The sequence below is a fragment of the Manihot esculenta genome, chromosome 18, assembly GCF_001659605.2.
Source record: "Manihot esculenta cultivar AM560-2 chromosome 18, M.esculenta_v8, whole genome shotgun sequence".
Taxonomy (NCBI): domain Eukaryota; kingdom Viridiplantae; phylum Streptophyta; class Magnoliopsida; order Malpighiales; family Euphorbiaceae; genus Manihot; species Manihot esculenta.
In genome coordinates, this window is record NC_035178.2 from 7,959,795 (window position 1) to 8,224,267 (window position 264,473).

Sequence of the window (264,473 nt, forward strand, 5' to 3'; positions counted from 1 at the left end):
ACACGAAGAAGGAGAGACAAAAATTTTACAATGGTCACCAATCCGTTAAAATAAAAAAAAAGGGCTTTTAAAAAAAATGCTATCATCACTTTTTATTTGTATATATCATTTTATATTTAAATTTTACAAAAATAATTGACTATTATTCTAACACAACTTTAACTTATTATTATATTTTTATAAAAATTTTAAAATATAATAATCGCTTTTATAAATAAAAAGTAATAGTTATGCCTTTACAAAATTTAAGCATTAAATAAAATATAATTAAAAAAAATAAATATTAAACTCAATTTTTTTTCCCTATCAAATAAAATAATGAATTTTGCAGTTAAGTCCAAACCCCCTGATTTTTAAAATTTTGTGTTAAATAAAATATAATAAAAAATTATAGGTATTGAATATTTTTGACTTCTATTTTCGTCAAACTTAAAGTAAATTCAATTTATTTTTTGTTAAATAAAAATTTGAGTTATTTAAATTCAAATGAGTTTTGAGATAATAAAATATTATTTACTTAGTTTTTGAAATTTTAAAATATTTATTATTTTTATTTAAAATATTAAATAACATACATTTTTTTTTAAATTCTTTCAATAAATTTACGTTTTATTGCTAATAAAATTTTAATAAAAAATTGAGAATCAAATGCAAAAGGTTATATATAAGAGAAGCATGACAGTTGGAGGGTGGCCCTGAGTGGTGTAAAAAGGGAGATTTCTCTTTTTCTGCTATTCTCTACGTTTTTTTCAATGTTGAAATATATAATTTTTGAGGTCCGATTCCATGTATCCGAATCTACCCAACTTAACTTGCAATATACAGAAAGACCAATAAAAAATACTCCTAATTAGTCTCTTTTACTCTTTATTTAGATATAAAAAAAATGGGATTAGAGATAAAACAATCTAAACTTATTTTTTCTTGATAAAATACTTATTTACATCCCTAAATTATTTAAAATTAATAATTTCGTAACAATTTAATTGAATGAATTTTTTTTATAGCAATTTTTAAATTCCTATTTTCAAATTCAAAAGGTTAAAACTTCACATTATTTTATAAAAAATTATTTTAATGCAACGGTAAATAATTAAAAAGTTTACAAATACATTTGACAATCGCATTATTCTCCCTATGCAGATAAGTGTATGAATGAATTTAAAATTAAATAAATATAATAAAATAAAATAAATTTATTTTTATTTTTATTTTTATTTTTTTATTTTAATTACAACATTGTGGCATTAAAAATTTATAATATCTTTAAATTAGAATTATATATTTTTTTATTATATTAGATTATAATTAGTTAAGTAAGAGATTGGTTAAAGACATTGAAGAAACTTGAAATTATTTTCTCATTTCAATAAATTTATAACCTAAAATTAGGTTTCCTTTTCAATGTTTTCAGAGCTGATGTGAGCTTCTGCTAATGAGTTCAATACTATAATGCATTTATATAAATATAAAACTTGGAAGGCCAACGGTGGTTACTTCAGAACCTGAGAGCTAGGGTTTTCTTTAAAAAAAAGGAAAAAAGAAGAGAAGGTGATCGAGAAGAACCGCCGTAGAAACCACCAACTCATAGTCGCATGGAGTCTAAATCAGGTCCAAGCGAGGGAATTATAGAATTATAAATCCTATTTGGCTATTACTGCGTCGCCGTTTCGAGGCAGGGACGAACGGTTAGAATTTTTGAACCTTTTCTGCTGCCATGTGTACTCTACATTTTCTTCTTCTCCTCTACCATGGCTGCCACGTTATTATAGTGATGCCTTTGGTACAGCTGGGATCGATATCTAAATTTTTCTTTTCTTTTCCGTTATTTATTTCCATTAAATGAAACATACCCATAATTTCCTTTGGTCTTTTGAGTTTCAAATAATTTTCACAGAGAGTTTTAACAATGGAATCGCCGCCACCTTCTATGCTTCAACGGCAATCGTCGATAGAAACTGAACCAAAAACACTTTTTGATGTTGATATGGAATCTGCCAGGGTATGTAAACATTAAAACTACAGCACTTTATATCTCATTTAAAACTTTCTTTCTTTTCTTTATTTCTTCTTTTGCTGGAAAAGCTTACAGTAGAATTGCATGCAGGAAGCTGCCTTGGAAGTGATTCAGACGCATACCAAGGAGGAAGCTTTAAGGATCTTTCTCGAGGTATCTTTATTTGATAGCTTAATTTCTAATACTCCAAACAACATCCAGCCACAAGATGAACGTTGAAAGGTCGTATGGATGCGGATGAATTTCTTGAGAATATGGTTTTTCATAAGTATCCCTATCAAAAGAAAATTCTTATCTACAACGAGATATCTAATCTAAACTTCAACTGAAAATTTTGAAAATTTTCCCACTTCGTTCATTATCAACAATGCTTCAAGATGTTGACTCCAATGCATCCCATAATTTGTATTGCATTAGTGTTTCCCCAGGCGATTTCTATGGCAGTTCATGATGTAAGGTGATTTATGTGACAGGGTTTGAGGCCAGTTAAGATTGCTGTAAAGCCGGAATGGGACCTGCAGGATTCGGATGTTGATGAATATTCTAGCCATTGAGCATTTGCAGACTTTTTTTTTTGTGGTGTTGCTTTTCTAGTTTAGGCATTCCTTATACCGGCTTTGGCCGGGCGCTGACAGTTATCTATGATCAGTCTCTTATGTCTCTCTTGAATAATGTTGGTTAGAGAAATGCTACAAACAATCCCTTTCTCATTAATTACCATACTTTTAAACTGATAAAATGGTGACTCTTAAATAAGACTGACCCTTACTAGCATTTTTCATGTTGGTTAATAATCCAAAATAAAATTAAAAGTTCTCCGAACTTAAAAAAGCAATCAGATTAGGACAATACCTTAAGGTCTATTAACATGGAAATTTAACAAAGTATAGCACCTTGATGGAAACTTGTTGGTTGACATTGTGCAGGAGGCCAAATTCTGAGCAAGGTTTTCAGGTTCGAAAGCCTATTAATGCAACTAATCTGAATTCTTATCGGTTAAACCTTTCAAATTTTAAAGATACTTTAAATTTTGAAATTTAAAGATAATTCCAACTCAGTTTCTGAATAGATTGGATAAGCATAAGAGTTGGTATTATCAAAGAGAGTAATTGTTACTTGATAAATGGCCAAAACCGTTACAAAAGAGACAACGAATGTTTGCCAAATGTAAAATTCATGGTTTCCAATGGCATGCCACATTAATTCTTGCTTCATGCTTTTTTCCTTTCTTGCTCTGCGAGTCTCTCTCTCACAAGTCACAACCATCCTATATAGACAAATAGGCATCCACCCAAAACATGTGTAGCAAGCAGAGGACACACACTCTCTTGCTTTCTTCTCTCTCTACACAGTCCCTCTTTTTCTGAGACAATGGAGACCCAACAACAGCAGCAGCCTCAGCCTAAAACCACTGATGAGAAGCTTTCCTTGGACATTGAACACTTCGAACCCAAGACCCTCACAAGGGAGCAAATCAAAAGTGCAAGGGTATGATAATCCCATTTCTTCCCTTTCTTTTCTCTTTAATATTATCTTCACATATCTATGCGTGTCCAGGCCGCAGCTGCCCTGCAATTAGCGGCATTAAGAGAAGAAAGGAAAGCTCAGATCAAGATGGCTGTAAGTTTTTTTTGGGTGTTTGTTTATAACATATAGCAGCAAGAAGAGGCTTTTCTTTCCCATTCTTTAAAAATTTTAGCTTCAACCATTTCCCTCTCACTTCAAATTTGTCTTACCAATATATATATATATAGCTATTAGGAGATTTGATTTGGTGAGAAAATACAGGAATATTCAAGCTCAAGAAGAGGTGAAGGTGGATGTGATGTGTAGCCCTCCTCTTAGAATCTAGAGGGCTAGGTGTCTTGCAGTCCTCTCGATCCAATGGTTATCATATATGCATGTCGTTTTCTGGCATTTGAAATAAAAGACAGAACTAAATAATGGCTATCTTTGTTTCAAGACTCCATTAGTGGGTATGTGTTCTTTCTCTGTCTCTCTTTTTCTATGTGTGTGTCTGAACTCCATGGTTGAAGATTCATCTCGATTAGGCTCCAGATGCACTTACATTTCCATCTGTAAAATGGTTTTGCATGGTTAATTTCTACTAATCTGGCATATTAAAGTATCAGCCTTGGCAGTTTTGGTCGGAAACCCATACTTGATAATATTGGAGAAATTAATTTTTACATCCAAAAATTAAACTAGAAACTATCCAGATTATCCGAACTCTCGTTAAAACTAACCTAATCCTTCCTTAACCCAATTATTGTTAACAGAATAAAATTCGAAATTGTTTAGTATTATATATTTTAATTAATAATTATTATATAAAAAATATTTTCTATTAATAATTTTCATTTAAAAAATTTAATATTTATAAAAATATTTAAATTTTATTTTTAAAAAAATATAAAAAAATTATAAAATTTATTGTAAAATGTATATTTTTATATTAAATTAATTATTTATATAAATAAATTCGGGTAGTTGATAATATATAAATAAAATTTGAATCCAATTCGAATATGAAATGTTATTATTTTTTTAAATCTTAATTGTCTCAAACTATAATTCTCTAAATCCCCTCTAAGTAAAGTTGTTAACCTACCATCCCTAATTAAATTAGCTATTTTTTTTTAACATTTTATTTAAATTATTTCAAAAAATTTAATTTAAAATCAATTTAACTTGAAGATCAAGCAATTTTTAATTAAAAAAAACTAACTTCTTCATTTTTTTACTAAATAAAAAAATCTAGAAATAATTTCAAAAAATGTGAAATTGAGCTTGTTGATTTTTTTTCATCCTAAGTTAATAAAATAAGAAATTTAGCACAAAAATATTTGCTCTCTCTATCCATTAATTAATTTTTGTTTACTTACAAAATCATTATTAATAAGAGATAATTTGAATTAAATACTAATAAATGTTTTAATTTTCATTTAAAAAAATAAAGGAGAAATTATGTTGAAAATAAAATAAATTTGAGTAATAATAATCAATTTATATATTAATTATAATGTAAAAAAAGATAAGTTTGCAGTATTTTAGGACAAATAACAATGAAAAATTATATAAAAATTATGAGATGTAGGAGTATTTTTTATATTAAATTGAAACTTTTAGTTTAATTCAAATAAAAATTTAGAAATAGGTTAATTTTAATAGAAATTATGTTGAAATTTATGATTAATGTCATATATTATTAATAAATCTTAATTCAATGATATTAATTGAATTTTTTTTTTAGCATTGTATAGTTTTAAAGAAAAGAAAATATATATATAGTGAATTAGTTTGAGTTTAACACTTTTGCTGCTGATTAATTTGAGGATTTGAAAGATATTTTTAAAAATTATTTTACACTCCAAAAACTAAATCACTTTGCTGGGCCGTTCAAGCCTTCTTCTTACTATTCATTTTAGTCCATTAGCCCATTAATCATATTGAAATTGCCACGTGCCTGTATTAATTACAGTTTTGGTCCCTAAAATTTTAAAACCCTAACAGAATGAGCCTGGTCATCCACCGTCCAAGATGCTAAGTACCAGAGTTCTTTTTCTACCGTATTACATTGAAACGAGACTTTTTAAAAGCAATGAACACTTGTCCTTCATGCTTAAATATTGGACCCGTTTATCCATAGACAGTAAAAAGCTGATTTCAAGGCAAACCCAATCTATCTTTTCGAATATAAAATACCATTAATCATAATATGTTAAAATAAATTTATTGATGTGTTTTTATTATTTTTGAAAGAGTGGATTTCCTCAACTTAATGAGGTTACAGATGAAAAACACATCTAACACTATTCCCTCCCACCACCTTCGGGGGACATGATCATCACCTGACTTAGAATTTTCAGTGATGCCAAATCCAAAAGAAAATACAAAGAAGATCAAAGAGAAACAAGTAAACTTTGTATCAAACACTTTCACCTCTCCTACTAAAATTTTTCCAGCAATCAACAACTTCTGTTATCTTAATATATATGATGATGCTGTGGAGGTGATTGTGCTGCATCATGAGCACAAGTTGAGTTTGCTGTTTAAACTTGCTCGTCCGGCGACCCATTTGCCCAGATTTTTTTCTCTTGCTGTGGCTTTGCTGAACTCATCTCCATGGATTGAGATGTGGGTTTCTTCACAGGTTCTTCTTCACCTTTGTTTTTGCGATAGATGAAGTATAGGATCAGTTGTATTGCCCCTAGACCACACCCAAATCCGTTGGGGATCTGCCATCATTTACGAAAAGAAATTATCTTTCATGAGAATACTGCAAAAGTTTCTTCAAGAAATGGTGTAAAATTGAAGTTGAGGAGAAACTTACAGCGAGAAAAGGATCACGGCCAAGTAGGCCATAGATGAACCAGCAAGTGCCGCACAAGAACACGAACAGTGACAAGAAAAATGGCATGAACTCTACACTCTTCGTTCTAATCACCAACCTCTGCATATATGAACAACAATTTATAAATTTCTCATAGGGTAAAAAAAACAAAAAAAGAAGAGAAGAAAGTGGGAAAATGGAGGGATTTGACTTACTATGATGGACAGAGGTGAGGCATACATAATAATGGAGAAAATGGTGGCAGCCAAGCCGCAGAAGAGCTTCCTGGTGTTGCCTTGCAGGGCAAAAAACGACACAAAGGCCACAGTACCAAAAATGGCCAGCGCCAGCGTGAGAAGGCCTAGGATTCTGCCCTTCTCCTTCCTTGTTGCAAAGATAAGGAATATTAACACATATATGGTTTCGATCACCATCCCTGTCCCATTAATTGTTGATACCAGAAGATTGTCCTTGGACACAAATGGCAGACCATACCTGTCAAAATAGATAAATAAATCAGTCATTATTACCAAAAACATAAGTGGGTGAAAGTGAAAATATTCTGGAAAAATTAGCTAAAACAGACTGCAATGGCTGCAAGAACAGAACAGGATAAACCAAGAACACAATCCGAATCTTGAACAGTAATTTTATTCTGGGATGTTCTTGGAAAAGTTGTTCTATAGTAGGAGATGATTTTGCTTTTTGGGCCATTGGTGATTTATAAAAAGCCCATGGTATTAGCAGTGAACAACATCGTTACAATATTGCCCTCATCAAGATGGTCAAAAGACGATCAAAAGAAGCTTGAAGTAGCAAACTTTGGAGGATAGAAAGGTAAATAGCAGCAGCAAGTGGTTGAAGAAAAGAGAAACGTACCAGGCAGAGAGGAGACAATTGAGGAGAGTCATAACGTATGGGATGCCGGAGAATTGCTCTGTGGACTTGCTTCTTATGATTCTCTTGAAAGTAAACCTGTCAAGTAATTGCAATCCATAACTTTAACTTGATTTTTCAAAAAAAAAAAGGTTATTGGATAAAGCACCATCTTCAAGAAAAAAAGAAAAAATTCAGTATAAACAATGGCAGTAAGATCAGAAGTTGAAAAGAAAAAACAAGAAGAATCAGAAACAGAGAAATGGAGAAGCTCTTTACGTTGGAGACAAGAAGAGGAACAAAGCAGCGGCATTTCCTGTGACAGAACACAAAGCAAGAGAAAAACCATTAACACCAAGATCAAGAAAGAAGTACAGAAGAAGAAGAAGAAGAAGCAAATTGAAATACCCACCAAAAACACCAAACAAGAAATGAAGAACATCCATTTTCAGCAAGATTGAAAGAAATAACCTTCAAAAGAAAAGAGAAGGCAAAGACAAGAAACAAATAGTTTCAAGAAGAATCAAACTGAAAGTTCAGAGGTTGGTTCACAAATGTCAATGCGATGAGTGGAAGAGGGAAGTGGCAATGGATTATATAGAGAAGGAAACAAATAACAGCGAGGTTTAAATTTCCTTGTTTTCAAGTTGCTTTGGTAATTCGAGCGATGTCTATGAACAGTGGGCTAACAGTAACTCACAGGGAATGGGCGCTGCACCTTGAGGAAAAAGATTAGGCGGTCTATGTAGATTTATAGCGTAAAATAATAATAAAATTTATATAAAATTTCTATATATTTATATTATAAATTTATACAAACTAATAATTAAAAATTTTAATTTTTATTTATTAAAAATTCTCAATTTTAGAATTTAAAACTATTTATATAAAATTTATACATATTCTAATTTATAATATTTTGAAATTATTTGTAAATTTCTTTGAGGTTGTTCAAAAGTTGAGATGAATTAAAAGATCTAGTATACCTAAGTCCAACTCCACCACAATTAAAAAAAAAAAAAAAAAAAAAACTTTCCTGATATTCTTGATTTAGATTTTATTATTAATTATTTATTTATTTTTAAAAATAATTGTGAGAATTGTAATATTTGTGAAAGGAATGACATATTTCAAATTTTACATTTATAGTTAATAAAGTTAAAAATTTCTTACCCTAAGATTATAAAGTCTCCTATTTGAATTTCAGTAAACAGTAAATTAATAAAAAAATTGATTAATTTATAAAAAAAGTTACTTCACTTCAGATCTACTTTTTGAAAGGAAACTTTTAAAGGTTATAAATTTTTTAAAACAATTTTCTGAAATATGATAAATAGAAATTAATGTTAATCAGAAATTACTATAAATGGAAAAAGAGGGAAGAAAAGTCCTAATTAGAAACTATGAGATAAGGAAGTTAAAGGTAGCAGAGATAAGCCTCTCTCATGTGCTGTTGAATTAGAAAAAAAAACTATCACGCAATAATTGAGATCCAACTTAGAACTGCCTCACCATTTTTACCTCCTTTACAAATATGGTAATTCAATGCCAACTTTATATATGAATGATTCGTATTAAAAGTTTTTTTATAAATATTTATTGCGATAAATACTTATAAATAATAAAAAATATAAAATTTAATATAATTCTATGTAAATTTATTTTATAATAATTTATTAATAAAAAAATAATTTTAACCACTAATTTTTTTTTCTCTCAAATAGTCATTTATATTAATTAATTACTTACGCTGTGACTTTAATGCATGCGACTCTCAAATTTTTCTCTTTGGTAGTTAAATATATAAATTTAAATAAACATTTAAAACAGAATTTCAAATAATTTTTTTTAAATTTAAAATTATTTAAATAAAATAGAGATTTATTATTTAGTTTCTACCTATTATCATTATTAATAAATCAATTTTTATATTTTTAAAAATTTATTAAATCATTTTTATCTTTTTTTATATCAATAAAATAATTTTTTTTTTCATTAAAAATAGATGAATAATAATAAAAAAATTTTAATATCTAATTTTAGTCGAGTAACTCATTTCTTCCTTTTTTTTTCTTCGTTTTTGGATAACTCAATTTCTCTTTCTTCTTCATGGTTAACTCAATTTTTAAAAGTACTTTTTAATCGATAATCTAACTTTTCTTTTTTTTTTTTCTATAATAATTTAATTTTAAAAAATAAAGAAATTTAATTTTTTATTATATATTTAACTGTAAAAATAAATGAAATTAAATAAAAAATTATTTGTTAATAAAAAAATAAAAATATTTTAATAAATTTTTAAAAATATATGAAATAACTTATTAATAATAGTAGTATCTAAAAATAAAATAATAAATTTATGTAAATAAAACTCTAATAATAATATACTATTTATTTTATTTTGAACTATTAATTTGAGTCGAATCGAAATTTCAACAATATGTTAAAAGTTTTGATTTAGTAAATGCCATCCCCTATAACATATTATTAATTTAATCTATATAAGATTTTCATATTCAAATTATCAATAATTTGTGAATTTTTGAATCAGAGTCATTATGTAATACGAAACTAAATCACTCTCTTATATGCCCCAATTCAAAGTATTAAGGCAAATTATATAATCAGCAAAAATATGTCATGTCACATAGTGACATATTGAGGTGAGACTTTCTACTTACGATACGTGAAAAAAAAATATTTAATTAGTTCGTAATTATTTGTATGTTATTGATATATTCTAATTATAAATATTTTAGTTTTATAAGTTAAATATATCGTCTTATTCATATCATGTGATATCTAAAAATACTGAATAATTGCTCCTTTCATTATATTTTAAGGCGAAGTTATTACAAAATACCCTTTTCATGAATAATATTAAAATTAATTATTGATAATTTAAAATTCATAAAAAAATAAAATTTTTGGGTATGAGTAAATTTGATCTAAATGGTTCATGTCTTACTCTTTTATTCTTTTTTCTTTATTCTCATAACTGTCATCTTTTACGGTACTATCTATCGCTGTCATACAGAACCGTATGTACAGACATATCTGTCTTATTACTATGATCAAACAATTATTTAATTTTCTTTCGATACTCGTACTGATAGAGTCGTGGTATAACTGGGCCTACGTACTCCTCATCACGTTAAATAATTCGGATCCCTTTCTGAAGAGTTCTGAATGCCGGTCAACTCGGCCTGCTCGATTGTGGATAAATTGTACGCTAATGGATCATTTTACGTAGTTGATTTTAATGAGTTTTGAACATGACTCTCGTATAAAAGTTCAACTACGGTCTGAATGCCAATAACTCAAACGATAATTAATTATATTATCTCAAAATTCAAACACATATTAAAGATTTTCTTATTTATATATAACTTTTAATTCGAAAATAGAGAAAAACAAATGTTGGTAATTTTCCATCATTGCTTTGATTTGAGAAGTTTGAAATTAATTAATTAGATTCCTTTACTTGGTAATGCACTTATAAAATGGTTGACTAATAAGTAGCTACAGAAATTGCGTGAACACACAGATATCTCCGAATATTACCATTTTAATGCAATTTCGACTATATACGTATTTATGGAATACAGGAATGAATTGGGCACTGTGGTTGGTGAAAAGGGTATTATTAACAAATTATTTTTGGAGATTTACTCTATTTATAATCTTTTAATTGTCACATTCATAATTAAATTATAAATATAAATAATTATTAAATTTATTTATAAATTTAATTTATTATAATGTGATAGAGCGAGTCTGCTTGAACATTTCTCAACCACAAATTCTTTAACTATAAAATTATTTTTTTCCTAATTATTTCTTAACCAAAAAGTCTTAATTATGAAATTAGCTGAACCCTTTTTCTTTAATCACACTCATTGCATGTGAGCATTATAAGCAAATTTCATTCAATCATTATTCATTACGTCACTGGTAACTCGATTGATTTCAAGTGTTAATGGTATAATTACAATTCACAAATATTTATTAATTTGAACTGTGCTTGATTTATAAGAAAATGAAACGATATGAATCGAATTGAAATAAAAATTAATTAATTAAATAAAATTAATTAATATAAATTTTAAATATAAATTAATGTTTTAAAATTCAAAAAGCAAGATTTAGAGTACGAGTGTAAATTTAATCAGAGAGAAAGACATTTCTTTCTCTTAATTCATTTCCCTTTTATCTGCTAGTAACGTTTAACTGCCTCTCCATTATAGTGTCATCTGTCTCTGTCATTTAAATTCATATGTATAGGTGTGTCAGAGTCCCTCTCTACGCCAGACAGTCATTTAATTCATTTGGTGCGCACGCGAGCATGGCTGTAAAGTGACTGGTCCAGCTGCTCTATCTCACGTCATATCACCGGGCTGAATTATCTTTCATTTGATCTGGGCTTACGTTAAACTCGACCTGTTTCATGTGTCCAAATAGGGATTTAAGATGTTAAATTGATCTGTTAAAAGGAGATTTGATGGGTTTTGAGTCAATATTTTTCTCTGGATAGAGAAAATCCCACGGTCAGGATAAGCATATTACATATTCAAAATCAAAAGTACAATGATCATTTCTCACTAATTATTTCAATGGATATTTAACGTTAATCGTTGGTGGCATTGTTCTTATTATGTGTGTAATGATAACATGTGGAGTGCAAGAAATACAAAGGATACATGGACAATTTTAAAAAAACAAAAAAACAAAGAAGATTAATAATTTCAATTTTGACTCACTTGGTTAATCAATTATTTTCATTTGGTATCTATGACTAAAATTATGGTAGTGATTTAGTATTCAAATGTTCCTCTCTCATTTAATTATTTTTTTAATTTATAAAAATATACTTCTTCCTTCCGTAACATAATTTTTATTTATATTATATATTTTTAAATTAAATTAATTTACTCATTATAATATATATTTTTCAAGGTTGAACGTTACTAACAATACTTCAATGTGAGGAAAACCGTTTTTAGGATGAAACGCAGGTATTCTTGAAACTTGGGCACGACAAAAATTTGAGGACAGCAGATTTGAAGTGTACGTGCGATGCCATGTCGTCCAATATTCGACCAATGAGGTTTCTGACACGCAAATATAAAATCATGAATATACTTGTGGCCAAAGCCAACCATCAATGTGAACGTCGAGGAGTTCTAATTCGACCAACCCATTACATCAAAACACTCACCAAAGCTACTGGTAGGCTATACACTGCTTTCTGTCTCTCATCGCTCATGGACTGTCTTCATTTCTTTTAGAGAAAATTACTCATTAAATTCTATACTTAAAAAAAACTCACTAATTTATTTTTTTTTCTTAAAAGATTAAAAATAGAATTACCGCACATTAGTCTTCTACACGTTAACTAGCGAATTCTTAAAATTTAACATATATAATTAATATCGTATTTAAAATAATATTAATTTACGATAAGAATTGGGTAGATAAAAATCTAATATTTAGGTAGAAATGGGGAATAATAGAAGAGTGAACAAGTTTTTATTTTTGTTTTTAATTTGAAAATAATGTGTAACTAATGTGACATTTGGTTGATATGTATTATTGCACGTTGAGTGTTTGAAGCAGTTGAATGAATCCTCCAAAGCTACATAGATTATCCATTATCCTAATGCCCTACTTCATAAATTAAATAAATAAATAATTTGAAGTAAATTGACGTTTTCCTTCTTTTTTGATTCTTTAGTTTTTGGCCAAACTTTTTTTTTTCCACCTGCAAGAAAACTGCATAAACGGCTTCAAGGACATCCAGCAACAAGAAATTCGAGGGCCTTTCAGGAATAGATCTCAACCAATTACAATCCAACAGACCCTTAAAAATATTGGCAGCAACATAATCAGCTAACTTTGTTGGCCGTCCTTCTAGCAACTGAGAAGGAATTACAGATAGAAAGCTAGGAATCCAGGATTGAGTGCCACTGACAGAAGCTCGAATTTCCCACGGCTTCTTTAGTCTTCGATGACAGGGCTTCGTAGAGCATAAGAGAATCTGTCTCTAGGATGATATTTTGGCCGACTTCAGTTTTATTTATTTATTTATTTTTATTATGCATTGTCCATTAAAATTGTTGAGACTTGATCGGTTTATTAAAAATAAAATATTGACCATAATTATGAGAATTAAATTTTTATCTCATTTGAGACAAAAGAGTGTTATAATACATGAAAAATAGAGTTTGTTGGATCTTAACATGTGTATACGGGATACGAAAATGTTCCGTAAATCAGATCATTCGATTTGATCTCAATGAAAAAGCCTAACCAACAAAATATGAAGATTAGAACTCTAATTTTTTAAATTTCACTTAATATTTAAAATGATCAGTCCGATCACTTTAAGATTCGTATAACAAATGAGGCATTTGAACACATTAATAACCGATCTCAATAACCAAAAAGAGCCTACCTTTATATTGGTCGGATAAACCGAGCACAAATATGATAGAATCAGAATAAGACACCGATCTCCTATGCGATGGTCGGTCCCACTAATTCTCTCTGAGGCCTTAAATGTGCATTTTAAAGAGCTGCTCAGCCACTTGATGCACCAAAGTGTATGGGTGAAACGGCTCCGCATTGATTAGTCGATTGTCAGCCCACCTGACATATTGCTACAACGTACCACCATCCCATCTGATAGGACGTTAGGCAAGAAATCTGGATATAAATTCTCTGGACTCAACCTCAGCTAAAAAGGTTCACTCTCCAAAGCTCTCTGAAAGTGAGACACTCACTCTTCCATAAACTAAGACCCAAGAACCTAATCTCTCTCATATGCTCACACAAGAACTCTTTAAATAGAGACCCTCTGAATATTGCTGCAAAAAGCTTTATTATTTACTTCCTTTTATTTTCTCTATATTAATAAATCTCAAATAATTATTAGTCTAATTTGAGTGTTGAAAGGTTTTCACTAGGGCATCTCCTTCCTCACATTCAAACATGTCCCCTTTCTCAATACTAAATACGGAGAAATCTAACGGAATCAATTATGAATTAATGGTCAATCCATTAAATCAAACCGCTATCTAAGTGTCTATGTCTAGACACTCCGCTTGATCTCGCTTCATCGAGTATTAAATCAGTCATCCTATCACTCGTTGAGTATAAAGTCATATAAACATTTTCATTTTTTTAGGTCTGCTCTGACAAATAATTCTGTTTTCTAAATGAATTTAAAAGTATAATGTTAATGTTTAACCTATATATTTAGAATTTAATAATTTATTTTTGTATATAATTTAATAAATGGTTCATCTAGATAGATGAATTTTTTTTGTTTATTCTTTTACCATTTTCATAATTGGGTTGGTGAGATTAAGACCCAGCAAGAGTTTTGGCATTGAAAGTGTTTGTCTTCTTGCCCTATGAATGCCAGTTTAGAAGAAATTCAAATTTCATATTCGGCAAAAAGTCTATATTCAGGAAAAATTTTCAAAGCATAAAATGATCCAACTCAAGTGCTTAAGGGTGAATTACTATAGAGTATTTTTTTAATTAACCGTATAGTCTTTTTTTTTAGCAATTTAATTAAAAATCCTTATATTTTATAAAGTAAAATTCTCTAATTTCTTTATTTTTATCAAATAAATTGTCTATTAACTTAGTTTAACATTCATAAAAGGGACAAAATAATTTTAATATTTTGAAATTACAATAACTAAAAATATAAATAGTTGTCTCTATTTATTTCATAGAAAATATTTTTTTGAAATATATATTTTTATATTTTTTGACATTTGAAACATTCAAAATATTTAAAATAAATGACTTTTTTTTTTTCAAGAGAGAAAATCTTTTTTAAGAGAGAAAGCCATTTTCTACAGTTTGAATTCTTTATTAATACCTTTCTATGTAAATTTGATAATAAATTTTATTTTTTAATTAAAATTAAATAATAAAAATAATAAAAAATATTTTTAAATACAAATTATTTTCTATAAATAAATGAAAGTAAATTATAAATATTCTAACAATATAAATATCAAACATTAAAACAAATTGATCAATATTTTCTTCAACAACGATAATAAAGATAATGATTATTTTTAAAAAAAAGAACTTTTCATTGAATTTTAAAAATAAAAAATTATTAATTAATTTTAATGAAATACAAAGACTTAATAGTTTTTATCCTTCGCTTAACCGTTTAATGTTTAAATTCAGAATTTTAGAAAAAAAAACTTAATAAAATCTTAAAGTTGTTGAATTTATTTAAATATCCCCTTAGAAACAATTTTCATAAAGAAAAAGTTAATTCAAGATGAATTTTGGTTAAGAGAATGGGAATCAATTTAAGAAAAAAAAAAGGGAAAGGTGGTTAATTTTGTTAGTTAATATGAAATGGATTAATGATTCTTTTCCGTAAATAACTATTTTTTACTTGGTTAAAATTATTTATAATATTATGAGGTTTTTCAGTAAATATATTAAGATTTATTATATAAAAAATTATTTATAATATTAATTTTTAATTTTGATTAGGTATGATACTCATAAAATCTTTTATGTATGAGTGCAATGTTCTTTATATCAAGACCAGAGTCAACCTGCCTAGTTTGATTTTAAGATGGTTGGGTAAATATAAGTCAGTGGTTCATTCAGTTGATCTCACAAGAAAAGAGAAAAAAGGAACTAAATCATTGTCTTGTTGTGAGGAATATATGCAACTGTTGCAGTTGGTGCAACTATACTGTGTTTGGCAAGAGATTTATATTAAAAATAATAATGGGATGATAAAGCTGCCGACCTTTACCCGCAAAGATTTGAAGTTTCTTTTTTCACTTTCCTTTTTTTCTAGTTCCACCTCTCTTTGCCACCGAAAGAGAGGCAGGTTGGTATGATGTTAATTCTGAATCATACATTAAGCTATAGAATTCATTCAAGAAACTAACTTTTTTATGAGCGTTTTAACCTTTCTTAAAAAAGTAAGGGACCTTCACAATTGTCCCAAGTTATGAGTCGCTGAGGGGCTGGATAGGAACTGGTGTTTTAAATGTGCAGTGAACTTGGGACTACGATTACACACGCCTCCACTTTAGTAAAAGCTTCAGCAACCAAATTTGAGACACCTGTCAATTTGCATTTCCCATTCTGGCAATATCTCACCGTCACAGAATCTTTCTCATTATTCTTTGACAAATTGACCACTCGCATCGCATGCAGCTTTTCATTGTGTATTTTTGTTGACCTCAGGAAAAGGTGACTTAAAAGCAGAGTTCCAAAAAGCCAAAGGACTCGTAAATATTTCTATGTAGAACCATGAAGACCTGAAAAATTGACAAGCATCCACTATAAGTTTGTTTTTTCTCGTTGCATTACCAACAAGTATTTGGATTTCTTCAAAAAAAAAAAAAAATATAAAATACACTCGCCATGAGATTTTGCCATGTGTACACTGTATAAAGTAGGCCACATGTATATTTAAATTATTGAAGGCACTAAATTGTATGATCAAACTAGATTATATGCATGTCATATCAATACGAATTCAAAAAAAAATTATTTAGATTCAATTTTAATAAATAATAAATAAAAATAAAATAGATAAAATAAATATATATTTAAAAAATTTTTAAAAAATAAAATATTATAATTTATTTAATTTTTTTATCAATTAAAATATATTAATAACAATTACATTTTTAATGTTTATAAATATGTATTTTTTCAATATAATTCAATAATAAACCAATTAATAATTTATCTTTTATTCTATTATAAAATCGATTTTTAGTAGTATTTATTATAAAAATTTTTTTTCTACTATATATATTATACATAAAAAAATAATACTATTAAAGTAACATAATAATTTAATATAATATTTACTATAAATTTTATTTCTTAAATTAAATTATTTAATCTATTAATTAGAGAAATACTATTTTCATTTTATTTTTTTAAGTTTAAATAATTTAATTTATTATTTATAAAAAATAATACTTGATTTACATTTAAGTATTTTTAAATTTAAATTATCTAATCTATTATCCATTAAATTTATATTTTTAAAATTAAATTATATTTTAAATTTAAATGATCTATAAAATTTATTCAGTACTAAAAAAATTAATTATAAAACACTTTTATTTATAAAATTTAAAATTTATTTCTTTAAAATTAGATAGTTTAACAAATAGTTTTAATTATATAAATAGATTAGAAACTAATTAAGTGAAATAATTATTTTTTAATAATAAAAATAATATATAAAATTAAATTACGTACTGAATGAATAATTCTTTTAAAAAAAATTACATATTGGAGTTAAAATTTTAAAATAAAATAAATTTTTTAAATTAGAAAAATAGAAAATGAAAGGAATAAAATAAAATAAATAATTAAAATTAAATCAACTAAATAATTTTAAACATTAGTAAAAATTTATTTGATAAAAAAATTAAAAAAATTAATTTTATAAAAGAAAAACTAATTAATAAATTTTTTAAATATGGAGAAACTTAATAAAACATTCTGTCCGTTGCACAGAAAAAAGAAAATTTTTAGGTTCTCATTCGGGTACCCACGTGTCTTGATCTAAGACCCATGTGGATGAGCAATTATTAGACTTTACGCGTCGATTATTTGAGAATCTTATCAATCAACTGTGGTCCATTTCCCATTCTTGATTGATTTTAACATTTTCGGGTCAAAACAGAACCAAATTACTAAGATAAGCAATTTGGGAATCCAGTTTGGAAAAGTTTGTACCTCTGTTTAATGGTAGTTGAAATGAAGACCTGGCAGCTCAGCATTTGTTTTTTGAAAATTTCACCTAACCCATTTTCCTGCATTCTATTAATCCTGAACAGAAATGAAAGGCCATCTTTTTGATTTGATATTATTGAAACTCTGTTTCCTTATGCTCTATCCCTTTCAACTATGTGTTGATTCAACCTCTCTTTCATTATAATGGAATGAACTTAACTCGATCAGAGCCCAAATGTATACACATTAAAAGCAGATCTTTACAAGTATGAATTTGAACCATGATGAGAATATGAGATTTGATGCTCAATACAGCAACAGGTGAGGAATAAATTGTTTACAGGGAAAGAATTCAATTATTTTTATACAATCATATTCCTTTTTTTTTTTTAAATTCCAAATTATTTTCTTTACAAATTATTTAATTTTTTATTTAACCATTGGATATTTATATTTATTAATTTTTCTAGATATTAACCTAAAACTCTTGTTTCAAATGATAAGTTTGAAGATAATTCAAATAGTTGAATACTTTCTTTCTTGAATTTTGTATCTGGCAAAGCTAGAAATGTAAGAATTGGATTGTTTTAAATTTTTGTGAAAATATAAATTTTGTCAAAATTATCAAGATTTTATGATGGATAATTTCACTTAAAATTATTTATATCAAAATTATTTAATTAATTCTGGAGAATTTTATTTTTTTCTTTCTTTTTATCCTTTAATTTTTATTTATTTTACCTTCAAATTTGTTTGCGTTTTCTTAATTAGATATTCAAATTTATTATGTTATTTTGTTAATTTTTTAAAAAATAGTGTTCATCTTATTTTATATTTTTAATGGTAAAAAATTATGTAAAGGGTAGATTTTAAATATTGTGAAAATATTAATAATGGTGCTAAAAAATATTTTCAATGTGATAAAAATGATTGCTATTTATACAATAAATATTTATTTATGTTTAGTTAAAAATACTAAGCATAATAAACAAAATAAATCAATTTGAATTTATTATTAATTTATTTAAAATAAATAAATTCAATTGAATTCTATTATTTTAAAATTTATTCTAAACAAAAGAATTTTTTTTTTATGAATTGAAAATAAAATTTATTTATTTATTTGGTAAGAAATGCATTCCAAAACTAAGGGAAAAGAAGATGTGGAAGATGTTTCCTTCTAACTCTTAAGTATCATTTACATTGCAGAGAGTACGAACCATAAAGATGTTGCCCACCGATGAGCTAATAAATTCTCGGAGCTTAGGTATATGAAGAATGGCTTTTTGGTCCCTTTCGTCTAGTGGTTTGGACATCGTTAGGGCTGTATATCATAGCCATTGAGAATGACAGAATTTAGAAAAGCAAGTGGAACGAACAAAGAGAGGCTTCATTGAATTGACTACCATAAGAGGAAAAGGAAAATAAACCAAAATGACAGTGACTGAAGAATAGCAAAAATTTAGCATAATAAGCTTGTGTTCTTGTCATTTGAAGGTAGGTAATCGATCTCAATTGCTTTAATTTACAAACACTTGGTTATTATATCAAGAAATTGGGATCTCTCCCTATACATTTGAGAAAAGATCTCGTCCTAATTTATGTAATATATACTTAAGCAGATAAAATACTCACAAACTATGCACAAAATGGGTTCCGTGAGGAAACCCTGGAAGCATTCAGAAAGATGTGAGCCGAAGGCTTTGAATCTGATGAATTCAGAACTGTTAAGTATTTTATCTGGCTAGCGTTCAGCTGGGTCTATTGGATGTTTGTAAAAATATTCACCAACTGGCTACTGGTACATGATAAAGAGATAAAGCTTAATCAGTTTATGATGAATGCATTAGTTGACACATGTAAGCATCAGGCCGTGTGGTCGATCTTGTTGGGCTGCAGGTATGCTTATGATTTCACTAAGAATGTCAATGAAATCAAATGACGCAGTTTGGTGTGCTTTGCTTTAAAGGTGTGCAATTGATCGGATCAGTTCGGTTGCATGTTTATGTATTAAATTAATTCGGTTCAGTTTAAATCTATTATTTCGATCCAAACCAAATCCTGCTTCACCTACTTTAAATATGCACATAGGAGGACAAGTCAAGGAAGATGTTAAACAGATAAGATTGCAGGTGGAGATTCCGGCAGTCATCTGTCTGGAGGTGAGACACTGGTCAATTTATTTCCCAAACGAACTAAATCTATAAAACCGAATTAACCAAAAAAATGCAAAATGCATAGAGACTAGAAGTAGAAAAGAAAAACAGAACAGTTTTCTAAATCCAAACATGGTCAGATATCTCCACTGTAACTGAGCAGAATTGAGCGAGCAAATGATAAATCTGACAGAAGTACAAGATGAAAGAGTGATGAGCCAAATACATAATAAAGTCCAAAGAGACGACTCAATGGAATGAATTTGTAACGTGTAATTTGGCAAAAATACAATCACCAGTGTGATCAGTAACAATTTCTATCTATTGTACCCAAACTGGATGCCTGTACATGACATACAAATTAAATTCTACAAAAAAATTGAGGAACTTGTTCTACAAATTCTGAATTAGTGACAATAGACTAGCATCAATTATAGCCAAAATAAAATAATTGAAGATGTTCACTAACCAGATATACATAAGCCAACTAATTCCAAGAAAAATCATGGCAAAGGCATGGGTGGTTTCCAACTAGAGAATCCAACCAAGTTTCGGTTCACAATAGTTCGATTGTGCAACCAGAACGTCTCAGCTGATTGGTGTAATTGCCTCACCTTTCTTTGCAGTTCCCACATTATTCCTTGCATCGCAGAACAAAGCTCAGATTCTGGGGCATATACCCATAAACACCTAATATTTCTCCCTCTGGCTATCATCCTTTCTACATCTTCATCTGAAACACAAAACCAAAGTTCAATTGCCTGATCCAATTCAGAATGCTGATGACACAAACACAAGTTTGTTGAGCTTAACCTGGTATTGATTCTAGGTAGTCCAAAAGTTCATGACCTATTTGAGTAGATGGCCATTTGATTGAAAAATAGGTGTAGTCGATTACATTTTGAAAAGGTAACTCTGCTTGATCAGATAATATAACAGGGACACACTCCTGTTTACAAAAACTATAACATCATTTCAACTGGTCACTTGTATTAGTGTTTAGTGTGTGGTAGAAAGAAAAAAAGAGAGAAAAAGACCACAAAAAAGGACTCGTAAAAGCGAAGTGTCCAGGAAGACTCTCCACGTGGAGCAAGGCAGAATTTGGCATTCCTCAGATGTTGAAAATATTCCAACCTTCCAAGCTTGTCAGGGCCACTAAACTTCAATTCTGGAGATTCTAACTGCTCATAATGTAATGGATCAAATGTATTATTTATATCACTTAATAAATGTCATTGCCATTGCATGAAAAACTGCATTTTTGCATGGCTATAACATTAATTGCCCTTAGCGCAGCAAGAATAAATATCAAAGGATAGATTTCATATAACATTTGTTTCAGCAGAAATATGTTCTTCAAAAAGAATTCAAATCAAAGAAAGCATCACTATCCATATACAAACAAAGTCATAATTTGACTTCACTTCAATTCTGGTTAGTTAGATGAATTTAAACATGTTCAACATGCATGCATTATAGTCCATTTCCAAATGGGGAAATAAGGCATGAAAACGAAAGCTTATACATAACAAAGAATGTGCACTTCAATTTAAGTCGATATTAACACTTTAACTACTTCAACCAACATTTCTGCACATGGAGGTAATTATTCCAAAAATCACAAGTCACTCATAGAAGAACAAACCTTATCTGGATATTGCTTCGCAAGATCTATTAATTTAAGACGGCCAATTTTTCCTTGAGCACGACCTAAATAATTTGCTAAGTACTTCCTCTTGGACAATGGCAGAGGTTGAACTGCAGTAGTTCCTCTTTTGGTCATCCCATCTTCAACATTGCCAGGAATGATGATATCTTTCCATGTATTATAAGCACTTGTATCTTTCTTATCAGTCCGATCCCCCTACACTAACACACAAGCAGCAATTTTTTTTCAAATCGAACAATTATCTTGGAAATAAAATACTAGGAGACTAGACAAATGATACTCAATTGAAGTATCCATGAAAACTAGTAGCAAGATTAATGAACATCCTTCTAAGATTCACAAGTGCAACGTCAAAGGAACAAGTGGAACAACGCAAAAATGCAACATAAAGACAATAAATTTGCCATGCATAAGCAAGAAAGAGAGAGACAGAGAGAGGTGAAGACCCCTAGAAGGAACAAAGAGGATCATAGAACTGCCAAAAGAACTGTAAACAATAGGATGTTACACGTTGTTTTACCATTTGAAAGTGAACTAAGTACTATATAAGAAAAGTTTGAACACATTAATGCCCGAGCCAATAATGAAAAAACTATAGAGCATTATTTTCTAATTGAATCGAAAAACAAATATAATGTGATTTTCATCTCACCAAGAGAATTAAATGCATTGACACTAGTTTTAACAATGAATCCAAGGCCCCAAATTGAATCCACACTAAGACTTCTGATGTTAGAATCTAATTGATTCCTGATAATGATAACTACTGTAAATTTCCCAACCTCCTAAACTCCCACCAAAGCCTCTTGGCAAACCCAACCAGGAAAACATGGAAAAGAAAACGTTTCCACTTAGTTTTAGTATCTTCAGAATTATGAATGATACCTCAGGAGTAAGAATTATGGAACGATTTATGTATGTCGCCCATGATCTAAACAAGTGAGCTCCTGCACCACTGCAATAAAGCAAAAGAAGGCACATATGCATCAAGTAGAAAGAAAAAAATAGCAAAGCTTGTGTAAAATCATATGCAGGAGAAAAAACTCGGCTGCAAAAAGTTCATTAGTTATCAATTTGTTGTGCATTCTCATTCAAACATGAGAATGAAAAATAACTAGGAAACCATCTAACTCCCTGTCACCATCTAACAAAAGTTCACTCCCTGTTCTTCGTCTTCTTCCCTTCTTTTGCTTAGGCTTATTTTTAGAAGGAAAATCTAAAGCAAATGCAGTTGTGCTGCTGGAGAATCACTAAAAACTTGAACTTAAAATATTTTCTGTGATCAAAATCTTTCTCATTTTACTAAATAAAACTCGAAAAAGAAAATGTAAATCCAAAGAAAATAATAGAAAAAGGATAGTTATCATGAGTGACAAAAGAAGCCAACCACAACATGTGTTTTCATTCAACCATGTTATAAAACAACACCAAATAATAACTTTTCCGATCAAGAATCATTTCATACCTCAAGAAATTGAATCTTAGCCAAGTCATTTATCTCCAAATAAATATAGGTGAAAGATTTAAATTTATACTGCATGTTTCTGAAGCATTTATACTTCATAATCTCAATTCAAGCAGCCGTTTAGAAGTTCCAATATTAAAGATGATTACTCCATACCTGGGGAAGACAAATACATGGTCACGGCCTCCAGATCGTCTAAAATAGGGCATTTGACTTAAAACCTAAAATTAACAACATTTAGCGAGGAAAAAAAAACAACCAAAATGTTAAATATTAATGAAAAAGAAGTGGCATGTAAAGTTTTACTTTGACATAAGTCTGGTTAATCTCTTTATCATTAAGACCTCCCATCATTCGAACACATTTAACATAAGCCGGCACGAAGAAGAAATCAGCTTCCTCTTTCTTTCTCGTTCTGAATCTTGATCTTAGAAGAAGCCTGTGTATTTTAACCTAAAATGCAATGTACCATTTAGCTTTAGTAGCTGCTAATTCAAATTATATGCATCAATCCAAGCCAATTCCCATGGTACAACAATCCGCAGGAGAAGTACCTGAGTGCCCCACTGCCCCTTAACGCAAGCATCAGCGGAGATTTTTCCTTCTCTGCCGCGAAGGAGCTCCTTCAATCCGTCAATCTCGTGCTCTTCGTAGACGTATATCTTCAGGGAAAGGTAGGTCCCGTAGCCTCGCTGAGGCCAGGAGAGAGATCCGTCATCGGTTACATGGACGAGGCTCTGTGATTTGGATGTGAAGTGGGGGTTGGAGGAGGGACTGCAGGTGGGAAATGATTGGTCGAATAGGCGAGTGAAGAAGAAGGTGGCGGCGACTATGAGGATGGCGCCGATTTGGTGGATGCGGGTGCAAAGTGGGGCTTGGTGGTGAGCTGGGAAGGTTCTAGGTCTGTTGTTGTTTAAGCTTCCCATGAGTTAATTTTGGAGCGAAGATTGGCTTTCGTCAGTAGACTACTCAACTGCAATGGACAAGGTCGGGGCTCGGGGGATTGCTCGGCGGAAACTTATGATAATGTCACCGGAGATGCAGGCTCATCATTGTTGCTTACTTGCTTTCTTTTTTTCTTTATATATATATATAAGAAAAAAGAAGAAAAAAAAGAAGAAGAATAGAAGCTAGAAGAACGGCCAACCAAAAATCATTACCGTAAAATTATCATTTAAAAAAATTAATAATTTAGTTTAATTATTTTTAAAATATATTAATTAAATTCAAAATTTTGATAGTATTGTATATTTTAATTATATATATATTTTCTTAATTTCATAATTAAATAATAATATTTTCAGATACTCGTTTATTAATATCTTTTGTCCTTTATTAATAATCTTTGTAATTTTTTAATTTACTTTTAAATTAATAAAAATAAATGAAAGAACTATAATTCTAAACAAGTGAGGCTTTCGCACTTATTTAGATTTGTTTGTTGGATAACAAAGTTAGATTATTCAATTCCACACATAAGAAGTGATTCGATTATCTCTTATATTATTATTTAATTATATTTATATGATTTAAATAACAAAATAAAAAAAAATTAGTAACATCGAATTAAACATATGGAACCAAAATAAAGTAGTTTTGATGAAACTAATCATTTTTCATCTTTTTATTGGCACTCGAAGATTAATTATTTGAAAGCTGACGAGTTTACACAAACTGAAACCCAGGGAGAGTTCATAATTAATTAAGTAATCAAAGGCCTCTGTTGAGTATTTTTTCAATGGCCTGGAGAGCCTGAATTGCCGTCTTAATGTAGAAGCTAAGAGCACCGGCAATAGGAGCAAGAGGATTGGCGGCGATTTCTTCCTTCACATCCTCATCCACCGAGGGCAATGGCTTGCTGGGATCCTCATCAAAAGACTGAGCTTGCTGAAGATATTTGTCCATCCGAGGAGTCGCAAACAGCCTTAGACTTTCAACATCACCTCTTGCAGCAAAACGTTGGCGTTCATGGGAAGTTTCAGAGGAGAGTGCAAAAGGACGCCCTTTCTTTTCATATATTTCTTGCGATTTCATCAATTTCAAAAGCTGTTGTATCTCAGACCTCAACATCTCAACAAACGGGTTAGATTCATCATCCACATCCTCCAACAAGTTCTGAGCTTCAATGAGCTTGTCTCGAGCTTTATCAAGATTTTTGCTGTCAGCCAAGACTCTTGCTTCTCTTATCATACTTGCAATTCGGAGACGAGTCTCCTCAGCTATCACCTCTGGTCTCTCTTGCTGATCTGTGAATTTCCCGGTGCGGCGTACAGTAAGAATCCCAGGAATGGACCCAAACGGTGTTCCTTGAAAGCTACACATGGATTCATACATAATATTCATTGACATCCATCGAACTGATAAGAGATTATACGTAATTCAGTATAAAAATCATTGGTTTGGTACCTATATGAGTAAGTAATTTCAAGAACATCAACACCTCGCTCTTGAGTAACAGATGGAAGAAGAAGGTCCACCAAGACCTTGCGCACCTCTATTGCATAAAGACCACCAAACATAACAGTTACAGAGCCAGTGGCATCGTTCTTGGATTTTGGATAGGTTCCGGCGATTACTTGCTCTATGGTTGATTCGCCTTTAAATGGCTTGACTGTCAGCTTTAGATCCTCAACAACTCGAGTGAGAAGTCCGGCCAAGCACTGTGAGAAAGATACGCTCAGTTGGTCGACGTTTTGAACTTCTGAGAACGTTCCTTCAATGCTATTATCTGCAATAGCTTTGAGTACCCTCGGTTCGTGATTTATGCCAAAACCAAATGTGTGTACAGGCACATTGCCGACCGGAACCTGGGCAGCATCACCACCGGCGTTTTGCTCACCGTCAGACATAAGCATGATGCCAACCGAACGCCCGCCGCTGAGTCTACACCATGGGTAATGTGTATTTGAGCATGTTCGCCACCCAGGCGAATAAGCTCAGCAATGGTGTCGAAGAACTCTCCCTTTTTCGACACTATGGGTGTCGAACAAGTGTGTTCGCAGTATGACCGGCGAACACGCTCCGTTGACACACAGGATCCGAACATGTTTTTGAAAATATTTCTCTATTTTTGCATGATTTGAAAAAATGCTCCCAGTTTAAAGTCCAGCAGTGATGTTGGTATTACCGTCAGCTTTTAAACCATTGATCAGATTTTCAAAATCCTTTTGAGAATTTTCAGTTAACTGGCTCAACGGGGACAACCTTTTGGCATCTCCAGAGAAAGTGACAATAGACAAACGATCAATAAAGCTAAGTTTCTTGATTACAAAGAGCATGGCAGTTTTGGCTTTTGCTAGCTTTTCTCCGGCCATACTTCCGCTGACATCTAATATGGCTACGAGGTCCAATCCAGGTCTATCGTTGCTGGAATCTCCGCCTGTGATCTCCAACATCACCCTGAGTTTGGTTTCTTCGAATGGTACCATGTTGTTGTTTATGCTTACCACCTGAACTCTTCCTGGTATGATTGCTACTGGTTTTGACCCTGAAACATGTCATATCCATCCCAACACAAAAGCCCGTTTAACAAAATGTACTTAAAATGAGCGAAATCGCCATTAAAATGTATAATATTGTTGTATCAGTAAAGGAGAAAAGAGGCATAAACCTGAGACTTCAGGGATAACAATCTGCTCATCATCGTTGAAGGTCATTTTGCTCAAAACTGATGCACGCTACGACAGAGATTTGCTAAATATTTTCTGGTGCCTTATGCATACCTGCTGGCTTGCAAATACTCCATTTATACACAATGATGAACGAAATACTTGATTTATTATTTTTTTTATAATATATTTTTTATTAAAAATTCAATAATTTATATTACTATATTATTCTTAAATTAATAAATTTTATTAATTAGTAATTTAATAAATAAATTATTATTTAAAAAGCGATGTGATGAAGTTCACTTAAAAAAATATGGTATATATATTAGTAATTCCATTAATTTAGTAGATAATTCTTTTTTTTTTTTTAAATAGGGGTTGGCGGAATCGAACCTTACACCTTTCAAGACTACAGGATGCACTTTCCACCAGGTTAAGCATCATCTCTATTATTGAATAATTTATTAAATAATTTCCAACTGCCTTTGTTGTATTTCTTATACCGTATTTTGTATCTCAATTGTATTACTTCCACGCGTTAATCTAACATTTGTCCAATAGTTTCAAATATACAAATTAATTTATATATTTAATCTATTAAAAATTAAAATAATATCATATCTATATGGTAGGTTTTACTATGCTTTCATACAAAATCTATCATAAATCTCAATAATGTATTCAATTTTCTATACGAATATAATACCAAATCATCAATTCATAAACTTACATGTAATCGTAATATCGTAACTTGGGATTTTAGCTTTGAGTTCTTGTGGAAAATCAAAACGATTCGAACACATCGCCATTGCCCCTTCGGAAATCGAAAAGGTAAAAGATGGAAACATGAGATTTTAGCTTTCAATATCATTTTTAGCCACTAAACGACACGTCGCTCTTTAATAATCTTCTTTGTTTTTGTGGCTTACCGACTAAGCACCTAACATGGTGCCACGCAGCATGTTGAATTCCAAAATTTAGCTTTGAAAGTTACATTTTAATATTTAATTCTTAATTTTCAAATTTCTCAAGTTAATTAAGTATTAGTATCTTTTTCTAAAAAGGGATTATTGAGAAAAAAAATATAAAATAAATTTTCTGATTTTTTGTTTGATTATTTTAAATGATTTTTGCTACACAATGATGCTAAATGGTTTTCATATTTGGATCTTTGAGTATGCACTGACTCAAAAGTATAAATAAGAAGCTTTGAGTATGCATGGACTCGTACACTTAACACTGAAAACAAGAAAACCACCGTTGCAGAGAAGAGAGAGGTAGCCATGGCAGAGAAGAGAGGTAGCATTGCCTTCTTCGCAACCTATAAACCACCGGTGCCGCTGGACATATTCTCGTGCCCCGTTCCACCGGCGTCGAGGCGTGATGAGCTCCACAAGACTGATGGATTGTCCATCAATCACAATTGCCAAGTCATTCCACCAGAAGCTCTCAAGACAATCATCAAGCGCCCAAAATTGGCTTCCGAAGCCAAAGAAGCAGATATTGATTCAGGTCGTCTCTCGGGCTTGATTTTCATCTCCGAACGAGACAGGAACCTCGAGACGCTTCACATAGCTCTTCGCTTCACTGACAAAGTTAAAATCTTCAGTCATACTGCCGAACACTCTTGTTCGACACCCATGGTGTCGAACAAGGGAGAGTTCGACACCCATGACTGCCGAACACTCTTGTTCGACACCCATGGTGTCGAACAAGGGAGAGTTCGACACCCATGACTGCCGAACACTCTTGTTCGACACCCATGATGTCGAACAAGGGAGAGTTCGACACCATGGGTGTCGAACTCTGCCTTGGTAAGCTTGTTCGGCATCTGGGCCACGGGAGCAGCGCAACACTGCTCCCGTGGCTGCCAGGTTGGCGGAAAAAATTGTTCGCCACTTAAAGTGGCGAACAATTGTGCTGCGTGGCATGTTCGTCACCTTGGGTGGCGAACATGCACAGAAAACTAAACCACGTCAGGAATCTCTGACGAGCGTTGACTGAAAAAAGTGTTCGCCATTATAAGTGGCGAACACTTTTCTGTGCAAAGCCACGCGGGCCTGCATGCACAGGGGAGACGTTGACTTTTATTCTTCCTCTCCCACCCTCTCTTTCTTTTGAGCTTTCATTCTTCCTTTTCAGCACTGATTCTCCTTCTCCGGCGGTTCACTTCTCCTTCTCCGGCACTTCACTTCTCCTCCTCCGGCTCTTCACTTCTCCATCTTCGGCTTCTCCTCCTCCGGCTCTTCGCTTTGGCATAGATCATCACATCTTCTTCAACACACCGTTCATCAGGTTTTTCTAATTTTTTTTTTAATTTTAATATATATATATATTATTTACTTTATATATGAAAATGAAATAATAAATTAAAATATTAAGATATATTTTTTTTTGAAATAGAAAATATTAAGATATATCAAATTTAAAATTAAAAAATATAAGATATTTCAGAATAAATAGTATTGTTAATATAATTTTTTATGTAATTTTTATAAATTTAAAAATATTATTAAATGAAGTTTAAATTTTTTATAAATTAAATAATTAGTATTTTAATTTAAGGGAATAAATAATTAATTATTTAAAAAAATGTTAACCGTCCATCAATGATTTAATTAAAAAAATTATTTAATTATATTTTTATGATAATTTATCTGTAAAATATATTAAAGATTGCAATAAAGTTAAATAAAAATAATGTATATCTTTAAATATTTGTAAAGTAATGTGTGAAGAAATTTTTTAAATGATAGTTTAAATTTTTTTTAAAAGAATATAATATTTTAAATTCAAATATTATAACAATATATAAATTAATGAGAATTAATTATATTTTATATTGAAGTTTTTGTAAATATTTGCAATATCATATAAAATTTAATATTTTGAAAAGAAATATAATTAAAAAATAATAAACTTTTGTATTATTCTAAAATTATTTTTTTTTGTATTCTAATGAAATGAATTTTTTAAAATTAATCCGTTACATTTATTTGTATTAAAATTAATTTTTAAAGAATATAATAATTTAAATTCTTAAATTATTTCATCCGTGTATTTCGTTTTTAATTTTTTTGATATTATTATTTATTTTAATTTGTATATTATAATAGTATATAAATTGATTAGTAGTAATTTTATTTTATGTTTAAGTTTTTTTAAATAATTTGTAATATGTAATGAAATTTAATTTTTTAATTAAATATAAAAAATGTAATAAAATTTAACAGTTTTTTAAATATTGAATTAAAATGTTTAATAAAATTATTAAATTAATTAATTAATTAAATATTAATTTAATTGTTTTGATTAATAGTGTTAAATTTGTTGTGAGTTTATGATAGAATATTTGTTGTGAGTTTTGGATAAAATATTTGTTGTTATTTTAGGATGAAATATTTGATGTGATATAATATTTATTGTGATTTTTGGATAGAATATTTTTGAATTAGTAGTATTTATTGTGATTTTTTTATATAATATATATATTATTGTAGTGATAAATTATGTTTCGTTATTTAGTGAATAAATGATATTTAAATATTGTTAGTGATTATGAATATAATAAAGTTTGTGAATGTGTATCTGTATAACATTTTATTGTGGTGTGATATTGTAAATGTAATTATAATTAAAATGATAATAAAATATAATAATTTTGTAAAAATAAAATAATTTAATTTTATAAAATATTTATTGGATATAGTAGTTATTGTGATATTTGGATAGAATACTTTTGAATTAGTAGTAATTATTTTTTGATTTTTTGATATAATATTTTTTAAATATATATATTATTGTATTGTTAAATGAAGTAGTGTTATTTAGTGAATAATTGGTGTTTGAATATTGTATATAATTTTACATAATTAGGTATGGAGGAAAGACGCAATCGCCGTGACCGCCGTAATTATATTTTACCGGGTCCAAACGATCCATCCTTGCTATATGCACAAGCCGATCATCGGTCTGAGGCTATATGACAAGGAAGTATGGAAGTTGGGGCAATTGCTTGCAGAAGGATGGGAACAATTTTACATCTGGACGACATTCCGGATCGAATAATACCTTACCTGCGACGAACTGGATTTTATGGGGTAATACGGTTAGGATTTTTTGCATTGGATTGGCATCTAATTAGTGCCCTGGTGGAGCGGTGGCGACCAGAGACCCATACGTTTATGTTTCCCGACGGGGAAATGACCATTACCCTTCAGGATGTAGGGTTAATAACCAATTGTCACCGTCCTCCTTATCAACAATGGCAAAAGCTAATGGAAATAGTTGATTATTTCCATTAAGTGCGGTTGCACACAGTATACACCCGGTATATTTTCCGTACAAGAATGTCACATCGATTGAGATAACAGGTCGGCAATGTTTAAATCCCTCAATCGATTGCTTAAAAGCCCAGAACATACGGTCAAACACACAACACATCGGATTTAATCGCTCATTTATCCAATGTGGATTATCTTCGATCATGTATACTGTTTCTGGGTTAAAATGATGAAGAGCAGTCATGAATCTACGCAAACGACTGTATGATTCATCCCAACCCCCATAAAGCCGTGCAATTGCCTTCTGCTTAGCTTTCCATGTTTTCTGATAAGACGGCTCGTACCCAAATTTATCCCGCACTTCAGCTTGTAGGGCAACAATTTTTATATCAGGCTGTTGTTCAATTAATGCAAATATGAATGAACAAATGAAATTCTCATCCAATTGGCTATGGTTTTTTGTTACCTGAGGATTTGTACACGTGTGCGGTCCATTGTATCTCGTAATTTTCCATACATCCTCCCCTTCTTTCTTGGATGCTCGAAGCCTCCATGCACATCCACTGTCTTTGTCTTTGCACTTTATAGAATACGTCTTCTCCCTTGTTTCATGATAACAGAATTGATGGTGATGTCTTAGATGATATTCTTTTGCAGCAGCAGCCACTGCATCTCTCGAAGAAAATATCATCCCAACTGAAAACTCTTTAGAAGGATCCCAAAAGTAACGACTTTCTGGCTTATCATAAGGATCCACCCTCAACAAATCGAAGTCTATTTCTGCATATGGCAGTCCCTTGTAATATCGAGACTCACTCCCAATATCCTCCTGTCCATTATCATCATCATCATCCTCAGTAGACATCCATGAATCATCGTCGTCCTCATCCTCATCCTCGTCCTCGTCCTCGTACTCGTCCTTGTCCTCATTCTCTACTGTATTAGATAAATTAAATGACGGCCCTGCAAGACTATCACATAAACCATAATCATCAACTACATTATGCTCTTCACATGGTTCATCATTTGATTCAACGGCAGTTCCAGATGGACCAATATCAGCATCCTCATTTGTAGTATCAACACAACGAAGTATCTTAACATATATTTCTATACCAGGTATACCACCAATTTGATACAAGTAATTAAACATATTAGACACATCATCTTCACCCCATATCTCCATACATTCAAATTGTAAGGATCCATCCACAACTGTAGACTTTCTAAAACTAATCGTCTCTATAAATTCATTATTTTCGAATAATCCAATTGCACGAGCAATTTTACCAACCAATTGATTAAAACTTATTCGTTTACCCAATTGAATAATTTTTGAAAAATCTCCATCATAATCGTAACCATTACAACTATTTATAACATTACCATCCCAATGAATATTAGCATATGCAGAAACTGCCATTTCTCTGCAAAAAATAATAAATAATAAATAATTTTACCACCATTTACTATATACATAAAAAAAAATAAAAATTTAGAATATAAAATATTTAAAACTTACATGCGTTTATTCTTTTGTATTCGAATTGATAAGAGTAGAAATAAAATTTTTGTGAGATACAATGTAAATTTTGAGTAATTTATGAAGTAATGGATGGGGTAATTTATAGAGAAATTGGAAATGGAAGTGATGTATAGAGGGATAAAGTGATTAGTATGAGTGATTAGTAGGAGTGATTGTTGATTGGGGGTGATTGGTGGGATAATTTATAGAGAGACAAAAAATGTGAGTGATGAATAGAGAGATATAGTGATTAGTAGGAATGATAGGCGGTTGGGGGATGATTGGTGGGATTGGGGTGATTGGTGGGATAATTTATAGGCGGGAGTGGGTTCTAGTTCGACACCAACACTGTCGAACTAGACTCACAGACTGTATAGAGCCACCAACATGCATGCAGGGCCACATGAGCTGATGCTATTAAAATAATTTCAAAATAAAATAATTATTTAAAATAAAAAAAATATAATTACTTTATTAAAATAATTTTATAATAAAAAATAAAAAATAAAATATATTAAATATTTTCAAAAAATATAATATTATATTTTTAACGTTATAATAAATTTTAATTTTTTAAAAATAAAAAAATATATATAATATTTTAATAATAAATAAATTTTTCGTACACTATTTAAATTTATAAAATATTTTAATTTTAAAATATATAAATTTATTAGATAATTTAAATTTAATTATTATAATAATAATATTATTAAATATTAATTTTATAATAAAATTCAAAATGAGTTATTAATTTATTAATGGTTAAAAAATATATAATTTTAAATATAAAAAATAAATTTAATATTAATATATTTTAATTAATATCAATAAATATATTTTAATTTAGTATAAAATTTTATTAATTTTTATAATTTTTTAAATATATATTTATTTTATAAATTTTATTTTCATAAGAATGCTGCCGAACAAATTCCTATAATATCACATGCTGGCGAACACTTTTCCTGGTCACGCCTCATTAGGAATCTCTGACGAGGCTTGTTTTCTGTGCATCACGCCTCGTCAGGAATCTCTGACGAGGCTTGTTTTTTGTGCATGTTCGCCATCTTAGATGGTGAACATGCCACGCAGCAGAATTGTTCGCCACTTAAAGTGGCGAACAATTCTTTACGCCAGGCTGGCGGCCACGGGAACCGTTCTTGGCGGCCACGGGAGCAGATTGCACTGCTCCCGTGGCTTGAAAGTGCCGAACAAGTTCAGCAAAGGAGAGTTCGACACCCCTTCGACACCCCTTGTTCAGCAAATTCCATCGGCAGTCAGCCTGTCGAACAGGGTCCGTTGACACACAGAATCCGAAAATATTTTCGAATCCTGCGTGTTTTTTAAAATATTTCTCCATTTTTGCATGATTTGAAAAATTGCTGATGGAATTGATGCAATAACTCTGGCAGCCATCAACGACAGCAAAGTGGCGGTGGCAACTATCCGTCAGAAATCAAGCTTCACTGACATTCGTGTAGAAGCACAGTATCGACATATTGAGATTTTTGATTTAGCTTCATCCAAACAACCTGTAAAAATCACTCAAATAACGAGACCAAAGGCCGATCATTTCAACCCCTTCGTGGTAGATGGTGGGAAGCGCATAGGTTACCATCGTTGCAAAAGCGAAGCTCTCAAGGTATTTACTAACAAACAAATGAGTTCCCTCTGAGTTTGAGAAATTATTAAGATTGTTAATTGCGCAGCATGGAGACGATATCGAAAGAAATTTTCACAAGCTCCAGTCTCCAGTCTCCGCAACGAGATGTAGGACTCTTTAGAGTGTCGGGTGTATTTCCAACATTTTCCAAGGATGGCTCCAAGCTTGCATTCGTTGATAATGAGTTCAAAGCTGTGTGGGTAGCTGATAAACAAGGATTGCGCATAGTCTACGAGGTATATATATATATATATATGAGGGAAATTTCTTCCCTACAATTTAATTACGTCACATTATAATTTTAGCTAATATATTTTATTATTAACCAGACTTATAATTCCTTGTCACCTGTATGGAAATAAAGCTGATATGAATTCTATTTGTGTTAGACAAAAGGCCATGATCACCACATCTTCTCACCTGTATGGAATCAAGATCCACAAAAAGATATATTGTATGTATGCGTGGGACCTTCTTTCAATGCTGGCGAAATATTGGATATTTGTGCCATTCCTAATGTGTCTAGCGGTGCACGACAGCGTCGAAAGCTCACCAATGGATTCAACAATGCCTTCCCTTCTACTAGTCCAGACGGTAACTAACTAGCTTTCTCATCGTTTCTTATGCTTTTGTTTGCTAAAAGCCCATTTATTATATATAGTTTCTTACTATTTTATGCATGGGTTGAAAATTGCAATAGGGAAGAAGTTAGTTTTTCGATCTACAAGAGATGGAGGAAATAAGAAATACAAGAATCTATACATAATAGAGGATGCAGAAGTGGGAGAATATGGGAATGGCAAAATAACCAGGCTAACAAATGGGCCTTGGACTGATACACATTGTCAATGGTCTCCAACAAATGATTGGATAGTGTTCTCATCAACCCGTGATAAGCCTAAAGATGCACCAGAAACCGATAACGGACTTGACCCAGGATACTTTGCAGTCTTTCTAGTGAAGGCGAATGATCCATCAGTTGTGATAAGAGTGATAAGAAGTGGAGATGATCTTGCAGAGCATGTAAATCATCCATTCTTTAGTCCGGATGGAAAGAGCATTGCAGTAACTGCAAATGATTGCATAGTATTCTGTCGATCCAATTTCTTTACCTCTTTTCTTGCATTCTGTGAGACCATATGGAGATATCTTCACTGTTGATATAGATCCAAATAATATAAATAAAAACAAGGATGTGAAGAAGTTCAATCGCATCACCCATAGCAAATATGAGAATTCCACTCCTAGTTGGACTATGTTTGCAACTGCGGATCCGAATATTACATGGAACTTGCTTTTAAGGGATCGCTACACCCCTTTATGCCCTTATGCATATCCTGATGGAGGTGAAAGCTGGCATATGACTGGTCATCTTTGCATCCCAAAAAGATGTTGTTGATTGCTTTTATGTCCTATGTATTGTTTTCATATAGTATATGTTTTTATTACTATTCTAATAATTGTCGACCTACATTTACAAAACTACATACTTGTTTTATACATGATTTGTTGTATTTAAATAAAGTTTATGAATTGCTCTCGAATATTTCCATTATGGGTTGATTCTATCATACTCTAATTACTATTCTAATAATTGGACATTGATACCTTTGTTGGTAACTTTTAGCAATAGCTTTAGAATGTCATCACTAATACCGGCGATGCAAATCCATTGTTGATTTCTAACTATATCTCAAAATCTATCCTTTTTTTATTGCCAAAGATATGCATTCATTAAAAGTCTTTAAGCCTAAGAGAGTACAAACAAATGGCCTCTACAATACAAGGATAAAAGCCCAAACAATTATTTCATTTATTCTTTTAATAAAAAAGATAAAAAAAATTAAAAAAATTATAATTTAGTCCATACTATTAAAATTAAAGTTAATTTACCGTTAATTTTATAAAAATAATAAAAATACTTTTAGTTCTTATTATTGGTATAGAAAAATCAGAGAAATTAAACTATTAATTTATTGAATATTACATAGTTGGATTCACGATGAACACTGACTGTGTAATTCAATTAATGCCTAAGTTCAACAGTGATTCATGTCGATGCGTATGGTCGCTGTGCGACGATTGATGGCATGACCTAATTGGGCATTGGTGGACACTGGACTAATTGTTTTCGTGATGGAATCAATCGAAATGGATTTTAGTTTCTTTCTACGGATTTCAATAATCGTGTCACTGGCGATGCGAGGACGATTCACCGGCGAAATGCAAGCGTTGCACATCCTTTCGGTATTTGGATTTGCGGTGATGCGGCTGTGATGAAGAGGTTGTTAGGAACGAGCCACAGGCGGACGATGATGCAGCTGTGAAGGTGTTGTTGGCTATGAAAAAGCTTGTTGAACTGTTTCCTTTTTAATATTATTTTCATAAAAATTAATGATAAATTAACTTTAATTTCAATAGTATAATTAAATTATAAATTTTTTAAATATAAAAAATTAAATTATAGATTTTTAAAATATAAAAATTAAAGTAAATATTTTATTAAAATAGAGAGAGTAGTTTACCCATTAATAAAAAAATTAAATAGCTGTTATTCAACGGATAGATCCTTTGACCCATAGCAGAAATTTTTGAAAATAAAATTAAGTGGTTTTCAAGATAAAGAAATAAATTTATCTTTATTTTAAGGCCAGTTGACTGAAAACCCCAACAATGCTGTCATTTGGTATTTTAATTTAAATATTTTAAATTTTAAATAAATTAATTTATATTTAAATATAATTTTTATTAATTTTAAAATTAAATTATAAATAAATAATTTAATTATTAAATATGCCGTTCATGTATTTTATTTTATAATAATAATTATAAATATTTTATAGTAAATATATTATTTAATTTAAAATAATAATATATATAAAAAAATTAAAAATAATATATATGTTATAACTTTTTATAATTATTAATACAAAATAAAATTTATTTACTATTAAACTTATCAACCGTATATTTAATAATTAAATTATTATTATTTTTAAAATTAAATATATTATTTAATTATAATTAAGTATGAATTAATATTATTTATATATATAAAATTAATTTATATTTAAAAAATATTATTATTATATTTGACATTTTATTTTATTTTTTATATTTTAATTTTAAAATTAAATAAAATTACATTTAAATATAAATATTAGATTAATTCATATAAAAATTCATATAAAATTTAAACATTTAAATTAAAATGTAAAATGATGTAATCTTTTCTGTCATTTATCTTTATTTTAATATATATCTTATCTCAATATTAATTATATAAAATATATATTATTTTAATTTAATTTAGCCATTTTAATAATAAAATAAATATAATAAGTAAAATTGTATATTTATTTTTATAATAAAATAAATAATATAATATATACAATTATTAATAATTTTTCACATCAACCATTATATAAAATTTTATCACATATTTAACATAAATCTCCTATTATTTGTTAGTTATTTACCTAACATTAATAGCCATTAACTATTTTTTATTAATTGTATTTTTATGAATACTAATTCTTTTAAAATATTATTGAAAAATGCAGTTTGAAAAACTATTTTTTATTTGATATTTTATTATTAAGGGAATATTTGGATTAAATAGAAATATCATAATAAATTTATATTAGTTATAAAATTTTAAAATTTTATAACTAATATATTGAAGGTAACAGCTTTCAGTCCCTTCATACGAAATTACGGATAAGATTATTAGGTTAGGGTTTTTTCAAAAAATAATTATTAAATTATGAAAAGCAACGACGTCGTATCGAAGGCAATTTTCAACTCCCTTTTAACTTGTGTCGGCTGCAGAGTCAGACTGGACGCAGAACGTAAAGTTTGGCATACGACTAACCGTTTAACCCATTTGTATTGCCAATCCCGAATTCTTAAGTCTTCACCGTTTATCTAGAGTCTCTATCTGTCTAGGGTTAAAAAAAACAGAGGATTTCATAAAACCCCCAAATCACACCAGACCTTCAATTTACACATCTACAACACACACACACACACCCAGAGGAAGCTCACGCTTTAGAGCAATTTTTGAGAAAGGTATTTTCGTCCTCGAAACGAAGCTATGCCTCGTCGTAGAGACGAAGACGACGAGGAGCTCGATGCGGATGATGAGGAATACGATGACCAGGAGCAACAGTTGATGGACGAGGAAGAAGAGGAGGAGGAAGAAGATAGGGGAGGTTCCAGTAGGAAGAGGCGGAGATCAGATTTTATAGACGACGTTGCTGAGGAGGACGATGATGAAGAAGAAGAGGATGATGATGATGAGTATGGTGGTGGAGGTGGCAGGAGGAAGGCGGCAAAGAGGAGGTCGGGGACTCAGTTCTTTGACCTTGAAGCTGAGGTCGATAGCGATGAAGAAGAGGAAGAGGACGAGGATGCTGAGGATGGTACGTGGTTGTTGGTATTTTTTGTTTGTTTGGTGATTGGATAGGATGTGGCAGATTTGCTTTTGTTTTGTGAAATTAGGGTTAGACAACAAAATATGGTTACTTCAGTGCAGGATTAATTGACATTTTAATTTTTTGAGGTTTTGGGGAAATTGGTTTTCACTGGAACTCTGTGGTTCAGAATTCTAGTAGACATGGTGGTTGGCTTGTGAATTTGCGCGAAATTAGAGCTGAGTGTGTTTCATTTCTGATGAACTTTAATGGTTCTTTGATCTGGTCTATTCAGTTTGGGAAAGAGACTTTGTTTTGAACTTTTTTATCTGCGTTTTGTGTATGAATACCCCCCCCCCCCCATTAGACAGAGTTAGTTGGTGAACTCTAATTGCAATTCAGTTTAGAATATGGGGATTTTTTTGGCTTTCTTATCGGCTGGAAAATTAGTGAATTCTGATATATAGAGGACGTTCACAGTGAATTCTAATATTTATTATATGATCAAAAAGTGGGATGTGGGTTTGCGGTTGTAAATCAAGGGGGGCAATGGGGTGTTCGCTTATCTATAATAGGAAAGCCCCCACCTCATTAAGTGAATTAAGATGGCATGAAGCCATCATGTGCTTACAAGTTTCCAATAGTGATTCCATTTGTTCATTTAACTATTATGCTTAAGTTAAATTTTGTTAAGCAACAAATTCTGTGTATGACCAACATTTTAACTATTCTGATATTATCAGGAGGATGCCCCTGTCAGACTTCTAGTTTAGATTTTGGCTTTGTATAGGGCAGGCTGACATTGGAATATATACACATGCAGATTTTATAGTTGATAATGGAGCTGATCTCCCCGAGGAAGATGATAATAGAAGGGTTCATCATAGGCCACTGCTCCCTAGGGAGGATGACCAAGAAGATGTTGAAGCTCTTGAGAGAAGCATTCAAGCGAGGTATGCTAGGTCAAGCCACACAGAATATGATGAAGAGACTACAGATGTTGAGCAACAAGCTCTTCTGCCATCTGTTCGGGATCCAAAGTTATGGATGGTGAAATGTGCGGTATGATTTACAGTTCCTATGTTTTTTCTCTAGGACTCGGTTGGTATATTTTGTTTTCAAGGTATGTATTAATCTGTCTTTAATGTTTTCAGATTGGCCGTGAACGAGAAACAGCTGTTTGCCTAATGCAGAAGTATATTGATAAAGGATCCGAGTTGCAAATCAGGTCTGCTATTGCTCTTGATCATCTCAAAAACTATATTTATATTGAAGCAGACAAGGAAGCCCATGTGAGAGAGGTAGGTCATTTGATGCCAAGCTTTTCACTATTTTATGGAGTTCATTTTAGCCTGTGATGTTTGCAAATACTTATTGCTTTAACAACGTGCTAATTATTTTTTCCTGCTTCAGGCTTGTAAAGGTCTGCGCAATATATATGCCCAGAAAATAATGCTTGTCCCAATCAAAGAAATGACTGATGTTCTTTCAGTTGAAAGTAAAGCAATAGATCTTTCAAGGGATACTTGGGTCAGAATGAAGATTGGGACCTACAAAGGGGATCTTGCCAAAGTATGTTTTGTAATTTTGCTTACCTAATACATGCTGTATTGTTTCTTAGGTTTTCTTAGCTAATATTTTAAAACTCTTGTTTACCTGTTCTTTTCTCCAAGGTAGTAGATGTAGACAATGTGCGGCAGAGAGTTACAGTGAAGTTAATTCCAAGAATTGACTTGCAGGCTCTTGCAAAGAAACTGGTATTTAGACACTTGCTATTTAATTGTGATAGACACTGGGTATTAATTTTTTCTGGCTACTGTATGTATATGAAACTGTCTAGTCATGTTATTTAAATATCAGTAACTTATTTTGTGTTTTATCATCATCATTAATATTTTGCTTGAGCAATGAAGTAGGATGGCCTTCTCAATGTTCTTTCATAATTGTGAGGTACTTCAGATTTTCTTGTGTTTGATTTCATATAATTTTTTATATATGTTTATTATAGGAGGGCGGAGAGGTTGTAAAAAAGAAGGCGTTTGTCCCCCCACCACGTTTTATGAATGTTGATGAAGCTAGGTAATACTGAATTTATACTCTCTTTTCAGTATGATTCTGAGGAACGATATCTTGGTTAAGTGAATTTTTACTCTCCTGTTCTTGTCAGAGAACTGCACATTCGGGTAGAGCGAAGAAGAGATCCTATGACTGGTGATTATTTTGAGAACATTGGTGGCATGTTGTTTAAAGATGGGTTCATGTATAAAACGGTTTCAATGAAATCGATTAGTGCTCAGAACATTAAACCGAGTTTTGATGAACTTGAGAAGTTCCGAACACCTGGAGAGAATGGAGATGGTGATATGGTCAGTTTGTCAACCTTATTTGCAAATAGAAAGAAGGGCCACTTTGTGAAGGGTGATGCAGTTATTGTTGTCAAGGGAGATTTGAAAAACCTTAAGGGATGGGTTGAGAAAGTTGATGAAGAAAATGTTCACATCAAACCTGAAATGAAGGACCTTCCAGTAAGTATTATTTGAGTTCTTCAACAGTCATAGGTCTCTCTTGTATATTACTTGGTTTCATTTTATTGATCTGCTAATTCTTTTTTGGCAGAGAACTATTGCAGTGAATGAAAAGGAGCTGTGCAAGTATTTTGAACCGGGTAATCATGTGAAGGTTGTATCTGGTACCCAGGAAGGTGCAACTGGTATGGTTGTTAAGGTGGAGCAACACGTGGTTATCATTCTTTCTGATACAACTAAGGAACATGTGAGTGATAAACTTATTATACAGCAATTGAATTCATTAGTGGAATGCTTCTGTGATGTGGAAATGATGTTATCATCTGTTGGCTTCAGATTCGTGTTTTTGCGGATGATATTGTAGAAAGCTCTGAGGTTACTACTGGTGTTACTAAAATTGGAGACTATGAGCTCCATGATCTTGTGCTACTGGAGTAAGATCTTCTTGAAGAATCATTCCCCCCTTTTTTTTAATTTGAAGTTTTTATATATGTGTGTATTTTAATGTGGTGCAGTAATATGAGCTTTGGGGTAATTATACGTGTAGAAAGTGAAGCTTTTCAGGTGAGTAATCACTCTATTGCTGTGTGTTAGGCTGTTAGTCTATCACTTCTTGAATCTCCGGACCTTTTATCATTAATCTCAGGTTCTTAAGGGAGTTCCAGAAAGACCTGAGGTTGCTCTTGTTAGATTGAGAGAGATCAAATGCAAGATAGAAAAGAAATTTAATGTCCAAGATCGATACAAGAACACTATAGCAGCAAAGGATGTTGTTAGAATCATCGATGGTCCTTGCAAAGTGAGATTCTTAGTTTCTGTATGATTTTTTGATAGTATCACGTGTGTAGTTTACCAATTATCTTTATCTTTTTCAGGGGAAACAAGGTCCTGTAGAGCACATATACAGAGGAGTGTTGTTCATCTATGATCGCCATCATCTTGAGCATGCTGGATTTATCTGTGTTAAATCTCATTCTTGTGTTGTTGTGGGAGGAACTCGAGCCAATGGTGATAGAAATGTAAGTCTCTGGTTGATTTTATTTTAATCTTTTTAACAAGTGCCCATTAAATAGTCAGTTGTGAGCTCTTTGAGGGGCTGTGGTTTGGTTATTTTTGGTATTTGTGATAAATTACTTGTTTAAATTGCTGTTAATTTGGTTCATTTTCATCTTTGATCATCATAATTTTTTTTATCTTATCTGCTAAGGTGTTGTTAATTGCAATACATTGGGTAATTGATTAAATTGTCTTTTGGTTGAAATTTTTTGAAATCATCAAGCTCATGTAGATTAGCTTATACATGATTCTTCAGATTGAGAACTTGCTAAATTAATTTAGTGATTTAAGTGTACAAAAATGATCTTAGCTAACTATGCTTAGCTAACTCATGTACTAATTCAGGGCGATTCCTATTCAAGATTTAGTAGTTTCAAACCTCCCCCTCGTGTACCTCCATCACCAAGGAGATTTCAAAGAGGAGGTCCTCCATTTGAGTGTAAGTTGCTGATGATTGTTTCCTGCTTTAACAATACTAGTCCATTGACTCTGCCTTAACATTCCCCCTGCCAAAAAGATGTTTATGTTGTAATATCACATATGTTGCCCAAGAAAGAATTCTATCTATTTCTAAATCAATGCCACAGCTGGAGGAAGGAATAGAGGTGGAAGAGGAGGGCACGATGCGCTGGTTGGTACCACTGTGAAGATACGCCAGGGTCCTTTCAAAGGCTATCGTGGGCGGGTTGTAGAAATTAAAGGCCAATCTGTTCGAGTTGAGTTGGAATCTCAAATGAAAGTTATTTTAGGTATCTTTATGAATATTTGCTATTTTGTTGGTTCACTATTTTTTGCATTTTCTATGGAATATAATTGCTGTGTATTTGCAGTTGATCGCAATAATATTTCTGACAATGTAGTTGTATCCACCCCATACCGGTAATTGACATTCTACCTAAAACATTGTTAATTAGTTTTCATATTTCAGTTGTGGTGTTTATGTGTGTTGATATTTGTTTAAACAGCGATTCATCTCGGTATGGTATGGGAAGTGAAACTCCCATGCATCCTTCTCGGACTCCACTTCACCCGTATATGACTCCTATGAGAGATGCCGGAGGTTCTTTCTTTAGAAGCTTGGATTCTTTCATTTATTGTCAAATAAATTATTGATATGCTAATTGTTCATGATATCTTGTTTTTTTGTTCTTCTCTTGCATTTGCAGCAACACCTATTCATGATGGCATGAGGACACCTATGCGTGACCCAGCATGGAATCCTTACACACCAATGAGTCCTCCTAGGTTTGTTCATTAATATTAATATTAATGCTACCAATTATTTCTTATTTTTCTAAACTTCATGATGTGCTTTTGATCCTGAATATTACTTGATGAGAATATTTTTGTTTGATCTCTCTGGGTGATTGATGTATCTTTGCTTTGCAAGATGATCCATGTTTGTGATTAATGCTGTTCATAACAGCTATTGGTTAAAAGAAATCAGTATCAGGGTTGGATGCATGATTGATTTTTTGCTTCACAAGCATTGCTTGTCTTAAATTTTCTGTGGCACTTGATAAATGTAGATTTTATCCACTGCTTCTTCATTATCTAATTCTGGCAGACAACAAAAAGAAGCAGTCACAACTGCTTTTGCCGCTTTTCCCGTTACGTTAATGTCCATGCTTTCTTTTGATACTGTCATTTTTAATAGATGTCTCCAAATAATTGGGGGTCTAAGGTCTTTGTATTTATTTTTTACAGTTTCTCTTGCCATAATGTTCTGCTGTCTTAGAAAATAATTTATGGTGTTATTAAGGTCAAGTGGAGACTTCATCTTTATCTTCACTGAACTGGTTTTTGACCCCTTATTGTCCTCTCTCTTGCAAAGTTGTTTTTCACTTTAGTTCTCCAGTAGCAAGTATAATTGTTGAATTGAAGTTCAAAGTGCAATGAGTACCCTGTTGTCCAGTGAAATCAATTTTCTAAATTTACTGTAGGTTATTGATTCTCTTGTGTTAGCATCACAAATTCAAACATATAGAAAATCTTTAATCATGTCAGAGAGAATATTCCTGAAGAATGTTCCAGTATATTTTAAAGCCAAAGAATGATTTTTGGACTTGTGATGTTGTTGATATAGGGACAATTGGGAAGATGCGAATCCTGCTTCTTGGGGAGCCAGTCCACAGTATCAGGTGAGTACTTGACATTGGCTTCTTAAACCTTACAAATTATTCTGTGTACTTGTAAAATTAATGTTGTTCTATACCCTTTTTTCAGCCTGGAAGTCCTCCTTCTCGGGCATATGAAGCTCCTACTCCTGGTTCAGGCTGGGCTAGCACTCCTAGTGGTAGTTATAGTGAAGCTGGAACGCCAAGGGATAGCAGTTCTGGCTATGGTAGTTTACCTTCTCAGTTTGTAGTATTACTTGAGGGGAATTTCCCTTTTTTGACCAACTTTATGTACTTGTAGCAAATGCGCCAAGCCCATATTTGCCATCTACTCCTGGGGGGCAGCCTATGACTCCTAGCTCTGCAGCCTACCTGCCTGGAACTCCTGGGGGACAGCCGATGACACCCGGAACCGGTCTTGATGTCATGTCTCCTGTTATAGGTTTGATTTGTGCTTTTCAATCTTTGATATTTTAGTCACGAGGATGTGAAGGATTTATACAGACTATTATTAGGCTACATATGGCATGAAAAAAGAGTTCTAGCATGGCAACTATAAAATTTGGGGTTGAATCATGCTATTGCTTTACTTGTCTTCGGGAAATGAAAATGCATTTATTATCACTTCTGAAATATTGTCCATGTATATTGGTTTCAACTTCAGTTGGTTCATTGATTCCAGAAATGGAAGGGTGTGTCATATGGTTAAAGCTGCTTGAATTTGATTGACATTAATCTATTGTGTGCTTTTATGAATGCTAAATTCACTTTCTTTCTATGAAACTATAAAGATGTTAAATGTTAAATTTGACAGTAGGAATTGTATTTTTTTTTTGTCTTACTGCAAAGCCCGACTCTACCTGATCTATGAAGAGTGGTTTTGTCATTCTTTGACATCCTTTTGTATCTATTTTTAGCTAACCAACAAGTTGACCTTCGTTTAATTGCAGGAGGGGACAATGAAGGCCCGTGGTTCATGCCAGATATATTGGTTAATGTACTAAAGGCTGCAGATGAGTCTTTTGTTGGTGTTATCAGGGAGGTGCTTCCGGTATGTTCTAGTGGACCTGTTTCTTCCCTTTCCTTGTGTAGAATGTTAAGCATGATGCTTAGCCCCAGTATTGTTTCCTCTGCTTGCTTACTGTCCATTGTTTTACACTCCCAAATACATAACAAACCTTGTCCTTTAAGATCTTTTTAGTTTTTTAAATACATTAAAAGCCAATTTTGTTCTTGCGGGTGGCATCTCATAAGTTCTTTTTCCAAACACCTGTTCATTGGACACCTTGGACTCTCGAACCATTAATGTAATGAATTGATTAATGCTGGTACTGTATGTTTCAGGATGGATCCTGTAGGGTAATCCTGGGGGCAAATGGCAATGGGGAAACAATCACGGCACTTCCAAGTGAAATTGAGATAGTGGTACCGAGGAAATCAGATAAGATCAAGATCATGGGTGGTGCACATCGTGGTGCCACTGGTAAGTTAATTGGTGTGGATGGCACTGATGGAATTGTAAAAGTAGATGACACTCTTGACGTTAAGATATTAGACATGGTTATACTGGCAAAACTCGCACAACCATGATTGTTATAATAATAAATGAATGAAATTATATCTGTTCATCGAGGATTTCATGTGGCGCCAACTCTTACCTCTCTCAGTTGTTGCATCAACTGCCATCTAGAATTCCTTTGTGCTTTTATTCAGCTATTGAAATTCACTCTATCCTGCTGAGGCGGCACAGTTTAATATTTGGACTTGCTTATTTTCATTTGCTTGAAACCCTTGATTGCTTTAATTCTCCTCACAATGATGTGTATAATGGCAAATAATGTTCAATTAGTGTACAACTGATGGAATTAATTTTGGTCTTGCAAATCTAGCTCTTTTAAGTTCATTCGGTCCAATAGACTGACGAAGAAGGGGCCACCATGCATGGGTAAAATTAATAATTCTGTGTTTCATAGATGTGATTTAGCTTCAAAGCTGAAAGGGCAGGATATGGAAACACTTCTTTTCATTATTTATTAGAACATCAGGCAATTTATCGTACAAACAAGTACATTCCTGTACAAATTCTGTGTGGAAAAGAAGATGCTCTATTACATTCCTGCAAACATAGAACACACAATCATATGATATAAGATTGCTTCCCTCCTGGTTTCAAGTGGTAGATGAAGGTTTTTTCTATTACTCCATACGTATGATGCAGCGAAGGCTTTCCGCTTTGAGCATCAACTCGAATGCCTCGTTGATCTTTGAGAATGGGACTGAATGGGTGATGAACTTTTCAAGTTCAAGCTCCTGTGAATCATTAGAAAATAAAATTTTTAGGTGGAGAGTTTTCTTTTGCTGGCATATTCTCAAGTTCAAAAAATTGCCAACCTATGGCATACCTTGTTCATGTATTTTTCCACAACTGAGGGAAGGTCAGTGCGAGGTTTGTAGTTTCCAAAGAAAGTACCTTTGAGAGTCCTTTCATTCAAAACGTTGATGGGGTGGGTCTTGAAAACTGCTTCTTTGTGTGGCACCCCAACAAGGACAGCAACTCCCCAGCCCTGGCATTATAGTTGTGTTTGTTTAACAAAATACCATAGTGGAATTGCTGTGATAATAATGTAGTAATTAAAAGAAATTTGATTCTACAGGGACAAGCAGGGGGTTTCAGGTAACATACGTCATGCACGCATTCAAATGCAGAAATCATGGCGTCGACGTTTCCTGTGCATTCCACACTTCTGTCCACTCCTCCATCTGTCATCTCAGCGATCACCTGAAATGTAATTAATGAACGAAAATCTTCATTTTAGCTTTCAATAGGACCATGATTTCACTGCAAACAAGTTCTAGTTCGAGAGACAAACCTCCTGAACTGGTTTGTTGTGATGTTGTGGGTTCACAAATTCAGTCACTCCGAACTTCTTTGCTGTAAGAAAACGAGAGAAATAAACTCAGCAAGATTGCAAAGGTAGTTAGTGATAGATGATGATACTTCTTCCGGGAAGATACAAGGCTTACCTTCTTCAAATCTATTTGAATTCACATCAACACCAATGATTCTTGAAGCCCCAGCAATCCTAGCTCCTTCAGCAGCCTAATAACGTGGAAGCACCATATACATTACTATGTTAAGTATTGACATCAATTGAGAAAAATAAATTCGTGAACAGTTTCAGTATGAGATGCTCACCGCAAGGCCTACAGCTCCCAATCCAAAGATAGCCACTGTTGAACCCTTTGGAGGCTTAGCAACATTCAGAGTGGCACCAAGGCCTGAAATATTTTTATCAATAAATACACAGAGAAACAAAAGAATCAGAGAAGGGTTTTGGAATAAGGTTTTTAACGTATCTGTACCTGTGGAGATTCCACAACTTAGAACACAGACTTTGTCCAGAGGGGCCAAGGGATTGATCTTGGCAAGACAGCCAACATGAACCACAGTGTACTCACTAAAGGTAGATGTCCCAACAAAGTGGTAAATAGGCTTGCCCTTAATTGAGAATCTTGATTTTCCATCATTAAGCATCACTCCCCTATCTGTGTTTATCCTGAGGAGGCTACACATGTTGCTCTCTTCTGATTTGCAGTGAGCACAGTCCTTGCATTCCCCAGTGAACACAGGGAGGACATGGTCGCCTGGTTTGAGATCAGTCACACCTTCACCAACACTCTCCACAATCCTAATTAACAACAGTTCAAAAAGCAAAAAATCTATGAATTCCCATTTTTTGGCTATGCATTAGAGATCAACACTCAAAGCAAGACAGCCTTATTGTGATCAATGTAGTATAAATTTACTCACCCTCCAGCCTCATGACCGTAAATTCTAGGAAATAATGGATTCTGACCCTGCAAGGCAGAAAACCAATGGAATTTAGTTCACCAGAAACTAGAAAATAATAGTAATTTTTTTGTTCCCTGAACCTTATGGGATTGAAGTTTACCTTAGCCTCCCAGAAGTAAACATCAGTGTGGCACAAAGAAGTGAATAGGATCTTCAAACGAACTTCACTGGCCTGAGGAGGAGCCACTTCCACTTCTTCGATCACCAGTGGCTTCCCTGCCTCCCATGCCACAGCAGCTACACATTTGCAAAATAACATCATGCATTAGTTTCATCAGAAAGAAAAATAGCAGAAGTCTTGGTTAATTAGCTTTTCTTAATTTTTTGTTAATTACCTTTGCAACGAATGACCTTTCCAGCAGTGCCTGCCATCTTTCCTCTCTTTCTCTGCTTCAGAAAAATTAAGCTTTTGCTTAGAAGTCTGTAAGAATTCAACAGTTGATTTTGAGTTTTGTTGTTGATGTTGGATATGGCCCCAATTTACATGTATTTATAGCCCAAGTTAAATCAGAGATATAGTTATTATTAATAGTAATATTGGAGAATTAATTCATTAAGACAGCTTCTAAATTGCGGCGCAAATACAAGAGGTTCTGCGAAAACCATTCCCAGGTTTTAGTTCATAGGATTTTTGTCCCTGGTTTTACTATTTTAAATAGTTGTATCGAGGTGGTGTCACCTTCAAGATTTTCAACAGACTATGCAATTGGACCCACCAAATGAATATGTTTTTATTTTATTTTTCCTTAGTCAACCGCCAATCAGATTATTTAAATCACTTTTGCTGATAGAATTTGCAAATAAATAAAAAACAGACTTTTATCCACTTGGCACTTCGTTGCTTATAATTCTAGCATTCGAACGAAACTGTGGCTGCCAGGTGGACTTGAGTAACGGAAGCTGGTTTAAGGTATTTGATTGGTACACTTTTGGTTTATTTTTTAATTTGATTAATTGGGTTACAAATTTAATTTATTAGTTTAATAAATTATTTTAGAACTAATAATTTTTTTATAGTGACTATTTAACTATTTTTCTATTTTAAAATAAATCTTCTTACATTTTTTAAATTATTAAAAATTATTTTTTATGAGATTTTTTAAAAATTAATTTTGTATCTTTTATAAAAATATTATCCCAAAAGTGAATACAAATATTTTCAAACTGTTATTGTTATGCAAATTTAAAAATTTCTAATCCTATGTATAAATACGTTATTTTAAATATTAGTCATAATCAAATTTATAAAAGTATTTGAAAATTTCTATCAAATATTAAAAATTGATACTTATAATATACATATATTAAATTTATATTTGAAATAATAATTTTAAATACTTGGTTAATTTATATTAAATTTATAAAAGTATTTTATATTTAAACTCCAAGGTTTAGTCTGGTGGAAAGTGCATCCTGTAGCCTTGAAAGGTCTAAGGTTCGACTCCCCCAACCCCTATTTTAAAAAAAAAAAAAATACTTGGTTAATTTTAAAATATTTATTTATGAATAACAATTGTTATTAATAATTTAAAATTTGGGTATTTTTTACGAGTAATTAAACACTTCCCTGTAGTATTAACAAAGAGAAAGCTTCCAATAAAAATAAAAGCAGCCACTGAAGATTGTGCATTCTTCATAACTTATATTTTGCAAACTCACATTATTTCCCCAGTATGGGATATTGGAACCAAACTTGTCCATATACACGCAGACAGCAATCTCACTCAGACAGACACATTCACAGTAAAAAACCAAACATGTAATTTCATCTGCAAAACTAGAAATGGAGAACACCATGTTTCCAAGATGTTCTGTTATCCAAATGTGTTGAACACTTGAATACTGGCCTTGTCTTGCAGAGGCTACGATTATACCAACTTTTATTTTTTTACAATAAGATACTGAATTGCTTGAAGGTTGGATCTACTCCTCCATTCGAATGAGACATCGAATGCCTTCTCCTTTAAGCATTAAATCAAACGCTGTGTTGATCTCTGAGAATGGTACTGAATGAGTGATGAACTTTTCGAGTTCGATCTCCTGTTGGAAAAAAATTGGAGAAATCAATTAGTACACAATGTGTTATTTGTCTATGGTTGTGTTATTTTCCATAAAGGGGAAGTGATATTAGCTAACCTTGTTCATGTACTTCTCCACAACCAAGGGGGTGTCGGTGCGGGGCTTGAAGTTCCCAAACAAAGTACCCTTGAGAGTCTTTTCTAGCAAGAAATTGAAGGGATTAGTCTTGAACAAGTCATCTTTATTGGCCACCCCCACAATAACAGCCACACCCCAGCCCTGCCACAAAATTTTTGGATCGTTAAACATGGAAAATGGAATTGACGAGATCAAATTTAAATAAATTTCTAGCCACTAAGAAAAATAAAATGCATACTTCACGAACACTTTCAAATGCAGAGATCATAGCCTGAACATCCCCTGTGCATTCTATGCTTCTGTCTACACCTCCATTTGTCATTTCGACAAGTACCTGTTAAAGGATTATATACTTATATGATCTCTTCAGACAACATTTCTAATACAAAAGCTGGACTTTAATGTAATAAAACCTCTTGAACTGGCTTGTCGTAATCTTTTGGATACACAAACTCTGTTACGCCAAACTTCTTTGCTGCAGACAACATAAAACTATGTATTCAATTTGAGATTCAACTATTTATGCAGAGAAGAACTCGACTAAGAAATCAATACCCTACCTTGTTCAAATTTATTTGGGTTCACATCAATGCCAATAATCCTGGAAGCCCCAGAAATCCTGGCCCCTTCAACAGCCTAATTCTCATTGAAGCAACAGTGTAATTACTATCCTAACCATGGACATAAGAAGAACAAGCTTTGATCAAACTAAAACATAAGAGAAAGGGGATTCTCACAGCTAGGCCTACACCTCCTAATCCAAAGACAGCCACTGTTGATCCCTTTGGAGTTTTAGCAACATTAACAGCAGCACCAAATCCTTGAAACGAAAACCCAAAAATTAATTCATCAGAAAAAATTAGGTACACTCTGGTTTACTAGTTTACGAGGTCTTATGATTCATGTACCAGTGCAATATCCGCAACTGAGAAGAAAGACTGTGTCAAGAGGAGCAGAAGGGTTGATCTTGGCGACACAGCCAGAGTGAACCACAGTGTACTCGCTGAAAGTGGAAGTCCCAAGAAAATGGTAAATGGGCTTGCCCTTGATCGAAAATCTTGATTTTCCATCTTCAATCATCACACCTCTGTCTTTATTAACCTTGAGGATCTCACACATATTGCTCTGTTCCGATTTGCACTGTGCACATTCCTTGCATTCGCCTGTGAATATAGGCAGGACGTGATCGCCTGGTTCGAGTTCTGTCACACCCTCACCAACACTCTCCACAATCCTTAACAAGCCCCCCCAAAAAAAAGATAAAAATGTGAACATGTGCTCGGATCAGACACATGAAATACTCATGGCAGAGGTTTACATACCCTCCAGCCTCATGACCAAAAATTCTAGGAAACAAAGTGCTCTGTCCCTGCCAGCGTAGATAAAACAAGAATCAAGTAAATTTTTGTCTGATCATTTCTCATATCTATGTTTGTTTCCTTACCTTGGCTTCCCAGAAGTGGACATCACTACGGCATAGAGATGTAAAAAGGATCTTGATACGGACTTCCATGGCCTGTGGAGGTGCCACCTCCACTTCTTCTATAACCAGTGGCTTCCCTGCTTCCCATGAAACAGCAGCTGCACATACAAAATAGACAAAGATGTTAATATACAGAGAAAAGAGTATGTGGTCGAGATGATACGAGGTTTTTATCTTTTACCTTTGCAATGTATAATCGGATTACAAGTACTTGCCATGGCTGTTTCTTTCAATTCTTTTATGTTGTAGAGACAATCAAAAGGCCGAGCCTTATATAGGGAAAATTATAGAACGTTTATATGATATAACAAGTTAACAGGATGAAGACGAGTGTATAAAAAAATAAAAATTAATTAGTTATTATATTTTAAAAATTTACTCATATACTTTTTTAAAAATATATATTTATTTATTAATTTTTTATTAACATTATATAAAATTTAATTATTTCCGGTCAATCGAATTTTTACTGCTGTTCAACTTATTTTTGAAGTGACTTATCATCCGGTTCAGTGGATAGAATGCAATTTATAATGGTAAGTGTATCAAAATAAATTTGAAATACATGTAATTAAATAAATTTAAAAAATTTCAGATTTTATTATCTTAATTCTCAATTTTCAATTAAACAAATAATAAAATAATATAAATGAAAATTACACATTTATACAAAATTTTGTATTTGATAAAATTGTAAATAATATAACAATCCTCAACTTTCAGTTAAAAATAATAATAAAATAATATAAATAAAAATTACACATTTATACGAAATTTTGTATTTGATAAAATTGTAAATAATTTAATTATATTTTTACTAATATTGTTTCAATATTATAATGTAATCACCAAATAAAAATTCATTTAATAAATATTGAGTTAATTTTATATGAAATATAAATTTAAAATATTAAATAATAAATATTGATCAAAATATATATTTATATCTCTATATTATTTGAAATTAATTTATTAAAAATTTAAAGTAAAATTATAACATGTTAAATGCTTAAATCTATAAAAATCATATGAATTATTTTAAAAAATTAAAATATATTTTATATTATTAATTATATTCTAAATTTTGCTAGTTGTAATAATAAATATATTACTTACATATGATATTGTGGATCATATTACTAACTTTTTAAGAGAATTTACACATGCTTTAGTTGAAACTCATAATAAACTAAAAAAAAAAAGTTTAAATAGAAGTTAGAAATGTTAAAATTCAAAAAAAAAAAAATTTAGTCAGAAAGTTAAATTTTTTAATTTTGTAATGATTATCTGAAATTAATTATCACGATTAAGTTTGACAAAATTTAATTATTATTTAAAAAATTATTATAAATTTTTAAAATACACACTTTCTCTAAATTTTAAATATTAAAAATTTTTAATATTAAGCACACTTTTTTTTTCTAAACTTTAAAACTTTAATACTTTGTTTCGAATAAAAAATTTTATAAAAATTTAATTTAATTGAATTTTTACAAAATTTTAATTTAAAATAAAAAATTAAAATTTTTTAGTTAAAATTTTTTTATCATATATAAAAATAAAATTATAAATAATTTTATAAAAATTTATTTAATTTTATTTTATAAAATTAAACATGACAAACCAGCCATAAATATTGAATTTCTCGTACACTTATCATCTTAAATTCGTGAGTATTATAATTTATTTTTATTTTAAATGTGATATATTATAATTCTGAAAAATTTAAATAGAGTTAAAATTTTATTAATTTTATTTTTTATTTTTATTAATTTTTATAAAAATAAATTTAAAAGAAAAAAATTTATTTTATTTTTTTAAAAATATATATATGTTACATCACATATTAAAATCATTATTTTAATTTTCTTTTGTTTAAAGGTGAAAGGAAAGTTTCATTTTTTTTTAGTTTTTTAAAAATTTTAATACAAATCAATTTAAAAGGAAAAACTAATTTTTTAAATTTATTTTTAAATTTTTTTAATGTTTCATCAGATATTAAAGTTATTATATTTTAATTTTTCCTTTTATAAAATAAGAGTACCTTTTTGTCTTAATTGAATTATAATAAAATAAAATTTTACTTAAAGTAATTTTAGTAAAAAAAGATTATGAATGTTAAATATATATAAATTTTTAATTTAAATAATAAATATTTAAAATCAATTAATTAACTTTAGTCTTTATTTTAATAAATATAAATATATAATGGATATTTTAAATAATTCCTTTATTTACCTCTCATATAAATTATAGATCATAAAAAATATGTCAAAATAAAAACTAAAAAATATAATTACAAATATATTGAGTTTCATTATAATTTTTTATAATGTTATTTATTTTTTAAATAATTAGGGATATTTTTAATAGTCCTGTTATTCCTCATCTCTCTTTTTTTTAATTTTATATATATTACAAATTATTTATTAATTACAAATTATAAATACTTATATAAATTGTAATATAATATTACAAAAAAATTAATGGAATAAGAATATTAATTAAATTAGTTAAAATATAAATTTGTAGTTAATTTATTAATTTTATAAATACCAAAAATAATTATATTATAATTTTTTTATTATATATATCTTGTTTAAATTATAATATAACACCAAATATAATGTACTTTTTAATGAAAATCAAGTTAATTTTACAAGAGAAATAAATTTAAAATATTAGATTATGAATATACTCTTAATATAAAAATTATAATAATACATTATTTATAATTATATTTATATTATTTATAGTTGAAAATTTTTTTTAAATATATAAATTTAACTTTTAAATGATAAAAAAATTATGATATTAGATAATAAATGCCTTGTGTTTTAAGAATATATTTAAATCACTATAAATATAAATTTGAATTAAAATAATTATTCACAATAAATATGTTAAATATGATATTATTGATCATATTCCAAATGTTTTTTAGATTTTATGTATGTTTTTATAATTTTTATGTTTAAACTCATGATAAAGTATAAAAATATTAAAATAAAAAACTTAAACAAAAGGATTTAGTTATGTTGAATCCATGTCGATTGTGCGCGCTTTGTACAGATCATAGACACTCTTTTTATTATTTTTTATTTATAATTTATAATTTTATATTTCTATTCTTAAAATAAATTAATGATATATCAAAATTTATTTATAATTTATAAAATTTTAAGTATAATTGTAATTAAAAATATTATTTTATGATATAAATTTAAGTAATTATATAATATAATTAAAATATTTTAAAATTTTAAAATTATTATTGTATATATATCTAGTTAGTTAAAATTTTATTTATTAGAATTAACTTTATTAATATAAATTTAATTATAATTGTTTATTTTAATATATACCAATAAAATGTCATACAAGTATAATATAACATTTTTATTAATATAATATTTTTTATATGGGAATGATGAATATTTTATTAATAAATTTAAAAGTGATTAAATTTTTTTATATAATAAAATTAATTTTAAAAAATTAGAGATATTTAATATATTATTTAAAAACTAATTAGTTTTTATTTTAAAAAAGTTCACTATTAAAAATAAATAAAAAAAAATATTTTAGAAACTAATATATTTTTGCCTTCAAAAATTCATCATTAAAAACATATAATATAATATATAAAAATAAATTAATATCTATCTCAAAAATTAATAATTAAAATTAAATAATAAATAATATTTAAAAATCAATAATTATTTATCTTGAAAAATTTATCATTAGAAATAAATAAAATAATTTTTTGAGACAGATAAAATTTTAATTTAAATAACAATCATTAATAATAAATTTATTATTTGTCTTAAAGTATAAGTCTTTAAAAAAAATATTTTATAATAGTGTTAAGAAAATAAATTTTAAATTTTTAAAAAACATAATTTTATGAATAATTATAATTAAATTATTTAATAAATTTCATCAACTATTTAAATTTAAAATATAAAATTTAAATTTGTAAAAATATAAGTGTAATAGATAATGAGTTAGATTATTTAAATTTAAAAAAATTTAAAATCTATATATATATATATAAGTGTAATAGGTAATGAGTTAGATTATTTAAATATACGATATTAATTTTGATATCCACTAAAAAAAGTAAAATTAAAATTAAATTATATATATATATATATAACTTATTCCTCTTAATCATTGAATTAGCGAGTCTATTTTTTAAAAAATTTAATTATTATATATTTCTATATTTTAGCAGCTTATAATTGTATCATAAAATATTTTTTATAATTAAATATTTTCTAAAATAACTAAAAAATACCTCTAAAAATAAAACATAAAATTTAGAAATTGTGCATTCTCACAATCTATCAATATTTTGATAATTTTTATATATAATATAATTATTTTACATATTTATTATAATAAATTATTTACGTAAAATAAAAAACTAACAAATATTATAAATAAAAAATAAACATCAATTATCTTTAGTTTATTGATATCTTATTTATAAATAGGATAATTTTCACCATTCTACACGTTGGCTGTGGCCCACTAGGCTGCCGTTGAATTTTTCCTTTTTTTATTTTTTTTTAAGTCACATCGCATAGTAATTGCAAGGAAAAAAAAGTTTATTAATAAAAAGGTTTTGAACTCTTTAACGAATTTCTCATTTTCGGAAATAAATAAATAAATAGGTATTCGTCACGGATTGAAATCTTATGTAATGTTTATTTATATTATAACTAATAAAATAAATGTAAAAATAATAAATTATAATTAAATTTAATTGAAAGGAGCATTTTCAAATCCCAATTTATAAATAAATAAAAAAAAATATTTACATGAATAGATCTATTAGATTGCACCTTGAAGTGAGCAAGGATCAAAATTTGATTCACCTGACGTAACTAAGATTTCTCTTTCTAAAATTCAAACCTTTACTTTCATTGCTAGAAATTTAGTCCGTGTCATAATTTGCTTTGACATTTTACAAATTTTGGATGCAGATAAAAAGATTTTTGATAAGAATCCCAACTTTTAATAAGAATTGCAGACTTTTCTAACTTTGAAAAGAATTTAGCAGAGCTTTAATCGAAAGAAAATACTTATGATCCATTAATTAAATACTTCACTGTAGTATTGTCATAGAGAAAGCTTGCAATAAAAACACACTGACAAGATGTTCTGTTATCCAAATGTGTTGAACACATGAAGGCTGGCCTTGTCTTGCAGAGGCTACGATTATACCAACTTTTATTATTTTACAATAAGAGACTGAATTGCTTGAAGATTGGATCTACTCCTCCATTCGAATGAGACATCGAATGCCTTCTCCTTTAAGCATTAAATCAAAAGCTGTGTTGATATCTGAGAATGGTACTGAATGAGTGATGAACTTTTCGAGTTCGATCTCCTGTTGGAAAAAAAAATTGGAGAAATCAATTAGTACACAATGTATTATTTGTCTATGGTTGTGTTATTTTCCATAAGGGGGAAGTGATATTAGCTAACCTTGTTCATGTACTTCTCCACAACCAAGGGGATGTCTGTGCGGGGCTTGAAGTTCCCGTAGAAAGTACCTTTGAGAGTCCTTTCTGTCAAGAAATTGAGGGGATGAGTCTTGAAGACATCATCTTTGCTAGGCACCCCCACAAGAACAGCCACACCCCAGCCCTGACACAAAAATTTTTGGATCGTTAAACATGGAAAATGGAATTGAGGAGATCAAATTTGAATAAATTCTAGCCACTAAGAAAAACAAAATGCATACATCATGGACACTTTCAAATGCAGAAATCATGGCCTGAACATTGCCTGTGCACTCTATGCTTCTGTCTACACCTCCATTTGTCATCTCAACCAGTACCTGTTTAAGTATATATTCTTGTATATGAACTCGTTCTAAAAGCAGGAATTGATGTAATAAGTTTAAGCTGAAAAGGGGGTCCATCCACAAACCTCTTGAACTGGCTTGTCGTAATCTTTTGGATTCACAAACTCGGTTACCCCAAACTTCTTTGCTGCAGACAAGATAGAACTTTGCATTTAATTTTCTTTCATTTTCTTTCCATTTCTGTCGTGATCAGTCTTTGTGCAGCCATTTATTTGAGATTCAACTATTTATGCAGAGAATAACACGACTAAGAAATGAATACCCTACCTTGTTCAAATTTATTTGGGTTCACATCAACGCCAATAATCCTAGAAGCCCCAGAAAACCTGGCCCCTTCAGCAGCCTAGTTCTCATTGAAGCAACATGTGATTATTTTCCTAACCATTAACATAAGGAGAACAAGCTTTAATCAAACTAAAATATAAGAGAAAGATAGGAGATTCTCACGGCAAGGCCTACAGCTCCTAGTCCAAAGACAGCCACTGTTGAGCCCTTTGGAGGTTTAGCAACATTAACCGTAGCACCAAATCCTGGAAACAAAAACCCAAAATTTAATTCATTAGAAACGACAGATGGTTTACTAGTTTACAAGGTCTTATGATCCATGTACCCGTGCAAAATCCGCAGCTGAGAACAAAGACCGTGTCAAGAGGAGCTGAAGGGTTGATCTTGGCTACACAGCCTGAATGAACAACAGTGTACTCGCTGAAAGTGGAAGTCCCAAGAAAATGGTAAATGGGCTTGCCCTTGATGGAAAATCTTGATTTTCCATCTTCAATCATCACACCTCTTTCTGTATTAATCCTGAGGAGCTCACACATATTGCTCTGTTCTGATTTGCAGTGTGCGCAATCCTTGCATTCCCCTGTAAATATAGGCAGGACGTGATCGCCTGGTTTGAGTTCGGTAACACCCTCACCAACACTCTCCACAATCCTTAACAAACCCAGAAAAAAAAAGAAGTGAACTTGTGTTCGGATCAGACACATGAATTTAACTCATATAAGACTAGGACTTTTCAGAGTTTCACATACCCTCCAGCCTCATGACCAAAAATTCTAGGAAACAAAGGGCTCTGTCCCTGCCAGGGCATATGAAAAAAATTTTCAGAATCAAGTAAATTTGTGTCTGATCTTGTCATAATTTGACAACTTAAGTTTGGTTTCTTACCTTGGCCTCCCAGAAGTAGACATCAGTGTGACAGAGAGCTGTAAAGAGGATCTTGATACGGACTTCCATGGCCTGTGGAGGTGCCACCTCCACTTCTTCTATAACCAGTGGCTTCCCTGCTTCCCATGAAACAGCAGCTGCACAAACAAAATATACAAAGATGTTAATCAACAGAGACAAGTGCACATGGTCAGGATCATACGAGGTTTTGATCTTTTACCTTTGCAATGTATAATCTGATTAGCAGTAGTTGCCATGGCTGTTTCTTTCAATTCTTTTACGTTGCAGAGACAATCAAAAGGCACAGCCTTATACAGTGTAGCAGACTTCTACAACTGTTCTTATCTTTGAAGTGGCTTATTATCCCACTTGCTGGATAGGGTGCTATTTATGGGCCGAGATCAATAAATTCCTCTCAGATTATTATTATTATTATTATTATTATTACATTTATTTTTTTAATATGAATTTTTTCATCTAAAATTTTCATTATTATGTTATCATATTATTTTAATTTATTCAGTTTTGTTTGAAGGAATCTAAATTACAAATATGAAAAGGAAAAGTTTAGTTAACAAGACAGAGACTACTCGTATAGGTTGAAGAAGATATAACAATGGCTGTCGCAATACATAGTTGGCTAGTGGCTGGCTACTGTTATATATTTTCAAAGCTATATTATGAAAATTCCAAAATGTCATTTTTATCCATCGAGCACAAATTGGATTAATGAACTTTGTTTTTGTTGGAAAGTTGGTTGGATAAAAACTCTATCCTAATCGATTTGATTTCTAAATATGATAAGTTCGAATTTAATTTTTAGATTAATTTAGTAAATGAGTCAAACTTAAATTTAATAGTATTCAACTCATGAATAGTTCGTGAAATACATAGAAATTAATATTATAAGAAAAATAAACTCAAATTTCAATTTTTATAAGTTAAATATAAATTTTATAAAATTAAGTTTTATATAATTAATTACATTTGTAATTTAGTTGAAAGTAAATGGTCTATGTTCAAATAGTTAAATTAAAATTATCTTTTTCATTTAAATTAGAGGTAGATTATTTATGTTATATTGGAATTATTCACCAAATTAATTTATAATTTAAGACTCTATTTATTTTGTCAAAAATATTATTTATATTTTTTATACTTAAAATAATAAAAAAATTATTCAAAAAAAATATTTTTTTAATAAAAAATTACTTATTCGTCTAAAAAAAATTTTAATAGTCTCATTAATACCATTAATATTTATATAATACATAAATTTTAGTAACATATTTTGTTTTTTAATGTTGTGTTTAAACAGTAAAAAAAATGATTTTCTCTTGAAAAAGATAATTATTTTTTTCTTTTTTTGATACTTATGAAAATTCCTAAGTGTCATTGTTATGCATTGTCCACCTCAGCTTGCCATTTTTTCTCGTGGCCAAAAAATCCCTGCCATTGAAGATGGACTCTGATGGTTTTGAACCGGTTTCTTGTGAAGTTGGTATTATCGCAATTCCAATAGAAGCATTTTAGATCATTATAGTCATAACTTATAAAAGATAAAATACCTATTTTAGCCCTTCTGCATTTAGATGTTTAATTTTTTTTTATTGTTGAATTAATATGCAGAATTTCATTATATCCAATTAATTTTTGATAATTTATAATATAGCTTTTAGATTTGAAAATCTAACGCTTAGTTTATACTTTTTAATGAAAAATTATTTAGTTTCTAAAGTTTCATATTATTAATAAAATAATTATTTATTAAAATTTACAATTAGAATATAATAATTTAGTATTTCTAATTTCATTTTTCATAACTATTTGATCTTTTAATCGGAACATTTTTAAAATTTTTTAAATTATTTAGTTTCTAAAGTTTCATATTATAAACAAAATAAATTTTTAAATTTAAACAGGAAGAAAATTAATATAAGATTATATATAGTTATTAAATTAAGTTTCATTTAATTTTAAAAATAAATTAGTAATTAAATTTTAATTTATAAATATAAAAATTTAAAAATAATATTTTGTTAAACTTTTGTGTTTATTTGGTGATAACTGATTGATTTTGATGTTTCAATTTTAATTGTAGTATATATATTGGAAGTCATTTAAGATGTAATTAAAAATTTGAGGGATAAATTAATAAAAATTTAAAATTTATATAGCTATTAAAATTTTTTATGAATTTTTGGAAGGCTAAAAGAGGATTTTAAATACCAATTAATAAAAGAGAATAAATTTTACTATACATGTTTAATTAAAAAAATTTTTTTTGGCAGTTTTCCTGACCTCTCGATTCCACGAGAATTGAAATAAAAAAAAATCGATTAAATCAAATTATTTTGTAAATATAATTTAATTTTTTATACATTTCGATTAGATTCAATTTTTAATTTTAAAAATTTTGATTATTTTAATTTGATTTAATTTTAATTAGAAAAAAATCTAAAAATCAAACCAAAACCAATTAGTAATAATAATATATTATTTTTAATAATTTAAAGAGATTAAATCATATTAAAGTTAAAATATTTTAATTAAATTTTAAAATATTAAGAATAAAGAGTAAAAAATAAAAAATTTATTAAAAATTCAAACCGATGAAATTAAATTGAATTGAACCGAATCAGATTTATTTAATTCGATTTGATTTGTATAAATACTAAAATTTTAATTTTTAATTTATTCAATTTGATTCGATTTTAAATTAAATCTAGTGAATGCTAACATTAGATTCTACCACTGTTTATATTATAAAATATATTTAAATAAATATATCGCTTGCATATGATATTATGGATTATATTACTATTATACAAGAGACTTTATATTAAAAAATAAAGATTGGGAGAAATATTTCTAAATAATAATTAGGGTTAAAACAGCACGTAATATTTAAAATAATAATAAAAAATAATTTATATATATATTACCTTCTGCACTTTAAGGTAATAAATTTTTATATATTTTTTAAATGTTAAAATATAATTATATTATAATCCTTAAAATTTTTATAAAGATTTACAATTTATTTTCTATATTTTTAAATAATAAATAATTCAATTCTTAAAATTTTTTTCTTAATAAAATATATAATCTCTTAAATTTACGGTTAATCATAAAAAAAGATAAAGTCTAATTAAAATCTTCACTTTAATTTTCTCAATTTTTATTATATATTAAGATATTTTATAGTAATTTTATATTAAATATTTTTTAATTATATAAACTCCAAACTCTTAACATTTAAATTTCTTAATCTCCAATTTATATTAAAGTATTTTATTATATTTTTATATTAAATATTTTCTCAGTTATATTAAGTAAATAAATTTGATACAAATTAGTTAATTATTTTTATAAAATTTATATAGTTTTTTTAAATATTTTATAATTAGCACATGCGTGAAATAAATATAAAATATTATATGATTAAATTAAATTATTTATATTAATATGATGGAGAAAATATATATATATATATATATATAATCCGCTATTACTTTTTATCTAATAAAAACTAAAAATTAACATTAGAAAAATTGATGGAAATTTTCTTTCACTCTCACCCTTCTTCAAATTCAAACAATATTCTTCACCAAACTTTGCTCTGATTTTTCACTGATTCTACTCAATTCTTCTATTGATATTGTAAAAAACTGTATTTGTTTTTATTTATATTGCAAGAAAGTGCATTTGTTAAGTGGTTCTTCCAATTTGAGGATGGGTAATGCTGCAACAGGATATTGCAAGAAAATATGTTTGTTCAATGATTTTTTCAATTTGAGGGTGGGTGATGCTGCAACAGGATATTGCAAGAAAATGCATTTATTTAATGATTCTTCTAATTTGAGGGTGAGTGATGCTATAACAGGTGAAGAGAAACATAGGACTAGGCCTGTGCATATTTCGGTTTAAACTGAAAAACCGAACCGATTAATTTCGGTTTTTCGGTTCGGTTAATCGGGATGATCAGTTTGATTCGGTTAGTATATTTAAAATTATTCGATTTTCGGTTCGGTTCGGTTTAAACGTGTTAAATAACCGATCAAACTGAAATAACCGATTTCATGGCTAATCCCAAGTCCAAGCCCAAGCCCAAGCCCTCCCCTGCCCCTCTGATACCCAACCCTTTCGGCCCAGGCGTTCGCCTCCCCCCTCTGAGAGTGTACCAATGGCCCCATCCCAAATGTGAAACTTCTGGTACCGCGATAGATGCACCGGCCTGATCACCAGAACGAGCACCGGACCGGGTCTCTCCGCTTCTGTGGCCTGACCCACCAGCACGCTCCGGATACAATATTCTGTGATCCTTCCCAATCTCAATGTGAATTCTGTTTCGCTCACCGACCGGACTAGTAGCCTCTTCATACCGTAGAAGCAGGACTGGTTCCGATTTCGGCACTGGGTCCAGGCTAAGCGGTTTAGGAACAGATGCCAGGTGCGAAGGGTCTAAGTGTATCTCCTGGATTTCCTTGGAGACGCTGGAGATTGTGGGATTATTAATAGATGACTTGAATTTAGATTGTGCGGCAGTATTGTTATTCTTGTTGCGTTTAGAAGTGAACCAGAGAGAAATAAGGAACAGAACAAGAACTATGGCAGCCCCAACACAGATACCAAGAACTATGGCAGATTTCGGTTTGAATCGAACCGAACCGAACCGAACCGATTTTTATCGGTTCAGTTCGATTCGATTATATCATTATAATCGGTTTTTTCGATTTTTAAAATTTTAACACTTCAGTTTTTGGTTTTTTCGGTTCGGTTCGATTCGAAACCGAACCGACCGATTGCACAGGCCTACATAGTACTATTACCTTTATACAATTGTCATCTATAATAATAAAAATATATAATTTTTAATTGTAAATGTAATTTCAATTGCATATTTTTTTCTAAAATGTATTTGCAGCGAATAATTTAAAATTAATTTTAATTTTAATTATTCCAAATGGACATCAACTATCAATGAGTTTACTGGTATATTATTTATAGCTAATTATACACGTTGGCTGTGACTCACCATGCAGCCCTTCAAGGAAAATTTTTGCACGCGGTTGGCAGGGTAGACTTGACTTCTGCTCTCCAACGTGTCAGTCATTTGGAAAAAAGTGCACATAGCGTGGTTGACTTGACGGTGGACAAACTACAAAATTAAAATTAATACGAATTTTAAATTTTTTGTAATGTGAATCTTTTCATAATTAATTATTTTATGGAAAATATATTATTTTAATTAAAAATGTAATAATTTAAATAATTGTAAAGAAAATTTAATCTTTTTAACATATATAAAAACATATTTTAATAATTGGATTTCTTTATGTTTAATAAAATTATAATTTTACTGTTGTGAAAATATATTAAAGCTACAATAATGAAGGAATTTCAATTCAATTTGGCTTCGAAACTAACTACTCTTCAATGGTCAGTGAAGGAATTTTCCAGTGAACTTACAATTATACAATTATATAATTGTAAGGAATTTTGCAGTAAACTTACAATTATACAATTGCTAGAGCATGGTGATAACGCACAAGAGATCCCTTCATCATGTTTCTGTGCTTGTTACTGTGGTCCAGTTTTTAGTGCATATCAATCATGGATGCATAGAAAGGGAGAGACTCGCACTCCTTAGTATCAAACACGACCTCATTGACGACTATGGTGTTCTTTCTTCTTGGGGCATCGAAGAAGACAAAGGAGATTGCTGCAAATGGACAGGCATCTCTTGCAGCAATCGAACTGGTCACATTACAATGCTTGATCTTCGATTTGGTTTGCTGAAAGGTAAGATAAGCCATTCCTTGCTTGAACTGAGACATCTTACTCACTTGGACTTGAGTTTCAATAATTTTGGTGGTACTCACTTCCCAGCTGATAATAATTGTTCCCTCTCCGAGTTGAGATACTTGGATCTCTATCACGCTAATTTTTCTGGAACCATCTCTCCTCTGCTTGCCAACCTCTCCAGCTTGCAGTATCTTAATATGAGTTATAATCATTTTCATGATTTAACAAACATTGATTGGCTTGGTCTTTCTTCTTTAAGTTACCTTGTTCTGAGTGGCAATCCCCTTGTTAATCCCAGTGATTGGTTGCAAATAGTTAACAAACTCCCTCATCTAGAAAGCTTGATACTGTCCAGCTGCTTTTCTGGGGATGTGATTCCTCCGACTCTTTCGCCAATCAATTCTTCTTCATCACTGTCTAGCCTCGTTCTCTCTAATAATAACCTTGTGATTCGTTCAATGCACCCATGGTTGTCTAACATCAGTCAAAATATTGTACAACTTGACCTCTCTTCCAACCTTTTACAAGGTCCAATTTTAGCTGAAATTGGGAATATGATTTCTCTTGAATTGCTTGATCTCGCTAATACTTCACTTGTGGGAGGTATTCCAAGATCCTTCGGAAACATGTCTCGATTGGCTGCTTTAGACCTATCAAACAACAATCTCGGCGTACCACTTTCTCACTTGATTCAAAATCTATCTGGTTACGCGGAGAAATCACTGGTGCTCTTATGGGTATCCGGAGCTCGATTAACAGGTTTATTGCCTGATCTTACAAGATTTTCATCTTTAAGAGATCTAGAACTTGGAAACAATCTCTTGAATGGGACCATAGACAAGAGCATCGGACGTCTATCCAAGCTAGAAATTTTGGATCTTAGTTGGAATTCATTGAATGGACTCATATCCGAAGATCATTTTTCAAATCTATCTATCTTGAAAGAGTTGGATTTATCTGGTAATTTTCTCATTTGGAATGTGAGTCTCAACTGGGTTCCTCCATTTCATCTAGGAAAAATAAATCTTCGATCCAACAATTTGGGACCTCATTTCCCTAAATGGCTCCGAAGTCAAAAAAATTATTCTTCACTGGATATCTCTGACTCTGGAATTTCTGATTCCATTCCCTGGTGGTTCTGGGACTCCTATTCTACTTATGTCCATTCATATTTAAATATTTCTCATAACAATTTCAGTGGGACATTACCTCATATTTCATTCAGCCGAACTTATTTTTCCAATTATCTTGTTATTGATATAAGTTCTAACCATTTTAATGGTCCATTGCCTTTGCCTCTATCTGTAGATTCACCATTCATCTACCTTGACCTCTCAAGAAACCTATTTTCTGGAATAATTCCTGATCGTTTGATTAGAGGGAAAGGTCTCGTGTTTTTAAATTTGGCTAATAACAATTTGATTGGGAAAATTCCGGCCGCCATAGGATCACTTTCGGAACTTGAAACACTGAATTTAGGAAACAATGCCTTGTCTGGACCATTACCTTTGGCTTTAAAGAATTGCACTAAATTGAGATTCATGGACCTGAGTGGTAATGAATTGTCCGGTAATGTTCCCACTTGGATTGGAGAAAGCCTAACCTCTTTGCAGTATCTGAGCCTACGATCCAATCAGTTTTATGGAAGCATGCCCTCTCAAGTTTGTCAATTAAAACATGTTCAAATCTTGGACCTCTCTGTAAATAATATCACTGGAACCATACCATATTGCCTCAAGAATTTAAGTGCCATGGCTCACAGGGATTCAACTAAATCAATCCATCATGTATATAATTATAGGAAAACTTTTCGGCTGTTTTCTTATATTGACACAGCATTAGTTCTTTGGAAGGGACAAAATTACAAGAGTGACAAAAATCTTGGACAGTTTAGGATAATTGACCTTTCAAGCAATAAAATAGGAGGAGAAATTCCAAGGGAAATATCAAGCCTCTCACAGATTAAGCAATTGAACTTGTCCAATAACAAGTTGCTTGGTTCAATCCCTGAAGAGATTGGTTGTTTGAAGGAATTGGAATCACTTGATCTCTCTCATAATCATCTGTCAGGCAGACTTCCTGCTAGCATGGCTGATTTAAATTTTCTCAACACCTTGAACTTGTCATATAATAGTTTGTCTGGGAGAATTCCATCGAGTACTCAGCTTCAGAGCTTCAATGCTTCTTCATTTTCTAATAATCTTGCACTCTGTGGGTTACCTCTTCCACAAAACTGCACAGAAGATGGTATTCCAGATCCACAGCCCAACCATAATGGTCGATACAATCAAGAAGACGGAGATGACTTCTGGAAATGGTATTATACTGGCATGGGTGTTGGATTCGTTGTGGGCTTCTGGGGAGTATCAAGCACTTTACTGTTAAAGCGTTCTTGTAGACATGCCTTTTTCAAACTCTTGGACAAATTTGGAGATTGGGTTTATGTGAAAAAAGCATTCTGCAAGAGAAGATTGCAACAGAAATTTCATGGCTAGGATTCATACCTTCTTCTGAAATGGGTGCCAAGGTAACATCCTTAAAATTCTTTACTTTTTAAATTTGACACGTTTGAGAATATTAACAAATAATTTGCATTTTATGATTAACTATCTTTCTGCGTTTTTTTTTTTCATTTTCTTATTTTCTTCCTCTCCACTGTTCTTTGATAGTAGGACTTGCTCTTGCTTCACCATATTAGCTAGTTGCTCATCATTTTGATTATGTTTTGCTTCTCCAAGAATGTGAAATTTGAGTTTTTTTTTTTGTTTCATGAATCGTCAGTTTGCTATTTGTACTATTTTCTCTTTTATGTATCAGTAGGATCATCTTCACCATTCGTGTGGCCCACTACGCTGCCCTTCTATTGCAAGGAAAAGACTTGCACAAGAGACGTGGTTGACGATTAAAAAATACAATTAAATAATATGAGCGAGCTATAGTTTTTGAAAAAAGTAATATTTATTTTATTCTAAAATATTATAAAATTTTATGAAAATTTTTTATTTTTTACAAAATGAAGTTATTTATTTTTTATAAAATGAAATTACAAGATTAAATATGTGTGTATATTATAACATAATTATATTATTATTTAATTTTATAATATAAATTTATCTCTTTAAAAAATAAAACCAAGTTCAGGTATTAAATTAAATTATTGCATAAAATTCATAGAGTTGAAAAGATAAAAAATAATATAAATTATAAATATATGGAATATATAATAATATAAGATCTGAAAAAAATTATTAATAGATTAAATTTAAAAAGACATGAAAATTAAACGTTAATAAAATATAAAATAAACATATCAAACAAAACCAAATATAAATTTAAGTTAATCAATACAAAATGTATAAGAATTTTGTATTTTCAAATTTTTATTTCCTTTCATTTTCGAGATTTCTTATTCAATAACAATTTCATCAAAACTTCGTTGGATGTTGGTAATCATCTGATTGCCTATTTTTTAATTGGTGCAAATTCAAAGCATCAACTGAAGCCTGTAGCTGCTCTACGTATTATGCTATCATGTTGCAGAGCATTACATAAATAGAAGGATCAATTGCCTGTGAGAATTATAAATTGACAATCCTAAAGACTACTACTTGATTCCTAGACCATGGTTATAACACACAAGAGATTCCTTCATCATTTTTCTGTGCTTGTTATTGTGCTCCTGTTTTTAGTGCCTATCAAACCATCCCTTCACTTCAACAGTGGATGCATAGAAAGGGAGAGACTCGCACTCCTAAGTATCAAACGTGACCTCATTGACGACCATGATGTTCTTTCTTCTTGGGGCAGACGAGAAGACAAAGGAGATTGCTGCAAATGGAGAGGCATCTCTTGCAGCCATCGAACTGGTCACATTAGAAAGCTTGATCTTCAGGATGGTGCGCTCAAAGGTAAGTTAAGCCATTCTTTGCTTGAATTGAGACATCTTACTTACTTGGATTTGAGTTGGAATGATTTTGGTGGTACTCACTTCCCAGCTGATAGCAATGGTTCACTCTCCAAGTTGAGATACTTGAATCTCAAAGATGCTAAATTTTCCGGAACCATCTCTTCTCTGCTTGCCAACCTCTCCAGCTTGCAGGATCTTGATCTGAGTTATAATCATTTTCATGATTTAATAAACATTGATTGGCTTGGTCTTTCTTCTTTAAGTTACCTTGATCTGAGTGGCAATCCCCTTGCTAGACCCAGTGATTGGTTGCAAATAGTTAACAAGCTCCTTCATCTAGAAAGCTTGGCACTGTCATCGTGCTTTTCTGGGGGTGTGATTCCTCCAACTCTTTCCCCAGTCAATTCTTCTTCATCACTGTATACTCTCCATCTCTCTGATAATAACCTTGTGATTCTTTCAATACACCCATGGTTGTCTAACATCACTCAAAATATTGTACAGCTTGACCTCTCTTCCAACCTCTTACAAGGTTCAAGTTTAGCCGAAATTGGGAATATGATTTCTCTTGAAGGGCTTTATCTCGCTAATACTTCAGTTGTGGGTGGTATTCCAAAATCCTTCGGAAACATGTCTCGATTGGCTTCTTTAGACCTATCAAACAACAATCTCAGCATACCACTTTCTCACTTGATTCAAAATCTATCTGGCAAAGCGGAAAAAATCACTGACGAACTTATACATTCCAGCTTTCTGATTATGATCCTTTAGTTTTTGACATAAGCTATAATCGTTTTGATGGTCTGTTGCCTTCGCCTCTATCTCCCACATGTTTTATTTCTTCTAAAATTGGATCAGTAGATTGGCCATTTATCTACCTTGACCTCTCAAGAAACTTATTTTCTGGAATAATTCCTGATCGTTTGATTAGTGTGAAGGTTCTCGTGTTTTTGAATTTGGCCAACAACAATTTGATTGGTAAAATTCCAGCCTCCGTAGGATCACTTTCGAAACTTGAAACCCTGGATTTAGGATACAATGCCTTATCTGGACCATTACCTTTGGCTTTAAAGGATTGCACTAGATTGAAATTCATGGACCTAAGTGGTAATAAATTGTCAGGTAATGTACCCACTTGGATTGGAGAAAGCCTTACCTCTTTGCAATATCTGAGCCTACGATCGAATCAGTTCTATGGAAGAATGCCTTCTCAAGTTTGTCAACTAAAACATGTTCAAATCTTGGACCTTTCTATAAATAATATCACTGGAACCATACCAAACTGCCTCAAGAATTTAGGTGCCATGGCTGATGGGAATTGGACTAAAACAATCGATCATAAATATTACTGGAAAGGATATGAGCGGTATTCTTATATTGACGAAGCATTGGTTCTTTGGAAAGGACAGAATTACCTGTGCGACAAAAATCTTGGACAATTTAGGATAATTGACCTTTCAAGCAATAAAATAGAAGGAGAAATTCCAAGGGAAATATCTAGCCTCTCACAAATTAAGCAATCGAACCTGTCCAACAACAAGTTGATTGGTGCAATCCCCGAAGAGATCGGTTGTTTGAAGGAAATGGAATCACTTGATCTGTCTCATAATCATCTGTCAGGCAGACTTCCCGCTACCATGGCTAATTTAAATTTTCTCAACACCTTGAACTTGTCATATAATAGTTTGTCTGGGAGAATTCCGTCCAGCACTCAGCTTCAGAGCTTCAATGCTTCTTCATTTTCTAATAATCTTGCACTTTGTGGGTTGCCTCTTACGCAACGCTGCATAGAAGATGGTATTCCAGATCCACAATCCAACCACGATGGTCGATACAATGAAGAAGACAAAGATGAATTCTGGAAATGGTATTATGCTGGCATGGGTCTCGGATTCAGTGCTGGCTTTTGGGGAGTATCAAGCACTTTATTGTTGAAGCGTTCTTGTAGACATGCCTTTTTCCAACTCTTGAACAAATTTGGAGATTGGGTTTATGTGAAAAAAGCAGTCTACAATAGAAGATTGCAACAGAAACTTCATGGCAAGGATTCATTCCTTCTGATGAAATGGTTGCCAAAGTAACATCCTTAAGATTTTTGTCCGTAATTGTGGTCACCATTTTTATATTTTCTAATAGTGAACATCAAGAACTAGACCTGCGCTTGTATTTTCATCATGTTTTTCCCTTCCTGCTTCTAATCAGATTCAATTGAAAATAAAAGCAGATGCTTCATTTTTAATTTCTGTTAATAATAATAATAATAATTGGTCTCTTTCTTGATTAATTTAAAATAACTATGTCACTTAAGTTTCATTCTACCAATAAAATAATCATTCGAATTTACATTAAAAATTTTGATATACATTTTAGTTATTTAATTTCTTGATAACAGGTAATTGGTTTAATTTAAATGAATTAACAATTCTTTTAATTAAATATTTTAAATAATATTTTTGTTACTTTTATGAATTTCACATTTACTAATTATAATCTGTACTTTTTAGATTTGTTAAAAAAATACAACCAATTTCATTTAAATTATCCAATACATAGAGACACCACCAGTAATAAAAAAAAAAAGCTTTCAGCCAGTAACTTAGAATATTGTCACAAAATATTCTGCAATGAAATTATCTTCTTTTATATATATAATAAAAGAGCATACTCAGAATTTTTTTTATCTTTATATCTAATTATTTGCATGAATAGTTTTAAATATTAAATTGATATAATTTAAAATAATCAATTTTAATGTATACAAAAATAAATTTAAAAAAAATGTTTATGAGTACCGAAAGAAAATAATTATATTTTTAATAATGAGAATTGTCTCTCACTAGACCAAACTTAGGATATATATGTAAATTTTAAAAAAAAAAAAGTAATATTGATACAAAATTTATCATTAATAACCAATAATGAAATTGAGAATATAATAATACTAATACTACTGTATAATATAATAATAGTAATATTGAGCAGCGACATCTAATAATTTGGGAATTTTAGAATACGTGCAAGCCTATGTGAACAAGAAAATCATATTTAAAAAAAGATAGCTGGTAATTAGGGAGTGGGGTGGGGTCCATTGACAAAGCCCACGAGATTTTATTATTTTTCATAATGGGCCGGTCGGTAGACTCGGTGGCCATGCGTTGCTGCCCAATCAGGTGGGCCGTAGGTCCCACTTCTCTCTCACGCCATCTTTCCTTTTTATTAGTATAATTTTTCCTATCCCAATTTTCTATCATTGTTAATAATTTAAGTAATTTCAATCTTTTTTTAAAATATAATATTAAAAATTAAAAAAATAATTATATATATATATATATGGTTTTTACTATACAATATATTGCATTAACAAGAAGTCAGCTATTATTAATTTAAATAATTTTTAAATTTATTTTTATTTTAATTATATAATTAATTTCAACATTGAATGAGATTTTTTTATTAGAAGATTAATTTTCTCTTTATTTAAAAAAAATAATGAAATGGAAAAAAAAATAGCGTTGATGCAGGGGAGAATGATGAGTTCCAACAACTAAGTTGCAGCTTAAACCTGAAGCCTCATTCAACAAAGACAATTATAATTCTAAATATACCAATTCAGGATAGGCATCATTAACATTTATAAGTGAAACATAGGTCTCCTTTCCCATTATCTTTGCCTTACTTTTGGGCACATTTTCTTTTATTTTTTCATACCCCTTCTGAAAATTAATTGAAAAAATAATAATAAAAAAAAATATGAGACAATTTTCCTTGTCACAACTAAATTCAAATATGAAAAATCCTTAATTATTAGGGGACAGATCATGATCATGGTCAATTAATTAAGAAATTAAGCAAAAATTGAAGAAATAGGCTGCAAAAAGAGAACAGAATGATTCATGGGTAATTAGATATATAGACATTAATGTCAAAATATAACAGGACATGGTTCTTGAAACCTGTATTAAAAAAATAAACAATGGATTAGGATAAGTCTCTGAATAGACCTAAACCCAAAACTCATAGTCATAGGAATTGTTAATAAGATGATGAAAAGCAAAGGAACTTTTATCAAACACCCATCTCATAGTCATAGGAATTGTTGCATAGCTATCTCTCTCATTAAGATTTGAGCCCTTTTTCTCTCATATTCATAGGAGATTTGAGAAAGGCTCTCTTGTAGGTGTCCAATTTAAACTTTGCTTTTCTTTCCAACATTAAGAAAAATGGCCTTTTTACTGTACAGTGTATGGCCATCGATCATTGGGATTAGATTTTGAAGATTTATTCTGTGCGTCTCATTCACAAGTGAACAGAAGCCAGCTATGATCTTTATGCTTTCTTCTGCAAGAAAAAAAGAAAAAGAAAGAGAGTTCCATTTCGGGAACCGTTGGCTACAGTGGCTACTGCTTCTTTCTTTAACCTTGTATCCGTAAAAAAGCCACTCCGGTAACACATTTCACAAGCATGTATTTTATTTACCAAATTAGATATTTAATTCCTGTCAAATTTTGATTGCTGAGGGAGAGAGAAAAGGAATCCAAATACTGCGAGGCAAAATGATCACAAATGAACAAGGCTGTTTCTTTCTGATGATGCATGCGTGATGTTTCATCATGACATAGAACCGGCCAATCGTGTGATCCAGATTGATGCATCACCAAAACCAGCTTGTTCAGTCATAACTTTTCTGCAGTATATACTGTACAATAAAGAGAATGAATATGTGACCAGACCAATCCATGCACTTCCATTCATGCCTTCAATAAAGGGTAATCTTATTTAGATAAATTTTTTGTCATAATTAAAAAAAAATTCAATAAAGATTAACCTGTTAGGCACCAAGCACAATGCTCAATTAATTAAGAAGATGTTATGATGAGAAGAGTAATTAGTATCTAACATTTAGCATTTCTATGTTCATCATGGTATCTCTCATTGCCAAAAAGTAGCAAAAATAATACTACTAGACAATAACATTTAATTTAGCTAAATTCTCAGCCACGTGGAAAAAATAAAAACATCTGTAACATTGTTAATCATTAAGCTTACCAAACGCAATTCCCGCTAATCACAGTACGTATTCAATCAAATAAGTTGATTAATTACTATTATAAGGGCAATTTCCTCCATAAATCTCCTATATAAACACTGAAAACTCTTCACTCTCTTGTAAACCCCTCCTCCATTAACTGATCTATATACAAAACTCAGAAGAAAAAGAAAGAGAAAGAGGAAGAGAGAAGATGATAACAGGAGATGATTTCTACAAGGTGATGTGTGCAATGGTGCCTTTGTATTTTGCAATGCTGGTTGCATATGGGTCAGTGAAGTGGTGGAAGATATTCACACCAGAGCAATGTTCAGGGATCAACAGATTTGTTGCTGTTTTTGCAGTCCCAGTTTTATCTTTCCACTTCATTTCTCAAAATAATCCATACCAAATGGATACCAAGTTCATATTAGCTGATACACTCTCTAAGATCATAGTCCTTGTTGTTCTCTCAGTTTGGGCTGTTTTCTTTAATGGAGGATTGGATTGGCTCATCACTCTCTTCTCAGTCGCAACTTTGCCTAACACTCTTGTCATGGGCATCCCTTTGCTCATGGCCATGTATGGAGATTTCACTCAGAGCCTTATGGTGCAAGTGGTTGTTCTTCAGTGCATCATATGGTAACTTTCTTTTTCTTATTTTTTGTTGTTTTCTTTCCATGTCTACAGATCTTTTGTTGAAAAAACGTAGCTGAAAAGTTTGAAAATTCAAGCCATGACTAAAGGCAGTTCTTGCAGGTACACTCTTTTGCTCTTCCTCTTCGAGTACAGAGCAGCAACCCTCCTAATCAAAACCCAGTTCCCAGGACCCACAGCAGCCTCCATTACCAAAATCGAACTCGACAATGATGTCATCTCCCTCGATGGCAGGGACCCACTCCGCACTGAATCTGAAACCGACGGCAACGGCCGAATCCGAGTTCGTATCCGCAGGTCCACTTCCTCCGCCCCAGAATCCGCCCTATCATCCTCCATCTGCCTCACTCCTAGACCCTCAAATCTCTCCAACGCAGAAATCTTTTCTGTCAACACCCCTGCGCCATTTTATGAATACAGTATAAATCCTAATGCGAATAATGGTTACACTCATTACAATCATGGACCAAACAACGAGATAATAATATGTAATGGGGACTTGGGTTTCGGATATCGGTCCGGAACGAGTCCTAGACTATCGGGATACGCTTCATCGGATGCTTACTCGCTGCAACCCACGCCAAGGGCGTCGAATTTTAATGAGCTGGATGTGACGAACGCCGGGGGTACGCCATACTGGGTCAGGTCTCCGGTTGCCGGGAAATTTTTCAGGCAGCCGTCCCCGGCGGTTCCAGATGTCAGAATGGTATGGGGAGAGTCGCCAGGAAAGTGTCAAAATGGAGGAGCAGGCGCCGGCAAAGATATTACAGGTACGAACAAATTATTTCATCTAAACTGTGTTCATTTTGTCTGCACGGCGTCGTTTTCTCGTGTCACCTCGCCTAAAGTCAAGTGTCGGTATAAAACTAAAACGACAACGCAGCTTTTGCAGTGTACGGTCTGTCGCCGAAGAATATTTCTTGTTTATACGTGTGAATCTGATCTAATTGTGTAGGGATGACAACGTTCGACTGTTGGATTTAAATTTTATTTATAAGATATTCGCTGTTTGAATTGATTTAAATAAATAATTAATTTAATATAAAATATATAAAATTAAATATATTTAGATTTTATTCATAATAATAGTTTGAAATAGATTCAGATGATTTATATTAATTTTAATTAAATTTAGAATATGTTCGAATCTTGTTAATTTGAATCATATTTAAATAATTTAATTATCCTGTCTGATTGTATTCGTATGATGGAAGATTCATCTTCCTCTTTAAACAACTATGATTGAATTTTATGAAATGGGAATGAAAGTACTGGATGAAAAGGGAAGAAAATTGATAGTATTGTGAAAGGAAATAATGAGTATTGAATCTCGTTGGGATTCATCCATCCATTTTTGGTAGACCAGAAGTTTTTTCAACAAGGAAATCACCCATTATTGTAGTTTTATATTTCCTTTCATTTTTTCATAATATTAAATGGATTGTGAGTATGATGAATTAAATCACTATTTAAGATTTTTTTAATTTCTCATATAAAAATTATCACTATGATAATTTATAAATTAATTAGATTTAAATTTATATATATATATATATATATGCTTTTTGAAAATATTTTTAAAAAGATGGTCTCTTCTGTTCCGAGTTTCCACCACCGTAAAGACATGTGGGGTAGCTCCAACACAAACCTGGAAGAAAAGAGGTCAATGAATTTCTTAACAATTGGGTTCAACAAATGAGGTCCTTATTGATAAGCACCATCATTAGCCTCACAGCACGTGTGTAATGATAGATTATTAGCACTATATTAGGTTTGCTTAAGTTGTCTTCGTAGTAGAGAATCTAATTATTTATCCCTAATCATAACACCAAATCTCAACCAAGCAAAATTTTGGGTAATTAATTATCACCAAAATCATGCTCGTCCTCAATTTTCTAAACCCTCATCATCTCCCTGACGTAGCATCCATTGAAACGGTATCAATGAGCTAAATACATGATAAACTGACAATGAATTTATCCATTTATCAAACAGAAAAGGAAATTAGCTTTAGAGACAGTAGCAAAACGGCAGCGCTTGAGGAGACTAATTCAAAAGAAGCAGCAACTGACCAAGAAATGCCTCGTGCTTTTGTGATGCTGAAGCTCATACTCATTGTAGTAGGACGGAAGCTCTCTCGCAACCCAAATACATATTCTAGTGTGATAGGCCTTCTCTGGTCTTTAATCTCATTCAAGTAATGTTTATTCTTTCTAAACTTGTACTCATCAAACTACGATTACATAGTTACTTTTTCACTCATACAAATGTTTTCTTCTGTGATGGGCAGATGGAATGTGGGAATGCCAAGCCTGGTAAAAAACTCTATCAAAATCATTTCAGATGCAGGACTTGGAATGGCCATGTTCAGTTTAGGTACGTCTATATAAATTAATGAACTTAGGGAATATTTTCCTGTTAAAACCACAATGAAAGTGACGCATTCGTAGAATTGCAGGGTTGTTCATGGCCCTTCAACCTCGAATAATTGCATGTGGGAAGAAAAGGGCAACAATGGGAATGGCAATCCGATTTATTTGCGGTCCCATAGTGATGTCAGCCGCTTCTGTCGCCGTTGGTCTAAGAGGAGTTCGGTTACGCGCCGCCATAGTCCAGGTACTAGTACTACTATAAACATATTCAGAAATGGATAGACATAAAGAGAATGTTCAGAGTTTGATATTGCGTTATGGCTGAATTTTCAGGCAGCTCTTCCACAAGGGATTGTACCGTTTGTTTTCGCAAGGGAATATGGATTACATCCTGACATTTTAAGCACAGGGTAAGTACATGAAGGCCTGTACTATTTTTCTTCAAGGTGATTCAGTTAAAAATGAGCATTACTTTTCACTTGAGAGGTAGTCTTAGTTATTAGTGTAAAAGTAATTGCCCTTTACCCTTTGAATCCAAATCATGGAAGCTATAATTTTCAAGGAGTGTGAGGTGAAAAAAAGGAAAAGTAAACAAAAAGAATAGAAGGTGGATCCACTGCCATAGTTGGGAACAATGTCATATCATATGATAAAAAAAAAATATCATTTTCGATGCGAGTAAAATTTAATTTCAGTGCAATAAATCGAAAATTCCTCTAATTATACTAAAAAAAAAATTGCACCATTTTCTTTCTTGGGTTTGAATTAACCATTAAAATCTAATTTGTGATATTTCAGGGTCATATTTGGGATGCTAGTTGCTTTACCAGTAACGCTGCTCTATTACATAAGCCTAGGGCTTTGAGGAGAAAAAGGAGAATCCAAAGCATGAGTTCATCAATGGCATTAATTGTCCCTACCAATGGTTTGGTTGATGATCCAGCCATTATATAGCCTTCCATTAGCAAGATGAGTGTTTTGTTTTTAATTATTTTTTGGAATTATTGTACACGTTCCTGTGCAGATTGACTAGAAAAAAGGGGTTGGAGGTCAAAAAAAAGAAAAGCCTGAAAAGATGGTGTTAGGTTATATATTGATGGCGAGTACATAGGGTAGTGGTAACCGAAAGGAAAATGGGAAATTATGATGACTTATGATGAAGGTAGGAGACTCACTTTCATGTCTGCAGGTGGGTAAAGTTGTTGCACATCCAAGGATGCTTCACACAACTAAAGATTTATATATATTCTATTGTGTATGAAAATTGAAAAGAGAGATCAAAGAGAAGCAGAATATATATGATTTCTACTTTTTCTTTGTTTTATTGTCTCTTTTGATGCTTTTAACAATCATAACAAAACAGTTGTTGCTTCTATGTATATTTTGACCTTTTCAAGAGATTTTTGCTTAATCATATGTGAAACAAACACTGTTTTACTTTAGAATTGAAGTCTTGTAATAGGTAAAAGAAAAAAACTTCATTTTTATTTTCAGTAGTTCAATTTTTTTCTCCTAGTTTGATTCTTATAGATAAATAAATAGAACTATTAAGACAAATACATAAAATTAAAAATATATGCAGATACACATAATCAGATAAAAAAATATAAAAAATTTAATGTGATTCAACCATAAAATAGAGATAAACTTTATAATCAAGCTGACCAGAAGAAACAAAGCTTAGATTACCATATTCTGGACACAATCTTCCTAGAGATGAGAGTCCTTGCCTCGCCTTTTCTATATATATTTTTTAAGTGTTAAAACATGTAGATTTTTTATTTACCAATGAATTGGATCCCCTCCGATTCGATCAATAATTTACCAATGAATTGGATCCATCCCGATTCGATCAATAATAAAATTCTTGGCTAAAAGAAAGGTTCTGTGGCATGAACACTAAGTACTGATACAATATCTCACAACTCTTAAAATCTTAATTTTAATGTGTTTTCTAAAATTTCACATTATCCAAAATTTTAATTTTTAATCTCCGCTCCAAACATAATATTTTTATTTTTTACTCGATTTGAATCACAATATGAAATTTTTCGAATCGAATCATAATTCAACCATATATATATTTAATTTTAGTTTAATTAACAAAAAAAATATCAATGGTAAAAGTAGCAGCTTGATTTCTTTTATTTTCTTTCCTTGCTGCCGATATCAAGCAATTTGATTACAAAGGCTAAAGAAAGCTAACATCTAAAAACTTTTATTTCTAAAGCAGAGTTTTAAAAATTGAGTAAATCAGGAATTCAATCGATTACTATAAACTCGGTTTTATTATATTCATAGTGCCGCTTTATCTTTAAATTTATTAAAATTAATTATTGTTATTAAAATTTATTTGATTAACTTTTTATCCAATTAAACCAAATCAGTTATATAGAGTGAATATATTTATTGTTAAATCTAATATATAAATTTAATTTTTATTTCATTATAATTCTAGTATAAATAAAAAATGGACATAATTTATTTTTAATTGAAAAGGTAAACGCAATCAAATTAATTTGAATTTATAATTGAATCGAGGCTTGCAATATTCAAAAGTAACCGTAAGCTCTACTTACATAATCTTCAAGTTTCGTTTGGAAACCTTTAGTCGGCGCTCTTTTGGTGGATTTGGCACAATGTAGTTGAGCTCGAAGGACTAAAGTTTGCTTGATGGCTGATTCGAGCTGCCTCAATGGCGCTTGGAGTGGGAACTTCTCCTCCGAATCCTTTCTCGGGCCCTTGACTCTTCCAGCTCTAGGGTTCTTTGGGCCTTGGCCTTACATGTTATGTGGGCTGGGTTTTATAACTTTTTAGATTAGAGATTTGTATGTTTGAATGGTGTGTATCCATCTTTATTATAGGCCAGGCATTGTATTGAATTATCTAATCAATTTATCTTCCGAAATTCACCTCGTCCACCCTTTGTTTTTCTCAAAAATTCATATTCGATATTCAATTTTTGATTCGAGTTATAACTGATTTCAATTATCAGAATTTATCATCATTTAATAATTTTATTTTTTATTATAAATTTTTTATTTTAAAAATAAATTCTATTTTTATTAATTTTATTCATAAATCTATTAATAGTATGATTGATGCATTTATTCAAACTAATTATGATATTTTAAATTTAGTTAGAATAATTTTTTTTTATATTCTGATTATATTTTTGAGTTCATTCTTTTTAAAATTTAATGATATTTATATTTTTTATTTAAAAAAAATCTCAGCCTTTAGTAAAAAAAAATTAAATGTGTTCTTAAACTTAACGATTATATTTTAAAATTTATCACATCCAATATTAAAATGAATAATTTATTTTAATATTAGAAGATATTAAAAACATGTAAAAAATATTTTTCCTCCGTGACCTGGAGGAGCATGCTGTTCTATGGGAGAGACACGAGACTTCAAAAGCGAATCAAAGCACGCATGACGGACACGTGGCAAAGCAGATCTAGAAATGTGCGTCGGACAGTACCAGTGGGGCCACACCGTTTCAGGAAGAAGACGCAGCAGGCATCGGTGGACACGCATTCTACTGTGTGGATCACACCAAATCACATGATACTTGGAATGAATCCTCCCTCGTGTTGTGGCCCTTCCACTTCCGGTTTTCATTCTTACAAACTGTGTACTGACCTGGATTTCCTAATCCAGCTGTAAAATGATATTTACGTTTTTATTTAATTTAATGGATTTAGTTATCAGCTCAGCTCCACGTAATTACGAGAAAATTTTAACAAACTTACAAATTTATTTATTATGATGATACTCAATTTATAGTGAAAAATACGACAAAAATGCAGCCTTAGAATGTAACCAACTTTTACCAAAAAAAAAAAAAGACTGCTATTTTAGAGGGCGTGGAATAATTTATTAATTTTAAATTATAACTATTTAATTTTTATGAAAATAGTATGAGAAATTATAATTTTAAAATTATAAAAATTAAATAATTATAATTTTAAAATAATATGAATTAAATAGTATTTTTTTATACCATTTTGTCGGTGTGGAAAATCCATAAAAGTAAACCATAGGATTCAAAAAGAGACAGAGATCGATGGAAAGCGACGTGGCAGTTTCAAGAGAAAACCTTAGGCGCTACCGGTAAGAAAAAACAAGTAGTAGCCCGCAATAACCGACGGTTTCCGGTAATTCAACCCTTGAAGGCTGAAGCTGCGGCATCCACAGTCTACGCAGAATGTTTGAAAATTTCTTTATCCACACTAGCCTTGCATGCGCATAACCATAAAAATATTAACATATTATAATTTTAAATTATATATATATATATATTATGTTTTGAACATAATTATAATAAATAATAAATAATTATTTTTATAATTTAAAAAATTGTTATTTAATCCTTTATTTTTAAAAATAAATTACTTAATTTATATTATTTTTAAATTATTAACTATTTAATCCATTTCATAACTCATACAGATAAAATATTTGCTATGTTGCCATTATAGAAATTATTTGCAATTAATTTTAATATGCATTACATTCTCTTTTTAAAGAATAAAAGAGTGATTTTCATGGCGCAAATTAGATCAATTCTGTTAAATATTCTTTTAAAATAATTTAAAATATTTTTAAATAATATATTAATTATAAAATAATATACGACTCATAATATTAAAAAATATTAAAATTAATATAAAATTTTATATATTTACGTCATAAATACACCTAATTTATATTTTGCTGTCTTATTTTGTACTATTTTTCTGGAAGTGCCTATCATCAAGTAGGCACTTTTTGCTCTCTTCCCACTATAAATAGCATCCAGAGGCAGGTTCCTTTCCAGAATCCATTAAGCTATAGTCATTACAAATCTTTATCATCATCTATTGTCTTGCAGACACAAAGATCATGTCTAACACCGCCGGTCAGGTCATTCGCTGTAAAGGTGACGATTACTACTAGCCTTTCTTTGCATGATCTGGGATTTTGTTTTTTGTTTTTCAAAAATTTTCTCGTGTTAAGAAATTTATGCTTCTTGATTGATCCATTTTGGGGCTTCAGATTCTCCAAATAGTTTTGTATGCCTTGTCGCTTAGTGGGTTTCTCTGGGATCCTGTTAAAACGTTGGGGAATGATATTAAATGATTAAGAACTTGTCTGTGTTTCTAGATTTTTGTTCTAGGATGAAGATTAGTTCTTTCATGATTAGATCTATTACATATTTCTTATGTATTTTGTTTACGTTATTATTGATTTATAATGCTTTTGCGACTGATCTCCTTAATGATCATATGGAATTGTAGCTGCTGTCGCATGGGAGGCAGGGAAACCACTGGTGATGGAAGAAGTAGAGGTGGCACCGCCACAGGCTAATGAAGTTCGTTTGAAGATCCTCTTTACCTCTTTATGTCACACTGATGTTTACTTCTGGGAAGCTAAGGTACAGATCTGAGATCTCACACTTTTTTCTGAATATATTGCTTTCCCTTTGTCTAGTAGGCATCTCTCTATCACATCAGATTGAAGTTAAAATTGTGTTCTATGTATTGCAGGGACAAGCACCATTATTTCCTCGCATATTTGGCCATGAAGCTAGTGGGTAAGCACTTCTAACATGCTTTAAATTATTGGGATGTTGTCATATTACAATGCATTGACTTGTTGTTGTTCGGTTTCTTTGTTTGTTGGGACTTAGGATTGTGGAGAGTGTTGGTCCTGGTGTGACTGATCTCCAGCCAGGTGACCATGTGCTACCTGTGTTCACTGGGGAATGCAAGGAGTGCCGCCACTGTAAATCAGAAGAAAGCAACATGTGTGACCTCCTCAGAATCAATACTGATAGGGGTCATATGCTTGCTGATGGGAAATCAAGATTCTCCATCAATGGGAAACCCATTCACCACTTCCTTGGTACCTCCACATTTAGTGAATACACTGTTGTACATGTTGGATCAGTTGCTAAGATCAATCCTGCTGCCCCTCTTGACAAAGTGTGTGTGCTCAGTTGTGGAATATCCACAGGTTTGTAGAAGAACTCCCCCTTTTTGTGCATGATTTTGATTAACAATTGTTCTTGATGATTTCTGTTGATCACTGTGGTCCGTTGTTGCTAAAGGTCTTGGAGCCACTTTGAATGTTGCAAAACCAAAGAAGGGTCAATCTGTTGCAATTTTTGGGCTAGGTGCTGTAGGCCTTGCTGTAAGTTGTTATTCTTGCTTCGACTATCTGGTTTCATTTTAGCAATCATATAAGATTTGTGGGGACTTACATTCTCTTTCTCTCTTTTTAGGCTGCAGAAGGGGCAAGAATATCTGGAGCTTCCAGAATCATTGGTGTTGATTTGAATACCAAGAGATTTGAAGAAGGTAAAATGAATTATATTAAACAAAAGGCTGTATAATTAATACCCGGAAAAATTGTGCTTCACTTGATTGACTATGGTTTTCATTCTGTTTCTCCTGGCAGCCAAGAAGTTTGGTGTTAATGAGTTTGTGAATCCGAAAGATCATGATAAGCCTGTCCAAGAGGCGAGTTTCATTTCCAATTTATCATAATATTTGTTCTATTTTGGCATTTAACTTGCTCTTTGTATCCGTCCCTTTCTTGTCTCTGAAATTTTGCAAGGCAAGTAGATGATCATTGGTGTTGAAATGTAAATTTTGTCAAATGGTTGTTGTTCCAATTAGTATAAGGCTTGATGCTACTTCTGAACAGGTAATTGCTGAGATGACCGATGGAGGAGTCGATCGGAGTGTTGAATGCACGGGGAGTGTCCAAGCCATGATCTCAGCATTTGAATGTGTTCATGATGTAAGCGCCTCCCAAATATCATTGCTGTATACTCTTTTTCAAACAAATATATCACAAGTCTTAGCACATTACTCTTGTTCATCAGGGTTGGGGTGTTGCCGTACTTGTGGGTGTCCCAAGCAAGGACGACGCTTTCAAAACTCATCCTGTGAATCTGTTGAATGAGAGAACACTCAAAGGAACCTTCTTTGGCAATTACAAGCCTCGCAGTGATCTTCCTTCTGTCGTCGAAATGTACATGAAAAAGGTAACATCCTGTTTCTCAAGAAAACATCCTTTTTTACTATAGTTTGATAACATCACAGTTCTGTCGAATGGATTACGTCGAAAATGGGACAATTTTAAAGACAATTGTGACAGCTATTGTATTGTAACTAATAGCTTGAATGCATCCTGTTCTGCAGGAGTTAGAAGTGGAAAAATTCATCACTCACCATGTTTCTTTCTCGGAGATTAACAAAGCATTTGACTACATGCTGAAAGGAGAATCTCTGAGGTGCATTATTAGCATGGAGGGCTAGAAAAGTACATGATCCTTTCTGTTTGTTGAGGGAATCCTATTATGAGGATCCCTTTTAAGATTGTGAAGAGATGAATAAATTGCCTTTGTACGTACTAGAGTTTGTGGCTTTGGCCATGCGGACAACTAAATGTAATTCTAATGTTATATGCTCTGATAATTTTTTGTCCTTTGCATTGTTATTATGTTGGTTGGTTTACTTCTTACCACTTTCCCTTGCCCAAGGTCCTTGTCTAATCCGGAACTAGATTAGTCAACCGGTTGCAATTTTTGAACCAGACTGAAACTGCATGGTAGAGTTTGGTTTCAAATTCACGTTTCAAGTCGAGTTCACGTTTTCTATATTGGGTATTAAAAATTTGAACCTTATTTATATAAATAAATAATTAATATAAAAATATACTTTTATGTATTATATTTTAAATAATGAAGTAGTGAGAATATTAAAGTTTTAATATGAAAATTATTAATGAAATATATAGATTATCAATTGAAAAAATGCTCCCTACCCCGTAAAGATAGACATTTCATCTTTCACATAAATTAAGATAAATAATTAATGTAATTAAAAATAATAAATTTTATAATACTAAATCGTTCTTAAAATTAACAAATTTTAGTTGTTAATGCATTTTAAATAGGATATATTAAGAAGTTAATCAATGAATTAGTATTTAAAAAATATCTATAATTTGAAACAGATAAAAAAAAAAAGCAAGTCTATTTTTATGAGACAGAAAAATTATAAATTCAATGAATTTAAATAATTATTCAGATAATAATAATTAAATTTGATATAAATTTGAATAGCTTAAAATAAATTTTAGTAATATGAATTCAATTATTGCCTTTCCATGTAAAATATGTATGCATTAGGGATTTTTTTTTCTAATTATTATCAAATTTTTTAAAAAATTATTTAATTTCTTTTTTTATATTTATTAAAGCATCTCTAAATTAATAAATAAAACTCTTAATTTTCTTGTTAAAAAAATATTAATAATAATGGAGTATTTTGAATGAATAATTCAATATGATTGATTTGATGATTACAATTTTAGCAGTTATTGCCAGGGAATGGGAAATACTGCCATCAGAAACTTGATGATGAACTCAGCTTGGCCGCATGACCTTATCCCTCCACCGAATGGAATTAATTTTCAAATTTTCTTTTCTTGGAAAAGTGGGAACTATTTACACCCATCAATTGCCCTTAATAATTTTATTATCTATTCATTCAAAACATGCGAAAAATTTACCAATTTATTATTCTTTTTATAAGAAAGTAATTGATTAAGGGATTAAATTTGAAATTTTTTGAAATTCATCTTAATATATTTATACCAACTAAGTATTCAGAGGTCTAATCTAATAGTACGTGCATCTAAATAAATTTGAGAGATCTCGATTCTTCTTCGATTCTCATTTCAAAAAAAAATTTACACCAGCTAAGTCCCTCGGGCGCATTTCCCAAATGAATGTAGGTAATCATCCTTAAACTGAAAAAGATGTAATGTTTATTATCATTAATTGTTTTTATTTTTTAGATTGAGTTGCACAAATTGCTAACTCTTGGTTTTATACAGATTTTATTTCATTCAATCTTTTCAAATGGACAACATCAACGATCACAGGAAATTAATTAACAAATAATGGAACAATAATAATAATAATAATAATAATAACAATGAACTATGGATCAGGCCTTGTGATCAATCTGCGGATGATTGGAAGAGGAAGAGGAGGGTGCCCCAACCTCAATTGCACTACCGTCCACAGATTTGGCATGTAAACCTTTGCCCAATTTCTCGTCCTTCTTGATCACCTTATCAACATGAACATCATCCTCAATCTCTAGCATTACAACTTGTGGCCCATGAGGTCCTTCTACAATGGCCTCTTTCATCTTAAAATGTTCATCCACGTGAACAAGATCAGTTTCTTTAACTTCCTTTTTCTTCTTCTTTTTCTTAAGGAAGCAACACAAAGCAGCTGCAAGAAATGCAAGGAAGAAAAGGCAACCAACTGAGACGAACACAATGACTATAACTGTGGTGTTATTGCTTGGTGATGGTGCAGGTGGCAGTGGGGGTGGAGGTGGGAGTGCATGGGGTGGAGGTGGGCGAACATGAGGTGGAGGTGGTGGTGGTGGTGGACGTACGTGAGGTGGTGGCTGGAAAGGGTGACTTGGTGGGGGAGGAGAGAGATATGGGAAGTAATAGTTATTGGAAGAAGCCATGTGAAGGTATAGCACAGATATTTTGAATGGTTGGGTTGGATTATGCAGCTGGTGTGTATTTGTAGTGAGGGTGTGCATAATTTTTTAGAGTTAAAATCTAAAACAAGTTTCTAAATGACTTGACTCTCATTCTAAGATTTGTGGAGAAATGGTTGTTTGCATTGGAAAACACTTCTTCGATTCCAATTCCTCTCCTTTTTGTTCTGAAGCTTATTTCTATACCAATGGACATTTCCATTATTGTTTTGGACCTTTTCCTTTCTTTATTCCTCCAATAATTCTCTTGATTGCAGTGGAAACGTTAAGTTAAGCTCAATGTTCATTCGTTTTGTTTTCTCTCCTTTTGTCTTCCCTTTTACTACAAACAAAGCATCAACTGGTTTAAACTTCAAGCCATCCATCTAATTCCCATCAACTTGTTAACTTACATTCTCAAGGAACAGCTAGCTCATCCTTGGACATCAAATATGACGAGAATTTCATTCCACATATCAGCTACTCCAGGTAGACAACAGTGGCTGCAATCAGGCACTGATGGACTATCACTCCAAGTGCCTACATGTGCATCCCTTCGGAATGCTTCCATGAGTGTCACATGTAGAACTTTACAGGAACATATCCGAAACTCGGCTCCAGTCTCTCCCTCCAGTTTTTTATGAAGGGCGCCGTCTCACTTTGCAAGAAAAACAAGCCTGGCCACTAGTACAAAAGCAACTAGTACCATGAGTCTACTTTTGCATAGAATTATCAGTAAAATGACAAATACAAGACAAAAATGTAGGCTAACTATTAAACTAAAGATGAACAAAACCAAAAGTGGAAGCAAATGAAAAGGCAGATGGCTCATCTCCAATATACACTTGCTGTATTCCCATTCATGGCAGTCTCAGCCCAAAATACCCAAGCGTTTTATGCTGTTTCTGAAGGCAGTAGCAATAGGCATTCCAAGCTCTCGGGAACCCACCAACCTGAAATTAACAGCCTATCTGAAAAACATCAGAGAACTTCCTGAAATTTGCAAATAGTACAACAAAATTTCTCTAGGTATCATTTACAGAAGAAATTACTGAAATTGGCATCAACATGACATGTTCAAATTTAGTTTCCTCTTTAGAAATCTCTGGATAGATAACAAAGCAATCTAGACTCGATTCAGCAACAACAAAAAAAGGCTTTTCCTCAAACCTCGCCCTTGCCTAATGAATGACTCACCTTTGACATTATAAATTCATTGGCATGTAAAATATGGAGACAGCATGGTGCATATGCACCCCTATATACATGTATGGTTGACAGTTTAGCCTCCTTTCCAATTACAAGAAAAACCATCATTGTCAAAGTTATATTGCCAAACATGCTTTCTGCAAGCTTAGTGCCATCAATCATGCTCTCAGTCTCAGCAACTTTCATAAGGAGTCATTTACCCAAATGTTGTGCGGATATTAAAATGTTTCATATTACTATTATATAGAATAATATAAAGTTATTTTATAAAATAATATATATATTTTTTATAAATTCACCCCACCTATTAGAGGAATAAAATATTTTCCTTTTTATATTTAGAACTTGAAATTCTTGATTGATGAAAAATAAATTATAATATCTTATTTTATCTCTTGAAATTCAAAATAATATAAAAAAATGATTAATTAAATATGTAATTTATTGTCATAATAAAAAAAATAATTGTAGAGGAGAATTAGAAATTTAACTAATAGACATAATTTTCAATTTTAAAATAAAAAATTTAAAAATCTCAAATATTAATAAGTAAAAAACCATGTATTAACAAATTTAATTGTATAACAAAAATTAAAAAATTTAGTATTTACTATCATATATTATTAATATTCAATAACATATTTCATTAAGGAACAAAAATTCAATGACGGTGGATAGCTATGGCAGAAGTGGGGTAAAGGTGAATGAGGAGAATCACTAAAAATCAAAAAATTTCAACAATATTCAATTTCTATTTATTCAACAGAGTTTAGTTGATTGAAAAAGAGTTGTGTAGTCCTATGTCCCATGCTAAATTCAGAGAGAATAATAAAATACGAGTTAATTAAAAATGAAAGAGATAAAATTGTGTGAATAAAATTAAGTTAGTGGATTTTATATAGAGTGGATATACATATTGTAATAAAAATTTTATTGTATTTTATTATTAAAAAAATTATTATAATTTTTATTTTTATAATAAATATAATATTAAAAATATATTCATAAAAATTGAGTAAATATTATATAAAAAGATGTTTAGATAATAAAAATAAATCACTGTAAAAAAATAAATAAATAAATATATATATATATATATATAAAAGTTCATAATAAAATATTATGTAAAAAAGAAAATTAAAAAGTTAAATATAAATTATAATAATAAAAATAATAAATTATATTTATTATAAAAATATTAATTAATAATATTATTAAATATGAAAATATAATTTAAAAATAAAATAAAAATAAAATATATTAAGTGTGGTAATTGACACAAATATAAAGTTGAAAGTTTTATATTTGCAAGTATCGCTACAAATAAAACATGCCACTTACCTATTTTAGAATCCAATCCTGAACTTACAAAGAATCCACATCAAAGTGATAACTAGGTAAATAACCTCAATTGAGTAGCATGTGGCAACTTCTCATCAAAGTCTGCAGCCTCAACAAAATTGGGAAAACGAAAAAAAAAAAAAAAAAAAAAAAAAAAAAAGGAAGACAATCTTCCCATTATTGACATCCAAATTGAACACCAAGAATTACCTTACCATTTGTTTTCCAGGCAAGTTCATCACCAGATCCACAAGCTGGGTATCTCTCCATTCTCTACCTCGGAACTCACTGATCACCCAAAATCCAACACGAAAAAAACTTTAGAAAACCTATCTATGCCATCAAACACAAAATGCTCAGTATCAATAATCCTTATTGTACTCAATGCACCATGTTTAAAATATCTAAATGAAGTAACTATCCAAAAGGCTATCTTACTTAACGCTGAGCTGCTTTTCATTTTCTGAGTTATCAAATCAATAAGTCAGTTTTCTTAATTCTCACTTTCAGCCATGTCCAGATACTCAGATGTCCTAAGTAGAGAAACCATGTGTCAATGAATATGAGAGACTCAATGCAGATTTAGACCTCCAAAGAAAAGTCTTGCCTGTCGCTCTGCCTTTCAGTCATAATGTGGCTAACAGTCTCTATGTGCCTTCTATCCATCAATGTAATTTCTATTATTTCGGTATGAGCTTTAGTAAAGACTTCATGTCTGCCTAAGCAGGCACACAGCCAGCGACAAAAGAAGGTTTTACCATTCATCATGGATAAAAGAATCAATAAGAGTAGCATAAGCATCTTCTTTCATCAGTGCTGTCAAATTTTTTAATACTAGATCAATTTTTCCAGCACTAGAATGAGACTTGTCCCCTGCAACAAAAATATTTGTCTTCTGTCCCACTACAATCCAGCTGCATCCTGGCAACTTCTTCACTCCTTTCTCTCTCATTTCCCTCCTTAAAACATTAACCTCATCCCAGTTTCCTGATGCAGCATAAATGTTAGAAAGAAGCACATAGGGTGAAGAATTTTGAGGTTCAAGTTCAATGAGTTTCTCAGCAGCATTTTGGCCCCTAACATCATCCCCATGTATTCTGCAAGCTGCAAGCATTGTAGCCCAAATCATGGCATGACGTTCAAATTTAAGTGTATAGATGAACTCTTCAGCTTCTTGCAGAAAGCCCCACCTGCCCAGAAGATCAACCATGCAGGCACAATGATCCACCCTAGGCTGAATCTTGTAATAGTTAACCATACTATCAAAGGTCTGACGGCCTTCAGATACCCTCCCTGCATGACTGCATGCAGTGAGAACACCAAGAAACGTGACATCGTCAGGTATAACAGGTGTTTGCTTCATCTCATCAAAGACTCTTAGTGCATCTTCTGCATACCCATTTTTAGCATATCCAACTATCATTGAGTTCCAAGAAATAACATCATTTTTACTATGCATTTCCTCAAAAACTTGCATGGAACTCTTCACATCCCCGCATTTAGCGTACATGTCCACAAGGGCACTGCACGTTGATTCATCTAAGTCAAAACCAATGTGGATAATGAGTGAGTGAACCTGTCTTCCATCTCTCATAGAAGATGAGATAGCACATGCTCTAAGCACACTGACAAATGTGGCTTGATCAGGTAGCACATTGCAGCTACGCATCTCTTGATAGAACAGCAAAGCCCCATCAGTACAATCATTTTGTGCAAGTCCTGAAATCATTGCAGTCCACAATATATTGCTTTTTGGATTTGAAATTTCTGAGAAGAGAATACTTGCATCTTCTTTTCTTAAGGAGTTCATGTACATGCCCAAGAGGGAGACACCTAAGAATTCATCATCATACTGAAGGCCCCCTTTTAGAATAAGAGAGTGGATTTGCCTTCCTAGATTCAACTGTTGAGGTCCACCACATGCATCTAAAAGGCTTGCAAAAGTTACTTCAGATGGACTAAGTCCTTCAATTTGCATCTGTTTAAAGAGTAGTATTGCATCTTCTATATTAATAGTAGAATATCCTGCGATAAGGGCATTCATGGAGACCACACTACGCTCAGGCATGCTTGCAAAAATTTTATGTGCAGAGCCAATAGCACCACACTTTGCATACATGTCAATAAGGGAGCTTCCAGCATAAAGGCTTGTTTCAAGACCAGTTTTGACTGAGAGACAATGCATCTGTTTCCCCAGCTCAATACCTTCAACATTTGCACAGGCACTCAGTATACTGGCCAAGGAGACTTCATCAGGCAAAATCCCAAGCAAATGCATCTTTTGGAACATAAGGAACGCCTCAACCTCATTTTCTTCCTGCACATATCCAACAATAATTGCATTCCAAGAAACATTGTCTCTGTACTTCATGAGTTCAAATTGTTTCCTTGCGTCCTCAAGAACACCAGATTTAGCATACATATCAACCAATGCATTTCCCACAAATAAGTTTGAGGCAAATTTATCCTTGATGATGACTGCATGCAATTGCCGACCCCCTTCCAGAAATTTCATGCAAGCACATGCACTCAAAATAATGGTATAGGTAAATTCATCTGGATGGAAACCACAGCTCTTCATATTGGGGAATAATTCCATCACTTTGTAGCCATATCCATTTTGTGCATAACCTCCAAGCAATGCATTCCAGGAGACAACATTTTGCTCATCTAAAGCATCAAAAACTTTTCTTGCCGCTTCAATCTTCTCGCATTTAGCATACATGCTAATCAATGAACTTCCAACATAGACGTTAGAGTCCAACCCCTGTTTAACTGCCTCCGCATGAACTAGCAAACCAAAGTCAAGAGCAGTTAAACTCGCAACTGCACTCAATACACTTGCTAACGTGGATCTTGTAGACTTAATACCAGCTTTCCTCATATTTTGGAAAATCTCGATAGCTTTTGCCATATAACCTTTCCGGGCATGCCCTGAAATCATCACATTCCATACCACAACATTAGGGTTAGGCATCTGGGAGAATAAATCGATTGCATCATCAAGCCTTCCTAGACCAACATATATATTTATGACAGTCACAAATGCTACTTGGTCTGGTTCCCGACCTACTTTCTTCATCTCTTCAAACACTTTTAACGCCTCCTCAGGCAAAGCAGCTTTAACATACCCAGCAATCAATGACGTCCAAGAAACTGTATCCAATTCAACTCCTTCATCAAACACCCTTCGACAATCAACCATGCTATTACATTTAGCATACATATCAATAAGAGCACCCTCGCAAAAAGAACTCGAGCCATAGCCCATCTTAACTACATTGCAATGAACTTGTCTGCCACATTCAACACTCTCCAATCTAGCACAAGCTGATAAAACAATAGCAAAAGTGAACTCATTAGGCCACACCCCATGACTACACAATGATCCATAGGACTTAACAACCGTATCCAAAAATCCCCATTTCGAATACATTGACAAGATAGAGTTCCAAGCCAATACATCTCTATTTTCAAGCCTATTGAAGACCTTCTCCGCAAAATCCACATGGCCACATTTGGCATATATGTCAAGAATGGAATTCCCCAAAGGCCCATTTGACCAAAAACCATGTTTGAGGCTCTGGCCATGGATAATTCTATTGGTTGTTGAAAATTGCAATAGCCTTTGAGGCGTTTCTTCGAGCGTGTGGTGTGCTTTGGCCTGTTTGCATTTTCCGATGCTGGAAAGCAAGATCTGGGCGTAATTATGGGGTTTAGGGGTCTGAACAAGCTGGTCCAACTCATATGGAATAGTTGAAAATGTGAGTGGGTGAAGAGAGGAGTGTGAGTTTGAGGCAGGAGATGTTTTGAAGAAAATCCTGAGACGCATTGGCTCTACGATAATTCTAACATGGCTCGGTGAGGTAAGTAGGGTAAAGTTTCTGTGATAAACGGGTGCTAGAGAAGAAGATTTGCATATGCCTGACAAGGGCAAGCAAGGGAGAGGAGGAAGCCTTTGGCAGCACTGACCGGCAGGTTGAAGCTTGAAGGCGTTAAAAGCTACAACGCGAGGCGCCATCCATTGGGTTCAACATTTACACTCTTATTTGGGAGGAGCAGGCTAAAGCAAAGAAAAGTTTTTTAAGATATGAATTTACAATAAAAATATTTTCCATAATTTTTAAACTTGATATTTTTATTTTTCTAAAAGAAAGGAAAAATTTTTTAGGTATTTGTTAATAAGAATTTGATTGTCTTTCTGCATTTTAAAATAGAAAAAGGTTCTCAAGCTTTTATCTTTTTATATATATATATAAAACTTGGGTATTTAAATATTTTTAATAAAAAAATTTTAATTAAAAACTTTTGAAGGTTTTTAAAATTTTTTTAAAATATTATTTTAAAAAATCTCACTCTCTTCTTAATACAGATTAAAAATTTTCATATAAATATAAAAGTAATAATTATAATAAAGCATTATTACTATTATTCTTTTTATTTTATTAATAGAAAGGATTAAACTTGAATTCTTGAATTTTAAATTAACTCTTACTGTTTACCTTCATCATTCAACAAACATGAAAATCCAAAAGAGGCTTTCTTCTTAATCCAGCTTTGTAAATCCTTAGTTTACATAATGGCTGTTGGAGACTAGTCTAACTACAGCTAAAACCTCATCAGATACACTATGAATATGATCTTCCATTCCAATTAGATACAAGTTCCAGAAAATAAAATCAAGACACCGCTAACTACAATTCAAATGCCTCATCTCTTTGAGATCATTATTCCTGATAACACTTATTGTTCTCAGAATTTTGATTTAAGAAGCATCATGAGAACCCTATAATCATATGCTGTGACAATTGATCAAACACCTGTTAATCATCTATTGGAATGCGCGGTTTACTAGGCAATCTCCGGCCACGAACAAATGAACTGAATAGATGCAAAGCTCTTGATGGCTGTGAATATGGCACCATATGAGCAGCACCTCTTACTGTGGCAAAAGTCAATAAATTGCCATACTCTGTTGCCCAACCTGCTACCTGTAAACAATATAAGAAAAACAAATGGAATGTCATTATTTAACACAGACAAATGCTTGAGGAAGAACGTTTAAACTATACTCAGTGCTTAAGTACCTGGCCTTTGTGAAACCAAGCTCCATAAGGGACTGTAATCTTGAAGTTTAGATCATGAGCTAGCTCGCGAACAAGTGTTCTTGAACCCAGAAGTGGTACAACAGAATCTTGATCACCACTGCATTGATTAATGGTATCATACTGCTGAACAAGCTGTTGAAGGACAAAGAAGATATGTATATCGTCTTGTATAATACGGTACTTACCTGAATACCCAAACTGGAATACGATTTTTAATTATCTTTTTGAGAATGGGAAGCATGTCCAAATTACCATCAGTATCACTGTACTCTAGAACACTGTCAACAAACCAGGACACAATAACTAGTTATGCTGTGAAAGAGTATGCAGCAGACATGAGACATCAATTAAGCAAGTTACAATATGACTTGCAAAACTTAAATAAGGGCTCATAAAAGAACTAAGACATAAACTTTCTTAATGAGTTATTATGTGAGGCGTTGCAGTAGCTGGAAACTGAATAGCAGGGTGTCAGTAATTAGGCTGACGGAGCAAAAAAAAAGTAGTCTGTTTTAAGAAATCTTTTTCTCTTGGTGTTTGCCAATGTCTCCCTTACCTACTGCACATGGACCATCTATATGGCAGATGAGTTCGATTAGCATGAAGAGCCTTCTGAACCTCAGGAAGGTTGAAGTAGAAACTTCTTTCAAGGGTCATACATACATCAACTCCGACACTTATCTTGGTAACCTGCATGACAATAACGTGCATGGATTATGAATGTGAACCTCCAACAAGGAACAGATCAAGCAAGTATAAGGGGAAAAGAGAGCATACCACTTTCCTAAGTCGCAGTTCTTGCTCCACTATAGATGGATAGCAAACATCTAGGATAACATCGTAATTATTAATGTATTCACCGACAATGCTATTTGCTTCAGATATGGCTTCATTACATGCAGCTGTTACATTGTGTGGATTTGAAAAGGTGTAGTCCTCGAACTGACATTCATTCATGACCTTGAGGCCAATCTCATCAGAAATCATCCCATGAGACCAAAAGAATTCATATGTTGCTGGAACATCCCGATCAAGTCTAAGGAGTGGATTCCCAATCTAACCAAAGGAAATCAAAAGCAGTGGAAAATGTAAATTATATATAACGATCAAGCACAGATACCAAAGAAACACTAAGAAAGCACAACTCAGATATTTTATCTAGACATGGAAGAATCAGGTTTTCTTACTGCAACTCCTTTGATATTGAACTTGAAACCAGTTGAACGTGCATTATGATCCAAAAGAACTTCAGCCAACTGTGGGATGTAATGCCCTGTACAACAATAGCCATAAGGAATTCATTATAACTGATGGGCATAGCAGTTAAGGAGAGGAAAAACAAAATAAAAGATGTAATTAGCATTTCAGAACAAAATAAGAACTTTTTGTTTTTCTTTCGGCCAATGTTAGCAAAATAATTGAATGAAGTAGAAGTGTTTCATTTCAAAAAGTTTGTCTCAATAGTGAATTTACAAACAAAAAACATTTAAATTTCAATGCATTTGTCACACCTGCATAGCTTTCTCCAGTAAGAAACAGTTCCCGTGATTTGTATTCTGGGAACTTCTCATACCACTTCAATAAGAACATAAGCATATCATTAGCTGCAAAGAACAAGAATTGGTACTTAGAATCATAGATCAATTAAATATTAAACATGAGTCAAACACTATAATTTCAGCGGCATATCTTGTTAAGCTATTTCTTGTACCAGTTTTGGCATCTCCTGTAGTGTAATCAGAAGCTGTAGCTGAGTAAGACCATCCTACTCCAGCAGGAGACTCAACGAAGAGGATGTTTGATACTGCAAAAGATTAAAAAAGAAAAATGAAGTACAAACTGAAGTTCACAAAAAATCAAATACTTAAATTGGATTTTTATGGTAGCTATATCTCACCTCTGTTCCAAGACATTGAATTTCTTCGAAGGCCTCGGCCATCCCCTTCAGGAAAAAAGGGACCCAACTCAGTGAAGGCACCTCCACCAATGGAGGAACAACCAGGACCTGAAAATGGAAGACACTGTTAGCAATCATGGATGTGGATCATTACTTCCTAAAATTAGAATAAACAGAGAAGTGTATCCTTATATTCTGAAAGAAATGGATATTCATGAAAGAGAAGCTTTTCCAGGAACAGTGAATATGTAGGCCTACTATAGCAGATCCTTCACTCATCAATCTCACTCCCAAAAGCGGAAGAAAATTACTATCTTTCCTTTGAGCACGGCTGTTTCATGGCTAATTTGAACACTGAAATTACTGTTAAAATTATGCTTTGATTATCCAAATTTTGAGCAGGGAATCGCAGAAATCAGCCAGAGAATTTGTGCATATATAAGAAGTACATGCATTGCAAATCTTGAAACTTAAAAGGCTACTTTGGTTACCCAAAACTGCATATCGTTTCTTCTAATTTAGAAAAGCAAAGTTAAATTATTTCAGGAGAAATTATCCAAATTATAGCATCTCGACATATAAAGACCCTCAAATGGAACAGAATTCAACGTTTGGCTCCCCAAGTCTTTCGAGAAAAGGAAAAAAGCAAATAAATGGAATGACAAGTCCAACAACTACAGTAATTGGAGAAAGGAATAGAACTCGAAAAGAAAACACGTAGAGCTAAAAAGCGAGTGAAAACAGACAAAATAGAAGAATCCCATTACCAAGACAAGACAGCAAACAAATACAATAATGAAATTACCCATCAAAGATAAACAATTTCCATCTGAGAGAGAGAGAGAACTGACCTCCATTGAGCCATAGAGCAAGGGGCTTAGTTTCAGGGCTCTGCTTAGCCTCTACAAAATAATAAAACAAGCTCCTACCATGCTTGACATCTACATCAACATACCCAGCAAATTGCTTGAATCCAACTTGGGGTTGGCCAGGCAAGTCGACAACCAGATCCTCAGCAGGGTAGCCTTCCGCCACATAACTCACCAACCACCCAAAACACAAGAGAGAAATCAATACCCCACCGAAGGAGCACCTACCCATCTCACGAAACCCCATGATACTCGCAGTCACACCAGACTCACACCCTTTATTCATTCCAAGAAAATTCCCTTCTCTATGTACAATATATATAAGAAAAAGAAAAGGGTAATAAGAAATCAAAAAGAAATCTTGAAAATGATAACGCTCTATGTTGCATGCAGAATATAAGCACTTTATGTATTATGATGAAACAAACACTGTTTGAAGAGGCACGTGAATGCTGAAGATTGCTTTAACTGAAAGGCTGCCCACTTAGTTCCTTCCAGCCCAAGATCTGGAATTGTAAATGGAATTTGATATTTCTAAGCAACATTGGATTTGCTGTTCCTATGCTAAAAATGCATGCATGTATAGCAAATTTAGAGATGAAAAAGGAAGACGTTGAGAAGGTGCAGACTGGCCGGGTGAGGGAATTTGCAGTTGTAGAGAGAGAGAGAGAGAGAGACGTTGGGACCATAAACATGCTGCTAATATTTTAAGTATTTTAAGTATTTTAAGTACTGTTTGGTTGCAAAAGATCCTTTTGGTATCTTCCAAGACTGATAAGATAAAGAAATCACAGTCAAATAAGTCAAGAGATGCTTCAAAAAAAAAAACAAAAGCTTTTACCCTTGAATCTTGCTGCTACTGCTTCTGCTTCATGGGTTTATTCTAGAGAATTTGGAGGATTTAAAATATTTTTTGAAAAAAAAAAGTGGGGATGAAGAAGAAGGTGGGTGATGTGTTGACGAGTCAAGAGAAGGATTAATAGATTTTCGCAGTTATCGGCAAGTGAAAACCAGACAAACAATTTTAAAAAAAAAAAGAAAACCAGACAAAAAAGAATAGCCGTCCTGAGTTGTAATTAGCTAAAAGGTGGAGCCCACCTTCCAAATTTTAAATGGATAAACGCACGCGCGGGGCTCAAATTGAATTGATGGTCCTCACTCTTCATCACTCATGACTCACGAAACTTATCTTTGACTGCCATTTTCTTTCTTTTTTCTGCTTATTGGTATTTTTTTTAATATTATTAAGATAATTTAATTTTTCACCTACATTCAATTTACCGTTACTTGTTTAAAAAATAATTATTTTTAAAAAAATTAAGCTATTTTTTCTTTTTCAAATTATGTAAAAATTAATAATACAAATAATATTTTCATTTTATTAAACTAAAATATTTTTTTTAAATATGAATGGAGATAAATTTACTAAATTATTAAATTTTAAAAATAAATTTACTAAATTGTTGAATTTCTAAAATAAAATTATTATTATTATTATTATTATTATTATAAGCTTATATTTGCTATCATTTTAACGAAGTCGTTATGAAATTTTAGCGCTTGTTATATTCTGCTCATTTTGCTTTAGGAAAGTCAGAAAACAGGGGCCCTAAAAAACGACAAGTCGTATGAATTGTTAATAATTATATATTTTTTTATAATTTAATAATTATAGTTAAAGGTATATCATAAGCATAATAGCCGGAGATAGGTACACTCCCCAAGGCCAAGGCTGCTTCTTCCATAATTTCATGTTATGCTTGTGGGAGATTATCCAAATTCATACTTTTAAATATAATTCCAAGTCTAATAATAATAATAATAAATATAAATAAATAATAACGAATCCATTTACATACTAATTATTAAAAAATATAATTATGCATTATTTATATTTATTTGATAACAATATTTAAGTTAAAAGAATCTAATTTTTTTATTTAAAATATTAAAATTAATTAAATTACTATAAATTTTGTGCCTCTGAATTGTTTTTTTCCTAAATAAAAGTTTAATTCCAAAAATGTTTTGCCGCTTTATGGTGATCAAAAATGCAATAAAAAAATTATTTATTTCCTTTGATTTCTAATTTAGTTTCTAATTTCAAAACCATAACTGAAAATTATTTAAATGTACCGTAGGCCCCAGATTTATATATATAATAATAATACTTTTTATTATTTTTATGCAAATGTCAGTTATTTATTTTAAAGAATTATTAAGTTATTCTAATGAATTATAATTTTTATTAAATAGAATATAGTTAAATTTCATTATGCATAAATATTATTATTTACGTCTTAGGATATTTGATATGGAATTAATAAAATAAAATTAATAATTAATGATAATTTTTTTACTGCTTAATAATTAAGTTTTAAAAAAAACTCTTTCGATTTAATATTAAAAATGATATTTTTTTTATATTTGATATTTTCTATTTTATAATTTTTATTATATTACTTTATTTATATAATTTCTAATATTTACCTATTTCATGTATATTTAAAAAAAATTATAATTTTTTAATTTTAATACAACTTTTAATAATATGAGTTATTTAATTTTAATAAAACAACAAAAAGACCTGAATCTTTTAAAAGTTTGCAAATTCATCCTGAAAGTGAAAAAAAAATTACCAATGAAGCTCGAATTGTGCAATTACACCATATCCGTTTACAATATCGAGGTACAAAACCCAAATCCATTGGAATTCATAACAACCTCAATTAAAATTTATATCAAATTATTTAAATTCTGATTTTAAAATGAAAACATTTACAAATTTATAAATATTATTATAAAATATACTATATATATTTCCTATTAAATTATTTATTTATATAAATAGATTCGATAATTAATATTATATATCTAAATCCATCACAATTATTAATTTTCTAATTTGAACTCATTCTAAACTTAATTGAATGCTTTTTAAATATGTTCTACGAGAATTTCATCAAATTTAATATTTAAATATATACGATCCTTCGCTATTTCTAAAGAAAAGAAGTGTGTTAATATTCAATTTATTTTATATAATTTATTATCATTACTTCATTAGAGTCCATAAATTGATATATGTTATAATTGTGCTCTTATATTTTTTTTATTTTTATGCATCGATTATTTAATTTTTATCAGTGTTTTTTAAAGTTGAGAGATAATTCTATATCATGAGAATTATAATTATGTTTTTCTAAATAAAGGTAGACAAATAGTTCAATATGTCATCCTAGCTCCTTAGTTGCCAATAATAATTCCCACTAGTTGGGTTGGATTAAGCCAGTAGAGGATATATTAAGAGTAATATGGATGCTTTGCAGCTATCATAAGAGACTCTGCTGGTAATTTTACACTAGGCTTTCAAAATGCTATCCTCCTTTCTCAAGTGCCTAAAATTAATATGTGCTTTGAGGGAGGTTTTGGCATGTCTTAAAGAGAGAGGTATCCTTAATTTGAATATTAAAGTGGATGCAAAAGGGAAAGCTTGCTGGCTGAGATTAGTTTTTAAAGCTGATCTGTTAAAATTTTCCTATATTAAAAAAAATTTATAATATAAAAATAAAAAATAATGTTTTGCAGAAAGAAAGGTGCGTTCTTGTATTATGGAGGCGTGATATTACAAGTGGGCCCGTAGTGGGGTGGCCTGGAAAATCGGTGGCACATTTATGAGCAGTCACATTTTGCATTGTAACGGTTATAAAGAAAAGCAAGTGTGGCCATGCAAATGGGTCCTTTTCCTAATTGGCTCGGCTGTACGTGGCCACTGCTTTTTTTTTTTATTATTCTTATTATTAATTTCCCAGTCAAAAGCATTAATGATAAAACAGCGTTTGCGGCTAATGCCCAGCTTCTTGAGCACCTAATTTACTCTTATTATAAAGATCAGATTGCCTCTATTAGTTTTTGTTAGATCTGTAGATGTGTAGACCCCACTGATTTTGAGATATACAAAAAAAATTATTTCTTTTAAGAGTTAATTTTTTTTATTACAAATGTTAGATTATAATATTTTTTCTTAAAATATAATAAAATTAAAGATAATAATTTTATAATTTTCTAAAAAAAATTATAATTAGATAATTAAGTAAATAAGAAAAAATATATAGAATTTAAATATATTCAATCAAATATATATGTCTAGATACATGTTAGACGTTATAAAATTTTAAATAAATAAAAAATAAATGTATCAGAAGAGAACCTAAATTTTTTATTTATAATATTATTTAATTAATTTTTAATTTTCTTCAAAATATCTCTATAAATCACTTTATAGTGAAGTTTTCTGCACTAAAAATAATCTTATAATTTTTTTAAATGGAATTCTTTCCTTTCATTTCTCACAATTTATTTAAACAAATTATTTTATAACAGTCTTGAGCATTCAACTCATCTGATCTCTATTTGTTTTTCTTTCATAAAAATTAAATTAAAAAAAAAAAAAAAAAACTTTCAAACTCAACGTTCGACTCAGAGCTGCTTTGTTCTGGATGCAGACATCTGAAGTCATTGATTTCTACCTAATTTAATATGAATATACAAGCAAAAAAATCAACACCGCGAACACATTTCCATATAGCTTTTTAATTATGAGTAATTCTTACCCATATCCCATCATATATATCAAGTTAATAAATAAATGTTATACTATAATCGTCTATTTTTATTTATTATTTTTAAAAGTTATTTTAATAAATTCTTAAATTTTGATAGTTTTAAATTAGGAATTAGATGATAAAAATAAAAAATTATTTATATAGATTTACTTAATATTTAAAAACAATAAATAAATAATATATAATATAACACATGCACTGATTTAAAATTAATTAAAATTATTTTAAAAGTGAACTACAATTATAATAAATTTAAAATATTAAACACAAAATTAAAATTTTATTATAATTATAATTAAATTTAAAATTTTTATATCTAATTGTATAAATAATTTTAAAAATTATCTATAATTACAACAAACTTGAGAGTTAGAAATTTTTAAAATTTAAACGTCAAATTTTAATTTTTCTATCCTATAGGTCTGTAATTAATATATAATCCACTCATATGATATGATTAAAAATTATAATACATATAAAATTGAAATTATTTTAAAAATTATATAAAAATAAAAAAGTATTAAATTATATACACTCATACTTAAATATACTTTAATTTATATGTTTATATGCAATTTTAATTATATAAAAGTATATGTATAACTTTATTAAAATTATAAATATACCTAAAAAGAAATGTATAAAATCAATTCTTCAATTTAGTACTAATTCAAGTACAATTTTAGTATAGTTTTAGTTTGATTTTTAATGAAAATCTAAACCAAACCAAAACATTAAATATAAATTAAATTTAGATCAATATGACTTAATTCTTATAATAGATTTTTTTTATTTTGATATTTTTTTATACTTTTCCCTGCAGTTTTCTTATTCTATAATTATTATGACTATTTTTTCATTGAGGTGTTATCTTATAATTAAATTACCATACCATATATTTATCTTACTTGAAATAGCTAGACTAAAATTTCTCCCCTAGTACCCGCCTCTTCAGCTCAATGGAGGTATAAAATAAACAAGGCAGGCCAATTAAATTGAATGAGCACTATATTAACCAAAAATAACCCCAACAGAAAATGGCACTAAAGCCCCCACCCACAGCCACCAATAACAACAGCAGCAATTTCAGTAAATGGGACAAAAAGTGAGTGTGAGAACATTGGATGAGGTGTGTTTCTTTAAATTTGATGGCCATAACTAGTGGGACAAAATCAATCTCAGCAAAAGATGCTATGCATGACTTGAGTTGCATCATTACACAATGAAAATTAAAGATGTGGGATAAGAATCCTAGGAACTTGTTTGGTTAATTAGATAGCATCTAAAATCACTTGTATTTAGTGCAGACTGCACTTTTGATTCCTTACCACTCATCCAAACCTTCATATTCAAAGTCATTGAACAAGGATGAAGATGAAAAGCAATAAAAAGTTAAAGAAAGGCTAAATTGGGAAGCCAATGGCATAATAAACTAATGGGTATAGCATAGGCCAAAATTAAAAATAAAAATATTGTTCAGTCAAACATTACCTCTGAAATCATAATTTTATCCGTCTCAAAGGCCACTGAATGAGCTCTGATAACACAAGAAATAACTATGAAAATTCCAAAAGCGCATGCTCAAAACTTGACCATATGCTTGTTTCTCTCATTTCTTCTCCCATGTTCATACAATAACACTGGTCAATGACTTAATGTAAGGCACCGCAAATCACTAGAATTAAGGAATAAAAAAACATTATCAAAGCTGTTACTTGACTTCTTAGAGCATTCCATGTTTGATTATAGTATATTTTAGTCTTAAAACAAGAGTTGGAAATCTGAAGTTATCAATGATAAGTAAGGCTTGAGGATCTTTCTTTCAAACTGTTAGGGTCAGTACCTTAAAATATGGACAATCTAGCTGTAGTCATTTCATATTTGGGTCAGTTTTTTAATATTTTAGCATACTATTTTACTTTGCATCCTAGTTCTGGCATCTCTCTAGTGGTTTATAATCTTTCGGGAACTTCTTAGTTGGGTACTAAGTTGTGTTACTGTTATTTGCTCGATTTGTATCCTTTTTGTTGGCTTATTTTCTGGCGATGTAGCAAGCTTTGAAGATGGAGAAAAGAGCATCCTAAGTCACTATACTACTTTTTTGGGCACGTTGAAGGAGAAAGTTACTCAGTGAGCTAACTTCTAATTGAAGCCATGTATCTATAACGAATGAGAACCCAAGCTAAGCTTTCTCCAAAAAGAAAAAGTTATAGGAAAAGCAAAATACAGGGTATAATGTTGGACGGAATAAACCGAACAAAGTAGCAAATCACTTTCTGGTCCCTAACATTCCTCCTCTGCTTGCTGCCATTTCTCTTTTCAATAAATTCTGTGGAGAGTAACTTTATGCCCCAGATCACATTGTTTACATATATCAGAAAAATAAAAACATAAGAAATAATTGATCCTCACATCATAAAAATGTGTTGGCAAACGTGTGTGTGTGAGAGAGAGAGGAGGGGGGGGGGGGGGGGAGAGAGAGAGAGAGGGAGAGAGAGAGAGAGAGAGAGAGTAACACTATACTTCAAAGTTTCAAACTCTAAATTCCTACAAGTTCCAAGATTTTAGTTTATGTGTTGCTTTGATTTAAAAACCTAAATTGTAACTGAAAAGTAGATTATTTTATTTAAACTTGTAAAAGTATTCTTCAAAGTAAGGTGCTCCGTGCCTTTCTTAGATGACAAGGTAGTACTTATGGCATATTTTGCTATACAAATAGCCACAAATTGTTGATAGCTTGTATGAAAGGGAAAAAAAAACCTAGAATATCAAAGTTTCTGCAATAATATGTCTCAAATTTCCTAGTTTTTCTCTTTTCAAGTCCAACAAATGGCATTATTAGAGTCTTACAAATCTTAAGAAACCTAATTAGATCATGTTATTGACGTTGAAGCATAGCATAGCTACACAATTAAGCTAGCTATGATAGCCCACAGGAGGAGCTTACTCAGAGAATATTTCACTCTAGAAAGGTTGGGCACATGACCGCTCCAAGAAGACAAATCAACTAGAATGCTTGGAGATAAGAGTTGCTCCAAGAATATGAATTTTAAGGAAAGAAATTATATTGATAATTAAGTGCACCAGGAAGAAGAAAATAATAGTGAGAAATTGCAGGAAAAGGAGAATAATAATGAGAATTACACCAGAAAAACACAGCAATTGTGAGAAATGCATCATAAATCAATCAAGATTATTGGAAAGATGTGATCCATGAAAATAGCTGGAGAGATGTGCTCCATGAAAGAGTTGGAGAGATATACTCCACCAACAACAAAACAAATAAGAAAAATTAGAGAGATGATGTGATTGCAGTAGTGCTTCAAGCCCAGGTCCAAAGAAGTTAAAGGTTTATTTTAGAAAGAAATTCAGGAACGAGGAAGACCCAAAAGCAGATTTTGGAATAGGACAGCTAGTATTCTGAGAGAGAAAAAGACAACTGGAGAGGAATATTGTTAGTTATGTTATTAGAGAGAATCTCGGGAAAGGACTGTCATTTATGCAATAAGCCTTGTATTTAAATAAAGAGAAAGAGACCGAGAGGGTATTGGGTATTATTTTCCTTTAACCTGAAAAAGCCATTGTTGCTGGCTAGCTTGAGCTAGACGGGAGAGACTTTATTTTGTGTTCTTTTTGCTTATGGAAGGCAGAGTTGAGAACTTACTTTTTGTTCAGCCCTATTTTCTCTGTTTTCCCCATAATAGTTCACTATTGTGTTCCTAACTCTATCATGATGTTCCAAGAAAACTCAATTTGGAGTTTTCACAAAAGTATCAAAGAGGAATGTTGAAGCATATGATACTTTGCTTCAAACTCCAAACTTCTCAAGTTCCAAGAATTTAGTTTATGTGTTGGTTTGACTTAAAAACCTAAAATGTAGCACACAAGTAGATTTATTTTGTTTAAAGTTTCTATAGTAATTTCTCTCAAATTTCATGGTTTTTCTCCCTTCAGATCCAACAAACACACACATGCAGAGTGAAGCACTATTTGGTCTTGACAAGCAGATGCCTGGTTTGAGAAGGAAAAAAAAACATAATGTAAATAAACACAACAATTCTATAATTTTTTGGTATCAAAACTCAGGTATACTTGCAATCATAAATATCCAGCACTAGGATTGGCATGATTAATATTTATAAGGAAAGGGAAGGTCCTAAATGATATCATATTGCAATATTGTATTTTTACAAATCTATACAGTTTCCTAATTTATTTAAACACAGAAGACTTTGTGAGAAACAAAAAATGACAACAGAATGATCTGACAATGATGTAAGACAGAATTTTTCTCATCATTCAAAGTTTGTCCCACATAATGAGTGAGCAAGCCTGTGTGTGTGTGTTGGGTAGGTGGGGGGGGGGAGGGGGGAGTGTGTATTTAGGCTTACCCACATAATGAGCGAGTGAGCAAGCATGTGCGTGCTCATGTGTGTGTGTGTGTTGCGTAGGTGGGGGGGGTGTATTTAGGCTTACCCACATAATGAGCGAGTGAGCAAGCATGTGCGTGCTCATGTGTGTGTGTGCCCGCATTGGGGAGGTGGGGGTGGGTGTGGGGAGAGAGAGTGTACTTAGGCTTATCTCAAGCTCTTAAGAATGATGATAACACCTAAGGATTTAGCAGACAAAAAATTTAGTTGGTGAAAATTGTAAATTTTGACTGTGCATTAGTTTCCCAAGCAGCACCCATCACTTTTGAGCCAGCCAGGAAGCAAGTACATTAATCAAATTGTGAAGGTCAATCTGTGGAATTCAATTGATCCACATATAGAAAAATTAGAGAATGATTCACTTCAACAGTAACTGAGAATGATTCACTTCAACAGTAACTGAGCAAGCTGATTTTGAAAAGCATAAGCTGTGACAAAAAACAAAGCAACATACATAAAGGTATATAACTATCTCAATCACAATCATATGGAGGCCATTAGAATAATCATGATGAATGACCCTACCCGTGAAATCGCCTTTCAATTAGAATGAAGCAAGTGAAAGGAACATGTAATCAGCCAAAGGCCCAACTCATGATACTCCAGGAAAAATGAAGGCACAACAAGGCTTTTGCTTTATGAATGTACAACAATTAAAGTTAGAATGAAGTGAGCCAAAAGAAGGAGCAATAGAAGGTCAAGGGTTAAATCTATGACAAACCCATCCCTCCCCTTTAAAATGTTCCAATATACCAAGAAAAAGAGAGTGGAGAAATGGACACAACTGAATAAGGCTCTTCTGTTTCACTGTCATAATTCACAAATGGCCAAGTCTTCTATCCTGAAGATCATGTTATATGGTCAAGAAATAAAAGTGTTTCTGCATTCAAACTGATCCAGAGAACCAGAAAGAATTCATTAAAAAGAAACTAAGAATTTTACCCAAAGAAAAGAGGAATTGCTGCACCGAGAACAATTACTGTAACATTTGATGCCCAACTATCTCATACACCAGTTAAGCAATTAACCAAGCGATGTATGCTAAAAAAGGATTTGTATTCATGTGTAATGAATCTAAGACTGAAACTAAAATTCAACAATAAGAGTCAAACCTTGATTCCACCAATTCGAAGGATGTGAAGCTCACCATGGGATGAAACTGTTTTCAAATGTGATCCACCAAAGAAATGACACTAGCATCCACATTATATGCACAAGATTAATCCACATATTGGAAACACTATCATCAGGTTAAAACAGCAATAAAGCATAAGAAGAAAAACTAAAAATTTTAAAAAAGAAAAAAATTTATACCCTCATATGATATAAGGTATGTTATCGTACCTCCATATGAAACAGTTTGTGGATTCAGAAGCTTTTTTTTTTTCTATTCTTAACTTCTGACAAGACACGGCATATTTTCGAACCTTAGGAATCTTTTTGTCCAGGTAATTTATTCTTAAGCTCTGTCAAGACAGCGTATTTTCCAATCTCTGTATAGCGTTATGATAGTTGCTATGTTCACATCACTCTTCACTTCTGTACAGTTGCCCACTTGATCCTCACTTCATTTGGGTTAAAAAAAATATTTGAAAAAAAAAAGCAAAATTTGTTATTCAAATATGTAAAGTAAAATTGGTACAACTCATTTTTTCGGAATAGGGCCAATTGCAAGCCCCCTACATATATTGACACAGCTATTTCTATGATACATTGCTGGATCTCTTTATCAAAGAAAGAGTATTGTTGAAGTTTTCTAAAGGCATGCATGATCACAAGATGAACCAAAAAAAAAAAAAATCTCAGACTACAGTCAAATGAAGTGCAAGGAGTGAAAGGGTGTGTCCACGCGCCACTCTCTTTGTTTTTTGCTAAGACATCTTCCTTTTCCTCCTTTTTATCTATTTAACCTCACATCAGCCAATCCCCAAGTGCAGCATTTTATTTCTTTGTCAAAAGAAATGGGCCTGAAAACACCATCACTTTCTGAGCATGAATCTGATGCAACTATCTCACTGACATATTCACAGACATTGGTTGATCCTTGAACGGATCCAGCTATTCTGGAATTTGAACACCTGGAGATGACACCTGAGATGAAACACAATCTTTTAGGCCTTAAAAACATAAAAACAGGTTGTTCAGAAGACAAACTTAATTCAAGTTTCAGCTATTAAATATATTAAAAAAGAAAAAAAGAAAAAAAGTAAGAATGGGTCCCTTCTTAGGCACCCAATAAATAGGAAACCCACCTTTCTATTAAAATATCATTAGAGAGCCAACGGACTTGCTCAATCTGTATAATAGAGTTTATTCCAGGTGGGGAAAATAGATCCAGCATCCAGCCGCTTCTCCCAAGAATCAAAAAAGGAAAAAGGAAATAAGAAAAAAAAAACATCTCAGACATAGCACCCTCCCCCCACCAAGGAAAAAAAGAAGAAAAAGAACAAAAAAAAAGCAACATTAAATTGCCTTGGCACATATGAACCCTAACTTCCATTTAAACTTTTCCACAAAAAGCGTACCTCTTTGTACAGCATGAACTACAAAAAGTCCTGAAAAATCATTACCTTCAAATATATACTGTTTGGTACAGTCTTAGCAAGCTCAGCTTCATCCAACCATGTTCTGTAGGTTGTGGAAAAGGCTTCAATGTATTCCATACAGGGAGAACCAGACCTGCAATATATGCTTCTGAATTACAACCTGAGAAACATTCATTACTAGAAGACACACCATGCAACTCATGGAAAAGAAAAAATTAATAAGAAAAAATACCAAAAGATAGTTTGTTAGCATGATATACAAATAGGCAAGTCAAATAGGTGATTTGGCCATCTATACGTTGTTTTAGCTAGAAATCCTTCTCACTCATTAAATAAATAAGTTGTAAGGCAATGTTTTTTAATATTAAGGCAATTAGTTATAATACATTTTTCTAATGTTACTGCACCAACAATTTGAATGGCCAAACGCAGGACAGTTCCAGCTGTTTGGTACTCTGGCCTCAACAAGATTCAGTAACTTTGGCATATGCACATTTTCTTCAGTGTTACTTTATATCAACACAACCTTTGGCAACAAATCCAATGACAAGCGTGAAATATTGGAATCTGGACTCGATAAGCCAAAAAGCAACAAATATCAGCTTCAAAAATGGTATATCAACTTATTTCAATTGCTAGAAGCAAAATTTTTGATATAGCACAATACGGTATACAGTTTAATAGGACAACAAGAATGATTGCCTAGAAAATATAGGTGGAACTTGTAGGAATTCTTTGCTAACAAAAGACCTATAATTTTTTTTTAAAGAAGAAAAAGGGAAAGGAAGTTCTTGAATTCAAGCTACCACCTTCATTTTTAGAACTTTGCCGCTCACATCAAATTCATAATTCAATATAACACTGTTTTTGGATAAGAAAATTCAATGAAAATAAACTTGAAAGTATGTTAAAAGATTAAGAACAATTATTTATATTCAAAACATATATGTACCTAGATATATTGATAATTGATTGATAAATCTATGAAAATGGTTGGTTAGCATCACTATTCACTTTGCTAGTAACATGTGTTAGGACAAATAATGGAAATGATAGATGCACAGGAAAATACAAGGAAAACTTATTCATAATCAGAAAGATAAGAAGGAGCATATACACCATTGAGACTGAAATGTCTCTCAAATCCATCTGAATTCTGAACCCTGCTTAACATTTACAGCCTTTGTCTTCTAAGGTTTTAAGCAACTCAACAAATTTTAACTCCACTTCATTGGAGATACCTTAAAGCATAATAAGGATTCAATTATATATTTATAAATCTATGCATTACCATTTTACACCAGTCAAGACACGGTCAATAAGTGATTCATAATCATAACAGATGCAAAAAAAATGTCCTGAACAGTCACAATCTATTGATATTCTTGTAGCAACTCTAATCATACGAACGTTAACACTACCAAATTCAATACCATTTCCCATTTATAAGCCTCCCAATGCACACTTGAATAATGGAATTTAACGAAGTCTTAAAGGCATACATTTTCGAGTCGCCATCAAAGGATTGGCAAACAGCTAGCTTCAGCTATCCTTAATGCTGCAATTCCACTTCCCCACCCCATCTCCAACCTTCAGAAAAGGGGAAAAATAGTCAGCAAAATTATTTAACTTCAGCCTATGAAATCCAGGAAACGATACTAACAACGCCCACAAAAACTTACATAGAGTTACGCTTCATCTTCCACGTACCATCCTCCAAATACTCATAGTCGGATTTTGGAAGTGAAAAAGAAAAATCTACTTCCCCACTTTAATCAGCAGAGTGAGAAGCGGGAGCAATTCTCAGAAAAAAAGGAAAAGTTACTGATATTTTCAGGGAAGATATGGAAGCTTGTGGAGCTTTAAACAATTTGTCAGGTTGGAACTTCAAAAGCAGGACTGTGACCTGTGGTAGAGGCAAGTGCTGCCCTTGCAAAACGAAGTCGTTGCGATTACTCCGTGAACGGTTATTCTACGCAAGACTACTGCCTAGAATGGCAACCAAACCAAAGTACAGCTTCCACCAGATAATAGTAAAAGAACGAACCCGACAAGCAAAATAAAAAAGCTTCCAGTAAAAATCTAAACTTATAAATTAAAATACAACTAAAATTATACACAAAATCCACTCAAATACAAGAAAAAGAAACCCACAATTGGGTAGAGAAAGGAAATTAAAGGAGTCTAAAAGATTCCTTGAGTTAAATGGTGTGAAATTTTATAATAAATTATTATATGTAAAATAATTTTATTTTAAATATTGATTATAGCGGTTCTATCTAGACTTCTCTGTAATATTGAATAATATCTCTAAAGAAAGAATAGGGATTACATGTTCTCTCCCCTAAACTAGAGAAAGAGAGACATCCGTGCTCGGCGGGCCTGAAAGTGAAAAGGCCAACATTGGCGTAGACATGAGCGTTCCATCGTACAGGCAGGGATTCATGCCACCAAATCCAAAGGTTTTATATTTTAATTTTAAGTTGTATTGAATAAAACAAAATTCAAAAATCATCACTTTACATATTTATATTATATTTTCAAAATTTTAAATAATAAAATTCATTTTTTTATATTTATCTTAATTTTAATTATTTATCTTAATTAATTTTAATTAAAAAATTTTAATACATATTTCATGTAAAATTATTTTTTAAAAGACTTATTAAATAAAAAAATTTTAAATTTTAGATAATAAAATTAAATATTTTTCAATTTATTACAATTATAATTAACAGAATTAAATTGAATCCCAAAATTTAATATTAAATTATAATATAGTACCCTAAAATTTTATCTAACTAATAAAATAGTCCTTAAAATACATATTTTTATTTTAACAATATTTTTTTATTAATCTCATTATTTATTATTTATTATTATTTTTATACACATATGATTTAGAAATTTAAAATATAAAAAAATTATAATATAAAATATATAATATTTTATTTTATTTAATATTATTAATATGAAATATATTTTTTATTAGATCATCTAATAAATTAATATACAGTATAATAACCAAAATAAAAATATTAAATATTTCAAATAACTTATAATAAATATGATTAATATATCTAAGTTTTTATAAAAATTATAAAAAATAACTTTAATATTTCATTTGATTTAATATTATTAATATAAAATATAATTTATATATATATATAATTTATATCGATGGTTATAAAATATTTTAATATATAATATTTATATGTGATATTTTATATGGTGAAAATTTATTTGTAATTATTATTTATTTAATATTATATATAATAAATATAAAATAAAAATATACTTTCAATATAAATTTTAAATTAAAAGACTATACATTTATTAGTATAAAAATTTTAAAGATCATATTATAATTTATTATTAATTTTTTTAAATTTAATTTTATATTTTCAATTATAATTGTAATAAATTAAAAAAATATATTTTATTATTAAAATTTAAAAATTTAAATATAAATATGAATTAATGTAAATGTTTAAATTTTTTTATTTAATAAATCTTTTAAGGAATAATACTATTTGATATCTTGACTAAAATTTTTCTCATCAAAATTAATTAAGGCAAATGGCTATGATTAAGGTAAATGGCTACAATTAAAACAAATGTGAAAGGGTTAATTTTATTATTTAAAATTCTAAGATTAGAATATAATTATAGAAAGTGACAAATATTTAAACTTTTTTTAATAGACCTAATTTTAACTAATTTAATTTAACTAAATGGTGTTTTAAAATTATTTTAATTGTATTTTATTTTTTTAAATGATAAAGATCAGAATCAAATCGAAGCTATCAGAATAAACAAATCTAATAATATATATTTTCATTTGGCTATGACTGATTTTGTTCGCAACTGATCCAACTAAAAAGTTTTTTAAAAATAAAACTTTAGTTGACTCAAAATTAATTTACTCATAATGACCAATTCAATTCAATTCAAGATTTCTATTATACTTTTAATCAAACTAATTTCGGTCTAACCCCTAACAACGCCCTACGCACTCGGGAGTCAGGCCTGGCAATACAAGTAAAAGAAATATTTTCAAAATTAAGTCTCTTTCCTATAATTAGGAGTAAACTAGACAAAAATTGGTTGGAGGGACCAATTTAAACATATTACATTTACACTAAATTACTAATTTCAAAAATACACGGATTGCGTTGTAAATTTCGTTAAATCCCATGTTCTATATTGCAATTTACGCTTTCATTTACATAAATTATGGATAAATATAATTTTAAATAGATAAACTATAAATATAGATTGATACCTAATAGATAGTGAAAACGAATTCCAAACCAAGATCCCAATTTCAACTCTACCAAGGTTAGGTTAAATGCAGAATAAAGAAAAAAATTAGTAGGATTCTCTGCTTACATAGACCAAAGGCAGAAGAGTCATGAGTTTCCCATTTTTAGGGAGAAAAAATTTTAGGAAGGCAGTGATTATTCTTTAAAACATGTTATAGAAGATAGGAATACAATAAGATGAGCATTGAAAGCATTTAGAGTTGAAAAGGTATGACGGAATCTGGTAACCACTGTTGCAGTATTGGCCAGATCGGAGAAGGTTCAGAACAAATGAAGATGCACATTCTAATTACACCAACTCACCCTGTATAAGCTGATAAGAGTTGCTGAATCCATAGCTCAACTCTCAAAGCATTTAATTCTGTGTCGTCTAAGTTGTAAGTATGAAAGAATAACCAATCACAAAGATGAGAGAGATGTGGTAATTGCACCAGGAGGAGGAGGTGATGGAGTAACATTTGTTGCATTGTCTGTCCAATTCTTTTCACCCCAGTGCCATAACATGCTCTCCCAGTAGCAGAAATCTTCAAAGCAAGTTTTCAAACGTTTGTCTTTTATCTTGATTTTCCAATGACCATCAGTGTAATTACCTTTCTCGGCTTGCCTCCGGTCCCACTCCAATGCTGCCTTTTGCTTCGACCTAAGCAGGCAGTACTTGTGCAAGTTTTCTGGCATAGCATCATGCACCTTCCACCATGTTTTATGAGCAACATCACTAGCAAACTCCTGCAAAATGTCTACATTCCAGTTGCAGTCGTAATCTCGGAAGCATATCCATGGTTTGTTACCCAGATAGTGTAGAACATAAAGGATTGGAGGATCAGCACCAAAGAGATGAGTTTTCATTTGTTTCTTCTCCTCCTCATCACCTTCCCAAAAGTGTTTCAGGAAGTTCATGTGTTTAGGAATCCGGTGCCACCATGTGAAAATCTCATTCAGATAACCCTGGTCCCCACCATTGTATGACTCAATCTCATGGATGTGATCCATTAACAGCCGGAACGTGCAATTTGACGGTTCAACCACCATCACTCCAGAGTTGAACAGGGTAGCATTATTCCCTGTAGCAGTGATTTCTGGCATCTCAAACAAGAAATCAATATTTCTCAGAATAAGCAGGTCAGCATCAATGAAAATGATCTTGTCATAATCTGTCAACTGCCAGAGTCGAAATTTACTATAGTTCCATTCATTGTAAGCATCCTTTTCAGCTTTTGGGTTCCTGATTCTTTGGATCGTACGGACTTTCCAGCCTGCGGCCTCTAATCCTCCTCTATGATAATCACTAATTGTTTCATCAACCAGTATCACAAGATCCCGTGTTGAACCTGCCATACGAATGCTCTGAGCAGCAACAATTGCCCCACAAACATAAACCTGTGCAGAGTGCAGGATTGTTGCATATGCTTCCCTATGTGCTCCTTCTGAATAGAAATTCTCTGTTTAAAAAACACTTAGTTAGTGTTCTTTTAGCTTTTTGCATTAAGAATGATATTGTGATCATCAAATCACTAAGGATGACAAAATTTGAAAGTTGATTGAATGTTTGACTTGATCCCTTGGTGGGTCCCATATTATGTTGCACAAACTATCTATTTCTTTATGTTTAAGCACTCCCATCTCACTTGTGTCTGTATTATATATAGGCAAGGTAAATGTCTAATGCACTAGACCAAACAATTCAAGAAGTAATGGTTAAAATCACTAAGATCTGGAACCTTACAAAAACAGGAGAGAAAATTGGATCAGCGGTTTCCAATGCATCACAAACATGAGAAGGAAAGAGACACACATAAAAACATATCTTGCTAGTGTCATGCATAGGCAGGGTAAATTTCTAATGCACTAGATCAAGCAATTCAACTAATAATGGTTTACTAATCTGGAACCATACAAAAGCAGGGGAGAAAATTGGATCAGCTGGACTCCAATGCAGCAGAAACTTAAGAAGGAATTATATAATAATAACAATAATGATAAACAGCATGTGCATACACAAATTGAGAAAAGATAGTCAAAACTGACCTTTAGCCTTGAGAGGAACCGCAAGTTCACATGACCCTACTGGGAGATTTAGCTTTTCCCGCATCACATTAAGGTTTGGTTGATACAGCCATAGATTTCCTTCATGTGAAATAAGCTCCTTGCAAGTAAACAGATTTGGCACCGGGAAGCAGTCAGTCACCAAAAGCACACGAACAGGATGATAACTTTTAGCAGAAGCAGCAAGACTTGCTGCTGCAAGCTGCAAGTGCAAACGAGCCACATCTCTTGACCATCTTCCTGACTTGTCACATGGAAGCTTGACAGCAATGATATCAATACGAGGTTTGCCAGGAACTTTAAGTTTGGGTACTGAAGGACAGGTGGGAACCTCAAATTCTTCTTCTTCATCTATCCATTCAGGATATAGGGATTCCCATGTTACATTTTTTGGTAGATGGTCCAGGTTTAGAACTACATGCTCCAAATCTGGTAGTAGATGCTTCCAATTATCAATCTCACTCACATTAAAGTTTAACAAGCCAATGCCCTGATATTCAGTACTGTCATTTAGTTTGTCAATAATGTCCGATATCTGTTCCCAGTCAACTTCCGCAGTTGAGATATATCGAGGATCTGCAGCAGCATCCTCTCCTATCCATAGGTCTACGAGACTTGGCCTGCATGCAATAAATTTTTCCTTCAAGCTATAGGAATAGAAAGTACTGCAACACTGTTGCTCCTGGCTAAGTGTGACTTCCTAACTTTTGGAAAATGGGTGGGTGTACTCATCCTATTAGATAATATTAATAATTAAAATAATATCTTTGTAAGTCAAGCAATCACCTTAATTGATAAGACTCCACTCATATGTGTAAAGAAGTCAAAGCAATAAGTAAAGCATACCTAGATATAGAGGTGGAAGGGTGATCCGCAATATGCACTGCCGGAGAGTGGAAGAAAGTGACCAAAGTTCCCAAGGCAATGACCACAAGGACAAGTTTCAGAGTAGATAACTTGCAATTCAAATTCCTATATTGGATGGGAACCTGAAGGGCCTTTTCAACATCTCTAAGACCTTTATCTCTTAAGAACTTTCTTTTAGAGGTCTCTTCTCTGTAGCAAGAAAGCATTCCAACTATATTTTAGAAAAGCAGTGAAAAAAAAGCTATAAAAAAAAAAACTCAAATCTAAGAGATAAAAGGAAACCACTAGTAGAAAGCGGCAAGGAGGTTTTATAGAAGGACTGAAACATGGAATCAGTCCTTAACTTCCACATTTTCTCACTACTCAGTTTAGATTCCTAGCAAAATACCTAGCAGAAATATCATCATTATGTAGAAAAAAATAATCACAGAAATTCACGATAATCATTTTGAGCATAAACACATCGCATAATGAACTGGGAAGAAACTAAAACATCAATGACCGATACATCCGTTCAACTAATGCTCTTCCAGTCCACAATCAGGTATCAATGATTACTACATAACAGAATCCAGCAGCAATTATTGAACGAAAACGACCTAAGCAAGCAATAGAATCGAAACTTGAACAACTGATTGAACACTAAAATCATACCATAAAAAAAAGTAGATCTCAGTGAAACGGAATATTTGAACCTTACTATACAGTCAACAAAGCTAATTTCGAAGTGAAATTATAACTTGCGAAGCAGAAATCAAGAACATGGAGCTCATTCTATAATAAATCAGATCACATAAAAAGCAAGCAAAAAACAAGTGTGAGAGAGAGAGAGAGAGAGAGAGAGAGAGACTGACGCTGAAGCAGAGAGTCGGTGCCTGGGCTCAACGGTACTAGGTGAAGATCCTCTCATCTTCTCGCAGAATCGCAGCTACTTGAGGAAGGCAGCATCTGAGTGATTTTTACCTCATTTTTTTCAATAACAACAGAATCGAAATGGAAAGTTATAGAAACTGTTTCAGTACTCCTGTGTGAAGAGAAACCGCAATCCCGAGCGAAGCCAGGGAAGAATCCACGAGGCTGATTTTAGAAATGATAATGATTAATTGTATTGTTAAGCGTTAAGACAGAGAGGCGGTCAGTTTAAGTTTTTTTTTATTTTTTTTTTGTGCGTTGTGAACTGGTTTTGATCTAGTCAATTAAATTATACCAAGTCAAAGAAGAATCGCTCTCTAAATTAATATTTATTTTCATTAAATTTTAATTTTTACACTTTTGCAATAGAAAAAATATTAAATTCTCTGTGTAATTTATTAATAAGATAAATTTATTATTTAATTTTAAATATTACTATTATAAATAAATCAATTTTACAGAAAAAATTTATTAAAATATTGTTATATTTACTTTTGTTGAAATAGTATTTTTATTTATTTGTATTATTAAAAATATAGTAAAATGTTAAATTATTTTTTTTCAATTTTTTTTCACTATTTTCTTCAATTTTTTCACTTCTTTTTTAAAAAAAATATTATTTTCTTAATAAAAAATAAAAATATTTTAATAAATTTTTAAAAATATAAAAATTAATTTATTAATAATGATAATATTTAATAACTAAATAAAAAAAATTCATTCAAAACGAAATTAGATTTATAAATTTTTCTCTTTTAATTTTTATTTCTTTTTAATAAAAAAGATGATAAAAAATTATTTTATTGATAAAAAAATATTTTATTATATTTTTTGACATATAATAACTAATTTATTAATAATGATAATATTTAAAAATTAAATAATAAAATTTTTTATTAATTATTATTTTATTATTAAAAATTTACCATTTAATCTCTTTAATATATAAAGATTTATCGGTTAGTTTTATATTTTAAAAAATATATAATATTTATGTAATATCAAAAAATTTATTATTAAAATATTTATCTACTAAAATAAACAGAAATATTAATTAATAAATTTTTTAAAATTTTAATTTAATATAATTTTTTAAAATTAAATTATTGAGAGATTTTATATTTCACATAAATTTTGTTTATTTATGAAAAATAATTTATATTTAAAAAGAATTTATAAAAATATTTTCATGTAATATATTTTTTAATAAATTAATATCTATTGTTTTATTTCAATTTAAAAATAAAATATAATAACAAATTAATGTATAAAAATAACTTTTTTTAAAGTAATTTGTCTTCAAATAATTCAATTAATTTTTTTATTAAAAAATATTTTCCTGTTAATTAAATTTTTTAAATATTCAAAACGTGGGAGTCTAATATGATAATTTTTTTATGAATTACTTTAAAATTTGTCAGTTATATGCATTAAGCTACATTATGTTGATCTGTACCTTTGGAGCCAAAATGTCTTTTTTTTTTTTTTTTTTTTGTTTATGGTTAATAAACAGTGCAGAGATTAATAAGGATTAAGGATGGTAATGATAACAAGCTTTGATGTTCCTTTGTTAATTTAATTTTCAAATTAGTCATTGATTCTCAAGCAATGCCAATCACACCTTTTTCTTTTTCTTGTCAAAAATGATATGATTATGAATAAAAATTGGATTTTGCCTTCCTAATGGTGCTTGTTTATTAAATTATATCTCATTTTCTATTTTCAACATTCAATATAAAATAGTATATATAATATTGAATTGTAATATTTTATACATAAAAAAAATTATCATTTTATATTACTATGTTCCCTTCTTATGGAGCATTGTTTGAAATGTGGTTTTATTATTTACTATTTTTTGAAAGTATTTTATATCTTTAAAATATTAGATAAATGGAATAATACATTGACAGACAAGGAATAGAAATTTTCAAATTTGTCGAAAATCCATTGTGGTGTGTTAACTCCTGATAGAATTGGAGCGATTGAAACGCGGTGGAAGAGTCTAGACGTTTTGATTTGACTGTTTAATTTTTTTATATATTTTGATTGATTTTTTATAACTTTATGGAGTTGTATAAATTTTTATAATTTACTGTCTATTTCTTTTGTTATTAAAAAGATAATAATAATTTTTAAAAATATTTACTAAATCAAGACTTGTTTAATTCCAAAGATAAATTTTAGATATTTATTTGGAAAAAAAGAAATAGAAGTAAACTTATTTGGATTTTGGTCAAAAGTTTAAGCACTTGTTTAAACATTTGATCACGGGTGTTCCAAAGGCTAGATCCCCGCAGCCCACTGATACGTTAAATGGCGGGACATATCAAAGAAACGATGCGTTTTGCTGCTTCCGGTTCTTTTCTTTTCCTCTCTAGTCTCTGCCCGTTCCAAGCTTCTAAATTATCCTCTACGGTTCTACAGCTTCACGCAGATCTAACAGTTTTCCTCTGCTGCACTTTGAATTGGAGAGCACACAGTCCTTCTCAGTTGCAGTCGTCACCAGGAAGATCGTATTCGTAGATCTAAAGAGTTGATCTCCAACTGGTCCCGAAAAATGGTGTTGGTAGCGGCAGTACGGGATTACATAAACCGGATGCTGCAGGACATTTCCGGCATGAAAGTTCTCATCCTCGATTCCCAAACTGTAATCTCTTGCTCATCTTCAATAAAATCTCACTAGACTGTCTCCGATGCTTTTTTTTTTTCCATTAGTTCGCTTATTTTACTAAAACTTTGTGTGGGAATTAAGTTTTGTTTTTACTAATTTTATTTATTATTCGATGAACAATATCCAAAAACTTAGCTCACAGAGGTTTGATGCTAAACGCAGACCGAAATACTTCCCTATGTGTATAATAAGTAATTGAATGTTTTTAAATGGTAGTTTCATCTGTTCCTCAGGCTTTCAAGGGTAGGTCTAATAGGAAGGAGGAAATAATGATGTAGAATTTTGAATGACATATCCCAATATGTTATTTCTTTAAATTAAAAGACAGTGCTATTGGAGATCTCATGTTGATGTTCCTGTACCCAAAACAATCTGAAAATTTGCAACTCTTATAGTGTGTTGCTATTGATGATAAATCTACATGAATTCAACCATAAAATCCTGCATCCAAGCTTCTGGTTTGAATGTTGAGTAAGGGGTTTCTGTGCTGGATCATGCAGCTATTAAAGGATGAGTTTGTGTTTTTCAGGTCGGTGGTGAAATTAGCATTTGGGAATTGTTTGCTTGCCTTTTTCTTTCCCTTTGTAACTTGGTTAACCATTCCACAATAACAGGACGGAATGTGTTAATGTTGTTTTATTTTAATGAATTTCAGGTTAGTATTCTAAGTGTTGTATATTCACAATCGGAGCTTCTTCAGAAGGAAGTATTTTTGGTTGAACTGGTAGATTCCATTTCCAAGTCAAAAGAATCTATGTCGCATCTGAAAGCAGTTTACTTCCTTCGCCCTACATCAGAGAATATTCAGCATTTGCGCCAGCAGTTAGCTAATTCTAGATTTGGGGAGTATCACCTATGTAAGTTCTTAAGAGAGAGTTTTGAATTGATCTATTTATTAATACCTAAAGTTTTATTCATAACTATTTGCTGTTAAGTTATATTCTCTTTTTTCTCTCTGCTGTATTTACAGTTTTCTCCAACATGTTGAAGGATACCCAGATTCATATTTTGGCTGATTCAGATGAGAATGAAGTTGTACAGCAAGTTCAGGTAACCTGTTATTTATTGACAGTTTTGTTGGCTGAATTTCTATTTTTGCCTCTTTTTTTGGGTGTCTTTAGATAATTACATCTTTTCTTTCTTTCTCATTGAAACTTCTTTTTATTTGCATAACATTTTAATAATACTAGGTCCGTGACTTTAGCACAAGGGAATCAAAATGTTAAACTTTTAAAATTCAAATCAATTTCATGTGAAAACAATTATGATATCTCCCAATAAAGAAGCCATTGTGTTATGTACTGGTCAAACTGCAAACTCAAGTTGCCACTAGCCAAGCACAAGTTTGCAGGTTTGAACCACTTGTTGCTAAAACAATGAGCAATACTATTACAACTAGATTGGCCTTCCTATGATGATGCTTTAGTAGAAGTAATTGGGTGATGGCATTTTATACATAGTATAACTTAAGAAAAATGTAGGTAGTCTATTTTGATGTGAAATGCTGACATTGTCTCCATAAAGAGATAAGATGCTGTTTAGACTTCTTTCTACTTAAGGTGGTGTATCTTGTAGACTTGTACTATGTTAAAAATATGGTGTTCCATGTGATGCTGAGCACTTGAGGAGCAACAATCCTTGGTGAGAGGTATTTGAGGATGGCAGTAATTCACAAAGTTCATAAATTTGGGGCCCACAACAGAGTAAAGGGAAATTGACCCTTTGAATTGTATAGTCATACTGATTGTAGAAACCATGAGCCAGGAACTTCCAATTATTTGCAATAACTAATGGAAATTGGCACTTCAGAATTGTCGGTCTTGTAAAAGGCTTTGGAGAGTAGTGGTTGATTGGATGCACCGAGTCTAGGCTTCTTTGCGTCTTAGTGAATTCAACTGCCTCAACATATTTTATGCTCTTCCCTTCAAGCCATCCTACATAATATTTGAGTAAATCTAGTGAGTGAAATTATTTCCATTAGGATTTTATACTCATTAAGCAACCAACATTTGATACTTTGAATCAGTTCATTGCCTTTAATGTGGTAGTCCTTTAATACATGTTTAAATGTTTTCCTGCAAAATTTTTCTCCTTACATCAATTAGACATTGTTATAATACCATTATTATTTATCAGTCCTTGATCTGAGGTTAATTTTATGTATAACTGCTCTATTTATTTTGCAGGAATTTTATGCAGATTTTGTTGCAGTTGACCCTTATCATTTTACATTGAATATACCTTCAAATCACATCTATATGCTCCCAGCAGTTGTTGATCCTTCAGGTTTGCAGCAATTCTCTGACAGAGTTGTTGATGGTCTTGGAGCAGTTTTCTTGGCAATGAAACGGAGGCCTGTTATCCGATATCAAAGAACATCTGATGTTGCAAAAAGGATAGCACAAGAAACAGCAGTGAGTAAAATTTCAGACTGAAATATTGCAGAGTCTTAATCTGCATATGAACATTTCATGAGTTTGTGTGAAAACCACCTTTCTATGTTGATAATACAAGCCTTCTCTTCTCCAATTTCATTTCTTAGAATCACCTTAATCAGGTCAAGGAATATGCAGACACATTAGTATTTCTGTGCTTATGACATACTGTTTCAATTCATAATTGCACCAAATTTTGTTGAAGCTGCTTTCTGCATTGTATGCCTATCCAAATTCAATGCAATTTTTCCTCCTGGGAGTGAAGGCACTGTGAATATATCATGAAATTTGATAACACAGAAAACTGATTTCTTTTATTTTATGGTATGGCAGAAGTTGATGTACCAGCAGGAAAGTGGTCTCTTTGATTTCAGGCGCACAGAAGTTTCTCCATTATTGTTGATAATTGATCGAAGGGACGACCCTGTGACTCCTTTGCTGAATCAGTGGACCTATCAGGTATGTGTCACTGGGACTATGACATTTCATTTTTTGATCTTTATGAATGATCTAATGGTTCTCAAATATTGTGTCATACTGGTAGTGCAGTTCATTATTTTATTTTGTTTTTCAGGCTATGGTTCATGAGTTAATAGGCATTCAGGACAACAAAGTAGATTTGAGAAGTATCGGCAAGTTTCCAAAAGATCAGGAGGTTGATTTGCTTTTTCCCTCTTCCCACAAATATACTAAATATTTTAGGAGTTCTCATAAAGTATTATCTTCATGCTGTTTGCACTTTGCACTCATAGGAGGTTGTGCTGTCATCAGAGCAAGATGCCTTTTTTAAAGCTAACATGTATGAGAATTTTGGAGATATTGGAATGAACATCAAGCGGATGGTCGATGATTTTCAGCAAGTTGCAAAAAGTAACCAAAACATCCAGACAATAGGTTTGTATTTGGCAGCATGAGAATTCACATATTGTTGAGAATTTGTTAGTTTCAACTTTTAACCATCAGTTACAAGCTTGGTTTACTAATATAACAGTAAGTGTTTTGAGTTGCTGCAGAGGATATGTCCAAATTTATTGATAGTTATCCTGAGTACCGGAAAATGCAAGGCAATGTTTCAAAGCATGTAACATTAGTTACAGAAATGAGCAAGATAGTTGAAGAACGGAAGCTCATGTTAGTTTCAGAAACAGAACAGGAGTTGGCTTGCAGTGGTGGGCAAGTTGCTGCTTTTGAGGTAGTGTATACGAGTTATAACCTTTAGGTTGTCTTTATTTCTTTTTGTGTGTTGCCCATATGGTTTTCAAGTAAGTCACTGATATATAATGGACACACAGAGAGCCGAATTCTATTAAATTGATTGGAGAGGTGAATAAATGCACTGGTAATTCATAGTTTTTGTTGAGACTATTTCTATAAATAGCCTAGATTTGTAGTGATAATTAGGAATATGATTGTGTGATATGATTGGGATATGATTAGGTTATAATCAGGGAATTAATTTATTTTCTTACCTAGTATGTACTCTTGTAAGTAGTATATATACCCCAATTGGCTTGATGGGAATAATCAAGCATTTTCTCTCAAAACTTCTGCTTTCTCTTTCTTTTTCATCAAAGGTTTGAGTTTTTAACATTAGTATTTCTGAAGGAAATTATTACAATATTTATAAAAATGTACACTAATAACAAATAAGCCAGTTAACTCAAATTGATAAAAACCTATTATCAGTTGACATCGTGTGTTATTCTTTTTCTAATTATACTAGTCTAATAATTGGCAATATTATCTAACTCAATGCCATCAATCGCTGTTGATATCTAATTCCATTAAGATCTTAACTGACTAAATCACATGTGAAATCTGAATTTACAATTTGAAGCATATGATGCAAGTGGTGACAATGGTCTCCTTTCTTCATATTCTTCTTTGCAGGCTGTGACAAATCTTTTAAACAATGAAAGTGTATCTGACATTGACCATCTGCGCCTGGTAATGTTATATGCCTTGCGGTACGAAAAGGAGAGTCCTGTTCAATTGATGCAGCTATTCAACAAGCTGGCTTCTCGATCTCCCAAGTACAAGCCTGGGGTAACTGTCAACCTAGGATAATCTTCCTGCACACTTTGAATTGTGTAGTTTTTCCTTGCAAAGTACAAGCCTTAGGGTCTGATATTGGTAACACTTTTGCTGATGCATAAGCATGTTTAGGGGCCATCAACTATCAGATTTATTATTCTTGAATAGAAAAGGAAGATTAAATTAGACTGTTGTTCAGATTCAGTAGTCTTTACTCCTTACTGATTTGGGTTGTGGGAGTACACTCCAAAGAGTTGTCTTTGTTTCTTCATTGAAATTACCCTGATTTGATTTGCTTAGTACTGTTGTTAGACTTCTGTCCTCTATGCATCTTAGGTTACATTACGTCATGAGGTCCTACCATGTTTTTTGGATAGATCAAAAAGAGAACCGTTCTGATGTACTGAACATTAACTGTTTTTTATTTATTGATCATCATGAAATGGCAGCTTGTCCAATTTCTCCTTAAGCAAGCAGGTGTAGATAAGCGAACTGGGGACCTTTATGGAAATCGAGATCTTCTGAATATTGCTCGTAATATGGCTCGTGGCTTAAAGGTATTGTCTGAAAAACCAGACGCTCATTCCTCTTCTTCAGAAACCACATATAGTTGCTTATAGATACTATGTCCACCGTTGTCTAGGGGGTCGAAAATGTATACATCCAGCACCAGCCTCTATTGTTACAAACCATGGAAAGCATAATCAAAGGTCGGATGAAAGATGTGGACTACCCTTTTGTTGGGAATCACTTTCAACAGGGAAGGTAGGTAATTTAAAGAATGGGAAAGTTATAGTTATCTTCTGCTGTACTTTTGAAATTTATCTGTGGACAGCAATTTGTATTGACAGCTTGAGACTTGAGTTTGTCATATGAGGTGGGTTACACAAATTCATGTGCTTATCTGCAGATCCATTAAGCAATTATGTCTACTTTTTTAAGTCAAACACAAGCTTATACTTGATTAGGTGACTCCTCATGAAGCACTTAACATGGTTAATATATATTGCATTTGTTTAAATGTACTTGTGTTATATTTTAGCGGATGGTAGACATATTTAATCCGTCATCTTAGTTCTTTTTTATTCAACCTCAATCACATCACAAGAGAGATCTGAAGCTATCATGTTTAATTTTTTATTCCTAACCTGATGTGGTTAACTAGAGTCTCAAGGCAGAATGCTAGAAGAAAGTGTTGGTCATATTCAAGGTCAGTGGCTTTGGGCACTAATTGAGACTGGGCATCCAGAATTGTGAATGAACCATTGAGGTTAGGTAAAAGACAATGCACTGTCATGTCAGCTTTTCATGATGGTCAAATATTTGTTATGGACTATTGTTACTTCAGGCACTGGATGTGGAAGTTAATTTAAGCCACATTGCTGCAAAATGCAAAGACACTGCACCATGATGTTTTGCATGATTTGCAGTGTCAGATATCAGGCGTAGAGCCATGCAAAGAAGATTGTTGCTTGTTAGCAATTGAAGCTATCATCAGTATTACTTAACTATAAATTGACAGCTAATATTTACTGTCAAGTCTTCTTCCTCTGATGCTGCTCTAATTCTCTGTGGCTCTCTGTTCTCTATACGTGAAAGATTAATTATGTTCTGTTGTGGTATTGAATGTAACGTTTTGGTGTAAGAATGAAATCTAGTTGTGTTTTAGAAAATGGAGTAGCAATCAATGCCTTGGATTCCATTTCAAATGATGTAATCTATATCTTCTGTTCAGGCCACAGGATGTGGTTATTTTCATCGTTGGTGGAACAACGTATGAGGAGTCTCGCACTGTTGCTTTACAAAATGCCAGCAATTCGGGAGTTCGTTTCATACTTGGTGGTTCTGTAGTTCTTAATTCGAAGAGGTATGATTTTTGTCATCATCGCGATCTTCTAATTGATATTCATGTGTTGAATGTTGAACAGGAGTCAAATATTACACTACTACCTATGTTTTATGCGTGACATGCTTAATTGGAACCATAGATTAACTTGGAATGGGCTTTGTCAATCTTGCATCAGCTGCAGGATTGAGGAATTGATTTTTATATCAGGCCCATGCCAAGTTGGAGGGTGCTTGGGATTAATTTTTCTCAGCTTCTGTTTGCATTTCAATTTCATGCACAGAATAGTATTAGCATCTTAAAAAATTTTTTACCTGGATACGTTCCCTAATTTTTCTCTGAGGGACAAATATAATAAAAAATTTGAAATATTTTGATTATCCATGTACACAAGGAAGCAAAATTAATAGGAGGATACCTCATCTTCCATTTAGTAAATCTTTGTTCTCTATTAATAGAATTTTTTTGCATTTTTTAAAATAAAAGGTATGATAGGAACTATGGTGTTGTGATCTAACTGAGATATCTTTTTGCTTATTAGCATTTTTGGGTCTGAAATGCAGGTTTCTGAAGGATCTCGAAGAAGCCCAGAGGATAGCTCGATCCAGCACCAATGTTGTTTGAAGTTCATGCACCCATTATATGTAGCTTTTTGAGAGCCATGTAGATATTTGTTTGCGGCTTTTACATGGGACAATACTCAGATGGGTAGGAGCAGTGAAACTGTGGCTTAGATTTGCTATAGTGGATGATGGGAGATATCAACCCATTGTTAATGTACGAGCTGGTATAATCTTCACCCGCTTGGACGAGAGTTGCTAAGGTGAAAAAGAGTCTGAGGCCCAAAATCATGCAAATTCGTGGTGAAGGATGCAATTCCCATCTTCTTATCTAACCCCTATTGTCCTACCAGAGACTGAATATCCAACTTCTCTACCAATTTTGGGCCACATGCAGTTGACGGATGTTTGTAGTGAGTTGGCAAAATTTTATATGTTTCTACTGTGGTGTATAAAAGAAAGAATTATAATTTCACACACAAAAGGAGGATCCTACATCTCTGTTTACTTCATTCATGTGCAAGTCCATGTAGATGTATATCTCCAGACTTAAAAAAAAGGAAAGAAGAAAAAAAGAAGAAGAAATCATCTAATCTATAACTTCTATTTAAACTTTGGCTTTATGTTTGGTGGCGACTTCTCACTTTTTTTTTTTTTTTTTTTTTTTTTATTGAAATTTCAGCATTCCACGTTAGAAGTTATTGCCTGGCTCGTACAGGCAATGATTTGGAAACTCGTGTATCATGCATGGTTCAACATTGACGTACTGGCATATCTTAACTTTTTATATAATTGATTTCGTGATTCATGTTTTTATGAATTTCGTTTTATTATTTTAATCATATAAATCAAGCATGTCAAAAAGCATAAATAACGTTTGTCCAATTTGTATAATTTTTTATGTAGTATATATTTTTGCAAACTCATTAATTTTAACACTCGGTATATAAATCAAAATATATCAAAGTCATTAATTAATTAAAGATTATTATTTAAATAATTTTTTAAACTATAAATTTAATTTAGTTGAAAAGGTGTTTTTACATTAAATATTATTTAAAATCTACATAAAAGGCATCAGAGATTAAATTAAATTTAAATCTCATTTGGTTTGAAAATATTACTTTGAAAAATAAATTTTTAAAAATTAATTTACCTGAATCAGATAAAAATAGAAGGAAGTCATCTGATTTTTTAAAAAAATTTTAAAAAATATGATATTTTTTGAAAAATTTAAATTTTTTACTGTTTAAGTAAAAAAAAAAGCATGAATTCAAAATTTACGGATGTGTATTTACAATAATAATTTGCGCAGTATATAAATGGAGGAAGAAAGGTAAAGCGCAATTATCAAGGACAAAAGATGTGCGCAGCTAATTTTGGTGGAGCAGCAGTACCTGGGTGTCTATAACTGGCTAAGCAAGGCCAAACTGTCGGTTATAGGTTGGCTGTGCCCCTACAATTTCCAATGACCAATGATGAATTCCCTAACCACTTTGTCCTTTATTAGCAACTACTAGTTTCTGCAGATATGGTATCAAATTTCTGATACAAAATCCATCCCATTAATGGCAACTTCAACAGTCCCCTCATTCTAGCCTCCATATTCACACTATCAAACAAACTTGGTTTCTGAATCCATTTCTGTCTTTCATGCTTCGATTTGGTTAATGCTTTTGGTAATAATGAATCAGAGTTGGATTTTGAGGATCTTGTTGTATTGTATGTAATCTGCCTTTTTATTTTTTTTTTTTTCTTTTCACCTCGGAGAAGGGAACTCAACTGATCAGCGGCTGCTGTGCCTCTCAGCAGCAGAAGATGTAATTGCTCATGTATCTGTGTTGTGATCATGATTATAAATTCCTGTCAGATCTCTTTGAAGATGAATTATGATTACACATCGGTTTAAGAAATCAGTACATTATTCAGAGTTTTATTTTTCTCAAATTTAAATCATATTAAACTAAATAAATCATTTTTCTTACTCGTTTCAATTCAAATTGAATTAATTTATTTAATAAATTAAATTAAAAACTATTGCAAAAAAGCAAAAATCTCTTTTGCTTTGAGTCGGTCAGATTTTTTAAAAAAATTATTTTTATATTTATTTTATTTCATAAAAAATGCTTTTTTATATTTTTTAACAAACATTAAAAAATTTAATCAATACAATAAATTTTCTCATAAAAAAATTATTTTAAAAAAATAATTAATATTTAATCAACTTTAATATATTTAAAATTAATATAATTAAAATATTAATAAAAATAATTATATTAAAAAAAATTATGATACGGAATAAGAAATAAGGAATAAGTAAAATTAATATCGTAAAATATTAATTTTAATATGGGTTGTAGTGTATATATAAGTTTTTTTTTTTTTTTAAATTAACTAAATGCTTTAGATGAACTCAAACTCTCAAAATGTGACAAGTAATTGCGTGAAGCAAGATGAAAGGATTTTTCTGACTTGCTGGCAATGGCAATTCTTATCTTCTAACTTTACTAAATCCATATATATCTACTTGTTGAGTTTCCTTCCCCTTCCCATAATTTCTTTAAATATTTAATTTCATTCAATATTTATTAAAAAAATGTTTAAATGAATTAATTTTTAAATTTTATTTAAATTAAATTGAAATTTCCCATTTAATCTTATTTCAGCTTAAATTTTAAATTTCTATATTAATTTTTTATAGAACTAAAAATTTTGAATTTCAATTTTTTAGTCAAAAAAATTAAGAAAAAAAACTTTATTTCTTAATTATTAAACTAAATTGAACTAAATCAATTTAAATCAAAAATTAAATAAACTCGATTAATCGAAGTCATATTGCTTTCCTTTGCGTTGTAAATAACTCTATAATCATTTGATTTAGTCACTGCATCTTCTTAATATTATTCCCTCGATTTATAAATTTTATTTATTTATTTTATTGTATTAAATTTTTTTATTTAAACTATAATAACATATAAATAGATTATTATAACACTATTTTATTTTATTTTTAAAAAGTTTTTAAAAATATTTTTTAATAATTAATAAAATTTAATATATTTAAAATAAATATAATTAAAAAATAATTATAAAATAATATTTTTTAATATGTAAAAAAATAAAAATTATAAAATGAAAGGAATTTATTTATACTTACAAACTTATTAAAAAAAACATAGCAACTGAATTTGACTAAAAAAATTTACTTCTTTATGACCACACCGTGTGCTCATTCAATTCTGATCAGGAAGTGGAGTGTGAACTTAATTCAGAAAATTAAATAGTCCTTTGACAGTGAAAGGCTTAAGAAGGATAAGCTTAAAAATAAGGGCATTGAAAGCCAAATGATTAAGAGAGATAACTCTTGATTAATTAGATTGAGGAAAAGTAAGAGAAGAAGAACATTAGAGAGAAAAATATATATATATTTTTCATATTTGACTGAGGGAAAAATGGAAAGAAAAGAAAAATTTTAAGAGAAAAATAACATTTATATTCTATCCACTAGTTTCACTCCAAATAGAGAGTGGGAGAAAACTTTTAAAGGACTAAAATACCTTTATATTTTACAAATTGTTTTTAAAAATTTTAATTTTTATTATTTAAAAAAATAACTATTTTCAATATTTTCATCTTTATGCAATCACAATTACAAATAATTAATTTTCTCCTTTATCATTATTTCTTTCTATTTTCCTCCCATTATTTTCCCTTCCACCAAGCAAACACAATCGGGTAAAAGTGAAGGGAAATGACCACAACGTATCAATCCAAAATACACAAAATTGGACAAATTACATTCAAAAGAAACATGTAGATGGGATGGATTATAGTTTATATTCACATTATAGGATCAAAATCTAGGTCTGCCTCAACAAAAATGACCCAAAATCAAGTTCCAAAATTAGCTTATAGAGATCAAAAGATCGAAAACATAAATATATGGAGCATAAAAAAATTAATTTTGAACTACCCATTAGGCCATAACCTCTCTCTCTCTCTCTCTCTCTCTCTTCTGCAATTTGCATGGTGGCCCTCAGCTAAAATATGGAAGGACAACACTTAGCGGCAGCAGCAGCAGTGATAGTGTCTTCTTCTTCATTTTCCTCCAAACCCATGTTATTATTTGACGAGATAGAGACCCTTTTGCAGTTTTTTGACAACCATTTTGATTGCATGTACTTAGCTTTTCTCCATGGAGGAATATGGAGACCCTTCTCTTTAAGTGAAGCTTTTGCAGCTGGACAAACAAGGGAGATTATCTTATTAAGCCTATCTTCGGTAGCAACAAAGATTGAAGGAAGAGAATTGATGAGTTCTTCGTAAGTCTGTGTTGGCCTTGCCACTTCAAAATGAGACTTGAAATCCATATCAACTATTACTCTTGTTGGCTTGCCATTGTTGCTGTTCATCATCACCTCTATATACTCGTAATCTCCTACGTGTTGAAACACTAACACCCAAATCAAAGTTAATCATTCAAAGCTAGTTGTTCATGGAAGATTAAACAAAGAGAGAGAGAGAGACCTTTAGAGCAACGAAAGGTGGAGACCCAAGAAGTTTTACAAAGAGAAGCTTTATAATCATCCATTTGCAATCTCATCACCACCCATTTTTTCAGACTATTGGGTTCTCCCATATTTCTAATATACATCAAAACTTTTTCAAGAATCTCTCTCTCAAAATTTGTAGCCTCCAAGAGAATAACCTATAGCAGAAAGAATCCAAGAAAATGAGTAAGTATAAGAGAATCACACGTATGATTTGAAGAAATCAATGAATGAATACCTGCAAAATGGATTGAGGTCCAGAAGAAATCATGATGGGTGGAATACTATTGGGTGTGTTTGATTCTGATTCGTAGTAGTCTCGAATCATTTGATCAAAAAGTTCTTCGTCGGCGCCGGAGCTGCCCATGCTGTGATCCTTCTGTTTGTTTCTTGCAAGAAATGGAAGAGTGTGAAAAAGGAAGTTGTCTGCTTAAAGTCAAAAACTTGATTGGATTATAGAGTTGGATTTTGTAGTATTGTGGTTAAAGCCACCCATTAATAGTGATGTCATTTGGAAAAGAAAGGCAGATGCTGTCATTTTTGTATCATCATCATCATCTCCCCGCGTCGAGAAAGAGAAGGAGAGAAAGAGAGAGAATTGGAAGTTTCACGAGGAGATATTTTACGTGGCATGCAATGCATGGACATGGAGATATGGAACATACATACAACCTTTTTTAGGTGGATGGGTTATATTTGTCCGAATCGGGTTCAACGTCAGAAACGCATAAATAATTAGGCTGTTTTATTAAAAAAAAAAAGATAAAACTCATTTTAATATTTTTATATTTATGATAAATTAATTTTTTTAATAAATATATATTTATTTTTTTTATTAGTTAAAGATTAACCTATTCACCATATAAAAATCATAATAATAAAATATAAATCAGTAATATATTGATAATTTATGAAAAAAATAATCATATATATTATTAATTACCCCTTTCAATTATTATTATTATTATTATTCAATGAGCTTCCACTTAACTTAAATTTGAGTTCAATAATTTGTAGTTTAAAGAAAGAAAATTAATATTTAATTCTCTACATTTCTTGTAGTTTTTGAAATATATGATTTTTTTTATTTAGTTTTTGAAATATATGGTTTGAAATTTAATACAATAAATAAAAAAGCAGGTAAAATTATAATTTTATTAAATATTATATAATAAATTATTATATATAAAGAAAAATTAATTTTTTTACAATAAATTTAAATTGCTACTAAACTGTTATTTTAATAATATTAAAATATCAATTTTATAATTATTATTACAATATAATTGTATTAACTCTCAAATGTAATAATGCGTGATCGGTCTTGGAGAGTTGTATGGGTTGGGCTTTCTGTCTTATGGATTTTAAATGTTTTTTTTTTTCAGGCCAAATCTATCAATCCTAATTTTTTTATCTTTTTCTTTGATAAAAAGAAAAAAAATTGTAGGTGCTATTATTTTTTTTGAGTAAACTGTAATTTAGTCTCTCTGATTTAGTGAAATACAACCTTTCATCCCTCTATTTTAAAAAATTTTCAATTTAATACTTCACATTTAAAAAAACTGCAAAATAGTTCTTACCGTCAAATTTTCAGTTAACCTTCTGTTTATTTTAATGAAAATGACTAAATTACTCTTTAAGTAAAAAAACTCAACCAAACAGTATTCACTCCATCCCAACACAGAATAATGAGGAGGAGGAGAAAGGATTGGGAAAAGAAGGAGGAGGAGGAAGAGAAGAATAAGAAGAAGAAAAAGGAGGAGGAGGAGGAGGATGAGTAGAAAAGGAAGAAGAGGATCGGGAGGAGGAGGAGAAGGAGAAGGAGGAGAAAGGGTCGGGAAAAGAAGGAGAATGAGAAGAAGAAAAAGAAGAAGAAAAAGAAGAAGAAGAAGAAGGAGAAGGAGGAGGAGAAGAAGGAAGAGGAAGATGAGGAGAAAATGAAGAAGAGAATCGGGAAAAGAAGGAGAAGGATGATGAGAAAATGATAGTTTAGTCATTTTTATTAAAATAAATGGAAGGTTAACTGAAAATTTGATGATAGGGACTATTTTACAGTTTTTTTAAATGTAAATAATTAAATTGAAAATTTTTTAAAATAGAGGGATGAAATATTGTATTTCATTAAATTAGAAAAATTAAATTACGGTTTATCTTTTGTTTTTTTTTTAAGGAGGAGAGTATAAAAAGTGGTAGAAGTCTCTCGGGAGGAGGATAAAATAATATTAATAATAATAAATAATAAAAAAGAAAAATGATTCCCAACAGGTAGTCCAATAAGTTGGAATCCAATAACTGAAAGCCCAGTAATAGTACAAGTTCACACTCTTCTAAATAAATCGTTATATTTAATTTATTTATAAAATTAAATTAAATTAAATTATATATCTATCTATAAGCTATAATCTACATTTTATAATAATATATGATATATATATAGAGAATTAGCTAAAACATCTATAATTAAATTTTATAATTATAAATTTATCGTACACTTACAGGTTTCTGCACTTACAGATTTAGTCTGATAATAAGTGTATCTAAATAAATTTGAAAAATTTCATATTCTACTCTCAAACTCGTGTTCCCATTTTAAAAAATTATAATTTTCTTTCATTTTAGTTGCCTAAAAAATATAAATTTATTATTATTTAAAAATCTCAAATTTAATTAGTTAATTAGATTGCTCTCTATTTACTCTCAAATTAGTTGAAGAATTTTTTTAACATTTAACTCTATTTAATTGATTTTTTATACTAATCTAATATAATTTTCTTAAAAAAATATAACTAGGTAAAATATTCAAAAGTTCATGTTTAAGCTAAAAAATAGAAAAAAGTATATTTAGATACAAAATTTAAGGTTGTTGCTAATAAAATGATTTAGCAACGTTATAAGAGACGAAGAATCCGTTGTTGATATTTTCTAGCAAATAAGCAATTTAAATTCATAAAGAAAAATAATTTATAATATTATTTTAATTAATATAAAATAAAAGTTTAATATATTTAAAAGAAATTCTAATTTAAACTAAAAATTGTATTGTAATTTCAAATTTATAAATTGATATTTTATTAATTCTATAAGTATTACTAACTGATAAAAAATTTATATAATATATTGTAAAATAAATTAGTAGAAATTTAATAAATAAAAAATTTTAAAGTTAACTTACAATACATTCTGCTTAAATTCTATATATTTAAATGTATTGTAAGTTAATATTTATAAATACATTACATAATTATTAATTTAACCTAATATTTAGTAAAAAAATATATATATTTTTATATATTTAGATTGTTCTATATATAATAAATTAATTTTAGAATTTTCATACCCTAACTATTAAAACTTTAAAGTACATAGTAATATAAAAATTTCAAATATGAACTTATTTTGTAAATTGATAATTTTAATTATTTGAAATTAAATTTATTAGCCATCATTTAGTTTATGAAAAAATATTTTTTAAAAAAATATTATTCTATTTTTTAACATTTGAACACTTAAAAAATTAATAAACTGAAAATATTTTATTAAATAAAAATTAAAAATAATTTATTTTTTTTATAAAACAAAGCTGTTTTTCTCGATATTGATAATAATAATAATAATATCATTATATGTAAATTTATTGATATAACTTATTTTTAAAATTATAATAAATAATAGAAAAATAAGTTATTTTTTCAAAAAATATTTTACATGAAATTTTTTTATTTTTAAATTATTAAAATAATTTCCTTAAGAATATCTTCTATGAAAAAATATTTTTTATATGTAAATTAATTTGTGCAAACAAATGGAAATAATTTATTTTTTAAATAATATTTTCTATAGAAAAATATTTTACACAAAAAAAATATTTTTATTTTTAAATTATTTAAAAAATATTTTCTATACAAAAATATTTTTCATATGTAAATTAATTTTTGCAAACAAATGGAGTTTTATTATAATTTTAAAAACTAATAATTATATATATAATATTATTAATGGTATTCTTGAAGTTAATTTCTCTTTTAAAAAATATAAATTTATTTCTCTTAAAAATAATATAATTTTCCTTTGACTTATAAAATATTGATTAGAAAAAATAATGAAATGCAATATATTATATATTGATTAGAAAAAATAAATATATTTAAATCTGTACAAAAAATAAAATTTTTAAAATTTTTACTTGGTGATGTGACTCCCACTTGAATAAATGAGAGTTGTACTCTAGTTGACCTTTGAAAGAAGACCGTGATTTCATAAGAAAATCTAAAATTTGGTAACCAGTAAGCTTGGATTGATCGGAAAAGGAGACAGCTAACTTCAATCCTCGTGCATCATATAAACAAAAACATAACAATATGGAATGTACACAATATTCACTCGTTAAGTTCCTTTTATATTTCTCTTCAAAGATTAATAGCTCTTTATTAACTTAGCGTTAGAGCCTTTACTAAAATTACAAACCACCTCAGGAATTTTTTTTGCGATAAATTATATTTTAATTTTTAAATTTTAATATAATTAATTAATTGATTCATATATTTTTAAAATTAAATATTAAAATTTCTTTTATAATCGATTCGTTTAAATTAATACTCTCTCCATCCATATTTATCATTAAAAATATAATTTATTTTTAAATAGATAAATTACACTTAAATTTCTGAATTTTAACATGATTAATAATTCAATCCCTATATTTTTAAAAATATATACTTAAATATCTATGTAATCAATCTATTTTCATCTATTATAATTTAAATATTTTAATCTTCATTTTCTATTTGAAATGATACTTAAATCCTCGTTAATTTTTATCTATAATATTTTATTTAATTAATTTTTAACACTTTTATTTTTTTTAATTTTTATTTATTAAAGTATTTTAATATTTATAATTTCAAAATTTTTAAAAAATATTTACAATTTTATATAAATGCTACAAAATAACTTTTAAATAGATCATAAATTTTTATAAAATGTATTTTATAAATAAATTGTGCTTTAAGAATAACTTTAATTATTCGTTAGTTTTGAACTAATATTTATAATAAATGAAAGAACTATAATTTTAGACGAATTAAATATAAAAAAATTTAAAATTTTAATTTTAAAAATATAAGGACCGATCTGTTAATTATATAAAAATTTAGAGAATAAAATATAGTTTACACAATATAAAATTATTTATTCATATTGAAAAAAAATAAAGTATTCATGAGATTATTTTAAATATTTTTTTTTAATTGATTAATAAAATTATTGATCAAAAGACTTATAATTTAAATGGATTGATATATATGGATTTAAGTATTTAATTTTAAAAATTTAGGAGATCAGATTATTAATTATATTAAAAATTAATTTTTTTTTCAGAATCCCAAAATACACACAAAAAACGTTAATATTGTCTAAATTTAAAAAAATTGATAATATATTAATTGCAATTTTCGTTTTTTAATAATATAAAATTCACCGACTTATGCAATTATATTATAAATTTAATCTAAAAATAAAAGAATATAATATTTAAAAAGTTACGTGGAACCACACATATGGAACTAATAATTTGAATATTTAAGAAATAATGAGATATTATATGATAGTTTTATATTATATCAATTTTGTTTAAAAATTATCATATGTAAACAATATATAATTTTATATATAAATTTAAAAAAATTAATTAATTAATTCATTATATAAAATAAATATAAACAACGATGAATTGTATTTTTTAGAAAAATATATAATAACAAAGTGGAAATAAGAGAAAAATACTGAGATTTTTTAAATTATATATACAATAAAAAAAAATTAATTAGTTGTTAAATTAATTTTTTTAAATACTTAAATAATTTACTTAAAATTCTTGTGCATATTTCAACTAAATTTTCAATTAAGTTTTGTTTATTATAGTTATACGTTAAATTAGGCTTTTGTAAAAAATAAACTGAAAAATAAAAAAAAAAACATTTTTATCCATTTTTTAAAATTGATTAAATCATAGAAATTTTAATCCTAAAATAAAATTTAACTGTTTAAATATTGAAAAATATTTAAATATGTGAAATTTAAAATAAAATAGATATTATCAAATTAAATAAACTCAAATTTATATTAATAATATTTTTATTATTTTATATTTTATAAATTAAAGTAATATAAAGTTTAGGTTTTAGATAATAACCTATATGAGAACTTTAAAAAAACATTTAAAAGTTTTCTTTACTGTATCAAAATTAAAAAAAATAATAATAAAAGGACTTTTATATAAAATATTTTTAATTAAAAGATAATCTATTTTAAAATGCTATTAAAAGATAGAGTTAGATTAAAAATTTTAAAATTTTTCAAAATAATAGATTTAATTTTATTATAAAGTTATTTCTGATATATAATTAGATTAAATTACAGTTTACTTTGGGTACAAATGTTTAAATCACAAAATTAATAATAACGAATTAATTTTTTTTAAATATATAAAAAGATAATGGGAAATTTACTTTTTAGTCCCTGAGGTTTAACGTAATTAACACTTCTGTCCCTCTATTTTGACGACCCAACACTTAAGTCCCTCACTTTCTCTCCCGTCCAAATTTATAGTCCTTCCGTCCATTTAAACCATTTGGTCAAAGAGTTAAAGGTGAGATGTGATAATTTTTTCCAAAAATACCCTTCTTTCAATGTGAAATTCCAGAAGAAGAAGAAGAAGAAGAAGAAGAAGAAGAAGAAGAAGAAGAAAGAAGAAGAAGAAGAAGAAGCTGCTGCAGAAAGAGTAGGAAGAAGAAGAAGAAGAAGAAGAAAGAAGAAGAAGAAGAAGAAGAAGCTGCTACAAAAAGAAGAAGAAGAAGAAGAAGAAGAAAGAAGAAGAAAGAAGAAGAAAAAGTTGCAGAAAATGGAAGAAGAAGAAGAAGAAGAAGAAGAAAAAAAAGAGGGTTAATTTTGTCAATTCATGTGTCCTAAACGGCTATTTTGGATGGAAGGACTACGAAGTTGGACAGAAAATAAAGTGAGGGACTTAAGTGTTGGGTCGCCAAAATAGAGGGACAGAAGTGTTAATTACGTTAAACCTCAGGGACTACAAAGTAATTTTCCCAAAGATAATTAATATTTATAATTCTTATTTATGCTCCATTTATTTTAAAAAATAATTTATATTTAAAAAAATTTCTGTGACAAAAAATATTTTTTAAAAAATAATTTATTTTTTATTAATTAAGTTTAATTTAAAAGATAAAATTTATATATAAAAGTTTTAATAAAAATTTAAATGCGTCAAAATGATTTTTTTTTAAATTATTTTTTTAAATTAACATATTTTTTATTAATTAAAATTTTAAATATTCAAATAAGAAAAATATTTTTTTTCATAAAATAAACGGATTTAAATTATAAATTTATTATTTCAATCGTGAAAACTATTTAAAAGGTGATCACACCACCAATTTGTTAACTCATTAGTTATTTAATTCCTTAACCCGTTAAGTATTTATACGTAATATAAATAAATTAATTAAATTTATTATTTTTATAGTGAAAATTATTTAAAAGATGATTAATCTGTAAATTTAGATAAATTATCGGGTGGTGCTTTTGATGTATATACTTCTTTATTTAATAAAGAGTGAGTCCCACTTTTTATTTTTATTTTTTTTATCAATGTTCATTTTATAATATTTAATAAGATTAATTAAGCTATATAAAAGAGGTACTTAAAAGTAAAGGCTTAAATTAAAAACTTAAATTAGTCAGAAATAAAATTAAAAAAATAAACAAATCAATCCACACAAATAAAATAAAATAATCAAACTATATAAACAATGAATTAAATCAAATCTAAAAGAAAACTAGAAAGCAACAAAACACCGACAAGAACATTGACTTAGCTAAATTTACTGTATTAGTATCGACAGCCATCGACACTTCGCTGAAGCTGATCAACACATAAGCAGGTATAAAAAGCAGACAAACCACATGAGAAGTCAAACATAACATCAAATCCACAAAATCTAACAGGCAATGAATCCGAAATGACTTTGAAAACATATTAATATTCATTCAATCACAACACGGAGGAGAAAACATTATATAAAGTGATGTGAAAACGAAAATCATTGAATATACATAGTTTGTGCGATTTCAAAATATTAAAGTCATCAGAAAAGAAAATTCTTCTTAACAAATTACGGAATACCTTTTAATGTAAACTATAAATTATATTGAATTTCAAAATATCAATATTATCGGAAAAGAAAATCCTTCTCGAAAAACTACGAAACATCCTCTAATGCAAACCATAAATTTATCAAATTCCTTAATAACTGTAATTGTTATAACAGTTAATTATCTATTTTTAAATTCATTAAATTTTATATTAAAATAAATTAAGTTATTACACTCATATAATCTGATGATAAATATATATAAGTAAATTCGAAAAGTTTCAAATTATATTTCTTTAATTTTTAATATTTATTTAAAAAAAATAAATTAAATTATTAATTTAAAAATATAAATTAGGTTTTATATAATTGGTAAATAAATCAAGAAAGTATCATTTCACATGAAGTGCAAAAATCACAATTATTTAATTTGTATTTTCAAGTTTGTCCTGTAAAAATGAAATATTCTACTTTCCCATGTAAGGTAATTAATTTATTTAAATAAAATTAAATAAGTTGCACCATTTTAATTAAATTTTATATATTTTATTAATTTATTTTACTTTAAATTATATTATAAAAATTATTATCTTTTACAAATCATAACTAATTTTACTTCATGCAAAATTAATTTATATATTAAATATGTTTTGATATTACTGATCAAAATAAAATTATTTTGTGATTAGCTAAATTTACAAGAAATAAAATGTAATATAGTGAGTATTTAGCACAGTTATTTTAAATTAATAAATTGAAGATAATGGTAAATATAATATTTAAAATTTAAAATTAATGTGAAAAAATAGTATATTTTGTCTTTTTGTGATTTTTTTATTTTATATTAAAAGAAAATGAAATAAAATAAAATATTTTTTAATAATTTAGCGATAATATGACCAAATACTTAATAAGAAACATTAACTCTAAATAAATTGATGATTATATGATTATAGTATTTTATGCCGAGATTTATTCTATTCAGAAATAGGTAAATTTTGATTATAAATCGATTGATGTGATATTTAAATTTTTTATAAATCAAAATTATCCACTTATAATATTTTTAATATATAAATTTATCTATGATATTAACTCATAATTTATTTTAAGGGAGTTTCATCTAATATATTGTATACCTTTTATTTTAATATTTTAGAAGTGTAATTTTTGAAAAATATATTTTATAAAAAATAAGATATTTTGAATCAAATGGCTTAACAACCCAACCTATTTTCGCAGTGATCCGAGTCTGACCCGACTAAAATTTCACATGATGAGTCATGACCCGGCTTTGCGTTGCCTGGCAGGTACTCTCTTCCTCAACCAACCTTAACCTACTGGTCTTGCACGGCTTTCAATTTGGTATATATACAAAAACATTAACACCTCTATCATATACCATCATCGCCACCGCACCGACCAAATCTCTTTCTTTCAGGTCACGGCTATGGGTCCCAGAAACTGTATTATTAATTGACGGTTTTTCGCTCGTCTGTGATAGCGTATCCTGCATTTTGCCGTGACACTAGCCCTTTTCCTTATTTCTATACGAAACAAATTCTGACATGGTTTTGCCAACCGCCTAAGCAAAAAATCAGTTCTTTTTTTCTAATAATTTTCTTTTATTTTCCAAAAAATCCGACGAGAAAATTTTTTGTGGAAATTTTGTTCCAAGTCTCTGATTTTGCTGGAAAGTTTTGGCTATCAGGTTTGAACCCTAAATTATATTTTAATTTTATTAAACTTTCTTTCTCGATTACAGAACTTGGTGCTGTGAGTTTGCTCCCTTATTTTTGTAATGTAGGCTTAGGGAATGTATAGTAGTAGGGTTTTCTGTGCTTTTGTTTTTCGATTTTGTTTTCATATCGAGTTTTCTTCAGCTAAATGTGTTCTGTTTTATTTAGATATTGAGTTTTGTGATGGGTGGAATTTGCGAAGTTGTATGTTTAATTGAGTTACGTTTTAGAATAATAAGAAAAATAAGAAATAGCATCACGATGACTCCTCTCGCCTTTCGTCTTGTTATTTTTATTTTTGAATCTTATTTACTGGGTTTTGCCTGCTTCATGGGGTTCAAATGCAATTGGTGCTGTGAGTTAAACATTTTATTGATACTAAGAACGAGAATTTGATAAATCCACAATTTTGAAATTTGTACTTCTTATTTCGTCAAATTTAATCTTTAAAAGGAATGGTTATTAAGGCAACCAGTAGTGCAGTCTGAAGATCAATTGGACATCTTAAATGTGTTAACAAGCAAGAAAGATACATTTATGGAATGATTTTTTTCATAAAGCATTTCAGGAAAACAATATGATCCTTGTGTCTTGTTTTATTAGAATGAAATAATTTCCGTGACAACTATTCTTTTGAATTAGCTGAATCTGCTGCTTTTTATTTCCTTGAAGATTGACATGATATGGTAGATACTTTTAGCTAGTTTTCCACCATAGTTCATACGTACTGACTTTTTACTGCTGGTATTGCCCTTTTAGGAATCTAGGTATCACTGCCTTAAATGGTTTCTCCATCTGCCTAGCAGATGTTAGATCTATCTTGTCGACTGCTTTAGGAGATCAGTTGAAAGCTATTGAAAAGTGGTTGAAAGCAAGCATTTGGAGGCACAGAATTTGCTTCAGTGACGTTTATTTTTCTGGAGTAGCGTGTTCATTTTATCAAGCCGGCTATACATATCAACCTGTTAAATAGCATTGTTGTATGGTCCTGCTCCATGGAATGGAGGGGGGCTTTTTGGTCTTTGTTTTTCATTTTCACGCTGGTAGAATCCACAAGTAATTCAGGGAAAGTTTGGACATTAAATCTGGGTGCAGATTCTCTTGTAAATATCAGCTGGCCAATTTTCAGTGCTAGCATATTTGTGCTTGTTGCTCTTGTCCTGTCGACATACCTTATCTTTGAGCATTTAGCTGCTTACAGTCTGCCTGAGGTTTGTTTGTAATTTTCTTCACTTCTTATATTTGGAGTTTCCTTTCGCATTAAGTTTTGGTTCTACAATTTATATTTGATTTGGCTTGACCTGCTAGTTAGAGGTTACTTTTATCTTTTTATTTCATTTAATAATTTTCCTTGGAAATTGATAGCAATGAGTCTGATTTTTGATTTCAGGAGCAAAAGTTTCTTATTGGACTCATCCTGATGGTTCCCGTCTATTCTCTAGAATCGGTATGAATAAAGAAACCAATCATTGCTCTCTCTCTTTCTCCTCCCCGCTTATACTTTTCTTTTTCCTTATATTTTAAAAACATTTTAATTTTGTATGGTTTCGATATTTGAGTTTAGTTTTTGCTTGGATGCAACAACTTAGATTTTATCATGCAGAAATGGGTGGTTGCGGTATTAATCATTCAAGGTAGGTATAGATCAATGGGGCTGATTATTTTCATTTTGTTCTAAGTGCACATTATGTATTCATAGATATGGGAAACTATTATTGTGGGAGGGAAAAATTTACCAGAGGGTGTGGAATGTCAATGTAGCAATTGAATGTTGTAGGGTGATGCTTTACCAGTTTCTAGGGACTTAAGAAAACTCTTATAATTTTGAAATGTAGCCTATTTATAGTGCTTAGAGTCTTACAGATAGACAAGCTGTGAAATATGATCAGTTCGTCCTACAAATTCTGTTCTTAAGTATGATTACTTATCTTGCAAAATTGACCTTGTTTAATGTCTATCTCTAGTTAATATATCTTTTTGCATTAATTGCATGTCCAATTCTGAGTGTTAGACGTGGACTCAATTTATGCACACTGTTTGCAACTATTTCTGTCTCTTTGAAGCTTTGTGTACTTTCTTTTCTTTTCTTTTCTTTTTTTTTTTTAGATGTCTTATGGTGAGCAAATTTTGGCCTTAGAGTTGCTAGCTTTTGCATGCTAGTATAAAATATGATATAAATGTAAGTAGATGCTTATTCTATTGTAGCTAGAAGGAGCTTCAGTATTCAGGCTTGCTGAATGTTGTTTTACTTTGTCTATCACAGTTACTACCACTTGCTATTACTTCACTTTTGAAATGTTAGAATCGAATTCTGATTAGTCACCTAACATAATATGGCATAGTTCACAGGGTGTATAGTGGTTGCTTGTGCTCCAATCTTACATAAGAAGATTATTCATTGATGGCCTTGTTTATGAGAACTTGACTAGTCTACTGTTGACAACTTGGGGCTTCTAGTTTGGCTATATGTGGGTATCTAAGTTGTTGGTCCAGTAGATTGTGCATAATGTTACAAAATGTTAGGTATTGTCTAAGAATTATAGCTAATTAACTGTTCTGGCGTGTGCATACTCTTTTCTTAGGGGCATATTGGTGTTTGTTTGCACCTTTCCTGTGTTCTTAGGTTCTCTTGTCCACATTAGCTGCCTGTTAGAAGTGATGCTAGTATCAAATAAGATTGCATGACATAAGAAATTCAGTTATCAAGGGGAGGGGGATCTGTATTAATCTGCTACGAAATCTAAATATTAGTTAATGGTTGCCTTTCACATGAGCACTTGACTGGTTTGCCATATGGTGGCCTCATTTCATTCAAGTCTAGTTGCGTTCTTAAAGTCTTACAGATCTTAAGCTATTTTCTGCTACTTCTGGAGTTTGGACTAATTCTCAACATTGGCTTTCAAATTTTCTTGAACAGTTTTTATCATTGTTGGATTCAAGTGCTGCATTCAACTGTGAAGCAATTAGGGACTGCTATGAAGCTTTTGCATTGTATTGCTTTGAGAGATATCTGATAGCTTGCTTAGGTATTGCCATCTGTAATTTTATTTATCTAGTCCTGATACCCTGCAATCTTTATAAACTTTTGCTCCCTTTTATTTTATTTTACATGTTGCTGATTTAAGGTGGTGAGGAAAGTACGATTGAGTTCATGGAAAGTCAGGGCCTGAGTACTTCTACTACACCTCTTTTGGAGGAGTCTTATGCATATGGAGTTGTTGAGCATCCTTTTCCACTGAATTGCTTTCTCAGGGACTGGCAACTGGGTCCTGACTTCTATCATGCTGTGAAAGTGGGCATTGTGCAATATGTATGTGGTTTGTAGAATTGTATCGTTCTCTTTGTTATTAATCAATGGTTTAAATTGCTCAAGCAACATTCACTCTCCAGATGATATTAAAGATGATCTGTGCGCTCTTAGCGATGATTCTTGAGGCTTTTGGGGTTTATGGAGAAGGCAAATTTGAGTGGAGATATGGGTAAGATATCCTTCCTCTTTATGTTTAGCACTATCTGCATCTTAAAAGTTGATATATTGTTCCCTAAGCATAACGCATTGCTGTCTATATGAGTATGTTAAAATTCAAAATTTTTTTTTTTGTGTTTCACTCACTAGCTAGGGTTTTCCCCCCACCATGTGATTAAGATATTGTTAGTAAAGAAGCTAATACTTTTAATTATTATGATTAACTTGTAACTTGAATGAATGGGATTCATTTGCAGCTATCCATACTTGGCAGTTGTTCTTAATTTCAGCCAGAGCTGGGCCCTATATTGCCTCGTGCAGTTTTATTCTGTCATTAAAGACAAGTTAGCACCTATTCAACCGCTGGCCAAGTTTCTGACATTCAAATCAATTGTCTTCCTGACATGGTGGCAAGGTGTTGCTGTTGCATTTCTTTTCTCCATGGGGCTCTTCAGAGGATCTTTGGCTCAGGAGCTGAAAACACGTATACAAGACTACATCATCTGCATAGAGGTGTGTAGTTGACTAATGCATTATTTATAGATAAAAATTTGCGATAGAGAGAGACTATTTCTTACTATAGTGGATCCCCAGGCTTTCACTTGCATAGATATTTAAACTCTTCAATACACTATGATATTAATTATTAATGCTTCATGTACGGTTTGTGTTTGCTGGTAGTTGGGACAGGAGAATGGTACAATACTTGGTTGGAAAGTGAACATCAAACCTGATAATAATGATGTATCAGCTCTTTTATTCATTTTTCATCTTGAACCAGATAACAGTTTTAAACAGCATTTGAAGGTTGACTTGTTATGTTATCTTGACTCTCGATATGACTGTTCATTTGATTATTGTGTCAGATAGGCACTTCAGCAATATGAGTGGTTTTAAGACTGAAATGAGATCACTGATTGTCCATTTGATTGGTCTTCTCATAGGGGAAACTGAAATTACTCAACAAACTAACCAATGCTTCTACCGTAGAAGAGGAATCATACCTCAGTTAATCTTTATGTATCGACAAATAACTAGACCTGCATCAAGTCTTCCGAGGATAATGATTCTTTTTCTGTGCAGTACTATTCTGATTGGATCATAGTATTATAAATTGTTCTGAATTCTTGAAAGTTCTGGGAGCTATCTGATATCACATTTGGTGAAGCAGATGGGTATTGCAGCTGTAGTGCATCTTTATGTCTTCCCTGCTGTTCCGTACAAGCATGGAGAGAGATGTGTTCGAAATGTAGCTGTGATGACTGACTATGCATCTATAGGATCACCTCCAGACCCAGAAGAAGTTCGAGATTGTGAAAGATACAGCAGGATGCACCTTGCTTGGCATGAGGAGAGAGAAAAGCGATTGAATTTCCCCCAGAGTGTTCGTGATGTGGTCCTTGGTAGTGGTGAAATTGTAAGATGAATTGTGCCTTTTTCTTGATGGATTTGAATTCACTGCTCAAATTGCACCCTTTTACGATGATGATGTTATGAATATGAGATGATTAACCTTTTACATTTTCAAGTGCTTCACTCTGCTTACCTTCTTCCTTTGTGTTGACTCTTGCTTTACACATTTTCAGATTGTTGATGACATGAAGTACACAGTTTCACATGTTGTGGAGCCAGTTGAAAGGGGAATTGCTAAAATAAACAAAACCTTCCATCAGATTTCTGAAAATATGAAACGCCACGAAAAGCGAATAAGGAGCTGTAAGGATGACAATTATCTTGTCCCCTTGAATTCATGGACTAAGGAATTTTCTGAAGCTCATGAGAACATCCTTGAAGGCAGTGTCAGTGACAGCGGTTTGTGTAATAGCAAGAGATTCTCCCATCAATCTAGAGCCACCTCATCAACGGCAAGGACTGACTGACAATATCCGAAGTGAAGCAATACATGAATGTGGAATAACAGTTCAAATGGCATGTTTGAATTGATCATTGCCTTTGAGAAACATCAATGTTCTTGATGAGTTGGTAAAGTTCCATATTTCTTGGTCCATTTCCTCACACGATAATTTGTTTCAAGGGTGAAGAACTCAGCGGCACAACCTTGATTTTCTAACTCAACTTGTACAGAGAAGTTGCTACAGATACTATCAACCACGGAAGCACGTTAAAATTTTGCTGCAGAATTGAAAAAAAGAACAAAGACATTCCCATTGTAAATTGAAAACTACTACTGATGATGTCTTCATTAGCCCTTATCTGCCAATAAAATGAACAGCGATCCTGCCTCTTTGTGTACAATTATGTTTGCTTTTGTTGCTAAATATTTTAGAAGAGTAGCCGAGTTTCGTGTGGTTATTGTTGCTGAAACTATAGTGTTGGGTTGTTATTGAATTATTAGTATCGAGGGTGATTTGCAAAAGCGAGCTTAGGGATTGCGGATATTTATATGCATTTTGAAAAATTTATTAAAATATTTTTAAGTTTTATTTCTGTTAGATATTTGAATAATTTTATTTTTATTTTAAATATTTTTTAATATGTTTCTCGATCAAATCTTAAATAAATTGATTAATTAGTGCTTAAATTTGTCATTATTAATAATTTTGTTTATTTATGTTTAAAATATTTGGCTTTTGTAAAAATATTTTGATCTTTTATTTAATTATAAATAGTTTAATCGATAGATGGAGGGAAATGTTTTTCTTTTTCAAGGATAAATGAAAATGTTTAAAGAAATGAAAATGAATTGCATTAATAGGCATTACTTTAGTACCCCAATGTTAAATATTTTATTAAATTATATTGCATTATGCGCTATTTAATGTTTTAAAGGTTTATCCTCAAACGTAAAATGTAATGCTAAATTTATATGTTTTGTTTGATTGTTTTTTAAAAAACTTGAAAGGCAATTTATTCTATTAAAAGAGAAATAATCCCTAAACAATAAGGGACCTCACATTACTCTATAACGTTTAGGATAAATTAATGCTCTAGCTAAAAACATGAGCACTAACATTATTTTAACGCCTAATTTAATACATAGTAATATCAATTACATTTAAAATATTTTATTTTAAAATTATCTAATTGACTCAAATTTAAAGTAAAGTAAAAAATTTAATTGTTAGTGAAAATACAACTAGACATAATTAAGATATTGTTGGACTACCACAGTTTTCGAAATGGCTGGATTCACTTTCAACAAAATTTATTATAATCATTGTAAAAGTATCCTCCATATCCTCAAATAACGCTCCAAATCCGAAAAAATCTTCCAAAGTAAAAACTGATCCATCTACAAGCACAAATCATTTTGTTGCCGGCGATGCAACTAAAACCATAACTAGATTGTTGGATACTGAAAGAACAGATTGAACAGCATTTCAGTAAACTATTTAAACTCTTTGCATTCGTAATAATATCTGTTTGCTACTATATGAACTTGCTGCAAACTAGAGAAAATATTTGACCATAAGAGATCATTTTTGGCTTGCCATAATTTCCACACATGCACAAAGATGCGTACAACTCTATTATGTCCCAAGCCCTCATAAACATCATTAAAAAGGCCCTGAAATAAAGAAATATTGTTAGACAAAATAATACCAGCTAGCCTCCATAACTTCTTAGCAAAAACACAATCTAGCAAAATATGATTAATGCTCTCATTCTCATCACAAAACAAGCACTTAAAATCCACATTCATCCCCTTCTAGCTAGATTATCTTTAGACGGTAGGACACCTCGCCAAGTTCTCTGAATAAAATCCCTAACCTTAGGGGCACATCCAAATTCCAAATCCATTTCCAACCCATAGAACCATTCAAGGCCTGCTGTCCTCTGTACAAATTCAACACCACATGATAAGCAGATTTCATCGTATATAAACTACGTCTATTAAATTGCAATAACAAGACGCCCAGTTTAGCTACCAAACTCAAAGGAATTCGAAAAATGGATCTCAAATCATTGACACTAAATAAATGCATCAACTTATTCACATCCTACCTCCGTTCCTCAAATACAAATAAATCACAAATACGCATAGCATCATTAATATCTGTGGAGCCTTCATCAGGTAAAAAACCAATATTCTTTGGGATCCATGGGTCTCTATTCACATAAATATTTCTACCGTAACCAACTCTATAATAACAACTGTTTTGAGAATAGAATACTCATCCAAACAAAGTTGTAATTGGAACCCAACTCAGCAGATAAAAAGTCTCCCTAAGGAAGTATTTTGTTTTGAGTACTTGATAAAGGAGAATTATTGTTAACCATAAGTCTCCAACTTTATTTTTCCAATAAAACTTTATTGAAACACCACAAATCTTTAAAACTCATACCACTATCACTTTTAACATAACACATGTGATCTCACTAGAGCCGGTTAATGCATCTGCAATTTTCTTTATCTCTATCCCACAATTATTTGTTCATCATCACTTGTATTTTAGGACAAGAAGCAATAGGGAGCAAAAGTACATACATACAGTACAAAGATATAGCATGGAGAACAGCTTTAATCAAAACCTCCCAAACGCAAGGATAGGAAATGATTGATTTATCACACGATTTGTTTGTTTATAATAAATTTATTTTAAAGAAATTATAATATTTTTTAAAAAAATTTGATTTAAACTTTTTTCAATTGAAAAACTCTGAAATAAGAATACAGACTAAAGAAGATTGTGAGAGAAAAAATCAAACTTAAAACTCCTCCTTTTGCTCATTTTTAACTGAAAAATTCTAAATAATTCAACAACTTTGATCATCGGTAACATGCAATCACCAAAAAACTTTAAACCCGCATAATGGGGGCACTAAAGTCTTTCAGGGAGATTGCACCAACAAAAGGAAAGCAAAACTGAAAAGATAAACTTAAAGAAAGGAGGTTGAAAACTAAAAAACAAATAGGAAAGGGAGGTCAAATGGCTAAAATGGCCGGACATCCCTCGGAGATAATACAGAAAAAGGGAAAAGTGGAGAGAAGTCGGAGAAAAGTAAAATTAAAGAGAGAGAATTTAATTACAAATTGAGACATTACAGAGAATTTTGAATAAAAATTATTACATTATTTAAAATTTCATTAACAATTTATACGAGTATATTACTAAATATGACATTTTTATCCATAGAAAAATTTATATTACAAAAAAACATAAATTTAAACGTAAAACATTATCTTCCTTCCAATGACTCTAGCTGCATCTCTAGCGTTTGTTGGGCTTCCTCGCCCGGAGGCCGGGGCTGCGAAAGTGATCTACCTTGCGAAGAAGGCCGGAGAAGGAAACGGAGAGTAAAAATGTCATAAGAAATCACAGGAAAGCAGTCTAGGGTATTTCTTGCTCATCGCTATAAAATTGCACTGCGAAATCTCATTGATTTGGATGGATTTTGGCATTCCCTTTCACTTTTTTTTCTGCCTTGCTCAAAATTGGTATGGTTTTCTATTTGATATGGCTATTTAAATAGATGATATTGTAGAATCAAGCGTCTGAATTGGAATTGATGGGCATTGACGAGGAGGTAGAGAAAGTCATGCACCACTCTGATTTACAATTACATGTGCCTATAAATTCCTCTAATCTTCATTCCTCTACTTCATTCCTCTAATCTATTAACTTTGTGCGTAAAATTCTTTTGAAAACCAGGAACCAGCTGATGCGGATCGTCCGGCATTTTCATTTTGGTCCTTTAGCTTCTGGTGACAACTATCGGTTTCTGATGGTTACTTCTTCTTCCTCGAATCTCTATCTGTTTTGATTCTTAATTTCAGTTGATTATTGATGAATGCATAATTCGAATGATTAAGATCATTGAATTGGGATTAACAAGTGCAGCCAATGTAGATTAGATTAGAGATTCACCCGATTGCATTCATGACATGATAGTACTTGGCAGATAAGAGCATGATTTTTTTCTTTAATTATATTTACACTTCTTAATTGAATTAAAGACATGATTAATTGAAGATAAAATAATTATTAAATAACACAAACTTTATTTATTATGACTCGTAATTAGTCATTGACAGTGAAGTTTCTGAATTTCAGTAAAAATAACAATTAAATTCTTAAATTTTAAATTCATTAAGTAAAGTGGCCTTTTAAAAGACAAGGTCAATTTAACTGTTCATATTATTTTAAATTAAAATTATAAAATATTTTAATTAAATTTTAAATAGTTCAGATTTATAATAGTAATATATAAAAATTATTTTGCGTCTTGATCCAACATAATATATCCCATGAATAAGAATAAGCTCTTTTCTGTTTATGAGCACTCTTAACTTTCTTACTCTTATGGACTTTTGGATTAACGCTTCAATTAAAATAAAAATATGTTGAACATTTGAATTTATAAATATTTAGCAATTAAAGATAAAGCAGTTATATTATGGATGATTTATTAAAGAATAAAATTATTTCACTTTTACTAATTATATTTTATATTTTATAAAATATGTTCTAAATCTGGCTAATTAATTATTTTTATGAAATAACAAAATTTTTCTCATTTTGTTAAGTGTAACTTCGTTACTTTATTAAAATTAAGAGTACAATTAGCCATAATTAATGTCTAACTAGTAATAAATCGTACTACGTTTTACTTTTTTTCTTAAAACGTTAATGTGATGTTGATTATTATAAATTTTTATAAATTTATATATTTATTTAATTTTTTTAATATAAAATAGATTGATATAACAAATAACAAAAGATTATTCAAAACTAAACTCGCATCACATAAAGAAATTTAAATTTCGAATATTTCAATCAATAAATTCAATAATAGAAGTTAGAGGAGCACTAAAATACTCTAAGTGCACTTGTTTTCTATGGCAAAGTTGGCCAATCCATCAGCCATTTTATTTGTTTCACGATAATGATATCTTACATCAACCAGTTAAGACCAGAAAATCATTTCATAACACTGAGAGATCAAACTTAAGAAGCGTACCTTAGTTCTTTTAGCCATGGGACGTAATAAATTCAGAATTGTTGTTGATCCTGCACCCAAGTCATGCGCAATTCATACAATACAACAGTCAACTTAGCTTGTAATGAATTACAAAGCCCCCAACCTGACTGCAAACCCATTCACCTAGAATCCTCTATTATTACGTAAAATACCACCACTATTGCATAACCTAGATTACTCCTAGAAGCACTATCAATATTTAATTTCACCCAAACTCTCCAAAGAAGGACTCTATGATACCGATATAACTGTATGTCTCTTAACACTACAACTCTCATCCTAAGCAGCATCATTCAAACATAAAAAGCTTTCAATTTGATAGAGTTTATTGTTCAAAGATAAGGTCAAACCATTTAAAACCCAATCGTTTCTCCACTTCCACAAAAACCTTAAAGATACACATAAGACTTGTGCAGAGGAAGATATCAAACCTGGTCATGGACGTAAATCTGATGCAGCTAGCAGCCAATCCTTGACCGGCCTAGAATACAAAAAATGTAAGAAATCTGGTTCCCAGATTAAACTCCATACCTCTTTGACTTTAGAACAATCCTTGAAAAGATGGTTTATGTCCTCCACAACCCTAACACACAATGGGCACTATGGATCTGCAGTAACCCTTTAATTTGTCTTTCAGAATTAGTCATTAGCTTGTCAAGTTGCATAAGCCATAGAAAAGAATGAATGTTCTAAGCAATCTTAACTTTTCAAATACAACCCCACACCTTGTCTGTCTGAGCAAGTTCTCTAACCATTTGCATGTGAAAAGCAAACTTTATAGAAAATTGCCATAAGGAAGTGCCTTTCCATGCCAACTGATCATGATCCTCTAAATGTAAACTTACCATCATAGCTTCTAACTGTAAACAGAGAGAGTAAGGAAGAAAATGATTAATCAACTCCCAATTCCATGACATACTTTGCCACATCTTTGCGGCCGAGACTTGCAACAAAGAATATGGAACTGCAGTTAGCGTATGCATAATCAAAGGAGAATCCCTTAGTCATATATCCATCCAAAAGCTCGTTAGATGACCATTCCCGACCTCCATATACATTCCCTATAATAACAACCCCTTACTACTCACCATTCCCTTCCAAGTGACAGATGTGTTGGGTCGTAATGCAATCCTGCCTACCCAACAATATAAGTAGCATATTTACCATGTAAGATTTTAGCCCAAAGAGCATTCTCTTCATTTATCATGCGCCACTCTAACTTTGCAAGAAAAGGAACATTAAGCTCCCAACAAGTTCTAATCCCTAACCGTCCATAAGTCAAAGGCATAGTCATTTGGTCCCAATGAACAAGATGAATACGTTGCTTACCATGGTAGTCTCCCTATATAAACTGACAAATCCTTCTATCAAACTCATCACACATCGCCTGAGACAAATATAAGGTCTAGATTAGATGATTTGACAAGACGGTTAAAACCGATTTGGCCAAAGACACCCGTCCAGTAAAGGACTACACATATGCCTTCCATTTTGCAAGATGATCCTCCACTTTATTGAGCAACAGGCTAAAAGCATACTTTGTTACCCGCCCATGAAACATAGGAACCCCTAAGTACATATCAATCTCATCTGACCTGCATAACCCCGACAACTCACAAATTTGCTACTGAAGAGCCTTATCCACATTAGCTTAGAAGAAGATATGTGATTTATGAAAATTTGCCTTTTAACCCTATGCCACACAAAAAATGCCCAAACATTATTTCATAACCATGATTTTTGCCACAGTAACTTCTCCAAACAATAACAAGTCATCAACAAAGAATAAGTGGGAAAGAGTTGGACATTGACGGGTCGTCTGGATGGGCTTCCAAACCCCCCGGCAACTGAATGGGAAATACAGTGACTCAAATGCTCCATAACAAGTACAAATAGTGATAGTGATAAGGGGTCCTCCTGCCGCACCCCTCTTGAATGTGAGAAGGCTTCTGTACATTTCTCATTCCACGCTACACACATAGAACACTACTGTAAATAGGTCTTACTTTACTCTCTCCAAGCCAACAGAAAGCGGACCAAATGCTGACAATCTAATAAAAAGTCCCACCTCACTCTATCATAAACTTTCTCTAAATCAATCTTCAGGACCATCCACCTAGGACCTTATCTTCTGTTATGCATTAAGTGAACCACTTCTTGAAAGATTACAACATTATCATGAAGTTGCCTCCCTAAAATAAAGCTACTTTGGCTTGCTGAGACCAGGTACGGTAAAACCATTCGCATCCTGTTAGCCAAGACCTTTGTTATAGATTTATAGCTGACATTACATAAGCTTATCGGTCGGAATTGAGCAAAAGACTCAGGAGCATCAACTTTGGGAATGAGAGTAATGAGAATCTCCCCCAACTTATTATCCAAAATACCATGGTGCAAGAAATCCAAAATTATTCTTACCAGTGGAGATCCAACACGTGCGTAAAACTTCTGATAGAAACAAGCTTGAAACCCATCAGGACCAAGTGCTTTAAAAGGATCCATATCAAACAATGGATTCTTCACTTCTTTCTCATCAAACGGTTTAGCCAGTACTTCACATGCCTCTAGAGGGAGGACTAGGAATGAAAATGCCGGCAGATCAATAACATTCGAAGTGGAATCATTGAAGTATAAGTTGAAAAAGAAGCATAAGGCTGAATTGAGCAACCTATCCTGGTCCCAACACCATTCCCCACTCTCATCCTTCAAACAACTAATATTCATTTACTATGTTTGAACACAACACTCGCATGATAAAAAGCAGTATTACGGTCTCCTTCCACAATCAACCATTCTCTATACTTCTGAAACCATAGCAATTCCTCTTGATCAAGAATCATTTCTAGTTCTCCACGAAGACGCGACTCCAGCTTTACTAGACCAACATGAGGAGTAAGTTCCATTTTTCTATGAATACCTCGAAGATGATTCAATAGCTTTTGTTTTCGATGATGAAGGCAACTAAACACATCTCGTTTTCAATTATTCAATTTTTTAGAAAACCTGGCCAGAGAGGTAGCAAAGGGCACAAAATCATTCCAGTTATTAGAAACAAAAGTCTGGTAAGATGGATGTTTCAGCCAAGCTGCCTGAAAGCAAAAATGACCTGTCGGTATTTGTAGTTCCGTGGGTTCCAAAGAAATCAATTGGGTTTAATGATCCAAACAAACCCACTGAAGATGGCATACAGAGGCAGAGGCAAACTATTGATGCCAAGATACATTACAAACTGACCTATCCAATCTTGCAACCCGAAAGGAACCATAAATATAATTCTGTCTCTAAGAGAGCAAAGGACCAGAAACAGATAAATCCATCAACCGCAACCCATCCATCCACTGATGAAACCGAGAACATCTAGCATAAACATGTGGCCCAAAGCTTGAAATCTCAGATAAACTCGCAAAATCATTGAAATCACCTGAAAGAAGCCACGACCCACTGACATCGCCAATAAGCTCCTGAACTCGTGAGAAAAACTTAAGCCGATGCCTTTCTATCGGACTCCCATATATTGCAGTAAAAACCACAGTGGTCTAACTCCATCCACCACTTTAACATGAAGAAACTGCGAATGAGTATGTAAAACCGTGATAGATGTATAAGAGGAATTCTAAAATATCCAAATGCCCCCACTTATGTCTACAGCTTCTACCCATACCCAATCCTCAAACTTCAACGAAGCATATATTAAATTCACTCGAAACCCACTAACCTTAGTTTCCACAAGAATCAGGACAAACAGTTTAACTTGTGAGCATAAATTTTTAAGAAATTACTGAGTCTTCTTGTTGCGATCCCTTGAGAGTTCCACACCAAAACAGACATTAGAACCGAGAAATAAGAGACAAGCAACCTTAGCCAAATATCAGAAGCACAGAGGCACAATAATAGACCACACGGGACAGTGACTCAAGTGACAGACGTGAGGTTATCACCCCGCTTGTCATTCCTCGAAGCCTCAGTCAGACTAAACTGTAAATCATGAACCATCCTAGCTAGCTACCAGAATTGGGGTGTACCACATTCTCCTTTAGGACACCAGCAGCAGCTTTAGAGGACATGGGAGCCGAATCCTTAGAGACCACACGGGAATCAACCACCCCAACCCCAACCCCAAACATATCAAACACAACCACATGTTCCCCAACCTCAGCAGCACATACAGATTTCTTTGATGCAATAGACTGAAAAATAGGCAGCCGAAGCAATATTTGAAATATTCAATATTTTTATTTTGCGCACCTATATAACAAGTAAACTTGTGATATATATTAATTTATTAGCTTATCTTATAAAAAATTATATTTTATATAATAATATTAAATAAAATGAAATATTATATATTTTATACTATAATTTTTATATTTTAAATTTTTTTAAACTACAATGTGTGTATAAAAATAAGAATGAGGAGTAAATAATAGAACTAATAAAAAAGGATATTGTTGAAATAAAACTATGTACTTCAAAGATTATTTTATTAGTCAAATAAAATTTTAGAGATTAAATTGTAATTTTTTATAATTGAGATAAAATAAATAAAATTTAATTTTATTATCTAAAATTTAAAGTTTTAGATATAAATATGAATTAATGTAAACATTTTAATTTTTTTAACCATTTAATCTCTTAAAAGATAATCTTATGTGGCATGATATGTTGATTTAGATTTTTTGTCAAAATTGATTAAGATAAATAGTTAAAATTGAGATAAATGTAAAAATATTAATTTTATTGACTAAAATTTTAAAGTTAAAATATAAAGTAAAAAGTGATAGATGTTTGTATACTTTTATCTAACAAATCTTTTATTTATGATAGAATAATAAGTAGTCGTGTTAACAAAATAAATTTTTTTATTTAACACCAATAATAAATATTATTACGGTATTTAAAATTTAATGAATTTTTTTTAAATATTCTAAATTATGTTTTAATCTTTAAAAGTTAAGTGAGATGTATAATTTTGTTCCTCTATTTCCAAATTTAGTAATTAGGTTTTGTTTTATTAATAAAATAGCAATTTTAGTTAAAACTCATCCTTATATTTTTATACATTAATTACTAAATATTTTAATTATTTACTAATAAATACTTATATTTCTTACAAACTAATCTCTCATGTTTATTATATTTTAATATTTTATATTTAATAATAAAATAACAATAAAATAAAAATAAAAATAAAAATCTTAACAAAATATATATCTAGATCCAAATTCAAAAAATTCTTTTTCTATCTTTTTTTTCTCAGTAATATATATTTTTTATTTAATTAGGGTAAAAAAACTGACAGATTTTGTATTTAAAATTTATTTTATTGTTTTCACAGATAAAATATTAAAATTTAATAAATAAAAAATAAATATAAAAACTTATTAATAATTATAAATATAAAAACTCATTAATAATTATAATGTTTAAAAACTAATTTATAAAAAAATTGAAAAAATATAAAATTTAAGCTAAAATTTATTTTATTAATAAAAAACCTTCTACAATTAAATTAAAAAAATCAATTTATAAGTTTCACTAAATATCAAGAATTATATTATAATTTATTAACGATATTAAGAATGTTAGAAAAAGTTTCATTTTATTAATGATATAGTATTATAGAAATTCTTTTTATTAATTATAAATTAAATAACAGACTCTACTTAAAAAAACCTTAAATCACATAGTAATTTTTCATAAGTTTTTTCTTATAGTTTTGGAGATTTCAAAACATGGGAGAGAGGTGGGGGAGAAAATCCTGATTTTTGTTTTTTAAAGTTAATATTCAAACTTGGCTACATTATAAAACAAGAATGTGATAGGTACTTCCAAGTAATAAGATATTTCTAAAATGCTTCGTTCCTACCAACTCAATTGCCTATAAATTTTTATATATAGCATGAAAATTAAGGTGGAACAGCAATTGATATCAATATGGCAGCAGCTTCAGCTGTTGAGGGAGACAAATATCGTTCTCACTTGCATGGAGAAGAAGAGAAGAACACCAAATGGAGATTTGGGGGTCCTCCAAACTATGATACTGTTAACAAACTCTTTGAAGAAGGCAGAACTAAGGTTCATACATTTATGTTCATTACCTGTTTGTGTTATTCCCTTAATCAGATTTATTTTTTATTTTTTCAATTTTGGTTGTTCTCATCTAGCATTTATAATTACCTGTTTATGTAAGGTCTGGCCTCCTGGTTCACTAGAGGAGCAGGTGCAGAACCTAGTGAAGACATGGGAAATGGAGATGTTCCACAAGACCTGCTTTGATGACTATAAATCAATCGATCCAAAAAAGTTTACCTTCGGCCTAAATGGTAAAATCCTCAGTGGTTCACAATTTTTTATTATTTTTCTTCTTGCGAATATGTCATGTGTGTACATGCCTGGCTTGCTTCAGGAAGGAAACCTGTAACTTTGGAAGGAATAACGAGGCTTGGTGGAGGCTACAACATCTTTATGCAGACCTCCTTGCCAGTGAAGTTGCGGGCCTATGACCCTGAAAAGGAAACTGTGGATACAGCTCATGTGGCTTTTACAACAGCATTCCCTAGAGGATTTGCTTTCGAGGTTCTCCAAGTTTATTCAGGGCCACCGGTGATTGTGTATAAGTTCAGGCACTGGGCTTATATGGAAGGTCCTTTCAAGGGCTATGCTCCCACTGGAGAATTGGTAGAACTTTATGGGCTGTCAACTGTTGAGGTATCTCTCTAACTTCCTTTCTTCTTCTTTTTTTTCTTCATATGGAATTGAGCGGCCTCTGTTTTGTTTGAAAACAGGTGGATGAAGACATGAAAATTGGGAAGGTAGAGCTATTTTTCAATGGTGGGGAACTGCTTGGGGGTCTTATGAGGGGTGGTACCATGGATGACTCAACCGCAGATGCAGCTTCAAGCTGCCCTTTGTTGAAGAGCGCTTGAGAACTTCATTTGAGGCAACCTGATACAATAATGCTTTGCCCACGATAGGCAGTGTATGGATATCAATAATGTCATTATATATGACTTGCTTGTTTCTTTACAATAAACTTTCTGTATTGGGTTCAGCTGCTTTAGCAGTCCTCATCTATGCTAATTCAATTTTATTTCCGAGTTATCTATTTTTCCTGTTTATTTGTAATTTATGATCTATACTATATATATATATATATATAGAAATGTGAAGAGAAGAATATTGAGATTTTCTGTTTTGTTAATTACAAATTTGTTGTTATTTAAAATTTTTTAATTTAATTATTTAATTATATTAATATTTTATTTAAATTTAAATTAATTGACGAAATTTCTTAATATTTAAATTATAGTTGATTAAATTTTATCAAAAAAAATTCTTTTAATATTTAAATTATTTGTATTCAAATTTTTATCATAAGTTAAACTATAATTTTTTTTAAAAAAATAATTATAATATGTTATTATTTAAAAAAATTTAATTTAATTACTTAATTATATTATTAGTCTATTTAAATTTAAATTGGTTGAAGATATTCTTAATTAAATTTTATTATAGAAGATTTTTTTAACATTTAAATTCTATTTAATGAAATTTTATTATAAATTAAATTATTTTTTAAAAAATAATAAATTAAAAAAATCGCATGTAAAAATATAAAAATTATTTTAAATTAATGATCAGCGTGAATCGATTTTTTTTAATAAAAAAATAAAAAATGCCACTATAATAAATTTGTTTTATTATTTTTAATTAATATAAAAAATTTATTCATCGATCACGATATATCAAATTTAAAAGGGATATTTTTATTTGTTTAAAAAATTATAAGTTATTATTAAAGTTAACTTAATTTTAATATTCTTAGTTTTATTTGCAATTAAATTCTATTTTTATTATAAATTTAAATAAATATATAGCATAATAAGTTTAAAAATAATATATTTGATTAAATGAGTTTTTTATTTAAATTTAAATTTCATTCTATTAATCGATAAAATTTTTGTTATTTTTATTTTAAATTTTAATTATGAATTAAAAAATGTTTTAATTAAATAAATTTCCTATTTTAACTTCAAATTTTAAATTTTTTGATGAATATAATTTTATTATGATTTCTAATTTCAAAAAAAAAAGTTTGCATTTAAAAATATTAAAATTAAAATTATATGATAAATTATTTTTGTCAATTTTTTTATTATAATTAAAATTATTAAAAAAATTCAAATCGCTAAAAGCTTTCAAGTTGATATAAACTTATTTTTTAGGAAAAAAACTAGATTTTAATTTTTTTATTATAATTAAAATTGTTAAAAAAATTTGAAAATCGTTTAAAAGGTTTCAAATTGATGTAAACTTAATCTCTTAGGTTTCAATTACATTATTAGCCTCTCAATTTTCAAAAATATTTTTTGTGCCGCTCTCTCACTCTTCAATAATTTATGTGTATTACCATTTCAAAAAAAAATAAAATAATTATGTGTATATTTATTTAATTTAGATTTATGTTGGGTTTAATTTTCTATATATTTACTGAATTTCTCTTTTTATAATTTTTTATGTAATTTTCTTTTTGATTTTATGATTTTTTTATATTATTAGATTGGTTTTATTTTTATTTATATTTAGTTTAATTTTTTAAATATTTTATGTAATGTTCATACAAACTGTGATTAAAAAAAAATACACATAAATTTTTAGTTTAAAATATATATTTTTTCAGGATTCTATTAAATAAAAAAGATAACTAAAGGAAAAAAAATGACAATTTTTCTTTAAATTTAAAAATGACAATCTTTGTAAATATTACTGGCTTTAAAATTTTATTTTTTGACTATATATATTCTTTAATGTAATAATTGCGTAAATTATTTTAAATTTAAATTATTTTATCTAATAAAATATAATTAATAAAAAAATAAAGTGGAATGATTTTATAAAAGTGGAAAGACAAAAGAATAATGAAATTTTTAATAATGGATGTAGTTAAATTTGATAATTGTAATTAGATTTTTAATTTAATTAGTTAAAGTATTTTTTATTTAAATATAAATTTTATTTTATAAAATAATATAATTTTAGTTAATTAAATATATAATTTTATTATTAAAAAGAATTTTTGAATAATTAAAACTCTAAATAAAATATTTTCTCTTTTAAAATTAAAAAATGTATTTTTTATTAATTATTTTATCATATAAATTTTAAAAAAATTAATAACATTATTAATAGAGCTCTATACAATTAACAATTTTAAAAATTTCTATATAAAAGCTTTTGTTTATATTATTTTATAAATTATAATAGTTAATATTTATGAAATTAATGTATTTAATATTTATTTTCAATTTGTCTATGATTTATTATATTTATTTAGAGTATAATATATTTATAATATAAATAAAAGTGAGATAAATATTTATTATTATTATTTTTTAAAAATTTTAGTTTTTAATAAATTTATTTTTAATTATTAATAATATATTTACTTTTAAAATAAAAATTATAAATTATTAAACTGATAAATCATAATATTAAAAATCAGTATTAACAATTTCAACTAAGAATTAATAAAAGTGTAATTTAAATGCAATAAAACTCATTCTATTTTTATAGAAAATTATAAAAATTCACTATATTAATTTTAAATTTTACTTTTATAATTTTTAAAAAATAAAATAATGTAATGTAATATTTATTAAAGATAATAAATATTATCATTCGATTTATTAAAAAATAATCATAAAATATTAAATAATTTAAATAATAAATTTATTAATTTATAAAAATAAATTTAAATTTTAAATTTCTTATTATTATTTAAATTTAAATTATTATAGTTAATTTTTTATTATAATTTAAATTTATAAATATTAAACGCACATTAAATAACAGTAACACTAATATATATAAAAGTATAAACGATGGAGTGAAATTGTTAACCGACATTTGCATCATACATTTACTTTTCAATTACATGTTTTCATTTTTAGTCAAAATTAGCAGACAATAATTTATATTATATTGTTTTTTTAATATGTTAATCCTAATTTAGTAGCTGCAAAGGGCAAATGCCCTCTCTTCTTTTTTTTTTTTTTTTTTTTTTTTTTTTTTTGTGAAGAGAATATATTAAGCCTAATAATGAAATAGTAAAAAATTCAGCAGTTGTTCACTTACCCCTGTATTTTTATAAAATAATAATGAGATAACTTTAGTCTTTGTCCTCTTTCTAATAAGGGAAGACTATTTGCTTCACTTAAATTTTTAAATCATAACCATTGCAAGGAACCCAAATTTAAAAATAGTTAAATGAAAAGTACATACAAATGAAGATATGATATTTGATTATTTATTTTTTTAGAAAAATTATTATTTAATTTTTGTATTATAATAAAATTAATTAGTTAATTTTTATATTTTCAAAAATATATTAAATAGTTCATGTAATTTTAATAATTCAATTAAAATGTTTTCCCATGACGAGCTTTTTAGTTGAGTCTTCAAAATCATTTAGATCAATTAGTTAGTTTTGTCATATCATTTTTTTTAACTGAAAATTGAGAATTGGGAGAATAAAATCTGAAACCTTTCAGATTTACTCAGATACACTTACCACCAGACTAAATCTATGAGTGCAGTTTCGTTATATCATTAAAAATTATTAATAATTTTTTCATTTTATACATGTCTTTTAATTTTCTTTATTTTTATGTGTTATGTAATCTTTTTATAAGTTAATTTTCTATACCCAAAATATAAAAAGAGAGTTTGAGAATTAGTATACTAATTTTAAAGTTTTATTTATTTTAATGATTGGGTAATGTATTCTGTGCGAAAGAGAGAGAAAAAAAACTTTTGAATTCTTATTTCAGAAATAAAATGACGTTACAGAGAGATCCAGAAGCATCCTGCTTCCTTATGTACTCAGACAACTACACATGCACATCTCGTGCCAATTACAGCCCTATTACAATGGAAGGAGAAATAAAAGAAACGACACAGTTTCAAACATATGCATATACATTTAATTTAAAACGATGCAGTTTCAACACCCCCTCCTCAAGTTGAAGCTGGTAGAGGCAGTAAATTCAACTTGCCAGTAAGATTGTCATGGCGAGATGCAGGCAGTGCTTTTGTAAAGATGTCTGCCAATTGTTCTTGAGTGGGGAGATGACTAGGAAGAATGAAGCCTTGTTGGAGTTGGTCCCGGACGATATGACAATCTATTTCAATATGCTTCGTGCGCTCATGAAATACTGGATTAGCAGCAATGTGCATTGCTGCCTTACTGTCACAATGCAGTGGAATGGGCAGCTGGATGTCAACCTGCAAGTCCTGCAAAACATAACTAATCCAAAGCAACTCACAGACAGTGTTAGCCATTGCACGATATTCAGCCTCAGCTGAAGACTTAGAAACAGTGGTTTGTTTCTTAGTCTTCCAAGATATGAGGCAAGGACCCAAGTATATGCAATATCCGGATAGAGACTTCCTTGAGTAAGTACAGGCAGCCCAATCAGAGTCACAATAGGCATTCAAGCATAAATCATTGCTCACAGGGTAATGAAGCCCTTGATAAAGGGTGCCCTTGAGATAACGAAGCACATGTAAAGCAGCCTCCCAATGAGGCTTTCGTGGCATGCTCATAAATTGACTTAAGTGCTGCACAGCATAGCATATATCAGGCCTTGTGAGATTAATATAAAGAAGCCTCCCAAGGAGCCTTCGGTACATGTCAGGCTCATCAAGAGTTTCTCCTGAATCAGGAGTTAAATGTAATCCTTGAGGTAGAGGACAGGATACTGGTTTACAATAAAACATCCCAGCATCCTTTAACACATCGGAAATGTATTTAGTTTGGCTGAGAATAGTTGCTTGAGAGGATCTAGCAATCTCCAGCCCCAAAAAGTATTTCATAGGTCCCAAGTCTTTGATAGTGAACTTTGAGTCTAATGCAAGCTTGCACTTGTTTATAGCATCAATAGAGTTTCCAGTTAAAATGACATCATCAACATATACAAGGAGAATCAGAGTCAAACTGCCAGTGTGTTGTGTAAAGAGGCAGTGGTCATGGGAAGATTGAACAAAGCCTAAATTTTTTAGAAAATTAGTAAATTCAATGTTCCATTGTCTGGAGGCTTGTTTAAGCCCATATAAAGACCTTTTAAGCAAGCAAACTTCCCCTGGTTTGGCTTTGTGATAGCCCTGAGGTGGTGTCATGTACACCTCTTCATTTAGATACCCATGAAGGAATGCATTATTAATGTCCAACTGAAAATTGGCCACTGTCTAGAGGTGGCCATAACGATGAGAATTCTCACAGTTGTAAGCTTTGCTACAGGTGAAAACCTGTCTTTATAGTCCAGCCCTTCTATTTGATTGTAGCCTTTGGCTACCAATCGGGCTTTATACCTTTCTACATCACCATTGGGCTTAAATTTAACTTTGTAAACCCATTTGCATCCTATTGCCTTCTTATTCTTAGGCAAAGTGGTGAGTATCCAGGTATTATTGGTTTCCAAGGCCTGAAGCTCTTGCTTCATGGCCTCAACCCAATGAGCATCTCTGGATGCTTGAGAATATGTGCAAGGTTCATAAACCTTATTGACATTACAAATATAAGACTTATGTGATGGATGAAAGGACATAGAAGATGTGTACAAAGAATTTACATAGTCCTGCATCCAAACAGGAGTCTGTCTATGTCTTTGAGTCCTTCTAACAGAGGGACTTTTCTGAGGCTCATCATTGATATGACCAGATTTATAAGGAATGGGATTTGGAGACTCACATTCAACCACAGGTATAGGAACCACAGAATCCTCTATTTCACTTGACCCTTGGAAGGGAAAGATATTTTCATGGAAAACAACATCCCTACTGATAAAAAAAGCATTATCAGCAATGTTATACAGCTTATATGCCTTATGAGTGTTGGCATATCCCATCATTATGGCTTTAATGGCTCTCTCTTGAAATTTATCTTTATGTGTACCCACAGTAGTTGCATAGCACAAGCATCCAAATTTTCTCAAGTGAGAATAGTTAGGTAAGGTGCCATACAGTCTTTCATAAGGGGTAGTCCACTTAAAAGCCTCCATAGGCATTCTATTAATTAAGTAGGTGGCAGTTAAGATGCACTCTGCCCAGAATTGGGTAGGGACTTGGGATTGCATTTTCAAGGCTCTAGCAGTGTCAAGTATATGTCTGTGTTTCCGTTCCACCACTCCATTCTGCTGGGGAGTGTATGGACATGATTTTTGGTGTATAATCCCCTTACTAGCAAGAAGAGAGTTATAAGCATGGCTTAAAAATTCCCTTCCATTATCAGTTCTAATGGTCTTAATGGTAGTGTTGAATTGATTTTCTACCATATGAATAAAGTGTTTAATGAGACCAAAAGTTTGGCCTTTTAAGTGCATCATGAAGGTCCATACGGCCCTACTGTAGTCATCAACAATGGTGAGGAAAAATCTAGCTCCAGTGATGGAACTTGTCCTATAAGGTCCCCATATGTCGATATGGATCAATTCAAAAGGCCTTGAAGCTAGAGTATGACTTCTAGGAAAGGGTAATCTAGCTTGCTTAGCAAGAGGACAGATGGGGCAGCAAGTCACAGCATTATCAGTAATGTTTATGCCCTTGATATGTTTGAGTTTGTTAACAGATGCATGCCCTAGTCTATCATGTATGTCATTCATGCTCACAGTATAATTGTGTATCCTTGCACATTGCACAGAGTTTCTTTTATTCAAATCAGATATAGGAACCATGGCATTTACAATGTTGTGAAGATTAGCATCTAAGTTCATGATCTGAATTAGGCAATGTCTAATCTCAGTTTGACAGAAACTCATCTTATTCAGTCTGAATAGATCCCTTTGTTTCTTTCCTATGGCCACCACCTTCTTATTCAGAGGGTCCTGTATAATACAGTAATGATGGCATATCACAATACAATATCCATGACTATTCATCAATTGACTAATGGATACCAGATTGTATTGAAAATGAGGAATATATAGAACATCATTCAGAAGTAATTTTCCAAAGAGGTTTAGCCTTCCAGATTGGGTAACCTGTGTTGTGTTCCCATCTGGAAAGCAAACAGATATGTGCTTGTGTAGTGTTTGTAAAGTGATAAACAAACTGCTGTTTGAGCACATGTGATTAGTGGCTCCAGTGTCTAGGATCCAGCTATCATCAGTGTCCAATTGTGCATAACAAGTTTTATGGAGTTTAGAATTACCTGCAAAGTCCATGAAGTGTGACTCAGGTTCAAGGCATGTTCCAGGGGCTAGGCTCCCTTTCCCTTTGACAAGTTGAGAAACTTCTTGCTTTAGGGAGGTCAACATGGATGTCAGTTCATTTATTTTACTGGATGTATCAGTATAGTCAAGAGGGTTGTCCTCTTCAGGCCTATTTTGTTCTACAGCTGCCATAATTCTGGTGTTTCCATATCCCTTTACACCTTGTGTCCCAATTTTGTTCTTTGACTTGAACCAATCGGGGTATCCAATCAGTCTAAAACACCCCTCCCTAGTGTGTCCATTCATATTACAGAAGGTACAATGTCCCTTCTTGTTGTCAGGCTTTCTAGGTCTGGCCTGACTTTGAGTGTAGGTTTTGTTTAGTAACACAAGAGATTCAGAGTTGTCACTCATGGCTCCCAAAATCTCCCTCTGAGACTCAAATTTCACCACCATTGAGTATGCCTTATTCACTGTTGGCAAGGGATCCATTCCCAATACTTGGTCCCTTACAGACCCAAAAGACTCGTTCAGTCCCATCAGAAACTGCATGAGTCTGTTTCTGTTGGTTATATCTGCTATAGCCCTAGAGGCTCCACATGTACAGGTAGGGAGGGTCTCCATACATCCTAACTCATCCCAAAGTCTCTTTAGCTTAGTAAAGTAGACAGCAACAGGAGCATTCTCTTGAGACATAAGAGAAATTTTTCTGTGCAATTCATATATCATAGGGCCATTGCATTCTCCAAACCTTTCACATATTTCTAACCAGAGATCTCTGGCTGAAGCAGTGTATATAAAACCATCCACCAGTTCCTTGGAGATGGAGTTAAGGATCCAGGATGTGACCATGAAGTCACATCTCTTCCACTGTTCGTAACCCTCAGATTCTTTACTAGGTGCCGAAATTGTTCCTTCGACAAACCCTAGTTTCATCTTGGCACCCAGGGCGATTTTAATCGCTCTGGTCCATGATCTGAAGTTTGATCCTATAAGAGGGGCTGAGACAAGACTCATACCTGGATGATCAGAAGTTTGGAGACTCAAAGGATCTCCCATTCCTTGGGTCACGCCTTGTGGTCTTTCCGGTGCACCCGTTGCCTTCTGTTCCTTGCTACTGTTCCCTCGCTCCGTCGCCATCAGATCTCTCAGCAAGCCTCTAGATCTCACTCATACAACGATTGACGCGCCGTCGTGAGCCGAAACTAGGCTTTGATACCATGTGCGAAAGAGAGAGAAAAAAAACTTTTGAATTCTTATTTCAGAAATAAAATGACGTTACAGAGAGATCCAGAAGCATCCTGCTTCCTTATGTACTCAGACAACTACACATGCACATCTCGTGCCAATTACAGCCCTATTACAATGGAAGGAGAAATAAAAGAAACGACACAGTTTCAAACATATGCATATACATTTAATTTAAAACGATGCAGTTTCAACATATTCTAATTACCATTGGTTCTTAATTATTTAAGGTTACAATAATTAAATTTTATTATTATAATTCTTGTAAATAGATCTATTATAGATTACAGTTTGGTAAATTATTATTGTTATATATGGTTTTTTTTAATTATAAAAAATCATGACAACATAATTTTTATATATAAGTTCTTTTTTTAATGAATCTTTCTTTGTTATTCTCTTAAATTATTGTATTACCTATAATTTTACCTATCTTCCCATTAATCAATTTTAATTTTATAATGGAATGAAAAACGAGCATTTAGTTTGATAGTTAAATTGATAATTTGATATTCAAACAACTTGAAAAACTATGTTTTTTTTTTTTTTTTTTTATTTTTTTTATCTCATATCCTTGGTTTTATAGTTAATTCAATTATTAATAGTCAATCAATTTTGACAAAAAGATAATATTGTTTTATTGTTGGTAGTACTTCAGCAAATAAAGATAGATGAATATTTATAAATAAATTATATTAAATTCGATAGAATTTGTATTGGATAAAAATAACTACTTTGAAGAAATCAAATTCCAATTTCTTACCAAATCAAACACCATGAAAAAAATATTAATTCTATTACAATTTTCTTATTTTTGATGCTCGTGGAATTCATCGATTAAAATTAATTTTTTCTATTTAAAAAATTTTACAGATAGAATAAATGAATATAGATCTCACAGAGTAAAAAGAACAATTTAAAATAAAAAAAATTGCTTCAAAAATTAAAGAAAAAGTAAATGGGTTAGATGATGAAATAAATAATCAGATTAAATAGTTAGTTGAAGGTAATCAAAATTGAAAGGTTAGTAGTTCATCATTGATTAAAAATATAGTTTATTTAATTATCCATTGTTTAGTTATAGTGTTCAAAAAAGCGAATTCTACTAATTTTTTCTTATAATTAAATTAATCCGCGTAGTGTTTAAATTAATTTTTAATTAATTAATAATATCATAAAATGTGTAGATTTAATTAATTAACTGCTTTAAACGAGAAGAAAATTTGGTCAATAATAGCAAGCGAATTATTTAAACCAAATTAATTAATTACTTAATATAAACGAATATGCTAATTGCTACTTATATTAATTCAATTAAATAATTATGTATTTAATTGGGTTAATTAGTAATATGTTGTCTTTCTATGAGATTTAATAGACCTATTAAATTTATGAGAGAACAATAATAGAGGTGGTATTTTTCAAAAATAGAAATTAATTGAAAATAAAAATAAGATGAATAGAAAGTAAGAACAAAATCTCATAATTTTAAATAAATCTCAATTTGATTATTCTTTAATTGTATAAAAAAGTTTAACTTTTAAGGGTCATAATAACATTTTAAAAAATAAAAAAAGAAGGAAAAAGAAGAATTCGGCTAAGAAGAAGTCGAAAAAGAGAGAGGAGAAGAAGAGATGATATGGGATGAGATATTTTCCTACTTTTAGGGCAGTCTTTATATAGGTTTTTTTTAAATAAAAGATAATTATTCACAATTTAAAAGAAAAAAATGTTATAAATCTACTACTTCTATGATAACTCTTATACTAATCCTGATCTGATTGTGTTTACATCTATCTGAAATAGTTTTGAATTCTGTACAGCTGACAAAACAGAAATTTTGGAGTTTGTTCGTCGGTTTGAATTATAGCCTTGGGCAAGACTGTACATTCGAGTAAAAAAAAGTTCTAAAACAGCCTCTTTTTGTTCATTTTCTTATTTTTGACTTAAAACTTATCCAAAATCAAAATTCAAGTAAAAACCAATTCTTTTTATCAAAATTATAGTAAAATCATGAAATTTAGTATGGAAAAAATAGTGAGTTTTGCAACTCATCAGATTCTCTCACACTTGCACCTTTGCTTATCCTTAAGTATAGAAATTCAAATATAAGAAAATATAATCTTGTCCTTAACCATTTGAAACTTAATTTGTCCAAAACAAAAAGCCAAAATGTCATACAATAAGATAATAATAGAAATAGCTTAATTTCACCAAAATTTATTTCAACAGTCTCATCTTTAAAACGTATTTTTCAAGACATAACGTTGGCCTTCAATCTAATTTCAAGCACACAAAATATTAAAATGTCATTAATATTGTAATACCCGGCTGGAGTCTGACATCGGAATTCCTGTCGTCCGGTGGAATGTCGGAATCCTCTAGAGGGTAAGATTTATGTTTTTTCTAAAAGAAATGTAGCATGTTTAATGTTTTAAGGTTAAAAGGAAATGAACTTTTGAAAGAAAAGAACCAAGGCAGAAAAGTCGGGTTCGGCCGCCGAAGGTAATGTTCGGCCGCCGAACTTGCATGACATTCGGCCGCCGAAGGTAACGTTCGGCCGCCGAACATGCATGACTTTTGTTCTCACGATTAGGCCGCCGAAGGTGGTCTGGCCAGCCACCTACTTAAGGCCCTCAGTCGGCAAAAGCTAGGTATTGAGCTCTTTTGCTTAGACAGAGGTGAGAACATGTTCTTCCTCAGGTAATCTTCACGTTTTCATCAAATCTTTCAAGGTTTTGATTAGTTTTTATGTTATTTGAAGGTTTTGAGCTAAAAACATAAAGATTTTGAAGTTTGGAGAGTTGAAGGAGAGTTGCTTCCTTTCTCCACGTTAGGAACGTTCATCTTCTTGATTCCAAGAGGTAAGTGACGATCCTGAACTTTTTTATATGTTTTCTGAAGGTTTTAAGGGTTTTGTATGGGTAGAAATTTATGTTACGGTTTAGATAACTTTTATGTGTTCTTGGTGCAAAAGCTTGTATGAGAGTTGTTTGATGGGGTTTAAAGGTAGTTTTAGACCCCTTTGTGCATATACTTGAGTATATGTGTGGAGAGAAGTCGTGGTTTGCATGTTTAGGCAAGTTTTGGAGCGTTTTGGCATGAGCAACGCAAGGTTCTGCCTTGCGGGAAAACCCAGCTTCGGCTGCCGAAGGTGCTGAGTAGGTGGTACCGGTTGCCTACACCTGTCCCTGAAGGTTTGAACCTTCGGCTGTGGCTGGTGTTTCGGCCGCCGAAGGTGCCGCCGAAGGAAGGGAGTTTCGGCTCTGGAATGCCTTTCAGCCCCCGAACCTTGCCTCCGAAAGTTTGGACTTTCGGCTGCCGAAAGTGAGGTTCGGCCGCCGAAAGTGAGGTTCGGCCGCCGAAAGTGCATGAGTTTCGGCTCTGGAGAGGACATTCGGCCGCCGAACCTGCCGCCAAAAGTGCCCTGTCCAGCCTTTCTTTGCATGCTTTGCATGATTGTTTTAGGGAGTTTTCAGGGGGTTCTTTGGGGATTTGATAGAGTTGTTCTTGCGTTAGTTTGGTCCCTCATTTGAGTCAATCTGTGTAGGCACAGACCAGAGGAACCAGAGAGAGCAGCAGTGAGTACTGCTCCAGAATTTTCAGAGCCTGCAGAGTCAGTCCAGATAGCCAGAGGTGAGTGGAACTAAACCTAATACTTGTTTTAATTGAAACATTAAATGCTTCTAGCATAGTTCATGCACCATGATTATGCAATAGGTTGATTGCATTAGATCTTTATTGATGATATCTTAGTGTATTCCAGAGATGCAGAGGAGCATGCCCAACATCTGAGGATAGTTTTGCAGACACTGAGAGAGCATGGTTTGTATGCCAAGTTCTCAAAGTGTGAGTTTTGGTTACGGAGCATTTTCTTCTTCGGACATGTGGTATCAGCAGAAGGGATTGAGGTAGACCCCAAGAAGATAGAGGCTGTAGCTAACTGGCCCAGACCCACTACAGTGACTGAGATTAAAAGCTTTTTGGGACTGGCAGGTTACTACAGGAGGTTCGTCCAGGACTTCTCCAGGATAGCGGCTCCTATGACCAAACTGACTCAGAAGAATCAGAAGTTTGTCTGGTCAGACCAGTGTGAGGAGAGCTTTGAGGAGCTCAAAAGGAGATTGACATCAGCACCAGTGTTGGCTCTGCCTGTCAGTAATGAGGATTTTACAGTGTTCTGTGATACGTCTCGAGTGGGATTGGGTTGTGTTTTGATGCAGCAGAATAGGGTGATTGCTTATGCTTCTAGACAGTTGAAGAAGCACGAGTTGAATTACCCCACCCATGACCTTGAGATGACAGCAGTTATCTTTGCACTCAAGATGTGGCGGCACTACCTCTACGGGGTGAAATGCGAGATCTTTACTGATCACAAGAGTCTACAGTACATCTTGAGCCAGAGAGAGCTGAATTTGAGGCAAAGAAGATGGGTAGAATTGCTCAGTGATTATGATTGTAAGATCCAGTATCATCCGGGTAAGGCGAATGTTGTGACAGACGCCCTAAGCCGGAAGTCACTAGGCAGTTTATCTCATATAGCAGTAGAGCAGAGACCAGTAGTGGTGGAGCTTTACAAGCTCATAGAGGAAGGGTTACAGCTAGAGTTGTCTGGTACAGGTGCGTTGATAGCACAGATGAGAGTGACACCTGTGTTTCTGGAGCAGATAGGTCAGAAACAGCATGAGGACCCTGAGTTGATGAAAATTGCCAAGACTGTTCAGTCAGGCAACAGTGCAGAGTTCAGATTTGATAGCAAAGGGATCCTTCGCTTTGGGAGTCGACTTTGTGTACCAGATAGTAGCAGTCTGAAGGGAGATATTATGAGGGAAGCTCATAATGCAAGATATAGTGTTCACCCAGGAGCCACCAAGATGTATCGGGATCTAAAACGGGTGTATTGGTGGCCAACCATGAAGAAAGAAGTTGCGCAGTTTGTAACTGCCTGTGAGGTTTGCCAGAGGGTGAAACTAGACCATCAAAAGCCGGCTGGAATGCTTAACCCACTGCCGATTCCAGAATGGAAATGGGAGAACATAGCTATAGATTTTGTGGTGGGCTTACCGGCAGCAGCCAACAGGATAGTGTAACAGCCCGAAAACCGATACCCCTCTGTAACGGCCCGAACCGCCACCGGCGCTAGGATCCAGATCGGCTTAAGGCCGCCGGGACCCGTAGCAAGCCAAACATACCTCCTATCACCTGGTCAAATCCCATACATGAACAAAACTTTAACATAAAAACTGAAACATATGATGTATAAACCGAGCTTGTCCTGTATGCAACATAACTGGAAACATAAAGAAACCCCCTTTTCTAGAGCCCTCAAAACTCTAGCCGGGTCAACATAACATACATCAAGCTGGGATACATCCAAAGAACTAGAACTTAACCTGTGCATGCATCAAACCACAAACATAAGACCTCCACTAGGGTCCTCATCCATAACATAACGTGGTAAACAACACATGCCACAAGATTAGTTCAAACTCCACTCAACATCTAGCATAACATACATCATGTATTGAACAGGGACTAACCAAGTCTTAAGGCCAAGCACATTTCTAATCCATAAACATAACTCTTACAATACATAACATCTTACAAAAAGGATATCGAATCTTAATACATGTCCACACTAAAAGCTTACTAATCTATTACATAACCATAACCTTTACCCTTGACGTCCTCCTGGACTACCTCTGACCTGCAAAACTGGGGTTAGGGGAGAGGGGTGAGCTAAAAAGTCCAGTGAGTAGAAATATAGAAAACAGTTCATTAATTACATGCTCTCATGAAATGCGTTAGAACACAAAGAAATCACATAACCTGGTCCGTCTCGGGGCTCATGCAGATAAATATTCCCCACGGACTGTTTTTGAGAGTTCCTTTTTTGCTAGCATCCTTTACTCTCAAGGATCGGACATGACCTCAAAATTCCCTCTGTCGGTGCCCGGCTCCCCCAAAGGAGCACACACAGGACTTTCACATACATGACAGGGTACCTAGTCCACAGAGAGCGTACAGGGACTTTCCTATATGTACTTGTCTGGCTCTCAAAGGACTTACCAAAGACTCAATGACAGATATGGGCTATTGAAGTCGCCTTGGTCCAAACCTTCCTCCATCAACATCAAATAATGCAATGCGCCACCTTCGTGAACTAGTGCAAACAACCTACTACATATAATCATGATGCATGAACATGCTTTAGGCATTTGATTTCGTATATAAAAGATTAAGTTTAGTTCTACTCACCTCTGGCAGACGCTGAACAGACTCTGCAACTGCTAACACTGATGGCCTCCTTGGTCCCTCGGGTCCGATCCTACATAGGTGGACTCGAATGAGGTGCCAAACACACTATAAACAACTCATAAAAAACTCCCCAAAAACCCCTAGAACATCACTTAAACATGCATAGAAAATAACCTTGAAAAGGCTGGACAGGGCACTTTCGGCGGCACCTTCGGCGGCCGAACCCTCCCTCCAGAGACGAAACTCGGGCACCTTCGGCGGCACCTTCGGCGGCCGAAAGTCCCACTCCAGAGACGAAAGTTAGGCACTTTCGGCAGCCGAACCCTTCCTTCGGCGGCCGAAAGTCTGCTTTCAAGCCAAAACTCAACTTTCAGGGGCAAGGTTAGGCGGCCAATCCATGCATCCAAAGGCAGGTTCGGCGGCCGAAACCACCTTCGGCGGCCTAACGTGCCCCCTAAACTCATGCATGTTCGGCGGCCGAACTTGACTTTCGGCGGCCGAACCTTGGCTTGTTCAAACAAGACTTTCGGAGGCCAAAGGCGCTCCCGAAGCCTTTCCATGTTCGGCGGCCGAACTTCACTTTCGGCGGCCGAACCTGGCAAACGCCTCCTTGGTCTTTTCTCAAAACTCAATTCATTTTCATTTAAAACCATGAAATCAGTAAAAACCTTTTAGAAAACACATTTTACCCCTCTAGACGCCTCTGGCATCTACAGAAATTCTAGATTCCAAAGGAGATTCCGCCGGAAGGTAGAGATTCCGATGCCAGAATCTAGCCGGGTATTACAGATAGACTCCATATGGGTGATTGTGGACAGACTCACGAAATCTGCTCATTTCATTCCAGTGCGGAGTAACTATTCTGTAGATAAGTTGGCACAGGTTTTTCTGGATGAGATAGTATTTTCAGGGGGTTCTTTGGGGATTTGATAGAGTTGTTCTTGCGTTAGTTTGGTCCCTCATTTGAGTCAATCTGTGTAGGCACAGACCAGAGGAACCAGAGAGAGCAGCACTGAGTACTGCTCCAGAGTTTTCAGAGGCTGCAGAGTCAGTCCAGATAGCCAGAGGTGAGTGGAACTAAACCTAATACTTGTTTTAATTGAAACATTAAATGCTTCTAGCATAGTTCATGCACCATGATTATGCAATAGGTTGATTGCATTAGATCTCACAAAGGTGTTGCATTGCATACTTATTTGTTGATGTGGGTAAATGCTGAATGATCCAATAGTTCCAGATAGGAAGTCCAGGACCCCATTCTACGGCCTGGCAGGTATAGGAAAGTCCAGGACCCCATTCTACGGCCTGGCAGGTATAGTAAAGTCCAGGTGCCCAGTCTACGCCCTGGCAAATGGTAAGTACAGGTGTTATATACACATATACATATACAGGACAGGAAGACCAGGACCCCAGTCTACGGCCTGGCACGGTTTACTGGGACTATGTGGTGACGGGTTTACCCTTGATGTGGATTGTCTGTGATATGATGCATTCCATAAGAGCATGTTTTAATGACTTGTTTTACTGTTCTACTCACTGGGCTATAGAGCTCATCCCACTCCCTTAACCCCAGTTTTGCAGGTTCAGTGTACAGGAAAAGTCCAGAAGAGTATGAAAAGAGAAAAGAGCGTTGTAATAGCTTAGAGTGGACATGTAAACGTAACGAGATGTATTAGTTGTGTATGCAGTTAAAGTGTGCTTGACTTAGTTAATTTGTATTGTAAATCCTTTGTCAACATGGTCTATTTTTATGTTTATGTCCAGTTGATGAGTCTGGATGACCAGGTTTAACATATACTGTGTGGACTCAGCTAGAGCTTGAGGAGTGCTCTGTTCAGGGAGTCTGTGTACATAGATAGTGCATGCACAGGTTGAGCCTTGGTTCAGAGGAAAGTTTTTATTTTCACAGAAAATGTATGATCATGTATGGGATTTACAGGTATCCAGCGAGTATAGCAGGCTTGCTATGGGTTCTGGCGGCCTTAAGCCGACCTGAATCCTAGCGCCGGTGACGGTCCATTTTGGGGGCATTACAAATATTAAACTACTCTTTTGAAAGAATAGACTTTTAGAAACTATTGACTAGACCAATAAAATTTAAAAATTTGGAGGATTATGATTACACTCCCTACTATATCTTACCTGAAATCGATGAAGTGAACGTGAAACAAATGGTTACTGAGCCACTTGCCCCAGATTATTCAGCTCAGATGGCTACTAGCTCCACTCATGGTCACCCAAATTTATTTCAGCAAGTCTCATCTTTAAAACATGTTTTTCAAGACATAACGTTGGCCTTCAATCTAATTTCAAGCACACAAAATATTAAAATGTCATTAATATTAAACTACTCTTTTGAAATAATAGACTCTTAGAAACTATTGACTAGACCAATAAAATTTAAAAATTTGGAGGATTATTATTATACTTTCTACTATATCTTACTGGAAACCGATGAAGTGAACGTAAAACAAATGGTTACTGAGCCACTTGCCTCAGATTATTCAGCTCAGATGGCTACTAGCTCCACTCATGGTCACCTAACTAAACATAGAGCAAGTTCTTAAACGGCCCAAAAGAGATGATACTCTCCCAAATACCGATTTTTCCATATAGAATTACCTTAAGAGGTTACCAAGTACTGCACCACTTGGGCCATCGGTGTAATACCCGGCTAGACTCCGGTATCGGAATTCCTACCGTCCGGTGGAATCTTGGATGTCGGAAACCTCTAGAAGGGTAAAAGTATGTTTTTATGATATGTTTTCATGTTTTTAATAATTTTAAGTATGTTTTTAAATGAGTTTTTGTATGAAAAGTCTTTGGAGGAAAACCCAGGTTCGGCCGCCGAAAGTCAAGTTCGGCCGCCGAACATGCATGCGTTTTGGAGGCACGTTAGGCCCCCGAAAACATGAGAAAAGGGGAGTCCAGGTTCGGCCGCTGAAACTGAAGTTCGGCCGCCGAACATGGCATGCATGCGGAGGCACATTCGGCCCCCGAACGTGGCCTGGCCAGCCACCTATAAAAGGGGCACTTAGCCGAAATGGGCGAGCTTTCTCCCATTTTCGGCCACAGCTAGCTTCCGACCTCCCTCTCCCTAAATCTTGTGTTCTTTCTTCAAATCTCCTCCATTTTTCTTGAGTTTTAACCTCACATTGCAAGTTTTGAGCTTTTAAAACAAGTTTTGGAGCTTTGGAAACTCAGGAGGTCATTTGCTTGGATCTCCGAGTTTAGGTCGTCTCTCTCTCGATCTTCAAGAGGTAAGAGCCGATCTTAAGCTCATAGTATGTTTTAAGTAAGTTTTATGAAGTTTTATGGGGTAGAAATGCATGTTTAAGTTAGTTGAGCTATGTTAGGTTTTATGTGATTTGTGAGCAATGTGGCATGTTTGGGTATGTTTGAAGTGTTGTAGTTGGGGTATATGTTTGTTTGAGGCCCCTAGGAGCTTGTATGCATGTTTTGGTTGAGTGGTATGCATGATTTGAGCTTGGGAGGCGAAATGTGCATAGGAGAGCTGAGTTTCTGCCATTCGGGAGAAGCTCAGGTTCGGCCGCCGAAGGGACTTTCGGCCGCCGAACCCCCTTTGTGGAGGCAGCATTCGGCTGCCGAAGCTTGCCCCCGAAAGAGGACTTTCGGATCTGTCTGGGACTTTCGGCCGCCGAAGGTGCCGCCGAAAGTGCCTGACTTTCGGCTCTCTGGAGGGACTTTCGGCCGCCGAACCTGCCGCCGAAAGTGCCCTGTTCAGCCATTTCATGCATGTATTTCTATGATTATTTCATGATGTTTTAGGGGGTTTTTGGGGAGTATATTAGAGTTATGTTTATGTATGTTTGGTCCCTCATTGGAGTCCACCTGTGTAGGTTCGGACCCGAGGAACCGAGGACCCCCGCAGTGAGCCAGCTGCTATAGAGTTTGTCCGAGCTAGCCAGAGGTGAGTGGAATAAACCTTAAGTTTAAATTAATGAAATATGAATTTTGAGTATGACCCATGCATCATGAATGCCATGTAATATTTTAGGTTGTTTGCATTAGATTCCACGAATATGTTGCATTGCATATTTGATGATGTTGTGGATGGGCATTGAATGATCCTTTAGTCCTTGATATGTTATGATGAGGCATCTTATGGTATGGTTGCCGGTTGTACCCATTCTACGTCCCGGCCAGAGTAAGAGAAAGACCAGGTTGTACCCATTCTACGTCCCGGCATTTTGGAATGTAGAGGACTAGAGGTGACAATACCATCCTTATGTGATATGTTTGTGATGTGTTGCATTTCATGTAAGCACGGAATTTTAATATATGTTTTCTCTATTCTGCTCACTGGGCTTTGTAGCTCACCCCTCTCCCCTAACCCCAGATGTGCAGGTACAGGGTAGACCAGGAGATTAGCCAGAGTTTTGAAGGATGTTTATGTAATAGTTAGGTTGTGGACATGACAATTGTACTATGATGTAATGTAAAAGATTATTGCATGTTATGTAATGAGTTATATTGAGGTTATAGTTGTGCTTGACCCTATGGGTATTGTTGTCCCTTTTGATACATGATCTATAGATATGTTTATGATGTTCATGACGGTCCAAGCTCAATGTATGATGAGATACCCCATTGGAGCATTGATGAGGACTCCAGCGGTGGTTTATGTTTATGATTATGTAATGTACAGGTTGAGCTTGGTTGATATATGAGAAGCTTTACAGATTCTTTTGAGTTTGTTTGATCATGTATGGGATTTACAGGTTTACAGGTTTTATGTCAGGCTTGCTACGGGTCCCGGCGGCCTTACGCCGACCTGGATCCTAGCGCCGGTAGCGGTCCGGATTTTCGGGCTGTTACAATCGGATTGATAACCAAATAACCAATTAACTAGAGGAGTGGGTCATAGGAGTGCATTAATTTTATTTTTTTGCTTTTGCTGTTTTTCTTTTTCTTTGATGACACTCTTTAATTTTCACATAAAAACATAGTCTAGATAATGTCCTTAAAGGCATTCTTAACAAAGAGCAACAATCCATTTAAAAGATCATGCATTCATTATCCAACTATTAAAAAAAGATCATACATCATAAACACTCAAAACAAGCTTTAAAAAATCAAACTAATAAAATGAACAATGATGAATTTACTCTATTTTAGACCAACATACAAATGGCATAAAAACTTAAATTCTTTGGTAAGGACATATCAAACTTCTCATGGTAAGTAAGAACTGTAAAATTATTATTTTTTTAAAAAATAAACCTAATACTGAAAAACAGAAAAATTAAAATTCAAAAATTGAAAAAATGACAAATCAGTAAGTGCAAGTGCTGAGAAACGAAAAAACAGGGCAAGAGTACAGGCTTGGGCAAACCTCTAGCAATAGGTAGAAAAAATTTTATACAGAAACAACAAAACAGAAGAAAAATTTATAGAATACAGTAGAAAAATATATACATCAACCAATCACAGTAAAAACACAATAAAAACACTTCTATTCCAATCACTTCTCCCCTCTCTCCCATACTTTTCACATTGTCCTCAATGTGAAAAAAAAAATTCAAGCAATGGGTGAAGTTCATCAACAAATTAACAAAAAGTGAGTAGAGAGAACTTTCCTGATGAGTGAGTTGCCTAAGATTTCAGGCTGGTGGAGGTTGGTTATGGACAGCCTTAAGTGGGAGAGGATGACATCCAACTTAGCATCAATGTGGTATATTTTTGCCTCAATTCTGGCTAGGTAGGCTTAATCATCAGGTTCTGGAGGTGCTACTGTGGAAGCTGGACTGATTTATTCTTTGTCCGATATAAGTGTGGTCATGATGGAATGATAGGACTTGGAGGACAAAACACAATTTCTTTTCTCTCGTTGAGGCAGAGTAAGCCCATAGAATTAAGTGCAGGTATATCAAAAGGAAGAATATGCTCAGTTATGTGCAAATCAGTGTGCTCTGTGTCAAGCAAACTCAGTGCTATACCTAGCATAAAAATCACAGAACCTAGATATATACTACGCCCAGCATCAGAAATACTCTTAAACTGGGAGGCTAACCAAAAATCAAAATTAACTTTCCGTTTATTCAACATACACCACAAAAAGAAGAGTTCATACTTTATCAATTTGGTGAGATCTTTATTGTAACGACCCCAAAATGGACCGTCACCGGCACTAGGATTCAGGTCGGCTTAAGGCCGCCAAAACCCGTAGCAAGCCTGCTATACTCTCTGTGTACCTGTAAATCTCAACATGATCATACATTTTCTGTGAAAATAAAAACTCTTTGCTGAACCATGGCTTAACCTGTGCATGCACTATCTCTGTACTCTGTACTCCCTAACTAGAGCTTGCTCTAGATGGGTTACTCATACCTGTTAAGCCTGGTAGTAAAACATATATACATATACAGATCATGTACATACCAAATGATTTACAACACAACTGTAACTAAGTCAAGCACAACTGTACACATAGCTATTACATCTCTTTAACGTTACATGTCCACTCTAAGCTAGTACAAATCTCTTTACTCTTTCTGTACTTTGCTGGACTGTCCCTGTACACTGAACACTGAACCTGCAAAACTGGGGTTAAGGGAGTGGGATGAGCTCTATAGCCCAGTGAGTAGAACAGTAAAACATCTCAGTAAAATATGATCTCATGGAATGCGTCATAACACAAACAATCCACATCAAAGATAAACCAGTCACCACATAGTCCCAGTAACTCTGTGCCAGGGCGTAGAATCGAGCACCTGGTCTTCCTGTGATATATGTATATGTGTATATAACACCTCTGTACTTACCATTGCCAGGGCGTAGTCAAAGGCTCCTGGACTTTACTATATACCTGCCAGGGCGTAGTCAAAGGCTCCTGGACTTCTCTATACCTGCCAGGGCGTAGTCAAAGGCTCCTGGACTTCCTGTCTGGAACTATTGGATCATTCAGCATTTACCCACACCAACAATATAGCTATGCAATGCAACATCTTTGTGAGTTCTAATGCAATCAACCTATTGCATAAACATGATGCATGAAAAATGCTAAAAGCCGTTAATGTCTGTATTAAAATGAGTTATAAGTTTAGTTCCACTCACCTTTGGCTCTCTGGACTGACTGACTGTGCAGGCTCTGAAACTCTGAGCAGGACTCACTGCTGCTCTCTCTGGTTCCTCTGGTCTGTATAGGTACAGATAAACGCAAATGAGGGACCAAACTAGCTTATGACCAACTCTATTAAACTCCCCAAGAATCCCCTTAAACTCACTCTAACATCCATGCAAAGCATGCAAAAGAAAACTGGACAGAACACTTTCGGCGGCAGGTTCGGCGGCCGAAAGTCCTCTCCAGAGACAAAACTCAAGCACCTTCGGCGGCCGAACTTCCACTTTCGGCTGCCGAACCCTTTCGGGGGCAAGTTTCGGGGGCCAAAAGGCACTCCAGAGATGAAAGTCTCTACCCTTCGGCAGCACCTTCGGCGGCCGAACTTCCCTCCAGAGCCGAAAGTCCAAAAGCTCGGGAGCAAGCTTGGGCAGCCGAAACCACCTCCTCACACCTCCTCAGGGGTTCGGCGGCCGAATGTACCTTCGGCTGCCGAACCTGAGTTCATCAGCAGGGCAGAAACTTGCCCTGCCTCTCGTCAAATGCACCAAACTCCTCTCCACCTGCACACCACACTTCCTCCACTTGCATACACTCATGTATATGCTCAAAGGGGTCCAAAACTACCTAAAACCCCAAACACACAACACAAACAACACAGAAACAAGCTCTATGCACAAAATCATCAAAACCTCACAAATAACCCTATTCATGCAACTCTCTCCATAAACCCCATAAAACCTTCAGAAAACGTACAAACAAGCTCAGGATCTTCACTTACCTTGTGAAAACAAGTAGATGAACGATCCTAACGTGGAGTTTTGGAGCAACTTGCCTTCAAACTCGCCAAACTTCAAAACTTTGAGTTTTTAGCTTAAAACCTTCAAAAGATCATAAAAACTAATCAAATCTTTGCAGGATTTAATGAAAACATGAAAGAATACTCACAAAGGACAAGGTTTCACCTCAGAAGACAAAAGAAACGGTGCTTGCACCGCTTCAACCGACTGAGGGCCATTTATAGGTGGCTGGCCAGACCACCTTCGGCGGCCACACGTGAAACCGAAAGCCATGCATGTTCGGCGGCCGAACCTCAACTTCGGCGGCCGAACCTGGCTTTTCTGCCTTGGTTCATTTCACTCAAAAACTCATTTCCTTATGCATAAAACTTGATGAACATAGTAAAACATTTAAGAAAAACATAAAGCAAACCCTTCTAGAGACTTCCGACATCCCGGATCCCACCAGAAAGCAGAATTCCGATGTCGGACTCCAGCCGGGTATTACATTTATTTTTTCTAGAGAATGTATAACAAAGAAGCCTGTGAACGTATCTAAGGGTAGGGCTCCAGATATCATTTGCTTTAGATTTCCCTCCCTTAAATTCAAGCGCAGGATTCCTGTTAATTCTTTGTATACTAAAATTTGATCCTAACCAACTGAATAATCACACAGAGTTTAAATACTCAGCAGTTTTGACATAATCATCATTATAAATATCCAAATGCAGATTAAAGCTTGTAATTGAACAATGTACCACTTTATTCTGTAACCTAAAATTAACAGTAGGTACATTGAAATTGAAATTTTGCATATCAAAAGAAAACTCATAGGTGACATAAAACTCACGGCACAGCTTAACATAAGAGGGGCAATTTATTGCAAAGAATTTTCTCTATCCAATATTATCAACTAAAGCATAAATTTCATCAAGTAATTGCAACTAGGTCCTACAAAGAAAGGGAAAGTCGTGAGAGAGAGAGGCATGGGGAAGAAGAGAAAAGAAAAGAAAAGTGAATAAGGGTTTTGAGTTTTTAAATAAAAATAAACAGTAAATAAAAACAGTAAAAACTTACCTCTTTTAAGAGCAGTTATAAATCTTACTCAAATAACTTACCACTCAAATTCCATTGAAGGTCATCTATAAAGTTCAGACTGATCCAAAAGATATACTATGCTCCAAGGTTGAAGATAACAGAAATAAAATAAAAATTAAAAATTAAGAGAAAAGAAAACCTTCTGGTAACCGTACAGGCTTGAGCAAGTCTGTAGCCTTGGGTTGCCTCTCAAGCAGCGCCCTTCTTTACTATCCTAGGCTGGACATTAAAGGCATGTTAAGCTTCATTGATTTCCATCTTCATATTCATTCAACACCCAAATCAACTTTTTTGTTTTTAAAGGATTTAACTTGAGGGATTATGATGGAAATATGTTATTACTTCCTAGAAATATATATTTCAAAAGAGCTTAATGTGTTTCTAAATCGAGTTTCAATGCCTTATGGCTCAAAGTGTCCAATGAGCGGACTGTTTCTATGATTTTCTCATCAAATTGCGATGTGCTATGTTAAGACAGTCTATTATCAAGTTTTGGATTACCTCCAACTTATCTTTCTTGCTTAGTTTGAATGCTTCTTGAGTGAGAAGATCAACAATATGTATTCTGCAAAGAGAAAAATTATCATCAGAGTACTTCATTGCATTGTAGACATCAAATTTTACCTCTTCTCCGTCAAACTTCATTGTGAGCGTGCCTTCATGCATGTCAATCTTTGTTCTAGCTGTGCTGAGGAATGATCTCCCTAGCAACAAATCGGTAGAGTTGGATGAACTGTCATCTTCCATGTCCAAGACGAAAAAGTCTGCTGGAAAAATTAATTTTCCCACTTGAACCAAGACATCCTCCAACATACCCTTAGAAGAGACTATTGATTTGTCAGCGAGTTGGAGTGTAACTCTAGTTTGTTTTAAAGGACCTATATCTAAAGACAAATAAACAGATAGAGGCATAACATTTATGAAAGCTCTTAAATCACACATTGCCTTCCTAACTTTACATGATATTGCAAATATGCCCTTGTCTTTACTTTTCGTGAAATTTTTCTCTGAAGTACAGCTGACACATTCTCACCTACTTTTATTTCTTCATGCCCATGCAATTTTCTTTTATTAGTACAAAGATCTTTTAGAAATTTCGCATACCTGGGTATTTGCTTTATAGTTTCAAGAAGGGGTATGTTTTCTTGGACCTTGTGAAAAAATCTCCAAGATATCTTTTTCTTCCTTTTGGATTGAGCAAATCTTTTAGGAAAAGGAGGGCATGTTACTTGAATTAGAGGCTATTCTATCTCTGATTTCTGGGGTTGACTCTCTACTAAAATTTTCAATTCTGCTTCTGGCATCAGGTCTGTCATATTGCCTTAGGCAAGCTTGTTTAAGCTGGCAGTTTTTAATTCTTTTCCACTTCTCAATGTAATTGTGTTTTGGATTCGGCACGGTTTGGGAGGGCAGTTTTCCTTGAGATTTCAGCTTGCTCATTGATGTAGCAAGTTGGCTCACTTGGTTCTCTAAATTCTGTATGCTTGATTTCGTTTCTTGTTGAAAAGTAAGAATGCTATTAGCAAGAGATTATACAATGTCTTTTAGAGACATACCTGATTTTGCAACTTGATAATTTGCTCTTGGCTGAAAGTTTTGCTGTCTATTCCCATAGCTAAGGTTGGGATAACCTCTCCACCTCAGATTGTAAGTATTTGAAAATGGTCATACTTCCTTTGCTGTCCATTGAATCCTCCAATTGCATTTATCTGTTGCTCATCTTGCTGAAGGGTAGGACACATGCCTGTGGGATGGTCGGCTTTTTTACAAACGCCACAAGTCCTTACATTATTTCCTACAGCCAATTGTTGAATTGTAGCGGTAAGTTGTGAAATTTTAGAATTTAAAGATGCAATACTTATCTCATTTGCATTCCTTGAAATGTTCTCATCTCGACCATACTGTCTAGAGTTAGCAACCATTTTTTAGATTAAAGTTTTATCTTCTTTAGGTTCCTTTTCTGAAATGGCAACTCCACTAGCAGCATCTGTTATTCTCCTTTCTAATGGCAAAAGTTCTTCATAGAAGTGAAGGTTGAGTTGTTTTGCGGTGATTCTATATTTCGGATAGCTTGCAATTAATTTCTTATAACGTTTTCAATATTTATGGAGAGTTTTATTTTTTATTTGTTTAATTCTGTAACGACCCGGAAATCGGACCGCTACCGGCACTAGGATTCAAGTCGACTTAAGGTCGCCGGAACCCGTAGCAAACCTACTATGACCTCTGTGTTCCTGTTAAACCCCATACATGATCATACATTTCTGTAAAAATTTTGAACTTTTTCATTTACCAAGCTTGACCTGTGCATACACTATCTCTGAAAATATAAAACCCCATACTAGAGCCCTCAACAAATGCTCTATATGGGTCCTCATACATATATCAAGCTTGGTTCACATCATAAAAACATGACATAATGATCATATACAAAGGGATTAAACATACTCTAGGGCTAAGCACAATACTATCTCAATATTCATTACATAACTTTACATAATCTCTTTGTACAATGCATGTCCATTACTCTATACTATTACATCAACTTTACCCTTGCTGATACTCTGTCTTCTCTATGGCCCTGAAAACATGGGGGATAGGGAGAGGAGTGAGCTTACTAGAGCCCAGTGAGCAGAACAATAAAACATTGAAATACCTATGCCATTATGAAATGCGTCACATCACAAGTAAGCACATCAAGGATGGACTGACCCAACAATCCCTCTGCTCTGTGCCCGGCCCTCAAGGGAGCTCCTCAGGACTTCTGTTACATACAAATAAACTCTATGCCCGGCCCTCAGTGGGGCTCCTCAGGACTTCTGTACATGACAATAATATCCAGAGGGCTAATGGATTGTCCTGTTGTCCATCCACATCCACAATAAACAATGCAATGTGTAATACCCGGCTTGTTCAGGCATCGAAATTTCTACCGTCCGATGGAATCTCGATGTCGGATCCTTTTTGAGGGGTGTAGCAAGGGTAAAATGAAGTGTTTCTAAAAGGTTTCTTAAAATGTTTTAAGTGATTTTATGGTTTTGAAAGGAAAGGAAATGAGTTTTGAAGAAAAAAAGTCATGGAGGGAAAAACAGAGGTTCGGCCGCCGAAGGTATGTTCGGCCGCCGAAGGTGGTAGAGTTTGTGCCCCCGAAAGCTAGGTTCGGCCGCCGAAGTTAGCTGAGTTGTGGGTGCAAGTTTGGCTGCCGAAAATGGTTGACCAAGCCACCTATAAAAGCCCCTTAGGTCGGTTCAAGAGGTAAGTTTTCTTCCTCTTCCCACCTAAGGTGAGTTCATGTCCTCCTTGATATGATTTCATGGTTTTTCCAAGTTCTTTCATGGTTTTTAATGAGTTTTATCCTTGTTTTGAAGAGTTGTGAGCTTTGAGCAAGGTTTTGGAGCTTGGAGCTTTTAGAGTTTGAAATCTCCATATTTTGAAGTTAGGATCACACCAACTCTAGTTCTTCAAGAGTTAAGTGATGATCCTTATGTTTTATGATATTTTCAGCAAGGTTTATGGAGGGAAAGGGTAGACGTTGCATGGTTTGCATGCGTTGTGCATGCAGGGGTTTATGGACCCTTTATGCATTTGTTTGCTATATGTGGTTATGTGATGTTGTGTGTTGTAGTTTACGGTTGTTTTTAGTGTCTTTATGCAAGTTTAGGGGTTTATGCATGGTTTTAAGAGGTTGTATGCATGATAAGAGGGTTTGGAAGGTGTAGGGAGGCTTGTTGGTGCATGAATCTGGGTTCTGAAGGAACTCAGGTTCGGCCGCCGAAAGGAGTTTCGGCCGCCGAACCCTTGAGGAGGTGGGATAGGCCGCCTAAACTAGCCTCCGAAAGTTTGGACTTTCGGCTCTGGAGTGAGGTTTCGACCGCCGAACCTGCCGCCGAACATGCCTGACTTTCGTCTCTGGAGAGGACTTTCGTCTCTGGAGAGGACTTTCGGCCGCCGAAAGTGCCGCCGAAGGTGCCCTGTTTTGCCTTCCTTTGCATGTTTTTCCATGCATGCCTATGATGTTTTAGGGGGTCTTTGGGGAGAGGTTTTAGTAATTGTTAGAAGTTGTTTGGCACCTCATTTGAGTCCACCTGTGTAGGATCGGACCTGAGGCGAGGTGTTTAGCTCCAGTGTTAGAGTTGGCCCAGAGTTAGCCGAGCAGAGGCTTCAGGTGAGTAGAACTAACTATGCATGTTTTAAAGTTAATGTTTAAAGGTAAAGACAGTATGAGCATGAGACACGCATCATGAATGCCATGTGATACTAGGTTGTATCGCATTAGTGATCACGAATATGTTGCATTGCATTACATTATTTACTGTTGATGGGATGGACCAAGGCGATCTCAGTAGCCCACGATGTAACAGCCCGGCCCCGTACGACCGGCCCTGTTACCGCTCACAGCCCGTGACCTTCCTCTGGGCCCAGCCACTGTGAGCAGCTCTTAACATCCCTTCACCCTCACGGGTTCCAGGCAGGATTTGTCCCTCGGGGGAGCCATTACGGCCCGCCCTAGCCCGAGTGGATTTGGCCCAATTCCTTCCTCTGGGAATTAGGTCGCCTCCCCCACTGCTCGAACCCTTGACCTCCCACTTTAAGGGAATAGTCTGGTGAGAGTGAGTACCAATTGTTCCATTGGCACAATTGGTACTCACTCTCACCAGACTATTCCCTTAAAGTGGGAGGTCAAGGGTTCGAGCAGTGGGGGAGGCGACCTAATTCCCAGAGGAAGGAATTGGGCCAAATCCACTCGGGCTAGGGCGGGCCGTAATGGCTCCCCCGAGGGACAAATCCTGCCTGGAACCCGTGAGGGTGAAGGGATGTTAAGAGCTGCTCACAGTGGCTGGGCCCAGAGGAAGGTCACGAGCTGTGAGCGGTAACAGGGCCGGTCGTACGGGGCCGGGCTGTTACATAAAAAGGCGCCTTTTTATGTAACAGCCCGGACGTGATCCCCGGCACTGTTACCGTTCACGGCCCGGACGTGATCCCCGGCCCCGTGAACAGCTCTTAACATCCCTTCACCCTCACGGGTTCCGGGCAGGATTTGTCCCCTTGGGTTCTCGACGTCGCATCCTTCCCCAAGTGGATTTGGCCCAAATTTCCCTTAGGAAATTAGGTCGCCTCCCCCACTGCTCGAACCCTTGACCTCCCACTTTAAGGGAATAGTCTGGTGAGATGCCTAGATAAGACCTATGTGAGCTCCATCAGAGGGGCCGGGCGCTAGAGCATGTAGTGACCTTTGAGAGCTCCTTTAGGGGCCGGGCACCGACAGAGGGAGTCCTGGGATCATGTCTAATCCGAGATGTGAAATGTTTGTGCTGTGACGCATTTCATGAAAGCATGCAATGAATGAATGAATTGTTTTTATAGCTTCTACTCACTGGGCTCTAGTAGCTCACCCCATTCCCTTCACCCCCAGTTTTGCAGGGCCAGTATTAGCTATGGGAGATCTGAGTTCATCAGAGTGAGCTATGGGAAAAGCAGAGCTTTGGCAGGGGTTATCATGTTTGGTTGTAATAGTATAGCTTAGTTTTGATAGAGTGGTATGGTTTTGTTTATGTAAGGTTAATGTACAGATCAAGTGATGTTATGTTTTATTATGAATGCTTGTATAAGATAGTAATGGACATGATGTATATAAAGGTTATGAATGAAAAGAGCATGTTGTAAGGAGATAGAGGAAAGTTAAGAACAGTATATGTGATAAGGTATAGAGTTGTGCTTTGCCTAGTAATGGTTAATCCCTTCATGGTGTACATGATCATGAGTTTTTTTAAGATAAATGTTTTCATTTTGTATGAAATGTTTTCAAGATGTTTTCATGGTAACCAAGCTTAATGATGAGTTGTTACTCCCTTGGAGCAGCCCCTGTGGACTCCAGAGTGGGGTTAAGTTATGAGTAAGTGCATGCACGGATTAAGCTGGGTAAGGAGTAAAGAAAAGTTTTCAGTTACAGATCTGGCTCAGGTTAAGTTTGTAAAGTTTTATGAAAATAGTGATCATGTATGGGATTAAACCAGGTGAGAGAATGTATGTTTGGCTTACTACGGGTCCCGGCGGCCTTAAGCCGATCTGGATCCTAGTGTCGGTGGCGGTTCGGACCGTTACAGAAGGGTAGCGGTTTTCGGGCTGTTAGAGATGGTATCAGAGCATAGGGCCTCTTGAGTACGGTGTATGGAGCAAAGATGCTTAGGGAGCAGAGGTATCCCACATCGGAAAGAGGTTGTGTTAGGAGGGCAAGCACAATAAGAAAGATCAAGAGTAAGATCATGTCCACTAGGATAGGATGAAGAGTCCTGTCTTGTATGCTGATGTGTAATGCCATGTGTGATACATGTGCATTTATGTTGTATTATGGATGGTGATTGATCCCTTAGTCCTCGATATGCTATGTTATGATATGAGATGAGCTGAGAGACCAGATATGGCCTTTGGCACAGTTGGTCATGGCATGTTATGCTAGGTTGAGGGCTTTTGGTGACAGGTTCATCCATGATATATGCTGCATGAGGGTTCACGTGTTTGTCGCATGGACCATAGGATATGATGCTATGCTATGTGTTGTGAGTTCATGTGTTTGTTACATGGACCCTATGTTGTGATGCTGATGTGTGCCTATGTGCCTATTGTGTTTTCAGAAGAGTGAAGATGCAAGGTGCTAGTCGGTCTGTGGAGTCAGATCCCTCTGAGTGGGAAGGTACGGATGCTTTTTCCCCCATTCTTCCAGGAGTGCAGTCAGGTAGAGTTGGCAGTGAGGAACCATCAAGGAACCCTGGAAGGTCTGTTGAGGTCATCAAAGAAGGAATGGAGCTAGGAAGAATGCCTGGAGATATCATGAGTGAAGAGAGGATGAATGTGCAGAGAAAGGATGTAGGGCTGCAAGTGAATATGGATGAAGAAAGTATGGGAAAGTCGGAAGAGGACACTCAGACTAAGGATTCCAAGATCTCAAGTTCAGGAGAAGTTGAGCCCTCCATTCTGAGCACAGCTGCCAAAAGAGGAAAAAAGAAGGTTAGAGGCCTCATGAGGTCGAAGAAGGGCAAGTTTTGGAAAGGTTGAAGGATAGTTTAGGTTGTGGTACTGGTTCGAGCTCTGGCTCAGGCCCTATAAGATGTAGGAGGTGCGGAAGGCTGCACAGAGGACCTTGTCGGATTGGTATGACGGCATGTTTCAAGTGCGGACAGGAAGGGCACTTTGCACGTGAGTGTCCTACTGCGCCCAGGATGATACGGTCCTAGCAGCTGGCTTCAAGGAATGTGGCTCAGGCTAGTGGTCAAGGAAGGAGAGGAGCAGGGACATTGGACACAGTGATGCAAGGTATACTCACTTGTTCATGTTCTGTTGTTTTGTGAGCTCTAGTATTTCTTTTTCTTAGGTTACTCTAGGAGCCTTTGAACGGTTGAGTTGATAGCTTCTGGGCGTAGAGTGTTCTCTTTGGGTTAGTAGACCCGGGTAGGATTCATCTCTAACAAAGATTCAGTCCAGTGTCAGTGAGGGTAGATGCTTTCCACTCGACTTTGAGGTCCTAGACTTGAGTGTCTGGATGTCATTCGGGGATGGATTGGTTTTCTCCTTGTGGTGCTGGTGTTACCAGCGTCTGCAGCGCAAGGTAGTCAGGATCGGAGTTTAGGATGGATCCGAGGTAGGCTTCAGAGAGGACAGGATAGGATGCCTAGAAGTTCGATGTCAGCTGTCAGGCTCGTAGGGTGTATAGGACTGGTTGTTAGAGAGTTCTTGTTCATGTTTGAGAGGTTAACAGGCAGGTTTGGGAACCAGCCTTAGAGCTGTTTAGAGGTGTTTAGGCTAGTGTCAGGTTGACCATCGGTCAGAGAAGTAGAGTTTGGTTTAGAAGTGGTACGCGGTACCAGAACCATTTCTATCTTTCCTCACAAGATGGTACCTGCGGAATTGTGAGAGTTATAGGAAGAGTGGTAAGAGTGTAAGCGTTGGAAGAGTTATAGGAGGAGTGTAGGAGTAGTGGAGCTTGGTAGACAAGAGTTGTATCCGACCTAGTACCTCACCCTGGAACACTCCAGTGTTGTGAGGGAAAAGAAGGATAGATCCTTGAGTCTTTGCAACGACTGTAAGCAGTTGGACAAGGTCACTACCAGGAGTAGGTATTCTCTACCTTGGATTGAAGATCTACTGGATCAGCTAGCGAAAGCCAGTTGTTTCCTAAGTTAGATCTGAGATTCGGGTTTAGATGGTTGAGGCTAGAGCAGAGGTTCGGTTAGTACAGAGGAAGAGGAGAGCAGAGAAGAGGAGAAGTAGAAAAGAAGACAGAAGAGAAGAGTAAAAGCAGAGAAGGAGAAAGAAGAGAAGGATCAGAGTAGCGCAGCAGAAGCCTGTGGAAGTCAGGAGCAAGTTTGAGGTTTGTCTGTTTGAGTGCTTGTTTGTTGTTTAACATTCGGGGACGAATGGTTTTGTAAGGGGGGTAGATTGTAATACCCGACTTGTTCAGGCATCAAAATTTCTACTGTTCGGTGGAATCTCGATGTCGGATCCTTTTTGAGGGGTGTAGCAAGGGTAAAATGAAGTGTTTCTAAAAGGTTTCTTAAAATGTTTTAAGTGATTTTATGGTTTTGGAAGGAAAGGAAATGAGTTTTGAAGAAAAAAAGTCATGGAGGGAAAAACAGAGGTTCGGCCGTCGAAGGTATGTTCGGCCGCCGAAGGTGGTAGAGTTTGTGCCCCCGAAAGCTAGGTTCGGCCGCCGAAGTTAGCTGAGTTGCAGGTGCAAGTTTGGCTGCCGAAAATGGTTGACCAAGCCACCTATAAAAGCCCCTTAGGTCGGTTCAAGAGGTAAGTTTTCTTCCTCTTCCCACCTAAGGTGAGTTCATGTCCTCCTTGATATGATTTCATGGTTTTTCGAAGTACTTTCATGGTTTTTAATGAGTTTTATCCTTGTTTTGAAGAGTTGTGAGCTTTGAGCAAGGTTTTGGAGCTTGGAGCTTTTAGAGTTTGAAATCTCCATATTTTGAAGTTAGGATCACACCAACTCTAGTTCTTCAAGAGGTAAGTGATGATCCTTATGTTTTATGATGTTTTCAGCAAGGTTTATGGAGGGAAAGGGTAGACGTTGCATGGTTTGCATGCGTTGTGCATGCAGGGGTTTACGGACCCTTTATGCCTTTGTTTGCTATATGTGGTTATGTGATGTTGTGTGTTGTAGTTTACGGTTGTTTTTAGTGTCTTTATGCAAGTTTAGAGGTTTATGCATGGTTTTAAGAGGTTGTATGCATGATAAGAGGGTTTGGAAGGTGTAGGGAGGCTTGTTGGTGCATGAATCTGGGTTCTGAAGGAACTCAGGTTCGGCCGCCGAAAGGAGTTTCGGCCGCCGAACCCTTGAGGAGGTGGGATAGGCCGCCTAAACTCGCCCCCGAAAGTTTGGACTTTCGGCTCTGGCGTGAGGTTTCGGCCGCCGAACCTGCTGCCGAACCTGCCGCCGAACATGCCTGACTTTCGTTTCTGGAGAGGACTTTCGGCCGCCGAAAGTGCCGCCGAAGGTGCCCTGTTTTACCTTCCTTTGCATGTTTTTCCATACATGCCTATGATGTTTTAGGAGGTCTTTGGGGAGAGGTTTTAGCATTATGTTAGAAGTTGTTTGGCACCTCATTTGAGTCCACCTGTGTAGGATCGGACCTGAGGCGAGGTGTTTAGCTCCAGTGTTAGAGTTGGCCTAGAGTTAGCCGAGCAGAGGCTTCAGGTGAGTAGAACTAACTATGCATGTTTTAAAGTTAATGTTTAAAGGTACAGACAGTATGAGCATGAGACACGCATCATGAATGCCATGTGATACTAGGTTGTATCGCATTAGTGATCACGAATATGTTGCATTGCATTACATTATTTACTGTTGATGGGATGGACCAAGGCGATCTCAGTAGCCCACGATCTGTTATGCCTAGATAAGACCTATGTGAGCTCCATCAGAGGGGCCGGGCGCTAGAGCATGTAGTGACCTTTGAGAGCTCCTTTAGGGGCCGGGCACCGACAGAGGGAGTCCTGGGATCATGTCTAATCCGAGATGTGAAATGTTTGTGCTGTGACGCATTTCATGAAAGCATGCAATGAATGAATGAACTGTTTGTATAGCTTCTACTCACTGGGCTCTAGTAGCTCACCCCATTCCCTTCACCCCCAGTTTTGCAGGGCCAGTATTAGCTATGGGAGATCTGAGTTCATCAGAGTGAGCTATGGGAAAAGCAGAGTTTTGGCAGGGGTTATCATGTTTGGTTGTAATAGTATAGCTTAGTTTTGATAGAGTGGTATGGTTTTGTTTATGTAAGGTTAATGTACAGATCAAGTGATGTTATGTTTTATTATGAATGCTTGTATAAGATAGTAATGGACATGATGTATATAAAGGTTATGAATGAAAAGAGCATGTTGTAAGGAGATAGAGGAAAGTTAAGAACAATATATGTGATAAGGTATAGAGTTGTGCTTTGCCTAGTAATGGTTAATCCCTTCATGGTGTACATGATCATGAGTTTTTTTAAGATAAATGTTTTCATTTTGTATGAAATGTTTTCAAGATGTTTTCATGGTAACCAAGCTTAATGATGAGTTGTTACTCCCTTGGAGCAGCCCCTGTGGACTCCAGAGTGGGGTTAAGTTATGAGTAAGTGCATGCACGGATTAAGCTGGGTAAAGAGTAAAGAAAAATTTTCAGTTACAGATCTGGCTCAGGTTAAGCCTATAAAGTTTTATGAAAATAGTGATCATGTATGGGATTAAACCAGGTGAGAGAATGTATGTTTGGCTTACTACGGGTCCCGGCGGCCTTAAGCCGATCTGGATCCTAGTGCCGGTGGCGATTCGGACCGTTACAGAAGGGTAGCGGTTTCCGGGCTGTTAGACAATGCGTCATCTTCGTGAGCACTAATGCAATACATCCTAATATTCTCATGGCATTTATGATGCATGAATCATGCTAAAACTTTCATTTATTTAAAAACACAGTTCAGTTCCACTCACCTCTAGCAACTGCTGAACAGTCTCTATATCTCTAACTCTGTGGGCCTCCTTGGTTCCTCGGGTCTGCACCTACAAAGGTGGACTCAAATGAGGTATCGAACATACTCTAACATAGCTATGAACATCTCCCCAAAAGACCCCCTAAAACCTCATAAACAGGCATGGAAAAAGGGCAAAGGAAGGCTGGACAGGGGTCTTTCGATGGCACCTTCGGCGGCCGAACCCTTCTCCAGAGCCGAAACTCATGCACTTTCGGCGGCACCTTCGGCGGCACCTTCGGCGGCCGAAAGTCCCTTCCAGATTCGAAAGTCTAAACTTTCGGAGGCAAGGTTTGGGGGCTGAAAGACCTTCCAAAGCCGAAAGTCACCCACCTTCGGCGGCATGTTCGGCGGCCGAAACTCCCTCAAGAGCCCGAAAGTCCAAACTTTCGGGAGCGAGTTTAGGCAGCCGAAACAGCCTCCTTAAGGGGTGCGGCGGCCGAACATTGCTTCGGCGGCCGAACCTGAGTTCTCCAAAAAGGCAGAACTCGGGTCAAACATGCATATTCAGCCTCCAAAACCTTACCACACACTCTCAACATGCAACCAACCTTTCATAACCCTGCATATACCCGTATCCATGCATATAGGAGCTTAAAAACTAGTTCAAACTCCTCAAACAACATCATAGCATCACATATGGTCATATGAGCAACATAACCTATAAACCTCTAGATCCACTTAAACCATTCCATGAAACTCTCTTAAACCCTTTAAAACATGCTTTAAACACAAGGGGAGGTGAGGCTCCATGCTTACCTCTTGAAGATCGAGAGGATCGATGGTCTTAACTCAGAGATGTAGAGGAAAACAATCCAAAATCTCCAAGTCTTTCAACTTTGCCTTCTTTTGCTCAAAACTTCAAAAACCAAGTTAAAAACTCATTAAAGCTTGCATGATTTGGAAGAACAAGATGAAAACAACCAAAGGAGGAAAAAAAACCTACCTTTGCTCGAAAAGGGAGTGAAAGCACACTCCATTTCCGGTCAAAGGGGCTTTTATAGGTGGCTGGCAAACCTTCTTCGGCGGCCTAAGCAACTTCCACACTTCCACCACCTTCGGCAGCCGAAGTGGGGATTCGGTGGCAGCAAAACCATGCAGCCTTCGGCGGCCGAACCTTGCAATTGCCTCCTTGCTCTTTTCCTTTTCAAAACTCAATTTTCTTAATAAAAAACATAAACACATGTAAAATCATTTTGAAAAACCTCTGTTTTACCCCTCTGGAAGGCTCCGACATCCATGAATCCCGAATTCCAACGGAGATTCCGCCGGAAAGTAGGAATTCTGATGCCAGGGTCTAGCCGGGTATTACAAATTCCACTTATTTCCTTTCTTATATATGTAGCTCTAGTTGCTGGAAAAAATCTTTCTAAGAACAAGTCTCTAATTTACGTCCAAGTGGTGATTGATCCTGGGGTAAATAGTAAAGTCAATCTTTAGCTGATTCAATCAAAGTAAAAGGAAAAGCTACTAACATGACTTGTTCTTCAATAATCTCCTATGGTCTCATATTTGAACAAACCACATAAAATTCTTTCAGATGATGATGTGGGTTTTCATTCTCCAACCCTTGGAATTTTAGTAACATGTAAATCATACCTATTCACAATTCTAGAAGTGCTTTCAACGCTGGGTATGTGATGCAAAGAGGTTGTTCTTCAGCAGCAGGTGCAACCATCGCTTCTCCTCTGTTGGGCTTGACTAGGTGTTTGGTTGGTGTTGAAGACATAGGGTCTTCAGCATTCTCATGCAGAGGTGATTGGGCAGACAGTTGAGAGGCTCCCGAATTGGCCTATTTTCGCAACTTGGTTGTTTTTCTCAACCGTTTTGAGATCTTCTTGATTTCTGGATCAAACAGAATTCTACTGTTTTCTCAGACCTGGTCATAAAAATAAAAACAAATTGTTAAAGGTCCCCGGAAATGGTGCCAAAATTTGATGAGCTTCAAATCTGTCAATTAAAACTGATTTCCTTTTTCTTGATTGAAAAGATTTTGCAAATAGGGTAAATGAGTGTTGATCCCACAGAAACTTTAATTTTGTTTAAATTAAATGATAAGTAGAATAAAAAGAACAGTTTAAAATAAAAAGAGAGAAGAAGAAAATTACTTTTGGAGAAGTTGGTTTAAAAAAAAAAACTAAAGAAGAAGTAAAAGGGTTGGATTATGAAATAAATAATCAGATTAAAGAATTAGCCGAAGGTAGTTAAAATTGAGAGGTTAGTAGTTGATCATTGATTAAAAAGATAGTTCATTTAATTATCAATTATTTGGTTATATTGTTCAAACAAGCAAATCCCATCAATTCTTTCTTGTGATTAAATTAATCCGTGTAGCGCTTAAATTAGTTCCTAGTTAATTAATAACCTATCAAGCGTGTAGATTTAATTAATTAATGCTTTAAGAGAGAATAACCAAAACTTGGTCAATAATAGCAAGCGAATTATTTAACCCAAATCAATTAATTACTTAACATAAACGAATATACTAATTACTACTTGTATTAATCCAATTAAATAATTACGTATTTATTTGGGTTAATTAGCAATATGTTATCTTTCTATGAGATTTAATAGACCTCTTGAATTCTTAAGAGGATAACAATGGAGGTGGTATTCCTCAAAAACATAAATTAATTAAAAATAGAAATAAGATGAACAGAAATTAAGAATAAAATCTCATAACTTTAAATAAACTTCAATTTGATTATCTTTCAACTGAATAAAAGAGTTTAGTTTCTAAGAACCATAATAAAATTGCAAAAAATAAAAGAAGAGAAGAGGAAGAATTCGGCAAGAGAACCGAAAAAGAGAGAGGAGATGAAGAGAAGATATGACATGAGATGTTTTCCTACTTCTAGAGCAGCCTTTATATAGACTTTTTCTAAACAAAAAGATAATTATTCACAATTTAAAATAAAAAGTAAAATAATTCTACTACTCATATGATGACTCTTATTCTAATCCTGATCTGATTGTATTTGCATCTATCTGAAATAATTTTTAACTCTATGCATCTGGCAAAACAGAAATTCTCAGTCTGTTCATCAGCTTGGATTACAGCCTTGGGTAAGACTGTACCTTCAAGTAAAAAAAAAAAACACTCTAAAACAACATTTTTTTATTTATTTTCTCATTTTTTGCTCAAAACCTATCAAAATCAAAATTCAAATAAAAACTGATTGTTATATCAAAAGTGCAAAACCATGAAATTTAATAGGAAAAAAATTATGAGTTTTGCAACTCATTAAATTTTATTTTGTTGATTTTCTTGAAAAAAATATCATAAAAGATATTTATAATGTTAATTATTCTTGAGAGAGGGTAATAAAGATGTGCACAATTCTTGAAAGTTTCGAATTGAATCGAAAAATCATATGAAATTATATCGAAATTAAAAATAAAAACGATATATTTGGAATCGAACTAAATTTATTTAATTATTTAATTTTGATTTTTATATTTTTTAAAATTATATTAAAACTGTACTGAAATATATATATATTGATAATTTTGGTGATATTATAATTTTATTAAATAGTTTTAATAATATGTTTTATATTTTATATAATTATAATATAATTTATAAATTATATTATTAAAATTATATAATTATATTTAAAGAATTTAAAATTTTAATTTTATAAGTTATTAAATAATATATAATAAAAAGCTATAAATATATAAATAAAATATTTATTTATGAGTTGTTTGAAATTTAACTCAATAAAAATTTAATTAATTGTATGTGCATGGCTTCGATTATTTTTATATTTAATATTTTTTAATTACTTTTATAAATTAAAATATTTATATAATTATATATGACTCTGTTTTTTAGCTATTAAATAGTTATTAATAATATTATGAAATAATTATATATTTTGATTAGTTATTAATATTTTTTTTCTAGGAGTTAATTTGCTAACTTTACGGATTATATCATTATTTTCACGAGTAAAATCACATCTCTTATTACGAATTTGTACACATACTTTTAGAACTATTCAATTAACTATCGTATCGGATGCATTTTTCTAATGGTGCCTTAAAGTTCCTCCACTTGATTATAGTATAGAATCATTTCTAAAAATTTCGATCAAAATGAAATATTTATAAAATTTCATAAAAAAAACTTGATAAAGAGACTCAATCTTACGTCAAAATAAATATTACAATTTCTATCTTTTTAATAAAAGCATCATTTCCAAAATAATATCTGCTTTTTCTTTCTAAGTTTGCTAGTACTTAGACTCCAAATTGAGACATTACATGAGATTATAGTTTATACTCGAGTCTTATTTAATTTTTATAATAAATAAATTTATTATATTTAAAAAAAAAGATATCGTTATTTATAAATTAAAATATAACATTTTATTCATTTTCTAATGTAATAATACACCAATCTATCTTCATTTCTTTACATTTTTATGTGTTATATAATATAAAATATAAGACATATAAAAAAACTTTTGTTTTAATTCATTTATTTTCTATAATTTCATTTTAGAGTTAGAATTTATTTTTTTAATTTATAAAAATTTCATTTTAAAAAAATTAAAATCATGTATAATTTTCAAAGAATTCATTTGAATTCTTTTTTTTTTTCTGTGAATACTGCAAATATAGAAATATTTTTATTTGATATATAATTTATTTATTTCCTTATTAGCAGCCTCTCTGCCTTAACGGGAAATGAAATGGGGTTGGTATTCTGGTCTTGTCCAGAAAGCAAAGAAACTTCATTAATAATTTTTGTCTATTTGCTCTTCTCAAGTACCAATTTTGTTCACCAATTTATAGAATTTAAGGAATGCTCATTTCTTTTGGGTTATTCTTATGAATTGTTGTCAAAACCTTGAAAGCACAAAATACATGGATATCCATGGAGAGGCTGGAGCTGTCATCTGTGGAAAGAAGGTGGAGGGCATTGTATCTGAGCACAAGGCCGGTGGAAAATTTATTGCCATTAACAAATTGAGAAGAAGAAGTTCTTAGTTCCATTTGTTTCACATAAATTATTTTTCAGAATTTTTTTTTTCATATTTTTTAGTGCTTAGAATACTAAAAGAATTAATTAACAGAAATTTAATAGTAATTTTATTTTTAAACAGCAAATAATTCGTGGATTTTATTAAAACTTAGATACTTAACAGTAAATTACAATTTATAATTAAAGTTACCAAGAATTAATAATTGTGAGACATACTTCTCGAAAAAATTGTGATATGTAGGCTATATTTATTTCTGAAAAGTAAATATTTTATATGAAAAATATTTTTAAAAAAGTAATCTATTTTTATTATTTAATTTTAATTTAAAAAATATATTAGTAAATTTATATATTGAGAGGCTAATAAGATTATTAAATTATAAAAAATGACTTTTTCAATAAAATTATTTTTTAAAAATAATTTAATTTTTTGATTGTATATCTGGAATAAAATAAATCGAGGCAATGAAAATCAAAACATTTAATTTGGTGGATTGAAAAAAAGGAAATTATAAAAAATTACTACGGAGATTTATAAATTTTTAAAGTATCGTTATATAATTTAATTAATTTATGACGTGATTTTATATATTTATTAAAATTTTAATTTTTCTATTTAATACCGTCAATAAATATTGACATAATATTAAAAATTAATTAAAATAATTTTTAATTATGCTAAATTATATTTTAATTTTTAAAGTTTAATTAAATATAAATTAATTAGTCTCTGCTTTTTAAAATTAGATTGTGTTTTATTACTATAATAGTCATTTAGTTATAACTCATCTCTATATATTTATAAATTAATTTTTAAATATTTTAATTATTTACAACTAATTATTTATACTTTTTATAGATTAATTTTTTATATTTTTAAATTTTATTATCTAATATTTATAATAAAATAATAATTAAATAAAAAATCTCGATAAAATATGTATCGAGATTAAATTGAAAGAATCTTTTTCTGTCTAATTTTTTGCTTTTTAATGATTTTTTTTATTTATTGAAGGCAAGAAAAAGGAATTGATAGATTTTTTATTTAATTTTACTTTTATTATTTTTCACATAAAAATTTTAAACAGAGAATAAATATAAAACTTGTTAGTAAATACAGTGTTTAAAGACCAACTTGAAAAAAAATATATATATAGAAATTTATTTTAATTAAAAAGATAAAATTTAATTTAGAAGATTATTTTATTAACAAACAAACTTTCAAGAACTAAATTTAAAAATATAGAAATTAATATATAACTTTCACTAAATATTAAGAATTAAATCATAATTTATTAATAATATTTAATAATATTAAAAAAGAGTCTCACTTTTCTAACAACATAAAATTACTGGAGTCCCTTTATTACAAATGAAATCATAGGATTTTATTTATTTATTTTTGTAAGTTTTCTTAAAAAATAATGATTTTAGAGTTTTTAAAAAATTATTAAAAAAATTTAAATATTTACAATAATTCACATTTATATTTTACATAAATCTTAATTTTAAAGTAAATTTTATTAACATTCACCATTTTAGCATGATAATAAGTGCATCTAATTTTAGAGATATCATATTCTACTCCCATAATTTCCAATTTCTATTTTAAAACAAAATTTTTTTTCTTTTATAATTTACTATGATTATAACTAAAAAGACTAAATTAAATTTACATAAATTAATAATAAATTATAATATAATTTTTAAATTTCTATTTGAATAATAAAATAAATTTTAAATGTATATTTTTATTACAACAAAGTTATTTTTTATTAATTTCATTATTCATTTCCTATTTCATTTTTATATAATATCATAGATATTAATAAAAACTTAAAATATAAAAAAATAAAATTTTACAATTTAAAACATATAAAATTTTGTTTTATTTAGAATATTATCAATAGAAAGTAACGTTTTTCAAATATAAAAAATATATAAATAATTTATAATATTAAGTATAAATCTTTCAAAATATTTTAATATATATTATTTATATGTGAGGTTTTATATAATAGAAATTTATTTGTAAAAAATATTTATTTAATATAATATATTTAATATTATATATAATAAATATAAAATATATTTAGTTTTAATATAAAATTTAAATTAATAGATTATATGTTTTTATTAATAATATAAAATTTTAATAATTATATTATAATTTATTATTAATTTTTTAAAATTTAATTTAATTTTTTTAACTAAAATTATAATAAATCGAAAAGATTTAACTTTATTATATAAATATAAAATATCATAAAAATTTAATTTTTTTATTCAATACACCTTTTTAAAACCTCCAAATAAAGAGATAGGGAGAGTCTGATTGTTATTTTTTTAAAGTATACTTATCAAACTTGGCTACTGCTACATTTGCGGAAAAAAAAAAAAACTTTGACTGCTACATGATTGTCGTAGGTACTGTCCAAGAAATAAGATGTTTCTATGATGCTTCGTTCCTTAAAATATAAAATCACTAAGGTTAAGTGTATTACCAACTCAATTGCCTATAAATTTTTATATATAGCATGAAAATTAAGGTGGAACAGCAATTGATATCAATATGGCAGCAGCTTCAGCTGTTGAGGGAGACAAATATCGTTCTTATTTGCATGGAGAAGAAGAGAAGAACACCAAATGGAGATTTGGGGGTCCTCCAAACTATGATACTGTTAACAAACTCTTTGAAGAAGGCAGAACTAAGGTTTAGTCATTTATGTTCATTACCTGTTTGTTTTATTTCCTTAATCAGATATCTCTTTTATTTTTTTAATTTTGGGTGTTCCCATCTGCCACTTATTACCTGTTTATGTAAGGTATGGCCTCCTGGTTCGCTAGAAGAGCAGGTGCAGAACCTAGTGAAGACATGGGAAATGGAGGTGTTCCACAAGACCTGCTTTGATGACTACAAATCAATCGATCCCAAAAAGTACACTTCCAGCCTAAACGGTAAAAGTCCTCAGTAGTTCACAAGCTGGTTTTTTATTTTTATTTTTTATTTTTCTTGAGAATATATCATGTGTATGTATGCCTGGCCTGCTTCAGGAAGGAAACCTGTAACTTTGGAAGAAAAGAGGAAGCTTGGTGGAGGCTACAACACCTTTATGCAGACCTCCTTACCGGTGAAGTTCCGGGCCTATGATCCTGAAAAGGAAACTGTGGATACAGCTCATGTGGCTTTTACAACAGCATTCCCTAGGGGATTTGCTTTGGAGGTTCTCCAAGTTTATTCAGGGCCACCGGTGATTGTGTATAAGTTCAGGCACTGGGCTTATATGGAAGGTCCTTTCAAGGGCCATGCTCCAACTGGAGAATTGGTAGAACTTTATGGGATGTCAATTTTTGAGGTATCTCTCTAACTTTCTTCTTCTTCTTCTTATCCTCCTTTTATATGGACTTGAGCCGCCTCTGTTTTCTCTGAAAACAGGTGGATGAACATATGAAAATTGTTAAGGTAGAGTTCTTTATGAACGGTGGAGATCTGCTTGGAAGTCTTATGAAGGGTGCTACCTTGGATGCCTCAACCATAGATGCAGCTTCAAGCTGCCCTTTCTTGAAGGGCACTGGGTAGCTTGAGAACTTCAATTGAGGCACTCTGAAGAAAAATGCTTTGCCAACAGATATGGATAGATATTAGCTCATGTACTTTTCAATGTGGATTTTATTATATATGAGTTGCTTGTTTAATAAATTTCTGTATTGGTTTCAGCTGCGTTAGCAGTACTCATCTGTGGTAATGAAATTTTATTTTCTAAAATATGTTATTAAATAAAAAAGAATTTAATTATTTCATAATCGAATAATTTCACAGCTCAAAAGGTGAAATAACATGTTATTATTATTTTATATAAATTTTTTTATTTAAAAAAAATTATTTTCTCATATTGTGATATTATTATATATTTATTTTATTTTATAATCACTCGTTTGATAATTTTATAAAAAAAATTATTTACAATTTCATTATCTATTGAAATGCAAAATATAAGATGATTAACTAAGGGTCTGATAAAATTATTATTTTCCAGGAAATTTGGCTGAGAGTGGGAATTCCACGCTGTTGAACACAATCACAACACCATTTTGTCTTTTTAGATAACTACAGCAACATTTAGAAAATTTAGTCATGTGATAATATTTTTTATTCTTAATTTAATCAAATTGAATTTAAAAAATATGCATTATAATGAATAAATTAATTTAATTTAATGATAATTTATTTATTTTCTAAATTTAAGTTGAATTCTAATTAAAAGTAAAGTAATAATGTGTATTTAAATAAACAACTTAAAAAATAAAATGAACTATAAAGACAAAATTGATAAATTTAAATTAATGGAAGGAATATTCGAAAAAAGAATTTTCAAAGAGATAGTGAAACAAGTGCCTGTGTTGCTATCATTTACAGGGAAATATTTATCAGAATTCTGTTTATATGGACTCTAAAAATTTTTAAATGGATTTTATTATAAAAAAATATATGAAATGGTTCATATAGATCGGATTTACTTAGAAATTTCTATCATTTACGTGAAATCTTTGCCTTACACAATTAGAAAACTTTAGTCCGCACATGTTTTTCAATTAATTTATTATTTATATTTGTAAATATAATTTAATAATAAATGTATTAAAGTAAATTGAGAAATTTTAGATTTAATTTTATTATTTTTCAATCCCCTTATAAGTTTTTTAAAAAAAAAAATCAAAGAAATTTCAGTGACGTCACTGTATTCATCGCCTTGATTTTGACAACATATTCCCCAGTAAATGTAAAGAAAATATCTGCCTGTCATTTGCAGCCCAAAAATATCAGCAGCAATAAAAAACAAAAAAGAAATTATGATGATGGCTGGATTTCTCTATCCCGGACTGGAGCCAGGCCCATATCGTGAACCCATCATTTGGGGTCCAAGACTTCCCCCGTGAGACTGGTCCAGCCCGTCCCCTCCAGATCGGACTCCAATCAATTTCTTCAATCAGGTCGGCCTAACCTCTCAGGCCCGATGAACAGATCCTTCTTAGACTCAGCCCATGACTTATCTTTCGGTCCAGTCCGAAATCAGGAGGGAGACCCACTCGTTTGTCATGTGGGTCCATACGCATGCGCGCCTGGGGAGAATCAGGGGCCGTTACGTATAGGACAGAGATTTGATTCTCTCATACGTCCGTATTAACGTAGCAGGGATAGGTGGTCCAATAATATACGTTTTGTTAACCCGTCACTAGCAGACAAAAGAAAACATATAAAATGAGAAATACTCTTCTCTAGGTCTAGACTTTTTTCAGTTTTACAGAACCCATTGTAAAACCCTATTTTCTTTCAGATCATCAGAATCAGAATGCATTTTTAATTTGAAAAAATTTGTCTGTTCCCTATGAGATATAGATCTTTCAAGCTTTTCTTGCTCATCAGATATTTCCTTTACTAATATAACTTATCCAACTTTTCCTGATAGGAAGAAGGAAAGGACATTTCTTAATTCTAAATATTGAAAAATTCTATTTTCAAAAGTTGTAAGTTCTTGCATCTAAGCTTTCATTTGTTTTACAAAATATTTTTAAATTTTTTTAATATTTAAAAAAATTAATGACAAAAAGATATTTTCTAAATTTAAAGAAAAATTAAATAATTTTAAGAAAAATAATTTTTTTAAAAAAATAAAAAAATAATTTTCTCTATTTTAATAATTTATTAACACTTTTATATATAAATTTATTAATAATATTTTTTAAATATAAATTATTTTTTAAAAATAAATAAAAATTAAGATTTAAATAAAGTTTATAGTAATATAGAGAATCGATAAATCTTAATATAACAGTCTTTTCACTATTATTATAATATTTATTGACTGAATTTTGAATATATTTTTCTTAAAGGTAATAATAATTAAAAATACTAATAGATAGAATATTTGTAAAAATTAAGTTATTTAAATTTAAACCCATTTAATATATATAATAATCAAATCTGTTTCAAACTTAGTAGAAGAGACACAAATCTTTTCTAATAGTGTTGTAAGTGCTCGGTGCAGATTTGCTGAATTTGGAGTTAGAAAACAGTAAATTATAAAATATATTAATTATAGAGTATTAAAAAAAAATTAAAATTTAGCATATTTTAATCATAAAAATATTAAACAATAAAATTATTTTTTAAACTATTTTATTAATAATATCTAATATAATATTTTCTTAAAGGACTTTTTGTAAAAATAGTGATTTATAAAATTATTTCTCAATATTGCTAATAAGTATATTCCTAAATTTTAAGTAACTCATAAAAATGTCCTTTTATTTCATCCAATACTTCAATCCCTTTGTTTATTTTATAAATATATTACAACATATTCAGTTACTTATAGTTTAAATAAAAACTATTTTAATCTATTTTCAATAATTAATTTAAATATTTATGTATTTTAATGTTTTTATTAATATAATGACAAAATGATTTCACAATTTAGTATTTCAAATTTATAATTTATAATAGTTTAATTTTTTTAATTTTAATATATTTTCTTTTTAAAATAGGAATCGAAATTTGAGCGAGTAAAACATGAGACTTCTCATATTTACCATCAAATTAAATATGTGAGTATTTAATTTTAATATTTATAATAATTTAAAACTTAAAAGTTTTTTTATCAAAGTAAAAAAGTTACATTTCACTTAGGTTGGATGGTAAATTTACAAAAAATAATATAGAAATTATAAATTTATTTAAAAATTAATTAAATTAAATTTAAAATCAAACCGATGAATGACTCAAATCTAAGCCAGCCGAGGCAAATAAAAAGCAAAATTAATGATAAATTTAATAGAGATAATATTTTAGTAATAAAATAAAAACTTAAAATGTTAAGGTTTTTACTTTTGAAAAAGTGGAATCTAAATGGATTTTACTAAATTTCAGCAGCACGCTAAAAATTACTTCCTGCTACACTTAATGCGAAACAAGCCTGCTCTTCGCTTTCCTGTCCCCTTGAGTTGCTACTAACAATCATGCGTTACAGACAAAACAAGCATTGGAATCACCGTTAGGATGGCAATCATCGGGTGTTTCTAATCCTTCCAACTTCATTTCTTGTCTTCCAGATCATCAGTTTCTGGGAATCTTTTTATTCTACTCTACCTAGCTCAAGGCCTGGACTTTCTTTTTTCTCAGGCTGCACTTAGCCATTTTCCTTCTCTTTCCTCTCTGAAACTTTCTTTGGAACCAAACGTCTACATCAGCCATGTCAGGTTCAAGTAATTCTCCGCGTGCTTCTGGTCATGCTTCTTCGTGTATGGATCATCCTCCTGTAATATACGTTCACTCAATTTCTGAGGCCGGCAGGCTGCTTCCTTCAGCAAGCCGATGGAACTCCGTGGAAGTTGACTTCCATGTTGTCCCAAAATCCAACAGTCCCTATGATTCACTTCCCTCTCAGTACTCTAAATCCATCGATTGTGAACTTGTGATTACTGATAAGCAGTACTTCAAGCGATTTCTTTACGTTTCACTTGCTATCGTTTTTGTTATCATAGCATTTGTTCTACTTGTTCAATTCTTGCCCCACAGGCATAATCACCATGAGAATTCGAAGAATCTCACACTTGCCTTGCATCAAGCTCTGACGTTCTTCGATGCTCAGAAGTGTAATACTTTTTACTCACTTTTTAGTGCTGTTTCATTGTTATTTCCAAATAATTTCATGGGAATATATTCTTGCTGCAGCTGGGCATTATCCAAGCAATAGTCCAGTGAAATTCAGGGGAAATTCAGGTTTGCAAGATGGGGAATCTGTACCTGGTGGCCTTGTGGGTGGTTTCTATGATTCTGGGAACAATATCAAATTCAGTTTCCCTACAGCTTACACTGTTACCCTCTTGAGTTGGACTGTTATTGAGTATCATGAGAAATTTGCTGATATAGGCGAGCTTGATCATGTCAAGGACATTATCAGGTGGGGCAGCGATTACTTACTTGAGATTTTCGTTCCCCCGAATTCATCTTTGAATTCCATTACACTATATTCTCAGGCAAGCTATTAGTTTAAAAACTGCAAAGGTTTCCATGTATGTAATTGGTCTTGAACAGAAAGTTACTGAATCATTTATCATCCTGCGTTGCAATGCTAGGTTGGAACCGGCAATGGCACCCAAGTCGATAACGATATAAGTTGCTGGCAAAGACCTGAAGACATGAGCTATAAAAGACCTGTTTCAGTTTGTGATGTGACAGCTTCTGATCTAGCAGGAGAAATCATGGCAGCATTATCAGCAGCATCAATAGTATTTCAGGAAGATACTGCTTATTCAGGAAAACTAATCCACTCTGCGAAGATTTTGTTTGATGTTGCAACTAAGAATGACACAGATCACAGACAAGGAACTTACACTGCTGTTGATAATTGTGGAGGAGAGGCAAGAATGTTTTACAACTCATCTGGCTACAAAGATGAACTGGTCTGGGGAGGAACTTGGTTGTTCTTTGCTACTGGGAATGTTTCATATCTCAGATATGCTACCAATCATTTTGGTGCAGCAGAGGAAGAGGAAGCAATATCAGAGAAAGGAGTTTTCTACTGGAACAACAAGCTTACTGCTACTGCGGTAATTCTGATAGAGCTTCTAAAACGTTGAGAAAAGATTCTATTTGGGAATTTGATGTGAGGATAATATAATAACCTTGAAGAAACTTTGCAGGTTTTGCTAACACGGCTTCTATATTTTCAAGATATGGGATATTCCTATAAGGATGGTGCAGGATCTTCATCAGATGAAACCAATTTGCTTGTTTGTTCTTATCTTTCTCAAGAAACCTTCGACAGAACACCAGGTAATTTCCAGGATCTACGCTATTGAATGGTGCCTGGCTACGGCAAGATTCATGATATTCCAATTATATATTTCTTGGTATAGGTGGATTGATCCTCTTAAGTCCCAATAACGACAAACCAATCCAATTTGCAGCTACAGCATCTTTCCTCAGTAAATTGTACAGTGACTATCTTGAACTTATACGCAGTTCAGGTTTGAATTGCAGCGGTGATGATCTTTCCCTGGAAATGTTGCGAAATTTTGCCATGTCTCAGGCAAGCACTTACATCACAATCTTGAATATTGCAGGTTCTAACATTGGAAATGGTCTTATTGTTGCTTTTTCTATTTCTTTTGTTGTTATTTTTCAGGTAAATTACATCCTAGGAGACAATCCTATGAAGATGAGCTACATGGTCGGCTTTGGGAACCAATATCCAACCCAAGTTCACCACAGAGCTGCATCAATTCGTCAGGATAATCAGCACTACACTTGTCAAGAGGGAGAAAGATGGCTGTACTCTAACGATGGAAACCCATATATTCTTTATGGAGCTGTGGTCGCAGGACCAGATCAAAATGACTATTTCTTGGATAAAAGGGACAAACCTCAGTTTACTGAGCCAAGCTTAGCAGGCAATGCAGGTTTCGTTGCAGCTCTCATTGCCTTACATGATCCACCACTTAATTCTCCTGATACAAATGGCTTTAATTTGGGAATAGATCAAAATGGCATATTTGAAAAGATTCATAAGCCTCCTCCAGCTCCATGAGAGTCCTACAGTTCAATACTTATTTTCAAGCTAAAAATGAAGGAATTAAAAGAAGAAATTGAGCAGACGAGAATCTCTGATTGCCAACTGTTAGGTTGATAATTGAGTTTAAACAAGTTTTTTCCAGGATAAATTAGCTGTCTTCACTTTCATACTTTCTATTGAACATTCCAAGTAAAAGAAGACGAAGCTCAGGATTTTCAATTTTTTTTTCATCTTTTGAGAGAGTTATGGGGAAATTTAGGTTTCCCCATCCTCTGCAAGTTTGCCAATGTTTTCGTCTTTTGGCTTAAAACTCACTACATAGGTCGGGAAGGTCGGATCGATTCCCCGCACCTCCTCAATACCTATTGACAAAAAAGAAAGTTGGATTTATTTAACAGGATTGATCCTAATTTTATTTCAAACTAACACCGGTAAGGAAAAAAATTTGACAGAAGTAGATAGGTAGAAGGAAATAGGTATAATTACTCTACGCGAAGCAGATGAAAACCATCCATGCAATGGCTTCAGAATGATATTGTAAGACTCTTTCACAGCTTTCTCCATTTCCTGATCAGGATCCTTCACTATTCTTTGTAACAAATCAACCTGTAAAATCCAAGGATCTGGGAAGCAAATTAAGTTTCATGTCACTTGAATTAACATTGCAATTTTGCATACTCTATGTATGTTATTGCTTGCGGAAATTTGTAAACCAGTAATTGAAAAGGTCAAGCACATAAGTACATCAATGTCCGCCACTAAGCAAGCCAAAGGAAGAGGATTATATGCATATCTATAGTTTTGATCAAATTCAGCGGTGTATATATATATATATATATATTGCAGATTTTTTTTTATAAATTTCAGCCGATAATCAAACCATTATATTTTGGTTGGATTTGTTTTCTAATTTAACAATGATATAGGTTTAACTCCAAATTAACCTATCTTGGTCCGGTTCAGAATTCAGATAGCAACACGCCCATAGCCGGGCCTATACATCATTACCTCTGTAATGCCAAAATTTTTCCGTGGATTCAACCAAATCATAAGGCCAACCATGGGCTTTTGAGCCGAAGATACTTTTACACTTATTGGATCTTGTTGGCTGCGGCCCAGGTGTGTGGTTACCGGCGAAATCCGGAAAACGGCAAAAGGTGCATAATATCCCAAACAGAATTTCGATAATCCAAGACCCAAGCATGGCTGCCACTGCTCAGACGAGTGTGGCTTTCGCAGCAGGAGGCGCCCGAACACTGCCTGTCCAGTGCACGTTAGCAAAACCCAGTACAACTTTTGTGTCTGCATGGACATTCTCGAAGATGGGTTTCAATTCTCTGAAGCTCGGGTACGGGAAGAACAACACTCTGCCCTCCAGGAAGCTCTCAGTTCGAGCTGCTAGAACTGAGTCACAAGGTGTCTCCTTAGGCTTCAGAGCTCCTCATTTTGAGGTGTGTACGATCTTATATGGCTTTGTGGTTATGTGAATTTGGGGTCATTTTTATAATTTGTTAAATTTGAGTGCCATGTATGTTATTATGAGGTTACTTGGTGTTTTGAAGTATAGCTGCCAGAGCCTCTAACTGAGAAAATGTGGACAATGGAAGATTTTGAGGCATATCCTGCTTTGCTGGTGAGTTCCACCCATATTTGCATTTTCGTAGATTGTTTTGTTGCTATGTGTAACTAATCGTTGGCTATGTTTCTCTTTGATACTGTTTTAATGTTCATATTGCAACAAGATACGAAAAAATTTCTGATGGATAATAAGTAGATAAAGCAAAAGAATGGGTACACACACACTCTTTCTATTTGTAGTAGTCTCCTGTGAGAAACTCACCTTAGCTTATCCCAGCATTGTATTAGAAATTAGTTCCAAGTCCAATGTGGAATTCATTTATTTTTAAAGTATCATATGGTGAAATCTTCAAGATGTGGGTTAATTAGTTTACGTGTATGTCTGTGTGTGTGTGTAATTTTTTTCTTGGGTGAATTCTTTGGACTAGAGTCATGAGCATGACTCAGAAATATATATGATTTTTGGTATATTTTGATTGCTGATGCTCGTGAATCATAACTTACAGTGGAATAGCAAAAGATGCGTTGGCAAACTTATCATGCTACTAAATATGTCAAATACCAAGCAGAATTGGTTTATGGCATAAGCCATGCATATAAGAGCAAAACCTGTCAACCATTTTCGAAATTGATCAAGGCAGATAGCCTAACTTCTGGAGTTCTATTTCTATGTCCACATTCATGATGGAAGAGTACCAAAACTTTCTGCGTGTTCCTTCTCTGTCCTAACCTTTAAGGGGCGTGCCCGTTATGTGGACCTGAAAATTATAATGAGATTTAGGGCACTCAAGCTGCTACAATCCATCTGCTAATCTCTTTTAACCTTAAGGGATGTATGCATAATTCCTCTCATATGGACTCCCTTTAAAACTTTTAAAGCTTTAGATGTTTCACCTTTTTTCTCTATCATCTTCAACATCGGATAAATTTTCCCACATTAATATCATTTCAAGGAGGCACAAAAAACAAATGAACTTCGTAACAAACCTAGAAGAGCTTTCAAGCAAATGCTACAGAAAACCGACATTTTTTTTTACTTATTTTTAGAACATGGTTTCATATTTGAGCATTTCATAACTTGTGATTAGTCAACCTAGAGTAAAAGAGAGATAAGGAAAGTTCCTTGAAGACAATGTCATATGATGAAATCTCCTGAACAGTTGAAATGAGGCTGATAAACCTTAAGGAATTTCTTTTCTTATCCCACATCAGGAAGACATGAGGTATTCTGTCTCCTCACCTATTTAAGAATCCAATGAGATGTTAGATTGATCATGCTGGTCCTCTTAAACTGAGGTAAGAATTAAATATTTACAATATATAGTTTAAACCTGCTAGTCCAGAATTTTATATGGTTAATATGTTTATATTTACTATTGGTCCAATTCAATTAACTCTTCACTTAAAAATGAGTAGACCAAATATTTTGAGTAGAACTGAATTTTACTGGTTAATTGAATTTTTTAGGGCAGTTTTTGGTTTTCTATTCAGCTTTTAGTTTTTGCCTTTTCTCTCTTCCCCCTTCTATTACAGTCCCAGGTTAAGGATCTAGTTATGGGTCTGTTGGGTAAGGGTGTGGAAGGGTTTTGGCAGATCTGGTTGGGGTTTTCTTTTTACGACCTATGTTTAGTGTTGGTATAGGCTCTAAGGAGGGAACTTGAGAACGTCTTGAGTCTATAGTGCTCAAAAAGAAGGTTGGAAGGTTTGAATGGATCAACCCTCCTTGGTCTTCACACGTGGCAGCTTGCTCTTCAATCCATGAGTGAAGCCTTTGTAGACTTGAAGTGGTCTGCTAACATTACTCCCCTCCTCCAAACTGCGCTTGTCCTCAAGCGAAAAATCTGAGTACTACTGGTAAAAACTTTTGGCATTCTCTTAGGAAGCATCAGCAGGTGACGAATCTTGCTAATGGACCAAGATTTCAAGTTGCCCAACTTTGGTTCGATGATCCAAAATGGCAAGGGGTTGGTGAAATGTGGAGTTAGGTGGGTTAAGTGGCAGTACTGGAATGTAAGAATCCTATCCTTCATGATAAGGTTTAAGGCTGGAAATGTGAAAAACAAGATGGATTTTTGAGTATGGTGGTAAAGCTAATTTATAGGCCATGAACCCAATTCTTTCAAGGATTGAAAAAGGGCCATAAAATTTAGCTGCGGGCTTTTGATTGCGTCGGGTGGCAACTGAACCTTGGCAATATGGTTGAAGGCGGAGTAAAACTTGATCGCCGACTTGGAATTCCAACTTGTGGTGATTTTTGCCATAGCTATGCTTCATTTTCTGTTGAGCTCGAAGCAAATTTTGGTGTAGCATCTTCAAAAATCTCATTAGCATCAATTGAGGAACTTCTAGCACAATATGATAGCAAATGAGGAGGAGGACGACCGTACACTACTTCAAAAGGGGTTGCTTTGAGAGAAGAGTGGAAATTGGTATTATAACAATATTCTACCCATGAGAACCAGTTAATCCACTTGCTGGGTTGTTCACTTGTGAAACAGCGGAGGTACATTGTGCGGTTGATCAAGGTGATAGGCTGAACTGAATAATAATTTGGTGCCACAAACGAAATAACTCTTTCGAAAAAGAACTTGTGAAGGTAACATCATGAACACTGATGATAATTTCAAGTAACTCATGTAATTTAAAAATATGGTCCAAGAAAGAACGAGCGACACTTATATGGGTGGGAGAGAGGAATAAAGTGGTTGTATTTCAAAAATCTGTACCTTCCACAAAATCTAAAGAGATATCAGTCCATATTTGTTCAGGAAGAAGAAGAGGCTGGAGAAGACCGGCAGGTTGTAAAGTTTCAGATTTGTGACGTTGGCATGTACCACAAGCTCGAACAAAGTCACATACATAAAGTTTTATTCTCGGCCAATAGAAATCACGAGTAATTCTGTGCACTGTCTTTTGATATCCTTCACGACCTTGATTATGCAAGGCAGTCACCACAAGCTGGATAGATGGAGAGTGTTTGGATAGAAATACTATTTTTATAGAAAAGAAGGCCTTGCTTAAAACTCCAGGAATCTGTTGTCGTGCTATTCTGGACTTGAGAAATTAGTTGTTTTATCTCACCCGATTCACGTTGTTCCTTTTGTATGTCATCAAACAAACTGAGTTGTGGCATAGAAATTGCCAAGAGGATCGATTGATCCGCATCTCGGCGTGAAAGAGCTTCTGCAACTATGTTGTGGCGGCTAGCTTTATATTCCACTGTAAAAGAAAAACCCAAAAGTTTATTAACCCAATAGTGCTGAGGCGAAAAAAGAGACCTCTATTCCAATAAAAATTTTAAAATGTAGTGATTTGTTCGCACGATAAACTTGCACCCCCACAAGTAAGAGTTCCAGTATTTGACAGCTTTAACCAATTCAATTAACTCTTTCTCATAAGTTGGAAGATTTTGACGACAAACCACCATGGGTCTATTGAAATAAGCCATAGGTTTGTTTTGTTGTAAGAGAACGGCCCCTATGCCTACATCCGAAGCATCACATTCAATGACAAAAAGCTGATCGAAATCAGGTAGAGTGAGAATAGAAATGGTTGTCATCACCTTCTTCAATTCCCCAAAAGCTGTTACGGCAACTGCAGTCCAATGTAAGTAATTCTTTCGTAGCATGACTGTGAGTGGGGTGGCTATTATTCCATAATTATGGGCTTCTATACTAGCCATTAAGCTCTAAAAATCCTCTTAACCCCCAAATTGTTGTGGGCGTGGGCCAATCCAGTACTGCAGAAATCTTGGACTGGTCTATCTGTACTCCTTGTGGTGTTATAACATGACCCAAGTAGGCAACCTGATTCTGAGCAAAAGAACATTTTGATTTTTTAAGAAATAACTTATTAAGTGCCAATAGATGGAACACCAACTGCACATGGTGGAGATATTCTGCCCAGGTTCGACTGAAAACATAATGTCGTCAAAAAAGACTTAACACGAATTTTCTTAGATAAGGTTGGAATACCTCATTCATCAAGGCTTGGGAAGGTTGAAGGAGCCTTCATGAGTCCAAACGGCATTACAAAAAAATCAAAGTGGCTGTGATGTGTGAAACACTGTTTTTTCAATATCTGGAGGGTACATGCATACTTGATGGTAACCGGACAATAAATCCAATTTTGTGAAAATTGGGCTTCTCCTAATTCTTCCAATAATTCGTCAATCACTACAATGGAAAATTTGTCTTTGATTGTCCTGGAATTCAACACTCGGTAATCAACACATAGCTCCTAAGGAAGGTGAACAACTATGTCTGATAATTCCTTGTTGTAACATAGCTGCACCTTACCTCTTAATTTCATCTTTTTGTCCATGAGGGTATCTATAGGGATGGGCGACAACCGGCCTTGCTCCCGGTTCCAAAGAAATTCAATGATCATGTCCTGCCAGAAGGAAGTTCCTTTGGGGTGTTGAATAATGAAGTGAACTCAGCCAACAATTTTTGCAGTTGAATGTCAGTATCCTGTGAAATATTTAGGACGTCAATGTTAGGTAAGAGCCTAGAAGGAGAAGTGTGGATACCCTGTAACCCTCTTTGCTGTCCCTGTGTAAAAAAAGACATACGCATAAAAATAAAATCCCAAAGAATGGATCCCAAAGTGCGAAGCCAATTAACTCTCAACACTACATCAAAATCACTTAAAGGAAGGACAAATAAATCAATGGAGAAAGAGTAAGATTCTAGTTGTAGTGAGGTTCCTTTACAAATTCCAGGACTGCTGAGTTGTTGTCCATTCCATTGGCTACATTAACCTTTCATCCATCTCTTTTGTTCACTTGGGTATTTAACTAAGCAACTACAAATGCATAGATAAAGTTGTGGGTGTTGCCCGAGTCGATGAGGACCAGGACGTGTCCACCGCTCCACACACCCTCCAAACGCATAGTTTGGGAGTTCTGAATTCCAGTAATAGCATTTAGTGAGATTTCAAGAGATTTCAGGAGGTGATTCTTCTTGTGTATGTGGAATTGAGTAGTCCATCTCCTCTTCTTCGATCAAATCAATCCAAAATAATTTCTTGCATTGATGCCCACGGACAAAGGGTTCATTGCAATTAAAACAAAGCCTTTCTTTTGTCTCTCCTCCAACTCTTCCTAACTCAGCCTTTTCACAGTTTGATTTGGTTGAACCTCCATGGTAGATGAAGCTCGTCTGTTTTCTCGGAACCCTGATGATCTTGGAAACAATTTAGGTTCATATAGTCTAGACATGCTCATGGCTGTGACCAAATCTTTGGGTTGATGGAGCTCTACTTCAATTGCTATGGCGTCCTATAGTCCATTGAGGTAAAGCTAGACTTTTTGATTCTGAGTAAGGACGCTAGCCTGAGATACCAGAATCTCAAACTTGTTTTGGTGTCGACCACCGTGCCCAACTGTTTGAGCTTGGCTAATTCACCCAATTTGTTACTTTGGATTGGAGGTCCAAACCGGAGATTGGATTGGTGTTTGAACTCTTCCATAACAGGATAAGATACATCCTGTAGCATCTGCATATACCATAATTGAGCAATTCCCTCTAAATGATAGGAAGCTAAGCTCACTTTTTCGTCTTCTGGTGTCAATTGGTGACGGAAGAAATGCTCACAACGGCTAAGCCAGCCCAAGGGGTCTTCTAGCCCATTAAACCGAGGAAAATCAAGTTTGGTAAACTTTGGGACAATGGAGTTTTCTTCAGAATTTTCAAAAATTGCTGCTCCAGAAATTCCCTTGTCTTTACGTGTCTTGGATTGGCTTGCCGCGCTAGTGAATGACATCCTTTGTTTTGCAATTTCCAAGTACTGAGACATTGTGTCCATTTTGGCATGAAGTTGTTCCACTTTCTCATATTGAGACTTGTTGGCTTGTTGCTTGGCTAAAAGTAAGGCAAAGAGTTTATTGAGCTGTTCTTGTATGGAGTCGCCCATAACTAGTGGCTCTGAAATTTGTTACGGTCCCGGATTAAGGATCTAGTTATGGTCTGTTGGGTAAGGGTGTGGAAGTGTTTTGGCAGATCTGGTTGGGGTTTTTCTTTTTATGACCTATGTTTACTGTTTGTACAGGCTCTAATGAGGGAACCTGTGAACCTCTTGAGTCTATAGTGCTCAAAAACTGATTGAATTGGAAGTTGCTTTCTTATTGATTTGTTGCGTTTAAATACATGGCTAGAGGTTAAATACTGCCTGAATTGAAGGAACAACACTTCAAAGTGGAGGACACACTCCTACAAAAATGGTAACACAAATGCATAAAGGAAGTGGAGGAACACCCTCCTACAAAACTGGACTTTCAATTAAAAATAAAAAATATAATCTAAATTTAAAAATTCTGGAAGGTTGGAAGGTTTGAATGGATCAACCCTCCTTGGTCTTCACACGTGGCAGCTTGCTCTTCAATCCACGAGTGAAGCGTTTGTAGACCTGAAGTGGTCCGCTAACACCTCCCCACCCTCTGGCCCAAAAAAATGCCATTAGCATCCTTATCTCTAGATGGTCATTTCATGTAAATCTTGTTTATTAACTGCCAAACATTCGTGGACTTATTTCATAGCTTATATTGAATTACGGTCTTGTAGAACCTTTCAACTTAATGAAACTTTTGGATCAGGTAACATGCCTGTGGTACTTCCATTGAAGATTTTTGGGAAAATTTTTAGTATTCTTGTATTTCACTCTTGATTTGTACAATATGTCTACATGGCTATTTATACACAAAGAATCATATCTAAACAGGAAGCAAATAATCAAATAATAATTACAGAGATAATTAAGGATCCTAATCAAATCAAATCAAATCCCTAGAATCAATTAGGATTAGCAAATAAGTCAACACTCCCCCTCAAGTTGGTGCAAAGATGTCACACATGCCCAACTTGCAAATCAGATTATGATAGATCTTGTTGTTAAGCCCTTTAGTAAACACATCCGCAAGTTGCTCAGTAGAGGTCACATGAACTAGGCTCAAGACACCGTCTGTTAATTTTTCTTTAATGAAGTGCCGATCAATTTCAATGTGCTTCGTTCGGTCATGTTGGACTGGGTTTTGTGCTATACTTATAGCAGCTTTATTGTCACAATACAAGGTTATCTTGTCTCTCTCGGACAATCTCAACTCTTCCAATAACTTCTGCAACCATAAGAGTTCACACACTCCTTGGGCCATTGCTCTGTATTCTGCTTCCGCACTTGACCGAGCAACAACACTTTGTTTTTTGTTCCTCCAAGTGACAAGGTTTCCCCCCACAACTGTGCAGTAGCCAGATGTGGATCTCCTGTCATCGAGAGATCTTGCCCAATCTGCATCTGTAAAAGTTTCAATTCGGAGATGACCATGTTTGGAATAAAGAAGCCCTTTCCCTGGCGCAGACTTTAGGTATCTCAAGATGCGAAGTATAGCTTGCATATGAGTCTCGCGAGGGTCATGCATGAATTGGCTGACTAAGCTAACAGCATAGGCTATATCCGGTCGAGTGTGTGAGAGATAAATCAACCTTCCTACCAATCTCTGATATCTTCCAATATCCATGGACTCACCAGTTCCTGCTTTCAGCTTGTGATTACTTTCAATGGGAGATTCTGCTGGTTTACACCCCATCATACTAGTTTCTTCCAAAAGATCCAGAATGTACTTTCTTTGAGAGATGAAAATTCCTTTTTCTGATCTAGCCACCTCGATACCTAGAAAATATTGCAGTTTTCCCAGATCTTTGATTTCAAATTCCTGAGCTAACAACCTCTTTAGTTGAGCCATTTCCTCTTTGTCATCACCTGTCACCACTATATCATCAACATACACAATAAGAAGGGTGGTCTTACCCTTATGATGCTTGATAAACAGAGTGTGATCAGCATTGCTTTGTTGGTAACCGAAGGACATCATGGCTCTGCTAAACCTGTCAAACCAAGCTCTGGGAGATTGTTTTAGCCCATACAAAGCCTTTTTTAACTTGCACACCTTTCCTTGTGTCTTCTCATCAGCGAACCCAGAAGGAATTTCCATGAATACTTCTTCCTCTAAATCTCCATGGAGGAAAGCATTCTTCACATCAAACTGTTGCAAGTCCCAGTCCAAGTTGGCCTCGCAAGATAACAGAACTCTGATTGAATTCATTTTTGCAACTGGGGCAAATGTCTCTTGATAATCCACTCCATAGGTTTGGGTGAAACCTTTAGCAACCAATCTGGCCTTAAATCGTTCAATTGTACCATCAGCTTTGTGTTTCACTGTGAACACCCACTTACAGCCAACGAGTTTCTTTCCAGGTGGAAGAGTGACGAGCTCCCAGGTCTCATTTTTAGCCAATGCTTTCATCTCTTCAATCATTGCTTCCTTCCATTTAGGTTCTGCAAGAGCTTTCTTCCAATCCTGTGGAATATACACAGAGGAAATAGACAAGGCAAAGGCTCTATAGGAAGGAGACAAGGATTCATAAGAAACAAAGTTAGAAATAGGATGTTTAGTACAAGATCTGACCCCTTTTCTTTGTGCAATCGGTTTATCTAAATCATTGAAGCATTCAAGAGTTGTGGATAACTCACCAGAAGAAGATTCTTGACTCTGAGTAGACTGCATAATGGCTTCTTCTGCCTTGTCTCTCCTTGAATACCTTCTCAAATCTGGCTTGTCCAAACGACCAATTCTTTCTCCCTGATTGGACATCTCCCCCTGTCGATTAGAACTCAAACTCTCATCCGGAATCACACAATTTTGGATCACCTCTTCTTGCTCATTATTTTCCCCCTGAAGAGGTGAGTGGGCGGTATTGAAGTAGGGTTCAGTTTCTCGAAAGGTAACATCCATACTGACCAAGTATTTTCTAGAGGGAGGGTGATAACACCTATATCCCTTCTGTGTCGGAGAATACCCAACAAACACACATTTAAGGGCCTTGGGGTCCAATTTCCCTGCCGTTCTAGTATGGACAAAACAAACACACCCAAATACTTTTGGTGGAACAACGTATGAATTCTTCCCTTGTAGAACTGCCAAAGGACTCATAAAGTCAAGGGTCTTGAGAGGCATTCTATTTATAAGGTAAGCAGATACAAGAATTGCATCTCCCCAATATGCTTTGGGTAGATTCATGGTGAACATAAGAGATCGAGCTACCTCCAATAGATGTCTATTTTTTCTCTCAGCAACGCCATTTTGAGCACTAGTATAAGGACAACTAGTCTGGTGTACTATCCCATTACTCTCCAAATAGGCAGAAAAGCTACTATCCATGTATTCTCTTCCATTGTCAGTTCTCAAAATTTTCACCTTAGTATCAAATTGAGTACAAATCATCTTATGAAAAGATTGAAAACAAGAAAAAACATCACTTTTAGCTTTAATCAGATAGACCCAAGTCATTCGAGTGCAACAATCAATAAAGGTGACAAACCATCGATTACCAGATAAGGAGACAGTTTGAGTAGGCCCCCAAACATCAGAATGAATAGTTGCAAAAGGAATTTGACTTTTATTATGACTCAAAGGATAGGATGTTCTAGTGTGTTTAGCATACTCACAAGCATCACAAAATAAAGAGCCAAACTGGGTTTTAGCAAACAAATCAGGATAAAGTTTTTCTAAGACAAAAAATGATGGATGTCCTAATCGCCGGTGCCATTGTATTATTTCCCGATTGACATCCTTATTTTCTCCAAAACAAGCTTGAGATATCGACGAACCCGGATCACTCTCCAACATGTATAAGCCATCATGCAGCCTACCATTGCCAATCCTCTTCCCTGTGCGAAGATCCTGAATAACACAATGATCAGGAAAGAATTCAAGTTTACAGTTAAGGGCATTGGTAATAGCACTGACAGATAAAAGGTTGACAGGAAAGTGGGGAACATGAAGGACAGATGATAATTTAATGTTGGATGTGCAAATAACAGAACCTGTTCCGGATATTGGAGTAAAAGAGCCATCAGCAATTCTGACACTATCTTTGGTTAGAGAAGGAGAATAATTGAGAAAGCCTTTAGAAGAGCCTGTCATATATCTATTCGCACCAGAATCGATAATCCATGGAACATTATTAAAAGAGGAAGCATTACCTGACTTTACAAAGTTAGATGTGGCACCAGAGGATGAAGAGGTGTCAATATGAGACAAGAGGCGCTTGAGACTCTGAAGTTCATTAGCGGAAAGAAACTCAGTCGTTGTTGTCTCCTTAAAAGGCTCCTCCACAGTTTCTGCTAAATTAGCTTGATTTCTAGAGGTACCTCGTTTTCCTCCACGACCTCTAGTGGGACGACCATGTAACTTCCAACAAGTCTCTTTGGTATGTCTCGGTTTCCCACAATAGTCACAGTGTAATTGATCTTTCTCAGAAGTAGGAGGCTGTGGTGTGCTCAAACTAGTAGTCAACCCAGCCTTTTCAACTGGTGCAGTATAGAGCATAGCATGTCGACGACTTTCCTCTTGTTGAACATGAGCGTGGGCCTCTTGTAGAGAAGGAAAAGGATTTCTTCCCAACACTTGGACTCGAATCGGATCATATTCATTATTCAACCCTGCAAGAAAATCATAGACCCGTTCCTTTTCAATCATTCTCTGAAATTTGACTGTATCTCCAGTGCAGTCTGCCTGAAAGTCTTGATAGTAATCAAGTTCCTGCCATAAGCCACATAACTCAGAATAAAATTGGGAGATAGTCATTTCTCCTTGCTTAGTACCATGAATCTTATTCCGAATATCATAAATTTGGGCATCATTCCCAATCTTGGAATAAGTTAAGGACAAAGCTTTCCATATTTTTGCAGCAGTATCAATTAACAAATAGGACTTAGAGATATTAGGTTGCATAGAGTTCAGTAACCATGTCATAACAAGACAATTATTTGAGTCCCATTGAGGAAAATCTGGATCACTCTCATCAGGTTGCTTTTTATTACCAGTGACATAACCCTGCAGTCCTCTAGCCTTGATAAACAACAAACAAGACCTTGACCAAGCAAGATAGTTGGTTCCATCAAGTTTTATGGGACTAATTTGCAAGGAAGGATTATTAGAGTTAGGAGTCGAGACCCTTTTACCTTCTGCCATAGTAAAGATTTATGAACCCTGAAAGAATATGAGGTACCCAAGGTTGTACACACAAGAGAGCCCAATTGATTCACCAAAAAGACCTGGTAACAGCACGGTAAGGCCGGAAGATGGTCGGAATCGTCGCCGGAGTGATCGGAGTGGCGAAGCAGTGACAGACGGTGGGTCACGCGCCGGGTCACGCGCCGGGAAGAGGTGGCGCGTGAGACTCACGCGCAAGCTTTTCCGGCGTCGGAGCAGGTCGATCGGCCGGCGGCAGTCCGGCGGTTCTTCTGGTGCCGGCGGTGAGAGAGTGAAGGGCTCCTAAATGGGTTAGTACCAAAAAAGTAAATCTAGGGTTTTGAAACCCTAAAGATGAAAAATTGAATTTGAACCCAAAAAATCAGGAAAAAGGCTCTGATACCATGAAGATTTTTGGGAAAATTTTTAGTATTCTTGTATTTCACTCTTGATTTGTACAATATGTCTACATGGCTATTTATACACAAAGAATCATATCTAAACGGGAAGCAAATAATCAAATAATAATTACAGAGATAATTAAGGATCCTAATCAAATCAAATCAAATCCCTAGAATCAATTAGGATTAGCAAATAAGTCAACAATTTTCAATTGTTCTTATGACTATTTTGAGTTTTATTATTATTTTTCTATGTCTGTCTGACGTGTTTAACAGTGATTTTCAAGTGAAGCACTTCTAATCTTAGCATATTCATAGAGGAGAACTGTGGATTTTGCAACTTTTAATTCCTTCTGGGAGTTGTTAAATTACATACATACTTAAGGGGTTTAGATACCATGCTCTCTTGTAAGAATGGAACGCATCTTTCTTCCCTTTTCCTTTTTCATTTATTAACCAGCACGCATACACGTAATTCATGTTCTATGATCTTATGTAAGACATGGAATATACAATCTGGAAGAACATTTTACTTAGGGCTGACATTTATATTTGGGTCTGTGACTGCTGGTCAGTAATGAATGACTGCTATCAAAACCATTTCAGTCTGGTTAGGCAATTTCCATATTTGGCTTCTCCCAGGACAAGAAATTAGTATATTGTTTCACCTCATATTATATATATATAAAAAAAAACTATAGCAATTTTGACTTGTAAGGATGTGGAGGTGCAGGTTATGTTCATCTGCAATCACTGTCCATTTGTTAAACACTTAAAGAAGGATATAGTGAAGCTCTCAAATTTCTACATGAAGGTATCTCAATTCTGAATCCATTTCCTTCTCCATGGTTTGCTTCATTATTCTGCTGGGGCATGCATAACTTAGCAAATGAGTATGCAATCAATATATCTAAATTTTATTGTATCGGTATGCAGAAAGGACTTGCAGTTGTTGCCATATCTTCAAATTCGGTGGTCACTCACCCGCAGGTTTTAATAACTGCATTGTTTGAGATTAGAGCTATAATGAAGCTATTGTCTGGTCTGATTTGTTCAAAATGGAACTGCTTTTGCAGGATGGGCCAGTGTTCATGGCAGAAGAGGCTAAAATGTTTAATTACCCATTTCCCTATTTATATGATGAGGTACACTAGTGATACTTATCCTAAAAGGTAAATCAAAATAGAGAAGGACATATTAGATTCACTATATCAATCTGGTTTCTGATTTGTGTCGTCTCATTGTCATTGCAGGGAGAGCATGACTATTTTTTGTTGCAAAACTTATTTTCTTCTGAAATTTGTGCAAGTGCTTAACTAGTTGAACTTGATTGACTGCAGTCACAAGAAGTTGCTCGAAATTTTGGAGCTGTTAGCACACCGGAGTTTTTTCTGTTTAAAAAGGTTCTCATAATCTTCAATAACTACTTTGCTTATGTCCTTCAAGCATGGTAAATTGCCTTGTTGAGGTTGAAGGGATTAGTTAATTTCTTTTTTCTCTATTCGGCCCCTCTTGCCGTAATGAGAACTGTTAGAGCTAGTAAAACTTTTCAAACATGTTGCTGATTGATTTAATGATCCAGGATGGTCGGCGGCCATTTGAGCTGGTGTATCATGGCCAGTTTGATGATTCTCGACCCAGTAACAATGTGCCTGTGACAGGAAGGTTGGTGTCTTTAGTTGCATTGTTAATTGGAAAAATTAATGTTTTTCTTTGAACATATGCATGAGTGGTGCATCAATTATTAAATTGCTTCTATTATACCATTTCAAGGGACCTAAGTCTGGCGATAGATTGTGTACTTAGTGGTCAGCCAGTCTCATCAGTTCAGAAACCAAGGTATTCAGTTCCTTGTCATAACTTTATCTCATCATTAGATATCTTGAAGTTTTGGCCTACTGCAATTGCATGTCTAAGACCATTATTTCCTTTTCCTAAAAGTGTTGGATGCAGCATAAAGTGGCATCCTGGATCTGGGCTCCAATAATCTTCAGTGTTAGATCTCAAGATCGTAATGTTCCAGTCTAAACTATGAATTTTTCTTTTGAGGTATACCTGATGTTCTTGAAATATCTGAGAACCATTTTGATATTCCTAAAATGTGAATTTTTATTCCCAAATTTTTTGATTATATGTTTCTTGTTCTAATTCTTCACTTGTTATCTCAGGGGGTTATGTTCATTGCTTGGGATTCTCCGAGCACAAAAGAGAATGGGTTAGTTTGACACTCCGATTGTCTCGTCTTTTTATTTTTTGGGGGGATGTTTCATTTGGATATATGTATGCCATATTCTATTCTTCCAAAATATCATATGTATTTAAATTTAGGTTTTACAAATTTGTGAACATACTATCATTATTATATCACACATATATAGTTGCACAATTATTTGTAGAGGGGAAAAATGGAAACAAAATTTACATTCTATGTCCACAGGCAAGACACGAGATAAAAGTTTCTGAATACTAGAACTCTAGTTTTGAATTATACTGTTGGTGCTTGAATGTGAAATAGATATTATTTTTCCTGGGGATGTAACATCCTGAATTTTTTTTTTTAAAAAAAAAAGTCAACAACTATTATTGCAATGGAATGTCGTAAAAAAGAAAGAAAGCTGCTTAACATTACAGTATTATGATGGAAACAAAGATTGAAAATTAGATGCCACCTTTTGTACATTTTCAGATGTTGAAATATACTTCTTGTTGATTGAAAGAATAATTTATCTCCCAAGTATGCAGTAGCATAATAAACCAATGGGGCCATTATATCTCTAATGGTACCAACCATTATAATTTAGGGGGACATTAGCTTCATGTTACCCATAATTGTTTAGGTTTAAATCTCTTGAATGAAAAGTTCCATAACACTGATAACTTGCGTCGATATTTGCTTGCGTTCTTGGCTATTACAGTTTGATGGAATTCCTAAAACTACCTGTGGGCCTGAGATAATTTGATATCATGTGACTAGAAGCAACGTATCCTTTCAAGAACATGCAGCATGAGATTTGATTATCTTCACTAAGACTGACGTTGGGTGGTCTTGTGGGGAATGGTGGTCCTTCTGCATCTCCATAATTTCACAACATATTTTGGCTTATGCCAATAACATATTGGTGTCACAACCATGGGTTTTTCATTGGCCCAGCTCCCTTTGGACAACCGATAGTTTCAAAAGCTAAATGTCTTTTTCTGTTTGGTCCCCAGTTTGAAAATTGCGTTGTATAACATGGCCCTGTTCATTGATATGTTCTATTCTGTAGCACTTTTAATTATTGTTTACTTAGTGACCAGCTCTGTTGATGGAAGCAGCTGGATTGCTAAAATGACAGCTTATAGACATTTTAGTTTCTTACAAACATGCTTTATGACAGTATCTTTCTTCGATTAGGTAGGAATTAGATACATGGATGCAAGAGGATTCTGGTAGATGTGCCAATATAGGAGTGAGGCCCGGCTGATTACGTTTAAGATGAATTGTAGTTGACAATAGTTATTTTGAAAGATGGGTTTAACTCTTTTCTTTTTTCCACTTAATGTAGAATATATGCTAGCTGGTGGATAAGTAGACCACATTTTGGTCTCATTTTTGGTGGAGCATATGCAAATCTTAGCAGTTTTTAATGTTCTGCCCCCTGTAGGGAAGGGAATAAAGAATTTATGCGAGTATACAGTATCTTGTCTGAAAATGTATGGCACTGTCATTTTCTATTTTTTTTGAACTACAGGATTTCACTTTGGCAGAACTGACATTTAAAAATGTATGCATTCTGCTGCTTTTCTTTCCTTTGGAGAGATAACAAATGAGATCCAATGGAAGCATTCTCAAACTGTATGAGACCAAACTTTAATTAGTGTGGAAGAAACGGAATATTAAGTCCTATTACTACAATACATATCAATCTATACAAATTATTTTGTTGCTTGAAAAATAATCAATGAACTAGTGTGCCATGTTTTGGAATTATGGATTTAGGAAGGTGATCTAATTAGAGGTTCAGAAGATCTGGAGAAACTAGAAGAGTGCAGTGGTGCTTTTGGATTTGTGGATGCTGCTTTGCCATTGCAATATGTATTTTCGTAATCCTCATTTTGATGTCTGATCTCTTTCAGCATTGCTGTTACGTCTTTCATTGTAGGTCGTTCCTCTGGGGAAGGGTTCACACAGAGGAGGGCCACCCCAAGCACCTGAAGCATTTCTTGAAGTTGAGTACCTGATCGAAGAAGAAGCTGCTGGTCTACAATTGCTGTGAATTCTCTTTTTCTTTCTCTAAGTTCCTTGTTGACCCAAGTGACAATATGGGCACCTTCAGGAATCCTGTTATCTGTCGGTTCTTTCCCTGTTAACACTTCTAGAAGAACTACACCATAGCTGTACACATCACTTTTCTCTGTGATTCTGAAACTGTATCCATATTCTGCAATTTGCAAATGAAGTTAGCTCGTACTTTATTTGAAAACTTTTTCAACGTTATTTTGTGAACATTGTCTTCAGCTTTGTTATGAAAGTATTGAAGTGCTTATGCGTACCTGGAGCAATGTATCCATAAGATCCAGCAACTGTGTTAGAAGCTATTGAGCATTCTGCAGAATCAACAAGCTTGGCAAGTCCAAAATCTGCTAGAAAGGCTTCAAATTGTGGCCCTACCAAGATATTATTTGCTTTGATATCTCGATGTACGATTGGAGGGGTACAATCATGATGAAGATAAGCCAGGCCATGAGCTGCCCCCAGCATGATATTGTATCTTGCATCCCAATCCACGAACATCTTCTTCTCATGGAGTAATCCAGCCAAACTTCCATTGCTGATATAGTCAAACAAAAGCAATCTGGTTTTTCCATTGTTACAGCATCCCAGAAGCCTCACTATATTTTTATGTCTTATTGATCCAAGAGTTCTAACTTCTGCAGAAAACCAGTCTCTCTCTGGAAATTCACCGTTCTTCACCGGCCATAGCTTTTTCACTGCGATAACCTGTTTTAGAGGAGTTTCAACACGGTAAACCATCCCCGAACAACCTTTTCCGATAATATTTGAATCTGAGAGCTCGGTTACTATATCATTGACCGAGAAGTTAAGCTTTTGAAATGGGGTGAAATCCCATTCCAATATATTGTCTTCTTCTTTCCTTGCAAATGTAGCTCGTTGAATTCTGATAAACAGTAGCACACCCACAAGCACAACCAACAATGTTGCAGTTAAACTGAGAAGAGTACATATGATGAGATTTTTGGTATGGTTGCCATGGCGGTTTCCACTTAATGGGCACTTGTTTCTGTTAATGCAAAGCTCTGGATTTCCTTCATATGCAGTGGTGGGGAGATCATGGAAGAACTTAGTATCAGGAAGAAAACCAGAAAATTTATTGTATGAGACATCCAGGGAGACCAGATTATCAAGAGTACCCAGTACTGCGAGTGTTCCTGTGAGCTTGTTGTGAGAAATATCTAAGTTGGCAAGTTTTGAGAGGTTTCCAAAGCTTCCTGGAATTGGACCTGTTAAAGAATTCCTACTCAAATTCAAGAGGATGTCTAGTCCCTGCAACTGACCAATCTCTTCCGGGATTGGACCAGTGAGTCTGTTGCTGCTCATATCTAACAACTGCAAATCCTTGCAGAGGCCAAGTGAGTTGGGAATAAAACCAGTAATGTGATTTTCACCGATTACCAGCTTGTTTAATGATGTAAGCTTGCCCAAGTTTTCAGGGATGGCGCCTGATATTCTGTTCATTGAAAGGTCTAAAACATTTAGATTGACAAGGAATTCAAGAGTTGCCGGAATGCTTCCTTCGAGCTTATTCCCATGCAAATCAACCATTTCTAGCTGAGTGCAATTTCCAATTTCACTTGGAATTTCTCCTGTAAATTGATTATCAGACAATTCGAGGAAGCTCAATTTACGTAGGAACCCTATTTCTGGTGGAATTCTACCAGTGAAGTTGTTTGATCCAAGTCGCAAACGGATCAAACCAATGCATTTGCTAATATCAGATGGAATTTCACCTGAAAGTCCATTTGATAACAGCAACAATTGGCTTACGTTCTTGAGATGAAAAAGAGAATGTGGAACTGACCCAGTAAGGAGGTTGTGAGAAAGATCCAATGCTTGAAGTTTCTCACAGTTGGCTAGCTCAGAAGGTATGCTTCCATGGAGTTGGTTCTGCCAGGCATAGAACAACGAGAGCTCTTTCAGTTGTCCAATGGCAGCTGGAATCTCGCCAGAGAATCTGTTATTATCCAGTTCAAGCTGCTTCAGTGCAGAAATGTCGCCAATAAAATTTGGAATTTCTCCTGAAATTGAATTATATGACAAAAGAAGCTCCTCCAGTGCTACGATCTTGACAAGCGACGCAGGAATCACGCCTGTTAGAGAATTCATCGAGAGATCAATCATTTTCAAATCTGAGCAGTTTCCCAGAGCTTCTGGAATGTTTCCCGTTAGATTGTTCTGCCACAACAACAACCTCTTGAGATTTTTCAATGAAGCCAATTCTTCAGGAATCTTGCCTAATAGTTGGTTCTCATACAGAAAGAGATCTTCTAAAGCTGAGCAGTTGCCAATTTCTGGTGGGATATTACCAGTGAGATTAGCTGTGTAAACTGAAAGAGTCTTGAGATACTTCAGTTCTCCTAAACTACTAGGAATCTGTCCTGAAATCCCAGTGTCTGCAAGACCCAAATATAGTATTCCTTTGCAGTTTGATATCTGCATTGGTATTTCACCATGAATTCCTTGGTTCCCACCAGCACGAAAGGTCTCCAAAGCTAACAACTGGCCAATTTCCGGAGGAATCTTTCCAGAGAGCTGGTTGTCAAACAGTTCTAGCTGTCTAAGCCTTGAACAGTTCCCTATTTCTCCTGGAATCTCACCATGAAGCAAATTCGAATTCAGTGAAAGTGACTGCAACTGAGATAGTTTTCCAATTTCTACTGGGATATTTCCTGATAAAGCATTAAAACTGAGGTCCAAGGTGATCAATGAGGACAAGTTTCCAATGGAAGGAGGAATTTCTCCTGTAATATTCCCATGGGAAATTATAAGAGCAGTGAGATGGTTAAAGGAGAGGAGCTGGGCAGGGAAGCCAGAAGGAAGTTTAATGGAGGTGATTGCAATTTCTGTCACAAACCCATTACTAGAACACTTGATGTACTTCCATTTGCATGGAGTCTGGTGGCTTGGATCCCATGAAGAGAAAAAAGTAGATGAAAAAGAAGAAGAATTGAAGGTTGAAAGCCATGAAAGTAGAGTGAGACCTTCTTGATTAAGTGCAGAAATGGCTGGAAAAAGAGAGATGTTAAGAAGCAAGAGAAAAATAGTAATTGCATTGCTTGACATCCTGAGTTTGGTAGCCTCTGCTACTGTGCTATCTCATTTAATAATAGCACATCCAGTCTCTCCCATTTTCTCTTGGTCTTCTTTTTTTTTTATGAGATTTGGATACTGAAATGCCCTTGGTTTCATCCTTATTTACTGACCTAATAGCCTACTTTTTTTCAAAACAGAAATCCTTCTCATTTTCATGAATACTATAATTTTTGTTTTTCTTTATTATAATGGTTATTGCTAATTTTTTTTCCTGTTTAAATCAAAATATTATTTTAGATCGTAACAGAAATTTTTTTTTTTAAATAAGAATTGGGGATTGATAATTGGGAAGTAAATCTGAGACCTCAGATGCACTTACCAGCACGTAATCAAAATTTTATTTTAGATTGCAACAGAAATTTTTTATAGAAATTTTTTTTTTTAAATGGCAATTGAGATTGGGAAGTAAATCTGAGATCTCTGTAAAACCTATAAGTGCTGCAACATGAAACTTTTAAATTGAATTAAAATTCAACATAAAAAAATATATTCAAAATCTACATAATAATATTATATAAAAGCATATTAAATTTGGTTGTGTGGTAATGGATATGGATAAGATGCTAGATGAATATATATTATGCAAAACATTCCAAACAGAAGAGTACCATTTCTGAAATGATGTCGTTTTATTTGGAAGTTTTCACTTGAAAGCAATTGCTAAGACATAACTTGACAACACATAGCTGTATATATAGTGTATACGTACATAAGACTACGTGATAATAAGTAAACTATTTAGGTTGTACAGGTCAAAATCTTTCCATGTATTAAGAAACAGTGCATGCATGCACATCAAATTAATTTCATAATTTTCAATTTTTTTATAAAAAAACTTGCATGTCGATATTCCTTATTTAAATATTTATATACTTGCCCAAATATATATTTTTGGCCGTCAAAAGTTTCTAATATTTTTGTTGTTAATATTTAATTTTTATAAAAATATAACTATTTAATTAATATCCTAAATTTATAATAATATAATTAAATAACTCTTTATTTTTATAAAGTATAATTATTAAATCTAAAATGTTAAAACAAATATAATTTATATTTTAAATAAATATTAAATAGTTATCAATACAATATAATAATCGCTTAATATTGATATGTATTGGTACTAAAAATAATGTCGTGATAAGAGTTTAATCAGAAAATTTTCGATCCCATCAAAAGAAAAAAAGTTCGAAAACTTCAGATCTTAACCTTTCATCAAAACTCATTCAGTCAATTATGAAACGAGATTACACGAAAAAAATTTTCATGACATCTATAAATACGAGACCTCTTATCAGTTAGGCAATACTAACCAAATTTTCAAAACATATGATGATTAACTCTATTTATTTTTTATGATATAAAAGTTAATTATCAGAGAAATCAAAGTATACAGTTTTACACAACTATTTTTGAGTTTTAAGTAATTTTTTATGTTCACTTTAATCTTCATCAATTTACTAATCAGAGTAATTATCATAAACATCAATTGGCTCATATTTTTTCTTATAAAAATCAATTGAGGGACAGTTTTGTTTCAATTATATCAATTATACTTTTAAATGTTATTTAATGGAGAATAAAATTCTGATGACAATTTCTTTTTTAGTGGTTCTGATACAATGATTGATCAGCTTTAGAGTTAAAGATACACTACAATCCAGACAATGAAAAGGACAATGCCACACCAAAAAGGGAGGTGGACACGACAACCTGTTTCTTCAACATTATAATTATGGTAAGCTCTCCAAATCATTTTTTTCTGGACGGAAAAAAAAAAAAACCAATTGATCTTTCTTCATCTTTAAAATATAAGAAATAGATTAAATCTTAAGTTCAAATTTATCTATTCTGAAATATTTATTTTGTAAACAGAAGAGAAAATGCCTATACCCTTCCTCATGCATGAACCTTGTCCTGAATTACGTTCAATAAAAATTATTATAAATTTGGCGTTTCTCACTTGCAATCTCCTTTCTTTTTTTAAAGATTGGCCTTTTCCTCACCTTCTCTACTATATTTGCAGACATTTTCTGTAGACACCTTTCTTTATAAAGTTCCATGGATGGATATAAAAGCTTTTGCCTCCATTTCATTGTGTTCCATTCCTTTTGTTACTTCAAGCTTTAATAATTAATATACATGCATTATTACATATTGTGGCACAATCTCTACATACCTAGGATATGACATTATCCCATGAAGATTTGATGTTTTTTTTATCCTCCCAACCAATTTTGTTTTTATGAATTAATAATTACTTTTTTCCGATATATTTATTCTAGTTAATACCCTTTAAAATATAGAGAAGGTTTAGATAGATTTTACCAATTAATTACAATGAAATTTATATGAAGTTTATCCTTACTAGTAATTATAATAAAACCACTGCTTATAATATTGTATTCTATAATTTCTGGAATTAAAGGGTTATTAGGTTCACAGTACTTTTTTCGTTTGCATAACTCACATCATATTTGATATTTTAAAATCCAGAAAATATAGTTTAAACTTAGTTAGAGAAAATCACCACTATTTATTTTTATTTCTTTTCTTAGTGATGCATAATCGCCTTTCTGCTACAATATCATCTATTTCTGTCACTCAGACCGTATATACAGACGAGTTAGAGTCTCTCTATACTAGGCGGCCATTTAATTTCTGCCGGCACGCGTACTGATAGAGCTGCGAAATGACCGAGTTTGCTTTCCTTACTTCTTGTCATGTCATCGAACTATATTTTCCTTGAGTAGACCAGCGCGCTGCACAATATTGAACCGATTTACTTGAGTGTGGGACCCTGACTTATTTCAGTGTATAAGTAGTCCGATGATCATTAATATTGAAAAAAATATAAAATATCTTAGGATATTATAATTAAAAAACAAATATTATTTTCATAATTTATATATATATATATATATGTTGATTAGATATATTTATATTCTACTAAAATTTCTTCAAATCATGGTGTTTAGTATAATTTCTATTAATAATTTAAACTTTTAATATGACCGTAAATACTCGATACCATATTTTATAATTGATATCGTAGTAAATATATTGATATCGTAGTAAATATTATGAATTCGAATCTTAAAAGATATTCGAAAGAAAAGTCTTAATCAAATAAATCAATATCATACTTAGATTTCTTAAAATTATAGAATCTAAACTGCTATATTATAAAAAATTAAAGTTGTATTTATGCTGATAGTTTAAACATATATATTTGATTACTTAAAAAAATTGAATAAAAGATCAATTTCATCAATATTTAAACCATGCCTGGAATGAATTTACTTATATAGTAGAAAATAATTAATAAATAACGATAAGTTTGCAAAAAATAAAAGGTTAAATTAGATAGTGAATTGATGTCAGGGTCTGAGTCATTGGAGTTGCTATTTAAGGTGTGGAAGTTGAAGTTGATCAATCTAATTATTGATTATCTCATCATAAGGAAGTGATTTCAAAAGGAAAGATGTATCAATCATATATGGTGTATGTGCACATGTCTAACATACTGTAATCTCCAAGATGTCACCTTATCATAATTTCTCTCTCTCTTTGATGCTCAAACATCCAGTCTTGTCAGTTACAGAAAATAGAAATATTTTTTAAAAAATTTCTTATTCTCATCTTTATAAAGTGGGTTCTTCTTGACAACCGTAACAGTTTAAAGTGGTTTTTGGTTTTGATTACGGTTTAACCCTAATTTATAAAAAAAAAAAAAAAAATCTTAACAATATTATTTTTTTAAAAAATCATTCTAAATACAAATTTTAAACATTTAGGTTTCCTTAATTTTCACTCTAAAGGAGGGAATGCCGATGGGGAGAGAATATATGAAAAAGATACCTGCAGCTTTTCTATCCAATTATTATTATTTTCACTCTTTATTCAAACCGAAGAAAAAAATAATTAACAACTACTGGTTTTTTTAATTTTATCTCACTTTTAATTGCTGAATCCCTAATTCAATAATTGAATTTAGTTGGGTTGATATTAATAAAACTTAGCTAACAAACCTATAACTTGATCTTTATGTTTTTTTTTTTTATAAAGATTATTGAATTGACTCCATTTTTTTTATTCAATGAAAATCTTATAAATTAAATAAAAGAATATATTTTATAATTTCATCAGTTTTATTTGTACTATTTTATGTTTTGTAATTTAATTTTACATCAAAATATTATTATCTCATTAGCAAATAATAATAATTAGATTTTGTGTTGATATAAATTTATATTATCGGATATTATTTCAATATAAAATTGAATAAAAAATCTTGAAGTAAATAATATATTTTAAGGTGAAAATTCAATGATATTACATGATAATTTTTTTATAATTTTTTCAATTGAATAACTACTAGTGAGTTACACAGTGGAATAGTTTTCTTTCTTTCTCAAGTAAATGATTTTAGAATTAATAAATGAAAAAACTCCAACTCTTATCTCTATGCTTCTTGCCAGGAAGAACATCCAAACCAATTTTGATTGGGAATTGACTCTCGATTTTAGTTGTAAGTTATTTTAAAATAATGTATTGTTTTGCCTGAAATAGATTGAAATTGAATTGGGGATGGGATCAAAATTTATCCTTTTATATATGGTTTAAAAAATGAAGGTGTTGCAATAAAAAAGGATATTTTCAGTTGTGGATGTATGGATAACTAAAAGAAGAATACAGCTTCAGCAACATAGATTCATCCCACCAAATCTTTGTAAGATATGTGTGGCACACATAATTTAGCCTCAAAATCTAGAGATGTCTCTATAATAAGACATGAAAAGGATAATAAGTTTGATTAGGGTAAGGGTCTTGTGGAGATATCCATTGATTTGAAGATGGAAGCAACTTTGATTAGTTGTTAAGGGAGAAGACACTTAGCCCATCACTGGTGGAAGGTGGGGTAATTGATTCCCCAACCATGCCTGTCTAGTGCCCATACTATTTTTTATTTTTTTATTTTTTGATGCTTTGATATTGACCCATCATTCTTTCCACCAAAATAATTAGAGGCAAACAAAATATTAAAAATATTAATGAATAAAAATTTGAGCCATAACTTTATACTAAAAGTATGATTTTAACTGAATTTATTTTCATCTTAACATATAATAAAGATTTCATTATTAATTTACTATTTTGAAATGAATGAGAAGAAAGAATCATGACTCTCTAATAATGCATAAAGAGAATTAGATTAGAATAATTTCTTTAAAACTGAGCTCATCAATCATTGAGGAAACAGAATCAGTCCCAAATCTAATTTTCTACTGTATTAAATAAAAAATTTATAAAAATTAAACTGAGTTGATTTTTTTTTATCAATGGTTTGAAATAAAATAATTTAATTTTTTTTCTTTTTGCAATGAATCATCTCAAAGGGAGCATAAAAATTAATATCTTATCTATAATTCAATTGTGGGTAAGGATAGGTTTCAAATCATTAGGCGAATGAAAAAGTTTTTTTTATTATTATTTTTTCAAACAAAACTATAATATTGATGTTAGTGTTGCAACTAGTTAGTGACTCCACCTTGGGCTAACTTGTTCTAGAAAATAGAAAAAATTATTGTCAAAGGAGAATGTGATTAGGGTTCTTCATCAACTTTTGGTCTAGAATTTGATTAGGAAAATTTGCAAATGTGTTTCTATATGAACAGTTATGAAATTTTCTTATCACCACCTTACATCACATGGTATTTATTGCTCTCTTAGAATTTAGACAAAAATTCTGCAGCAAACCCACAATTCAGATTGGATGTGACACCTACCACTCCCACTTTATCAAAGGAACAACATTTCCAAGTGTCATTTTAGTGGGGTTGATGGAGACCAAGCCCATATCTCATCTTCCCATGATAGCCCAATCCAACTTAAAAGTAGCTAATTTCAAAATCAAAATTTCCCCAATACTATATGGCAAGATTAAAAATATAAATAACTCAATAAATGTCTTCTATTTGCTTTTCTATTTATCAGCTTGAGGGTTAAGGGAACAAGATTTTGTTGAAATGAGAGTGACTCTTGACCTAATGTAAGGTCCATGATGTTGTAATTATCCTGGAAATTAAAGAATTTGCAAGGAAAATGGAGGGTAATTTTGAAACTGTTGAGTGTGTGAAACCTTCTAACTTTTGTTCTTTTTAGTGACTTCGGATATAGGACCAACTCAATCTTGGGAAAAGCCTAACCAAAAAACGACATCATATTGGGCTAACAATTCCTAAATTGATCCAAATTAATGAGGGTATCAATTTAAAAAATACATGTCTGCACTCTTCCCACCATTAAATGAATATTTGTAATTAATGGACTAGACAAGATTATTTGATTAATGAAATCTTTAGCTCATCATCCATGGAGAAAGAACTAATAAATTCTTCTTGTGGCTGTACTACAGTTTCCCATGTAGCATTTGACAAGGTTGCAGCAGCTTCAGACCATAAATAAGAATAATCTTGCACCATTTCATGACTTTCTATGAGCTCCTGAATTCTTTCTTGTTGCTGGTGATCTCTTACAATTGCTGGAGGTAGACATAGCCCTTCAAGGAATGAATCACATTCTTGGATCAGGAGATCTGTGAGCTTGTCGTCGCATTCAATCACAGCACTATCAGGTGTTAAAGAATTTGCTTGTGTACAGGCCTGATCATTAGGCAATTCTTGACCCATGGCCATATATTCAGGCTGAAAACTCGAGTCTTGGTTCAAGAAGTTAGCGAAAACAACCGCAAGATCAATCTCAGACGATCCATTAGTAGTTGCAGTTTCTTGAGCCAATGAATATTCTCCCCTTGATTCATTACTTCTATCACTAAGACCACTGAAACTCTTAGCAAAAGCTGTACGATGACCATCCTGAGAGACCCTAAGGGACTTAGCTCGGCTAGTTTTACGACAACCACCACCGACGGGAACATTCCTCAGAGAGCCGCCTTTAGTCCAATACCTTCGACAATCCTTACAGATGTACCTAGGCTGAGACAAGCTATAGTTATTGTAATAACAGAATTTGGTGTTGGAGGAGGCACAACGAGGGCAATTAGGAGCAAGTTCGACATGGGATTTCCATGTTTTCTCCATGGGCAAGGGCCTCTGCAGCAACATTTGGTCAGTGTTGAGCATTTTTATGAGATTGCGAAAGATAGGAAGGGAACAGAGAGAGCTTAGAAGAAGAGCATATATGTGTGTAGGAGAGGAAACGCGCGCGGTGGGAAGAAGGTGTTTTCTACGTACGTACATACATACATAATTAAATAATAAAATATTTAATGAATAAAATTTATAAAAAATATCAATAAATAAATTTTAAAATATATATTTTAAATGGCCTGGAGCACAACTGGACGTGGGGGATACAATGAAAACCCTAATGGCCGTGGGGGATACAATGAAAACCCTAATGGCCGTGGAGGATACAACGAGCAGCCCAATGGACGAAGTGGATATAACGAACACCCAACTGGTCGAGGGGATACAATTAACCAATACTGTCTACTACTACTGTAAATGGCCTGCAGCTTAGACATACAACTCTATAAATACTAAGTTTGATGCTCAATAAATCAATATATCATCAGCCCCAGGTTCCATGTTAAATATAGCTGTGTTTGCATGTGTGTAATCATAAATAAAGTTCACATGAGTTAATTATTATTTTAATTGATTTTTCACCCTTTTCTCCGATTTATTTTATTGTATAGTATTGAGAGAATGGTTATTTTTCTAGCAAAGACTCCCACTGTGCTTGTTGTTGTCTTTTACTTTTAGTTTGGATTCTCGATGCATGTGATTGGCAAATACTCAAATTGTTGTGCTTGGTTTTTCAGCAACTAACTATGGCCTAGGCGTGCTACACTTCTTCACTTAGCTTTCTGATTTGCGTGGATCTATCTCTCGGGTCAGCTGGTCTTGGTCTAGCTTTAAGACAGTTAAATGGGCTGGGCTTTTATTCAGTAATAATTTGTCTCAATTAGGTGCTTTGATCTTATTGTCTTTAAAAAATACACATTATATAAAAAAAAAAAAGTGATTTGATGAATACTACCCGAGACTACACTACCAGCAATGCCAAAGACCTGATGAGCAACTGTTTGAAATTTGAACCCCACTTGGACTTTTATTAACTAAAAAGCAACCAAATCACGAATCTTAGAAATGAAAATTCAACAAAAGAGCTGTCATGATTTTTTTTCAACAACCATCATCAATTAACAAACCTGCACCGGACGGCATTAAAGCACAGGTGCCTTTTTGTGTGTGTGTGTGTGTGTAGTGAACAAGCTCCAGGCTCACAGACGGTCCATGCAACGCAAACTTATAGCTTCTCAACATCGTGCTTCAGATAAGGGATTAGGCTCAGAGGTGGACATCAAATTCGTACAGTCCTAACGGGAGAGACGAGGCATTCTTAACCTACCAATCAGCTCATTTTAGCAATGTGGAAAAATACTCTAAACCCAAGAAAATTTGACAGAATAGCAATGTGAAAAATCAAGAATCTAAATGGGAGCTGTTAAATTCTTTTGACAAGCATGGGGGATAAATTGTAGTTATAAATTATTTTTTTTATTTTTTTAAAAGAATATTATTAAAATCACATAATATTTTTTTAAAATAATATTATTAAAACAAAGAAGAAAAACATTGAAACTAAAGAACCAACTGAGTATAAATTTTATTTTTTTATAATAAAATTTTTTTATTTATATTTTAAAAATTTCTTAATCAACGGTGAAACAGATAAATATTTTCTATGTATAATTAATCTTAAAGAGCGTTTTCTTAGTTCACTAGGAACCATATGTAATGGCACTATTTTTTCTTATTGAAAAAAAATAAGGACACTTTCAGTGAAAAATATAATTTACGTGATATGTGGATAAAATGAACAACTGAAAAAGAATTTAAGGACCATTTAAAAAAAAGAAAAAGAAAAAGAAATTAAGGATAAAATAAATATCTTTTGAGACCAAAGAAAAGTCAAATAGCATAAAAAATGTTTATTATTATAATTACTCTTTTAGTTAAAACATAATAATTTTTTTTAAAAATAATATCATTTCTTTTGAAAAGTAATTATGCTACCCGAGACTATACCAGCAATGCCAACTGTTTGAAGGGAAACCTCACCCCGCGTGGACTTGTATTGCCTAAAAAGCAAATCAAATTACGAATCTGAGAAATGAAAATTCAACAGAAGCGTTCATGATTTTTTTTCCGACAAATATCTTCGTAAAAAAAATACTATTAGATTCAAGACATAGATAAATAAATTTATAATAAAAAAATTATATAAATTCAAATTCGTGCATTTTAAATTCAAACCGAATTCACCCTGAATTCCCATCATCATAGCAAACCTGCCCAGGACGGCATTACGAGGTGTCTGTCATCTTAGCAATGCGAAAAAACACACTAAAGCCAAGAAAATTTGCCAGACTAGCAATGTGGAAAATGAAGACACTTCCAACTGGTCAAGTTTATAAAATGAGAAGAAATCACTAAGCATTTGCTCTCGTCGACGTTCTTCGAAACCTTTAAGTGTCTGTTTCGCTATGGAGCATCTTCGTTTCTTTCTGCTCTTCATCTTCCAAATTTATCTGTATTGCTTCATCATGGGCACAGCGGAAAGCCTCAGTGCCAGCACCGACAGGGCAGCCCTTCTATCTTTCAAGGCCGCAGTTTCTGACCCTCAAAGCTTTCTTAGCGGGTGGTCTCATCAAAATATTTCTCACTGTACATGGCACGGCGTCACTTGCTCCGTCAAAGGAGCTCGAGTCCGGTCACTTAGACTCTCTGGCCTCGGCCTTTCAGGCCCCATACCCCCTCACCTCTCAAACCTTAGCTCCCTCTTTATGCTTGACCTCGCCAATAATTTACTTTACGGCCATATTCCGCCTGAGCTTGGTCGTCTCTCCCACCTTCAGTATCTGTTCCTTGAAATGAATAACATTAATGGCACCATCCCAGTTCTTATATCTGAGTGTCATAATCTTCAGACGATCAGTTTATATAGGAACCAACTCACCGGCAACGTTCCTTCTCAACTAGGTTATTTGCAAAGGCTTGAAATTCTCGACCTGGCTATCAATAACATCACTGGTCCAATCCCGGCAACATTTGGAAATCTGACCTCTCTCAAGAACCTTTCCCTTGCAAGAAACCAGCTTCTTGGCGAAATCCCAAGCGAGCTGGGTCATCTTCGTAACATTCGTTGGATTCAGTTGTCAGAGAATCAGCTTAGTGGAGAGATTCCATATTCTATTTGGAACATTTCTTCTTTAGTCTACTTGTCTCTAACACAGAACAACCTCACAGGAAAGCTACCAAGTAATATGGTTTCTGCTCTTCCAAATCTCAGGGAGCTTCATTTGGCACATAACAGGCTTGAAGGAAAGTTGCCCAGTTCCTTATCCAATGCCTCAAGCATTCAGAATCTGGAGCTCTCTACCAATGGTTTTCATGGGCCAATTCCCCTGTTTGGTGGAATGAAAGATCTTCTTTACTTAAATCTTGGGAATAATTTTCTTTCTTCTACTACGGAGCTTAATTTCCAGTTAATTGAGTCTCTAAAAAACTCTACGCAGCTGGAAGAGCTCATGATCTTTTCCAACCGATTGGCTGGTCAACTTCCAAGTTCTGTTGCAAATCTGTCAACTCATCTCCAACAGTTCTGTTTTGCTGATAATTTATTGACTGGAAGCTTCCCTCAAGGTATCGACAGGTTTCAAGAACTCATATCCCTATCGATAGAAGACAATTCTTTCGTTGGTGATATACCAGAAACCATAGGCAGGCTTAAGAAACTACAGAATTTTGCAGCATACAGAAACATGTTCTCTGGAGAAATTCCAGATATCTTTGGCAATTTTACGCACCTCTCTTCTCTAGCAATAGGAGGAAACCAGTTCTCTGGTAGAATACCCACTAGCATCAGAGCTTGCCAGCGATTGAATAATCTAGACTTAGCTGCGAATATGCTGAATGGGAGCATACCAATGGAGATTTTTGGGCTTTCTACGTTATCTTGGTTGAATTTGAGACAGAATGCTTTGTCTGGTCCATTACCTGCAGAAGTTGGTAACTTGAAACAGATACAATTCATGGATGTTTCTGATAATCAATTATCAGGAAATATTTCCTCAACAATTGGTAGCTGCTCAAGCTTACAACATCTCTTTATGGCTGGAAACAATTTTTCAGGCTCCATCCCAAGTACAATCGGAAAATTAGCATCTCTGGAGTCCTTGGATCTGTCGTCAAATAGTCTCACTGGCACAATCCCTGAAGAGCTAGGACAACTTGAGTATTTAGTCCAGCTTAATCTGTCCTTCAATCATTTGGAAGGCGCAATTCCAACGAGCGGTGTCTTCATGAACCTCAGCCAGCTGAATAATCTTAAAGGAAACGAAAGGCTTTGCCATGGTAATCAAACAACAGCAGAAAACTTAGGACTCCATGAATGCATTGCGAAGAGAAGAAACAGGAACAGGCATATTTTGTTGAAAGTCTTACTTCCTATGGCTATTGTCGCCTGCTTAATGATTGTGTTGTGCTTTGCTTGCAAAGTTATATCCTGGAAAAATCAAAAGACTAAGGGAGGCAAAGGAAGATTGTCCTCTAATATAAAGGGGTTGCCTCCAAAGATTTCTTACTCTGATATCCGGCAAGCTACAGAGAATTTCTCACCGGAAAATTTGATAGGGAAGGGTGGATTTGGTTCTGTCTACAAAGGCATCTTCAGAAATGTTGAAGATGGAGAAACCATCCTAGCAGTAAAAGTCCTGGACTTGCAGCAAAGTAAAGCTGCTCGGAGTTTTGCAGCAGAATGTGAAGCTCTGAAGAGTGTTCGGCACAGGAACCTTGTGAAAGTTATCACTTCTTGCTCTAGCATTGAACTTAATGGAGAAGAATTCAAAGCTCTAGTTATGGAGTTCATGTCCCATGGAAACTTAGATAAGTGGCTGTATCAAGAAGATGAAGAATCTGGTTTATACCTAACGCTATTGCAAAGACTGAATATTGCAATAGATGTGGCTTCTGCCATTGATTACTTGCACAATGACTGTGATCCCCCATTAGTTCATTGTGATCTGAAACCTGGAAATGTGCTATTAAACAATGATATGGTGGCTCATGTTGGCGACTTTGGATTGGCAAGGTTTCTTCCTGTAAATCCATCAGGGAATGACAGCAGCACAATAGGACTCAAGGGCTCAATTGGTTACATAGCTCCAGGTACAGTGACGAGTCACACTTCCATATCTTAGTTTTGATTTTGTAACATACATATATTCTAATTTTTCTATCCTGTAATTGATTTGTTTTAGAGTATGGGCTGGGTGGCAAGACTTCAACCTGTGGAGATGCCTACAGTTTTGGGATCCTGCTATTGGAGATGTTTATAGCAAAGAAGCCCACAGACGAAATGTTCAAAGAAGGTTTAAGCTTGAATAGCTTTGCAACAGCAGTTAATGAGAATCATGTAATGGAGATTGCTGATCCAAGGCTTTTCAAGAATAATTCATTGCGAAGAAGAGACGCTAATTTTTCTACTGATGTGTCCAGCGGAAATAGCATAACAAGTAGTACTAGTGCTAGTACTATTTCTATTCATTCGCTAGAGAAAAGTCAAGAGTTGGTAGCTGCTGCTATAAGAGTTGGTTTGCTATGTGCAGCTTCTTCTATGCAAGATCGTTTATCCATGAGAGAAGCCTTAGCGATGCTGCAGAAGATCAAGAGATCAGCAATGCCCCAAGCTTGAAAAATTGCATTGCTTTCATTTACACCCTGTTTAATTTTGCTGTCAGATATAGTTAGACTGATTGCCAATAACTTATAGCTGATAATAAATAAACATAAAAATGAAAATCAACTATGAGATAAGCGATTTATTTGTAGCGGACCGACCAAATACAAACAGAATTTAGTATTAATCTATTTATTCCTGTGGCTATACAAAAAGTTGACTTTTTTTTAGTGACATTTTAGTATCAATTATTTTAGTTAATTTTGTTTTTGTCAAAATATTATTTTAATAAATATTTTTTAAAATCACAATTTCAATAATCAACCCCACGTTGTATAGCAAATGGACAAATTTTGAAAAAAATATTCTTCCATGTGATTTTTCTTTTTTTTTTTTTTTTTGGAAAGGACTTCCATGTGATTAAAAGTCATAGCAAAATGCTATTAAGAATAATAAAAGAAATAGACTTGACTTGCTTTTCCTTTTAACTTACCTGCTCCTTTAACTATTAAACGGTACCGTGTGCTCAATGAAAGGAAAAAAAAAATTGCCTTGGAAAAAATATATTTTTTATTTTCTGTTTCATATTTTAGGAAAAAATATATTTATCGTTGTAACTGATTTCAACATTTATTTTTTTTACATTTTCTAGTTCGATTGATCGAAACTTTTTAAAAAAATTATTAATGTTAAATTATGAAATATTTATGGGAGATTTAATATATTTAATTTATTTAAAAATTTAATTTAAAAACAGTAATATTTAAAACTCTTATAAAAAAATATATTATTTTTATTTTAGAGAAACGTAAAATTCTAACATAAATAACTTATTATTCCAAATCTTCAACTTTCTTAGTTTCACCATTTATTAACACAAATAAAAGGATACTGATGGTATTTCAAGGTTGATTCTTTTCCTTTTCTTTTTGTATGTTTATTTAATATTTTTATTTTTCAAAGTATTTTAAATTGATATTCAAACTTTATAGAATTTTTTATTATTATCATTTCTTTTTATTTAAGTAATATTTTAATTTTATAAAATTATTATTGTTGTAGCAGTAATGGTTGTAAAGTTAATTTTATTTTTTTAAATACTTTGTTAATGTAAAAATTTAATTTAAAAGAACAAACTTTTAAAATCTTTAAAAAATAATATAATTTAAATGAAAAATAAAATTGAATAAACCACCAACTGATAAAAAATAATTTTATGACTACAGTTGATAGAAAAACTAGACATAGAAAATACAACAAATAATTTGAAATAGTCTAATTTAATTTGATTCGATTTAAAATTTAATTTTAAACTAATTTCATGTAATTTATTTAATTAAATTTTAATTTATCTTTATTTCATAAATTTTACTATAACTTAAATCCAATAATCACTATAGTAACATTTAATTTGGTTGAATTAAAAATTTTATTATCAAAATCAAATTGCATTAAATTGAATAAATTAAAATTATTAAAATTTAGAATTAAATTTTATCAAATTATTTTTATTTTAAAATTAAATTAAAATTTTAAATTACATTAATTTAATTAATTTTTTTAACTTAAACTGAATAGTCCTCGCAAGAGCACAACTAGAGATGAACATTCGGTCGGTTCAGTTTAAAATCAAACCGAACTGGAAAAACTAAAAATCGAAATTTTAGTATTTATGAAAACCGAACCAAAATGATTTTGGTCAGAAACTGAATCAAACCGAACCGGTCTGATTCGATTCGGTTCGGTTTGATTGGTTTCGATTTTTAATAATTTTTTTATTTTTTACACTTTATTTTTAATATTTTAAAATTTAATTAAAATATTTTAATTTTAATATGATTTAATTTCTCTATATTATTGAAAAAATATATTATTATCACTAATCGGTTCGGTTGGGTTTTTTTAATTTTTTCTGATCAAAATTGAGCCGAATCGAAATAGCTGAAATTTCTGAAATTAAAAATCGAACCGAAGTAAAATATATATAAAATCAAATTAAATTTTTAAATCGATTCGATTTGATCGATTTTTTCAGTTTGAACCGAATACTGCGCATCCCAAACCACAACTACCGTTGAATGGATTGCTAAATGAACATGTTTAATTTATTTTCTACTTTTTGATGTGAGTTTTGGTCAGATGAAAGGTCTTTTCATAGTCCCCATTGATATGCAAGTTGTCTGGAAGATTTTGAATGCAATTTTAGGGCGGATAAGACTTTTATTACATATTAATTAGGTGAGCTTTTTGTTTTGTACTAACGAGTAAAGATATTTTGTATTAATCAATCGCCTGCCAGTTTGAATTCGAATTTTAAGACGACAGAGATGTCATTTTAGCAATGTGAAAAAACACACTAAAGCAAGAAATTTTGCCAATGTGGAAAATTAATTATATGAATGAAGTAGAAAAGATAGAATAGTATTCTGTTTTCAAATTAATATGCTTATATTTGACAATTTAGTTACTTGTTATCTACGAAAAAGTTTATTAATTAAAAGAATAATCGGTTTGGATTACGGTTTAATTTGACTTTTAAAATAAATTAAAATCGAATTGGTTAATTAATTTTAATTTTTAAATCAGATTAAAATTTTATATTAATCTATGTTTTTAAATTAGAATGAGAATGAATATTTCAATTTAGTTTTGATTTTAAATTTTAAAAATAAATTATCTAATAAAATTTTATCACATATACAAATTAATTATTAAATAATTAAGTTAAAATTTGTTATATAAATATTTGATGAATACTACCTGAGACCATACCAGAAATGAAATGAAAATTCTGATGGAAACCACGCCCCACTTGGACTTGCATAAAGCAAATCAAATTACGAATCTCAGAAATGAAAATTCAACAGAAGAGCTGTTCTTGAATTTTCTCCAACAACCATCATCAATTGACAACCTGACCACGAGATGTGTCTGTCATTTTAGCAACGTGGAAAATCAAGAATCCAAAAAATAAGAATTTTAAATTATTTTTTTTATACAAAAATTTTATTTTAATCTTTAAAATATTTATCAAAAATCAGATAAGACCTTAATTTATTTTATTTTTTAATTCTAATAGATCCTTTAACTGTTAAAATAAACTAGAAAATTTCTTTAAATTTTTTAAAATAGATTAAATATGCTCTCAACGTATATATATACCTTTAAATTTTAAATGGAATAAATACGTACTCCAATTTTTTGAAATAGATAAATAAATAATAAATTATAATTCACGTAAATTTACATTAAAGTATAGTCATGCACAAATATTTTTTTAGTATATAAGATTATCATCGGTTATATTATGTATTCAATATATAATATTATAATAAAAATTTTGATATAATATAAAAAAATTAATAATTCACTCTTTATTAATGGATTCAAAAAGATTTTCAACAAATTTATTATTTTTCTCATATTCATCATTACTAGTTTAATATAATCTAACAAAATATAAACTAACTAATATCATTAGTTATTGAACAATATGGAGAAAAATATTTAAATTAGAATTAAGAGTTTATTTAATATATTTTAAAATTTTAAATATTTTATTTAATATTTTTTAAAATTTAAAGAGTTTATATATCTCGTAAGATTATATTTGGACATAATTAAAATTTAAAGGTTTTATTTGATTTATCTAAATAGTTGAAGGGCTAGTTTAGATTTAAAAAAATTTAAAAACTTATCTTACTTTTAATGAATTAAAAAGACAATTAATACATTAAAAAATTTAGTTACTAATTATAAACTGTACATTTTATTTTGATAGAAATAAAAATTTTTAGTTCTCATATATAATTTTTTCATAATTTTTTATATTTTGATAGTTATTTTTCAGCCAATAAATAAAAATTGAGAATATAGGCTTTCGACTCTGCCCATTGAAGTTCTCTCCTAGAAAAGTGCTATTAACTCTTCCTAAACAGTGGATTCCCTTGTCTTTAGATTTTCCTTGCTTTCAAGCTTAGCTAAGACAAGGCAGTTAAACTTGAAAGTCCGAAGTATTAAAAGATTTTCGAGATTAATATTATTATCAAATTATCTTATACATTTAAATGATTATAAATTTTTGTTAGATTTTAAAACTAATATTTCTATTGGATGGATTTATCGTAATACTATTTTAGCTACTTATATTTTAATTAAAGAATTTATTAGATATAATCATCTCTCTGTTTGTAATGATATGGCTCTTTATTTGATAAATTTTTTTTAATATAATAAATAATTTTGCTTAAAAAAAAAAACCTTGATGAATTATTTAAGAGCTAAACCAAAATTTTTATCTTTTTTAAGTCATATTATCCAAAAATTGCCACATTAATTAAAAAAATTATTAAAAGTCATGACAAAATCCTATTAAGAATAGTAAAGGAAATCGACATGGTTTGTTTTTTTCTTGACCAGCCTACTCCTGTCTCTATCATATTTTTAGAGAAGTATTAAACGATATATATATATATAATTTTATTTTAGAAATACAAAAAAATAAAATAATTTAAAAGTAAAGTATGTGAAATTTATGATTAAACATAAATGCTGTTAAAATTTTATTTTTATAACGAATTAAATTCGGTTAAACATTTTAATCAATATCATTTAGTTAAGATGGTGAATTAAAAATTAAAAAATTTTATTCAAATTCTTTTAAAATTAAAAAATGTGTTTTAAATAGATAAGAAGTGATATTTATAACAAAAAAATTATAATATATAAAATTATAAAAATATTAAAAAAATAATGAAAATATAAAATTAATTTTTAAATGGTAAAATTTGTGTCTTTAAATTTTGAAACAAACATTTGGTCTTCATTATAATTTTGAAAATTGTACTTTTTAAATTTGTTTTTAAAAATATTATCCTAAATCTCTATCGAATATCGGAATAAAAAATAAATTTAATTAAATCTGCTGTAAAATTTAAAATAAATAATTTATCAAACGTCAAAATAAAAATTAAATTTGATTAAATCTATTGTAAAATTTAAGAATAATTATTTGACGTGATAACAATTTAATGACTTTTTGATTTGGCTCTTAAGCTTGTTGATCAGAAATTTAATGTATTTTGAATTGAAATTTCATAGAAAGTGGACAATGATCGATCGTTTGACGGGAGGGCCACCACTGTTGAATGAATTCCTAAATGGACACCTCCGTTTTATCTTCCTTTGTGATGTGTATTTTGCTCAATGAAGGGTCCTTTCATCTAGGCAATTCATAGTTCCCATTGACATGCAAGTTGTTTTGGAAGATTTTGAATGCAATAAAATAGTAGTTAAAATTTCTACTGCATATTAATTAGGTACGCTTTTTATCTCACAATAAAAATATTATAATACAGTAAATTAAAAAAAAAAATTCAGCATATGTGAACAAGTAGAAAAAGAAAATTGAAGAAAAATAATACCTAACCTCAACTCATACCTACATTTCTAATAGCAACATGGAGCAGACGATGGGTATGAATTACCAAATGTCCAAGTAGTTGTTTTGAAAATTCTTACTGCCGACAACTCAGACTTTATTGCCTTTGTTGAGCTTGCTACTTCTTTTTTCAAAGAGTTTCCCTTTGAATAGACAGCCATCTTTGTCAACTTTGCTTTTCATGTTGGAGCCAAATTTAAATTCAAACAGCCAAATTAATTATTTGCTATCAAATTAACTCAAAGTTTATCTAAATATTATTTTGATATTTTTATATTTACAAATTAAAATTTAATTGGTAATTTGTCTTTAAAATTACATGAAACTCAATCTAATAACTATATATTATATAATCTTAAATTAATTTTCTTCCCATTCAAATTTAAAATTTTATTTTATTTATAAATGTATAATTACACAAAAGTGATTTTATATCTCTTACAAATTATGGATTTATTAATTTGGATTTATATTTATTTTTATATGATATGTTTGCTTTATATTTTATAAATATTAAATTTTTATGTATCTTTTAGTTATTATTAAGTTTTTAAAATTTTATATTATTATTTCATATATTTAAGTTTTATATTATCTTTTACTTTTTAATTCTATAAATTTATACAAAAATAATACTTCCATATGAAATTATAAACTAATTAAAATTATATTTAGGTAAGCCTTAATCTGCTATAAAAATTTTATAATTTTTATTCAATAAAAATCTTATAATTGATTTTTTTATATTTTATTTATAGTTATCAAACATATGAAATTCAGTTATTTTAATATGACTGCTTTTTAGTTCTATTTTTTTAGGAGCTTTAAAATTTTTCAATTTTTGTATTTTCTATTATCATCAAATTAATTTTCATTTGATAATATATTATAAATTTATTGGTAATATATTATATATACTTATTTTTTATTATTATTATTATTATTATTATTATTATTATTATTATTATTATTATTATTATTATACATTACTTAATTAATAAAATATATATGTTTATTTTTTTTTTATCTCAATTCTATTTAGAAAGCATTTTAAAATTGATTGAAAATTTAACTAGTAAAAATTTTTGATTCAATTTATTAATTAAATATATATTTTCAATTGACTCTGAACAAAAATTTTATAATTACCATGCAAATAAACGCATTAGAATGTAAGTAAAAGATATGACACACATTTGTCCAAAATATGTCATGGATTGTCATCACATAATAGGGTCATATGACAAAATTCTAACAAGTTATAATATACGATTGCAAAAGTCTCAATCATAAAAAAAAAAAATTAGAATATCGTAACATTCAGTGTTCAAAACGCTAAAATTTGCCCTCTTTTGAATAAGTCAAATATTCGCAAATAGTTATCATTAGCGGATATAATTTAGTAAATCCCCATTACACCTATAAACGCGAGATTTTTTATTCATTTGCCGGTGCTAGTCGGATTTTTAGAAGATATGATAACTAACTTTATCTTCTTATAGTACAAAAACTAATGATCACAGAGATCAAGGTACACTCTTTTGATATAACTACTCTTGAGTTCAAAGTATTACATTACACTCGCTCTTTTTTTCAATTTACTGACTTTAGCATTGGAGTGGCTGCCACAGGCGTCAATCACCTCGCTTTCCTTTTCTTGCAGATTGGCCACTCGCAATACATCTTCATTTCAGTCACATCGTTTAGTTCTGTTGCCGAAAACTCTATTGGATTATCTCTGTTTAATTTGAATAAAAATCGGTCTTTCATTCATTTTTCTCTTAAAAAGAAACTTTTTCCTTTTCTATTCTCTAAAATGGCTGACAATTCACAACCTGCTGCTAAGGTTGCTTCCAACAAGGGCGTAATCATTCTCTCCACCCTTAGTAGAAGATAAAATACCCCATCAATGGCCAATGAAGCTGATTTCAGCAATATAAATAATGAGTAGATGCACAGTACATAAAAAGATTACAAACTAATCTCGAGCAGTATAAAACTCAGGAAGAGACCTCCTTCATGGCTCCCAGGATTAGGGAGGAGGCTTCCATCGACACTCCAAAGACTCAAACAGAGGCAATCCCAATACAGTCCAAGGGAAAGGCCAAGCTGGAGGAAGAGGAGTCGTCAGACGAGACTCCAAAATATGTCAACTGAAAGTTGATTCGGAATGTACCAGAAAGGAATAGGAGGAGGATTATGGGTTGGACAATGTCTCACCCATGTTAGAAGAGATATTGGCAGAGACATTTCCCGCCAAGTTCAAACTTTCAAGTTTGGATAAATACGACAGAACAATAGATCCCAGAAGTCACATGGTGATCTTCAGGATGATAATGCAGCTTCAAGATGTCAACGATTTTATATTATGCTAAGTGTTTCTATCAACACTCACAGGTTTGGCTCAGAAATGGTACTAACATCTGAGCTCAGGTTCAATTTAGAACTTTACACAATTTGTTATGTTATTTAAATTTAGGTTTATTACTTATATACCTCCTAAAAAGCTCTCTTCTGACTTGAAGAAGATTCACCAAGGAGAGAGCGAGTCTCTAAGAAGTTTTATCTCACGTTTCAATGAAGAAGCAGTACATGTGGAAGAATTAAATCACGAGATAGCATGTGAAGCGTTGAAAAAAGAAACGCGTAACATAAAGTTCATAGATTCTCTAATCAAGAACCAAGTTGCTACGTACCAATAGCTAATAGAGAAAGCTCAGAAGCAAATAAGGCTGGATGATAAAGTCCAAGCATTGAGAGAGGACAAAAAGAAGAGTCAAAAGCAAAACCAAAAGTCAGAGAAATGTTGGATGGATGAAAGCGTGAAGATAAGAATAAGGCCACAAGGCGAGTATCCACTAGACTCAGAATTCGGGTGTTGGTTCTGCTAAAGGCATTTTATGCCACCGCCACAAGGTGGGTATCCGTCAGACCACATAATTCGGATGTTAGTCCCGCTAAAAGCATTTAATGCTACGCCCATAAGGCGAGTATCCATGAGACCACATAATTTGAATTTTAGTCACACTAAAGACATTTTATACCATGGTCATAAGGCAGGTATCCGCCAGACCACATAATTCAGGAGTTAGTCCCGCTAACTAAGGCATTTTATGCCAATGCCACAAGGTGGGTGTCCACCAACTCATAATTCAGGTGTTAGTTCTGTTACCTAAGGCATTTTATGTCAAGGCCACAAGGTAGGTATCCGCTAGGCCACATAATTCAGGTGTTAGTCCCGCTAACTAAGACAGTTTATATCAAGGCCACAAGGCGGACGGGTATCCATCAGGCCACGCAACCGGGTGTTAGTCCTGTTTCACAAAAAGTTTCTAAAGAAATTTTACACCCAGGTCACAAGACCGGTATCCGCCAGGCTCATAATCCAGGTGTTAGTGCCACTATCTAAAGCATTTTATTCCAAGGCTATAAGGCGAGTATCTGTCAGGCTACATAAATCGGGTGTTAGTCCTATTAACTAAGACATTTTATACCAGGCCACAAGGTGGGTATCCACCAGGTCACATGACCTGATGATTAGTTTCGTTAACTAAGGCATTTTATACCGACGTCATAAGGCGGGTAACTGCCAGGCGAGTCTTTCAGGTGTTAGTCTCAAAGGACAAAGGCAGTTTTCTGCCAAAAAATGCCACAAGGCGAGCGAGTCTTCAGGTGTTAGTTCTAAAAAACGAAGACAAGTTTCTGCTGAAAAACGCTATAAGGCGGATAACCGATAGGTGAGTCTTTGGGTGTTAGTCCCAAAAGACAAAGATAGGTGTCTGCCAAGAAGCGCCACGAGACGGATAACTGCCAAGCGAGTCTTTAGGTGTTAGTCCCAAAAGACAAAGGTAGGTTTCTACCAAGAAGCGCCACAAAGCGAGTAACCGCTAAGTGAGTATTTGGGCATTAGTCCCGAAAGATAAATGTAAGTTTCAGCCAAAAGCACCACAAGGCGGGTAACTGCTAAGTAAGTCTTCAGGCGTTAGTCTCAAAAGATAAAGGCAAGTTTCTGCCGAAAATCACCACAAGGTGGGTAACCGGTAGGCGAGTCTTCAGATGATAGTCCTAAAAGACAAAGGCAAGTTTCTATGAGGGGTAACCGCTAGGCGAGTCTTTGGGTGTTAATCCCAAAAGACAAAGGCAAGTTTCTACCAAAAAGTGTCACAAGGCGGATAACCACTGGGTGAGTCTTTGAGTGTTAGTCTTAAAAAACAAAAATAAGGTTCTGTCGAGAATCGCCACAAGGCGGGTAACTGATAGGCGAGTTTTCGAATGATAGTCCCAAAAAATAAATGCAAAGTTTCTACCAAATAGCGCAACGAGGCGAGTAGCCTCTAGGCACATGACCGGGTGTTAGTCCCAAAATCGTGGAAAACAATTGTAAGCTTAGAATCTGAAGAATCAAAAACTGATTGGGAGACTTCTGATATGACACAACATTCGCCGAAAGTGTGTCATGGGTTGTCACCACATGACAGGTCCACATGGCAAGGCCCTAATAAGCTACAATACGCGGTTGTAGAAGTTTCACTCGTAAAAAAAATGGTTAGGGCATCGTAATACTTGGTATTCAGAACATCAAGACTCACCTTCTCCTGAACAGGTTGAGTCTTCACATAAAGTTATCGTTAGTGGATACAATTCAGCAGATCTCCATTGCACCTATAATCATAGATTCCCTATTCACTAACCGGTAGCAGTCGAATTTTTAGGAAATATAATAACTAATTCTATATTTTTACGGTATAAAAGCTAATAATCACAGAAATCAAAGTACTGTTGAGTTTAAAACATTATATTATATTTGCTTTTTTATTTAGTTTATTGACTTGAGTATCAGAGTAACTGTTATAGGCACAAATCACCTCGCTTTCTCTTTTTTGCAGATTGATCACTCGTAACACAGTTTTATTTTAGCCATATCAAGTGAGGACTTAATAGTTAGGTGAATTTTTAATTTTTACACTATATTTTGAATGAGGTGAGGATTGTGTAAATAACAAAATAATAATTTAAAAAAAAAAAGTAAAGAGAGGAAAAGATAGGAAGAGTTAAAGCGGAAAAAAAAAATGCATATTTGAGAAGATGTGAACTAATGAGAGAGTAAATGAGGGAAATGAATATCAAATTTTTGGGTGTAAAAAAGGTTGGTATTTCAGACAAAAGATATTTATTTGCACCTTCCTCACCTCCTTCAAAATAAGCTAATATTTACATATCACTCCTTCATACTTACCACTTCTCCACCCCATCCAAATAAAGTGTTGATAGCAAAGGCTTGTGAAAGTTGTTTGGGGTGGGGTTGTGTGAGGTCGCGTACATTAAGGAACAAATTTATGGGTGGTTGGATGGGTGCGAGTCATCCGTAGATGATGCATGTTGATGTCACGGTCATGTATAAAGTTCCTACCAGTCAAATAATTGGTTGATTCTGATTTTAAAAAAAAATTAATTGGTTGATGTGATGGGTTGCGGTGGCACGTTTAACTATTTTAGAAATTTCTTCACAAAAAAAAAAACTATTTTAAATATTTCATAATTTTTATTTATTTTATATTTTTAAATTTATCAAATATCATAGTTGTTTTAATTAAAATATAATTTTTTTAAATTAACTTTTTCAATTAACACTCATTTTTAATAAGAAAAATAAGAAAGTTAAATTTTATGAAAATAATAAAATCATTATTAATGAAAGATGATATAAATTAAATACTAAAAAATAGTTTGAATTCTTATTTTTAAAAATATATATATATAATTAATAAGAGATTATATTGAAATTAAATTAAAATTAAACAGAGTTATATAATCAATTTATATTTTAAAATAAAAAAATTAAAATATATAATGTTTTAAGACAAATAAAAATAGAAAGATAAAATGTGAGACGAGGGAGGAGTTGCTGTACTAGTAGCCAGAGAGGTCTATAAATTGGAAGAATCATCAATACTCATCCGCATCCTTTAGCTCTTCTTTCTTCCTAATTAAGCATAGATATAAAATGGGTGCTTCAAAGAAGTTGCAGGTCATGGCTATGGTGGTTTTCATAACAATCAGTCTGCTTCTTCCAAACCATGTCGCTTCATCAACTGCACTTGCCACTGATGCTATCCCAAAATCCATTTTTGGTTCGTCAGCTCTACCTATTATTTCTAGCCATTTTTTTTTTTATCTTACACATGAATGACTGAATGATTTATTTATTTATAAATTTTGGCATGATAAATTAATCGAGCAACCATTGGTTTATATTCTTTTAATTGTAAATTTTTAAATTTTATTTATTTATTTAAAGAAAAATTCCATTATTTCTCAGGAAGGAAGCTTCTTGTTGATCCACCTACATATGGACGCTGGCCTGGAACAGGAGGATATCCATGCTGCACAAGACCCTCACCTCCCTAGTGAGGCTGTTGCTTCACTCTTTACTTCCATCAACTATGAGTGCATGTTTTAGATCTATAATATATGAGAGAAAAAAGGGTTTATCTGAAAAATAATTTTTTTTCAAAAAAAAAAAACAAACCCTTTAATCTCTTTTACTAATAAGATTGTACACTTAATTATAACTTGGGTGTATTCTATTTGATTATTATATGTATGTGTACTGAACTTGTCTTTTGGTAGTACCTAAAGAAAATAAAATGCAATTCTAATATGTGATTAATTTTTTTTCTTTTTTATAATACACATGAAATTGTATTGAAAGGTAGAGGAATACACAGGGAAGCCAAACAAAGCCAATCAACCAACCTAAACAGAAAACCTAGGTCCAGCCAAAAAACATCCTGGAAATCGCCACAAACCGATGACCGTTAGACCAACCGCTGCAGCAAAGGGAAGAAGGAGCCGCTTTGTTTGCCTGAGAGAAACCACCTAGACAAAACAGCAGCACAAATGCCCGAACTGAGACTCTATAAGGATCAGGTTTCAATCACCAAAAGGAAAGAAGCCAGACCTCCCGGAACTACCAAAGCAAACAGAAGAAAGCAGGTATCCAAACAACACTAAAAGTAACGAGACCGAACCTCAGCTCCACCGCCTAAGGCCACAGGAGAGAACTATCACGAGCATAGCATCATAGTCTCAACTAGCCATACTTATGTTGCGTCCTCTACTAAGAGTTCTACGAATCTTCCCAGAGCTGATTATGAAGCCGATACCATCAGAAAACATTATTGTACCACCAAAGTTGACAGAAATTCTCACCATACACTCTGCGATCTGGCCAACACAATATAAAACTGTATAAACCACCACTAGAGGAGAGAGGGTAGCTGCCGCTAGGTAAGGAGAGCAAGACTAAGGCCTTCCCCTGCTCAAAAAGGGGAAGCGCACAATAAAAATCCTCGCCGGACCAAGGAAAGCAGAGACACTCAGAAAAATCAAAAGAAATTTCTGTCTACCCAAAGGAGAGAGACTAGCAATTCTCTTCTAAATTTAAACCCGTAAATCTAATCTGAATCGCTAGATAATACCAGAACGCACAGAAATTCAAAAATCGATACCGACATTCTAAAAGATCGATCGACCACCGATCAACCACCCACAGCCACAGCAATCCTAAAAAACAGCTTCTAGAAACGCCTTTCATTCCGAAAGAAGCAAGTCGATAGAAAATCAAAAGGACTAAACCAAAGAGATCTCCAATAGTAAGCATTTCTCAAGCGGCAGTGGAAGAGAATCACTGGCAATCTCGCTGTCGTAAGAAAATCAAAAAACGAAAGCACAGCAAGTAATCTCCGGATCTCTACATCACCAAATATACTAAAGAAATCGTCGAGTAAAACTGCAAGACCACCCCTAAAGCCAGCCAACAGATCCAACACAAAACCCTTAACATGCAAATATCATGTTTGAAGAAAATAAACTAAACAAATAAACAAAAACAAAAGAAAAGAATAAAGCAACAATGGACGTTGACGAGGGAAATCGTCACCGGAGAAACCCATCAAAAAATAATTATTAGCTATTAATTTAACTCCTTCAACTATGATGATGTAACTCGTCTTATCATGTACCTATCAAATTTATTGCTTTTCCTTTTTTATAATAATTTCAAAGAAATGAAAAACAAAAATATTTTCCCCTTTACCCAAATTAAAGGTTACTACTTTTATAATAGTACCTTCTGGGGATTCAATGTTCAAGTGTAGTATTAACAATTTGTTTATTAAAAAAATAAAAAAAAAATTATATATCACTTATTTGGAAAGAAGAAAAACAAAAGAAGGAGAAGAAAATAAACTAATAAAAGAAATTTATGGGAATCGTGAGTAATTTTCTCATTAAATTTAAGAGAAAATGAAGTGCAAATGATTACAATTACTTTATTATCTTTTTACTAAATTATTTTAATAGAAAATTTATTTTTTATGAGACGTCAAAATTAAATTCAAAACTTTTAATTTGTGTCTATTGAGTTGGAATAAAGTAACAGTAAGTTAAGTATCCAAATTTTTTGAAATTTTTTATTATTAAGAAATTTTTTGTTTAACAAAAAATTTAATAAATTGAAGTAATTATGAATTGTATACATTATGAAGATAATAGAATAAGGTGAATCTTGATTATTATTATTTTTTTTATTGATAAGAGATTTCTTTTAATTATGTAAATGGAACATAAAATTTCAATTAATTAGTGCCTCAATGATAAAATACAAATATTTGTGTCAATCATACGTCTCTCTTATATTAAACTTTATTTGATGTTTAATTACTAGTTTAATTAAGTAATTAAATGTGAAAAATATGGATTCTAATTTCAAAAATTAAGTAATTAAATATGAAAAATACAGATTCTAATTTCAAAAATATCTAGACATGGCAAATTATTATGGATTTTCAATTTTATTTTAGAATTAAATTTTTATTTTTTAAGTTTGGACTAATCTAATTCACTTTAAAAATTAATTCAAAATAAAAGATCTAATATCAATGGAGACTCTGATATCATTTTAAATTTGAATTAGATCTAATTTATTCTAAAAATTAAATTAAGAAGTACATTATTTTTTATCTCAAACCGATATGAAATTCAATATAATCTATTGAAACTCATATTTTTATAATTGATTTTTTTTTAAATTTAAATAATTTGATAATAGAACTCATAACACTCTATTTTTTAGTTTTAAAATTTATTTCTCTTAAATTAAATAGCTTTTTTCTTATTCTTTTTCTGTGTAGTTGGACTTTTAACGGGCTCTATAATAAGACATTGGGCTGGACTTAAGCTTTGAGTTCATCAACTCTCTACTTTTGGCAAAAAAAAATTGAGAACATGGTATAGTGAAGGGAAATTAGGAGAACAATGCAAAGATAGAACCAGTCTCTCTTATATTAAACCCTAATTTTTCGAAAGTTTATACGAGACTTTAAATGTATATGCTTTGGGCATTTAATATAGAGTGTGTCGAAAAAGAGTATGAATAAACCGACTAAATATTAAATAAGTTAATTACTCACCGAATTTAAAAGTCTTTATAAAAAATGCAATTATCTAATCTAAAGAGTCATTTGCTACTGTACTTCATATGGACACCACTATAAAAGCCTCTGCTCTCCTAGAAAATAAAACTCTCATTTTATCTTCTTCAACTTCATAATTCCTCTGCAACTTCCTAACCTTAAACTCTTCAACTATCTTCAAAACCTTAAGTACACAAGCTCTAAAGTCATTAGTCCCCTTGTTTACTATACCTACTCAATACTACCGAGCCTTGTTTATACTATCCCATAGCCTCAAACCTACCATGTGTCATCATTCTATCATTCAATAGATCTACCGATTGTCAAAGCAAAAAAAGTAATAAAAAAAACTTTTCTAGTATTATGATTTCTTATAATTAGTGTTGGGATTTAATTAAATTAAACATAGTGAAAAATAAAAAAATAAAATTTTTCACACCAATAAAAATCACGTTTAAATAAATAAAATAATAAAAATAAAAATAAAAATAAATAAATATTTTTTTTTTCTTTACAGCAAAATACGAGATTATTTATTTCGATTGAATTGTGGCAAACTACAATCCGTGTACGGTTTCTAAGATATCCATCAAAAATACTAATGATAAAACTTTAGAACAACTCTAAATTTTGAAAAAGAGAAAATATGAGTGCTAACTCTAACAATTTCTACAAATTCTAGTGGCTTTCACAAAAATTTCTCAGAGAATTTACAGGCTCTTATAAAATGCTCATTGTACTAGTACAATAATTATATTTATTTAATTTAACCAAATAAATAAATAAATTATAATTATGACATAAAACTTTAATAAATATGTGATATAAATTTTAAGGTAATTTTAATCAAGTCTTCACTTAATTAATTAGATCAAAATCATAATCCTTTCAAATTATGATTTTATTCCAATATCATAAAACTTATATATAATTAAGTCCCACTTGATTTATCTTATTTTATTTTCTCATATTATTTTTTTTATGTGTATAATCCATTAAATTCTAAATATATTGATAATAAATATAATTAATTTGTTAATTAATTTAATGATCAATAATATTCTCTAGCAACATGTCAAGATTAACTAAATATTTAGAATATCAATACTGATTTGACTTAACTTTTCGGTGTGTAATTAATATTTATTTATCACTAATATTCCGATTTAACAATTAATACATGGAACACGTCTGCTATATTAAATCATATTAGTCATTTTATAATATTCATTGACCTATTGAATAAAATTTTAAATTTAATTTATTAATTTTATTTCAATTTACACAAAAATTTCATGATAATTCTAGCATAAAACAAATAAGATATTTTCTAATTAAACTAGACTGATGAATCATATCTTAATTACATAAACACTTTCATACAATTTCTATTATATCTAATTCATTCTTATTTATTACTCATGTACTAAGTAACATGTAAGATGAATTAAAATATAGAAATATCTATATAAAATTACTTATTAATTTCAAATCAAAACACCATTTACATAATTATTACTAGAGTAATTCATCATTCTATCATTTAGTACAATAAAATTATATAAAAAAAAATTAAATATATTTTTTTCCTCTCTCTATAAATATAAAATTCTCTGTTTTATCTAGATGATAAAAAATAGAAATGAATAAAAAAAATTAAAGTTTTTTTATTAGTGAAAATAACTTATATTTTAAAAAAATCTATAAAAAATATTTTCCAAAAAATATAATTATTTTTCATATTGCTGAGACCGTATAAAAGGCTAGGCCCACCGATGCAGTTGCAATAGATGAGAGTCTTAGGTCAACTACCCTGGATGAGTATTGTCCAAATCCATGAATTCAAAGATTTTCCTATGAAGATTTCTTCATTTTAAATAAAATAAAATAAAATGTTTACATTATCAGCAACTTGTAGAAACTTCTTAAATGCATAATTCAATTTAATCAATCAATTATAAACTTAATTTAAATTATTTTAAACCTTTTCATTATTTTATAAGTAAAAATTTTAAAAAATTAAAAATTGTTTTAAGTTCTGTTTAAATTGGTAATTATATTTATTTTAAAAATAATTTATGTAATTTTATTATTTGATTATAATTAAAAACTATTAATAAATTAATTTTTTATAGTAATGTTAATAACAAATTAAAAAATAATTTTATTTGTTAAAAATTATTTTTTTTAAGTTTAGAATTTGAATTCTAGAATCATGGATCACTACATTAACCAACAAGATTATTTTTTTTTACAACCTTTATTAGCTTGAATTAGGGGACAAATTAAATTAAATAATTACGAAAAAAAAAAAGTAGCTACCGAATCCAAGACAAGTTAAGCTCACTGAGGTTTGACTGTTGACTAATAGAAGTGAAGTCAAACCAAACTATTTCAAGATGGGTTTGCTCTTTCACTCCGTCAAAAATTGAAACTCAACTTGACACTCCCACTCGCAGTCTTTGGTCAAATCTCGATTTTTGTGCCTGTTTTGACCTCTACATTTCTCCTCTTGATAAGTTCTTATCGCGGAAAATAAAAAAATTATGTCAATATATTAATTTTTTAATTATATTTATTTTAAAAAATAAAATTATAATAGTTAATATATAAGTTATTATATTATAAAAATAGATAATAATTTTAAAATATTTAAAAAATAAATAAAAATTATAAAACAAACAGAATTTTTTTATTAAATAATATTTTATTGATTTTTAGATTTATAATTAATTATGACATGATATAATATTCGAGCATTATAATTATATATAATATATTAATAAATAAATAAAATTTGATTATTTAAGTTACTTTAGTTACCAAATAAACAATAGTAAAATAAATTAAAAAATGAAAAAAATAGAATTAATGACTAAACCAAATATAGTGTTAACAAAATAATTAAATTGATTTATTTATTTTGATTATTATATTATAGTAAATTAATACACACCCTTATCAATTTCCTATAGTAATTCCATATTTATGTAAAATTTGATTTCTTATTGGTCAAATTGCAATCAATAATTTTAATTTCTACGTGTATTTTTTTCTTAATTAAGAAAAATTATGATGCAATTATTTTCTAATACATATGAATTTTTTATTAAAAAAGTAAAATTAAAAGAATCTAATTTAGATTCACATGAGTCATAATGTGTCTAAAAAAATTATTTAAAAAAATTCAATTATTTATTTGAAATACTAAACAATAATCATTTTGATTTTAATACTGAATAATTAACTAAAATTCTGTCTCAAAATTCGTTTGTTTGATGAGAATTTTATATGAAAATATTTTTTATATTTTCAATATTTTGGACATAAAATTTAAAAAATAATATTTTAAATATCTAAACTTTAAAAATAAAATTTTATTTTTAAATATAAATTTAAAATTATAAATTTTAAAACTTACTTTTAAATATAATTTTATTTATATGCGTCTGCCGCAAAAAATATCTTAAAATTATAGAAAATTGAAATTATATATAATAGATAACATAAAATTAATAAATAATTTAGATTAATTAGATAAGTGAAAAGTAGATTTAAAAATTATTTAGATCAGTTTGAATCGAAATATTTCAATAAATATAATTTTAAAATTATAAAATTAATAAAATTATATTTTTTAAAATAATATATAATTTTTTAAATTTAAAAATTTATTAAATCACGATTCAAATTATATATTTAATAAATAAAAATATTAAAATATAAGTATTTAAGTATGCATTTAGAAAATATTTTAATAGAGTAAAGTTAAAAATTTCTCTTTAAATTCCAATTAATTTAAAAATATTTTAAAAAATTTACTTAATAGCTTATTGCGATTATAAAATCATTTTAATTTTAATTTTAAATAGTTCAGAATATCTTAGGCACCTTTTTATTACATAAATAGTTTTATTAAAAAATCTTACGAATAATAATCATCGAGAATTATTATAGTTGATATATAACTGATTTTATTAAATTACAGTAAAATATATAGACTTGTTTTTCTCTGTATGTTGAACATATAAATTCATTTATTTAATTACATCATATTATTCCCAAGAACTAGATTTATTTTCTACTTTTATACGATCTAAAAATGTAATTAGTATAGTTGATTTAAAATAATAAATTTTATTTATTAATTTTAATATTTTCCTTCATATTAAATTGAAATGGCATATCCAATCCATAATTATATAATCCAAAATCAACGGATAAAATTTTTACTATCGTATTTATGACTTATACATAGAAATTTAAGATAAATTTAAATTTTTAAGTTTTTGTTTTTCTGTAAAATTATTAATTCATCTTACTACTATTAGCTCGGTGTGATATTCCTAGCTTATACAATAATTTTTCGGTCTACAACAATACTATGAATATCTCTTCTTACTATCTCTTTGATATGCTTACAAGGACATCCTACATCATCTTGCAATGTCTGATGTGGCATATGACCCTTTCCGCGTAGGCGTAGCTTCAAGTAAAGCTTGAGAGTTGGGCCGGGACATGTTCAAACATTTGTAACACTGCAAGAAATCGGATAAAACTAAAAGAGTAAATAACTATTTAGTCTTTTAAGTTTTGTGAAATTTATTAATTTAAAAAATTTATTAAAATATTTTAAGATATTAAAAAATTTATTAATTTTAAATATTAAATATTTTATTATTTAATTAGTATAATATAATAAAATTTATTAATTTATTTTTTAATTTTATAAAAATTAAATTAATTAATCTCTTATTTTAAATTTTTTCAGTATTTAATAATTAAAATTAAAAAATAAATAATTAATAAATTTTTTAATATCTTAAAAATATTAAAAATATTTTAATCTATTTTGTAAAATTAAAAGATTAATTAATGAATTTTATTAAATTTGAAGGACTAAATAATAATTTTATCAAATTAAAATATCACTTTACTATAGTAGCCCATCTTTAATTTTTTTTTTTTTTTAATTTCCTTTTGACTTGTTCTTTCTTAAATTATCTCTTCATCTTCATCTCCTTTATAAACTGCCCCCATTTTTATATATTCAACAATAATATGCTTTTCATGTCCTCTTGGTCGCCATATCCTCCTCCTCCTTCTTCTTCTTCTTCTGATCTTTGTTTGTCTTCAAAATTAAGCATGGATTCTTCTGACTTTCCTGTAACTAGATCTCCAAGAAAAGAACTTCAAGGTCCAAGACCACCTGCCCTAAAAGTCCGTAAAGATTCACACAAGATCAAGAAACCCCCAGTAGCTCCACAACCATCACAGCAACAACAACACCACCACCACCAACCACCAACGCAGCCACGGCCACCGGTCATAATCTACACAGTTTCACCAAAAGTTATCCATACAAACCCTAGTGACTTCATGAACCTTGTCCAACGTCTCACAGGCTCTTCTTCTTCTTCAACCTCCGCTGCTAGTTATTCAACTTCTAATCCTTTCAATGACGATGTTGGTGCAATATCGCCGGCGGCAAGGTATGCAACGATAGAGAAGGCAAAGACACCCAAGGACAGGAGTGTACCGGCAAGTGGAGACATGGGTTTCTTGGAAGGAATAGAAATGGATCAAATAATGGAGAGATCAAGTAATTTTCTTCCTGGGATTCTTTCTCCAGGACCTGCTTCACTTCCTCCGATACCGCCGAATTTTTTCTCTCCACAGTCCGATCTAAATAGCTTCTTCCATGATTTGAGCCCTGTGGTTCATGGTAACAGGAATTTTATAGAGGGAAGTTTCATGCCTAGTCCTTCAATCTTTGTTTCTCCTCGCTTCACTTCTCCAACTCCATCATTAGACATCTTCAACAATTTCAATTTCAACAATATCTTTGACTTCTGAAACACACTCTAAAAAAAATTATCTTTTTTTTTTTTTTGGTATGTTTCTTCATAGTGAGGATAATATGAATAGGAGAAAGGGACCATGGTGGAAATTTGATGATATTTAATAAATTTTTGGTAGGTTTGCAAGTTGCAGAGCTTGTTAATGGCAGCATGTTGAATTTCTTTGTTGTTATTTTTTGTGGGTCATTTGATAGGGCAGTCTCAGCTCTATATTTAACTTATAGACTTTTTTTTTTTTTTTTTTTTTTTAAATACCATTCTTTTGTCATGTACCTTTTGGCAAGTAGTTTGAAACAATGTTATTAACATTTTGCTGAAGTTCTCTTCCAATTTGAAGCATTCAATGCTTAAAATCCCACAGCTTTTGAGCAAAAATGTGACAATATCTATGCATCTTGGAAGCTACCCATGTTTCTTTGATTGTTCCTATAGAGTTTTCTAATTAATTAAATTATATATCTGATGTTTTGGATTAAGTTGATTCACATCAATAATAATTATATATAAAAAAATTTGAGCTTATACAATGATTAATATAATAATTAGTTTAATTCATTGAAAAATTCAATATGTATGTCATTTTATATTTTAATTTAAATATTTAAATTTTAGATAAATTAATTTAGCATTTATATTCATATATAATTTTAATTAATTTTTAAAATTAAAATAACAATTTAATTGTTAAATATGTATTTCAAGTTGTCAACAATAATAAATTTTATTTTACAATAATAAATATAAATATTTTATAGCAGATATATTATTTAATTTAAAATAATAATATATATAAAATAATTAAAAAATAATATATCTATTATAAAACCTTCATAATTATTTGTGTAAAATAAATTTTATTTTATTATCAAAATTATTATTTGCATATTTAACCATTAAATTATTATTATTTTTAAAATTAATATATTATTTAACTATAATTAAATAATTTATTTGTATATTTAACTATTAGATTACTATTATTTTTTAAATTAATATATCATTTAATTATAGTTAAGTATAAATTAATATTATTTTTATATATAAAATTAATTTATATTTAAAAAAAATATTATATTTGAGATTCTATTTAAATTTTTATATTTTAATTTTTAAAAATAGCTAAAATTATATATAAAAGTAAACGTTAAACTAATTTATCTAAAATTTAAATATTTAAATTAAAATATAAGATAAATGTTGAGTATTTTTCAATCATTTTATCTAATAATTATTATATTAGATATTTACAATTTTTAGATTTACTATATTATAGTTTGATTAAATATTTTGCATACATTTTCATAATGAAGTAATAAGTTGATGGATTATTTATTTTTTATAATATTGTTCTTTAATGAATTTTCATGGTTAATATTTCACATTCATTAAAAAAAAATTCTCAAATTACTTTAATTATAGATTTTAGATCCATTATAGCATATAAATTATTCATAATATTTGGCCTGATTAAACCATTGAACAAATTCCTTGCTTATAAAAATTAATGGAAAGTTCTATTTCAAAAAAAAAAATTAATGGAAAGTTGAAAATTGTGATATTCGTTTAAGAAATATGATTATAAAGCAATGAGTAAATAACACGTTTCCTTCCTTTTAATAAAATATTAAATGTCAATGAGAAAAAAAAATGAAAAAGGGAAAAATTAATTTTACTATTTCCAAGCTTTACTCATATATAAACATATATTCTGAACTGAACTTCAAATAGCAATTTTTAGACCAAGTCACAGCCAAGTTCTACTCCATTCTTCCTAATTAATCCTTCCAATAATAATAATTTTTTTTTAAAAAAATTCAATTAGAAATTAGCAGACATAAATCTAAATTATAATTTATGTTTGGTCAAAAATTATAATAACGAATTATAAACATGTTCACACAGGAAATCAACATAAATTAACAATTTAAAAAAAATTTGTGGATTTGGATCTCTCGACTTCAGCATTCCAAAGATGGGTGGCAGGTTAAACTTTGTTTTCCTTTTACATATGTAAGAAAGTTGATTTTAATTTCTTTATTTTTCTTTTAGCATTTTAATATTTTACTACTAAATAATATTAAGAGAAATTTACAATTTAGTCATTAAATATTATCATTATTAATAAGTCAGTTCTTACATTTTTAGAAACCTATTAAAACGACTTTATATTTTCTCACCATCAATAAAATAGTCATTTCGTTTATTTTTACCGTTAAGAATATAATAAAATACTAAATTACCTCCCTTCTTTTCTTCCTTCTCTGTCTTCTTCTTCTTCTTTTTCTTCATCGATTCTTCCTTTTATTCTTTTTCTTTGATTCTTCTTTTTATTTTTTTGTTTTTTAAATTTTTTTTATTTTTCTTCTTCTTCTCTTTTTCTTATTTATCAATCATCATCTTCTTCTCCTCCTTCTTTTTCTTCTTTTTCTTCGTTATCATCATTTTCTTCTTTTTTCTCTTTTTGAGAGGAGGAGGGACTATTTCATTGACGGAAAGAAATAATAAGAACGTTTTAAAAGATATCAGAAAAAATAAGGACATTTTAATAAATTTTTAAAAATGTAGGGACTAACTTATTAATAATAGCAATATACAAAGTCTAAAAAAGAGATTTTATTTGAGGATACAATTAAATTTTAAAAATTTTCGCTCTCATTCTTTATTTATTTTTAATTGAAAAAAGCACGGAAATACCATTTTATTTACGTGAGAAAATATAAGAACGTTTTAATAAATTTTAAAAAATATAGGGATTAACTAGTTAATGATGGTAATACTTAGAAACTAAATTGTAAATCTTTCTAATATTAATTAGAGATGAAGCGATGGAGACAATTTTCTTTCAGCAATTTAATATTGTAGGACTACAAATTAATAAATTTAAATAAAGAAGGTCAGAAATGTAAAAAGAAATTAAAAGTAGAAAGTCTTGCCGTGATTTTAATAATAAATAGTATTATTATTTTTAATTAATTAAATGTATAAGAATTTTTTTTTTCCAAAGAAGAAAAATACAGAATAGGAATAGATACATGCATCAATCTTTAATTAAACCTTAAATTTTATTATATGAATGTGACACAAGCTCTTCCAAGTTGACTAAGCAAATCCTTGATTTGCCTCAGTATGCCATCTAAAAAGACAAAGGATTATTCCTCTGGAGTTTGAAAGATGCATTTCTTTTGGGATCCATTAAAGTCAGAGAAAAAAAAAAAAAGAAAAAGAAAAAGAAAGCTCCAATGAATCTTTTATATCCATTGGAGTGGTTAAATAAGAACAGTCTGAGGAAGAAAAACATGGCCATAAAAGATCAAATTGGCATTATTTTATTAATAAATCTGTCAAAAAGTATATTAATTATT

The 264,473-nt window shown here is 32.0% G+C and overlaps 28 protein-coding genes and 2 long non-coding RNA genes across 51 annotated transcripts; 15 read left to right on the forward strand and 15 right to left on the reverse strand.

Annotated features, from left to right (window-relative positions):
• Window positions 1–5,736: 5,736 nt before the first annotated feature.
• LOC110606116 (bidirectional sugar transporter SWEET1) lies at window positions 5,737–7,935 on the reverse strand. Of its 2 annotated transcripts, XM_021744876.2 has the most exons (6): window positions 7,639–7,935; window positions 7,506–7,542; window positions 7,230–7,325; window positions 6,566–6,845; window positions 6,351–6,470; window positions 5,737–6,255 (listed from the first exon to the last, which is right to left on the reverse strand). In XM_021744876.2, exons 1-6 carry the CDS (start codon window positions 7,670–7,672, stop codon window positions 6,070–6,072), a joined length of 753 nt encoding a protein of 250 aa, XP_021600568.1. In that variant the 5' UTR covers window positions 7,673–7,935; the 3' UTR covers window positions 5,737–6,069. The 2 variants fall into 2 exon arrangements, with proteins under 2 accessions (XP_021600568.1, XP_021600569.1); XM_021744877.2 differs by lacking the exons at window positions 7,230–7,325; window positions 7,506–7,542; window positions 7,639–7,935 and adding an exon at window positions 6,937–7,191.
• Window positions 7,936–20,367: 12,432 nt separating this feature from the next.
• LOC110605793 (probable glucuronoxylan glucuronosyltransferase F8H) lies at window positions 20,368–24,351 on the reverse strand. 2 transcript variants are annotated; one of them, XM_043953517.1, is made up of 8 exons: window positions 23,829–24,351; window positions 23,581–23,727; window positions 23,431–23,495; window positions 22,695–22,764; window positions 21,786–22,004; window positions 21,178–21,321; window positions 20,954–21,089; window positions 20,368–20,873 (listed from the first exon to the last, which is right to left on the reverse strand). In XM_043953517.1, exons 1-8 carry the CDS (start codon window positions 24,198–24,200, stop codon window positions 20,644–20,646), a joined length of 1,383 nt encoding a protein of 460 aa, XP_043809452.1. In that variant the 5' UTR covers window positions 24,201–24,351; the 3' UTR covers window positions 20,368–20,643. The 2 variants fall into 2 exon arrangements, with proteins under 2 accessions (XP_043809452.1, XP_043809453.1); XM_043953518.1 differs by lacking the exon at window positions 21,178–21,321.
• A 523-nt stretch (window positions 24,352–24,874) lies between these two features.
• Window positions 24,875–26,995, reverse strand: LOC110607156 (uncharacterized protein sll0103). Its single transcript, XM_043953617.1, is given in 4 exon segments — window positions 24,875–25,588; window positions 25,681–26,161; window positions 26,351–26,761; window positions 26,885–26,995. Coding segments are annotated over 4 exon segments (1,542 nt in total). The 5' UTR covers window positions 26,931–26,995; the 3' UTR covers window positions 24,875–24,984.
• A 4,099-nt stretch (window positions 26,996–31,094) lies between these two features.
• LOC110606179 lies at window positions 31,095–32,591 on the reverse strand. The gene has a single exon (XM_043953084.1). It carries the CDS (start codon window positions 32,589–32,591, stop codon window positions 31,095–31,097), a length of 1,497 nt encoding a protein of 498 aa, XP_043809019.1.
• Window positions 32,592–33,638: 1,047 nt separating this feature from the next.
• On the forward strand, window positions 33,639–36,011 carry LOC122722551 (protein TolB homolog). Of its 2 annotated transcripts, XM_043953678.1 has the most exons (4): window positions 33,639–34,338; window positions 34,406–34,595; window positions 34,749–34,953; window positions 35,060–36,011. In XM_043953678.1, exons 2-4 carry the CDS (start codon window positions 34,407–34,409, stop codon window positions 35,518–35,520), a joined length of 855 nt encoding a protein of 284 aa, XP_043809613.1. In that variant the 5' UTR covers window positions 33,639–34,338; window position 34,406; the 3' UTR covers window positions 35,521–36,011. The 2 variants fall into 2 exon arrangements, with proteins under 2 accessions (XP_043809613.1, XP_043809614.1); XM_043953679.1 differs by having other exon boundaries at window positions 33,639–34,595.
• A 2,255-nt stretch (window positions 36,012–38,266) lies between these two features.
• On the forward strand, window positions 38,267–46,110 carry LOC110606391 (putative transcription elongation factor SPT5 homolog 1). Its single transcript, XM_021745179.2, has 22 exons — window positions 38,267–38,783; window positions 39,598–39,836; window positions 39,929–40,075; window positions 40,188–40,346; window positions 40,448–40,531; window positions 40,783–40,853; window positions 40,942–41,299; window positions 41,391–41,546; window positions 41,636–41,733; window positions 41,815–41,863; window positions 41,946–42,098; window positions 42,175–42,318; window positions 42,701–42,794; window positions 42,943–43,104; window positions 43,186–43,234; window positions 43,321–43,415; window positions 43,522–43,600; window positions 44,442–44,496; window positions 44,582–44,699; window positions 44,774–44,914; window positions 45,423–45,523; window positions 45,817–46,110. Exons 1-22 carry the CDS (start codon window positions 38,456–38,458, stop codon window positions 46,060–46,062), a joined length of 3,126 nt encoding a protein of 1,041 aa, XP_021600871.1. The 5' UTR covers window positions 38,267–38,455; the 3' UTR covers window positions 46,063–46,110.
• A 370-nt stretch (window positions 46,111–46,480) lies between these two features.
• On the reverse strand, window positions 46,481–48,806 carry LOC110606393 (alcohol dehydrogenase). 2 transcript variants are annotated; one of them, XM_021745181.2, is made up of 10 exons: window positions 48,661–48,806; window positions 48,426–48,562; window positions 48,284–48,330; window positions 47,836–48,161; window positions 47,669–47,751; window positions 47,497–47,572; window positions 47,343–47,404; window positions 47,156–47,251; window positions 46,875–47,036; window positions 46,481–46,782 (listed from the first exon to the last, which is right to left on the reverse strand). In XM_021745181.2, exons 1-10 carry the CDS (start codon window positions 48,695–48,697, stop codon window positions 46,669–46,671), a joined length of 1,140 nt encoding a protein of 379 aa, XP_021600873.2. In that variant the 5' UTR covers window positions 48,698–48,806; the 3' UTR covers window positions 46,481–46,668. The 2 variants fall into 2 exon arrangements, with proteins under 2 accessions (XP_021600873.2, XP_043809300.1); XM_043953365.1 differs by having other exon boundaries at window positions 47,669–48,161.
• A 1,116-nt stretch (window positions 48,807–49,922) lies between these two features.
• LOC110606180 (alcohol dehydrogenase 1) lies at window positions 49,923–52,269 on the reverse strand. The gene is made up of 10 exons (XM_043953366.1): window positions 52,147–52,269; window positions 51,927–52,063; window positions 51,805–51,851; window positions 51,391–51,716; window positions 51,220–51,302; window positions 51,043–51,118; window positions 50,896–50,957; window positions 50,721–50,816; window positions 50,462–50,623; window positions 49,923–50,365 (listed from the first exon to the last, which is right to left on the reverse strand). The coding sequence occupies exons 1-10, from the start codon at window positions 52,181–52,183 to the stop codon at window positions 50,249–50,251; spliced, it is 1,143 nt and encodes a 380-aa protein (XP_043809301.1). The 5' UTR covers window positions 52,184–52,269; the 3' UTR covers window positions 49,923–50,248.
• Window positions 52,270–57,043: 4,774 nt separating this feature from the next.
• LOC110606392 (alcohol dehydrogenase) lies at window positions 57,044–59,395 on the reverse strand. The gene is made up of 10 exons (XM_021745180.2): window positions 59,234–59,395; window positions 59,014–59,150; window positions 58,878–58,924; window positions 58,454–58,779; window positions 58,291–58,373; window positions 58,111–58,186; window positions 57,909–57,970; window positions 57,721–57,816; window positions 57,462–57,623; window positions 57,044–57,363 (listed from the first exon to the last, which is right to left on the reverse strand). Exons 1-10 carry the CDS (start codon window positions 59,268–59,270, stop codon window positions 57,247–57,249), a joined length of 1,143 nt encoding a protein of 380 aa, XP_021600872.2. The 5' UTR covers window positions 59,271–59,395; the 3' UTR covers window positions 57,044–57,246.
• Window positions 59,396–64,429: 5,034 nt separating this feature from the next.
• Window positions 64,430–67,595, forward strand: LOC110606334 (receptor-like protein EIX2). The gene has a single exon (XM_021745089.2). It carries the CDS (start codon window positions 64,551–64,553, stop codon window positions 67,314–67,316), a length of 2,766 nt encoding a protein of 921 aa, XP_021600781.2. The 5' UTR covers window positions 64,430–64,550; the 3' UTR covers window positions 67,317–67,595.
• Window positions 67,596–68,443: 848 nt separating this feature from the next.
• On the forward strand, window positions 68,444–70,876 carry LOC110606181 (receptor-like protein EIX1). Its single transcript, XM_043953085.1, has 2 exons — window positions 68,444–69,335; window positions 69,458–70,876. The coding sequence occupies exons 1-2, from the start codon at window positions 68,444–68,446 to the stop codon at window positions 70,807–70,809; spliced, it is 2,244 nt and encodes a 747-aa protein (XP_043809020.1). The 3' UTR covers window positions 70,810–70,876.
• A 3,031-nt stretch (window positions 70,877–73,907) lies between these two features.
• LOC110606676 (auxin efflux carrier component 6) lies at window positions 73,908–78,107 on the forward strand. Of its 2 annotated transcripts, XM_021745597.2 has the most exons (7): window positions 73,908–74,396; window positions 74,514–75,181; window positions 76,407–76,608; window positions 76,702–76,787; window positions 76,870–77,027; window positions 77,117–77,193; window positions 77,582–78,107. In XM_021745597.2, exons 1-7 carry the CDS (start codon window positions 73,969–73,971, stop codon window positions 77,646–77,648), a joined length of 1,686 nt encoding a protein of 561 aa, XP_021601289.1. In that variant the 5' UTR covers window positions 73,908–73,968; the 3' UTR covers window positions 77,649–78,107. The 2 variants fall into 2 exon arrangements, 1 of the variants encoding a protein (XP_021601289.1); XR_006349336.1 differs by lacking the exon at window positions 77,582–78,107 and having other exon boundaries at window positions 76,862–77,027.
• Window positions 78,108–81,549: 3,442 nt separating this feature from the next.
• On the forward strand, window positions 81,550–84,264 carry LOC110606677 (alcohol dehydrogenase class-P). The gene is made up of 10 exons (XM_043953491.1): window positions 81,550–81,710; window positions 82,069–82,205; window positions 82,318–82,364; window positions 82,461–82,786; window positions 82,881–82,963; window positions 83,055–83,130; window positions 83,231–83,292; window positions 83,480–83,575; window positions 83,661–83,822; window positions 83,980–84,264. The coding sequence occupies exons 1-10, from the start codon at window positions 81,674–81,676 to the stop codon at window positions 84,094–84,096; spliced, it is 1,143 nt and encodes a 380-aa protein (XP_043809426.1). The 5' UTR covers window positions 81,550–81,673; the 3' UTR covers window positions 84,097–84,264.
• A 1,325-nt stretch (window positions 84,265–85,589) lies between these two features.
• LOC110606182 (protein TRACHEARY ELEMENT DIFFERENTIATION-RELATED 7A) lies at window positions 85,590–86,911 on the reverse strand. Its single transcript, XM_021744945.2, has one exon. It carries the CDS (start codon window positions 86,410–86,412, stop codon window positions 85,795–85,797), a length of 618 nt encoding a protein of 205 aa, XP_021600637.2. The 5' UTR covers window positions 86,413–86,911; the 3' UTR covers window positions 85,590–85,794.
• Window positions 86,912–87,101: 190 nt separating this feature from the next.
• On the reverse strand, window positions 87,102–93,084 carry LOC110606962 (pentatricopeptide repeat-containing protein At3g09040, mitochondrial). Of its 8 annotated transcripts, none has more exons than XM_021745984.2 (3): window positions 89,488–93,084; window positions 89,115–89,187; window positions 87,102–87,302 (listed from the first exon to the last, which is right to left on the reverse strand). In XM_021745984.2, exon 1 carries the CDS (start codon window positions 92,918–92,920, stop codon window positions 89,654–89,656), a length of 3,267 nt encoding a protein of 1,088 aa, XP_021601676.2. In that variant the 5' UTR covers window positions 92,921–93,084; the 3' UTR covers window positions 87,102–87,302; window positions 89,115–89,187; window positions 89,488–89,653. The 8 variants fall into 8 exon arrangements, with proteins under 8 accessions (XP_021601676.2, XP_021601677.2, XP_043809408.1 ...); XM_021745985.2 differs by having other exon boundaries at window positions 87,102–87,316; XM_043953473.1 differs by having other exon boundaries at window positions 89,110–89,187.
• Window positions 93,085–93,429: 345 nt separating this feature from the next.
• On the reverse strand, window positions 93,430–97,586 carry LOC110606907 (serine carboxypeptidase-like 42). The gene is made up of 10 exons (XM_021745910.2): window positions 96,756–97,586; window positions 95,905–96,012; window positions 95,719–95,811; window positions 95,519–95,611; window positions 95,195–95,280; window positions 94,785–95,063; window positions 94,564–94,697; window positions 94,193–94,285; window positions 93,987–94,104; window positions 93,430–93,890 (listed from the first exon to the last, which is right to left on the reverse strand). The coding sequence occupies exons 1-10, from the start codon at window positions 97,057–97,059 to the stop codon at window positions 93,723–93,725; spliced, it is 1,476 nt and encodes a 491-aa protein (XP_021601602.2). The 5' UTR covers window positions 97,060–97,586; the 3' UTR covers window positions 93,430–93,722.
• Window positions 97,587–105,913: 8,327 nt separating this feature from the next.
• On the reverse strand, window positions 105,914–110,694 carry LOC110606408. The gene is made up of 6 exons (XR_006349355.1): window positions 110,057–110,694; window positions 109,877–109,964; window positions 108,399–108,507; window positions 108,081–108,176; window positions 107,173–107,919; window positions 105,914–107,021 (listed from the first exon to the last, which is right to left on the reverse strand). It is a non-coding gene; the product is annotated as an uncharacterized LOC110606408 (long non-coding RNA).
• Window positions 110,695–112,669: 1,975 nt separating this feature from the next.
• LOC110606644 (putative UDP-glucuronate:xylan alpha-glucuronosyltransferase 3) lies at window positions 112,670–116,731 on the reverse strand. The gene is made up of 4 exons (XM_021745547.2): window positions 116,464–116,731; window positions 115,589–115,798; window positions 114,725–115,362; window positions 112,670–114,138 (listed from the first exon to the last, which is right to left on the reverse strand). Exons 1-4 carry the CDS (start codon window positions 116,517–116,519, stop codon window positions 113,099–113,101), a joined length of 1,944 nt encoding a protein of 647 aa, XP_021601239.1. The 5' UTR covers window positions 116,520–116,731; the 3' UTR covers window positions 112,670–113,098.
• A 2,116-nt stretch (window positions 116,732–118,847) lies between these two features.
• Window positions 118,848–126,693, forward strand: LOC110606579 (vacuolar protein sorting-associated protein 45 homolog). 3 transcript variants are annotated; one of them, XM_021745443.2, is made up of 13 exons: window positions 118,849–119,171; window positions 119,851–120,052; window positions 120,166–120,245; window positions 121,382–121,609; window positions 121,964–122,089; window positions 122,205–122,285; window positions 122,383–122,524; window positions 122,644–122,822; window positions 123,521–123,676; window positions 124,114–124,221; window positions 124,308–124,429; window positions 125,400–125,531; window positions 126,074–126,693. In XM_021745443.2, exons 1-13 carry the CDS (start codon window positions 119,082–119,084, stop codon window positions 126,132–126,134), a joined length of 1,707 nt encoding a protein of 568 aa, XP_021601135.1. In that variant the 5' UTR covers window positions 118,849–119,081; the 3' UTR covers window positions 126,135–126,693. The 3 variants fall into 3 exon arrangements, 2 of the variants coding, with proteins under 2 accessions (XP_043809263.1, XP_021601135.1); XR_006349422.1 differs by lacking the exon at window positions 126,074–126,693 and having other exon boundaries at window positions 118,848–119,171; window positions 124,308–124,939; window positions 125,400–125,533; XM_043953328.1 differs by lacking the exon at window positions 123,521–123,676 and having other exon boundaries at window positions 118,848–119,171.
• A 3,415-nt stretch (window positions 126,694–130,108) lies between these two features.
• On the reverse strand, window positions 130,109–131,283 carry LOC110606998. 2 transcript variants are annotated; one of them, XM_021746039.2, is made up of 3 exons: window positions 130,859–131,283; window positions 130,598–130,778; window positions 130,109–130,508 (listed from the first exon to the last, which is right to left on the reverse strand). In XM_021746039.2, exons 1-3 carry the CDS (start codon window positions 130,985–130,987, stop codon window positions 130,111–130,113), a joined length of 708 nt encoding a protein of 235 aa, XP_021601731.2. In that variant the 5' UTR covers window positions 130,988–131,283; the 3' UTR covers window positions 130,109–130,110. The 2 variants fall into 2 exon arrangements, with proteins under 2 accessions (XP_021601731.2, XP_021601730.2); XM_021746038.2 differs by having other exon boundaries at window positions 130,109–130,523.
• Window positions 131,284–140,077: 8,794 nt separating this feature from the next.
• Window positions 140,078–146,246, forward strand: LOC110606728 (protein LAZ1 homolog 1). 5 transcript variants are annotated; one of them, XM_043953451.1, is made up of 9 exons: window positions 140,078–140,095; window positions 141,284–141,735; window positions 141,915–141,971; window positions 143,442–143,550; window positions 143,650–143,834; window positions 143,915–144,003; window positions 144,248–144,503; window positions 145,162–145,407; window positions 145,577–146,246. In XM_043953451.1, exons 2-9 carry the CDS (start codon window positions 141,520–141,522, stop codon window positions 145,868–145,870), a joined length of 1,452 nt encoding a protein of 483 aa, XP_043809386.1. In that variant the 5' UTR covers window positions 140,078–140,095; window positions 141,284–141,519; the 3' UTR covers window positions 145,871–146,246. The 5 variants fall into 5 exon arrangements, with proteins under 5 accessions (XP_043809386.1, XP_043809387.1, XP_043809388.1 ...); XM_021745685.2 differs by lacking the exon at window positions 140,078–140,095 and adding an exon at window positions 140,136–140,496; XM_043953452.1 differs by lacking the exons at window positions 140,078–140,095; window positions 145,577–146,246 and adding an exon at window positions 140,117–140,496 and having other exon boundaries at window positions 144,672–145,346.
• Window positions 146,247–156,793: 10,547 nt separating this feature from the next.
• LOC110607098 (pathogen-related protein) lies at window positions 156,794–158,051 on the forward strand. The gene is made up of 4 exons (XM_021746153.2): window positions 156,794–157,010; window positions 157,126–157,258; window positions 157,342–157,643; window positions 157,721–158,051. Exons 1-4 carry the CDS (start codon window positions 156,870–156,872, stop codon window positions 157,859–157,861), a joined length of 717 nt encoding a protein of 238 aa, XP_021601845.2. The 5' UTR covers window positions 156,794–156,869; the 3' UTR covers window positions 157,862–158,051.
• A 42,046-nt stretch (window positions 158,052–200,097) lies between these two features.
• Window positions 200,098–201,374, forward strand: LOC110606096 (pathogen-related protein). The gene is made up of 4 exons (XM_021744848.2): window positions 200,098–200,321; window positions 200,434–200,566; window positions 200,663–200,964; window positions 201,045–201,374. Exons 1-4 carry the CDS (start codon window positions 200,181–200,183, stop codon window positions 201,186–201,188), a joined length of 720 nt encoding a protein of 239 aa, XP_021600540.1. The 5' UTR covers window positions 200,098–200,180; the 3' UTR covers window positions 201,189–201,374.
• A 3,212-nt stretch (window positions 201,375–204,586) lies between these two features.
• On the forward strand, window positions 204,587–207,327 carry LOC110607072 (endoglucanase 25). Its single transcript, XM_021746129.2, has 5 exons — window positions 204,587–205,261; window positions 205,341–205,645; window positions 205,745–206,218; window positions 206,312–206,444; window positions 206,528–207,327. The coding sequence occupies exons 1-5, from the start codon at window positions 204,859–204,861 to the stop codon at window positions 207,196–207,198; spliced, it is 1,986 nt and encodes a 661-aa protein (XP_021601821.1). The 5' UTR covers window positions 204,587–204,858; the 3' UTR covers window positions 207,199–207,327.
• A 929-nt stretch (window positions 207,328–208,256) lies between these two features.
• Window positions 208,257–224,654, forward strand: LOC110606489. Of its 3 annotated transcripts, XM_021745311.2 has the most exons (11): window positions 208,258–208,634; window positions 208,751–208,816; window positions 220,925–221,005; window positions 221,128–221,181; window positions 221,268–221,336; window positions 221,532–221,594; window positions 221,774–221,856; window positions 221,965–222,030; window positions 222,133–222,240; window positions 222,360–222,406; window positions 224,334–224,654. In XM_021745311.2, the coding sequence occupies exons 1-9, from the start codon at window positions 208,386–208,388 to the stop codon at window positions 222,176–222,178; spliced, it is 777 nt and encodes a 258-aa protein (XP_021601003.1). In that variant the 5' UTR covers window positions 208,258–208,385; the 3' UTR covers window positions 222,179–222,240; window positions 222,360–222,406; window positions 224,334–224,654. The 3 variants fall into 3 exon arrangements, with proteins under 3 accessions (XP_021601002.1, XP_021601003.1, XP_021601004.1); XM_021745310.2 differs by lacking the exon at window positions 224,334–224,654 and having other exon boundaries at window positions 208,257–208,634; window positions 222,360–222,393; XM_021745312.2 differs by lacking the exon at window positions 224,334–224,654 and having other exon boundaries at window positions 208,492–208,634; window positions 208,746–208,816; window positions 222,360–222,725.
• Window positions 223,873–227,653, reverse strand: LOC110606488 (LRR receptor-like serine/threonine-protein kinase RGI1). Its single transcript, XM_021745309.2, has 2 exons — window positions 224,725–227,653; window positions 223,873–224,612 (listed from the first exon to the last, which is right to left on the reverse strand). Exons 1-2 carry the CDS (start codon window positions 227,531–227,533, stop codon window positions 224,167–224,169), a joined length of 3,255 nt encoding a protein of 1,084 aa, XP_021601001.1. The 5' UTR covers window positions 227,534–227,653; the 3' UTR covers window positions 223,873–224,166.
• Window positions 227,654–233,561: 5,908 nt separating this feature from the next.
• On the reverse strand, window positions 233,562–234,956 carry LOC110605904. The gene has a single exon (XM_021744583.2). The coding sequence runs from the start codon at window positions 234,823–234,825 to the stop codon at window positions 233,905–233,907; it is 921 nt and encodes a 306-aa protein (XP_021600275.2). The 5' UTR covers window positions 234,826–234,956; the 3' UTR covers window positions 233,562–233,904.
• A 1,974-nt stretch (window positions 234,957–236,930) lies between these two features.
• On the forward strand, window positions 236,931–240,568 carry LOC110605867 (putative receptor-like protein kinase At3g47110). The gene is made up of 2 exons (XM_021744535.2): window positions 236,931–239,823; window positions 239,916–240,568. The coding sequence occupies exons 1-2, from the start codon at window positions 237,141–237,143 to the stop codon at window positions 240,347–240,349; spliced, it is 3,117 nt and encodes a 1,038-aa protein (XP_021600227.2). The 5' UTR covers window positions 236,931–237,140; the 3' UTR covers window positions 240,350–240,568.
• Window positions 240,569–251,671: 11,103 nt separating this feature from the next.
• Window positions 251,672–252,435, forward strand: LOC122722477. The gene is made up of 2 exons (XR_006349379.1): window positions 251,672–251,905; window positions 252,094–252,435. It is a non-coding gene; the product is annotated as an uncharacterized LOC122722477 (long non-coding RNA).
• Window positions 252,436–260,275: 7,840 nt separating this feature from the next.
• LOC122722484 (protein MKS1) lies at window positions 260,276–261,235 on the forward strand. The gene has a single exon (XM_043953233.1). It carries the CDS (start codon window positions 260,312–260,314, stop codon window positions 261,104–261,106), a length of 795 nt encoding a protein of 264 aa, XP_043809168.1. The 5' UTR covers window positions 260,276–260,311; the 3' UTR covers window positions 261,107–261,235.
• The last annotated feature ends 3,238 nt before the right edge of the window (window positions 261,236–264,473 follow it).

Coding starts and splice junctions, on each gene's coding strand:
- LOC110605867 (XM_021744535.2), top strand. CDS start 237,141: ATGGAGCATCTTCGTTTCTTTCTGCTCTTCATCTTCCAAATTTATCTG. Junction 239,824..239,915: donor AATTGGTTACATAGCTCCAG/GTACAGTGACGA, acceptor GATTTGTTTTAG/AGTATGGGCTGGGTGGCAAG.
- LOC110606181 (XM_043953085.1), top strand. CDS start 68,444: ATGGTTATAACACACAAGAGATTCCTTCATCATTTTTCTGTGCTTGTT. Junction 69,336..69,457: donor TAATACTTCAGTTGTGGGTG/GTATTCCAAAAT, acceptor GAAAAAATCACT/GACGAACTTATACATTCCAG.
- LOC110606393 (XM_043953365.1), bottom strand. CDS start 48,697: ATGGCAGGCACTGCTGGAAAGGTCATTCGTTGCAAAG. Junction 48,563..48,660: donor AAAGGTCATTCGTTGCAAAG/GTAATTAACAAA, acceptor GCAAATGTGTAG/CTGCTGTGGCATGGGAGGCA. Junction 47,252..47,342: donor ACAACAAACCAGTTCAGGAG/GTTTGTCTCTCG, acceptor ATTACATTTCAG/GTGATCGCTGAGATGACAGA.
- LOC110606728 (XM_043953451.1), top strand. CDS start 141,520: ATGGAATGGAGGGGGGCTTTTTGGTCTTTGTTTTTCATTTTCACGCTG. Junction 141,972..143,441: donor CCGTCTATTCTCTAGAATCG/GTATGAATAAAG, acceptor TTTCTTGAACAG/TTTTTATCATTGTTGGATTC. Junction 143,835..143,914: donor AAGTGGGCATTGTGCAATAT/GTATGTGGTTTG, acceptor TTCACTCTCCAG/ATGATATTAAAGATGATCTG.
- LOC110606676 (XM_021745597.2), top strand. CDS start 73,969: ATGATAACAGGAGATGATTTCTACAAGGTGATGTGTGCAATGGTGCCT. Junction 76,788..76,869: donor AATGGCCATGTTCAGTTTAG/GTACGTCTATAT, acceptor GTAGAATTGCAG/GGTTGTTCATGGCCCTTCAA. Junction 77,028..77,116: donor TACGCGCCGCCATAGTCCAG/GTACTAGTACTA, acceptor CTGAATTTTCAG/GCAGCTCTTCCACAAGGGAT.
- LOC110605793 (XM_043953517.1), bottom strand. CDS start 24,200: ATGGGAAGCTTAAACAACAACAGACCTAGAACCTTCCCAGCTCACCAC. Junction 23,728..23,828: donor AGGGGCAGTGGGGCACTCAG/GTACTTCTCCTG, acceptor ATTGCATTTTAG/GTTAAAATACACAGGCTTCT. Junction 22,005..22,694: donor CCATAATTCTTACTCCTGAG/GTATCATTCATA, acceptor GTGTTAGTGTAG/GGGGATCGGACTGATAAGAA.
- LOC110606180 (XM_043953366.1), bottom strand. CDS start 52,183: ATGGCAAGTACTTGTAATCCGATTATACATTGCAAAG. Junction 52,064..52,146: donor TCCGATTATACATTGCAAAG/GTAAAAGATAAA, acceptor TTGTATGTGCAG/CTGCTGTTTCATGGGAAGCA. Junction 50,958..51,042: donor CCCAAATAAATTTGAACAAG/GTAGGGTATTGA, acceptor TGTTGTCTGCAG/CAAAGAAGTTTGGCGTAACA.
- LOC122722551 (XM_043953679.1), top strand. CDS start 34,407: ATGGAGACGATATCGAAAGAAATTTTCACAAGCTCCAGTCTCCAGTCT. Junction 34,596..34,748: donor GATTGCGCATAGTCTACGAG/GTATATATATAT, acceptor TATTTGTGTTAG/ACAAAAGGCCATGATCACCA. Junction 34,954..35,059: donor CCCTTCTACTAGTCCAGACG/GTAACTAACTAG, acceptor AAATTGCAATAG/GGAAGAAGTTAGTTTTTCGA.
- LOC110606391 (XM_021745179.2), top strand. CDS start 38,456: ATGCCTCGTCGTAGAGACGAAGACGACGAGGAGCTCGATGCGGATGAT. Junction 40,347..40,447: donor ACAAAGGGGATCTTGCCAAA/GTATGTTTTGTA, acceptor CTTTTCTCCAAG/GTAGTAGATGTAGACAATGT. Junction 40,854..40,941: donor ATGAATGTTGATGAAGCTAG/GTAATACTGAAT, acceptor TGTTCTTGTCAG/AGAACTGCACATTCGGGTAG.
- LOC110606116 (XM_021744876.2), bottom strand. CDS start 7,672: ATGGATGTTCTTCATTTCTTGTTTGGTGTTTTTG. Junction 7,543..7,638: donor TTTCTTGTTTGGTGTTTTTG/GTGGGTATTTCA, acceptor GTTCTGTCACAG/GAAATGCCGCTGCTTTGTTC. Junction 7,326..7,505: donor TTCCTCTTCTTGTCTCCAAC/GTAAAGAGCTTC, acceptor ATTACTTGACAG/GTTTACTTTCAAGAGAATCA.
- LOC110607098 (XM_021746153.2), top strand. CDS start 156,870: ATGGCAGCAGCTTCAGCTGTTGAGGGAGACAAATATCGTTCTCACTTG. Junction 157,011..157,125: donor TTGAAGAAGGCAGAACTAAG/GTTCATACATTT, acceptor TGTTTATGTAAG/GTCTGGCCTCCTGGTTCACT. Junction 157,259..157,341: donor GTTTACCTTCGGCCTAAATG/GTAAAATCCTCA, acceptor GGCTTGCTTCAG/GAAGGAAACCTGTAACTTTG.
- LOC110605904 (XM_021744583.2), bottom strand. CDS start 234,825: ATGTACGTACGTAGAAAACACCTTCTTCCCACCGCGCGCGTTTCCTCT.
- LOC110606579 (XM_021745443.2), top strand. CDS start 119,082: ATGGTGTTGGTAGCGGCAGTACGGGATTACATAAACCGGATGCTGCAG. Junction 119,172..119,850: donor TCATCCTCGATTCCCAAACT/GTAATCTCTTGC, acceptor AATGAATTTCAG/GTTAGTATTCTAAGTGTTGT. Junction 120,246..121,381: donor AAGTTGTACAGCAAGTTCAG/GTAACCTGTTAT, acceptor TTTATTTTGCAG/GAATTTTATGCAGATTTTGT.
- LOC110606096 (XM_021744848.2), top strand. CDS start 200,181: ATGGCAGCAGCTTCAGCTGTTGAGGGAGACAAATATCGTTCTTATTTG. Junction 200,567..200,662: donor GTACACTTCCAGCCTAAACG/GTAAAAGTCCTC, acceptor GGCCTGCTTCAG/GAAGGAAACCTGTAACTTTG. Junction 200,965..201,044: donor ATGGGATGTCAATTTTTGAG/GTATCTCTCTAA, acceptor CTCTGAAAACAG/GTGGATGAACATATGAAAAT.
- LOC110606334 (XM_021745089.2), top strand. CDS start 64,551: ATGGTGATAACGCACAAGAGATCCCTTCATCATGTTTCTGTGCTTGTT.
- LOC110606907 (XM_021745910.2), bottom strand. CDS start 97,059: ATGAATAAAGGGTGTGAGTCTGGTGTGACTGCGAGTATCATGGGGTTT. Junction 95,281..95,518: donor TACTGGAGAAAGCTATGCAG/GTGTGACAAATG, acceptor ATTGTTGTACAG/GGCATTACATCCCACAGTTG. Junction 94,286..94,563: donor AGATGGTCCATGTGCAGTAG/GTAAGGGAGACA, acceptor GTTTGTTGACAG/TGTTCTAGAGTACAGTGATA.
- LOC110606962 (XM_021745984.2), bottom strand. CDS start 92,920: ATGGCGCCTCGCGTTGTAGCTTTTAACGCCTTCAAGCTTCAACCTGCC.
- LOC110606677 (XM_043953491.1), top strand. CDS start 81,674: ATGTCTAACACCGCCGGTCAGGTCATTCGCTGTAAAG. Junction 82,206..82,317: donor TTTACTTCTGGGAAGCTAAG/GTACAGATCTGA, acceptor TATGTATTGCAG/GGACAAGCACCATTATTTCC. Junction 82,964..83,054: donor TAGGTGCTGTAGGCCTTGCT/GTAAGTTGTTAT, acceptor CTCTCTTTTTAG/GCTGCAGAAGGGGCAAGAAT.
- LOC110606644 (XM_021745547.2), bottom strand. CDS start 116,519: ATGAGAGGATCTTCACCTAGTACCGTTGAGCCCAGGCACCGACTCTCT. Junction 115,363..115,588: donor CCTTCCACCTCTATATCTAG/GTATGCTTTACT, acceptor TATTGCATGCAG/GCCAAGTCTCGTAGACCTAT. Junction 114,139..114,724: donor GGTTCCTCTCAAGGCTAAAG/GTCAGTTTTGAC, acceptor TTTTTTAAACAG/AGAATTTCTATTCAGAAGGA.
- LOC110606998 (XM_021746038.2), bottom strand. CDS start 130,987: ATGGGCAGCTCCGGCGCCGACGAAGAACTTTTTGATCAAATGATTCGA. Junction 130,779..130,858: donor GACCTCAATCCATTTTGCAG/GTATTCATTCAT, acceptor TTTCTGCTATAG/GTTATTCTCTTGGAGGCTAC. Junction 130,524..130,597: donor CACCTTTCGTTGCTCTAAAG/GTCTCTCTCTCT, acceptor TTTGGGTGTTAG/TGTTTCAACACGTAGGAGAT.
- LOC110606182 (XM_021744945.2), bottom strand. CDS start 86,412: ATGCACACCCTCACTACAAATACACACCAGCTGCATAATCCAACCCAA.
- LOC110606488 (XM_021745309.2), bottom strand. CDS start 227,533: ATGTCAAGCAATGCAATTACTATTTTTCTCTTGCTTCTTAACATCTCT. Junction 224,613..224,724: donor TTATGGATACATTGCTCCAG/GTACGCATAAGC, acceptor TGCAAATTGCAG/AATATGGATACAGTTTCAGA.
- LOC110606179 (XM_043953084.1), bottom strand. CDS start 32,591: ATGGCAGTTTCTGCATATGCTAATATTCATTGGGATGGTAATGTTATA.
- LOC122722484 (XM_043953233.1), top strand. CDS start 260,312: ATGCTTTTCATGTCCTCTTGGTCGCCATATCCTCCTCCTCCTTCTTCT.
- LOC110607072 (XM_021746129.2), top strand. CDS start 204,859: ATGTCAGGTTCAAGTAATTCTCCGCGTGCTTCTGGTCATGCTTCTTCG. Junction 205,646..205,744: donor CCATTACACTATATTCTCAG/GCAAGCTATTAG, acceptor TTGCAATGCTAG/GTTGGAACCGGCAATGGCAC. Junction 206,445..206,527: donor AACCTTCGACAGAACACCAG/GTAATTTCCAGG, acceptor TTCTTGGTATAG/GTGGATTGATCCTCTTAAGT.
- LOC110606489 (XM_021745310.2), top strand. CDS start 208,386: ATGGCTGCCACTGCTCAGACGAGTGTGGCTTTCGCAGCAGGAGGCGCC. Junction 208,635..208,750: donor TCAGAGCTCCTCATTTTGAG/GTGTGTACGATC, acceptor TTTGAAGTATAG/CTGCCAGAGCCTCTAACTGA. Junction 222,031..222,132: donor TCATCAGTTCAGAAACCAAG/GTATTCAGTTCC, acceptor TTTTCCTAAAAG/TGTTGGATGCAGCATAAAGT.
- LOC110606392 (XM_021745180.2), bottom strand. CDS start 59,270: ATGGCAACTACTGCTAATCAGATTATACATTGCAAAG. Junction 58,780..58,877: donor TTTGGTCATGAGGCTGGAGG/GTATGTGAAACT, acceptor GGGTTTGTTAAG/GATTGTGGAGAGTGTTGGTG. Junction 57,971..58,110: donor CCCAAATAAATTTGAACAAG/GTAGGGTATTCA, acceptor TCTTGTCTGCAG/CAAAGAAGTTTGGGGTAACC.